This window comes from Haliotis rufescens, unplaced genomic scaffold (assembly GCF_023055435.1).
Source record: "Haliotis rufescens isolate VD_foot unplaced genomic scaffold, xgHalRufe1.0.p SCAF_6, whole genome shotgun sequence".
NCBI lineage: Eukaryota > Metazoa > Mollusca > Gastropoda > Lepetellida > Haliotidae > Haliotis > Haliotis rufescens.
The window spans coordinates 33,906,855-34,134,632 of NW_025964334.1; the positions used below are offsets into that span (position 1 = coordinate 33,906,855).

At 41.5% G+C, this 227,778-nt stretch overlaps 4 protein-coding genes across 18 annotated transcripts; 1 reads left to right on the top strand and 3 right to left on the bottom strand.

The window, feature by feature from the left end:
- Positions 1 to 9,989: 9,989 nt before the first annotated feature.
- Positions 9,990 to 67,498, bottom strand: LOC124116033 (TBC1 domain family member 9-like). Of its 2 annotated transcripts, none has more exons than XM_046477243.2 (31): positions 67,320 to 67,498; positions 54,505 to 54,616; positions 53,010 to 53,061; positions 50,832 to 50,909; positions 49,323 to 49,409; positions 49,042 to 49,125; positions 48,338 to 48,471; positions 46,597 to 46,662; positions 43,824 to 43,900; positions 43,373 to 43,426; positions 42,285 to 42,356; positions 41,350 to 41,482; positions 40,142 to 40,261; positions 39,292 to 39,380; positions 38,444 to 38,493; positions 35,927 to 36,056; positions 34,817 to 34,925; positions 33,805 to 33,899; positions 32,572 to 32,666; positions 30,881 to 31,027; positions 30,376 to 30,487; positions 24,139 to 24,199; positions 20,595 to 20,771; positions 19,581 to 19,691; positions 19,200 to 19,298; positions 17,766 to 17,957; positions 17,173 to 17,347; positions 16,006 to 16,092; positions 15,256 to 15,450; positions 14,602 to 14,699; positions 9,990 to 14,108 (listed from the first exon to the last, which is right to left on the bottom strand). In XM_046477243.2, exons 1-31 carry the CDS (start codon positions 67,361 to 67,363, stop codon positions 13,260 to 13,262), a joined length of 3,984 nt encoding a protein of 1,327 aa, XP_046333199.2. In that variant the 5' UTR covers positions 67,364 to 67,498; the 3' UTR covers positions 9,990 to 13,259. The 2 variants fall into 2 exon arrangements, with proteins under 2 accessions (XP_046333199.2, XP_046333198.2); XM_046477242.2 differs by having other exon boundaries at positions 41,338 to 41,482.
- A 1,365-nt stretch (positions 67,499 to 68,863) lies between these two features.
- LOC124116032 (glutaredoxin-like) lies at positions 68,864 to 77,591 on the top strand. Its single transcript, XM_046477241.2, has 3 exons — positions 68,864 to 69,042; positions 72,304 to 72,591; positions 74,232 to 77,591. Exons 2-3 carry the CDS (start codon positions 72,346 to 72,348, stop codon positions 74,337 to 74,339), a joined length of 354 nt encoding a protein of 117 aa, XP_046333197.1. The 5' UTR covers positions 68,864 to 69,042; positions 72,304 to 72,345; the 3' UTR covers positions 74,340 to 77,591.
- Positions 77,592 to 82,066: 4,475 nt separating this feature from the next.
- Positions 82,067 to 190,634, bottom strand: LOC124116029 (EF-hand calcium-binding domain-containing protein 4B-like). 14 transcript variants are annotated; one of them, XM_046477230.2, is made up of 24 exons: positions 190,580 to 190,634; positions 186,555 to 186,987; positions 145,325 to 145,777; positions 144,733 to 144,970; positions 141,569 to 141,676; positions 136,881 to 137,043; positions 129,190 to 129,336; positions 109,586 to 109,676; positions 106,013 to 106,108; positions 105,457 to 105,528; positions 103,786 to 103,901; positions 102,564 to 102,665; positions 100,410 to 100,481; positions 99,487 to 99,547; positions 98,638 to 98,679; positions 94,716 to 94,858; positions 93,697 to 93,984; positions 92,267 to 92,369; positions 91,681 to 91,807; positions 87,641 to 87,722; positions 86,465 to 86,579; positions 85,823 to 85,933; positions 85,217 to 85,293; positions 82,067 to 84,242 (listed from the first exon to the last, which is right to left on the bottom strand). In XM_046477230.2, exons 4-24 carry the CDS (start codon positions 144,956 to 144,958, stop codon positions 84,155 to 84,157), a joined length of 2,430 nt encoding a protein of 809 aa, XP_046333186.2. In that variant the 5' UTR covers positions 144,959 to 144,970; positions 145,325 to 145,777; positions 186,555 to 186,987; positions 190,580 to 190,634; the 3' UTR covers positions 82,067 to 84,154. The 14 variants fall into 14 exon arrangements, 12 of the variants coding, with proteins under 12 accessions (XP_046333186.2, XP_046333189.2, XP_046333185.2 ...); XM_046477233.2 differs by lacking the exons at positions 186,555 to 186,987; positions 190,580 to 190,634 and adding an exon at positions 176,373 to 176,434; XM_046477229.2 differs by lacking the exons at positions 186,555 to 186,987; positions 190,580 to 190,634 and adding an exon at positions 153,948 to 154,105.
- Positions 190,635 to 198,454: 7,820 nt separating this feature from the next.
- LOC124116027 (17-beta-hydroxysteroid dehydrogenase 14-like) lies at positions 198,455 to 218,563 on the bottom strand. The gene is made up of 9 exons (XM_046477227.2): positions 218,414 to 218,563; positions 216,303 to 216,341; positions 212,643 to 212,740; positions 211,563 to 211,629; positions 210,838 to 210,929; positions 209,851 to 209,955; positions 207,416 to 207,483; positions 204,263 to 204,359; positions 198,455 to 201,657 (listed from the first exon to the last, which is right to left on the bottom strand). The coding sequence occupies exons 1-9, from the start codon at positions 218,511 to 218,513 to the stop codon at positions 201,496 to 201,498; spliced, it is 828 nt and encodes a 275-aa protein (XP_046333183.2). The 5' UTR covers positions 218,514 to 218,563; the 3' UTR covers positions 198,455 to 201,495.
- Positions 218,564 to 227,778: the final 9,215 nt, after the last annotated feature.

Consider the following 227,778-nt stretch of genomic DNA (forward strand, 5'->3'; position numbering starts at 1 on the left):
TCTGCGGTAGTAACTACCGCACTCTAGTGGGCGGAGCTTATACAAGTGATTTGACAGGTCAATATGACGTCATGATAACACATACATTTCATTGGTTAATGCGTTAACGGGTGACGTCATGTAAACACCCACCCACGTGGGTCGTTTGACAACAATGACGTAAGTTTTAATGGTAATATAAATATCTACCAAACGATTCCAAGACGTTTCAACAAACGCGTACGTCTTTGGTTTCAAAACCTACCTGCCATGTCGTCTTCACATCTTCATAAAATGATACAGTGGAATGTCCACGATTTATCCAACACAGCCCATGTGCTTTGCTATTTATAGCGCAACCGTAAATAAGCTCCGCCCACTGTGATTGATGCAGACGCCAAACACGATCGATTCGTTTTTGTATGATAAAACTACAGAAAATTTATTGACTTATATCTTGATATGGAGCCATTTGTTGTATCCATGGTTTGTCATTCAAGTTGATACGAAGTTTGACGGTCAATGGTGGTCTGGTTCCCGTATGGTTTTCAAAAAACGTCTCCCGACACTCGGTTGGGTTTACATTGTCAGTCATTGTTCGAAACTGAAACACCGCCACCTTGCGGGCTATTTTTTAACAACGCACTCAGCAGTATTACAGCTATGTGACGGCGGGCTGTACCAGTCAATCCAGTAATTGACATCAAGAGCATCGATCCACGCAATTGAGATCGATGACATGCATCAACCAAATCAGCAAAGCTGACCCTCCGATCCAGTTTGTCGCCTCTTACGGCAAGCATAGTCACCTCTTACGGCAAGCATAGTCACCTCTTACGGCAAGCATAGTCACCTCTTACGGCAAGCATAGTCGCCTCTTACGGCAAGCATAGTCACCTCTTACGGCAAGCATAGTCGCCTCTTACGGCAAGCATTGTCGCCTCTTATGGCAAGCATAGTCGCCTCTTACAGCAAGCATAGTCGCCTCTTACGGCAAGCATAGTCACCTCTTGGTGGTCATGTCTGGTTCAAGCAGACTTAATTATGTACTAGCCGCCGTCAGGTAGCAATATGCCGAGTGCGGCGTTACACATTAATTAACATGCAAAGCATCGTTTCGCATTAAAATTCAAACTAGAGCTTCTTGTAATTTGTACGCAGGGCCTACGCGAACTACGTACAGTTGCTGACTTGTACTAAAAGCTGTCTGTGATGAATTAATGTATTATGGCGTACTGACTCCACCTGGCCGTGTTTCTCATGACCTCACGTGAGCAGGGTATAATAAAACACATATTTGTTGATGTGATGAATGCGTAACAAGAGCAAATGTGAAATGTCTCAGCAAGAATCATTTACACACGAGAAACCACTTTGGTGAAGATATAAAAGATGTAGGGAATGTCCTCCAACAAGCGCGCCGGTCCTTAATTACCGTCCTGGGGGCGGTCGGGTAGCCTAGTGGTTAAAGCGTTAGCTCGTCACGCCGAAGACCCGGGTTCGATTCCCGACATGGGTACAATGTGTGAAGCCCATTTCTGGTGTCCCCCGCCGTGATATTGCTGGAATATTGCTAAAAGCGGCGTAAAACCATACTCACTCACTCACTAATTACCGTCCTGCGCAAAAATAGAGTTTCAATCAAAGGAATTTAAAGTTTGACGGTATATATAATGGCTGTGTATTCTCTCGTAAGGACATATGAAGATTAAATATCAGATTGTCTACATGTCACAGCTGGGGGCTGCGGATTGTTCCCTTAGGTGAGATGAGGTGAAATGGGGTTTAACGTCACGTCCAAGATTATTGCACTTATATAGCGACGTGCATGTGTGTGTGTGTGTGTGTGTGTGTGTGTGTGTGTGCGCGCGCTTGTACTAGCCCGGACTGATGCCGATTTATAGTGCTAGCTCACTGAGATAACATGCCGCAGTTTAACATGAATACCCCACTCAGACACAGTATACTGACTTCGAGCCCACCAGTCCTTGTTTTAGCCCCTTAATGCCGAGCGCCAGACCAAGTACCATCTTTCAACGTCTTTTGGTATGACGCGGCCGGGAATCAAACCCCGGACCTTCCGCTCTCCGGGCGGACGCTCTACCACTAGACCACGGACGCGGTCGATTGTTCCCTGAGAAAAGTCTGATAATGTGGACTTTAGGATTTACAACGCACTTCTGCAACTCTCATTGGCTATAATGAAAAGATATTTATCAAACAGTTTTTCATATCTCTGCCAAAATCATTTATTTTCCTCCAAATACGTATGCTTTTTTTCATCGAAGGTTTCCACATCAAAAACAACCCTTTGCCATTACCACACAATGAATGCTTGTTTGTTTGTTTGTTTGTTTGATGTTAAACGCTGCACTCAGCAATATTCCAGCTACATGACGGTGGTCTGTAAATAATCACCCAGACTATCCAGTGATTGACATCATGAGCATCGATCAACGCAAATGGGATACGATGACGTGCATCAACCAAGTCAGCGAGCCTGACCACCCGATCCCGTTAGTCGCCTCTTACGGCAAGCGTGGGTTGCTGAAGACCTACACTACCACAGATCTTTTCGGGTCTACAATGTATGCAAATAATGCGATGAAATTTGGTGGTAGGTATGGAATACTGTAAGGGACATTCTCGCGATCTCGCATTATCGCGATCTCGACCTTTGGAAACGAGCTAATTATGCCCAAAATACGAGAATGCAAGATCGCGAGAACTCGAGATTTTGGCCAAATCTCGCGATCTCGCATTCTCGTGTTTTGGGCATATTTAACTCGTTTCCACAGGTCGAGATCGCGAGAATGTCCCTTACAGTATTCAATAGGCAGGCGCGTTTGAAGTGTTTTCTCAATTTTGCACATACTACGATTTTTATTGCCTATGAGAGCATTTTCACTGTGGTGACACGAACTCCCTCCGAGGATGGCTCAACAGCTCTGAGTAAGAGTATTACATCTTCCCGAACCAAGGGAGGTAACAAACTTTAAATAGCTAGTTTCCAGTTAACTCCCTTGCCTCGGGAAGATGAGTGAGTCAGTTGGGTTTAACGCAGCTATTAACAGTATTCCCGTTTATCACTGCGTGTCAGCTAAACGTGGGAGGAGAGCCCGAAGTGATGCAGGTCTCAGACGTGTACCACTTCGGTGAAACCCACGAGCACGGGTATGGTGCTGAAAAACCTAGAAACATAATCGGGGTGAACTGGGATTCGAACCCATAATCATAGGTTTCTGGCGTGCCCAAGGGATGCTAATCTGCACAGCGAATCACCGCATCTTTGACGACAAAGAAGCAGCTATAGAAGATAGAAGGTATGTAAAGTTCCAAAGCCTTAACTGGATCAAACAACATATTTATGTTATTACACATACCATATACCTGCTGCATATCAAATTTCATAATGCTTCCTGCAGAAATGGATGAACAATGGACCAAAATACCATTTTCAATGAATAAAACTAGCTAGGAATTATGTGAGCAAAGTTCAGAGAAACTATAGATGGGGTCATCCTTGCAATGTTTCAGTTCACAGGCTTTCCAGTTTCCGGTTTAACGTCCGTCCAAGATTATTGCACTTATAGAGCGACCTGCATGCACGTGTGTGTGTGGCTGCTTGTACTAGTCCGGCCTGATGCCGAATTTTAGTGCTAGTCCACTGTGATGCCATGCCGCAGTTTAACATGAATACCCCACTCAGACACAGTATACTGACTCCGAGCCTATCAGCCCTTGTTTTAGCCCCTTAATGCGAAGTGCCAGACAGGGTAACAACAAGTACATCTTTAAACGTCTTTTGGTATGACACGGCCTGGAATCGAACCCCGGACCTTCTGCTGTCCCGGCAGACGCTCTACCACTAGACCACGGATGCGCCCCAGTATAGAGTAAACTACACAAAAGTTCACATTGAACAGCACATAGTGTCAAGAATATATCTGTTCCTTACTGGTTAAAACAAATTACAGACCCAACATGTTTGTGTATATCACATTTTATTTGCCTCTTTCCCCTTGATGAAGTATAACTTGGTGGAAATATTCTTCTCAATCTACAAGACATATTTATGCAAGGGTACATTTAACAACACTTTTGTTGAGCCAAACAACACTGAATGTTATGTTCACCCATGTGCCACTTTCAGTCACAATCACATGGCATAATCTCTCAATATGGGGTGGAATATATGGACATAAGATATTTTCTCTGAAAGGAACAGTTGAAGAAATGTTTGTCTTTTCACAACAGATTGTATTAGGGACATTCAACATATCCAGAAACAAATATTTCTTTGGTAAGTTTGAGACAAAAACAATGTTTCAAGTGAAAAACATATTTTAAAAAAACACAAAAACCTCAGCCTGTCACTCACCCCCCTATAACCTGCATTCACTATATTTCCGGAATGATTTATTTCATATTTAGTTGACTGGCTGCCATATCATGTTCCCATCTTAACAGATGTGTCATGTTGGTGCAATCTTATGTAATCCTAAGAGGATACCTCTCTGCATGAAGATCAGGGCCCACTTGCACAAAGCGGTCTTAGCGCTAAGATGATCGTAACTCCCATACTTTAACATAGGCTTACAATAGTTGTAGTGCTAAGATCACTTTGTGCAAGTGGACCCAGGTGAACTTGCTGGTCGGGTAGCCTAGTGGTTAATGCTTTTGCTTGCACGCCGAAAACCCGGGTTCAATTCCCGACATGGGTACAATGTGTGAAGCCCATTTCGGGTGTCCCCCGCGGTGATATTGCTGGAATATTGCTAAAAGCAGTGTAAAACCATATTCACTCACTCACTCTTACCAGCAAAGCAGCATAGAGGCTTCAACATTCTGTACAACCGAGCGAAGCCTTAACACCAGCATGTCTGATTTCTATGTCATAAAAAAGACAGTTCTTAATGTAAATAATATAGGGTGTGCCATCATTTTGTGGATATTTTGTGCACCCTGCACCCTGTACCATGGCATCTACACCCCAACAAGGAATAATTGTATTCTATGTGTGTTTTTGTGATCAAGGTTGTACAGCAATAAGTGAGGTGAGGTGAGGTGATATTGGGTTTAATGTTGCGTCCAAGATTATTGCACTTATATAGCGATGTGCATGCACGTGTGTGTGTGTGTGTGTGTGTGTGTGTGTGTGTGTGTGGCTGCTTGTACTGGTCCGGACTGATGCCGATTTATAGTGCTAGCTCACTGAGATACCATGCCACAGTTTAACATAAATACCCCACTCAGACACAGTATACTGACTCCGAGCCGACCAGCCCTTGTTTTAGCCCCTTTATGCCGAGTGCCAGACAGGGTAACAACAAGTACCATCTTTTAACATCTTTTGGTATGAGCGGCCGGGGATCAAACCCTGGACCTTCTGCTCTCCGGGCGGACACTCTACCACTAGACCACGGAAGCGGTCTTGTACAGCAATAACTTGACATCTAAGCTGAAGAACCAACACATCCTTCATTTAAACTGGACAGTCAAAGTTTGATCAGACTTCGTCTGTCAATTGCTTGTCAGGTCTTCACACAGAGAGGTATTGTTTGGGAGATAAAGATTTGATTTTAATGGAGTAAATGTTATGCCATGCTATGTAAGAAATCTCCAATCCTCTGTACCCAAGATCTCACCGCAGGAATTATGCTAAAGTAACCATGATAACACTGGAAAATCATTGAAAGACCAGACCAAAATGTCAATCTTTGCCAAAATGACAGAGACTGGAGACAAATAATTCATTTTTTGTCAAGGCAAAGTATTTTATCTTTATTTTTTGTAATTAAAGTTAGAGTGGTCTGTAAAGCACAACATAAACTGAACTAGCCTAACTAAGATTAAAAAAATAACAAGAAGAACCTAATGAAAATTATTTTGGTAAAGCTTCAAAGTCTAATGATGGAATAAAAAAAATGTATCATGTTTGACTGTTGATTACTTGAACATCTGAAACAGCATATAATGATTATTACAAACAAGATGAATATAATATACCAATTTTAAATGGAAACAAATCCAGTGTTCATAACCCATGGAAACAACAGTGTTATTGTCATCTCACTTACACAAATAGTGACAAACTGTTGATGAGATATGTGACACTATGTGAGACAGGACACACATCGTGACTTCGATCGACTGCATGATTTGACCCACTTCCCGAGGTAAGACATGTTATATTACAATATAGATCTTGATTATCAATAAGATCCTTTTGACTCGGCGCAGCCATTTTATTTGAAGCCAATGCAAGCGATGTGAGAATCTGATTGGTCAATGGAAAGGACATAGAAGGGACATAACTCGTTATGGCCACTGGTGGCACTACAATCACACTGAAGAAATTCGTCAAGGGTGGAAACTGGACTTTTGTAGTCAGTTAACACCCTTGCCTCGGGGAGATGGACTACTAAATAAAATAATAAAACATTAGGTAACTCTTTGTCAATCACATTCAACATTTCATTTTTTGTATTTTATCCTTTGGACCATGTTCTCTTGAGATCACTTTAAACAACATGTTTCTAGTCTTTAAATATTTTCGACCACTGTGTTAACTTTTTCGATCTGGAAACAAAGTAGTTAAACAAAATTAGACGTTTAACAGGGCTTAAGTACTAAAATGGTAAGAGAGCTAATGGAGAAACAAGGAAATAAATAAACAAATAAACAACCAAGACAAGCACCATGGCAGACAAATAATATGAACATACAGAGTTGAAGATATGAACTGACACTGTCACATTTTGAAATATTTACAAAACAAAGTCACTCAACCATCTTTAATAACCAACACCACTGAACTACGTCAGGAGTGTACATGCACTACATTCCTCGATCACCCATCAATACATATTGACCCTAAGCCGTGTTATTTTCAGCCACAATATTAAGGAACAGTCCAGCGAGAGGGAAATCAGATGTTGCTCACACGAATGAGGTCTTATTCATCTCATAAACTGCAATATTTCTCATATTTTTGTGGCTATCTACTATCAATTTCATCTACCTCGGACGTCTATAAATTTCATGCAAGCCATTGACCCGGCGTCTATTAAACGCTGGTGTGAATTAGATGCCAAGCATCTATTCTGTTTAATGGTGGCACAGTGGCAACTCACTACCTTACACAAATTCTAGTCATACAAAGTGAGTAAGTATAGTTTTAGCCACTTTTAGCAATATTCCAGCAATATCATGGCAGGGGACACAAGAAATGGTCTTCACACATTGTACCCATGTCAAAGGTCTGCGGAGTGACGAGGGAACGCTTTAACCACTAGGCTACCTCACAAACCCAGTCACACAAAGGGTAGGCCGACATTTGCAGGAAACTGCCATCATAAATCACCAACATATGAGACTTGGTGTCTATGAGAGGCTGGGCTGCTAATTTGGGGACAGCGTATGACCCGGCATAAAGCAGAGGTGTGTATTGGAGCCCCAAAGCTTAAAAGAGGAAATACAGTATACATATTGCTTCAAAAAAATATCAGGCAAAGGTAAAGTTTGCATTAACCCATGGAATAGGGCCCCATTTCCTTGCTGGACACTAAAATAACCCCTAGCCACTATAACACTGTGAATTGAGTGTGTGTATTTGTGGATGATCGAGAAATGAAGTGTGTACCGTATTCGACGTAATAAGCGCCCACGGCGATATTTGCTGATATATTGGCTGGTGAACAATCCTAATTAGCACCCCTTCCGATTGATCAATGTACACAAGACTTATTTATTTGCGTATAATACACACTCATGTGTTATATGCACCCTTAATTATGGGCAATTAAATTCTGGGAAAATATATCTGTCGTACATAAACATTTCAGTCTGTCACCATAAACCACGAAATTTATCTTTCAACTCTGTTTTTTTTCCACCCAAATAATAATAGCCCCCTAATAAGGGCCCCCAATTTCTAATTTTGAGAGTGCCCTGGGCACTTATTACGTCGAACACGGTATATATATCTATACACACCTGTGCAGTACTGACGATGAACTAACATATATTAACTAACATGTATTAACTAACATATATTAACTAACATATATACAGACATTCCAAAATCAATTCACACTAAATTTTGTCTCTGCTTGTTAAAAATGAAATCCTTATATTATTAAGTCTTTGAAAGGCATTTAGAAGTGATACACATAAGGAAGAGAATTTATTGATGTCAACTTCTTTATTATGAGGAACACAATGTTTCGGAGTACATGCTTATTCCTTCTCCAGATACAGATATTTTCATTGACCATAAGATCTATATAGGTAATACTGTGAAAGCTTGTTAATCTGGGCACTCCTGATTCTAACTGTCCAGGCATTTAATTCTTTATTATTTGGCTTACAAACATTTTGGCCTGAAGGTGGTTGAAAGAATAAATAATATTTTTCCGCTTCCAGATTAATAATGCTGCTAATGCTTGAAAAACAAACTCATTTTAACATAAGATACAGAAATATAATTGATTATAATGTGTTTAGATTTTAGATTTTTTTAATATGTATTATTCCCCACTTTTTTTAACATCGGTGACAAAATCTCATGGTTTTTTTTTCATTTCACCTACCCCGGTAATTGAAAGCAGAGTCACCACCCCTCCCCACATAAACAAAAACAATTGTCAAAGGACATTTAATTTTTTTAATTCTGTTAATCTCATCAACCAATAAAAATATATAAGGCCCAAGTAGAGATATGTCAGTTTATATTTAAACTGAGCTTCTCTCCAAGTGTCCACATTAACAAGGGTGCAGGCTGACAAGAGTTTCATTACATACCATGACACGACAAACCACTACACATTAACTGCACATTTTAACATATAGGAACCCAAATTATAACATATATGTGGTACATTCCCATGTCGTCCATACAGCTTTTGGTATAAGTGAGATTAACACACTATATAGAGAGAAAATACAACAGTACTATCTCTTGGAGGCAGTTGTGTTTAATGTGGAAATAGTATTGAAGAATCCTTTACATACTAAACAAAAAAAGAAAGGGATCATGAATATTTTCGGTATATTTTTGGGGAAATTGAGTGCTCAGCTATCCCCAGAAACATTCATGATTCCTAACGTTTTTTATTCAGTACACTTAACCTTTGATAGGGATATTGCTAATATTCAACCCATCCTCATTTCTCCAGTGTATAATATTTTTCCTGTTATGAAACATTCCCTGGGCCTATTCACCACCATACCTCTTTCTGGAGTCCTGAAAACAAAAACTGATTAAATTACACCAATCATTCATGACTGAAACGAACGCCAAAACCAACAGAACTCAGACAAAACCACATCAAAACTCGATTCAACTGCTGTGTGCTCTAAAATGCAACCAGAATGTCTTGTAGCATCTTTTCCAGTTAAAAGTTACAAGTCTTCTGATTCAATGAAATATACTACGAAAAAGAAGTTAATGACCACCCAAATCTTTCGTATCACAAAAGTTGGCATGACAGATTAACCACAGTACTATCAAAGAATTGGGTGGTCCTTAACTTTTTTTTAGCAGCATACATTGTGAATGTAGCCTGCATCTATGATTTTGATTGTTTCAATTCAAGGAGAAAATTCTGTGCGAAGTTGGTGATAACAGACATGGAGCTGGTTATGTCACTTCCAGAACTAAGGTATGGCATACTTCCAGAACTAAGGTATGGCGTCACTTGCAGAACTATGGTATTGCGTCACTTCCAGAACTACTAACGTATGGCATGCTTCCAGAACTAAGGTATGGTGTCACTTCCAGAACTAAGGTATGGCATACTTCCAGAACTAAAGTATGGCATACTTCCAGAACTATGTTATGGCATACTTCCAGAACTAAGCTTTGTTGTTTGTATGTTTGTTGCCACACTCAGCAGTATTCCAGCTATATGACTACTGTCTGTAAAAAATTGAGTCTGGACGAGAAAATCCAGTGACTGACATCATAAGCATCGATCCACGAAATTTTTCGATACGATGATATGCATCAACCAAGTCAGCGAGCCTGACCACCCGATCTCGTTAGTTGCCACTTATGACAAGAATAGTCACCTTTTACAGCAAGCACGGGTTGCTGACGAACTATTCTACCCCGGATCTTCATGGGTCCCAGAACTAAGGTATGGCATCACTTCCAGATCTAAGGTATGGCGTCACTTCCAGAACTAAGGTATGGTGGTGAATTGTTCCTGGTCATATCACAGCAAATAACATGCACACCACACACCAAACTGAGTACATCCAGTGTGGGTGGCACTGGTCCCGACAGGCATCACTAGCTCAGTATTCCTATCTTAAGTTGACTAGCATAAAACAAATGGTATGAGATAAATCGAAATAATATGAATCATATTTAAAAGGATCATACAAGCAACACATAACACATAATATAAATATCATCAAATAATGTAATGGAAGCACTATACGGATAGGTATGATCCATTCAAATCAAATGTAATGAATTTTGTCATTTATTATTCTAATTGATATGAAGTAATATTAACACTAAGATTTAACCATCATGGTTAATAAAAATCTAACAGTTAGTTTTATTGCACTTTCCCAGGGATATGTGCCAAAACTTACACAAGAAGTGTCCAGAAGATAGATTTTTGTAAGATGCCATGACTCAATGCCAAAAAATGTGAAGAAACTTTTTTATGTTCTGGATTTGTGATACATTCTATTAAGAGATTGCATCATGACACTGCATCCTGACACATTGTATCAAGACACTGCATCATGACGTATTGTATCATGACACATTGTATCAAGACATTGCATCATGACACATTGAATCAAGACACTGTATCACGACACACTGTATCAAGACACTGCATCATGACACTGTAAAATCAAACATTTTTTGCTTTTATATCAACTGTCAGCATTTAATATCAATAAGGGAAAATGGACCATCAACCATAAAGAAAACCCTTACAGAAATATCACACACACACCAATAATTATGTCTATTTCTCTGTATTCTCGCAAAATAATCATTTGACAAGGCATAAACTGGCTGTTACCATGGCAGCTGGGCACTATCTCATGAAATCCTATAGTGTACTGACATTTACACATGCAGACAAGTCATGGAAGCACTAGCATGCAGTCATTTGGCATAGCAAAATATAGTAACATTATCTGAAGCAAAAATAATATTCAATCTTCATATCTCAACAAGCTCTGACACACATCAACCTTGTGTTGTCATAATAGTGTTTTAACAACAAATTGTATACCTTCGGGAAATCAGTTCTCAGTTCTCACTACCACTACACAAAGATCTGAGGACATCCCAATACAGGTCAGGTCAGAACGACCTTTTGTGTACTTTGACCGACCAATGAAATCACCAACAAGAAATTGTCATTCACCAATCAGAAAGAAGCTTTCTCAAGCTTTTCGACACTCGTGTTAACTTGCGACTTCCATTCCAGACTATGCTTTGAAAAATATTGATTCAAAACTTGAAAACTAACAGATGGCCAAGATTGTATAGCAGCACTTCCCAGAGGTCATGGAAAGTCTTTTATTTCAATGTTTATCCAATTGAAGTAAGACAAAGACAAAGATTTCTACAGAATCAGTCGTACAGCACGTAACTGTCGTTCGGAACGCCCCGTGTTGTCCTTTTCCAGGTTGTTTAATTTGAAAACACTACTAGTGCATATTTGTGATCCTGTCCCCTTAATGACTTCACTTTTGATTTACATCTTTACAAGAGATGTTAATTTTCACAATCAAAGGGTAAGTGATACATTCAAGCTTGAATTAATATGCATGAATAACCCATAGAACCACAGAATTAATGTAAAGTAATAGTCAACAAAGTATAAAAAGACGAGTGCCCGACACTGTGGTCACATTCACACATTACCTATCTTGAAACCATGAACCAATGTAACAACAAACACCTTCATCAAAATAGTTTCATATACAAATTTGCAAGTCTCATTCAAATCAGATCTTTTAACATGCTTAGACATCAAGACAAACCTCGTTAGGAAGTCGTATCACGTGAACTCTTCAACCAGCCAATCAACATGGAGGTTTCTAAATTCTTGGTATGAGAGAGCAAAGCATATATATATGGAGAAGACTGCTGCATCCAGGAATAAAATTTAAACAGGCAGTTCCAAATGGAGAAAACGAAAGGCCAAATTATATTGTGGATAGTTTTCACCCTGTTGTTTTAATCACATCTTTCACAAGGACTTCATCTAGCTATGGTTTCATTTCTCCCAAACCAACCTTAGCACTTCTTTCCATAAGCATGGCCCACGTCTGCCAGATGGCCAATGAAGTGGAATCATGTTAGTCTATGTATAACGGCTCTAACCCCAACACATCATATATTTTGATTGGGCTTTGTTCAGGGTTCACCTCACAAGACCTCCCAGGGAGTTAGTGTCAGATCTTGACATAGGGAACTGTCAAAGCTGAAGAAAAGATCCGATTTTTAAGACTGCAAATATTCTGCAATAACACTGTATATCTACAGTATATACAACAAAGAACATGTCTAAACGAAGCAAATACAAGCACTAACAGATGTCATCAATAAAAAGTCCTTTCACCTAAACATTTTTTGGGTAATACATAAATAAATATCAATAAAACATCTTATGACCTAACAACATTTTTGAGATAATTAAACAACTTCAAAATTTGTTGTCCTTGATATTACAACATACAAATCTCAGGGTTGAAGTATTTCTTGAAGTAATTTCATTAGCATAGGCTGTCTTGCTGTGCATTCAATTTGTAGAAATGGATAGATGGATATTTTAACTTGATTATTTTTCTGAGAGAGTCTGGTTTTACACAACTTTTAGCAATATTCCAGCAATATCACGACAGGGGACACCAGAAATGAGCTTCACACATTGTACCCATGTGGGGAATCAAACCCGGTCTATAGTGCGATGAGCAACCACTTTAACCACTAGGCTTCCCCACTGTTCCAAGAAATATATTAAATGAAAGCCACTGCATTATCTGCTTTGAAAATAACTATCTCAACTAGTATTTTTTTCAGCTTCCATTGTAACTTTTCACAAGATCCTAAGGCAGTTACATAACGGGGTCCATATGTTGCAAATGCCCCAAGACTAGCCTTAACCCTATGTATCAAATATCATAATGCATTATGACAATACATATTTTTTGCATTTCATCAAAGTTTTCTACATCTGAGCTAATAAATTTGAAAATACACTCTAGAAGACACAAAGCTATTATGATCACAGATATTAAGAGCTTGACGGAGCTGATGCCTGACTAAATGTACTCGTCTGTGTTAGTAATCTTCTGTTTCTCATTTTTGAGACTGAATCGCATACATTGTATTGCTTTTCAAAATACTTCACTAGTACTGGTTCAGTTAGCATGGATGCAAGAAATTGTTCAAAGGAGATCGACCATTCTGAGTCTGGTTTGCTGGAGTTTGGGGATGACTCTTCGTACGACTGTTGACCCTCGGAAGCAACGCTGCTACGACTTTCCCGAGAAGCATCAGCACTGTTGCCTGATTTTTGACTTGAGTTGCCATTTTCTTCTTCGGATACATTCTCCTTCAAACTGTCCTCAGTTTTCAGTTCCTTCTGGGAATTATCACCTTTAGACTTGTCAGAATTGTCTCCCTTTGCATGAGAGTTATCCCCCTTAGATTTGTCAGCATTGTCTCCCTTGGCAATACTGTCCTCCCCATCAGTTACATTGCTGTTTGGGTCTTTAATAGCCACAGCATTATCACCTTCTGCTAAAGTTTTATTGGTCAAATTGTCTTTATCTGCAGAAGGATTGGATGAATTCGTTGGTGTATTTAGATGACTTTCGAATGGCGAGCTGCTCTCGAGAGTTCTCTGACTGGGGCTGATGGACATGTCACTCTGACTGTCGATGCTCGAGGACAGAGGCAGGTCAGACTCAGTAAACAGGCTGCTGTCTCCTGATTCACTTTTCCGCATGAATCGTTTCCCAACCTCCCCTATCTGAAGAAGCAACGTGCCGATGGTGGCAATTGCATGGTAGAGCTGCTGTTCTTCTTCGTGTTCATTGAACATGTCATACAGGGTCTTCCACATCTGAATGAATTGGTACTGAAATTGAAAAACAGGGAACTTGAGTATTCACTTGTTTCTGAATTCCAAAAGAGACACTGCTTGAACAGTTGGATCTAGTTTGAGCCTACTCACATTACTGTCACCAGATTTACGACCTTGTATGAGCCAGAACAATTAATTTTTTTGTGTCAGCCATAAAAAATAGGTAATTTGAAATACCGGTAATTGTGTTTGGTAACCTTTTATCTCATTTTGACATTCAACCTTATCTGTTTACTCAAAGACATCACCTTAAGCAGTGACAGGAATAACATCCTGATGCTAACAAACATCCCAGGACTCCCCCTGGTGGGTTCCTAGTATTATACATATAAACATAAGATAATAGGCACAATGAAATCACAAACTTAGTCAAATTATTTTCTTTCTTCCCTCCTGCCTTCAGTTATTTGGGGGACCAAAGTCTGTAAGACAAGTAGTTAGGCTGGTCTGGCCTGACCATGGGGATGACCAGAAGGAAACTACTCACCTGGTTCATCCTCGGTATGCTCCTGAAGTCATCCTTGCTGTCGGCACGGATCCTCTTCAACTCAAACCTCTTGAAGCTGGACTTGGAACTGATGCTTCCTGAGGTACAGAATGACTTCATTAGGAACAAATTTAAACAAAATGCTATTCCGAATTTTCCAGGATGCCATCCTTTTATGTAGGTTTTAGTTTCAGACAAGGATTCACACCCACCATCATATAATTCTGGCACACCTAAGGGACGTAACTCTGCACATTTACCACCAGTTAAACCCACGAGTATGGTATGGTGATGACATCTAAGAGTGAGTGAGTGAGTGTGTGAGGTTTTACGCCGCTTTTAGCAATATTCCAGCAATATCACGGCAAGGCACACCACAAATGGGCTTCACACATTGTACCCATGTCAGGAATCGAACCCTGGTCTTCGGCATGACGAGCAAATGCTTTAACCACTAGGCTACCCGACCGCCCCAATGACATCCAAGAAATATCATCAGGGCGAATCTGATATTTGAAGCCATATTCATGGGTGTCTGGCATGCCTAAGGGTTGCAACTCTGTACAGAGAATTACAAAAGTTGAGCCAACTGGGCCATCTTTGCCAATGGCAACAATGATACTATATATGATAAATGCCAAAATATGCCCTCACTTGTAGGCGATTCAATGCTGGAGTTCTCTGTGGGGTCTTGACCAGATTCCTCTCCAACACTCTCCCCTAGGGATGTGTCTCTTTCCACTGACCCCAGGGGCAGGGAACCTGGGGGGCAGGCCTTCTCCCCGGGAGGGGCAGGAATGTCTCTCGGGGCAGTGGCCTTGACAGTAGGGACACTTGGCAATTCTAAGTCTGCAAACACAAAAGACGGCAACATCTACAAAGAAATTCTACTTGTTGAACAGCTACACTGATATATAACTGATGATGGTTTTACCCAAATGGACACCTGGTGTTGTTCTTTCTACATTTGCACTGTTGAACTTAAAATGATAGATGACAAATGTTTAGAAACAAAATTACATTCTCAGTGTTACATGTTTCCCTATTAAGATTTCAAAAGGGGGGAGATAATTCCATCATCTTTATATTAGAGTGAGTGAGTGAGTGAGTATGGTTTTAAAACGCTTTTAGCAATATTCCAGCAATATCACAGCGGGGGACACCAGAAATGGGCTTCACACATTGTACTCATGTCGGGAATCGAACCCAGGTCTTTGGCACGACAAGCAAACGCTTTAACCACTAGGCTACCTGGCCGCCCCCTTTATATTTGAAATGTATAGTAAATTAATATAATTTTGAGTGTTGTTTACTTTTTTGTTTGCCCCACACGCATATTTGAGGACACCGTTTATTTCACCACTACTGTGAAGCCACGCAGCAGATACTGATTCCTTGACTCACCATCAGCAGCATCACACTCCTTCTGCGCGTTGGCTGCATCATCGTCATCGAAGAAGTCTGTCGCCTCCACAGCACTCTCTGTCGAGTCTGAAACATTGTATGGCGTACGTGATATTATCGCCACTTTGGCCCATATTGGTTCATATTAATATGGGAGGAAAGCCCTGACAGACGAACGATCACTTATCAGGGTAATTGGGGTATATTTGTCATCATCGTCGTCGTCGTCGTCGTCGTCATCATACAAGGCACATCTATCGGATGCAACTGAAGATGAAGATGCAGTGCCTCACTCTTCTGGGCCACTGATACCCACATTGAAGTCACTTAACCAATACGCTTTGTGAGGTCAGAGCATTTGGATTTCCTTGCATAGACATTGCAAGACGTTAACACCCAGTCTCATTAAAATCCGATCTTTACTCGGATAGGACACCTCGATCTATGCCAATCCCTCCATTAGAGCTCACATTATCTGAACCCTGAGCAAGCTTTCATTGTTCTGTCAATATGAAGGACGCATTGGTTCTTGACCCAGTCCAATGCCCGCGTTCGAAAACAATTTAGCTTCATCTTTTTGCCAAATAAATGCATTCATTTGATTTAACAAAACAAAACCAACACCAAACCAAAACATGCCTTCAGCGGTACTCCATTGTGGGTTTAGAGGCCATGGCACTCAGAAATGACAGGGATCATATCATATCCACAACAATAGGGCTGGGACATGGGTGCTCGGGTCAGGAGAGTCCTGAGTAGGACCCGGGTACCAACAGGTCTACCAGGACCCATGGTTAGTCATGTGATGTACCTTGAGAACTACAGCAGGTACCCCAGGAGTCGCTTAATAGGGTGTAGGGTACCGGGATAGTAAATTTGGACTCATCCCAGCCCACACAACAGTATAATGTGAAACTTTTATTATTTCGTTTTGGAACTTGCCATTTATATTCATATTTCAAGACACAGAAAACAGATATGCTGCTCTGAATGCAACTCTGAATGCTTCACTTGTATGAAGAATTTAGAACCCTTGATACTGATTCACTGATCATGAAGTCTGCCTATGTCACAAACTATGGGAGGTTTATCAGATCTTCAGGCAGAGAGATATCCTATCAGAATGAAATTTCTGATTTTATTGAGAATGCTGCCCCTCCCTCTAACCTGATTGAGGGGATGTAGGTGTTTCCTCATCCTTCTCATTTGGCAGCAAGCAGGGCGGCTGATGGAGGATGTAGATGAGACGGAGGCGTTGGTTGAAGTCCCCCTTGCACTGCACACCCAGCAGGTGCACAAACTCCTTGAAGTTCACCATGTTGTCCTTGTTGCTGTCCAGGTACTGCAAGAGTGAGTGAGTGAGTGAGTGAGTGAGTGAGTGAGTGAGTGGGTGGGTGGGTGAGTGAGTGAGTGAGTGAGTGAGTGAGTGAGTGAGTGAGTGAGTGAGTGAGTGAGTATGCAAAATCCCAAAATATGCAGCAAATGTCCCAATTTGGAATTATATATCTACAATGTGTAGTGTTATATCTATAACTAATGTTATGGCTTTGTTACGGTGACTTTCATTTCACACATAACAGGAGAAAGAGGCTTTAACACTTAGTTTAACATTATTGCATTTAATGCAGTGTTAATGTTTGATTCAGGATCTGGAATGTTTAACCAAAGTAGACTTGAGTTATTTCATATACTGCCTTGGAGCAAACAAATATTCAGTGCTGAAATCCAGTAAAGTGAACCTCAAATCTGCCACTACCTACCCTGAAAGATCTAAGGGCTGTGACTCCTGCATGTGAGCCTGTTGCCCATGGCGACAGGGACAGGAACATGGTCTTGTACTGGTCAAAGTCCACCTTGTACTGCTCATAGTAGGGTCTGGCAGGGTCATACTTGTCGCTCGTGTCCACCGGCTGTTGACTGGTGCGCCAGTAGCAGGAAGTCAAGTATTCCTCCTGTTGAGACACACATGTTAGTGAGTCCTGGACATCAGTAACGTCACATAGCACTCTCTCGATGTGAACCTTCATGATGTCGCTTTGGAAGGCTATGACGTCAAAATACAAAAAAGTCCTATGTTTCCACGGTAACTGTGCCCGCCTGGTTACTGGTGACTGTACACAACACCCCTCTACACTTATAACAGATGACATCAGATGTTTCCATGGTAACTGAACCCGCCTGGATACTAACACAACACCCCTCTACACTTATAACAGATGACATCAGATGTTTCCATGGTAACTGAACCCGCCTGGTGACTAACACAACACCCCTCTACACTTATAACAGATGACATCAGATGTTTCCATGGTAACTGAGCCCACCTGGTGACTAACACAACACCCCTCTACACTTATAACAGATGACATCAGATGTTTCCATGGTAACTGAGCCCACCTGGTGACTAACACAACACCCCTCTACACTTATAACAGATGACATCAGATGTTTCCATGGTAACTGAGCCCACCTGGTGACTAACACAACACCCCTCTACACTTATAACAGATGACATCAGATGTTTCCATGGTAACTGAACCCGCCTGTTTACTGGTTACTGTACACTTGCCACAAGACAGATAAGGACAATATCTGTACATAGCAGATGGAAATCCATTTCCAAATACAATCACAAACACTCAACTTACATGAAAAAACCTTCAGAAAGCAGATTAATAACTAGTAATTCTATGTAATTATATTGTGAAGATCAACCAATCGTGAGTTAAATACTGGGAAAAAATGTCCTTGTTTTTGTGCACGCCGCAACGCATATGAGCTGATGCTGTTGGATGGAGAATACTATCTTACTCAAGAATATTAGATAGGAGTGTCTGTTGAAAACCTTAAGATTTTATTTGTGTTGACAGTCAAGATGCAGAATTTATGGCTATGACATAAATCTGCTGTGTAATCAAAGAAATTACATTGGTATTGTTGCTTAAGATACGATATTTCTTCAGACACTGTTTCAAGCCATACCAACTATTTTCTCAGAAAGAAGAAAACTAAAATCTGTTTACTTTATTTTTCAAAAAATCTGGCAAATCAAGTGAACAATGTGTTTTCTTCAAAACCTCACCACAAATTAATTTTTGGTAGCATATAATGGAACAACTTCTTTGTTTTGTTTAAATCCTATAGCATCCCACAGCAGTGTGGCATCATATCAACATCCTGAGTATATCACTGACCTTGAAGAGAATGTACAGGTCGGCGAGCTCCTTGCCCTCAAATAGTGTATCCGATGACACACTGCGAACAATGTTCTTCATCACGTTGTCCTCAATTGTCTGAAACAATCAGTGACTATCAGTATGTTATACTTATTGATAAAGTGAGGGCCAAAGAGAGTCTTAGAGGGTGAGCTTTGGGAACGTTATTATCAGCGTGGCTCTATACTGAAACTTTATAAGAACCATCAATGAAATATGTTTGACATGTATCCTATAAACTGCGTGACTTCCAACATGATGCTGTGAACATTATTTTGCTACACTGAAACGGCATGAACATCAACAAGGATGGCAAACAACTTTTGGCCCATGAATAATGATTGGTGGAGCAAGTCCTACCTGTACAACCCTAAGTCGGTACTTGAGACGAAGTTGCTCGATGTCCTGATTGGTGATGATGCCAAACTTCCGGTAACTGCTGTCAATCAAATCTGTCACGTCAACGGACGACTGAAAAACAGAGTGAGTGAGTGAGTGAGTGAGTGAGTGAGTGAGTGAGTTAGTGAGAGTGAGTGAGTGAGTGGGTGTGTATTTGGGTGGATTGGTGTGTAGATGAGTGGTTGTGTGTGAGTGGTTAGAGGGTGTTTATGGGTGAGTGGTTGCATGTGTTGGTGAGTGGTTGCCTGTGTGTGTGTATGGGTGGGTGTAAGGGTGGGTGGTTGCCTGTGAGAGTGTGTGGGTGGTTAGAGGGTGTGTTGGTGGTTAGAGGGTGTGTGTGTGTGTGGGGGGGGGGGGGTGGTTAGAGGGTGTGTGGGTGGTTAGAGGGTGTTTGTGGGTGTGTGGGTGGGTGAGTGGTTGCGTGTGAGGGTGTGTGGGTGGTTAGAGAGGGTGTGTGGGTGGGTGGGTGTTTGCGTTTGTGGGTTGTTAAAGGGTGTTTGTGGGTGTGTGTGGGTGGGGGTGTGGGTGGTTAGAGGGTTTGTGGGTGGTTAGAGGGTGTGTGGGTGGTTAGAGGGTGTTAGAGGGTGTGTGGGTGGTTAGAGGGTGTTAGAGGGTGGTTAGAGAGTGTTAGAGGGTGTGAGGGTGGTTTGAGTGTGTTAGATGGTGTTAGAGGGTGTGGGGGTGTGGGTGGTTAGAGGGTGTGTGGGTTGTTAGAGAGTGTTAGAGGGTGTGTGGGTGGTTAGAGGGTGTTAGAGGGTGTTAGAGGGTGTGAGGGTGGTTAGAGGGTGTGTGGGTGGTTAGAGGGTGTTAGAGGGTGTTAGAGGGTGTATAGGTTGTTAGAGGGTGTGTCGGTGGTAAGAGGGTGTTAGAGGGTGTGTCGGTGGTAAGAGGGTGTTAGAGGGTGTGTCGGTGGTAAGAGGGTGTTAGAGGGTGTGTGGGTGTGTAGTAGCAGCCAGAGAGTGACCCCAGACATACCTGGTCCTGTGAGCGGGACATGTTGGAGGTGTGCTGTACTTGTGGCATGGTGGAGTCCCGGTTGGTCACGTTCTCCAGGTACTGACACAGAACAGTCATGGCCTCCCCATCCTCCGCACACCCCAGCAGCTCCCCACTCTTGTTGTCAAGGATGGTTAAAGCTATTTGAAATATCACCTGCAATAGTAATTCCCAGTCATGGACAGCACAGCAAAAGTCATTTTCTTTCCTATTTCTATCTAATCTAACCCTCTGAAGAACAGCGAATCCAAAACCAAAGGACCAGCCCTTTCATCCAGCATACAACATCATCAGTATGATTTTTTGTTTGTTTGTTGTTTAAATCCGCACTCTGCAATTTTACAGCTATATCACTTCGGTCTGTAAATAATCGAGACTGGACCAGACAATCCAGTGATTGACATCTTGAGCATCAATCCATGCATTAGGGATACGACGACATGCATCAACCGATGAGACACAATTAACCATGTCACCATGTCACTAAGTCTGGTCCATCAGGCTACGATGACACACAATGAACCATGTCACCAAGTCTGATCCATCAGGCTACGATGACACACAATGAACCATGTCACCAAGTCCGGTTCATCAGGCTACGATGACAAACAATGAACCATGTCACCAAGTCACCAAGTCTGGACCATCAGACTACGATGACACACAATGAACCATGTCACCAAGTCACCAAATCTGGACCATCGGACTACGATGACACACAATGAACCATGTCACCATGTCACCAAGTCTGGTTCATCAGACTACGATGACACACAATGAACCATGTCACCAAGTCACCAAATCTGGACCATCAGGCTACGATGACACACAATGAACCATGTCACCAAGTCTGGTTCATCAGACAACGATGACACACAATGAACCATGTCACCAAGTCTGGTTCATCAGGCTACGATGACACACAATGAACCATGTCACCAAGTCACCAAGTCAGGTTCATCAAACTGTGATGATACACAATTAACTATGTCACCAAGTCACCAAGTCTGGTTCATCAGACCATGATGACACACAATGAACCATGTCACCAAGTCTGTTTCATCAGGCTACGATGACAAACAATGAACCATGTCACCAAGTCTGGTTCATCAGGCTTTGATGACAAACAATAAACCATGTCACCAAGTCTGATCCATCAGGCTACGATGACACACAATGAACCATGTCACCAAGTCACCAAGTCTGGTCCATCAGGCTACGATGACACACAATGAGCCATGTCACCAAGTATGGTTCATCAGACTACGATGACACACAATTAACCATGTCACTAAGTCACCAAACCGCCTCCGTGGTCTAGTGGTAGAGCGTCCGCCCGGAGAGCGGAAGGTCCGGGGTTCGATCCCCGGCCGCGTCATACAAAAAGACGTTAAAAGATGGTACTTGTTGTAATCCTGTCTGGCGCTCGGCATTAAGGGGCTAAAACAAGGAATGGTCCGTTCGGAGTCAGTATACTGTGTCTGAGTGGGGTATTCGTGTTAAACTGCAGCATGGTATCTCAGTGGGCTAGCACTATAAATCAGCATCAGTCCGGACTAGTACAAGCAGCCACACAAACACACACACGTACATGCACGTCGCTATATAAGTGCAATAATCTTGGACGCGACGTAAAACCCAATTTCACCTCACCTCACCTCACTATGTCACCAAGTCTGGTTCATCAAACTGTAATGACACACTAACCATGTCACTAAGTCACCAAGTCTGGTCCATCAGGCTACGATGACACACAATAAACCATGTCACCAAGTCTGGTTCATCAGGCTACGATGACAAACAATGAACCATTTCACCAAGTCTGGTTCCTCAGACTGTGATGACACACAATGAACCATGTCACCAAGTCCGGTTCATCAGGCTACAATGACAAACAATGAACCATGTCACCAAGTCTGATCCATCAGGCTACGATGACACACAATGAACCATGTCACCAAGTCTGGTTCATCAGGCTACGATGACAAACAATGAACCATTTCACCAAGTCTGGTTCCTCAGACTGTGATGACACACAATTAACCATGTCACTAAGTCACCAAACCGCCTCCGTGGTCTAGTGGTAGAGCGTCCGCCCGGAGAGCGGAAGGTCCGGGGTTCGATCCCCGGCCGCGTCATACAAAAAGACGTTAAAAGATGGTACTTGTTGTAATCCTGTCTGGCGCTCAGCATTAAGGGGCTAAAACAAGGAATGGTCCGCTCGGAGTCAGTATACTGTGTCTGAGTGGGGTATTCGTGTTAAACTGCAGCATGGTATCTCAGTGGGCTAGCACTATAAATCGGCATCAGTCCGGACTAGTACAAGCAGCCACACAAACACACACACGTACATGCACGTCGCTATATAAGTGCAATAATCTTGGACGCGACGTTAAACCCAATGTCACCTCACCTCACTAAGTCACCAAGTCTGGTTCATCAAACTGTAATGACACACTAACCATGTCACTAAGTCACCAAGTCTGGTCCATCAGGCTACGATGACACACAATAAACCATGTCACCAAGTCTGGTTCATCAGGCTACAATGACAAACAATGAACCATTTCACCAAGTCTGGTTCCTCAGACTGTGATGACACACAATGAACCATGTCACCAAGTCACCAAGTCCGGTTCATCAGGCTACGATGACACACAATGAACCATGTCACCAAGTCTGGTCCATCAGGCTACGATGACACACAATAAACCATGTCACCAAGTCTGGTTCATCAGGCTACAATGACAAACAATGAACCATTTCACCAAGTCTGGTTCCTCAGACTGTGATGACACACAATGAACCATGTCACCAAGTCACCAAGTCCGGTTCATCAGGCTACGATGACACACAATGAACCATGTCACCAAGTCCGGTTCATCAGGCTACAATGACAAACAATGAACCATGTCACCAAGTCTGATCCATCAGGCTACGATGACACACAATGAACCATGTCACCAAGTCTGGTTCATCAGGCTACGATGACAAACAATGAACCATTTCACCAAGTCTGGTTCCTCAGACTGTGATGACACACAATGAACCATGTCACCAAGTCACCAAGTCCGGTTCATCAGGCTACGATGACAAACAATGAACCATGTCACCAAGTCCGGTTCATCAGGCTACAATGACAAACAATGAACCATGTCACCAAGTCTGATCCATCAGGCTACGATGACACACAATGAACCGTGTCACCAAGTCACCAAGTCTGGTTCCTCAGACTGTGATGACACACAATGAACCATGTCACCAAGTCACCAAGTCCGGTTCATCAGGCTATGATGACACACAACTAACCATGTCACCAAGTCTTCTCCATCTGGGTATGATGACACACAATTAACCTTTTCACCAAGTTTTACCACCCCTTGGATGTTAGTTGCAAGCATCAGAGTACTGAGGATCTATTCTAACCTGGATTCTCGCAGTGATTAAAATCTTGCCAAAATTGTCATCTAGTGACTAACTTCAGTCCCAAGTTCTCAACCCTGTATTAAAGCTGCTGTTTTACCTTGGCGCCATCGAAGAAGAAACAGTCCAAGATGTTGACGGCACAGTTGAACGGCATCACACTGCAAAAACAAACATGATCTCATTATACACTCAAGAAATGTATGTAAGGAAGGTTATTTTACAGTTATCAAACACTCTTTCCCCCAAGAGTGAGTGAGTGAGTGAGTGAGTGAGTGAGTGAGTGAGTGTTGTTTGGGTTGTTAGAGTATGCAGTGTGTATTTGGGTTCGTGGGTGTGAGTGTGTGGGTAGGAAGATGAGTGTGTGGGTGCGTGGATAAGTGGTTGCCTGTGTGGGTGTGTGGGGGGGTGAGTGGTTGTGTGGGGGGGTGGTTAGAGGGTGTGGGTGTGGGTGTGGGTGTGGGTGTGGTTGAATGGTTGCGTGTGAGGGTGTCCAGGAATATCTACTGTAAAATGAAAGGGAGAGTGTTTTGCAGATTTTCATATGAGTATGAATACCTTTTTCTTGAAAAGTTGTAGAATTTTCCTATTCGGAATATTCTATAAGTAATACGTTACCACTGTTATACCGAGGCTGTTGTCTCCCACAACTGCTGCTATAGCGAAATCTACCACAGAGATCTCAATTACCTCATGCAGCACGTGCGTAGCCACCTAGCTGCCATGTGACACCCTTCACTCTTGTCTCTTGCGAGAGCAAGTGCTCGGGGGACGGACGGGCGGGCAGCAGCCCAGTGGTAACGTATTACTTATAGAATATTCCGAATAGGAAAATTCTACAAATTACATTAAGTAATACGTTACCACTGTTATACCGAGGCTGACTACCACAGTAGGCGGTGGGGAGCACCTACAACCCGAATCCTGACTGCTAGCGTTCCTTCCGACCAGCGGAAGTAAACACCAAGGCGGAAGCACTCGATGCGCATGCACCTAGCTAGGCGTTACCCTATAGGAATACCAAAGCACTGTCAAGCGCATACCGTAAGGCTCAATCGTCATTGCCAAAACGATTGGTGACTCCAAACGGCCCCACTGGATAGGTATTTCATCGCCGCAGCGGATGAGAACACAGTATCCGTGTGAGCTAAATCTTAGATCAGGTTAAACAGTCGAAAAGAGGGAAATTAATTTCATTCAGACCGTATATCCCAGAGCAAGCCTACTTAAAGTATGCATTAGGCGCGTGACCTAATTCCAGTATTTGTAAGCATGCATCACAAGGTTGGGATACACGACAGACAATTAAAGACATAATTGTCAAAATACAAATAAGGACAAAGCACACAAAAAGCCGCCCTCACCTGTGGTGTGAGTGCGCTGGTTTGCGGGACCCCAACTCCTGTACCCACGGCAGTGGGAACATTTGAGTCGACCCAGATTGACCACCGTGCAAGGTCAGACGCCTGAGGAGTTCGGAATTGCGCTGGGCACACCCCTTAGGTGCCCGCTTGCGCCGCGATCCGCGGGCCAAGACGGTGCACACTCTCCACGACGGCATCAGCGACCTGTTTGAGGTAATGATTGGCAAAAACCGAGTCAGAACGCCAGTAACAACCTCGTAATATTCTGCGAACAGAGATATTCGAGTGTAGGGCAAATGTTGCCGCTAGCGCCCTGATCTCGTGCGGGTTTGACCCCGCTACCGGTAACCCCCGAGACCGGTATGCCAGATTGATGACAGAACGAAGCCACAACGCAATCTAGTTGCGAGTTATGTCAACCGTGCGATTAGGGTTACACGATATGAACAGACGGTCACGCCCTTGTCTACGTTCATTCGAAGCCTTAAGATAATACTTAAGGGCCCTAACCGGACACAGCGCTCTGTCCTCAGTATCAGCAGGATGTAAGATTTCTTTGAGTGATCTTACAGTGAAACCTCTCTCCGTTTGCCCGACTCTCTGATTCTTGGCGACGAAGCCCATGAGCAGGCCCAGGCGGACCGCTCCTTCGTCACCCCTATCGAATCGTACCTTGGCGACATCGAGTGCATGAATTTCGGATACACGTGCCGCCGTGGCAAAGGAGAGGAGAAATGCTGTTTTCCAAGTCACATGCCGGAACGAAGCACTGTGCAAGGGTTCATACGGAGCTTCCGTAAGTGATTGCAACACTAGGGAAAGATCCCAGGCCGGTGCCCGAAGGCGGCCCTTCTTAAGATCGTGCTGTTTGAAACCCTTGATAATACCCCGTATCACCGGCTCTTTGGAGAGACTGGTACCCATAGCAACGTCCCGTACCGTAGCAACGGACGAGACATAGTTGGCAATGGAACCCCCGGAGAGTTTCCGGGTCTCTCGCAAGTGAGACATGAAACGAGCAATATCCTGCACAGATACCTTATCTGGCGAATGAATGTGATGTTTACAACACCACTTCGTGAAAATAACCCAACGTGCATTATACACCTTCTGGGTAGAATCACGATGCATACTAACGTATGCCCGAGACGCCCGGCGAGAAAAACCTTTACTCCTCAGACGCTCGGTGACAACATCCACGCGTGCAGATTGAACTGCCCTGCGTTTGGATGAAGCTGACGGGTGTGAGGGTGGATCAAGAGATCCGGTCTCACAGGCAGTGGGAGTGGCGACTGCGTGACCTGGGTCAGCAAGTCGGGGTACCACGATCTGTTCGGCCACATGGGCGCGATCAGTAACATTCGACAGCGAACTCCTCGGAGCCGGCTTAGAATGTGTGGTATCAACGCTGTCGGCGGGTAAGCATAAGCGATCAAGCCCGTCCAGTCTAACGCGAGAGCATCGTGATCGATGGCCCTCGGGTCCGGGACTGGTGATACAAACAACGGGAGTTGATTGTTGAACCGCGTTGCGAACAGGTCGACCATCGGACGACCCAAACGTTCGCACAGCCACTGAAACACTACTGGGTTCAGCATCCACTCTGTGGGGCTCGGATCCTGAGGCCTCGATAGAGCATCGGCCAGTACGTTCCCACACCTGGGATGTGACGGGCGCGTATCTGGCACGGGACACTGTCCACCAGAGCGTAAAACTCGAACGTGAGATCGAGTAGCGAGTGACTGTGGGTTCCCCCCAGTTTGTTCACATAGGACACTACCGTCGTGTTGTCGGTCGCCAGCATGAGCCGGGCGTCGACGAGACGATGCTTCCAGTGATTGACTGCGTTGATCACTGCCTTGAACTCGAGACAAGTGATGTGAAGACCTAGTTCGTCTACGCACCACAGCCCCGAGCTCACCTCCCCCTTTAGATGGGCGCCCCAGCCCACTAGGGAGGCGTCTGTATACAGGGTCAACGTGGCCCGGTAGGGCCGCATAAAGACTCCTGATAAGACAATGTAAGGGACCGTCCACCACTCCAGATGCGGTCGGAGCCGATCTGGGAGGGCGACGGTCGCACTGTTCACCTCCGTTGCTAACAACTGGATTAAAAACCGTTGCAGCGGGCGGAGTTGGAGACGACCCCGTGCGGTGCAGTCCTGGGCTGATACAAGTAGCCCTAACAGCTGTGACCAAAAGTGAACAGTCTGTTGCACCGCTAAGACTTTGGCAATCATCGCCTGAATTTTGTGCCACCGGTCTGGGGGGACAAAGAGACGATGGGACACCGTGTTGAACCGACCTCCGATGAACAGCAAGTTCTGAGAAGGGGTTAACTCGCTCTTGGTGAGATTGATAATCCACCCAAATTGCTCCAAGAGCCGACGTGCGAAATCGAGATGGCGTGACAGGGTGTCCGTCATTCGATTTGCTACTAGCGAGTCGTCCAGGTACGCGAAGTACCGGACACCCCTCCTGTGGAGGAACCCCACTATGGGGGTGGTTAACCGGGTGAACAGCCAGGGAGCGGACGTGTGAATCATTCTGAGTTCGGCACTGTCCTACTTGGGAACGAGAAATATCCTGGAGTAAAACCCCGGTGTTATTTCTGGTAGAGCTAACTCCCGTACTGCCCCTTCTCCACCAACCTGCCGATGGCATCGGCGAGGATGGGAAGATCGGTTTCCGAATCGAAACCTGCCAACGGGGCAACGGTGAGCGGCGGATTCGCTTTGAGATCAAGCCGATAGCCGTACCGAATCGTGTTGACCACCCACGGGTCGTCGAACACTTGTTCCCAATTCTCCCAGTAAGTCTGGAGTCTGGCTCCCACTGGGGAAGGAGAGGGGGCCCTGACAGGTTGCGGCAGGCGCAACTGTCCAGGGCCAAGTGACTCGGGTTCGCCTAAGGGCCAACCGAAGTTGGCGCTGTCGGCATACGAACCCCTCCAATGAGAGTCACCTGGAGGGGCCCTTGCCGTCCGTCGACGACTTGGGCTTCCCCAGTTCCCCGTCTTCCCGCGAAAGGGCAGCTGATTGCCCATACCGGAGCCCTCAGGGCGGGGCTACTTCCCAGAGGAAGAAGAACCCGACCCCTTAGACCTACATGCCGCAGCAGCCTGGGGCGCGCTCCGGTTAGGAGCAGCACCCAGGCGCCTATGCAGGGACCCAACAAGAGCAAGTGTGTGCCGAGAGTCCTCGGCAACGTACTCCAGGGAAGCATTTAAACTGAGCAGGCAATTGTAAATGCGCTGGTCACGGTCCGTGGGAGAACCTACGACCAGACGGGCCGCTGCAGCCAAGTAAGTGTCTCCGTGAGACATGGAGTGCCGAGCGAGGGCGTCCAGCTGGTGCAAGGTAGCTTGCGTTACCGTAGCAGCCGGTGGGGCACGGACACCCAACCGCTCAACATTGGCCTCCGCGGTAGGACCAGCCTCGGGAAAGGCAAGGTCATGTACCGGGAATAAACCCTTTCTCCACGACGTCGGAGGCAACGGGAGACCCCGACCGGAGGCCGCCGCGAAGTCGTTCTCCAAGGAAGGCTTGAAACCGCGCAGCCGTGTCGGAAGACTCATCGTATACCTCGGAGGAACCCACAGTCGTGGATTCCCCGCGGTACCGGCCGGGGCATGTCCTCAAAGAGGTCATAAACCATGGCCACGCGGTCCTAAACCGATAGCGGGAGCAACGGTTCGGGGGAAGGACCGGTGACCACGGGAGCCGCCGCCGTACCGGTGGACCCCGCGTCCGACCCCGCGGCCACCGAAGTGGCCGGGGACGGAACAGCCAGCGGCCTATCCTGAGATAAGGCCGCCAGCTTGGAGTCCACAAGTTATGCAAGTAATGCAGCGACGGAATCCCCGGACAGCACACAGGCCGCCAAGAGATCCGCCGCTTTACCGGTGGACCCCGCGGCCACCGAAGAGGCCGGGGACGGAACAGCCAGCGGCCTATCTTGCGATAAGGCCGCCAGCTTGGAGTCCACAAGTTTCGACAACAATGCGGCGACGGCATCCCCAGACAGCCCGAGGGCCGCAAGGGGATCCGCCGCAGCCGAGGAGGTGGTACCCGCACGGGGACCCCGACCGGACGAACCGGCCACCACAGGGGTGGAGACGGACTGTACGTACAGCCGGTACCGCTCAAACTCCGCAGGCCCCAGACCTTCGCACAGGATGCACCGGGTGTCCCCGCAAGGAACCCTGCACCGCGGGCAACGATCGTGGGGATCCCGGGACGACAAAAACTTTCTGCACACCCCACAACTCCGAGGAGCAGGGGTAGAGGGGGTGGATACTGGGGACATATCCATGTCAGACATTGATTGTTTGCTATAAACAAAGAACAAAACATGGTTACAACGCACCCACCACAATGATTCACAAACGAACATTTTCACAAGAAAATAAACGAGCAATGTGAACATATAACATACACATATAACTTTTATTAAAGAAATAAGTTATGTTAACCCCCAAAACATACAAGAACAGGGGAAACGTAAAACACAACGTGCATACGCGAACCCCGCAAGTATATAGAAAAAAGGGCGGGAAAAATTTTCCGTTTGGCGGGAAAATTATAACCAAACGTAGCTACCGCAACGACCCATAAAAGCACAGTTTATTAGAGAATAAACTATAATAAATATCACCAAATCTTCAAGGAACGCTTCAGCAGGAGAAAACACGTCTTGCTAAGCAGACGAAGGAGACAAGAGTGAAGGGTGTCACATGGCAGCTAGGTGGCTACGCACGTGCTGCATGAGGTAATTGAGATCTCTGTGGTAGATTTCGCTATAGCAGCAGTTGTGGGAGACAACAGCCTCGGTATAACAGTGGTAACGTATTACTTAATGTAATTATCATTTACATCAATCCCAAATTTGAAGCAAACACATACCATTATGATAGGCCAAAAGGATATGTATTTTTTATTACTTAGTTGGCCATTATGGTCACCAGTAGCTGACCTGAGGAAAATGGTGAGGAACCAGGACAGGGAGATCATCGACAGCAGCCCCAGGGTGTCCAGCTTCTGGTACAGACTCGGGATGTAGTCCCGGATCAGCTCCTCGAACACCCCTGAAACAGACTCAGAATATAGTCCTGGATCAGCTCCTCGAACACCCCTGAAACAGACTCAGAATCTAGTCCTGGATCAGCTCCTCGAACACCCCTGAAACAGACTCAGAATATAGTCCCGGATCACCTTCTCGAACACCCCTGAAACAGACTCAGAATATAGTCACGGATCACCTTCTCGAACACCCCTGAAACAGACTCAGAATATAGTCACGGATCACCTTCTCGAACACCCCTGAAACAGACTCAGAATATAGTCACGGATCACCTTCTCGAACACCCCTGAAGCAGTCAACACAACATTCCCATCTCCACAAACCCTAAGTCATATCTGCAAGTCTGCAATTGAGTACTACAAGAGATGAGTGTGTTTCTGGCCATTACTAGTAGTACCTTGATCAATGAGCGCCCCGACCACCTTAGTGTTGTAGTAGTCTGGAAGAAGTCTCTCACAGATGGCCGTCAGCAGCCAGAACGCCTCCTCCTCACTTGTGTACAGCAGCAGCACGCTGGTCACGATGTTCATAGCTTGACAGTAACCTGAAACACACCTTCATGCTATAGATCACCCATATTTAAACTATATTACGCCAGCTTGTAATTATTCGGTCCAATCTAATTAAAACCACATCTTATAGTTCTCGCTACCGCTAAACAAAGATCTGAGGACATCCAATCACGTCAGAACGACCTTTCATCCAACCAATCAGAGCGTTGCTTACTAGATCGGGAAAGTGACCGTCGGAATGTGTTTTCTAATGATGCTAATGGTTAAAACGGGGTATTTCGAATGACATTTCCATGCTGTACGACAGATTCCATAAAAATTATTATCTATGTCTCATTAGGATAGGAAGTACTGCCATACAATCTCAGCTATCCAATAAACATTTAAGAAATTTTCTTTTGTTAAGTTTTTAAATTTTGAGTCCATATTTTTAAAGCATAGTCTGGAATGGAAGTCACCATTTTGAAACTAGTGCTGTGAAGCTCGAGAAAACTGCTTTCTGAATGACAAATGCCAACTTCTTGTAAGTCATTTTATCATGTTTATTGCTCAGTCAAAGTTCGCAAAAGGTCGCTCTGACGTGATCTGTAATGTCCTCAGATCTTTGTTTAGCGGTAGCAAAAAGTGAGATCTGTTTTAAATGAGATTGTTATTGGGTCTGGGACAGACAACCCAGTGGTTGATATTCTGAGCATCTTGCCATCATCCAAGCCTGACCCCCAGATCCAATCTAATCACATCTCATGACAAGAGTGAGTGAGTGAGTATGGTTTTACGCCGCTTTTAGCAATATTCCAGCAATATCACGGCGGGGGACACCAGAAATGGGCTTCACACATTGTACCCATGTCGGGAATCGAACCCGGGTCTTCGGCGTTCTCATGACAAGAAATAGAGTGCTAGATTCTAACCCAGGTCCCTCAGTGAAGCAGAAACAAAGGTGTGCAGAAATATTGTTTGAAGGGGCATAATCCCAAGTCACTCAATCACTCACTGTTCTGTCGTGTTTGTATCTCATATGTGATAGTTTCCAGTGTCTGAAATACTTTTTACTCCCCACAAGCTAGGCAGGCTGATTACTCATAATGTAACTGGATCATCTTGAAAGTTACAGGCTCGCATTTCTCAAAACTTACATATGTTTGACTGTTACATCATAAATCATGAATATATAGCCTAAACCAGGGGCCGAGCAATAACATGCTTCAAAACTAAAAATACTGTACAGTGACTTCCGTATTGCCATTTTGTCAGAGGGACGTCATTGGTTGTAACCTCTACTATGATTGGTCCGCTTCCCCAGATGAACCAATCAGACACACTTTAAAGTTCATAAACACAGAAACTGATAACCATGCAATGTTAACATGGAATGAAATTATATAGAAATTTGCAGAAAATATAGTAAATCTGCACTGACTGTGAAAATATATACAATAATATGGGCTGGCATTTTCAGGTAGGTGGGAACAAATATCCCGTATCCAACAGATTTGTTACCAGCCACAGGATAGCAGGCAGGCAACTATTTCAGACACTGCTGGTTTCTGATGAGGCTCGAAGAGTACAGTCTCACCTATGTTGGGGTTCCTCCAGGCGTAGGACGTCAGCACCCTCCGCAGCGCCCCGATGCCCAGGTCAGTCTGGAAGGCTGGGTGTTCCGGCAATGATCTGGGCAACAAAACATCAGGGTGATGTACAGACAATGAAGCAAAGCTCAGGTCAGGCAGTCCCAGCAAGTTGGATGAATGTAATTCAAGTTTACAATGTCCATCAATTATTGGTAAATCTATATTATTCAAAGACAATGTCTTTGTTCCACACATGGCACTGACCAGTGTCTAGACCTGATCATGGATACCTGACCATGGAGCATAGTCTCCCTTTCAGATTATGTATATTCACACAGAATCCCTTTCTACATCAATCTAAAAACAAATCTGATATTATACTTGGATATATGATAGCTCTCTGCAGGAATATCTGAAACCAATCCATAGGAGGTTGCTAATCAACCAATCATCATCAAGACTTCTGAGAAGCAAATGTGATTTTTGTAGCTTAAAAACAAACGGACAGTTCTGAATGGAAATAAAAAAGGTTGGATAATGATATTGCTGCAAATTTTTTATACACCCTGTCACTTCCTGAGTGCCATGTCATCTACACTCAAAACGGACCACCATAGAAGAAATATTTCTGTGTGGGCATTCTTTCGTTAAAATTAAAATATCCCAACTGAGATGGAGTGAAATCAGTTTAGAAAGCTGACATCTGATTGTCTCAAAAACCATGCATCCTTCCTTCAGATTGTCAGACAAAGTTCACAGTTGGTTTTGAGAGCCACGGCCTCTGAACGCAAAAGACTTTACAAGAGGAAATGTTTGTGTTCTCTGTGGGTTTTCTTTTGTTAAATATCAACATTTGCAAATCAAAGTGACACAACGTTGAAGCCGAATCGTTTTTGAAACATCCACACATCCTTAATGTAGGCTGGGCAGTGAAAGTACGTTCAGAGTTCACCCGAAAAGTCCTCCCATGCAGAGGTCAAACCTGACACAGAGAAGTATCGTGTCCCGAGTCAAACATCATATTTATTTGAGATTGTGTCTGCATGTCAGTGTTTTGTCTGCATCTGCCTTTTTATATAAATTATCTACATTTTCATGCTTAACAAGACTTTGAGTTGACAAGATTTCACAGTATTATGCGATTGCAGGTCCTTCGTTTTTATTCAAAACTCTCAGCTAGTGCCTAGATTTGGACAGTGTTTGGTTTGTACATGGGAACAATCTGTGGAGAACTGTACCTGTGTAAGTCTCTTTCAATCTCCTCAGTGGCAATGGTGGACTTCCCTTTACTTTGGTTCACAATATTTGCATAGTAGCCGGGGTTCGTGTTCATCTTAAATACAAAAACATTTCTCTATCACTGACTGGTATCACATCAGAAATTGTGAAATGAAACATTTGATTTTGATTTGATTTTTTTTTAACAGTGCACTCAGCAATATTCCAGCTATATGACGGCGGTCTGTAAATAATTGAGTCTGGACCAGACAATACGGTGATTGATATCATGAGCAAAGATCCACGCAATTGATATACGATGACATGCTAAAGGGATGACATGATCCCTTTAGTTGCCTCTTATGACAAGCATAGTCACCGGTTATGGCAAGCATGGGTTGCTGAAGGCCTATTCTTCCCCGGATCTTCACGGGTCGAGAAATGAAACATTTGGCATGGCAACAATACAACCGTTTCAAAACATGTTGCATTGGATAGATATGGATGACATCATAGCATTCTAGCATGACTTTGTGCAGGTATCACAACTGTATATATTTACAATGTCAATAAACCTTATGGGTTTTTTTCAGATTTGTGAGTGTCACTGTTTTTTCAATGCACAGACATTATTCAATAAAATCTGCAAAAATATAACGATTATCTCCCAAACATGTGCACAGATTTGAATCTACTAGAGGTGATATGGAGTTTAATGTTTAAGATTATCGCACTAATAGAGCGCTGGGCATGCCCTTGTGTGTGGCTGCATGTACAAGTTCACACTAATGCCACTTTTAGAGTGATAGGCCACTGAGATACCATGCTGCAATGGATAGCCTACTCCGACACAGTGTACTGACTCCGAGCCAAACAGTCCTTGTTTTATCCCCCTTAAAGCCGAGCGCAAGGCAGAGTAACAACAAGTAGTATCTTTTAACATATTTTGGTGGGATGCAGCTGGGGATCGAACGACCAGCCTTCCTCTCTCAGGGCAGACTCTCTATCCGCTACACAAGGTGGCTGTCTCACCTCATTCAGGGCACCAGAAAAGATCATCCACGTCTCCCCCCGGTACTTGTCAGGGATGCCCTTCAGGATGAGCTCCAGGGTGCGATGGGTGCGGTACGAACACATGCCCCTGGGGTAGGGAATAACAGACAGAATCAAACATGTGTTTGTTTGTTTGTTGTTTGATGCTGCACTCAGCAATATTCCAACTTCATGACGGCGGTCTGTAAATAATCAAGTCTGGACCAGACAATCCAGTGCTTGACATCATGAGCATCGATCCATGCAATTGGAATATGATGACATGCATCAACCAAGTCAGCGAGCCTAACAACCTGATCCTATTAGTCGCCTCTTACAACAAGCAGTGACTGACTTTTATAGTGACTGACATCATGAGCATCGATCCATGCAATTGGGATACGATGACATGCATCAACCAAGTCAGCAAGCCTGACCACCTGATCCAATTAGTCACCTCTTACGACAAGCATAGTCGCCTTTTATGGCAACCGTGGGTTGCTGAAGACCTACCTATTCTACCCCGCATCTTCATGGGTAACATGTGTTTGTGATGCACCCAGGAAGTATATGATTGGGCACAATAGTTGTGAATCATAACCTGGGGAATGCCATCATAAGATCCTGGCAAAGATAAGGGATGCAACTCTGCACAATAAATTGCAGTACCTTAGACAACAGGACCACTCATTCTCATCATCAATATGTCACAGGTTTGGCATACACGATGTTCCTCCATCTAACATGAGAGCAGTGTACATGTTATTTCCTTCTTGACTATTATAAGTATCCTTGGAGATTGCATCCAATGACAACTGGTCATCCATAACACAACCAAAATGCATGACAGCTCATATTTGTGAGTGAATAATCTCCAAGAGAAATACTTTAGCAGAATCGTGCAATGATATTGTGCGAATCCAGAGATCTTGTGACCTAGATTTATCTCTGGTCATAAATCAATTTGAAAATAAGGGTCTTATGGCAGTCTTAGTACTACAACTATCTAAAATCTACTTGAAGCAGAGTAAAATAGCATTCTGGCATACGGTCCACATTGACCTTGACCTTGACCTTGACCTTAACCTTGACATTGACGTCTCAACCCACCTGCCATATTCAGAGAAGTATACGTCCCACAAGTGTTGTTTGACGGTTTCTCTGGAAGACAGCTCATCCGAGTCGCGGCGGCAGAACAGACTGATGAGGGCCGGCTGAAACTGTTCCTCATCAGGCTCCTCTGGAACAGGTATTTAGACACACATTACAGACCAAGGACACATGGTCAAACAGCAGCGATGCAAACCACAACCTATTAGGAATATCTGGAATAACTGCCTAAATTGGTAATTTTATAAAAAATAATTAGTGATCATTCAGAGCTCCAGATAAGCTATGATTCATGAAAAATAGGGGGCACGGGTGGCCCCACGTCTAGGGCGCCACAATTCGCTGTGCAGAGTTGCGTCCCTTGGGCACGCCAGAAACCTATGATTGTGGGTTCGAAACCCGGTTCACCCCGATTATGCTTCTAGGTTTGTCAGCACCTTACCCGTGCTCGTGGATTTCACCGAAGTGGTAAACGTCTGAGACCTGCATCACTTCAGGCTTTCCTCCCACATTAAGCTGACACGCCGTGATATAATTGGAATACTGTTAAAAGCGGCATTAAACCCAACTCACTCACTCACTCATGAAAAATAAGCATGAATATACTGCAATATGCAGACAAATCAAATCATGACGTATCAAATATGCACCAAAAGCCATAAAATCTAATATATTACAACAGTTAGATAAACCGATTGTGTAAGAGCCAAAAGCAAAATTCAATTCAATCAAAATCAAACAGATGGGTAAAATACTCAATAGCTTATCTAGAACTCTGATCTTTATTAGCTGAATTAACTGTATGGTTTGGATGAAAATAAATAATCTTTTGCACATCATTTTGTCATCTTAACTCAAACAAGTGGATATGTGACAAAGAAGTTGTAAGTTAATAATCAATCAAAATTACTGGCAATGTTGCTGTTTTAGTCTGGAAAATTTATTCATTAATATATTTCCCTTAATCGTATTGATGGGAACAGGTTGAAAATATTGTACTCATAATCATAATGATTGTTATCTCTGAAATAGCATTGTCATTGCTCTGAATTTGTTCAAATAGCTGAGACAATCTCATAAGAATCTGATCCGATTTTGTGTGAAGATCTGAAAACCCCTCCATTGGAGTCTCATCTTGGACTGGGACGAGTCCAAATTTACTACCCAAGTACCCGACCCCCTGTTACCCGACCCAACCGGGGTACCTGCTGTAGGTTCTTAAGAGATGGGTACAAAATGTCTGATAGCGAATAGTTTGACCGTAGCCCTGGAAAAACGATTTAGATGTACACATATGAATTAAAATATCTGGTCATGCATGAACTAGAGTTGACAGAAGTTTTATCTTTATTGAAAAATTTAAAAGTCATAAGTAATGTGTGCTTAGTCAGAAAGAAATGTGAACATTAGTGACTTGTAGTGTAACCATCGAGTTCTAGATCATTTTTGTTATTAAACAATATATCACGTGTCTAACCATGGGTCTGGGTAGTCCTGTCTGTACCCGGGTCCTACTCAGGACCCACTCGACCCGCGTAGCCAAGTTATCCGTCCCAGCCCTAGTTGAACGCTGGTGATCGCTGGGCAAACTTTTCCCATACAATCATATGAAGGATGTGAGTGGGGCTTCTTGAGCCCCAAATCAGATATCAGATTTCAAAAACGGTTTGGCTTTAATTTTATGCCACCTTGATTAACTTTAGAGGTCATGGCTCTCAAAAACAAAAGGTTTCATTAAATATCTACTTCAAAATAATATATGGACAATAATATGGTCGGGGGTCAGATCTTTACACAGATGGTCATAGTGTCGGACATGAATTTAATGAGATTGCAACAACACTTCTTATAGACATTACAGTGTCAGAACCGTCACCTGTACTATCAGGAATCTGATGATAACAACATTTAGTTGATCTTTTCTTTTGGTCATCCATACTTCAAAGGTTTGAATACACTATGGATGAGTGTATACAAGCTTGTGAAGGGGCACGGGTGGCCCAGTTGTCTAAGGCTGTGCAGAGTTGCATCACTTGGGAAACCTATGATTGTGGGTTCGTATCCCGGTTCACCCCGATGATGTTTCTAGGTTTGTCAGCACGGTGCACCATACCCATGCTCGTGGGTTTCAAGGAGTGTTAAACGTCTGAGACCTGCATCACTTCGGGCCTTCCTCCCACATTAAACTGACACGTCGTGATATAACTGGAATACTGTTAAAAGCGACGTAAAACCCAAATCACTCCCTCACTACAAGCTTGTGAAGCATGGAAGAGAGGTTTATGATCACAGGACCAGTAATTTGATAAATGTGGAATTACAGTAAACTACGTTTATAACGAACATGCTTATAACGAACTAACGGATAAAACGAACTGTTTTTTTTTAGTCTCGTCCATTTGCTGTATATATGCTGTGCATATGTGCATAACGAACTTCAGTAATAACGAACTAAAATAAGTGGTCCCTTTCAGTTTGTTATAACTGTAGTTTACTGTAAATCAAATGTCTTCTTACCACTGATGCTTCCTTTCCCCTCAGACGATGTGCTGACAGTCCTCCTCTTGCTGTCAAACAGAGGGCCACACAATCAGATGGGGTGAGTGAGTGACTGGACACTAAGTGTTAGGTGCATTTCAAAAGTTTGATGTCGACAAAAAATATTTAAAGTTTTTACCATAATGTATCATATATGACTGTAGATGAGCCAGATTTTGGACCAGACAAATGACTCCATAGTAAGTACACTTTCACCTAACTATTTTTTTGTCAGTTAAAAACAAGATCCCAACATCGTATCGCTGCAGGTGAACACATAAGCGATGACAAACTATCAATGAAAATGTGAAATTTGCGATTAAACATCACTAGACATAGCGATTTATCATTTCAATTGTATTTCTTGTTATGCTAGGCATTGTTTTATACACAGGGTTTACTGTGTGTATTTTCTCATAAACAAAGTCGGAAATAGCAATCAGCTGTACACATGTTTTCTCCCAATCTACTGGTGATTATGTTAAAACATACCCAATGATATAACGGATAAGAATTTTGTTGCAATGATCAGAAATAACAGTGTCTGAAACTATTATTTTACCAGGCACAATATGTTCTAAATTTTGTGCAAGGGATAGGGTTTCCCTCACAACTATAGATATGTTGGCAGTGAAGAGGACGTCTGTTGAAAATTTATAAAAGTTTATAGTGTGGTTCTCAGCATAAACAGGAATTTATGGCACCGATGTAATAGAGGTGAGGTATTTGCAAGAATTATATATATTAAAAATAATAATAACCATAGCCAGGGTAAGGCAGTAGCACTTTGGTATATTGTCGGATACATTTTACATTTTCAGCCATACCTTCTGTTAATTGACTGCTTTGAGAGGAAGTCGGATATCTTCTCCAGGATGAAGTTTCTGTCATCAAACTGTGCAAACGTGAAATTGAGCTGAAAGAAGAGGTAACAACATTTTCAAGTTTTCATTAATCTCACAATCATCATACCGGGGACAACTTTTAACCTTGAGACATCACAAAAGTGGTTGAGCATGGTGAGTGAATGTAGTTTTACGCAATTGTCAGAAACATTTGATCAGTATCATCAGGATATAACACAATCAACATCATCAGGGTATAACACAATCAACATCATCAGGGTATAACACAATCAACATCATCAGGGTATAACACAATCAACATCATCAGGATACAACACAATCAACATCATCAGGGTATAACACAATCAACATCATCAGGGTATAACACAATCAACATCATCAGGATACAACACAATCAACATCATCAGGGTATAACACAATCAACATCATCAGGATATAACACAATCAACATCATCAGGGTATAACACAGTCAACATCATCAGGGTATAACACAATCAACATCATCAAGATATAACACAATCAATGTTTCCCATTGTGTTCACCCAATCCTCATTATAGCCTGTTTTGCCACAAACAGTATGAAATAACCTCAGCCTCTTTTGTTTGTTAAAACTTAACTCAGCAATTTTCCAGCTACATGGCGATCTGAGATTAGAACTCATGATCTTATGATCCTAGCACACCCAAGGGATGTAACCCTGCACAGCAAATTTGCAGCATCTTAGACAACTGGGCCACAGGTGCCCCTTGATTCTGCCTCAGAATTCCCCCAGAGGGGCAGTACAGGATATCCTTTCCCACGCCTACTCACCTTGCCTTTCGTCGTTATATGCAGTGCTTTCTGTATCAGGTTCCCCGACACGGAGTTATCTACCTTCTCCACCACCAGGATGTCACGGAGAGGGATTATGACAGTCACAAGGTCGCGTACCTGAAAGGTGTGTCTATGTGTCAGAACAAGGAACAAGCAACACCACAACACTCTCATGTAATAACAAATGCAAGGAGACAACTCAACAAATTTGTGGCTACTGCTTGTACTGGTCCAGACTAATGCAGACTAACAAGACTAATGCCAGATTCATAGAGCTAGCCCACTGAGATACCATGACGCAGTTAACATGAAAACCCTAATCAGACACAGTATGCTGACTTAAAGCCGACAAGTCCCTTAAAGGCCAAACACCAGGCAAGGTAACAACAAGTACCATCTTTCTACGTTTTCTGGTATGTCGCGACCGTGGATCGAACTCCTGACCTTCATTATATGGGCTGACGCTCTATCCACTAGACCATGGCGGCAGTCACATATATAGAGTTTGTTCAAAGTGTCAGTACGTCAGACTAACTATTGTTTTCAAGGATGATGAAGGAAGAGAGGAGCTGCACCAACACCTGCATCAACAAAGTTCAGATTTGTCATGCACTTCCATCACACATAACTGGCCATCAGTTGTCAGCTTAAGACTCATCCATTTAAAACATTAAACCATTTTTCATAAATGTGCCCAATTTGAAAGCCATTCCCGAATGGAAAATGACACACTCGAGTTTAAAGCATTTCCACATGTGAAACAACTTGAAAAATAAGAACACAGGGAGGTAGATTGCAATTTCTTTTTTCTGTTTGCTTAAAACCACAATTTTTAGAGGAAACGTAAATAAGGCCACATTTGATTTACTCTTTTAAACTTAGTAGTCAAAATACAGGCAGGTGGAATTTTACATCCTACATCTTTTTTTTAGGCATAACTTATGACAGATGTGAATCACATGGCAGTGACAGATGGGATCACACATAGTGATTTGGGGACAAAATCGTATGGCAAATGGGAGAGAAGATCTAATGTTTTATTTATCATGGTATCAGAAATAAATATTTTTACTCATGTAGTTACAAAAAATACAGTTTAGATCAATGAGATTCATTATTTTTGTGACATAATGGGTTTTGAAGAAAAGCATAGGCGAAGCACCAAAGCCAAGGGAGGTAACTGGGCAACTTACTGGGATACCAACCCGACTAGCAAAACACAGGTAGTTGTTGCTGAGGTACACCCGGCCCCACACATGCTGCTTGTTGTAAGGCGTCCACAGCGTACACTCCTCGTCCCCATCCAACTTCTCCCCGTCGGGCAGCCGGAACGCTTGTCTGAAACCAGCATCAGCTTATGCAATAACTGTTTTGTCTCTTTTTAGTTTAACACTGCAGTCGGCAATATTTCAGCTTTATGATGGTGGCCTGTATGTAATCCAAAATGAACCAGACAATCCAGTGATTGATATAATGAGCAACTACCCTCATTGCCGGGCCACCATGACACACAATCAACCAAGCCGCCTCGTACGGCAAGCCTAGGTTTCTTGGAAGCAATTCTAACACATGGGTCTATAACTTTCTCTCCAGGCAACCTGTTGATTTTTTCTTCATCAGATGACCTTGACACGCAATTGGTCACTGTACTGGCCACCCAATACCCAGTTTACATGTATAAGGTACAGAGACCTATTCTAGCCCAATGCAAGTATTTCTAGGGCCATCTCAAAAACTTCATACCCCTCCATAGGACAATCTAATGAAGCGTGAGTTCTTGTGGTAACAAGATAACATCTTTTAAATATGATTTGGCTCCGATCTTTTTATTATTTCTATTCAGAAATTTTGATCTTTAAAAAAAAATAATAAAAAAAATAATTCCTTCATAGAACAACCTTTTCGATGGAGATGACATGGCTTTTAATACGAATATGTGTACAAAATATCCACAATAATACATTAGTGCAGCCTTTATTATGTTCCATTTGGAACTGTTCGTTTTTGTAGATCAGACATACAGACACTACTCTTAATGCGTAACACGAGAAGCCTATGGAGAAAGAGAGATGCACTGCACAGGCGGTAGAGATCTGATTTTGATGTGATTGCTTCAGGGAAATACTGTATCCTGACATACCTGAAGGCCTCACTCCGAGCTCTGGCGTCAAGGTCCCTCTTGAGTGACGATATCTTCCTTGAGGTCTTCCGTCTAAAAACATACCAGGAGGTCATAAGTGTAGCTGCAGCAATCTCATTCAAATCAGATTTTAGTTCTCGTTACCGCTAGACAAAGATCTGAGGACATCCAATTACAGGTCACGTCAGAACGACCTTTCGCGAATTTTGACCAACCAATGAAATGACTGCAGGGAACAACCAAGGGCTCCAAGATGAAGGTGAGGTGAAATGGGGCTTAACGTCGCGTATAAGATTATTGCACATGCATATGCCTGTATGTGTGGCTGCTTGTATTAATCCAGACTGATGCCGATTAATAGTGCTAGCCTACTGAAACACCATGCCATAGTTTAATATGAATACCCCACTCAGACACACTATACTGACTCTGAGCCGACCAGTCCTTGTTTACGCCCCTTAAAACCGATCGCCAGACAGGGTAACAACAAGTACCATCTTTAATCGTCTTTTCGTACGGTGTGGCCAAAGATCAAAACCCAGATCTTGCGCTCTCCGGGCAGACGCTCTACCACTAGACGGAAGCGGTCCCAAGCTACATAGAGGTAGGGGGGTACATAAAGCGTGTTAAAAAAGTGATGATGTCAAAGTGAACATGCTTATGTGATTGATATCATGAGCAACTATCCACAACATTCGGTGCCATGACATGCAATCAACAAAGTCACAGAGCATGACTGTACCTTGGTCCTTAAATCTGCAATTCTCTGGGACAAAATTTGTTTGTTTGTTTGGTTATTTCCTGTTTCACGCCACACTATACAATACTCCAGCTATGTGACTGAGGTCTCTAAATAATCGAGTCTGGACCAGACAATCCAGTGATTGACATCATGAGCATCAATTTACGCAATTGGGCTACGAAGACATGCCCTTCTGTGTGTCTGACCATCCGATCCTGTTAGTCACCTCTTACGACAAGCATGGGTTGCTGAAGCCCAATTCTAACTCTCATCTTCACGAAACCATTGAAATATATGGTCTAGGTCATTTACGTTACTAAACAGGTTGCTTGTCATGATAACTTACTTGGTTCTGGAGGAAATCGTTGTATCTTCTTCAAATCCACCCTCTTGCATCAATCTGAAGAAAATTACCCAACAATTAGTTAGTTACCTGACTCCAATCTTGTTTCAGTTGTTATTTAGCAATTTTCAGGAAACATCTGTTTTACACAACATACACATTGTACCACATGGGGATTCAAACACAGGACTTAGGCATGAGGAGCAACCACTATAACCACTAGGCTGCCCAAACTGCATGCAAGGAGATTGATTGATTGATTGAGAATTTTTACGCCACTTGTAGCAATGTTCCAGCAATATCATGGCGGGGGAAACCAGAAATCGGCTTCACACATTGTACCAATGTGGGGAACTGAACCCCGGCCTTCGGCGTGACGAGCGAACGCTTTAACTACTAGGCTACCCGACTGCCCCGCATGCAGGGAGAATGCACACAAGTGAATCATACTCACTGTCTCATGGCCATATTAGCAAGTTGTTCCATCAGACGGTAGGACTCGTTACTGTGGAGCATCATTGAGAAGAAATGCTGAAAACACAATAATGTACACATTAAATACATAAACCTGGGAAAAACAAAACAAATGTTTAACATCACTTTCTATAAATTTCCACATAAAATAGCCATTTCATAAAATCCCAAATATCAAGTATATTGTAAAAAATACAGAGGGATATAACTATATTGATATAAAGAATTTGAAATTGATTAACATGCTCTGCAACTGTTCCATGGCAATAGTTGGTAGACAACCATTTCAGTTGCTTGCTTTACGTCTTTGTATCAAATGATCCAAGAACTTGTGACCATCTGGAGGAACAGTGGACAAAGTTTATGCCAGCTACCAATGGTATCTGAGACATATATCAAAATGAGCTGACATCACACGAATACCATCTTCCCAAGGCAAGGGATTTAAAGTCCAGTTTCCACCCTTGTCAAACTAGGCTGGAATTATGTAGTTACATTTTGGCTGGACTAACGAGTCTATGCATAGTCAAATCAAAATCGCACATCAAAATTGAAATCCGGTTCGTAAACTGTCGTGCAGATTTCGGTCAATTGCAGGATTTGCATTGCATGTGCACCGCCAGCTCGTTGTCAACTGATATTTTCCAGCTTTGTTCATGTTTTTAATCAATGTGCTCGCGTGATTTTGATGTACTTCGCAATGTAAGACCCGTTTATCACAATATAGATCTTGATGATCGATCTAATTGCCTTGACTGGGCGCCGCCATTTTGTTTAAAACAAATGCAAGTGGGAATCAGATTGGTCCATAGGAGAGGCATAGAAGGGACATAACTCATAATAAACACTGGTGGCACTATGATCGAGCCCAGGAACTCCAGCCTAGTTCGGCAAGGGTGGAAACTGGACTTCTAAAGTCAGTTAACTCTCTTGCCTCGGGAAGATGCACAAAAACATAAAAAAGTTACATTGAAGTCATATGACAAAAAAAACAACAAATATTCTATTGATAATGTACTTTCTGTCAAATCTCCATGTATCTTAAAAGTCAAAATGTCAGTGAGGCAGACTGCAAGTCGTTTCTGCAAAAAGTCTTGTTTCAGGGTTACTGACAGGCAATCAACAATCCAAGTCAGTTGTTACAAGGAGGAGAGTGTTCAGGACCAAATCTAACCTTGGCCTCCAGGGGTCCAATACAAAGACATGCCCTCATCAACAAAGATTTTACATGACAAGATAAGCCAATCATACTGTATCATCATTGATTATCTTCACAATAGTGCTCAAACAAAGAAGTTTTATTAATTATTATGTTATCCACCCTTTCTACAAGTGGGAAATATTGCTGTTAAGAAGTCTATATCACTCAGAATGATTGAGTTTAAAGCCGCTTTGAATGGTATTTCAGCCATATAATATCGCATAAGCTTATGTGGAAGATATTCTGAAATGAATCAGGTCTTTGATATTTACAAATCTGAAACCTATGAACATGGCTACAGTGCTGACAAACCACTGATCATAATCAGGGTGAATCTGGGATTTCAAACCCACAATCATCAGATCCTTGGATGACTAAGGGACACAACTCTGCTCAGTGAAATAGAGAGCGTGAGATGACTGAGCCACTTCTTTTTCATCTGGACAGTTAGATTAACTACCAGAGATTTTAACAATTTCTATCGAAAGAAAGAAAAGAAAGAACATACTCTCACTACAGACCAGCAGATATCCTTTACATGGTTAATATACATTTTCAGCGACAGAAACTAACAGTTTTAGTCCACTAGTCCTTATAATGATAGCACATAGCAAAACCCTCAAAAATGGTAAATGTCTACTTGTCCTTATAATAACTAATTAATTGGGCAGTTTTGTAAGGACAACAGGATGAGTGCCAATTTCTAACACTGATATTTCTAACAAAAAACATAATCTGATGTGAGTTTGTTTCTGGACCAGCACAGAGCCTGATACTCGTCAGTACAAAGTCAGTATCAATTCCCATTTTGGTATTAAAAACTTCCCAAATTCATGTTATCATAATCGCAAACAATGTTATGGCTCTGAAGTGATGTCTTGTATTTCGCTGATAACAATGAGTTGAGCTTTTAGCAATATTCCCGCAATATTAAGGCAGGAGACACCATAAATTATCTTCACACAAGGTAGCCGTGAGAGGAATCAAACCCAGGTCTTTGGCGCGACGAACAACCACTTGAACCACAAGGCTACCTTACCTCCCCAATGAAGAGGAAGAGGCCTAATGCTTGAATTACATTGATGCATTGAATACAATCTTAAAATAAACCTCTGAATTTAAGAAAATGCGAATGAAAAAAAAACCCAACTTTTGAATAATTAATTATCATTTCCAAGATTATTGCACTTATATAGCAACGCGCATGCACGTGTATGTATGTGTTTGAGTGTGACTGCTTGTACTAGTCCAGATTGATGCCTATTTATAGTGCTAGCCCACTGAGATACCATGCCACAGTTTGACAAAGAATACCCCAGTCAGACACAGTATACTGACTCCGAGCCAACCAGTACTTGTTTTAGCCCCTTAATGCCGAGCGCCAGACAGGGTAACAACAAGTACCATCTTTTAACCTCTTTTGGTATGATGCAGTCGGGAATCGAACCCCGGACCTTCCGCTCTCCAGGTGGACGCTCTACCTGTAGACCACGGAGGCGGTCGCACTTGGTTTGGAGTCGTAGACAAATGACAAATGTGTGAGTGTACTTACATCAGCCTCCCGAGTTGACACCTTGACACTGTCGGGGAACAACATGTTGTTGCCTCGATCCAGTTTCTGGAAGGAGAAAGTTGAAGAGTGAGTTGCGTTTTGTGACACTTTAAACTATATGCAGAGTATGATTTCATTCTGTTTTGCCACCTGCACCAGGTGCAACCAAGTAAATTAATCAGGTGACACCACCAAAATATTGACTGCACCATCTTATCAAAAATTGAAACACTGTATTTTCAGTTGTTTTGAATATCAAACAAATTCAGAGAAAATAAATTTGCGACTGTGCTCCAGTATCTTATTTTTAAGGAATCTGTATCGACTTTTCCCATCTTGATATCCAGTAGACAACCTTTAACAGAAGTTTCAAAGTGTCTGTTTGTTGTGATTGTAACCTCATGAGTGACTGTTCTGGTGATGATTGTGAAGAATTAGTTCTGCAAGTTCACTGCATTCAGACCTGGGTATTTCACTCATTTCATGGGGGCAGTCAGGTAGCCTAGTGATTGAAGTGTTCGCTCGTCACGCTGAAAACCCGGGTTTGATTCTCAACATGGGTACAATGTGTGAAGCCCATTTCTGGTGTTCCCTGCCGTGGTATTGCTGGAATATTGCTAAAACAGCGTAAAATCAAACTCACTCACTCACCCACTCACACACTATTTTCATGAACTTTTGTTTCTTGGATTCTAAACAATTTGCAGCCGGTTCTAAAACAATTAAGTTGCCCACTTTTATCAAATGTAACTGCTGCCGTGCACTTGTGGTGGGAAATGTTACCTGCACTGGTGCAGCTTGGATATAGATTATATAGATTATATCAGTTAACTCACAGTGTGTTATTGATGACCATGGGTATCACAATCAGGGACTCAAGAAACAAATGTCATTAGTGGAGCCATTTGTAGCTCAATAGCAGCTGGAGAGATCACCAGAAGCAGGGCCTCACACATTATACCCATGTGGAGATCGAAACCAGATCTTTAGATTGACAAGCCAACACTTTAACGGTTTTAACCTCTATTCAACCCCACTGCCCCAATATGATTTGCGGTGAGGTGAAATGGGTTTTAACATCACGTCCAAGATTATTGCACTTATATAGCGACTTGCACACACATGTGTGTGTGGGGCTGCTTGTTCTTGTCTGGACTGATGCCGATTTTATAGTGCTTGCCCACAGAGACACCAAAGTGCAGTTTAACATGAATACCCCACTCAGACACAGTATACTAACTCCCAGCCAACCAGTCCTTTTTTAGCCCCTTAATGCCTAGTACCAGACAGGGTAACAACATGTACCACCTTTTAACGTCTTTTGGTATGACACTGCATGGAATCGAACCCCGGGAATCGAACAGGCAAACATAAATACTGAAGAACAAAACAGCACAAATAGTCCACAATGACAAGCCACAGCAGAGTCAACAATCAATATATTCTGAAAACAAATTCAGATGCAATTCCACAAGCCACATACTGCACATCAAATTTCATAATTGCATATGCCAAAAAAGCTGAGTATTTGGCAAAAATGACATTTTCAATATGGGTGACAAGGCAACCAAGAATAAAATCTAAACACAATTGCTGAAACTGATGCGAAGGTTCACGAACATGAACAAGCCTTTTAGATTCAGAGGTCAAAATGGTATAAGTTGATGAATGGACAACCGACAACACTTCACAAAATTAGGACCAGGTGAGCTACAAGCAATGGAGTTTGTGTTTTACTGACCGTGATGTCCGTCCACCTGAGGATGAGTTTGGCCTCTCTGCCCATCAGGAAGCTGTAGAAGCAGAGGTGATTCACACTCAGATACATCCAGCCCTGCCTTGGCACCTTGCCCTTCCAGTAGCTGCAGGAATAGTCTGAAATAGGATCAACAGACATGATTAAGTCATACAATACAGGCAGCTTGGCACCTTGCCCTTCCAGAAGCTCCAGGAATAGTCTGAAATAGGATCAACAGACATGATTATGTCTACAATACAGGCAGCTTGGCACCTTGCCCTTCCAGAAGCTCCAGGAATAGTCTGAAATAGGATCAACAGACATGATTATGTCTACAATACAGGCAGCTTGGCACCTTGCCCTTCCAGAAGCTCCAGGAATAGTCTGAAATAGGATCAACAGACATATTTAAGTCTACAATACAGGCAGCTTGGCACCTTGCCCTTCCAGTAGCTGCAGGAATAGTCTGAAATAGGATCAACAGACATGATTAAGTCTACAATACAGGCAGCTTGGTACTATGTCCTTACAGGAGCTGCAGGAATAGTCTGAAATAGGATCATTTACATATATATAGGTCATGATAAAATAAAATAATTCCATATATCATAACAAATGATGCGCTCGGTGGAGAATGTAACAATCAAATCAATTTCTTCGACATCACTCAAAAAGAAATATTAACTTGATGATACACATTCACTTACAGTTTACAAGTTTTTCTTCCTTTGGCATATTGAATAGTTTCCTGAACTTCTTGGTAGCCGACTTGAACCTCTCAGTTTCCTCATCTGTAAAAGGAATGCATGAGTGGTCAACATACATAATACAACATCTAACATATCTGAACAATAACAAGTAATAATTTGGTGCGAACGGTTAATCCCAGTGAGTTTAGGAAAGTTCATATATTTCTGGTACACTTAATAATTGGCTTTAGGAAATTTATAGTTGCCTCAGGAAATATGAAGATAAAACAATGACCTACCTTCTTTGAGCACTACTCTGTTGGCCAACAAGCTCTCTATCTTGCAGCGTACAAAGTCAGTCGCCTCCTCATCACTCTCAAAGGCACCTGGACAAGGAGGGAAGTAACTCTTGTACAAAGCACATAAACAAGGGAGATAACTCTGATGTTACAGTACACAATATCAAGCATCAAGAAGTCATAATGTCTCTATATTTTTAAAAGTCACAGAATTATACAGTGTTGTAAAATGAATGTGTGTGTGTGCTGCAATTTGGTTGAAATATGTTGCTAAATGCGATTTGATCCTGGAGGTTTTGAGGTGTCACTATGTTTTTCTCAATCCCAAATCATAAAATAAAAGTGCCATTCAGCTTGGTGAGATGGATAACACTTTAGTTATTGTCAGTTAAATATCAAGATAGATTAATATTTATCAGAACAACTTCAATTTAGTCTTTTTCCCACATTCTGCTGAACAGGCAGGATTTGTTGTCATGGAAGCTTGTGACATCATCAAGGTGTCATGTCATGTCATGTCATGTCTGTCTCACAATTGTACAAGAGTCTTTGTAAAATGTGAAAGAAAATAACTGATTACTTTTCTATTTTTCATTATGTTTGTCCATCAGCTCTAAATGAGTGAGTGTGTGAGTGTGTTGGGTTTAACACCGCTTTTAACAGTATTCCAGTTATATCACGGCGTGTCAGCTAAATGTGGGAGGAAAGCCCAAAGTGATGCAGGTCTCAGGCATTTACCACTTCGGTGAAACCCATGAGCACGGGTATGGTGCTGACAAACCTAGAAACATAATCGTGGTGAACCAGGATTCGAACCCACAATCATAGGTTTCTGGAGTTCCAAATGATATTCTGGAAGGTTAATCTCTAAGTCAAATCACCATTTATGTTAATTTCCTCAGGTCTTGTATTATTGGACATTCATAACCATTTTTGTTGAATCATTAATTTGAGAAAAAAACTTTGCTTGCCATGTTCATGATGTTCATGGTGCTTTCATGAATATTATAATTTCCATACAAGAAAGTAATTTTGATCATGTTGATAGCTTTACATTGTTATGAAACAAGAAGCACTGCAAAAACCCGCAGAGAAACTTAAGACAATTATTCAAATTTTAAAGTGGTTGTTTTTAGTTCTTTTTCTTGATGCAGAAGTCTGATATGCTGGTCTGAAAGTTTCAATCACTCGTATTGTCTTGTCTTGATGCTCAATGGCAGAAATGAAATCTGACTTGTCTTCCAATGGATGTGTTGTCAGATTCAATTGATTCAATTCTCATTTTATTTTAATGAAAAATCCTAGTCAGTGAGCATGGTAAGAGAAAAAGTATAATACAATATAGACTCGTCAGACTGATCTTTTTCAATATTTATTCAAGTTCTAAAAAAATCCATTTTTCTGTGAACACAAGGATCAAAAGAAGGGGTCAGGTTGTTGTAAATGTTTTGCTGGAAAGACGGTTTCATGGCTGTCACAAAAATAACAATAATGAAACTTGGTATTTACTAAGTGTCTGCATGAGATGCTGTTCCAGCCATTCCCAGTCCTTGCTGATTTCTCGCTTGTTGGTCGCCACGGCAACAGCTGCAGACATAAATTTGAATCTTATAGAGAAACAATGGCAATAGAATTCACAGTTGGTGATATAGTGTTTCAGTTCTCTATGAAAACAAACACCTGCTACAGGATCATCACCTTGATCGGTCATAAACAGCTGCATAAAAGACCATTAATGACCCAGTGCTTTGTAACATGGTCTGTCATTATTACTGGAAGGCCTTGCCACTGTTTGTTGTTTAAGGCACCACCCAGCAATATTACAGACTCATGAAGATCCGGGGTAGAATAGGTCTTCAGCAACACATGCTTGACGTAAGAGGCAACGAACGGGATCGGGTTATTGTCAGGCTCACTGACTTGGTTGATGCATGTCATCGTGTCCCAATTCCGTGGATCAATGCTCATGATGTCAATCACTGGATTGTCTTGTCCACACTCGATTATTTACAGACTGACGTCATTTGGCTGGAGTCAGTGAGTGAGTGACTGAGTTTGGTGTTACGCCACTTTTAGCAATATTCCAGCAATATCACGGCGGGGATCACCAGAAATGGGCTTCACACATAGTACCCATGTCAGGAATCAAACCCGGGTATTCGACGTGACGAGCGAACGCTTTAACCACAAGGCTACCCGACCAGCCCTCATATAGCTGGAATACTGCTGAGGCCAGCGTCAAACAACAAACAAACATAGCAGTAACAAACAAGTATGGACCAGACAATCCAGTGATTGATATTATGAGCATCATTCCATGCCAATGGGGTATGATGACATTCTATCGACCATATCATCAAACCTGAACACTGATCCATTAGATCGCCTCCTGTGAGGATTCATATAACCAGGGCCTAGATTTCCAGAACCATCTTATCCCTAAAATTATCATAAAGAAAATCGTAGACTGTCATTGCCTATTTTCGAAAATTTTCATAGCCCTAAGATTTTGTAAGAATGTCATAAATCTAAGATAGCTCCACACTTGTTGTAAGTATATTTTATCGTCATCCAAGATAGCCGCATGCTTTGCCATAGACACTTTTAAAGAAATAATCTGCTTTACTTTCAAACACTGATAGTTCATTTGGTTAAACTGAGTGATTCCAATGGACCATTCGAAAATACACAGAAAGCATCAAAGGTTTCACGTCAGAACCGTTGTTATTTGCGATACAAATATCGTAACTTTGTACAATTTGTGATAGGTAAGATACATGTAGTTTCAAAAATGTATCCAATCCTAAACTTAAGATATCTATTTTTGGATACGTTTTTAAGATTAATCTTAACTAAGATCCAGGGTGCCAATCTTAGCACTAAGGTGATCGTAAGCTCCATACCTTAACATGGACTTACGACAACCGTAGCACCAAGGTTGTTTTATAGAACGGCACCCAGGAATCCAGGGGACCTTGCAAAGAGATTGTAGCACTACCTTGCACAAGACTAAGAGATCTCTGCATAGCCGAACTTACTTCGGGGTTCCTATGTCCAAGCAAAGTTTGTGCACAGCAGTGTATGATAAGAAGCTTTTCATTACTCAGTACGCAAACATATGAATGGACAGTGCCACAAAGTAGGTGCTTTGTTCCATTCACAACAACAAGAACATCATAAACAACAATGGAAATAATGATGATTGAGGCATATCTGCTGGGTGAGGCATATTTTGAACAAAGTCTAAGGAGAGACCACATTTGCTACATGTGCTTTAGCGTGGGGCAGGAGTGAAGCCCTGGAAACTCCCGGGTGTCAAACTGCCGAACACGGTCACCCATCCAACTACTCTTGATGTATCACTTTTGCTTAACTTCACCTCATTTGTGACCTGGGACCTGTCACCTGTACACTGGACCACATGTAATAAATACGGGTATTACCCACTGTCAATCTAAAGCCGCATTATTGAGCCGTTGAAATGTAAAAAGTTACAGGTGCAGAAATGTGATACCTTGGATTTGTATTTAAAATTCCCATGACTATTTTTTCATGGATTGTCATGTTACTATCACTGATACTAAATGGGAAGGAAAATAATCCACTAGTATCAGGTTACTAGCTCTTCAACAGGGCTTGTTAAAATTGTAACATATCAAATGTAATTTATCAAAGAATTTTACTCACAGTAACTAACTTCTGATCCTGGTGTCTGATGAAGAATACGGTATGGGTAGGTCTGAAAGAAGGAATGCAATAATTAGACCTACATTCACTAACAACAGTTAAGAAGCATTGTATACAGGGGCCCTCAAATATATCCCTGTGAGACCTCCTCCTCCACACCCTACCCTTCTCCAGGATATATCTTGTTATCCAACACTGTATCTAGGGTGACCAGAAGCATGTCATGCCCTTATCCCAGGACACATACCTTGTTATCCAACACTGTTATCCAGGGTGCCAACAAGCAGCCCTATGAGACCTCCTCCTCCATATCCCACCCTTATCCAGGATATATACCTTGTTATCCAACAGTGTATCCAGCATGCCAACAAGGAGTCCTGTGAGACCTCCTCCTCCATATCCCACCCTTATCCCAGGACACATACCTTGTTATCCAACACTGTTATCCAGCGTGCCAACAAGCAGCCCTACGAGACCTCCTCCTCCATATCCCACCCTTATCCAGGATATATACCTTGTTATCCAACAGTGTATCCAGCATGCCAACAAGGAGTCCTGTGAGACCTCCTCCATATCCCACCCTTATCCCAGGACACATACCTTGTTATCCAACACTGTATCCAAGGTGCCAACAAGGAGTCCTGTGAGACCTCCTCCATATCCCACCCTTATCCCAGGACACATACCTTGTTATCCAACACTGTATCCAAGGTGCCAACAAGGAGTCCTGTGAGACCTCCTCCATATCCCACCCTTATCCCAGGACACATACCTTGTTATCCAACACTGTATACAAGGTGCCAACAAGGAGTCCTGTGAGACCTCCTCCATATCCCACCCTTATCTCAGGACACATACCTTGTTATCCAACACTGTATCCAAGGTGCCAACAAAGAGTCCTGTGAGACCTCCTCCTCCATATCCCTACCTTATCCCAGGATATATACGTTGTTATCCAACACTGTTATGCAGGGTGCCAACAAGCAGCCCTACGAGACCTCCTCCTCCATATCCCACCCTTATCCAGGATATATAGCTTGTTATCCAACACTGTATCCTAGGTGCCAACAAGGAGTCCTGTGAGACCTCCTCCATATCCAACCCTTATCCCACCCTTATCCCAGGATATACATGTTGTTATCCAACACTGTTATCCAGGGTGCCAACAAGCAGCCCTATGAGACCTCCTCCTCCATATCCCACCCTTATCCAGGATATATACCTTGTTATCCAACACTGTATCCTAGGTGCCAACAAGGAGTCCTGTGAGACCTCCTCCATATCCCACCCTTATCCCACCCTTATCCCAGGATATACACGTTGTTATCCAACACTGTTATCCAGGGTGCCAACAAGCAGCCCTACGAGACCTCCTCCTCCATATCCCACCCTTATCCAGGATATATACCTTGTTATCCAACACTGTATCCAAGGTGCCAACAAGCAGCCGTGAGACCTCCTCCTCCATATCCCACCCTCATCCCAGGACACATACCTTGTTATCCAACACTGTATCCAAGGTGCCAACAAGCAGCCCTGTGAGACCTCCTCCTCCATATCCTTTCCTCTTCTGTAGGATGAAGTATGGGTTTGCCCTCTCCGTGACCCTGTACATAAAACAAGCAGCCAGTGAGACCAAACAGACACATAACCTGCTTTTACTTTAATCAGGGTTTTACCCACACAAAATATTGCCTCTCATATGATAAAATGTCTATCTCTGTTATCCCTTCAGGACAAAGAAGGGTATGATGAATTGTGTGAATTCAGTTGGAGTATGGCTGTTAGATCTATGATGTGTCTATGCTGATAACAAACACAAAAGTCCATGCCAGATTTTCTTCAGTGATTATGTTTCTTTTCAAAGGATAAAACAGGATTTTAACGGATGCAATACCTTGCATCTCCTTCCCATACAAATTGAAAATGAATGCAAAACAATACGGCTGTTTGCATCACTAAATATATCAACATTGAACATGCTGAACATGAAGAACACTGCATATTACATGTCAACATTTCTATAAAATATACTCGAAGAACAGGATGTGAACATTTGATTGTCTTTAAACTAACATGGCCATCTGCTATCTATAATAGCCTTAGGCATACCAGCATGTGTACTGACGTGACATTAGCCTGCCACATGTCACAAGCCTGGGACCCCCCAAACTTATTACTGAGTGAGTGAGTGAGTTTGGTTTTACGCCGCTTTTAGCAATATTCCAGCGATATCATGGCGGGGGACACCAGAAATGGGCTTCACACATGGGCGTGACGAGCGAACGCTTTAACCACAAGGCTACCCGACCATTCTTATTACTGAGAGTCCCCTAGACTCGAAAATAAATAGATCAATGTAAATCCCTGACAAAAACACCAAACATACTACTCAAAAGAAGTTAAACAATGCCCGATTCTTTCATATTACCATGATTACTGTAGTTAATCTGTCATGTCATTGGTGTTCCTTAACTTCTTTTGAGCAGTATATAAACAAGGCTTCTAAGCAAGGACAGTGGTATGATGTCAGTAAACTTCATGGCCGTCAAGTGCAGTGTGCCACATGGTGTAGGAAGTAGGGAACAAAGACCTCATTCCCATGCCTGGGAACTCAGAAACTTTTTTCTGAGACGGTGATGTCCCTGAGAACTAGATTGAGTCAGGTAAATCCCTGTTAGATCATCATTTGTTTGTTTGTCTGTTGTTTAATGATGTTAATGCCGCACTCAGCAATATTCCAGCTATATGACAGAGGTCTGTACATAATCGAGTCTGGACCAGATGACATCATGAGCATCAATCTACACATTTGGAATATGATGACAGGTATCAACCAAGTCACCGAGTCAGGCCACCCATCCCCGTTAATATGCCTCTTATGACAAGCATAATCGCTTTTTACAGCAAGCATGAGTTGCTGAAGACCTTTTCCACCCCGGATCTTCAGGGGTTGTTAGACCATGAACCACACAGGAGAAAAACATTAATTATTAGTTGTAACACTTGTCATGGTCATAAAAATGATATTGGTGAGCAACTATTTCACACTGCAGGCAAGATTCCTATAAAGGCTCCAGATGAGCTGCACATACGCAAAATATTTACTTTCCCCGCACTCAGGAATATTCCAGCTATATGACGGCAGTCTGTAAATAATTGAGTCTGGACCAGACAATCCAGTGATTGACATCATGAGCATCGATTGAAAACTTTGAAAACCCAATAGCATAACAACACTCTGTGTAATACACAATGTATTCTTTACAACTTGCCTTCCATTATTTCTTAACAGGCCTTTTCTTTCTGATCAAACGCAGGCATCACACATACATAAACTCTGCTTAGGTACTTATCTAGGATTCCTATGCATGTCCTTGGCATACATATTCAGGAAAATCTTGTTAGTTTGTTCAACATTGGGATTTTTTTTAAAGTTTTTATTTTCCTAAATTCAGAAGTATTTTAATGGCGGATACCTAGGAAATACAGAAAAATGGACTTATGATGATAAACATTTGAAAGTAGTATCCCACATTAAATATCTAGGTATTGTCTTTACATCCAGATTAGTTTGGTCAAAAGCGTGTGAAACATTAGCACTACAAGCCAGAAACTCTTCGTTCCCTATTACATGTATTACCTTATTAAAGGATTATCCAAACATTTCTCTAAAGGTACCATCTACAATATTTGACGGGAAAATAGCTTCCATATTGTTATATGGTGCGGAAATTTGGGGTTACACTTCTGGTGAAAATACTTTCAACAATAATATCAACCAATGCTGTACTAGGAGAAGTAGGTAGAACCTACTTATGTGTTAATTATTTTAGTCGTTGTATAAAGTATTGGTGCAGGCTGCTGTATATGGATAGTTATCGATACCCAAAAGCATGTTATGATATGATGAAATCACAGGATGAAAAAGGCAGCCACAACTGGGTAACACATGTTCCTTTGCTAGTACCAGAAACCGGATTTACGTATGTTTGGATCGCACATGAGTGTGGCCATGGTGGCAGCATCAAATCTTATACAATGTTTTAAGCAAAGACGTAAAGACATAGAGGTTCAGAATTGGCACGCTAAAATTATTTCTTCATCATTTCTAAACCATTATTCTACATATAAGTCTGTACTCAAACCAGAGAAATATATTATGGAGTTATGTCCAAACAAGGATGTTATCCGCATATTTTGTAAATTTCGATGTTTGAGCCATAAGTTGGGTATTCAACACCTTCGTTACAATGACTAAGTCAACACTGATTTACTTAAGCGCAAGAAAAGTAATCATAATATAATTGAAGATACCATTTGCTTTTAGTTTGTCCATTTTATATGGAAAACAGCTCTAAATCCCAAGCTACTATTACCAGTATCCATCACGAGCATAATTAAATCAACAAAGTAGCAACAAAAAATGTTAAGCTAATCAAAAATATTGCTATATATTTGAAAAGAAATCTGCCTGTATAATGTATCATAAATATTGTGTTGAGATAGTATAACAGTTGTCCCTACTGTCCATGTGCAAAAGTTATTCTCAAGTATTGTACTCTTAGCCATGCGGCCTTTGATACCGAAGAAATGTACAGAAAGATAAGTCCATGGATGTGTAGTAATTCTATCTGCCTAATAGGCGAACCTAGATATGTGGACTCATGTCTCTTATAGGGGCAACTTGGTCTTACTATTTACATAATCTAGAACTTATGATTTAAAGTTAAAATTATTGCCTTAGAGACTTGTGCAAGTCTACAGACATGTCAGAAATGGACAATAACATTATGAGCTACTGGTTTGTTTTACAAAAACCAGAAAGTTGACCTTGATCTTTGAATTATTTTACCCAAACCTTTTCAAAAGAGGGACCCAAGTTTCCAAAGCTTAATAATCATGGTATTAAATGCATTAATACTTTTTGAGTGAGTGTAACCATGGCAACCACAAACATTTTGGGAAGAAATCCATGGTAGAATTATTTCTAATGTCAGTCATCTTGATGTTGTGGACATAAGGAAAATCACTGCCCGCAGCAATGGACATACACTAACAAAATCATAAACCAGTCCAGTTTCACATTTTTGTTACATATTAGTTCCTACACTCACAAAACTTGGATTCAAATAATATGAACTGTGCATTCCATGTGATGAAAAAATAAATCTGCTTGCATCACTAACACGATCAACTGTAGAATGCATATTTAATTCAAATTTAATTTACATTTCTGATTTTCTTCATTCAATCGTTGAGTTTCATTTCAAACAACAAAAACACCTTACATCGTGTATGTAATTTGTTCTGGGCTTCAATGTCTTGGCATTATTTAAGTTGAGTGTGCCTCGTGTTGGCAGCCTGGAGACATCATGTAAGTCACAGTGGTCGACCTGGGACCCCCACGAAGTATCCCTGGGAGTCATGGAGACTCCCACATAGGAAGACCCAGGTAAATCATGTAATGTCACATCTCAAACTGTTACAAGATGTCTCAGTACAATGTTTTCAGTTATTTCCAATAGCACTCTCTGTCTGTCTGTCTGTCTGTCTGTATTTCTGTATCTCTGTCTGTCCATGCCTGTGTGTGTGTGTGTGTGTGTGTGTGTGTGTCTGTGTGTCTGTGTGTGTGTCTGTGTGTCTGTGTGTGTGTCTGTGTGTGTGTCTATGTCTCTGTGTGTCCAAACAGCTGTGACAACCACATGTACAATGAGTCATCAGAAGATAATCAATGACATCGTCTGTGACACCACAAATATCAATCTGTCCAGTTGTACAATTCAGCAGGAACAACCATACTGAACATTACTTATTGACAATATCAAAACTAGATAAACGTCAATATCTGAAGTACAACTATACCACCACACCATCTTTTGTGAGCACCACCTGGATCATGCTGTTCCCCAGGGAGCTGAGACTAAAATTTAAGTGCACAATGACATTGATCCCAAAACTGGAGTAATTAATATAGAGCCATGAGCATTAAGTAGAATGGAATCTGCCACAACATATATAGACTTTGGTCCCTTGTGTCAAAATAGAAAAGTTCAGAAGGTCAACATTGTCAAGGCAAGATTTAACCCTCACAGATTTATATAATAGATTAAAGATCCTCTTTGTATACTACTACATCATCACCCACTGTCAATACAGACAAAGGGTTAACACCACCATCTGCTGCTGGTGTGAACTTTTCATCAATACTGAGACATGTTGTCAAGGAATCAGTATTCTACTTTTCAGTAGGATGAGGCTACACTATGGATACTTCTGTGGTTTAGAGATGGTTTGATAAACTCGGGTAGTTCAAACTAAAAATAAATGTCAAGGTAGCTTGGCGATGATAAAAGCCGTTTTCAGTCCATTGGTAATGTCAAGTTATAAAACTGATGAAAAACATTATCAGGCATGTTCAAATGGTGCACAACTTACATTTACTGAGTTATACCAAAATAAGAACTGACAAATGAACAGTGATTTGAAATGCATAAGCTTATCTAAATAGATTATACATGTACCCAAAATATGAATTGATAAACAGAAGGTTATAATCATGAAAATGGTCATCAAAAATCAATTGTGATCAGTTAATACAAAATATGGAATAATAAATTAACAGTAATTTGAAAGTCTTATGATTATTCGATTACGGTTTTAAAAAAGAAGGAATATATGAAATGGAAAGTGATTTATACTATTGTGATGCAATGTGAGGATATTAAACACATGCTGGAGATACAAATAAATGATACAAGCATATTGTACAATGACGCTGAGTACATGAAAAGACCTTTGTCTAGAGGATGTCATAAACTATACGAAAATATTTAAGTACCAAATATTCTAATGTCAATCATCTTGGTGTAGGAGACATTAAGAAAATCACTGCCAGCAGCAACTGACATATACCAACAAAACCCTGAACAAGTCTGGTTTCACATTTTTGTTACGTATAAGTTCCTATACTCACAAAACTTGGATTCAAATAATATGAACTGTGCATTCAATGTGATGAAAAATAAATCTGTTTGAATCATTGACATTATCAACTGTAGGATGCATATTTTGTTCCAATTTTATTTACATTTCTGATTTTTTCACTCAATCGTTGAGTTTCATTTCAAACAACAAAAACACCCTTAATTAACACATGAGCATTAAGTAAGCACCACCACTTTGTGGATATGTGCTACATTATAGGAATGACTGGAGTCATTCTTTGTCGGAAACACGACAAAAGAGAAGTAAAATGACAAACAGACCATCACACATATAATGAAGAACTAATAACACTAGCAGTTGGTAGTGATGTGCAAAGAAGTCTAAAAACGTTGATCCAACAAAGCTGAAAAGTATCAGTGCCCAGCCCACATCACGAATCATACCGTCACATTATGCAATGAAAAATGATTATTGTCAACCAATGAATCGCCAGGGACTCTGAAATTAGTATCTGGAGTGTCAACCCCTCTCATGGATGACATTCGCGAGGCGTCTCCTCATTCTGCTGATCAGACGTCTGACTTTCATTAGGATCCTCTGCCATTCCTGGTGCAGTGCCTGGGTCAGTTCAGTCACTGGAGGATGTCTAGATCTCACTTGGCGTCCAAAGTAATCCCCAAGGTGTTCAACTCAATTCAAATTAGGGTTTTGTCATTATTTTTTCGGAATTGGATTTTGAATCAGGTGGTGCTTAATTAATGCTCATGTGTATACTATTACTAATCAGAACGTCATCAGTTACCAAGATTACTATTTAAGTGCAAAAAGTCTTATCATCTGCAGGGATAATTCTAGGGTGGGGCCTTGTGCTTTTAGCCCCTAAATTTTCTGACATGGGCCCTTTATGTGAAAATTTCAAATATTCCAGTGGTACACCCACACTTGCAGATACAGCACAATGTTAAAATGCCCAACTTTATTTGAAAATGTGTGCCTTTAACATTGTGCTGTATGTGCGCGTGTGGGTGTACCTCTGGAATATTGGAAATTTTCACATAAAGGGCCGATGTCAGAACATTCCTACAGTGAACCCTGCACCTTTCAATATATTTTCTTCTCCATCACAATTATTGCAGCAAGACAATAACTTAAGCTTCTTACTTGTTTCTGATTCTGTCTTTTGGTTCAAGTTGTTTGAATCTGAATTTAATTTTATTGTTGTGTGTAAATGTTGGTAGAAACCGTAAACCAAAAAATGAAAAATAGTTTCCCAAGTAACATTTGTTTTTCCTGTAAAAACATAAGCTAACTGAAGGCAGACAAAGCTACACACAGTAGTTTCCAAGAGTCTGAGGTAATTTTATTTCGGGCAAGTGAAGGAAATAATCAATACGATATCGTATTCAGATATTTCTGAAGTGGTTGCTGTCTGCGCTAAAGGTTTACTGCTCTCAATGTTGAAACATCAACACGTCCATGGCAAAAACTGCACATCCAATGGCTGGCTAGTTCACCCATCTTGGGAGACATGTCCAGAACAGCATTTGACATTTGTTCGTAATTTTCTGAAAGGTTAAAGCTTTAGAGTCTTAGTTATTTTTGCTTAATTTGAATTCTATTTAAAATAAGAAACAAATTCCCAATGCATGGAATGCATGAGATTTCAGCCCACAATTTCCCTCAGGGCAACTATTAGCCTAGGGTTGTATTGCATCGTTTAACAGAGCTATTGTTCTGTTCAGAGTTGTTTTGTAACTATATGTATGCAGTGCACCAGTGAAGTACTACTGAAGGCAAGGTTAGGCAAATCTACTTCACTGTAACCATGGTAATGTGAAATGGAGTTTGTAGAGATGAATTTTGTGGAGCAGGGTGGAGCTGAATATTGTGGTGCGATGCGGTGCGGTGCGGTGCGGAGCGGTGCGGTGCGGTGCGATGTTTTGTGGAGCGAAGATTAATATTGTAGAGTGGAGCCAAATTTTGTGCAGGGGAGCCTAATATTGTAGCGTGGAGCTGAATTTGGAGTAGTTCAGTTTTATCGAGAGGAGCAGAATTTTGTGGAATTGAGCAGTATTTTGTGGAGTGGAATTTTGTTGAGTGGAGCGAAGCCAAAATTTGTAGAGCGGACAGAACTTTGTGGAGTGGAGCAGAATTTTGTGAAGTTCACTTTTGTCAAGAAGATAAGAATTTTATAGAGCAGAGTGGAACAGAGAAGAGCAGGCCAGAGACAGGCCGTGTCACAGCTGCACATATTGAATAGCTCAATGAATTAACCCTACCAATACTAGTGAATCTTGTTCAAAACCCACTTCACCATGTTCACTCAATCCAGACAACAGTATGTCAAACACACAGGGAACAGTATTCACATTGGAGGCAATCATTAACATGCATCGTAACTAACTGGTTGTGTGACTACATCACTCTCAGAGCATATTTCATCTACACTGCTCAAATACTACTTTTTTCTTAACATCATTTCCCTGCCCAGGATAGACTTACATCTAGTCTCTGAAATGAACATTTTACAGAAAAAAATAGTTGTTAAACTATAGTTATAAAATATAATAAAAAGGAGCCCCAGAGACTTTCTTCATTTTCAGATACTCAGTAATCTAGACTTGCCAAACATTATAGACTTGCCTGGGCTGCATGGCAGACTATGCCCAGCCATGCCATGTGTGTTGCTTCAGGCTGTACATATGGTATGGCTTATGGCAACCCTTGATTATACAGTGTATTAAATCTCCATTCTGTTATGATAAATACCATTGACCTATTCCCAACCATAGATATTTTTTGGAGAAACATCAACACCTCCATCTTTTATCCCTAACTTAGCACAGGACTTATGTCGCTCATGAATTTGAAATACAAACAACCAATCAAATGTTTCTTCTCAACAAGAGTTTCCGCACTGACCATCATTGATAACTGGACATCTGACAGTCAAACAGTCACACTTCTGCCCAATAGTGAGTGAGTGAGTGAGTATGGTTTTACGTCGCTTTTAGCAATATTCCAGCCATATCACGGCGGGGGACACCAGAAATGGGCTTCACACATTGTACCCATGTCGGGAATCGAACCCGGGTCTTCGGCGTGACGAGCGAACGCTTTAACCACTAGGCTACCCGACGGCCCCTCTGCCCAATAGGAATCACACTGTCAGCAGTAGAATCTAACAGTTTTAGTCCACTTGTCCTCATAATGATAATATATAGCAAAACCCTTAAAAATGGCAAATTTCTACTCGTCCTTATGATACATACCTTAACTATTGGCCAGTTTGGCAAGGACTACAGGATTAGTGCCAATTTCTAACACTGAACACTGCTTAGTAATTTCATCCATAATTATCTATTTTTGAGTGAAAGTGGTTTCACTGGTCAGAAAGTGTAGCAAGTCCACCCAGATGGTGATAATTAATAAAGACTCAATGATAATGATGTTTGCTTTCAAAATATAAATGGATGGCACTCAGAAGTTTACGAAATATCCACAACAATAATGGCACAGCCTTTTTTATTTACATTTAGAACAGGCTTTTAACTTTGTTTTGAGATACAGAAATCAGTTATGCTGATCTGGATACTTTGCTCACTTACACCAAGAATATAGAAGACTCAACACTGGCTGATTAGAAAGGTCAGCTTACACAACATCTGACCGTGTCAGATTTTCATTGAATCAGCATAAAAGATCCGATTCTAACGAGATTGCTACATATCATAAATCTCCAAACATTACAAAAGGAGACACTTGTTGGGAAATATTCCACAAATATTACTAGTCAACAGCTACCAGCATCAGCAGCTACTTAACAGTCACCAGCAACACCCAGTTGTCTTTGACATGTGAGCATTTCCAAGGCTGCAATATTTACACAAACAGGACACATTTATGCAGTGACGTCTTTGTGTGACAACAAGTACCATCTTTTTATGTCTTTTGATATGATGCAGCCGGGGATTGAACCACCGACCTCCCACTCTCTTGACACAAGCTTTATGCACTACGCCACAGAGGTGGTTCCATCCATTTTCAAGTCAAGGGGACGACTGGAAATAACTTTTGGGTGAGGGACGCTTGCTACCTGTGGTATGCTTCACTTGGTTTCAAAAATATTTTTCTGCACATGCTCATAAGCTGTAGACTAAGACTTTATTGTTAGATTGTAGAAAGTCAACCAACAACACTGGTGTATTTCTTGCCAGAATAGAAATGTCTGTTATGTGAAACATGCATCTGCAACTTGGATACAAGTAATGATTCAAACAGCCATACTTTCTGCAAGCCTAATGACACTGAGGACTTGTAATTTAAATTCTATGCAACCATTCTCAAGATGTATGGGCATAGGACACATCCAGCATATAATATGAAAATGCACAGACAAATGTACAGCTACAAAATTTAACATTTCAGTTATGTCCATGCTGGGATTCGTACCATGGACCTTCTGAAACATGTTTAACCCTGCATTCAGCTATATGACAGGTGTCTGTAAACAATCGAGTCTGGTCATACAAACCAGTGATTGATATTACGAGCAGCATTCCATGCCTTTATGCAGAGCTACAGATAAGCTGCATATTTCCATAAAATTCACCCCATAAATATTCAAAACCCAATTACTTTCAATTAACTTGCATACAGAAACGCATACAGCATGCGTAATAGCCCAGTGAAGCTTTTTCAGCATGCGTACAATGGAGCTAATTTCCAAAACACAATTATCAATTATGAGCTAATTTACTTTCAAAGTCAAGCTTATAATTAGGACGCTAATCAACATCTAAAACATTATTTTATTTTTTTAAATCTCCAAAATATTGGTTACCCAATGAAAAATGTATTAACCCAATTATAATAGGAACTTTTAAGTAAAAACTCAATAACTCAAAAAGTTATCTGGAGCTCTGTTTATGGAACAACGAGAATTAAAAGGTTTTCGTGATACATTGAGATTAGAAGTGTTTCACATATCCTATGAAAATTGAGAGTCACAGTTTTGTAAATCATGCAGTATTTAAACTATAAATTTAAAAGATATTGACAACAATAAATAACATCATCTTTCTGTTGACTCATCAACAATATGATAATGATAATCAGGAGTTTTAATCCATTATCATGATTATGATGTCTGCTTAATGTGAAACCCTGTGTCATGCTATATGAAGAAACATTTCAGATCTCAATTTTTCACGACCGATAGTGTGTGTCTCTTTTTTTTCCATTTTTTCCTACAATGGATAGTTTTGTGCTATGACAACTAATCCAATAAACATAAAATTGGTATCACGATACAATAAAAATGCAAACAATTTAAGGTACCCTAGCAGGAATGACTTCAGCAAGTAAAATTAAGTGCAAAAATATTGATTATTCTAAGTAGTAGTAGTAGAGTAGTGCACTTTTTCGGATTTCAGTTAGCGCTGCATGGAGGACTGAACTAACATGATCATGTTGTCAGCTTGAAACTAAACTTGGCTAATGAGTTCATCTAATTCGCCAAACATGTGCTCATTTACCAAGTCATTAGCTCCAGACTGTTTATCTTTATGTGCATGTGCCGTAGCCATTTTCTCTGCAAAACTCGAAACTTGATAAAAATTGTACTGAGTTTCTTCAAATTAAACGGTATGAAATTTGTTAAACCCATACCCTACCTCACCATGTCACAACTAACCCTGAGGATTGTAAAGGAGTGTTCAATTGGCAAGTGGTGCCCACCCTAAGGACAGTGATGGGTTTTTGTTCTGAAAGGGGTACCTAACCCTAATGATCATAAAGGAGTAAATGATCGGAAAGGAGATCCAAGGGCTAAGGATCGAGTGTAAAGGGGTGTTTGATCAGAAAGGAGATCCAAGGGCTAAGGATCGAGTGTAAAGGGGTGTTTGATCAGAAAGGAGATCCAAGGGCTAAGGATCGAGTGTAAAGGGGTGTTTGATCAGAAAGGAGATCCAAGGGCTAAGGATCGAGTGTAAAGGGGTGTTTGATCAGAAAGGAGATCCAAGGGCTAAGGATCGAATGTAAAGGGGTGTTTGATCAGAAAGGAGATCCAAGGGCTAAGGATCGAGTGTAAAGGGGTGTTTGATCAGAAAGGAGATCCAAGGGCTAAGGATAGAGTGTAAAGGGCTGTTTGATCAGAAAGGAGATCCAAGGGCTAAGGATCGAGTGTAAAGGGGTGTTTGATCAGAAAGGAGATCCAAGGGCTAAGGATCGAGTGTAAAGGGCTGTTTGATCAGAAAGGAGATCCAAGGGCTAAGGATCGAGTGTAAAGGGCTGTTTGATCAGAAAGGAGATCCAAAGGCTAAGGATCGAGTGTAAAGGGGTGTTTGATCAGAAAGGAGATCCAAGGGCTAAGGATCGAATGTAAAGGGGTGTTTGATCAGAAAGGAGATCCAAGGGCTAGGGATAGAGTGTAAAGGGGTGTTTGATCAGAAAGGAGATCCAAGGGCTAAGGATCGAGTGTAAAGGGGTGTTTGATCAGAAAGGAGATCCAAGGGCTAAGGATCGAGTGTAAAGGGGTGTTTGATCAGAAAGGAGATCCAAGGGCTAAGGATCGAGTGTAAAGGGGTGTTTGATCAGAAAGGAGATCCAAGGGCTAAGGATCGAGTGTAAAGGGGTGTTTGATCAGAAAGGAGATCCAAGGGCTAAGGATCGAGTGTAAAGGGGTGTTTGATCAGAAAGGAGATCCAAGGGCTAAGGATCGAATGTAAAGGGGTGTTTGATCAGAAAGGAGATCCAAAGGCTAAGGATCGAGTGTAAAGGGGTGTTTGATCAGAAAGGAGATCCAAGGCCTAGGGATAGAGTTGGGGGTGACTTGCATCATCATTTATCTGCATATCATGCCTAAAAATAATAAAGACCTACTGGTTTAAACAGAACAATGACAAATTGGTTATGTATACTTTTGTGTCATATTGGTAAAACTTATCATTATTGATAAATATCACTGAAATTAAGCTGACGTGAGCACTTAAGAAACATGAAGCATATTTAAATTAAAGGCATAAAGGTTCATCATAAGTAATAAGAACAACACCAATGTCAAAAATAAATCTGACGTTGAAGACAAAGAATGCTGGCTCAATAAACTGAATTTTGGTTCAAGTTTGCAAATATTGTGATATTTGGAAGTGAAATATTGATTCAAGCAATTATCTATTATGCAGGCATATTTGTACACTGCTGACTGGAATTAAATGACGGATTAGTTACTAAATATGTAAGTGCATGATGATGACAGCTCGTGAATGGGGTGTAAACACAGCTGTTTATTTATGTCATAAACAACCGGAAGTGGGCTTATCATGACATCCGACACATAAACATTGCAACGTAAACTCTTACCACAGCGCGTTGGCCAGAAGAACTTCCTCTGGTTTCACCCACATCACGACAACTATTAATGATCGCCTCAAACAAATAGCTGTCCTTTACATCCGATGGCTCCTGAGAAAATTAATAAACTAAATAGCCTTCTTTCCGATCATTATAATCGTCTACATCTGAGGCAAGTACAAGGTCACATGATCACCATACAAATAGATATTTCCTAACAACAGTTAATATTTCAAAGTTACAATGTGGTCCTGTATCGTTTACGCTGGAACTTCTTCTACTTCTTTTCTTTTGAAATAAACTAGTTTAGAAAAGCTTAATATTATTATATTAACTGATTAATATTGTTTTATAATTCAAAACATAATAAAATCAGAACGGGTATTTTAGCCGGAGATAATATAACCGGACAAGACCATGACAAATCACTGCATGCTAATATTTTGTTTGTTGATATTATTCTAGTTGATCAATGATTATTGTTTCAAGTAGATCCATATAGTTTTGTTGTTTTTTATCTAGCAAATCACACAGATAAAAACGGACATGAATGGGTTTTTTTATTGTTGAATGTCTATGTCTTAATTATTAAAATATCAAATGTGATTTTATTTACTCGTGACAAAGAAACTATTTTGGTTAGTTTTATTCCCGATTTGTTGCTGTTACTTTAATAAATTGTTACATCGCCAATGAAACGTCTTGTACACATTTCCAGATTGCCACGCAGCTGGGAACTGTAATGCCAACAGGCATCTATTGTCTCAATTATGTATGGCGGCTGTTTCCACAACGTTAGTGCGTTACTCTTATTTATGTGCGGAATGCGAGGGTTGACTGCAAAGATACATTTGTGAACTTCATAAATTGTGAATATTATATTTACATTTGAGATGAATTATTAAGCAAATGTTGCATTATGACAATTTGTATGATGAATACAGTGTTGTGGTACGTACATTTTCTGATCATAAATTTAAAACAAATCGACAAATAAACAAATCTCTCTCTCTCTCTCTCTCTCTCTCTCTCTCTCTCTCTCTCTCTCTCTCTCTCTCTCTCTCTCTCTCTCGGTCTCTCTCTCTCTCAATTGGCACATCAGTGACCCAAATTTTGTGCAACGCAATTACCTATTATGGTGAATGTGCATCTGCATGCGTTTGTGACGCATGTGTTTTCGCACCTGGTAACCATGGTAACGTTGCTATTGGATCATGATATAGTCGGAATCATAAATGGACATAGATATCTTATGATTATGGAAGGGGTTTTGTCGATTTTATTTATAACTGTCACAGCGGAATCCCGAAAAAGGGTTTTACAACAAATAATTTACATCCAAAGTTTCCGGCAATAGAACGCAAAGCGTACAGAAGAGTAATATGACTTGTTCGTTTAAGCTAAACAAGTTATTTTAAAAAAAGTTATATTTCACGTAAGGTTTGTTCGATACAAATATATAGATGGAATATAGTTGGTAGGGTGGTAGTATGATACTTGTTCATCTTTCCGGATTTTATTGCGTAGGTGCCCGCTGCACAGTTATCCCCCTTATTAAAATAATAGAGTAACCTGCCCTTACTTCCGACATCAAGCAGACATCCATATTCAATATTTTGCATCATTTCGGGGTATTTATGTGCATTCCTGTAAGTTTCTGCTTTTCAGACAACGATTAGGCGAAGGTCAAACGTCATCACCAGGCTGATCACTGGCACACGTTGTCTGCACGGTTAGTTCCGATATCATAATTTATTATATTATCATGATTAGATCTATCGATATATGCTCATTAATTTATAATAAGTTTTGGACCTTTAGCATGTTTCGTGATGATACAAGCACCTTAGGATTTAAAGGCTTGTGCTTTGGACTTGAGTTTAGACTTACAATGCGTGGGGTTTTAAATGTTCATTAAATATTCATTGGAAACATGGCTGAACTTGCAGCGATGGAGAGCTTTTTTCGAGGAGGTTGTTTCTCGTTATGTGGACATGATAAATATTGTGAACCATTTGCATCAAAATTAAGTATTGGATTAAGCAATTAAGAATGCATTTAGGCGAATATCCAAAGCACTGTTATTTCATAATTTGTAACTCTGATGAATTAGGTTAAAAATATTAGGTTTCATTTGTAAAATGTTGTAAGATATAGGCCTACTTTGTTGTAGTTGTGGATCTAATCATCAGATCATGGTAATGTCTGGTTGATGCAAGATGTCACAGACTGTGTAATGTGTGTATTTATACATTTAAGCAAAGAACGAGAGATTTGGTTTTACAAGAATGGTCATACTGTCACCAAGGCTAGAATTACATTGTACAATATCTGTCATCAATCAATGTCATTTAAGACTGTAAACATGTAAATCTAAAAAGAGATTTTTCAAAATTTAGATGTTGTTGAACTGATTTTTAAATACAATAATATGAAAAGTCTTGTAATTGATTTTTTTGACAGTTTATGCAATTTCTGTGGAGAAGACTTAGATGATGAATGAATGTTATATATGAGTTTTTGCTAAAATGGCACCTTAGCCAAATGTCATTGAGCAAAAATGGCACCAACTGGCGAAAAGGGAGCCTTGTCCAAAGCAAATACAGCTACTATTGCGAGACAAACATGGTACCTTATTTATCTTTTTTAACTTTGGTTTTAAAAAACATGCATTTAATGAAATTATACTTGTGTGGGACATTGAATGTGTTTACTGGAGCTTCATCTAACATGTCTAAGGAATAATTATCTAGATCAACATTTGTGCTCTTGAAGTTTGATTGAATGTATTGAAGTTTAAGTAAAATGTTAATTAAATGTTTGACATTTATATATAATGAATTATGTATGGGGTTCACGGAATTTTACTTGCTCAATATTTTTGAATGTGTGAAAAAATTGCCGTGAATAAATTATGTTTCTGAAATGTTTAATGATTGCTATGAAAGAGTCTATAAAACTGTATTAAATTAAACATGTTAAAGTGACCAAACTGTATGCTAGAATATGTGAATTTAGTGCCGTGAATAAATTATTATGAATATATATCTGTTTGTCATATTTATGGTCGATACTGGTTAACACAATCTGACTTGTTACAAATACAACAAATATGAAAGTAAATGTGTATTGGTCCTCCTAATTTGTGTGTGGGTGATCCTAATTTGTGCATGAGTGATCCTTATTTGTGCATGGGTGATCCTAATTTGTGTGTGGGTGATCCTTATTTGTGTGTGGGTGATCCTAATTTATGTATGGGTGATTCTTATTTGTGCATTGTGATCCTTATTTGTGCATGGTGATCCTTATTTATGCATGGGTGATCCTTATTTGTGTATGGGTGATCCTAATTTGTGTATGGGTGTTTCTTATTTATGCATGGGTGATCCTAATTTGTGCATGGGTGATCCTTATTTGTGCATGGGTGATCCTTATTTGTGCATGGGTGATCCTTATTTGTGCATGGGTGATCCTTATTTATGCATGGTGATCCTTATTTGTGCATGGGTGATCCTTATTTGTGTTCATGTCAGCCAAGTAAAGTGTGAATGTTCAAAATCAGGTATGGCTCGGACAGGAATTTTTGCTGAGGTGCCATTTTAGCCTGCTCCCCTATTTATCAACCAATCAATCTTTTTTTAAGTACCTAAGAGGTCCCAGGCCTGAGATGTTGCAATTTTAACTATTATTTACAAATTTGGCTCTATATAACAGTGTGTTGAATATAAACATGGCTAAGTCTTGTATTATTAATTTATCTAGACTGTTGAACAATTGTCGGAATTTCACAATATTTTGGATCTTTAATTATTTATATGCCCAGCTTATACTAACTTAAGGTCAAGATATTTGCCTTTGTATTATTATGATTATTATGAGTATCCAACCTTGCATAGGTTTGTATCTTTACTCCCAACAAATGACGGCAGCATCTTATTCATCTGGCTCTTTATCGTTATCTTAAAGAAATGTTTACATTTAGAAATTCCAAAACCAGTGTAAATTGAAGTGCTCTGCCACAATGGGTCTATATTATCTGATCAGCTGTATTGGCCTAACAGCTAGACTATACAAAATGAATTCATTTTCAGCAACCTGATGGTGGCTTGTTATTAAGATAAACTCAGATGGTGGCTTGTTATTAAGATAAACTCAGATGATGGCTTGTTATTAAAATAAACTCAGATAGATAAACTCAGATGATGGCTTGTTATTAAGATAAACTCAGATGATGGCTTGTTATTAAAATAAACTCAGATAGATAAACTCAGATGATGGCTTGTTATTAAGATAAACTCAGATGATGGCTTATTAAGATAAACTCAGATGATGGCGTGTTATTAAGATAAACTCAGATGATGGCTTGTTATTAAAATATACTCAGATGATGGCTTGTTATTAAGATAAACTCAGATGATGGCTTGTTATTAAGATAAACTCAGATGATGGCTTATTAAGATAAACTCAGATGATGGCATGTTATTAAGATAAACTCAGATGATGGCTTGTTATTAAAAGAAACTCAGATAGATAAACTCAGATGATGGCTTGTTATTAAGATAAACTCAGATGATGGCTTATTAAGATAAACTCAGATGATGGCATGTTATTAAGATAAACTCAGATGATGGCTTATTATTAAGATAAGATCAGATGATGGCTTATTATTAAGATAAACTTGTCTTAAATAAGTGAGTGAGATGTTTTACAGTTGTTCATGTGATTAACAAGAAAACTTCAACTGTTTCTTAAGCAATTGAAAACCCATAACACAGGGATATATGTTAATACTTCTTTTTTTTAATAGAACTCTTTGTTGTTGGCATACATAACATTAAGTAATGTTGAAGTTACAAAGGGCACACTTAAACATCTTTGTTGGTGCTCTGTGGGACATTTGAAAAACATACCATTTCCTAGATCAATCCTTGATTGTGTTTGAGGCTTTTTCCTGCAGAACCTCTTTAATCATTAGTGTATTTTTTATTTCCAGTTTTACAGGCATAGTACCCCCAGCTAATCATCCTCTGGCAGAATGGGTGGGTCCCACACCAAGTCGGACCCTCCCCGTTACATGAACACGAAGGAGGCCAGGGAGGTTGCCGGACTCATCACAGAAAACTGTGTGATGGTTTTCTCTAAGACTTACTGCCCATACTGCAAAGAAGTAAAAAATATTTTCAAGAACCTGAATGTGCCTTTTCAGTGTGTGGAACTGGATATCCGCCATGACGGACAGGAGCTACAGGATATACTGCAATACTTGACCAAGGCCAGAACGGTAGGTAGGGACACAATAGAGCTGGGATTATATCATTTAAGCCACAACAGAGGTTCTAACAATCTCAAATTACTTGCCTTGATTTTCATTAAGGGTTCACTTTACTCACTCCCATATAGTATCTTTGATATTTTTGTAGTGTTTGTTTGCAGGGTTCAAAAGTCCTAGTATATAGTGCCAATGGCACTATTAACATCATAAGTTCCTCTTAACGTAAATCTTCCCGAGGCGAGGGAGTTAACCGACTCTAAAAGTTCAGTTTCCACCCTTGCTGAACTAGTAGTACTATAGGTTGGAATTTGCTGCCCAGTTGACGGTACACATCCTTTGCAAATCCTGCAGTCGACCGAAATCTGCATGTTGAAATCCATGCTGTTTACAAACCGGATGTCAATTTCGTTTTATTGGATTATGCATAGACTTGTTGGTCCAGTCAAAATATAACTCCATAATTGCAACCTAGTTTGGGAAGGGTGGAAACTTGACTTTTAAAGTTAGTTAACTCCCTTGCATCGGAGAGATGCTTAATCTGAGTCACTGACACGTGTACTGACAGATCACCCCAAGGGGATCCCAGGTTAGGGCTGGTCCCTAGCAACCTATGCTGATCGTAAGAGGTGACAAATGGATTGGGTGGTCAGATTCGGTGACTTGGTTGATTGCGTGACATTGTACATGTTGCACGTCAACAGGTTGGATCGTTGTTTACAATATCGATTGCTGGATTGTCTGGTCCAGACTAGGTTATTTACTGGCTATTGTCATATTGCTGCAATATGGCTGAGTTTGGCGTTGTTAAATGTGTTAAACAACAAACAAACATAGATACAGTCAAGTCTCATTAATCCGACACTCGTTAATCCGACAATCAGCTTTATCCGACACTAATGTTGGGAACTGATTAAATCAGTGCTATTTAGACCCGTTTATCCGACAGTCTCTCACTCCGACTCCGACACACCTAATTTGTAACGAATTACCGAAATCACTCATTAATCAGTCTCGTTAATCCGACAGTGATCAGCGTACTCTGTGGTCATCTGCCCGCGAGTACACAGCCCGTGTTTTGATGCGAGACGAATCGGCTGGTAGCTGCATATTACAACGGCTGCAGAGATAAACTCACTTAACAATAAACAATTAATGCTTTAAATAAAGAAAACAGAAATATTGCTAAGTGTGGCGTTAAACAAACAAACAAACAAACAAATAAGCAGTTGGTTAGTACATGTATATATGATAACATCCCTAGATGTGGTTTTGCTTTCCTATATCATTGTATACAGCAATTAACTATGCATGGATATGTCATGATCTGTCGTTAATCCCTCGATACCCGTGAAGATGCGGATTTTAATAGAACTGGTCTTCGGGAACCCATGCTTGTCGTCAGAGGCAACCAAAGGATCGGTTGGTCAGGCTCGCTGACTTGGTTTGATGCAGGTCATCATATCCCAATTGCATTGATCGATGCACATGGATTTTCTGGTCCAGACTGAGTTATTTATAGACCGCTGTCATGTACCTGGAATATGCTGAGTGCAGATTTAAAGAACAAACAAACAAAACATCCATAGAGGTGATTATGCTTTGGTTGAACATGTTATTCCTAACACTGACCATATGTACTTGTTCTCCAGGTGCCACGAGTGTTTGTCAACGGGGAGTGTATCGGCGGCTGCTCTGAGACCAAGGCCCTGTATCAGACCGGGCAGCTCAAGGACAAGCTTGAGTCCTGCGGCAGTTGATACTGACCGCAATCAGTCCCGCTTCTATTTAACTACTTTACGATATTCAGATTTCAATATCTTTTATGCATTGTTCTCCCACTGAACATAGATCTCTTAAGCAAAGATTTGTGGCAATATTAGCGAGTAACCATGGTAACCTGTTTGAGGCGTCAGGAGGAGAAGGGGTGTGTTGACCATGTGACATGCCAGGTTTATATATCCAGCTAAAACCTGAATTTTTATACATGTCATTAATCAGAGGTTCATTTTTCTTATTAAACCGTAACCATTGTAACTCTTGGAATTTATCTGGAATTTCAACAAAGTGTCCATGGTAAAGCATTGTCTTCAGTAAAATAATGTAAGCCTTTGTGTTTTTCTCTTAGGCCACACATTTTTAATTTTATGTTTCACAGATTTATTTCCAGCTTTTCCACACAAGGTTGGTCAAAATAAAAATAAATAGCTATGTCAATCATTTTTATTTTTTTTATGAAAGTCATTCTGCCATGGAGATAAAACTACAGGTGGCCTCTTGAATCACTGATAGTGGTAAGGACATGGAATTTATATATAATGTTATATATTGTACAAGAGGGTCTATATTACTAGCAGGAGGCATAATAAAAATAAATATTTTTATGTTTAATTTATTTCTTTTCCAGCTGCTTTTCAGTAGGGGCGGCGGGCCCATGAAATGAAAAATAATAAATGTGTGGCCTAATTCATGCAATTGGTCGCGTGAGATTTTAGTAAGATTACAAAACTAAAACATTTCCCAGGGTGCGTCATAAATTTGAATAATCTGAACCTGGAAATATTTTGTTTCATTTGGGGAATATATTCCAACTTTTGTTGAAGACCTGGGCCAAAAATCCCTGGAAACTTTCAGTCCTCAAGCCTGAATCCATACTCTGACATTCAATATACCCTGAAGCTTGTGTCTAGTCAAATGTCTTACAGACTGGTAGGGTTACCTGGTATAGGCCCATGTGTTTGAGGCTGGTGGTATTTTACAATCATATGGAACAGGTTTGGTATTAAACTTAATCAACCTCAAATTTAGACAAGTGAGCTCACATGGTGTCTGATCCCATATTTCAGTGACCAGTATCTTTGATTATGTTGATTCCAAGGTTATGTTGATTCCAAGGTTCTGGAGAGCTTGTCCTCCATCATCTTTGGCGCCATAATTCATTGGGCAGAGTTGTGTCCTTTGGGCATTCCAGAAAACTATGATTGTGGGTTTGAATCCCATTCACCTTGATTATACTTCTTGGTTTGTCAGCACCAGACTCGTGCTCGGGTATTCATCAAAGTGGTAAACGTCTGAGACCTGCATCACTTCGGGCTTTCCTCCCATGTCAAGCTGATGCGCCATGATATGACTGGAATGCTTTCAAAGCGGCTTTGTGGTCACTCGCTCATTCAGGTCAGGTGATCTGCCTTCAGAGTAGTTAGCTTTTTCTAAGACAGGTATTTTAGCACATAGATGACTTAATGTCACATTGTGCCCTTTTCGATACTTTCCTAACAACTATAATTTGTTTGGTTCATTGTTCACATTGTGGTTCATGTTTATGGACTAAATGCTTCCAAATTTCACAAATCTAAAACAAAACTAAAAGGTGTTGATTATCTGTTTAGGGAAATAAAAAAAATCAGAACAAGTCTCTTGGAAATGGAGAGTAACTTGTTCACTTTTAGGAAAACTTTCTCTTGTAACTAATAATTTCTTGATTTTATACTCAATATTTCTAAGCATGTTATGTGTAAAACTGACTCACAATATTAATTTTCTTGGAGCATGCTTTGTTGAGGATGGGGCCAACTGTTGAGCCAGAGTATGATGAAGGAGAAACTGTCAAGAATTGACTCCAATCAATCTAGATTTTTGGTACTGATAAGGCCAAAGGCCTAGAGTTCTGTAACTGTAGGTGTTGGGTACTCGTTCCCTGAACTCCATGGTTACGGAGATGGTGTAGCTCTCTCTCAAAGTACAAGTCAATTTGGTTTCTCAAAGTACATTTATTGTAGACGGAATTCTTGAATATTACACACAATATTTCTATTGTAACATTGTCTGGGGCGTGTAACAAATTCATACATTTTCTTAGTTTCATGGCATGATGAAAGAGAACTGATTCTAATGGATCTGAAGATGGGATGGCGATTAGGTTCCTCTTTCTTGAATGTGATGTGTGTTGATTGTTACATTATATACCTACATTTATATCTCTAGCAAGAAGCTTGCATTTGAAGAGGTTTATGGTTAAGATTTTTATATTTATCGGTTTCTATTCCCGTGTTGAGACTTTCTTACAAGTTCCAGTATTTGCACGTTGTTGTCTGGTTTTGTCGTGCCTTTGCTTACCATCTTGATGTTTCTTTATGGGAGATTTTCCATGAGATTCCAGTAAGGTTTGATGAAAACTTAAATATTTCCACAAGATTCCCAAATGGTTTGATTTTATTTAACTCTAATGGTTACACAAGGTTTCCAAGATGGTTAATGGAAATTGAACTGTTTCCACAAGATTCTAAAGTGCTTTGATGGAACCATTAGCATTTTCCACAAGATTCAATCAGGGTGGCTGAAACATCTTCAGTTCAACCACATGTTCCCCTACTTTTGGTGCCACCTGACTTGAATAATGGTGCAATCAGCATAAGCCTTTTCACTCACTCATCAGACCTGTCATACCACTGTGCAGAGTTACATCCCTTACCCAGTTCAGGATCTGATGATCATGGCTTTTAATCCCAGATTTACCCTGTTTAGGATCCTTGTTGTGTTGGCACCATTCTTGACCTTGTGGAACCTGCATCACTTCAAGCGTTCCTCCCACAATAAACAGTAACACTGATATAAAGGAAATATTGTTCCAAGCCTCGCTGTAACATTCACTCAATCATATCCTAATGTACAAAATGAAAAAGACGATGATGGATAAGAGCCCTTATTTCGTCCACTTGAAATTATATATGCAGAAAACTTTGAAATATTGGTATCAAAATAATATAACATCTGACATCAGTCCTTTTTTCTTTCTTACACTGGCATGTTTTGAACTTATTACATTGTGTACATCAGCTAAAACGAGTGAAAAAGCCTTTTTTGTCAAACTTCAATTGAAAAACCAACTACAGTCAAGTCCCGTTAATCCAACATTGATGGTTGCATATGATTATGTCGGATAGATAAGGATTCAAACACGTAATAAAAAATATAAAATATATATTCATATTGTTATGTTACTTTGTTGGCGGAATATGTTTTCTAATCATGCAACCTCTAAAGTTTAACACAAAACAACTGTTACGGACTGTATGACTGATTCAAAATACTTTAAAAAAGCATAGTCTGGAATGGAAGTCGCAACTTTGAAACTGGTACCCAAAGCTTAAGAAAGCTGCTTTCTAAGTGGCTAACGTCGACTTCCTGTTGTATGAGCAAGTCTCTGACCCAACATGATCTTTTTACCATCTGCTGTTACACTTTTTGCCTGCTTCTATGAAATCAGCTTGAGGCAAAGACTTGCTCCTGTTGAAATATTAGACAATTTCTTGCTGAAAACCTAAAATCACAATTAATGCCTCATGCATATTAATCTGTAACAATTTTTAAAGGTTTTGCTCAATTATAAAATTAGGCAAGACCCTGGGAGCCAAAAAGGGCCCTTATCCTTTGCAAGATTCCTCTGTCCAGATTGAAATACATAAAGGTCTGCTGGGTGTTATTATTGATATTGTGTTTTTATTATTATGGTTGTTCCTCTTTGACAATGTTTAAAACTAAAATTTTATGCCTTTTTAAGGATTTTTTTAATTATATGTTATGAATGAATATTTAATCAGGTCTCATTTTCAAATTGAAAAGAAGTTATTCTAGTCTGCTTTCATTTTTTTAAAATGAATTGAAAATCAAGTGGGCTTATCTGCTTATGTCATGGTCTGTTTGTCCATCGTGTGTTAATAACATCTCAGAAACCACTGGACCAATGAAGCTGCAACATCACATGGTTGTCATGCCAATTTGTTGAATCTGATTTTCAACATGGCTGCCATGACAACCTTCAAGTAATGGTAGCTGGCTTATATATCAGTATTGTTGATAATATTATCAAAGTATTTAATATTGTTGAGACAATATTTTGTTATATACTCAAAGTTAATTTGAATTTGAGACTGTTCACAGGGTGATCTTTCAACAATGTTGAAATAAAATTTAGAATATAAAATCAAATTGTTGCTAAATAATTTAAAACAAGATAATTTGGATGACACATGTTATCTTCTTGGCTTTATCCTGTCCGCTAATGCCTGACTAACCACTAATTCAGTTTTGTGCAAAGAGTTAGAAAAATAAAAGAATTGGTTCTCAGGCAATGGTTTTTTCTTTTTTTTGGTTGTTCACACTAGTATGTAAACAATAAACAGTTGTGTAATCAATAAAATAATTGTGTACATTCAACCTAGGAAAGGGCCTCCCTACATAAATTTATTTGGACTTGGAATATTTAAGGATTTTTTAGATATTTAAAAAAAAAATTGAAATAAAAACGAAATGTGCGGCGAACTTTATGATGATGCGGGTGGTGCCTGAGAACCAAGACTATTATTTGTTTTTTTAGCCTTATTGAGATAATTTGGATGACAGCAATCTCTTGAAGACATAGATTCACATGCGTCCTTATTGCCTCACTGAAGGAGTGCATGCATTGGAAGTTGGAAATCTGGATTTTATCTGAAACATGCCTTTGTGTCTTTCCAAGGAGCTGTTGCTTTTAGCAGTCAAGAAATAATCTTTCCCTGGCCTATGACCTTTGCCTTATCTATTTTTCTACCTTTCATAACAGAGTTAAGAACACATTTGCCTTGTATCTAACATACTTTTCTGTGTATACGGCAACTCTTCGTGGACAGATGGAAGAAACAATTCCACCAGCTGCTGAGTCCATTGCAAGAGTACCTTCCTAAAGCTTAGGTAATTGTCTTCGAACCAAATACAAGAGGATGGTCGGAGTAGATCATGTAGTGGTAACCTTAGCAACAATATCAAAATGGCTATTGGTTGATACATGAAGACTCAAATCAAATGTAATTGTAATTTTCTTGTCATTTTATGCTCAAACCTACGAAATATTTGATGACTGCTGCAGTTATGGAGGGAAACCAGAAAAGAGATATATAAAATGACTACAGTATATACTTTGAACCAAACTGCCAAGTTATTGTAGCTGGAAATAAATACCGGTACGATGAACACTGTCATATGTATGGTGCTGATAATGAAGTTATTTTTTAATATAGAAATTTAGATGTCAAAGAATAACCAATCTTGAACGTGCTAAATAATAGATACCGTATTCAATGTAATAAGTGCCCACAGCGACATTTGCTAATATATTGGCTGGTGAACAATCCCAATTAGCACCCCTTGCACACAAGACTTATTTATTCATGTATAATATGCACCCGTGTGTTTTATGCACCCTCAATTATGGGCAAAAAAATTCTGGAAAAATATATCTGTCGTACATTAACACTTCAGGTTTTCAGCATAAACCACGAAATTCATCTTTAAGCTCTGTTTTTTTCCCCAAAATAATATTCTAATAAGAGCCCCCTATTTCTTATTTTGAGAGCGCCCTGGGTGCTTATTACATCGAATACGGTACCCCAAATGTATATTTTCACATTTCATAATCTCCACTTGTTGATCGCTACAGTTTACATGTTCCTCATTATAACAAATGTATTAATTTAAGCCAATCTCATTAAAATCAGATCTTAGTTCTCGCTACCGCTAAACAAAGATCTGAGGACATCCCATTAGGGTTCTCGTCAGAACGACCTTTCATCCAACCAATCAGAGCGTCGCTTACGAGATCATGAAAGTGACAGTCGGAATGTGATTTCCAATCATGCAGCCTCAAACTTTAAAACGATAGTTACGAGCTTAACGACTGAATCTATACAATCTAGAACATATGTTAGCCATTAGAGAATGTTCTTTTGTTCAGGTTTCAAATGTTTAAGCGAGAATTTGTCAAAATATGTTTCGAAGCGTAGTCGCCAGTTTGAAATTGGTGCCATAAAGCACGAAAAAGCTGCCTTCTGATTGGCTAATGTCGACTTATTGTCAGCAATTCCAATGGTCGGTCAGAGTTGGCGAAAGGTCGGTCTGACGTGACACGTAATGAGATGTCCTCAGATCTCTGTTTAGCGGCAGCGAGAACTAAAATCTGATTTTAATGAGATTGAATTTAAGCCAAAGTGAAGGATGTGAGTTCAAGTCCCAAGCATTTTGACAACAGGTTGTCATAAGATCTGTTATGAACTGAAGGGTTAGCTGTGTTGTTTGACCATCAGATGATGTCTTGACTTCAATCAAATATATTTATTATTTATAATTAAATACCATTTCTGCATTCAGACTTCTGTGTTACATAGCGTTGGATTTTCGGACATTTTCACCTAATATATTTTTGCACATCAGATACAATATTTGTACACAAATTCAACAATTGTGATCTTTGCACGATGTTGTAAATTTTCAACCATCTAGATGTCCATTTAATTCATTACTTTTTCATTGAATAAAGTTTCAATAACTTAATCATGTCCGTACTCATTTTGTCAGTTAAACAGGAGACCCGTGATGATCTGGGGTAAAATTGGTCATCAGCAACCCATGGTGTCATGAGAGCGACTATGCTTGTCGTAAGAGGCAACTAACGGGATTGGGTGGTCAGGCTCACTGACTTGGTTGATGCATGTCATAGATCTCAATTGTGTGGATCGTTGCTCATGATATTAATCACTGGATTGTCTGGTCCAGACTCAATTATTTACAGACCACCGCCATATAGCTGGAATATTGCTGAGTGTGGAGTGAAACATCAAACAAACACTCAACTCTTGACTTTGACATCATGACTTCAACAAAATATATTTCTTATAGTGAACCAACATTCACTCACTCAACACTTAGGTTCAACTTCATAAAAATATGTTCACATCTATATTAAAAGGAGACTGCCTCCATGGCCTTGTGGCAGATCGCCACCCGGAGAGTTTAAAGATGGTGAGGTGGTGAGGTGAAATTGGGTTTAACGTCGCGTCCAAGATTATTGCACTTATATAGCGACGTGCATGCACGTGTATGTGTGTGTGTGGCTGCTTTTACTAGTCAGGACTGATGCCGATTTATAGTGCTAGCTCACTGAGATACCATGCCGCAGTTTAACATGAATACCCCACTCAGACACAGTATACTGACTCCGAGCCGACCAGTCCTTGTTTTTGCCCCTTAATGCCGAGCGCCAGACAGGGTAACAACAAGTACAATCTTTTAACATCTTTTTGTATGACGCGGCCGGGGATCGAACCCCGGACCTTCCGTTCTCCAGGCGGACGCTCTACCACAAGACCACATGGGCGGTCAGTTTAAAGATGGTATTTGTTGTTACCCTGTCTTGCGCTCGGCATTAAGGGGCTAAAACAAGGACTGGTCAGCTCAGAGTCAGTACACTGTGTCTGAGCAGGGTATTCATGTTAAACTGCAGCATGGTATGTCAGTGAGCTAGCACTATAAACCAGCATCAGGTCAGACTTGAACAAGCAGCCATACACACACGTGCATGCATGTCACCATATAAGTGCAATAATCTTGGACGCGACATTAAACCCAAATTCACCTCACCTCACCTCACCTATATTAAAAGGAAAAACAATAAATATTTGTTTTTTAAATAGGTTTATTCCTTCACCAAAATGGCTTTGAATAAAATTTGGTAAAATATCTCAAAACTCAACAATGTTTTCAGAACATGATCTTGGTCCAGCAATGTTCATGCAAGCACCACAAAACATCTCTGTGCACATAAAATGTTGTGCTTGATATGTACAAATACAGAATAAAACGGACAATGTAAGGCTACGTGGTAAATATGTACACAAACGTTCAACATTTTGTCACACACTTGCATGTACTGTGCATTGGAATGATGTTGTGAGCCGATGAATCAATGCCGCTAAAATATCATCTACAACATCATGATCTTGTGACAGAAACAATCGACCTAGATGTCTCTAAAACGTTTCAGGACAAACAGCTAAATGGCGACTTTCATTCCGATAAACAGAGTACTATATACAATGACTAAAACATACATGTTATTGCACATTTAGTGATTCCACTGGTTAATGTTTTAATATAAAATGAATTAACCATACAAAGTGTAACACAAGGATGGATTTCTAACTCTATATCTATGAAATTCTTTCAAACCTGTGAAATCTGGACACAACTTGAAAACTACATCCAGTGAAGACGCTTCAGCAATGGCAGACTCCCATACTATGGGATGGAGAGCACAGAGTCAATGTTCATGTGGAAGGTAAAGTTCTCACACTCTGCATGACTTGATACAATGAAGAACTTTTTCAGGTTGTCTGTAAGTCGAACAGTAGCTTGTAGTCCATAATTTCACACATATCAAGATAGTCTGGCAATTGTGGACATTCATACTGGGTGCTGTACTGGAAGAGGTGTATCAACAGTCCTGGGATCTGGAGGAGATTGATGAAAGGTCCTGGGATCTGGAGGAGATTGATGAACAGTCCTGATTTCTGGAGGAGATTTAGGGACAGTCCTGGGATCTGGAGGAGATTGAGAAACAGTCCTGGGATCTGGAGGAGATTTAGAAACAGTTCTGGGTTCTGCAGGAGATTGAGAAACTGTTCTGGGATCTGGAGGCGATTTTCGAACAGATTGATGATCAGCCCTGGGTCGGGAGGAGTTTGGGGAACAGTTCTGGGTTCTGGAGGAGATTGGGGAACAGTCCTGGGCTCTGGAGGAGATTGAGAAACTGTTCTGGGTTCTGGAGGAGATTGATGAACAGCCCTGGGTTCTGGAGGAGATTGATGAACAGTCCTGGGATCTGGAGGAGATTGAGGAACAGTTCTTGGTTCTGAAGAAGATTCATGAACAGTCCTTTTATCTTTTCCATCACAACTACTCATACCCTGGAAGACCATTTTAGTCCGGATTTCTTCAGATGTTGACACAGTCAAAGTTCCATGATCAACACAATGAGTATACCGCATGCAAATACTCATTGATTAACCTCAGTGTCTGTGAGATGGATTAAATTTTAACCTGTAATCTTGGTCAAAGCTCAGCCTCAGAGAGTTCAGTGTTAACCTGTAATCTGGGTCAAAGCTCAGCCTCAGAGAGTTCAATGTTAACCTGTAATCTGGGTCAAAGCTCAGCCTCAGAGAGTTCAATGTTAACCTGTAATCTGGGTCAAAGCTCAGCCTCAGAGAGTTCAACATTGCTGCCATTGTTGATGGTCTGACATTTGAAAGTGACCTTTTCACTGAAGTTCATTCCTTCATTCTGTAACTACCATGAGGTAACAGTAGCGTCCCCTTCCACAATATCAGTTATTTCACTTTCAGTTATTCCCTTCATACAATAATCAATTTATATCCCTCCAGTAATAATCACTGTTATAGCCCTTTATGTAATATCAGTTCTCTCCCTTATATCTCCCAGTCATGTCCCCTCCTGTAATATATCAGAGAGTTATCTCCTCTTCTGTAATATATCAATTAGGTATCTCTCTTCCTGCAATATATCAAACACATATTTCCCCTCCTCTAATATATCAATCAGTAGTCTCCCTTTCTGCAAGATATCAATCAGTTACAGCCCCTCGTAGTTATCTCCCCTATCAATAATCTCAGTTATCTCCCCTCAAGTAATACTCTCAGTTGTCTCCCCTCTGTATCCCACCCCAGCCATTTACATGTTCTTCTTTCTATCAAGAACAGCATCCTTTCTTCTTGATTGTCCCGGCCTCCAGCCTCAGGGCAGCTTCAATAGACTTATCCTCCTTCTCCCGCAGGACACTGGAACACCAAGCAGATGACACACTGAACATCTACAAGACATAGCTGAACTACTCCCAAGGCCAGGACAATAGTGTTCCCATATTACCCATAGGGGCACTCCTCCCGCAGGACACTGGAACACCAAGCAGATGACACAGTGAACATCTACAAGACATAGCTGAACTACTCCCAAAGCCAGGACAATAGTGTTCCCATATTACCCATAGGGGCACTTCTCCCTCAGGACACTGGAACACCAAGCAGATGACACAGTGAACATCTACAAGACATAGCTGAACTACTCCCAAAGCCAGGACAATAGTGTTCCCATATTACCCATAGGGGCACTCCTCCCGCAGGACACTGGAACACCAAGCAGATGACACAGTGAACATCTTCAGGACATAACTGAACTACTCCTAAGTCCAGGACAATAGTGTTCACATATTACCCATAGGGGCACTTCTCCCTCAGGACACTGGAACACCAAGCAGATGACACAGTGAACATCTACAGGACATAACTGAACTATTCCCAAAGCCAGGACAATAGTGTTCACATATTACCCATAGGGGTAAGGCTACTGGAGCAGTTATTTCAGTAATTCTCACTGAGAATCATGATTTCTTATTCAGGCCGATTGGCCAATTCATGCCAGTTATTCAGTTGGTCACGAAACCCCCCATAGACCAGCTAATGCCATTGGCTTCAAATTGTGTGTCCTGGCCACACCTTCAAGGCTAACTGTTTGTCTGGCATTCCTTAAGTTGGGGAGTAAATAAGAAAACCATCCATGTTTACGGATGAGAACTTCTGGTTTATTGGCATTACATCAAGGTAGACTCTTCTTGGCTCTCAAGCTGGAAAACCATGGAATCAACATGGATATATCGTCCATACAAAAAAACCAGAAGTAGTCATCCATAACGTTGTATGATTACTTACCCACAAACCTGCAAATAGAATATTTATATCCAATATAACATACTTACCATGCTAGGGCCTCCATGGTTTCTGTGACACCACTCCCTATCTTAGCACTGGTCTCATAGAACAGAGCACCATACTCCTGCAAGACAAGCCTTGCAATATAGTAATAGCAGTGTTGAACATGTTATTGTCATAGTGATTTATAAACCATGATCTTAAACCATCACCTTGCATATACATGATGTTAAACCATGCTCATTCATACATAGGATGTTAAACCATGACCATGCATATGTAGGATCTTAAACCATGATCGTGCATACATGGGATCTTAAACCATGATCGTGCATACATGGATCTTAAACTATGGTCTTGCATACATGGGATCTTAAACCATGATCATGCATACATTGGATCTTAAACCATGATCATGCATACAAAGGATCTTAAACCATGATCATGCATACATGGATCTTAAACCATGATCATGCATACATAGGATCTTAAACCATGATTATAAGTTCCTGATACACATAAAGGATGCAATTCTGTACAGTGAACAGTGGCAACGTAGATGACTTGACCGCCATCGTTGCCATGCAACCATCTTTAGTATTAGAATAGTTAGGTCAATAAGGAGAAAAACGGACATCATAGTTCGTACTTACATCAGCAAACTTAATGCCATCTTTAGTTTTGATGACACGTTTGTTGTCGTTTTCAGCGAGATCCATCTTGTTACCCACGATCACAATGACCGTATCGTCATCCACTCCTTCCTATAAGATGATATACAGAGTGATCTCCCTTTGTCATGTTGACATGCACCACATTGACGCATGCACACGCGCACACACACACACGCACCAACAATGTAACTGCAGTTATGTCCTATTTGGTTATACAGTTTTCTCACAGCTTTTAAAACATTGGGGACAAAAACAGACTGTGTGGGCTAGGTGGACGGGTCTAATAATCTAATAATCTGGTAATTAGGGCTGGGCTGAGTCCAAGTGTATGAGAACATTTAGAGACTTGTTGTGTAACCACGGAGTTTGATAATTATTGTCATTAAACAATTTATCAAGTGACTAACCTCGGGTCCGGGTAGTCATGTGGGTACCGGGTCCAACTCAGGACCCACCCAACCCAAGTACCTGAGTTACCCGTCCCAGCCCTACTAGTAAATAATAAATTATGGACTACCGGTATATTATTTATTTATTTCAGCTAATATGATTTTGGTTACATTAAGGATACAGGCTAAACATGGCAGCCACTGGATGGTGATGGTAAAGTGTGTCACTTACCTTGACACTGTTCATCCAGTTCCGGATGTTGACGAAGGAGTTCTCGGATGTGACATCATACATGACGATGACGCCATCCGCCTTCCGGAAATATTGCTTGGTGATGCTCCGAAACCTGGACCAGAGCAATGGTGATGCAAGGGATTGAATGACTAGGGATTAACATTGCTTTAAAAGGTGTTTCAGTTACGTGTGAGTTGAAAAAAGTTAAGACCAACATGATTCTATCATGCAATGATAGATTAACTATTATCATAGGACAAAGTAGACACAATTTATGGATAACAATTTCTTTAATACTGTAAAGGCGACGTATACTGTTGTCAAGCAAGACTGAATGAGGAACATTGTACAGAAAATATACAGTAGGTGGAGGAGTGAGTGAATGAGTTTGGTTTTACGCCGCTTTTAGCAATATTCCAGCAATATCACGGCAGAAATGGGCTTCACACAATGTACCCATGTCGGAAATTGAACCCGGGTCTTCGGCATGATGAGCGAACGCTTTAACCACTAGGCCAACCGACCGCCCCAGTAGGTGGAAGATTAACAGCAACATCAATTGCATACATGAGTGGGATAACATGAGTAGGTAATGACAACAGAAGGAGAATACTGTCACAACAGTGAGTGAGTGAGTGAGTGAGTGAGTTGAGTGAGTGAGTTGGGTTTAACGCCGCTTTTAACAGTATTCCAGTTATATCACGGCGTGTCAGCTTAATGTGGGAGGAAAGTCTGAAGTGATGCAGGTCTCAGACGTTTACCACTTCGGTGAAACCCACGAGCACGGGTATGGTGCTCACAAACCTAGAAACATAATCGGGGCGAACCAAGCTTCGAACCCACAATCATAGGTTTCTGGCGTGCCCAAGGGACGCAACTCTGTACAGCTAATCGAGGTGCCTTAGACGACTGGGCCACCCGTGCCCCCCATCACTGATGTGAAGGACCATGAGGAGTTCCAGCTGCATCGGTTCCTTGATTTCTTAGATGTTTACAATGCACAACAGACACACAGGCTATGACTTTCAATCGGGTGAGCTAACAATGCACAACAGCCACACAGGCTATGACATAAGCTCACTTGACTTTCAATCACGTGAGCTAACACAGGTTTTCCTCAATCTTTCAACCACCAGTGGGAATGAGAAATATGCAACATGATATGACCCCCACCTCTCTTGTCCAGCGGTGTCCCACAGCTGCAGAGCTATCAGCTTCCCCTCACTCATCATAGTCTTGATCTGGAAGTCCACACCTGGGGACCATATCAAACACTTCATCAAACATTTTGTAAAAGCGGGATCATATGCTTGCAAGGGATGCACATCCTGATCTGTAAGCTATTGTTGATGGGAAGTATCGTAGGCAGTTTGTCAGGGTATAGGTTTTAACAGGGAGTTTATATATGTCTTATATATTCCCTGAGTTAAATAAGTTAAATATATATAGATAAATATTCACAGTGCTGCCCAATACAAATTATAACAGCAGCCGGGCTATTATAACTATGGCCAACAGCACAGAGTCATGTGCAGGTCAGTGGCTCCTAATTAACACTATAGAGAATGGCCAGTTGGCCACTGAAGCTTAACATTGTGAATGAGGTGTGGGATACTGCAGGCTGACCAGAGATGTATCGTATTCGATACGTGGCAGCTGGTCAGTGATTTGACTGGTTAAAATTAGAATACTTTCGGTTAGGCGGGACTTGACCTTCGGACAGCGGCTACGCCGGTTGGCTCTCTGACGCCTCTGAGACGCTGCCTGGCCATGTCTGTCTCGTTGTCATAATCATGATTGTATAGATGCTGTATGATTTATTATATCATAAATGAAGTGTTGTGGACCCACAGATGGACTCCTGTGTTTGAAGAAGAACAGATATCCCAAATATCACAGCCCAGGATAGAAGTTTACATTTTAGGGCCATTAATGGACACTGATCTTAAAATTTCAAACTCTTTTAGCCTGAGAAATGGAAGCAGGATGTGCCAAGAATGTGTCTGTAAAAAGGTTTTACAACATTTGCACCATTCTGTCCAAGCAGTCTCAGCAGTTTGGTAGTTTGATAGTTTTCACATCACAGTGCTACTGATGTACATTATTAAAACTTTGCTTTCAGCAAAAGGTAGTCATGTGAACCTCTGACCTGCTTACTCAACTGACAAAAGGGTGATCAGGAAAGAATACATCCTTCTTTCACAAGTGATATCTTCTGTGGCAGCAGTTTCTACTAAATAAATAACGCTGAATCTAGATGTGGATGTGAACTTCACACATCTTCCCCCTCCACTGTAGTGCACAGTCATGTGCTGGATGGTGAGAGATGTCGTGGCACCGAATGACAGCTTGAAGTTGCTGTGAGGAACCTACTGATAGTGGCACCGAATGACAGCTTGCAGTTGCTGTGAGGAACCTACTGACAGTGGCAACAATGACTGCTTGAAGCTGCTGTGAGGAACCTACCGACAGTGGCAACAATGACAGCTTGAAGCTGCTGTGAGGAACCTAATGACAGTGGCAACAATGACAGCTTGAAGCTGCTGTGAGGAACCTAATGACAGTGGCAACAATGACTGCTTGAAGCTGCTGTGAGGAACCTACCGATAGTGGCACTGAAGGACAGCTTGAAGTTGCTGTGAGGAACCTACTGACAGTGGCAACAATGACAGCTTGAAGTTGCTGTGAGGAACCTACTGACAGTGGCAACAATGACAGCTTGAAGTTGCTGTGAGGAACCTACCGACAATGGCAACAATGACAGCTTGAAGTTGCTGTGAGGAACCTACCGACAGTGGCAACAATGACAGCTTGAAGCTGCTGTGAGGAACCTACCGACAGTGGCAACAATGACAGCTTGAAGCTGCTGTGAGGAACCTACTGACAGTGGCAACAATGACAGCTTGAAGTTGCTGTGAGGAACCTACTGACAGTGGCAACAATGACAGCTTGAAGTTGCTGTGAGGAACCTACTGTCAGTGGCACCAAATGACTGCTTGAAGCTGCTGTGAGGAACCTAATGATAGTGGCACTGAAGGACTGCTTGAAGTTGCTGTGAGGAACCTACTGTCAGTGGCAACAATGACAGCTTGAAGTTGCTGTGAGGAACCTACTGTCAGTGGCACCAAATGACTTCTTGAAGCTGCTGTGAGGAACCTAATGATAGTGGCACTGAAGGACTACTTGAAGTTGCTGTGAGGAATCTAATGATAGTGGCACTGAAGGACAGCTTGAAGTTGCTGTGAGGAACCTAATGATAGTGGCACCAAATGACAGCTTGAAGCTGCTGTGAGGAACCTACTGTCAGTGGCACTGAAGGACTGCTTGAAGCTGCTGTGAGGAACCTAATGATAGTGGCACTGAAGGACTGCTTGAAGTTGCTGTGAGGAACCTACTGATAGGGGCAACAATGACTGCTTGAAGCTGCTGTGGGGAATCTACTGATAGGGGCACTGAATGACTGCTTGAAGCTGTGGTGAGGAACCTAATGATAGTGGTACATAATGACAGCTTGAAGTTGCTGTGAGTAACCTACCGATAGTGGCACCAAATGACTGCTTGAAGCTGCTGTGAGGAACCTAATGATAGTGGCACTGAAGGACTGCTTGAAGTTGCTGTGAGGAACCTACTGACAGTGGCAACAATGACAGCTTGAAGCTGCTGTCTGGAACCTACTGTCAGTGGCACCAAATGACTGCTTGAAGTTGCTGTGAGGAACTTACCGATAGTGGCACTGAAGGACAGCTTGAAGCTGCTGTGAGGAACCTACCGATAGTGGCACTGAAGGACTGCTTGAAGGTGCTGTAAGGAACCTACCGATAGTGGCACTGAAGGACTGCTTGAAGGTGCTGTAAGGAACCTACCGATAGTGGCACTGAAGGACTGCTTGAAGCTGCTGTGAGGAACCTAATGATAGTGGCACTGAAGGACTGCTTGAAGTTGCTGTGAGGAACTTAATGATAGTGGCACTGAAGGACAGCTTGAAGTTGCTGTAAGGAACCGACTGACAGTGGCACCAAATGACAGCTTGAAGTTGCTTTGAGGAACCTAATGATAGTGGCACTGAAGGACTGCTTGAAGTTGCTGTGAGGAACCTAATGATAGTGGCACTGAAGGACTGCTTGAAGTTGCTGTGAGGAACTTAATGATAGTGGCACTGAAGGACTGCTTGAAGTTGCTGTGAGGAACCTAATGATAGTGGCACTGAAGGACAGCTTGAAGTTGCTGTGAGGAACCGACTGACAGTGGCACCGAATGACAGCTTGAAGTTGCTGTGAGGAACCTAATGATAGTGGCACTTAATGACAGCTTGAAGCTGCTGTGAGGAACCTACCGAGAGTGGCACTGAATGACTGCTTGAAGCTGCGGTGACAGAACCAGTATATAAAGCTGCTCTTGCCCACGCCAGAGTCCCCCACAAACACGACCTTGAATATCCTGTTGCTGTGACCTTGAACCTACTGACAGTGGCACCAAATGACAGCTTAAAGTTGCTGTGAGGAACCTAATGACAGTGGCACTTAATGACAGCTTGAAGCTGCGGTGAGGAACCTACCGATTGTGGCACGTAATGACTGCTTGAAGGTGCTGTGAGGAACCTACTGATAGTGGCACATAATGACGGCTTGAAGCTGCGGTGAGGAACCTACCGATAGTGGCACTGAAGGACTGCTTGAAGTTGCTGTGAGGAACCTACCAATAGTGGCACTGAAGGACTGCTTGAAGGTGCTGTAAGGAACCTACCGATAGTGGCACTGAAGGACTGCTTGAAGTTGCGGTGAGGAACCTACTAATAGTGGCACTGAAGGACTGCTTGAAGCTGCGGTGAGGAACCTACCGATAGTGGCACTGAAGGACTGCTTGAAGTTGCTGTGAGGAACCTACCAATAGTGGCACTGAAGGACTGCTTGAAGGTGCTGTAAGGAACCTACCGATAGTGGCACAGAAGGACTGCTTGAAGTTGCGGTGAGGAACCTACCAATAGTGGCACTGAAGGACTGCTTGAAGGTGCTGTAAGGAACCTACCAATAGTGGCACTGAAGGACTGCTTGAAGCTGCTGTGAGGAACCTACCGATAGTGGCACTGAAGGACTGCATGAAGCTGCGGTGAGGAACCTACCGATAGTGGCACTGAAGGACTGCTTGAAGTTGCTGTGAGGAACCTACCAATAGTGGCACTGAAGGACTGCTTGAAGGTGCTGTAAGGAACCTACCGATAGTGGCACTGAAGGACTGCTTGAAGTTGCGGTGACAGAACCGATATATAAAGCTGCTCTTGCCCACGCCAGAGTCCCCCACAAACACGACCTTGAATATCCTCTCCGGCCCGGTCGGCTCCGCCTGAAGACAGAAGACATCATACAGGGTTCCCGACTAGGTCTGTATAGTGATGGAAACATATCATCAATTCATCACAGGCACACACACACAATCTTCCTCCATAATCTGCGAATACTTACGAAACCTCAGCTTTGATTCATAAATATCACATGAAATCTAATTTTATTTTTATTTATTGTTTAATGCAGCGCTCAGCAATATTCCAGCTATATGACGGCGGTCTGTAAATAATCGAGTCTGGATCAGACAATCCAGTGATTGATAAATATTGTCAGCATAGACCCACATCAGGGTACCATGAAGTCTATGAAGTCACCAAGCCTGACCACCCGATCCTTTAAGTCGTCTCTTACGACAAGCATAGGTTGCTGGGGACCTATTCTGACCCAGAATCCCCTCAGGACACAAATGTCATGTGTCTAAAACCTAGGACAGTGTATGTAAAGGTCTCTCTCTCACTGGCTGAAGTCCCCTGTCACCACTCTCCACTGTTGCTGTAGCCCCCACTGGCTGTCCACGCAGACCATCCACAAATGCATTATGGGAATGACCATTTTTTAACCTGGAAGCACAAATTACAGCGAGTTAGAGAAAAAATCTTTTTTTAATAAATAAATATCATACATGAATACCATGAACACTATGTGCTTAATCACAACACACCATATATGACTTGTATAAACATGTTGCCAGTGTGTCTTAAAGAAGTCAAGCTCACTAGACCAAACAGGATCTCGACAACCTCAGGCTTATGGCTAAAATCGCACAATTAGTTCTTGGAAGTAATTTTTAATGGTTGGTGGATTTGAATTTTTTATATATTTTATTCAGTATTTAAGGCCACATGGCCCATTGTACAGTTGACATTTAGTTTAGTCATTTGATATGCATAATATGTAAAAAACGATCTGACCGAGAATATATGTTTCAACAATAAGCCTATGGCTAATGAGTGAGTGAGTGAGTTGGGTTTAATGCCCCTTTTAACAGTATTCCAGTTTTATCACGGCGTGTCAGCTAAATGTGGGAGGAAAGCCTGAAGTGATGCAGGTCCCAGACGTTTACAACTTCGGTGAAACCCACGAGCATGGGTATGGTGCTGACAAACCTAGAAACATAATCGGGGAGAACCGGGATTCGAACCCACAATCATAGGTTTCTGGCGTGCCCAAGGGACGCAACTCTGCACAGCGAATCACGGCGCCTTAGACGACTGGGCCACCCGTGCCCCCCCTAAGGCTAATGATGATAACACTGATCATTAACATCTTGTTTTTATGCCTATTGTTAAACATCAAAATACATTTTTATCAAGATGTTCATACTTATCACATACTAATAAAACATGAAATTCATCCTCAATTTCTCCTAATTGGCAGTTTTCACAGCTACCTATTTCAACCTCCCTTTTTCACATCTACGTCTAACATTTACATTGCAATTGTGTAATGACACTCTGAATTTACATTATACCCTAACAAGCGATCATCTAACACACTTATATACTTCTCTGGTTCTATAGCTAACATGATAGCCTTGTAATGGCTGAGGAAACGTGAAGAACATATACGTTCATGCCAGTTTTGGCTACGCATGTCCTGTAACCTTTGTTTAAAGAGCATAAGAACAAATTTATATCCCCTACATCTTGGGAAATCCACACAAAAGAATAACTACGTGAAAAAAAGAAATATCTGCCATTGGACACCCAGTTCCTTTTACCATTATCGTCAAGAGGTTTCAGTAGTTTATAACATTGGAAAGGATATCTTTGCGTTCCCATCCTCAGTAATTTTAAGTTGGTGGCTTTGCAAATCAATCATAAGAAAGTTGGCTTAATGGAACAGACATAGATTTAAATCAGGTCACTTATGGCAAGAAAGGATTACCTAGAGTTATGTCCCCTTGCTGCTGCTTCACTCTCTGTATCGCTGGAGTTGACATCCCTGCCATTGGGCTGCCTCACGCTGTATCCAGATTCCACATACATTGAATTATCATGTCCTTGAGAAGTGTACATTTCTTCATTCATAGATCCATTTACAGAGTTGAGATTAGTTGATAACAATGAATGACTGTTGTAGTTGTCGTCTTCATCACACTCAATGTCATCGTCAATGTCCGCAAGATGTCCGTCTACATCCTCTGAAAGCGTCTCAGAGGTCCTCGGATTGGACCTGGACAAAATGTAAATTGGTGGAATTCATTTCACTATAAGTAGCTCGGAACCAATTCATGTCTAGAGTGAGTGAGTGAGTGAGTGAGTGAGTGAGTGAGTGAGTGAGTGAGTGAGTGAGTGAGTGAGTGAGTGAGTGAGTGAGTGAGTGAGTGAGAATAGTGAGTGAGTGAGTGAGTGAGTGAGTGAGTGAGTGAGTGAGTGTGTGTGTGGTTTTACGCCTCTTTTAGCAATATTCCAGCAATATCACGGCGAGGGACACCAGAAATGAGCTTCACACATTGTACCCTTGTCGGGAATCGAACCCAGTGTAAGGTGCCAAAATCTTCCCCCCTTCAGAGTATACCCGTGTAGATTCTGGGAGCTCCCACCTTTGTCTTCTCAATTTAAATAACAGGATATGCACTGAATAGGCAGTTATGTAAACTTAATCAGATGACAATGTTGTTACAGCAATTGACCAGAAGGGATCAAGATCATACATGAAATAAAAATGTTTAAATCAAACAGGGCGGCAGTAGATTCTTGGAACTCCAAGCTCATTGTTATAACCCGGGGTAGCTTCTTGGAGCTCTCAGATGATACCCCGGGGTAGATTCTAGGTGGCGATCCCATTAGATGACCCTACTTACTAGATGCCACTTATCACAAGGAGGAGCTACTCACTAGATGGCACTACTCGCAAGATGACGCAACTCGCTTGCTAGCGACCTCACAGGGGTCGCTACTTACCTTCTGTCTGTAGACCCGGGGAAGTAGTTAGAGAGGACGGAGCCCTGTTTTGTGAGTTTCTTCCTGACCGGCCCGACTTCACTGCGGTCAGTGAGGTCGATGGGGTCACTGCGGTCCGGGAGAGTCTCAGTCGTTGAAAGTGCCTAAACGTTCACAACATCAACTTCAATATAGAAGCCTCACTCAAGCAAGATACCTAAACTAGACTTAATTATTCAGTAAAATAGCCACAACAGTATATTGTACACCATCACTAAGTACCTCCACATTACGGCATTAAAACGTCATGGGTGTGGGCTGTATTATTGAAGCTACTGGTATATAACAGCGGCCTGTTAATAATGGTGGTTGATAGTATGAGCCATTATTTTTGGGTGACATTCAATTACCAAGGTCACACATTTTGACCTCCCTATCCACAATTTAATCAGACCGCCTCAGCTGTCTAGTGGTGCAGCGTCTGCCCAGAGGAGCAGAAGGTCCGGGGTTCGGTCCCTGGCAACATCACACCAAAAGACCTTAAAAGATGGTACTTGTTGTTACCCTGCCTGGCACTTGGCATTAATGGACTAAAACAAGGACTGGTTGGCTTGGAGTCAGTATACTGTGTCTGAGTGGGGTATTCATGTTAACTGAGGCATGGTAGCTCAGTGTGCTATAAATCGACATTAGTCCGGACTAGTACAAGCAGCCACACACACACATCGCTATATAAGTGCAATAATCTTGAACGCGACGTTAAACCCCATTTCACCTCACCTCGACATAATCAGACATGCGAGACATCACTAATCTGCCCCCACAAAGATGTTAGAACAGATGCCCAGCACATTTTTTCTTGTTTTGCATTGGACTGTAAGATCAGGTCTGGACTTAGCGGACTGCGGCCATTGTACCAGAGAGTGAGGGATGCTGGCTCTAACAGCATTTGGTTTGCCTGGCCCAGACTCAAATATTTACTGGCCGCCGAGATAAAGCTTCAATACTGCTGCGTAAAACAACCAAAAGCATCACAAGGCATGACTTGTGCACTCCTCCATCTCTGTTTCCCAGTTTCTGAAGAGGTAGCCTTGAGGAATGTTTTCCAAGGATGCCATCTTGAACATTCAAGTTTTCAAATGTTCTCACTCAAAGTTTACAATTGAAAGAAAAAAATTTTTATGGTTACCTGAATGAAGATCTACTATTCCATAAACACACTACTGTATCTCTATGTTTAAATGACTACAAACTGATAATGTCACATTAAGGCTAAATAACAAAGAAATTCAAAACATGTTAATAGCATCATTAGAGCCAGCCCATGCACAGTTAGTATGATATAGCCGTAACACCATCCTCGATTGTTCAGTGTATCATCTCTCCATTCAGTTATTATACTACTCAAAAGAAGTAAAGGAACACCTGATTCTTTCATATTATGTACAAGAGTTAATCATGAAAGACTAACGATGGTAATATGAAAAAATCCGACGTTTTTTAAACTTTCTCTGAGTAGTACACATACTTACTGGGCCCAGTTGCTACCACAGTTTCATTTTGAAGTGACGGCACCAACTCCATCTCCTTTATCGGTAACTTAAACAGCCTATCTCTTGGTCGATGCATGTAATCATATCCCAATTGCGTGGATTGATGTTCATGATATCAATTACTGGATTGTCTGGTTTAGACTTGATTATTTACAGTCCAGCGTCTTATAGCTGCAATATTGCTGAGTGCTGCGTTAAACAACAAACAAACTGATGAGTATGAGTTCTGTATAGAACTACATTCAAAATCATAGCCTCATCTATAGCCTCAATACCTTACTGGAATCAGAAGACCGTTTAAAATTAACATTTTCCGTTTGCATGAGCATGAGATTGAGGAGGGAAGTCCAAGATATGTCAGTTGTATCTCAGTCAGATACAGGTGATATCGCTGCTTGTTTCAAACATGGTGTAATTTGATTGGATGTCTGTTCAAACATCAAAAAGGTATGATAATGAATGGGGCCAGGGCATTAATCAGAATAGAATGGAGATGTAATAGACTGGAAGATCAAAGATTCCATAACACCTGTCCCTGTGAAGTATAGACCAGTATAGACCAGTATATGCCAGTATAGACCAGTATATGCCAGTATAGACCAGTATATGCCAGCATCATGCAATAACCGTCAGTTCCAACAATAGTCAAAGCTGAAATGGTAAGTTGTAAAGAAAATAGAATCCCACCACCAGGTCACATGACCATGTCAATTCATCACCTGTGCCAACAAAAATGATTTTTTTGATAAACATGGATTTTACTGAAGTCTATGTTGCATGTACTACTGTTTTACTGATTAATCGGGCAAGAAAAATATTTACTGATTTTTTCAATAAAAAAAATTGATAGATTTGTAAATATATAGTGTTTGTATTTACGTTAAAAGTTTGTTTGAATTAACCTCAACCTTGACAAAAAAATTCTTGTGTAACTCTCTTTTGGAGTATTGTCCTAGAAATTCTGTGAAGTAAGGTATTGCCTGGTCTCAAATAGCACAGCTTAGCAGAAAAGCTTTACTTGGTTTGTCAACCTCATTTTAACCTGTACATACTTATACTGTTTTCCTCACAACAAGTATTTATCTTATTACCACACGTTATCAAGGTAGACGCTTCAAAGCCCACTGAAGACATGAAAGTGTTTGGCACTTGCTGCTGAAGTTATGTTGTGAATTAAGCTACACCACGAAAGATAATCAATAAGCTATAGAAACTTACTTTTTCACTGATCAACATTTAAATCAAACTTGATCTGATGTTTGTAAACTTCCTGTCTGTAATGTCATGTGACTGACCATGTTGTGCTGACTATTTTTAACTTGACAGCAACAGAGAGGCTTGAAATCATGTGAAGGTAACAAGATTGCGATTGATTGACTCGTGGTCTCGTAACAAGATGTGGTCAATTGACCATCCATGTGTTAACAGAAATAAATGTTCTCAATGGTAAGACTTAATTTCAGTGTTTAGACACGTAATGAGAAATACATCTTTAGGGCTTGAAAAGTTCATAATTCTCTATACTTATACTGGGGTATAGACCCAAACAAATGTTTTATCATAATTTCCATCTATTTACTGCAACTCTGAAACTGCTGATAAAAATGAAAATGTTTTTGTGCAAAAGAAAAGAAAAAATGTTTCTGGAAAAGAAAAAATATCACATTTTTTAGTATTGCTATATATTGGAAAAAATATACATGGAAAAAGATTGAAGTCTGCAATAAAAGCAAGAAAGGTACGAAAGTATAAAATTTCTGTAGAAAAAACACCCCAAATAGAAAGATACAAAGATAACACACTGCCCCTCAACTCCTAGATAACATACCTTCTTTTAGTTTCCATATTGAAAAAAATAAGAATAAGAGTGTACCTGACACATACGTTATTAATGATTCAAAATTTTAATAAACATAACAAATATATTATGATCAAATAGCCACATTGTTCAGAAAGAAATGGTCACACGTTTACAAAGTCATGTTAATATTGTAAGGTGTATTTTCAAAAGAAAGCAAAATATATTTTTATGAAATAACTCGAGTGCTTCCAACTCTGAGGTCTCTATCTATGTCTTGATTAAAAAATTTAATCCATTTATCTTTCAGTGTCCCCGTCAAGTCACAATACAAATGTCTTTCTGGTAACAAACCTAATCGAAAATCCACCAATCCAGAATTTTCATTATATAGTAGTCATAATATTACTCATCGAACTAGGAAATCCTGTTTTCATAATCATTCTTGGGTCTGTGAATCTTTTCAACATTCAACAAAATCAAACTGAATGTGGGATTAAAGTGGACAACAAAAGTGTGAACACCAGCGAACAACACACATACAGGTGCTCCAGCGCCCGACTACCAGGCGCATATTCATGACAAATTATACCTGTTCAGACAGTTCTCGGTCTAGCGCATTTGGGGATGGATCCTGACAAGGAGAATATGTAGGCATGTGCAGTTCATAGCCACAGTGGAAGGTTAATACAATATCCATTGCCAGGGTTATCTCCCCTCTGAGAGTTATCTCCCCTCCAATTATAAAGTTGTAACATTCTCCTCAAACTGTTATCAATTAAATCAGTCGACTGATTCCTTCTGTTTGATATTGTTGAAAAATTGATCGCAACTTTAAATTCAATACTCTGTTCTTCTGTTAATGAAATAGTATCTTAAATTAATCAATTATTTTAGAATTTCTGAACTCTAAAGATGAAAATGTTACAACAATGTCCTTGGTTGTTTATAACACTGATCAACTACTTTACTACATGCAAGATATTATCTTGTAAATCTAGCTCATATAGGGGCATACTTGCAGGCTACATGCCACGAATATACAACACTTATTAATTGCAGTTACCACAGTTAGTTGCAAGAAAATAGTATCAAGAACATACTAAAACACATTGTACTAAAGCTACCTCTCAATATATGCATGTGCATATATCAATATTCAATTACAGAACATGTCAAGACACTTTTGATCAATCATAATGTTACAGTTTCTACAAATTAATTGTATTTTTAAAATCATGCCATAAGCCATACTATCCTTTTGAAATAAGTATTCAATCTTCCAATATTTTTACAAATTAAACTTGATATATGAGTATTTTAATTCATGCCACAAGCCATATCGTTATATTTTCTTCAATACATGTAGTTGTTAGGAAACCCTGATTAGTGATACAGAGACAGACAAAGCAGAGAAGAAGCAGAAGCGTAAACACAATACCCGCCTTGATTCCGCTGCCTCAGCTTCGTCCTTGTCGTCTCGCAATTTTCGGTTCATATCCCTGGGAAGACAAACACAGTTCCATATAGAGTCGAACCTTATTATCCCAAACAGTTATCTCGATTGTACCTACATCTCGAACCTATTCTCCGATCCCACATGCCTCACAATATCAATACATATGAAATTGCCTGCTTATCTCAAATTCGAAATACAAATACATAGCGATATATCAAACCTTGGACTCGATCCAAGCTGTGACTTTACTACAGAATTGTGTATCTAGTACCCTTTCCTTTACACATCTAACATCGCTGTAAAAGTACAGTGCAATTTAAACGTATTGTTCAACCAATCATGTACTTAGCTTTTAATCCAATTGTGATGGTAATCTTTATTGACAAATAAAACATTGAGTTGACCTGAGTAAAAACATGGTGGCACGCCCGGTTACATCGTAAAGTGCTAATCAAAGTCAGTTAAACAAATCAAAGCCGCATGACACTACTCACTCCAAACTGTGAATTAACAAACTTGAAGTGAGAGTGGCACTTTGTTTCAGTCAAGTGGACAGACTAAACAGTGATTGCACATGTTCACTGTACAAAACTTGTCACAATTGTTGTTAATCTTTCCTGACGAAATACATTTAAATTTTTCATCACATACATGTGTTGTTCATTTCCTGTGCAAGCAATCGTATTGCGATGTATCTTATAATACTGTTACAATATACTGTAATTCCTTCTTGACATGCTAGTTGCTGCACAAATGAGTGAGTTATGCTGTGAAAAGTATTCTCGACTTATGACAGAAAAATGGCTTCACATACTGTACCCACGTACGGAATCAAACCCAGTTCTTCGACATGACAAGCCAACACTTTAACCACTGGGCTACCTCCCACTCAGGGATGAACCTACCTGAGCATGTCGAGCTGCTTCACTAAGCTCTCTCTCTCCATGGCGATGCCCTCCGTCATCTTCATCGCAGCTCTGAAACAGCCCATCATATTAGTGTTAGTTCTTGCCATGACAACCAATCCTTCACCATTCAAAATGCAGCAAACTTTGGCAACAATTTCATCAAATACATAAAAATGTCACTTTTGTTACATGGTTATTTCAATGAAGAAATAACAGAAATACAGTTACTCGACAAATTGTTATTTTTTATGATATTTTTTTCACAGAATTATTACAAAAAAGATCATAATAATATCCTATTTCTATGTCTTAGATAGTTCAACATTTGTTTAGAAATTATCAAAACCACACTAAATTCTATGACTCTTGAATATTTTATTTACATCCAATTTTAACAGCACAAGAGAGAACGAATCAAAGCAGCAAATGTTAAAATTAAGGTTAACATCACAATTTTGAAGCATGGATATAGCTTGCAAATAAACATGTACATGTTCCATGCACACTCATAAGGTATATGCTGTATTCCTATCTACTAAACATATATGTTAATGATGTCATGTGAGTCAAAGCTCCTACTGTGACCTACACAAAGGCTGGTTATATAAAGCAGCTCTGTGATCAACAGAAGTAAATGATTTCTGAAAGGATGGATTATTGTACTCAAAGAAAAACAATCTGATAATAGCTTTATTTCTCAGGGTTTGACAAATATGTTGACAACAGCTTGTGGTAGATGATAAGCACGAATGAACCTGCGCAAACACAGACAGGGACAAGGAGAGAGTGAGTTGGGTTTAACGCCACTTTTAACAGTATTCCAGTTACATCACAGCGTGCCAGCTTTATGTGGGAGGAAAGCCCAAAGTGATGCAGGTCTCAGACGTTTACCACTTCGGTGAAACCCACGAGCACGGGTATGGTGCTCACAAACCTAGAAACATAATCGGGGCGAACCGGGATTCGAACCCACAATCATAGGTTTGTGGGACGCAACTCTACACAGTGAATCGCGGCGCCTTAGACGACTGGGCCACCCTTGCCCCCGACAGGGACAATGAAGACGAAAGTGATGTATAGTTGACACAATTATATAGTTATGGACTATGCATGCATTTTAACAGGAACATTGCAAACAAGATAGTTGGCATCCCCATAAGGCATACACAAAATGTCTGTTTTAAAGATATTAACTATTATTTGGGTTAAGTGAGGTGACACTGGGTTTAATGTTGTGTCCAAGAATATTGCACTTACATAGTGACGTGCTTGCATGTGTGTGTGTGTGTGTGTGTGTGGCTGCTTGTACTAGTCCGGACTGATGCCGATTTATAGAGCTAGCTAACTGAGATAGCATGCCATATTTTAACATGAATACCCGACTCAGACATAATATCCTGACCCCGAGCTGACCAGTCCTTTTTTTATCCCCTTAATCCCCTTAGTGCCAGACAGGGTAACAACAAGTATCTTTTAACGTCTATTAGTATGACGCAGCTGGTGATCGAACCCCAGACCTTCTGCTCTCCGGGTGGACACTCTACCACTAGACCACAGAGGCGTTCACTGGGTTCACTGAAATTACCTAGTTCACCTCAACAACCAGACCAGCCAGAATATTAATTGACTGGTTGATCAGTGTTTACTGGTATTTGTAAAGAGGATCAACATGTTTGTTAAACTCTGCTAAAATCACCACCACTTGTGATTCATGATGAACAGATTTGCTGATCCAAAGTCAAAAGAATTTTAATTAAACTATCATAGACATGGAAAAAAACACTTTCAGAAATCATATACATACATATATAATATATGAATGTGACATATATTCCCAAAGCTTCACTTGAGTGAGAGAGTATATGGTTTAGCAATATTCCAGCAAAAACATGGCAGGGGACTCAAAAATGAGCTTCACACATTGTACCCATGTGGGGAATCGAACATGACTTTTCGTGATGAGTGAATTCTTTAACCACTAGGCTACCCCACCGCCATTGTTTCACTGGAAACACTATTATGCATAAAGTAGGGAATATAGTGTCATGTTAGTGCAAACACCTCTTCTATATTACGTTTTACATTTTCTAAATGTTACAAGATGAACTCTGATGAACTCTATACTAAAGCTTCTGCCACAAGAAAAATCACCTCCGGCTATCAGAAATAGGCTCATCATTTCCCTGGAGTCGTCTCCCCTTGCGTATAAGAGGATTACCTCCCCTTTGTTCTCTCAGTTCAAATCCTGAAAGTCTTTCAGAGAAAGAATGATATCAGCTGTCAGTAGGACTGAGGGATTTAGTGCCATTTTCAGCAATATTTCAGCCATATTCCGGGCATGGGAGATGAAGAATGAGCATACCCATGTCTGATTCCAACACAGGTCCACAGTGTGACCAGCAAACACTTTCCCCTACTGTCCGAAAAACAACAGGGAGGACCAAACCCAATAAAATAAACAGCAAATACCAATACAAAGCAAAATTTTCAAAATAAACCTAAACCTCAGTTTTCAAAATAAACCTAAACCTCAGTTTTCAAAATAAGCCCAAACCTCAGTTTTCAAAATAAACCTAAACCTCAGTTTTCAAAATAAACCTAAACCTCAGTTTTCAAAATAAGCCCAAACCTCGGTTTTCAAAATAAACCTAAACCTCAGTTTTCAAAATAAACCCAATCCTCAGTTTTCAAAATAAGCCCAAACCTCAGTTTTCAAAATAAACCTAAACCTCAGTTTTCAAAATGAACCCAAACCTCAGTTTTCAAAATGAACCCAAACCTCAGTTTTCAAAATAAACCAAAACCTCAGTTTAATAAAAAAACACTGAAAACTAAATTTGATGATGATAAAATTAAAAAGGAAAGGAGAAACTCAAGTTTAAAAATAGCAGAATATAACTCTAAAACATGAATCAGTCAATCATCAGTCAATCACTATCGCAAGTGACTCTCACCAGGCTACTGCCACTTGTGCTGTGTGATCAAAATGTTTCTACCCATACAACAGTTTTCTATATCTGAATTTCAGTTGTCACTTTTGACATATATGATTCTGAATAAACATCAAACGTCTTGTTACTCCCAGCCTTTTATAATACCGGTACATCTCACTACCCCTCCTGGGGGAAGCTGACCGTTATCACTATCATCAGTATAAAAACTACACACTCATTGGAAAAATATGTTTCCATGGTTACAGATATAATCCTGACTGTCAGCTAAGTTCAAAATCAATTTCAACAATGATTCCTTCAGTTATGATGCAAGCAGAGATACTGATCTGAAACTTGGGGATTGACTGATCCTTGACTTGAGACTAGGACTGTTTGATAAGAAAGGAAGGTGTATTGGAGACACATCCATCTGGGTCTACCTGGCTCTCTCCTTGGTGTGGTGCTTGTCTTGTTCCCGGAGCTGGTTGATGTACGTCTTGGACTCCTCCAGATTATCCTGGGAAGTCATCAGCAGCTCCTCAAGCCTCTCCTTGTCCTGGACCAGATGTATCACAATGCATCACAACGTATCACAATGTATCACAATGTATCACAATGCATCACAATGTATCACAATGCATCACAATGCAACACAATGCATCACAATGTATCACAATGCATCACAATGCATCACAATGCATCACAACGTATCACAATGCATCACAACGTATCACAACGTATCACAACGCATCACAATGCATCACAACGTATCACAACGTATCACAACGTATCACAATGCATCACAATGTATCACAACGTATCACAATGCATCACAATGCATCACAAGTGTGTATCACTACGTAACACAACACATCACAATGCATCGCAATGCAACACAATGCATCACAATGTATCACAATGCAACACAATGCATCACAATGCATCACAACGTATCACAATGCATCACAACGTATCACAACGCATCACAATGCATCACAAAGCATCACAATGTATCACAACTTATCACAGTGCATCACAACACATCACAATGCATAACAACGTATCACAATGCATCACAATGCATCGAAACACATCACAACGTATCACAATGCATCACAACGTACCACAACACATCACAACTCATCACAACAAATCACAAAGTACCACAACACATCACAACGCATCACAACGTATCACAACGTATCACTACGTAACACAACACATCACAACGAATCACAACGCATCACAACGCATCACAATGCATCCAAATGCATCTCAACGTATTACAGAGGGTAACATGGATAGAATGAAAGAATTACTACCTGTCAAATTACTTTGGTTTGTTTGTTGATTAATGCAGCACTCAGCATATATAAACACCATATGACGGTGGTCTGTAAATAATCGAGTCTTGGCCAGTCAATCCAGTGACTGACTTCATGAGCACCAATCTACGCAATTGGGATACGATGACATGCATCAACCAAGTGACATGATCACTTGATCCCGTTAGTCGCATCATATACCAGCATAGTCACCTCTTACGACAAGCATGGGTTGCTGAAGACAAAATCTAACCCAGATCTTTATAGGTCACAATGACTGTGGAAAATAAGTGATTTGTCAAAAAGAGGCTCCAAATCACAGTAACATGCCTCTGATTAACACGGATAAATATGTACAGGGCTTACCGTATTCGACGTAATAAGTGCCCAGGGCGTTCTCAAAATTAGAAATAGGGGTCTCTTATTAGAATAATAATTGGTAACTTTGGTGAAAAAACCAGAGTTGAAAGATCGTAAATTTCGCGGTTTATGCAGACAGCCTGAAATGTTTATATATACGACAGATATAGTTTTCCAGATTTTGATTGCCCATAATTAAGGGTGCATATAACACACGAGTGCGTATTATACACGAATAAATAAGTCTTGTGTACATTGATCAATCGGAAGGGGTGCTAATTGGGATTGTTCACTAGCCAATATATTAGCAAATATCACCGTGGGCACTTATTAGAGCGGGGCCATATTACGTCAAATAGGGTATTAGAATATTTGCGACTTTTTGGTTTCAGCTTGAATTGAGCTCCATTTACCAAGTTTACTCACATTCATCAACTTTTCATTTTCCTGCTTTGTCTCTGTCTCTGTCATATTGAGAACCTCCAGCTGGGATTCCATCTACGTCACAGAAAAACAAAATGCTCAGTGACTGATAGAAGCAGTAAATCAAACCATCAAAGCATTGCAATGGTCCATACTCTGATGGCAATGAGTCAATGACTGGTAAAATATCCACAGTTATCATTGATAGAGCACTACTCCATCGATAGCATTGATAGACATATTAAAGTATAAAAAATATTGCTAATCATTTTTCAATTATATTTAATCCAAAATGCACCTTGGTTCCACGAAGACATGGGTATGCATTCATTAAACAATTACAAATTCATAAACATATTGCAAGTGATTTCATGGCATTTGATTGGTTTGTTAAACACTGCTTAATGTGCAAGGGAATCTCAACATGATCCAGTTCTTAGAACCTGAATCAAACTGTCCAGTAGACAGGGGAAAAATCAATCAAATCTTCCATAGGTAGGTAGTGAACAGTATTTGAATATCATTGCTATGACAGAGGTGCCTGACATGGGCTGCCTACCTCCTGGTGTTTTTGGAGTAACTCCTGCAGCTGTCGGTCCTTCTCGAATATCTCCCTCTCCATCTCTTCACGAAGCTGTTTCTCCTTTGCCTTCTCCTACAAGGACAGATCACAGTGACAGGTCACCACCTCAGGTCATTAGGTCATCGCATCAGGTCACAAGGTCATCACATCAGGTCACCAAATACCGTACCAGGTCACCAAATACAGTACTAGGTCACCAAATACAGTACCAGGTCACCAAATACCGTACCAGGTCACCAAATACAGTACTAGGTCACCAAATACAGTACCGGGTCATCAAATACAGTACTAGGTCATCAAATACAGTACCCGGTCATCAAATACAGTACCCGGTTATCAAATACAGTACTAGGTCACCAAATACAGTACAAGGTCACCAAATACAGTACCCAGTCATCAAATACAGTAGCCGGTCATCAAATACAGTACAAGGTCACCAAATACAGTACCCGGTCATCAAATACAGTACTAGGTCACCAAATACAGTACCCGGTCACCAAATACAGTACTAGGTCACCAAATACAGTACCCGGTCACCAAATACCGTACCAGGTCACCAAATACAAAACCAGGTCACCAACTACAGTACCTGGTCATCAAATACAGTACAAGGTCACCAAATACAGTACCTGGTCATCAAATACAGTACCCGGTCACCAAATACAGTACCCGGTCACCAAATACAGTACCCAGTCACCAAATACAGTACCCGGTCATCAAATACAGTACACGGTCATCAAATACAGTACTAGGTCACCAAATACAGTACCTGGTTATCAAATACAGTACCCGGTCATCAAATACAGTACCCGGTTATCAAATACAGTACAAGGTCACCAAATACAGTACCCGGTCATCAAATACAGTACCAGGTCACCAAATACAGTACCCGGTCACCAAATACAGTACCCGGTTATCAAATACAGTACAAGGTCACCAAATACAGTACCCGGTCATCAAATACAGTACCAGGTCACCAAATACAGTACCCGGTCACCAAATACCGTACCAGGTCACCAAATACAGTACCCGGTCATCAAATACAGTACCCGGTTATCAAATACAGTACAAGGTCACCAAATACAGTACCCGGTCATCAAATACAGTACCAGGTCACCAAATACAGTACCCGGTCACCAAATACCGTACCAGGTCACCAAATACAGTACCCGGTCATCAAATACAGTACCAGATCATCAAATACAGTACCAGGTCACCAAATACAGAACCAGGTCATCAAATACAGTACCAGGTCACCAAATACAGAACCAGGTCATCAAATACAGAACCAGGTCATCAAATACAGAACCAGGTCACCAAATACAGTACCTGGTCACCAAATACCGTACCAGGTCATCAAATACAGTACCTGGTCACCAAATACAGTACCAGGTCATCAAATACAGAACCAGGTCATCAAATACAGAACCAGGTCATCAAATACAGTACCTGGTCATCAAATACAGTACCAGGTCATCAAATACAGTACCTGGTCACCAAATACAGTACCTGGTCACCAAATACAGTACCTGGTCATCAAATACAGTACCTGGTCATCAAATACAGTACCAGGTCATCAAATACAGTACCAGGTCACCAAATACAGTACCAGGTCATCAAATACAGTACCAGGTCATCAAATACAGAACCAGGTCATCAAATACAGTACCTGGTCATCAAATACAGTACCTGGTCATCAAATACAGTACCTGGTCATCAAATACAGTACCTGGTCATCAAATACAGTACCTGGTCATCAAATACAGTACCTGGTCACCAAATACAGTACCTGGTCATCAAATACAGTACCTGGTCATCAAATACAGTACCAGGTCATCAAATACAGTACCAGGTCACCAAATACAGTACCAGGTCATCAAATACAGTACCAGGTCATCAAATACAGTACCAGGTCATCAAATACAGAACCAGGTCATCAAATACAGTACCTGGTCATCAAATACAGTACCTGGTCATCAAATACAGTACCAGGTCACCAAATACAGTACCTGGTCATCAAATACAGTACCAGGTCATCAAATACAGTACCAGGTCATCAAATACAGTACCAGATCACCAAATACAGTACCCGGTCATCAAATACAGAACCAGATCACCAAATACAGTACCCGGTCATCAAATACAGAACCAGATCACCAAATACAGTACCAGGTCACCAAATACAGTACCAGGTCACCAAATACCGTACCAGGTCATCAAATACAGTACCAGGTCATCAAATACAGAACCAGGTCATCAAATACAGTACCCGGGCACCAAATACAGAACCAGGTCACCAAATACCGTACCAGGTCATCAAATACAGTACCAGGTCATCAAATACAGAACCAGGTCATCAAATACAGTACCCGGGCACCAAATACAGAACCAGGTCACCAAATACCGTACCAGGTCATCAAATACAGTACCAGGTCATCAAATACAGTACCAGGTCATCAAATACAGTACCAGGTCATCAAATACAGAACCAGGTCATCAAATACAGTACCTGGTCATCAAATACAGTACCTGGTCATCAAATACAGTACCAGGTCACCAAATACAGTACCTGGTCATCAAATACAGTACCAGGTCATCAAATACAGTACCAGGTCATCAAATACAGTACCAGATCACCAAATACAGTACCCGGTCATCAAATACAGAACCAGATCACCAAATACAGTACCCGGTCATCAAATACAGAACCAGATCACCAAATACAGTACCAGGTCACCAAATACAGTACCAGGTCACCAAATACCGTACCAGGTCATCAAATACAGTACCAGGTCATCAAATACAGAACCAGGTCATCAAATACAGTACCCGGGCACCAAATACAGAACCAGGTCACCAAATACCGTACCAGGTCATCAAATACAGTACCAGGTCATCAAATACAGAACCAGGTCATCAAATACAGAACCAGATCACCAAATACAGTACCCGGTCACCAAATACAGTACCAGGTCACCAAATACCGTACCAGGTCATCAAATACAGTACCAGGTCATCAAATACAGAACCAGGTCATCAAATACAGTACCCGGGCACCAAATACCGTACCAGGTCATCAAATACAGTACCAGGTCATCAAATACAGTACCCGGGCACCAAATACAGAACCAGGTCATCAAATACAGAACCAGATCAATATTTACAGATATATAGAGACATGCATGTGTGTGGCTACTTGTACCAGTCCAGACACACGGTTGTTTTATAGTGCTAGCCCACTGAGATACCATGCCGCAGTTTAACATGGATACCCCACTCAGTCACAGTATACTGACTCCGAGCTGACCAGTTCTTGTTTCATCCCACTTATGACGAGTGCCAGGCAGGGTAACAACAAATACCATCTTTCAACGTCTTTTGGTATGACATGGTCAGGAGATCAAAACACTGACCTTCCTCTCCCAAGGCATATGCTCTGTCCACTACAACATGAAGGTGAGATTATGCTGAACTTGATCATCTTTAAAAAGACCCAACAGAAGACCGAGGATGGATAATAAGTGCTTGGTCAATTTAACAAAAACATACCTCTTTCAGAATGCGATCTCTCTCCTGCTTTATCTGTGTCTCCATTTCTTCATACAGTTTTCTTACCTCTTCATCATGTGCATTAGTTTTGCTGAAACAAACACAAAAATTAGTTAGATATTTGACACCAAGACTGTAGACTATTTCCAATACATGTATTCCTTGCTTGCTTGCTTTTTGTTTAACGCTGCACTCAGCAATATGCCAGCTACATGACGGTCGGTCTGTAAATAATCGGGTCTGGGCCAGACAATCCAGCGGTTGATATCATGAGCATCAATCCACAGAATTGGGATACAACGACATGCATCAGCAAAGTCAGCGAGCCTGAACAGCCGCTCCTGTTAGTCGCCTCTTATGGGATCGGGTGGTCAGGCTCACTGACTTGGTTGATGCAAGTCATTGTATTCCTATTTCCACTCGAGGTCTTCCTATTTCCACAATAGGTCTTCCTATTCCAATATATGTATTCCTATTTCTACTCAAGGGCTTCCTATTTCCACTAGAGGTCTTCCTATTTCCACTACAGGTCTTCCTATTTCCACTAGAGGTCTTCCTATTTCCTCTCTAGGACTTCCTATTTCTACTCAAGGGCTTCCTATTTCCACTCTAGGTCTTCCTATTCCAATATATGTATTCCTATTTCCACTCTAGGTCTTCCTATTTCCTCTCTAGGTCTTCCTATTCAAATATATGTATTCCTATTTCTACTTGAGGGCTTCCTATTTCTACTAGAGGTCTTCCTATTTCCAATATCAAACAATAGTTATCATTGTGAATAATTCTAAGAATACCACCTCTATCACATCAGTGCCATAAATTCCTGTTTATGCTGAGAACCACACTATAAATTTTTATAAATTTTCAACAGACGTCCACTACACTGCCAATATATCCATAGTTGTGAGGGAAACCCTATCCCTTGCCAGAGGCGCCACTGCGCATGCGCAAGGCGGGAATCTAGTCACTTCTTTCAACCCATACTCTCATCAACTAGATGCAGATATTTGGGGAGGTGGGAGGGATTAATTCCTGATGTGATAGAGGTGGTATTCTTAGAATTATTCACAATGATAACTATTGTTTGATAATTCTTGTGAATACCTCACCTCTATCACATCAGTGCCAGTATACACCAGAGGGACCGGCGGGTTCTGGTATCTAGCATCCCATAGATATTTGGCTAGTGGAGTGGTAAAACCAAGGATTATATGCCAAAAGGGGTCTTAAACGGATGTGTCTAATAGTCTTCTTACAAGACTTAGACGTATATAATTTTCAAGGCGTCATGTGAAGGGTATATGTATATTCCCTTGTGATACTTAGACTTTTTGTGACGTCGCTTCCTGTGATGACGTCATCTGTGACGTCACTTCCGGTGTCACTATTCTCCCGTATCACTTATGACGTGGTTTACCGTTATGCCCTTTTGGATAGTGATATTTAACGTATCTTAACGTTTCTCCGGTGTGATGACTCCTATGACGTCACTTCCGGTGGTAATACATTAACCTTCCTATCATGTAGATTACCGTATATCACTTAATCCTTCGATCTCTGATTTCAGTGTTGACATTTGCCCTGTTTTACTAACTCAATAGCGCAGTCCAGTAACAAAGTACAACTTACCCTGAGTTCCTGAGGTACTTCTGAAATCTTCAACCCCCCCCTCCCCCCCCTCTCTTTTCCCTTTCCTGGAAGAGGGAGGGAACAGGTTACTTTATTTGGTAACTATCACCTGGGCGGCCACCAAAGGCCCCAGAGTGTATAGTCCATTTAGATCGGTCTGTATGTCTCGTAAGTAAAAGTTTGAAAAAGTGTTGTGGGACTTCCACTGGCAGCTGGCCACGATTTGTTCGATGGATGCAGTATTCCATGTGGCTAGGCTTGTTGCCAGTGCTCTGATTTCGTGGGGTCTGCAGCTACCCCAAATCGGAGTGGAGATTTGTGCCGTTTTATAGCTATCTGTGATAGCTGTTTTTAGCCATCCCGCTACAGTGCCCTTTGCGATGTCCTTTTCTGACGAGGGCTTGCAAGAGATAAATAGGCGTTTTCTCTGCTTTCTGTGGGGTTGAGTCGCTGTGATAAAATATCTCAAGGCTCTTATGGGGCAAAGCAATCTATCCGGGAAGTCCACACTTTTACTTAAGGCTGGAATTGTGTATTGCCGATGTCCGAGTGGGCCGAAGGTTGACGACTGGTTTTTGGCAATAAATTCAGGGAGCGATCTGAACGACACTGATTTCCATTCTTTGGTATGGGTTACAGTGGAGATGTCAATAGCGTGTAGTTCTGACACGCGAGCCGCCGTAGCCATGGCTAAGAGAAAAGCAGTTTTCTTGGAGACTGATAGTAATGTCGCACTACTCATGGGTTCATACGGTGCTTTCATCAATGCCGACAATACTATAGATAGATCCCATTTAGGAAAAGTATGTGGTACTTTTATATCTTCCAGGGCAAAAGACTTCATAAGTCGATTTAGTACTGGATGGGTACCTATAGATAGGCCATCGTGTTGTAATACTGATGACAGGGCTGATCTATATCCTTCGATAGTGCCGTGTCGTAATTTCTTGTCATTTCTGAGATGGAGCAAGAAATCGGCTACTATAGGTATCGTTATATCTCCATGTAACTGTTTTCCTCTTCTCCATTCGACGAACTTGTCCCATCTGTTATTGTATAATGCAGATGAGGTTGGTCTCCATGAGCTAGCCACTCTTCGTGCAGCTGATTCAGAGTAACCGGCTGCTTGCATCTTATGCGAGATAACTTCCAAGCGTGAAGATGGAGGTTGTCGAGGCGGCCGTAAAATATGTCCGTCTTTGGTTGTCTCAATAGGTCGGGACGTACTGGGAGTTTCAGAGGTACTTCTAGCAGCAGTTGTAGGAGTCTCGGAAACCAAGCCCTTTTTGGCCAGGCCGGGGCTATGAGGATTATGACACAGTCCGTTTCCTCTATTTTCCTCAGTACTCTGTCTAGGAGAGCCCATGGGGGAAATGCGTAAGCAAACATTCCCTTCCATTCCATGGAGAGCGCATCGACTTGGAGTGCTAGTGGGTCTGGTACCGGGCTGACATAGACTGGTAGTTTGTTGTTGAGACATGTGGCGAATAGATCTATGTTTGGACTGTCCCATACCTGGGTTATCCACTTGAACACCTCGGGATGTAGTGACCATTCTGTGGGTACTATCTTGTTCTTCCGGGATAGGTAATCTGCTAGTATATTTAGCTTGCCCGGAATACTTCGATCTTGCAACTCACTGAGTCTACCAAGGCATATAAACGTGTAACCTCCTTCAGTAAAGGCTGAGATCTTGTGCCTCCTTGGTGCTGTATGTAAGCGACCACGGTTGAGTTGTCTGTAGCTATCTTCACTGACGAGTGGTGTAGACGATCTAGCCAAGCTGTTAATGCTAGATATATTGCTCTCATTTCTAGACAATTGATGTGCAGCTCTTTGTCTTGGGAGGACCATTTCCCTTGAATGGTGACATCGTCCATATGAGCACCCCAACCCTCTCCTGATGCATCTGTGTAGAGTTGATGTAGTGGGGTGGGGTAGTTTAGTGGAATACCTGGCATGACATTTTGACGATCTAGCCACCAAAGGAGTTCTGAGATTCGAACTTCTGGGGGTTGGATTAGTGCTTCCAGCTCTAGGTTCTTGGTGGTGTTCATCCAAATCTGCAAGGACCGCAATTGTAGCCTGCCTCTGTAGGTTAGGTCTTGGATAGATGTGAGCGTGCCTAGGCAAGACATCCACCACCTTCTCGACTTGACGGGCTGATCGAGTGCACTCGTAATCATGTGCTGTACCCTTGCATATCTGTCCTCTGGGGGTGCGACTATGCCTTTGTCGAGAATAAATCTTGCGCCGATGTAGGTGATGGTCTGTGTGGGTACTAGCTCTGATTTTTGAGAGTGAACCAGGAAACCTAAATATGTGAGAAGTTGGATGAGACACACTGTGTTTAGACTGAGTTGTGATTTGTCCTGATCGACCGATAGGAAATCGTCTATATATCCGTGCAGCCTTATGAGCTTCATATGGGCGAACCCAATGACGGGATTGGTGATCCTGGTGAATAACCATGGGGCGATGGAAATGCCGAATGGTAGTACTCTGAACTGGTATCTCTGACCGTTGACAGCGAATCGTAGGTATCGACGATGGCTTGGATGGATGGGGACGTGAAGATATGCGTCTTGGAGATCTATGCTTATCATCCAATCTGCTTGTCTTAGGGAATTCTTTAACTTCTTTATAGATTCCATCTGAAATGTGGGTGGTTTTTCCAGGTAATCTTTGTTCAGAGTTTTTAGGTCTATTATTAATCTCATCTCTGAAGAATTCTTCTTCGGTACCAGAAAAACTGGGGAGTAGAATCCGAGGGTGGTGTCTGACTCCTCTAGGGTGCTGATAGCTCCTTTTGTGAGTAATTCTTGTATGGCCACTTCTGCTGCGATGAGCTTGGGTCCTGATAGCTGGAATCGGGGTCCGGTAGGATGAATGACTAGTTTTGGTCGTTTTAAGAAGTGAAGTTTGTAGCCTCTTCTTATTACTTCGATTAACCATGAGTCGTCTGTGATGGTCTCCCAGTTGTCTGCGTACTGCATAAGACGGCCCCCGACAGGCCCTGGGATAGGATGAGATTTGAACTTGGGAAGTCTTGAGTCGATGTTTGTAAGGTTGGCTAGTTCGACTGGATTTGGAATAGACTTGTCCTTGGTCTTCCGTAATGCTAAATCGTTGTCCGTAGGGCAGGCGAAGTCGGTAGGATCTGGATGGGTCTGTAGATTTATGGTGAAGTCATCTCCGGAGGGGGCCCCTACGGGAACTGCCTCTTCCTCTGCCAAGTCCTTTCTGTGAAGTGGGAAGATCAACTTTGGAGCTCTTGTACCTGGGTTGATACGATCTGTTTCTCTGTGTAGAGGCTCGAAAAGAATCCCGGTTGGGCTGTTCACGTCGGGGTCCAGGACTCCGTCGCTGGGGTCGAGTAGCCGCCGGTTGTCTCTGTAACTTGGATGCTAATGAGATGGTGGATTCCTGAAATCTCTGGTTAGTTGAAGAGATAATGGCTTCCTTCACCGACTTCAGTCTACCGTTGAAAATCTGCGATGACGTAATGGGCTGTGACATCATGGATCTCTTTAAGGGGTCTGGCATCACATGATGAACTTGCTGAAGTAAGTGTCTTCTTTACATGATCAAAAACTGCGATGACATCCATACTTGAGTTGATAGGAGGTCTTCCTGCATCTTCAGTATGTGGTCTAACGAGCTGTGGATAAATCCCGTCTTCTGACTAGTCATCTCCGTGGAAGTGTCTAAGGTAAGATCTTCGCTCTGGTTGCACGGTGGTATGACATGGCGAATACCAGCTGCTAACCAGTTGATGTAAGAACTGGTATTCATCATTTGTCTATTGACCCTATCTAAGCTCTTGATCTTGGACATATCAATGCGCATATTGGGGTTAGGTTTCTTAACCAGATCGAAGTAATCTTCATCAATGCTAGGCTGTAGTGAGAACGGATCATCATGTGTTTTGTAAGCAGATTTTATAAATACAGGCCTCAGTTTCGCACTAGGTCCCGCTGAACAATTCAATTGATTTTCAATTTTCTTGATGACGTCATCCAAATATGACGGAGGGGGAAGCGTATGGTATGGTTCGGTCCCTTTATCGGGTCCCTCATATCCTGCACGTTCAATCAAGGGTTTAACGGGTGTACAGTCCTGATCTGGTTTTAATGTGGGCATTAGTTCATAAAGTTCTGCTAAGATGTCTCTAAGGGAGTAATTGTTTGATCTAAAATCCTCCTCTATAGCAGTGTCCCCATAGCCTGAATGCTCCTGTGTAGATCGGCACCCCCTACTCTGGCTGTGCTGGGAGTGGGTCGTATGGCTGAGGGTATCGTAATCCCGGCCGTCTGATTTACGACAAGCTGTGCGAGAATCACGTGGTCTATAACTGTATGGTGATGTCATATTTCCCTCGCTTTCTTCGCCCGTACAACAGGACTGTGTGGCAGTATGAGAGGGTGCACGCTTAGGATTACTATCCTGATATGCACGAGCTTTGTCAGTGCGTCTATCATAGTGGCTTGACGGTGATTGGTGCGTATTTCTATGCATACTTCGGTGTGAAGACCGTGATTCACGGTGATCCCTATGGTATGCGTGGTAGGGAGAAGATCTATGAGATTCTCGGTCTCTTAGTATAATTCTCCTACTGTCCTCATAGTCTGATTCATCGTAACCTTGCTTTACATGTCTGCTGTATGAGGGTGTACTGCCATATTCAGCCTTAGATCTCTGTTTACTCTCTTGATCGATCCCTGATTGGCCAAGCCGAGTTTGATTAACTGATTCTTTTAGATCTGAGATTTCTCGAGACATAGATTGCATGCGTGTGTCAATCATAACAGACATAGAATTTGTTATTCTTTCCGTGAACTCATTTACGTTAAAGGGGGAACGCGGCAGAGGGTGAAAGTCGTTAGTTTCTGTCCAAACTCGACGATCGACCGTACCAGACGTTGCCGGATGCAAGTTAGAGGTACTTTCTGATTAACCGGTAACATGCATCTGCTCCTCAACATTATAGGGAGAGTGGGATGAGCGACGTGATCTCTTCTCCTCATAAGGTGAGATGGCACCCTCGCGCGACACTCGCTTGTCACCCACGTGATTAATTTTTGCCGCCTCGGGCTTAATCACTTGTTTTCTTGATGTAGATGCTCTAGTGACTTTCTTAAAATCGGGATTTTTGATCCATGCCTTGGAGAGCTTGTCAAATTTTTCTTTTTACAGATGCTCGCAATAACTGCACCTTGACTTCTGTGTACAGCTGCCTTTCTTGCATGCGAGACATCTAGGGTGAGGATCCCCCGGAGCTTGGTGTTGTCCACAGCCCGAACAGACAGGTGTCTGCTTATGAGATGAAGATCTCATCCCACAACACCTTTCTTAACTGATTACTTACTAGAGACTCCGATCTTCTATACCCCCGTTCTGCTTGTAGAACTGCTCTTTGCTTGTAATCTATGAAGCTTGAGATGATCTAATGCTTGTAGTGTGGAACGCAATCACGTGTTCGGATGTGCAACAAAAAAATTTTCCTTGTTGTCATCAGGACACACAGGAAAGAAGTGACTAGATTCCCGCCTTGCGCATGCGCAGTGGCGCCTCTGGCAAGGGATAGGGTTTCCCTCACAACTATGGATATATTGGCAGTGTAGTGGACGTCTGTTGAAAATTTATAAAAATTTATAGTGTGGTTCTCAGCATAAACAGGAATTTATGGCACTGATGTGATAGAGGTGAGGTATTCACAAGAATTATATGTATTCCTATTTCCACTCTAGGTCTTCCTATTTCTACTAGAGGACTTCCTATTTCCAATATATGTATTCCTATTTCCACTCTAGGTCTTCCTATTTCCTCTCTAGGACTTCCTATTCAAATATATGTATTCCTATTTCCACTCTAGGTCTTCCTATTCCAATATATGTATTCCTATTTCCACTCTAGGTCTTCCTATTTCCTCTCTAGGACTTCCTATTTCCAATATATGTATTCCTATTTCCACTCTAGGTCTTCCTATTCAAATATATGTATTCCTATTTCTACTTTAGGTCTTCCTATTTCCACTCTAGGTCTTCCTATTCCAATATATGTATTCCTATTTCCACTCTAGGTCTTCCTATTTCCTCTCTAGGACTTCCTATTCAAATATATGTATTCCTATTTCTACTCTAGGTCTTCCTATTCAAATATATGTATTCCTATTTCTACTTTAGGTCTTCCTATTTCCAATATATGTATTCCTATTTCCATTCTAGGTCTTCCTATTTCCATCCTAGGTCTTCCTATTTCCACTAGTGGTCTTCCTATTCCAAGATATGTATTCCAATTTCCACTCTAGGTCTTTCTATTTCCATCCTAGGTCTCCCTATTTCCAATCCAAGAGTTCTAATTTTAACTTTGTCAAAAACTGAGATATCTTCTCTGTGTGAAACAGTATATTAATACATCAACTGCAAGACCGATAAACATCATAGAATTTTAAGTTGGCAGAACAACAAACACAGTGTTTTGCATAATAAGGACAGCTTGCCAACAGGCCCAAACAAATCCCATTTGCATATCAAACACAGACACAAAGCATATCATATCACAGCTAATGTAACTTAACCTCCAAAACCATGGCTAATGTGAAGACATGATTACAAGTTAAGTATCTGTGTACTTACCAATACTACACTTAAATACAGAAGCGTAATCATCTTCAGACTGCCTCCTCTCAAACCCCCACAGCATGGTCGAAGGTCAAGACACAGGAAATATGAATGGTATCTCCCGACAGAGGGTGTCGTCGCTGGCGTGTGATTCACGACATGGTTGTGCTCTGCTGTGTACATACCTCGGAGCCAGTTATGTCAATACTGGGCTTGGTAAACTAGACTGATATAGTGTCTCCTAATGTTGCTGGAAACACTGATCAGGTCAGTGTCATTAATTCAGAGTCCTACATGCCAAGCAATTAAACTGATCGAATGATAATTCAACCCTGGTGAGTACGGGTCCCAAATTGTTGTACGGGGCTGTTTAGTTATATGACCAGGCTAGGCTAGGCTACCAAGTCAGATGGTCAGACAACTAACTCAGGTGGCTAGGCTACAAAGTCAGGTGGTCAGACAACTAACTCAGGTGGCTAGGCTACAAAGTCAGGTGGTCAGACAACTAACTCAGGTGTCTAGGCTACAAAGTCAGATGGCCAGACAACTAACTCAGGTGGCTAGGCTACCAAGTCAGATGGTCAGACAACTAACTCAGGTGGCTAGGCTACAAGGTCAGGTGGTCAGACAACTAACTCAGGTGGCTGGGCTACCAAGTCAGATGGTCAGACAACTAACTCAGGTGGCTAGGCTACCAAGTCAGGTGGTCAGACAACTAACTCAGGCGGCTAGGCTACAAGGTCAGGTGGTCAGACAACTAACTCAGGTAGCTAGGCTACAAAGTCAGGTGGTCAGACAACTAACTCAGGTGGCTAGGCTACCAAGTCAGGTGGTCAGACAACTAACTCAGGCGGCTAGGCTACCAAGTCAGATGGTCAGACAACTAACTCAGGCGGCCACTACTGAACCAGGTGGGCAGGCTACTAATTCGGGTGGTCAGGCTCTATGGCATGTTTGATTGTGCATCTTCATGACCTGATAGCTTTTATCTTTGCTCAGGCTTTCAGTCACTAGTTTGTCTAGACTCAGTTATATACAGGCTGCCATGATAAAGCTGGAACATCACTGAACATTGAACATCCTCCACTTAACATACATGTATATTATTGTTGCTGCATGAAAGAGATGTCATGCGTCTTCCACATAGTAACACACTTGGGGTAACAGAGCGTCATTAGCTGACAATATTCATACTTAATTTGCTAAAGTCATAATCATCGCAACTTAGGCATTTATCAGCCATTTTTCCTATTTAATGGTAACCCCATAATATGATAACTACAATATCAGCGGTAGAAACTAACAGTTTTAGTCCACTAGTCCTTATAATGATAGCATATAGCAAAACCTTTAAAATGTCAAAATTCTACTAGTCCTTAGGATACCTTTACTATTGGGCAGTTTGGCAAGGACTATAGGACTAGTGCCAATTTCTAACCCTGAATATTCATTTTTCTTGAATTTGACAGGAAAAATAAAGAAATGTATATTTTCAACACAATTTGGGGTTTTCATAAACTCTTGATTCTGTGGGTCATTATCCAAAAACACCATAAACATTTAAAAGACATGCTGGAAAAAAAAGAGAAATAAAAATGATTTTTGCAACACTCTCTCCAAAAAGATCCTTTAGCGATGTACATCTTGCGAGCTCACCACAATCACCTATTGTCTGTGCCCCCAGCTGGTGCACCTGTGTGACCCCACCCACTGTGTCACGAACAAGCCAATACATGTATATCAAAGTAGACATCAACGCCAGTTTTTATCTGAATTACAAGGCCCACTGCACATCTTAAATCAGCTTGTCAACCACCAAGCTACAACTGAGGAGTTTAGCACAACAAGACTCATAATCAATGTCGGTCTACAATACTGCTTGCCTCCATCCTAGTTGATGCTCAGACAGAATCAACCCCGCTATGTGTCACATACGTCGTAAAATGGTTCACATGCCCTTTCACAGCCTTTACTGAATACATCATAGAATCAGGGCACGGTAATTACACCCTAACCCCTGTCTAGCAGGTTATCAAGGATAGCAATTGGTATTATCATAACTCCATGTCTTTTTTTTTGGTGTTGTTGTTTAATGCTGCATTCAGCAATATTCCAGCCTGGTCTGGAAATAATTGACTCTGGACCAGACAATCAAGTGATCATCATGAGCATCGAACCACGCAATTGGGATACAATGAAATGCATCAACCAAGTCATCGTCTCCAAGTTGTCACTTCCTACTGAGAACCATACGTCGGCCTCTTGCATATACGAGTATGCAAATTATTCATTAATCAACGTCAGACCGACCGACACGCGTTGTTAACTTTGTCATAGCGACTGATTTACAACACCCATTGTCTGAAGAACATTTAATTGCAAAGGCTCATTACCCTGGAGCCATGACATCTATATGCCTTGAAACACTTAGTTGCTGTTATTTATAAGATGCTAATCCTAATTGTTAATCCCCATTTTTGTGTACATCGACCGTCTGCCATCCTGCTGATGAATTACTGTTTACATTTATATTTATTAATTACTAAATGTCAGGTGACCTTGGCTATATATGCTTGATTCATATACGAGTATGCAAATTATTCATTAATCAACGTCAGACCAACCGACACGCGTTGTTAGAATGATGAGATCTCATTTGGTCCACGTGATCTTGATAAAATACTGTGTAACCCACCTGGTATGGGAATAAATTTCTCAGCAGGGTAATAAATCCTTTATACCCCACCACGAGCAAATCAGGCTGTATGTGCATTTCTGAGAGACAAAATAAATCCCTAATACCTGCTTCAAAGCAAAAAGCTGCACGCTTTTTCATGTCAGTTGAAGTCACGTGACACAGCACATGTTAACCTCAGCTCAATCGAACAGCTGTTTTCTATCAAGTTTGAATTTGTGTTAATTCTTTTACTATGTCACATTAGAACATGTCAGTAAGATAAATTCGTGTAGCAGGGGTACATGGGTTTCTATGTGTCCCGCGTTAGGTTTTATACGGAGGTATAAAACCTAACGTGGGATGCAGAAAAAATCATGTACCCCTCGTGATCCCGCTACAACTAATAGCGTCTTCCCTTGTAACTGCTTTCTACTCATAATATGGTTCACTTGCACAAAGTGATCTTAGCGCTAAGATGATAATAACTGCCATTCTTTAAATACTTTAATAAAGTCTTACGATAGTCGTAACACTACAACTGCTTTGTGCAAGTGGACCACACATTTCAATGAATTTTTTTATTATCTAGTATGTGATATTGAAGGTAATGGCATTTTATATTCTGTTGAAGCGGCGCCTGGGAATTTGGTTAGAGGTAGAACACTTTAGGTCGATGTTTAAAAATATATTTTACAGGACAGTTGTGTTATACAACTTGAGGTTAAATTATTAACTTTCAATATTTTCTGGATCATATTCTTATTGTCCAATGACACCCACATCCAGCCCCTACCCCTCCCAGACACACAAAAAAGGTTGTCCCTATAACGAACCAATTTTTAACCCCAAAGCATTCATGCCCCAAAAGTATTGACCTACACAAATTTAGCTTTGACCTTCCAAAGCTGGATCTAATTCGTAAACACAACATCTGTAAACCACAAAATGTAGACAACATGGCCTAACATCCGGTTGCTATGCATGTTATTACACTTTATTATCATTATTATTATTATTATTATTATTATTACCTGACTGGGTGGAAACAGCATGTGAATGAGTCTTGTACCGCCATCAACACATGCTTGATGCAGAAGTACGTGGACTGCATCGTCACACATCAACTCTTGCCTAAATATTGTTCTGCCTAACAACACAACTTAATTGGCTATCTCTGCCTTGTCTTGTTTGGTTTTGTTTAACTCAGACAATCAGAGATATTCTTGTTTCTTGGCTTTCAAATATGGATTGTCATGTTCATATCTTTTGCCACAGAATCTGTTCACAGCTGAAAGTTAAGCTTACATGTTTACATATTGGACAGAAAAATAACCCTGTTCAGTTTCAGTGTGGAAATAACATTATTCTAAGCAATTCTTTCCGTTTTTCAGCTTTCATGTGATTTATGAATCCATCCTGTCTCTAAATTCACAAATATCTTTTCACTTGTCATAATCTGTCTATATAAAGCTATTTCAGTTTTTGTAGTAACAGCAATTTCTTCTATTTTTAAAATATGAGACACAGTTAATAACACCAAGGCCCTCTGACCCGAAAACACTTTCAAATTACTAGAATTTCTTCATATATATATATTACAGCCCAATATTTTCAATGGTTTAATGTTTGAAACATTTACAACTGGTAAATTTATTAATTATTATTCAACAAATTCATCTTTGTATTCTGTAAAATAATATTAAATTTTAAGAATATCCAATTTTGAAATAATTTTCCCAAAGGCCATCTGGCTATACTGATCAACTATCCACATCCTGTATGAATGATTACAGCACGACTCAGGTCATCTACTTCCTCTATGACACACACATCTAAAGGTCGACCTACAACTTCTGTCGCCCATCGACACAACCGCAACCAACTTCTGATAATACAGGTCAAAAGTATTTCAATTGAGCTCATATCCCCCTCCACATCTGTTCTGGTAAATACAATCACAACCTGTCAACAGGCTTTCCACTGGAGATGAGATACAAATCTGATAGTTACATCATAGCTTTGGCTAATGTAATCGTGTTACCTCATCTATGAAAGGGCTTACCTGTTGATGAGCTGGTACAGGTGAGAAGTGCGAGCTCCTTCAAGAGATTGGGTTACAAGCAGCCAGCACTGGAGCTATTCACCTCACATGTCACCACAATGGGACAGTAACCCTTCCTAGACTTGCTACAGTCTCTAAACATATCCTACAAATATATTTCCTGCTGTATGATATGAGGTAGATAAATATTTGAATGACCGGGTTCGAAATTAACATGAGTCAGCAAGACCGAGATAAGCAAAATTCAGGAAGGACTAGTGACATTTGTGGACTACCACTTTTAGCATTTGGTAGATGGCGACTTTGTTATAGATGTGTTTAAGGACTAGAGAAATAAAAAGTAATTCCGAACCCTGAACTGCCTCCATTGTCTAGTGGATAGGGCATCTGTCCAGAAAGCGAAAGGTTGGTTGTATCCTCATGCCAAAAGATGTTAAAAGATCCTACCCTGTTGGCGTTCGGCATTAATTGGATAAAACAAGGACTGGCCGGCTTGGAGTCAGTACACTGTGTCTGAGTAGGGTATTCCCGTTAAACTGCGACATGGTATCTCAGTGGGCTAGCGCTATGAAACTGTTATTAGTCCGGGCTAGTACAAGCAGCCACACTGTCAGAGACGCACACCCACCTTCCCACACACACACATATACGCATCCACATAGCTGTGTAAGTGCAATAATCCTGAATGTGACGTTATTTCCCTTCGCCTTGCCTCGCCTCGCCTCACCTCACCTCGCCTCACCTCACCTCATCCTGAATAGTATACATTGTGTCACACTTAAAAGCCAACCCATGAAGATCCGGGTTAGAATTGGTCTACAACAACCCAGGCTTGTCGTATAAGGCAACTAACGGGATCAGGTGATCAGGCTCGCTGACTTGTTTGATGCATGTCATCATATCCCAATTGTGTGGATCAATGCTTATGATGTCAATCACTGGTTTGTCCCGTCTAGACTCGATCATTTACAGACCGGCGTCATTTAGATGGAATATTGCTGAGTGCGGCGATAAACAACAAATAAACAGCACAGCAAGTTAAGTCGAATGCTGTTTGGAAATGTATTCCAGTTATATTTTGCAATTCAAACCCATGATTATGGGTTTCTGGCAAGCTCTTACACGGACACCCAACCCTCCAGAAAAAGTGTGTAGTTTATTTCTGGTGAGTCAGGAATGTGCATGATGCCTACCACAGTACACTCGTGAAGATCCGGGGTTGAATAGGTCTTCAGCAACCCATACTTGCCGTAAAAGGCTACTATGCTTGTTGTAAGAGGCGACTAACGAGATCGGGTGGTCAGACTCGCTGACTTGGTTGATGCATGTCATTGATCCCAATTGCGTGGATCCATGATCATGATCACTGGATTGTCTGGTCCAGACTCGATTATTCACAGACCGCCGTCATATAGCTGGAATATTGCTGAGTGCGGCGTTAAACAACAAACAAACTAGCAAACCACAGTAACTTTGTTAGGAACAGTGAGTGAGTGAGTTGGGTTTAACGCCGCTTTTAACAGTATTCCAGTCATATCGCGGCGTGTCAGCTTAATGTGGGAGGAAAGCCCGAAGTGATGCAGGTCTCAGACATTTACCACTTCGGTGAAACCCACGAGCACGGGTATGGTGCTGACAAACCTAGAAACAATCTGTGTGAACCGGGATTCGAACCCACAATCATAAGTTTCTGGCGTGCCCAAAGGACGCAACTCTGCACAGCGAATCGCAGCGCCTTAGACAACTGGGCCACCCGTGCCCCCTGTTAGGAACAGACAACCCAGTAATCTTACACCCATCGGGGGAAGATATATGTACATCATCTCTTATAAGACTTTACAGCTTATTTAACTACACTGTCAAACACATGAACATTTTTATATCTGAAAAGAGATTTGTTGCAAGGCTAGGGGCTTCCACAAACACATTGACCTCAAGAGGTCACCACTTTTGACTCACATCATGGTTGAAAGAAGGGTGGGGCAACTTGTTCTGCAAGCCTGTTGGAGGGGATTCCACTTAACCTCCAGTGAAGTACACCAAGACGACAGATGTTATAAAGCAAAGGGAAGGTCCTTGTGGGAAGTTATCTAGGTCACTTAAAGCGACTTCAGCATGCACTTTGAAAGGTTGTCATGGTGATGGAGATACAGCAGCAAATATTCAAGCTTGCATAACAGATGTATCTTTGTGTGACACTCCCTGATAGTGCATGCAAGCAGAAATGTGACACATATTTAATGATCATTTATAGACTTAAATTGGGTCTCCAAAATGAAAATATTCAGGGGAGCAATACCCAAAAATATGACAGTCTTAAGGGGAGGATCATAAATACATTTATATCTGGGGAGGGTCATGTAGTAATTGACATTATATAATAAAATATATAGTGCTTTTGCATTTTGTCTTTTCTGAGAGGGTCATGAAAAACTGTACAAGGACATGGGGAGGGCCATCCAAAAATATGACAAGCAATAGGGGAGGGTTATTATTTTCTGTACATATGTGCATCAAAAACGCCTGACTGAAATTTCTTTTGGCAATGTTGTTAGTTATGCGAGGTTGCAGGTTTCATTTTCATATCATAGAAGATGTAACATAAATCATGACTTTTAAGGGGCAGTCGGGTAGCCTAGTGGTTAAAGCGTTTGCTTGTCATGCTGAAGACTGGGGTTCGATTCCCGACATGGGTAGAATGTGTGAAGCCCATTTCTGGTGTCCCCCGCCATGTTATTGCTGGAATATTACTAAAAGCGATGTAAAACCAAACTCACTCATTCACAACTTTTAACCAGTGAAAAAAACATCAGAGGCATATTAAATGTTTATAATTATTTTAAAACTTTTTAAATCTTGCCAGTGTGAATGTAGCTGTGACACTGGCACCAAAATAAAGGGATGTCTAAACCTGCCATCCAATCCTCATTTTTTACCAAGCATCCATGGGGTTGAGGGGACTTTTTCTGACCAGAATCCTCATCAAGCACCCATGGGATGCAGGGGACATGTTCTGTCCAGAATCCTCATCAAGCATCAACGGGATGCAGGGGACATGTTCTGTCCAGAATCATCATCAAGCATCAACGGGATGCAGGGGACATGTTCTGTCCAGAATCCTCATCAGGCATCCATGGGATGCAGGCGACTTGTTCTGTCCAGAATCCTCATCAAGCATCCATTGGATGCAGGGGACATGTTCTGTCCAGAATCCTCATCAAGCATCAACGGGATGCAGGGGACATGTTCTGTCCAGAATCCTCATCAGGCATCCATGGGATGCAGGGAACATGTTCTGTCCAGAATCCTCATCAAGCACCCATGGGATGCAGAGGACATGTTCTGTCCAGAATCATCATCAAGCATCTCAGGGATGCAGGGAGCATGTTCTGTCCAGAATCCTCATCAGGCATCCATGGGATGCAGGGGACTTGTTCTGTCCAGAATCCTCATCAAGCATCAACGGGATGCAAAGGACTTGTCCTGTCCAGAATCCTCATCAAGCATCAACAGGATGCAGGGGACTTATTCTGTCCAGAATCCTCATCAGGCATCAATGGAGTGCAGAGGACATGTTCTGTCCAGAATCCTCATCAAGCATCCACGGGATGCAGGAGACTTGTTCTGTCCAGAATCCTCATCAAGCATCAACGGGATGCAGAGGACATGATCTGTCCAGAATCCTCATCAAGCATCCATGGGATGCAGGGGACTTGTTCTGTCCAGAATCCTCATCAAGCATCAACAGGATGCAAGGGACTTATTCTGTCCAGAATCCTCATCAGGCATCCATGGGATGCAGGGGACTTGCTCCGTCCAGAATCCTAACACTGGTCTAGCAATGAATAAGGTAAGTCTCTCCTTCCTTTGACAAAACAGGCATGTCATTTTCAAATGGAGTGCATCTTATTTAAGAAGATGTGGAGGCAAAGACAACTGTTTTCCTTGGGACAAACCAGTCATTCCGACCCGATGCTTGGACCCCTGTGACTGTCAGTGACTCACTACTCAACTTGCTGTTTGGCCAGCCACATTCAGAATCATGAATGAACATTTGTGTTTTGAATTATTGGCAACTGGGAACTTATTCTGTCCCAGAATTCCCCCGGGGAGACAAGCATGGTGTGGTCAGGATGTATGTTACCCCTGAATCTTCACAGAAAAACAGCCGGGTATGATGGCTTGCAAATCAGGCATGAGAATAAGATCTATTCACACTCAGCGGCCATTGTGCCCTTCTAATCCACACTATAGCATCTTGTGTCTTATGTTACCAGTACAAGCGTCTCAGCCTCACATTTCCACTGGAGGAATGACAAGATAAATATTTAGAAAACTTAAAGCAACAATAATTATTAGATTTTCATCCAAACATTATATTCTTTTAATTTTGATAAATAAAACAAAAATCATGTGAGGAGGGGTGTTTTGTCATGAGGAAATCGGGAATTAAAATCTTATAATTATTTATGTCCTAAGGATCAGACAGTGTCTCAATTTCCTGGTGCAAGTAATATTTCACCTGTGTGAAAAGCATTATCTGAGTAAACAAAATGTATGTACTTTGAAATGTAACAAATCAGGGATTGTTGACAGTTTATATTTAGAAGAACAGATTATCATTTATTGTTTCTTGACCAAATTACAAATATCCTATTCCAAGCAACATGTATGTATACAAGCACAGCCCCACAGCTGGGAGATAATAAAGACATGGCGTCAGCTGTACAACAAGGTATGAGGAGTTCCCTCCCTTGGTCCCTGCCGCTTCTCACAGCACTGTTGTACAACTGTTTGTCACAAAGCAGTTGAAGACCTGTTTGTGTGTGTACTGTGAAAAATGTCATGTGAAAAACTTGATGAAACTGATTAGAATACTAAAGACTGCTCCTCTTTGTTACCATGGAAACATGGATGGTGGGAAAACGAACTGCCCCTGACAATCTTAGCAATATGACACTGTTTACTTCAGCATGAGGCAAACACTGACTATAGAGTTGGTAAGATCTTGATGGAAAGAGGTGACCAAATTAAGAGTGAGTGAGTTGGGTTTAACGCCACTTTTAACAGCATTCAAGTTATATCGTGGCATGTCAGCTTAATGTTGGAGGAATGCACGAAGTGATGCAGGTCGCAGACGTTTACCACTTCAGTGAAACCCACGAGCACGGGTATGGTGCTGACAAACCTAGACACATAATTGGGGCGAACCTGGATTCAAACCCACAATCTGGCGTGCCCAAGGGACACAACTCTGGGCCAACCTTGCCCCCCCAAATTAAGAGTTCATAGAACATTTTAATAAGAATGAATGCTGACTCTATGGTATCACAGAGAAAGACACAACCATCCTACAGATAGAATGCTTTCTTTCAAACATTATCAATGATGAAGCCATTGGCTTGTGAGTGAGGTGGTTGAACACCATTGACACAGGTAGTAATGTTCTCTACTCTGGTGAATGTGTATGTGTATTATAGTTGGTTGGTTGGTTTGTTGTTTAACGCCACACTCAGCAATATTCCAGCTATATGACGGCGGTCTGTAAATAATCAAGTCTGGACCAGACGAACCAGTGATTGATATCATGAGCATCGATCCACACAATTGGGATCAATGACATGCATCAACCAAGTCAGCGAGCCTGACCACCCGATCCTGTTAGTCGCCTTCTACAACAAGCATAGTCGCCTTTTATGGCAAGCATGGGTTACTGAAGACCTATTCTACCCCGGAATCTTCACAGGGCATGTGTATTATAGGATGTCTATTATAAGGATACAACCACCTCACATGTTGTTACAGTAATTCTGTGCCATTTGATTGTCTAACCAAGCAATTGTTTGCACATTTATATTTTACAAAAAAAAAGGCCATGCCCACTGACGGACTGCCGTTTCCTGATTGGTTAACAACAGAATGGGTTGGGCTTGTGATGCATTTTTGCGCTGAATAATGTCACATATTTCATCTTGTTGTCTACAAAATCTTATGTGCTAATGATTTATATAGATATATCTTGTGTGTGGTATCTCAAAGAGTAACAAGATCAATCATGATTCGGCAACAAGTGGCGTGACATTAAACATAATGGCATCCTCACATGCTAGCCAGACGACATTTTACAAGATGGTGGAGGTGTTGAGTGTGCAGTTATTGTGGACATGGTGTATGTTTCAAGCCATACAAGACATTTTTCGGTAGTAGGGCTGGGATGGGTAACTCAAGTATTTGGGTCGGGTGGGTACTGAGTTAGACCAAGGTACCCACAGGACTACCCGACCTGTGGTTAGTCACATGATATAATGTCTCATGATAACAATAAAACTCCATGGTTACACTACAAGTTACTAATGTTCGCATTGCTTTCTGACTATGCACACATTCCTTCTCAATATGTTTCAGTCACCTTCAGTGTATGCATGATCAGATCATTTTAGACGTGTATCTAAACAGTTTTTGCCAGGGCTCCGGTAAAACCATTCCCAATCTGACATTTTTTACCCAACTTCAGCGGATACCCAGTTAGGGTTGGTTAATAAGGGGTCAGATACCCAGGTGGTAAATTTGGACTTTTTCCCGCCCTATTTGGCAGGCCTGAATTAAGACTTACCTCCTGAGAGCTGTTTCAAGACTTTCGAAGTCATTCTGGGACTGTTTGATATTGCTGGTGACTCGATTCAGGAATTCCTCAAAGTCCCCGAGAAGTTCAGGCTCATCTGCACGCAGCTTAACCCATAATGCCTTGATTGTGTCGTCACTGGGGAGGAAAATAAATAATGATCAATAATGATTAGCCTAACACAAGGAAAAAGTTCTCAGGAAATGTTTGATTTATCCAAAGAAAAGGTCTACTTTATCCGAGTTTTAAACACATCAGAAAAAAGTTTCTCAACATGAACAGAATTATATCAATCATGAACTATAGCAAGGATTCAGCACATAAAAGTTCATTTGAAAAACAAGCAAAAAAATGTTTATAATCAACAAAATAATGACTTGCATTGTTACTTCGTTGGCCATGCGTATACCCCATTAATTATTGAGGAAGAAAAACTAACCTTGAACAATCACAATTCGTCTGTGAAATGTTATACAAACACAACACATACTGACATTGTACTAAATCAAAATTACACTTGCAATGCTCTTTTACTAATACCAGCTGCTTATATCAATTTTTTTAGAGTTTGTGATATTGCAAACATTTCCTTGTGACATAACGGATCTCATCACTGATGCAGCACCTAAGAAGGCTGGGTGACATGTGCCTTCCTTGTTGATAAATACCCTGCTACCACAGCATTGCTTGGAAGTGACATCACATTCCCATCTCTCCTGTCAGTAACGAAGCCAGGTAGCTAAATTCAGGGTGTTTATCATTATATCATTGAGGATGGGGTGGAACAGTTCTACCAGGACTTGCCCCTTCAGCTCTATGAAAGCCCACACAGAAACCCTATTCATTTGAATGGTATTGGGCATTTATAAGTGCTTTTCCTGGACCACAGTTAGCACAAGGAATTATGCTTAAGAGACTTCAGCATGAGGTAGCCCAGTTTATTAGGTGTACCCAGGGAGCATGGGTTAGACACTAGAACACTAAGGTTTGGCCACTAGGTCTGCTTGTACCAGGTCCCTTGATAATGTCCCTTGTGACACAGCTACAGTTATATGAACTACCTGGCGAATACCATAGATTATCGGGGGGCACGGGTGGCCCAGTCGTCTAAGGCGCCACGATTCACTGTGCAGAGTTGCGTCCCTTGAACATGCCAGAAACCTATGATTGTTGGTTCGAATCCCGGTTCGCACAGATTGTTTCTAGGTTTGTCAGGACCATACACGTGCTCGTGGGTTTCACCGAAGTGGTAAACGTCTGAGACATGCATCACTTCGGGCTTTCCTCCCACGTTAAGCTGACACGCCGTGATATAACTGGAATATTTTTAAAAGCAGCGTTAAACCCAACTCACTCACTCACTTACTATTAGGTGTACACCAGTTTATTAGGTGTACACCAGTGACCTTGAGCTCCCAGAAAGAATTATCAGTGCAGGAGAGGTAAATTAATTGTACCGTTTACAAAGTGTCCTGCTATGTTTGTTTGTTTATTGTTTAACGCTGCACTCAGTAATATTCCAGCTATATGACATCAGTCTGTAAATAATCGAGTCTGGACCAGACAATTAAATGCTCGACATTATGAGCATCGATCCATGCAATTTGGATTGGATGACATGCATCAACCAAGTCAGCGAGTCTGACCACCCGATCCCGTTAGTCGCCTCTTACGACAAGCATAGTCGCCATTTACAGCAAGCATGGGTTGCTGAAGACCTATTCTACCCCGGATCTTCACAGGTCGAGTGTCCTGGTAAAACGTTGTTATTTTATTGCAAAAATATTTCTGATTTTTGTTTATTTGCTGTTGTTACACTATGCACTATGAGGCTGGACCAGACAATCCAGTGATTGATAATAGGAGCAAAGACCCAGCAATCAACCAAGACACCAAGTCTGGCCACCCAATCCACTAAAGCACTTCATACAACCAACATAGGCTGCTGGGAACCAATTTGAACCCTGAATCCCAATGGTGGAAATATTAATGATAATTGCATGATTCTCATGATTAGAAACAGTTGGTCGAATCCATAAACAGAGATACCTCAAAGTGTTGCGATACCCAGAAACAAGCAATGAGTGAGTGAGTATGGTTTTACGCCAATTTTAGCAATATTCCAGCAATATCATGGCCAAGACACCAGAAATGGGCTTCACACATTGTACACGTTGGCAATCAAACCCGGGTCTTCGGCATGACAAGTGAACTCTTTAACCACTAGGCTACCCCACCGCCCCCCCAAAAAGCAAGACCCGTAAAGATTCTGAGGTAGAACAGGTCTTCAGCAACCCATGCTTGTCGTAAAAGGCGACTATGCTTGTCGTAAGAGGCGACTAACGGGATCGGGTGGTCAGGCTTCCAGACTTGGTTGATACATGTCATCGATCCCATTTGCGTTAATCGATGCTCATGATGTTAATCACTAGATTGACTGGTCCAGACTTGATTATTTACAGACCGCCATCATATAGCTGGTATATTGCTGAGTGTGGCGTTAAACAACAAACCAACCAACCAACAACCAACCCAAAAAGCAATGAGATATTACGGTGAACAGGTGGATATTCACCAATACCAACACGACCAATGAAAATAGAAACAACAGATTTCATTAACAGTTCTCATATTATATTCTGCGCTGGCACAAACCCATTGTAACATCCCAAACATGATTAATTTTCTTTCATTTCCAAATTTATTAGCCACAAAACAGTTTAATATCAACATAAACATTTACATATTTATCATATTTCCGCTTGTGCCCGTCATAACTTCCTCATGAAACGTTACGCTGATTTCACACAAATATTAATCAATACAGCTCATCTCATAGCACAGCTGTGTTCCAGCTATTGTAACAGACATACTCAATAGTGTACCTTGCATTCAACCAGACAAATACATGCTGTATTGATCACAACACGGGCCTGCCAAAACAGCAGTTAAATCATTAAGCCACGCCCATATTGCAGAGGATAGTTACACATGGCTGGATTCAAAAAGCTATCGTGTCGTTTTTTCTTGCCAACATGGGCTGATTAATTAGTTGTAAAATACAACTGCCATCAATTTAGGATTTGTTATGACATATTGTCAATACATGTAATTTCATAAACTATTATCGACCAAGTTTCATGTTTTTTTATCGACATGAGTGTTGTTTGTTGTTTACGCCACACTCTGTAATTTTCCAGACATGTGATGGCGTTCTATAAATAATCAAGTATATTCTTTTTTACATTCATGACTTTTTGGGTCTCCAGATCTGTAAACCTAGAAATAAAACATAGGAAACCTTAGCCGACAATACTGTAGCTGTGAGTGAGTGAGTGAGTGAGTTGGGTTTAACTCTGCTTTAATTAGTATTCCAGTCATATCGCGGCGTGTCAGCTTAATGTGGGAGGAAAGCATGAAGTGATGCAGGTCTCAGACGTTTACCACTTCGGTGAAACCCACGAGCACGGGTATGGTGCTGACAAACCTAGAAACATAATTGGGGCGAACCGGGATTCAAACCCACAATCATAGGTTTCTGGCTTGCCCAAGGGACGCAACTCTGCACAGCGAATCGTGGCGCCTTAGACGACTGGGCCACCCGTGCCCCCCGATAATCTATGGTATTCGCCAGGTAGTTCATATAACTGTAGCTGTGTCACAAGGGACAATTTCATCAGACCTGGTACAAGCAGACCTAGTGGCCAAACCTTAGTGTTCTAGTGTCTAACTCAAGTCAGGTGAGTGAGTGAGTTGGGTTTAACACTGACATGCAACAGTAGCTGCTTTGCCAACGTCTTCTCTTGACTGAGGAAAGCCTCAAGTGATGAAGTTCTCAGACATCTACCAATCATGAGAATCCTACAGGCAAGGGGATTGTGCTGACAAACTGAGAATCTGGAGCAGAGCGAATCTGGGATTCAAACCCACTGTCATCAGATTCTGGTGCTGATACGGGTAGGGCTAGGACAGGTAACTCAGGTTGGGTGGGTACTACATAGGCCCCGGGTACCCACAGGACTACCCGGACCCGTGGTTAGTCACGTGATATATTGTTTAATGATAAAAAATATCTAAAACTCTACGTTAACACTTCCAGTCACTAATGTTCCCATTTCCTTTCTGACTATGCACCCATTCCTTCTGGTTTATGTTTGAGTAAAGATAAAAAACTTCAGTCAACTTCAGCGAATGCATGACCAGATTGTTTTATATCTGTATCTAAATATTTTTTTCCAGAGCACACGTCACACTTTTCCCAATCGGACAGTTTGTACCTACCTCTTGAGACCTACAGTTGGTATCCAGGTAGGGTCGGGTAATAGGGGGTACACGGGTAGTAAATTTGGACTCGTCCCAGCCCTAGTTGCTAGGGATCTTTATATTCTTTACCTGGTAACCCTACAGATGCTTAGTAGACTCACCCAAACATAATATTGAGGCTAGGGTTAGCAAATGTGTCTTAATACAAGCCCACCTGGCTAATGTATATGAACATTTTTTTATTTATTAACAAATGGAGAAAATAGAATGGCGACAATATATGTCATAAAATATCTCTCCCCCCCCCCCCCCCCCCCCCCCCCCCTCCTGTCTATAGCCCCAATATATACGATGACATGGAGACCTATAAGTGTGTATTGATCCATCAAGGCCTAACCCAACGCTGATGTCCCATATCCTCAATTGGGGCCCTGCCCTCGCTATCACAGGCCCTGACACTGTATACTGAAGTAGCATTGTATATGGCAAGTCACATCACCTACAGCTGTCTACATGACCTCGTTTCGTCCTGATATACTGTTATGTTTGTGGAAAACTGGCAACCTACATCTCACATATACTACACCGTAACTGATCCACTGGATATTAATAGCAGGGCATCAATGGCCATTACTACCCAACAGCCCTTAACTATACTGCAACACTGCTTGGTCACAGGGTGTACAACCAAATCCCAATAATGTCATCACTCGTTTAAGCTTTCTAAAGCATTTAACTGCATTGAATACTTCAGCGAGTAACTTTTTAATCTAAAACAAACATTAATGTCAAACACTGCTGAGCTAAGAATAATATTATATGATCAAGAGATTATTACCCTTAATGTTTCCGTATAATAAGTATAAATAGTAGGAGTAAAAATACATGTTATGCTAGCCAAAAGTTTGTTTCTAATGATACAGATACCGTATTTGTAGTAATAAGTGCCCAGGGCACTCTCAAAATTAGATAAAGGGGGCTCTTATTAGAATATAATTTTGGTTGAAAAGAGTTGAAAGATAGTAAATTTCGTGGTTTATGCTGACAGCCTGAAATGAGACAAAAGTAAAGTCTGTGCGTATTATACACGACAGATATATTTTCCAGAATTTAATTGTCCATAATTAAGGGTGCATATAACCCACGAGTGCATATTTTACACGAATAAATAATCGACATTGATATCAATCGGAAAGGGTGCTAATTGGGATTGTTCACTAGCCAATATATTAGCAAATATCGCCGTGGGCGCTTATTACATCAAATACAGTAATCTCTATTTCCAAAATTCCTGAATAGCAAAGGGCATCAGTTCATGGTTTGATTGCTGTCAGTGCAAAGTTTGATCACAAAATATTGAACCATTTGAATTATTTGAGTTATGCTCCAGAAACAAAGCAAGTCGGACAGGACAGCACCTATTCCATATTACCCTCCAACTTTGTGGTGGAGGATAATATAAGGGGTGAGTGAGTGATGGAGTGAGTGAGTGAGTATAGTTTTACGCCACCTTGAGCAATATTCCAGCAATATCACGTCAAGAGACATGGGAAAAACAGTTTATACATTGTACCCATGTGCGGAACGAAACCTGAGTCTTCGGCATGATGAACCAATGCTTTAACCACAAGGCTACCCCACCGCCCTGGATGATATAAGGACCAATACAAGGGCTAAGATGATGTTAATGACCGGTGAAGGTAAGTGAATGCTGAGCTGAGCCAGCTGTGACCATGGCAACCAGCACCTCCCCAGGTGTTGCCAGATCATTGAAAATGAATGATGAAAGTTGGTATTCGGAGAAACATTGAAGTATAAATGTATAATCGATTGCACCCATCGCACAGCTTGCTGATCAGCACCCTATATTGAGTTACAACAATAAACAAGTGGAAATTATCATGATTAAGTTGTAAGTTGTTGACGTTTACTTGCCACAGTGAACACCCTAGAAGCGATTCACCCTACTTGCCACAGTGAACACCCATGTGTTATAGTGAACACCCTAGAGTAGGAGATACACCCTACTTGCCACAGTGAACACCCATGTGTTATAGTGAACACCCTAGAGTAGGAGATACACCCTACTTGCCACAGTGAACACCCATGTGTTATAGTGAACACCCTAGAGTAGGAGATACACCCTACTTGCCACAGTGAACACCCATGTGTTATAGTGAACACCCTAGAGTAGGAGATACACCCTACTTGCCAGTGATACCCAGGTGATATAGTGAACACCCCAGTATAAGAAATACACCCTATGTTGTGACAGTAAACACTCAGGTGTTGTGGTGAACACCCCAGTATAAGAGATAACCCTACATTACCACAGTGAACACACATGTGTTATAGTGAACACCCCAGTATAAGAGATACACCCTATGTTGCCACAGTCAACACCCATGTGTTATAGTGAACACCCCAGTATAAGAGATACACCCTATGTTGCCACAGTGAACACCCATGTGTTATAGTGAACACTAGAGTAAGAGATACACCCTACTTGCCAGTGAACACCCATGTGTTATAGTGAACACCCTAGAGTAAGAGATACACCCTACTTGCCAGTGAACACCAGGTGTTATAGTGAATACCCTAGAGTAAGAGATACACCCTACTTGCCAGTGAACACCCAGGTGTTATAGTGAACACGATAGTATAAGAGATACACCCTACTTGCCAGTAAACACCAGGTGTTGTAGTGAACACCCTAGAGTAAGAGATACACCCTACTTGCCAGTGAACACCAAGGTGTTATAGTGAACACCCTAGAGTAAGAGATACACCCTACTTGCCAGTGAACACCAAGGTGTTATAGTGAACACCCTAGTATAAGAGATACACTCTACTTGCCAGTAAACACCCAGGTGTTATAGTGAACACCCTAGAGTAAGAGATACACCCTACTTGCCAGTGAACACCCAGGTGTTATAGTGAACACCCTAGAGTAAGAGATTCACCCTACTTGCCAGTGAACACCCATGTGTTATAGTGAACACCCTAGTGTAAGAGATACACCCTTCTTTGCCACAGTGAACACCCAGATGTTATAGTGAACACCCAAGTATAAGAGATACACCCTACTTGCCAGTGAACACCCAGGTGTTATAGTGAACACCCAAGTATAAGAGATACACCCTACTTGCCAGTGAACACCCAGGTGTTATAGTGAACACCCAAATATAAGAGATACACCCTACTTGCCAGTGAACACCCAGGTGTTATAGTGAACACGATAGTGTAAGAGATACACCCCACTTGCCAGTGAACACCCAGGTGTTATAGTGAACACCCAAGTATAAGAGATACACCCTACTTGCCAGTGAACACCCAGGTGTTATAGTGAACACCCTAGTGTAAGAGATACTTTGCTAAACATTCTAGTGGCACAGAAATCAACATTAATCTCAACTTACTCGTTGAAGAATCTTTTGGCGCCAACATTATTCATCATCTCCTGGAAGTGTTTCTCCACCTCCACAGTATTGGCACCGTCATCCTCGTCCTCGTAAACACGCTCCTCCCCCTCCTCCTCCTCCATCGACCCCGTCCCTCCTGGCTTCATCCCCAGGAAACTGCCTGGAACATCACAGAAGCAACCAGGATTACATGTGACCAACAGTGGCTAAACCAGGTAGTACCGGGACATGAGCAATAGCAGGTACTGAGTAGGATACTAAACTACTTACAGCTGACCCACTTATAGACAAAATGTGGGGATTCCTGGATAGAATGTTGCTCATGATATGAATCACTGGATTGTCTGGTCAAGACTTGATTATTTACAGGATGTCATCATATAGCTTGAATATTGGTCAGTGCGGTATTAGTTTTTGGGGGTTTGTTGTTTAAGGCCACACTCAGCAATATTCCAGCTATATGATGGCGGTCTGTAAATAATCGAGTCTGGACCATACAATCAAGTGATTGACATCATGAGCATCACTCCCCGCAATTGGGAGACGATGAGATGCAAACAGCCGTGGCCAAGCACTTGACTACTTGATGCAGCAGACATAGATTCTGGCCATGATAAGCTACTAAACCACTGTATCTACTTGTCCAATACTTTTTAACTCATATAGGGACACTCAGTCTTGTTGAGGCAAACCAGTGGTTGACATTGTGAGCAAAGACCCAGGCAGTCAGTACACAAATCAGTCGTACATTGTGACCCCCCAAAAGTGAAAAAAAATACAAAACCTCCCTGCTCTGAAAATGCCATCCTGGTCTCACAGCTTTGTCCACGTTGTGGTAAAAAATGAATTGCTTGCAAACAACATATAATAAGAAGATATATTAATATGCAGTTTGCAGGGCCTTTGAAATCAGGTGCCAGCCCAGAATGAGGATGATAATAAGCTCATGAACGTGGTAGTTAGAGCTATTGTGTTTTGTCACATTGGGAGACATTTAAAGCTGTCAATCTGTCTCACTTTATCAAGATGACACACGTGACATGTACTTACAACACGACATACTCAATGCTAATGGTAGCAATGGACATAGCTTCCATGTAAACTCCCTTTTGTTCCAACAACACACCTTGACATTAGCTGTGTTAGTGTGATCAACATTGACTAGTCCTGTAGGGGCGGTTGGGTAGCCTAGTGGTTAAAGCGTTCGCTCGTCACGCCAAAGACCCGGGTTCGATTCCCGACATGGGTACAATGTGTGAAGCCCATTTCTGGTGTCCCCTGCCGTGATATGCCTGGAATATCACTAAAAGCAGCGTAAAACCATACTCACTCACTCACTCACTCACTCACTCACTCACTCACTAGTCCTGTACATGATGGATCATCGGATCATAGGTTTTCGGACATCATACGTTTTCGGACGGCCATGTTTATCGCGATTAATCACACTATAGCAAGGGGTGTGCCGTCACACAGACATTGTAAATACACAGATGATGGCCTGTTTTTAACATAAAGTCATCTTTTATAACTGAGTGAGATGTTTTACAGTTGTTCTTGTGATAAGAGAAAAAATTATGAATGTTTCTAAAGCATCCGAAAACCCATAACGTGGGGATGTATTTGGGGTTAAAGTAGACAGAATTCAATATTGTGTAATTTCTTTTAAATGTGAGCGAAATCGATGGGACATGATATTGTTTTGACTCTGCAAATTTCGTATCTACTTGCATGACTGCAGATTTATAATCTCATCTCAATGTGTGGACTCACCTTGGTAATATATTCATAAAACATAAACATACAACAACAAATAGATGTATTACGGTATTGGCCACTGAGCAACTTTGCCCATTTTCAGACCATGAGTGAATTTAACGCCGCTTTTAACAGTATTCCAGTTTTATCGCGGCGTGCCAGCTTAATGTGGGACGAAAGCACGAAGTGATGCAGGTCTCAGACGTTTACCACTTCGATGAAATCCACGAGCACGGGTATGGGGCTGACAAACCTGGAAACATAATCGGGGTGAACCCGGATTCGAACCCACAACCATAGGTTTCTGGCGTGCCCAAGGGACGCAACTCTGCACAGCGAATCGCGGCGCCTTAGACGACTGGGCCACCCGTGCCCCCACAATCCATGAATGAAGGGTCTTTCAAGGCATTAAAATCACTGGCTGTTGGTCTGAGGAGAGTGGAGAGTATTTGGAATGTCTTAAGAAAGTATACCCTTGCTCTATTTTCCCATTACCTGTTTTCCTTGACATTGTTAATTGCCTTAAGGGACTTCATTTCATTGACCCCAGTGGAGATTCCGGGTTACAATAGGTCCCTACCAAGCTTTGCTGGTTGCAAAATGTGACTGGGTGGATCGGATGGTCATACTTGGTCATTTGATTGCATGTCATCATAACCCGATGCAGATCGTTGCTCGTGATATCGACCATTGGATTGTCTGATCCAGACTCAATTATTTACACGGGCTGCTGTCATATAGCTGGAATATTGCTAGGTGTAGTGTTGAACTACAAACAAACAAATAACAATTCCTTCACTGATTATGGTATTATGATTATTGTATTAGCGATTGTCAATAACCAAGGAGATATGAACCAATGTTAACATTGTGGCAATAAAAGCACCATTGCAATATCAACCAATGTTAACAATGTGGCAATACAGTCACCATGACAATATCAACCAATGTTAACAATGTGGCAATACAGTCACCATGACAATATCAACCACTGTTGACCATGTGGTAATACAGAAACCATGGCAATATCAACCAATGTTAACAATGTGGCATTACAAGCACCATGGCAATATCAACCAATGTTAACAATGAGGCAATATAGTCACCATGACAATATCAACCAATGTTAACAATGTGGCAATACAGTCACCATGGCAATATCAACCAATGTTAACAATGTGGCAATACAGAAACCATGACAATATCAATCAATGTTAACAATGTGGCAATACAGAAACCATGACAATATCAACAAATGTTAACAATGTGGCAATACAGTCACCATGACAATATCAACCAATGTTAACAATGTGGCAATACAGAAACCATGGCAATATCAAGCAATGTTAACAATGTGGCAAAACAGTCACCATGACAATATCAACCAATGTTAACAATGTGGAAATACAGAAATCATGGCAATATCAACCAATGTTAACAATATATGGCAATACAGTCACCATAGCAATATTACCAATGTTAACAATGGTGTGTGTGTTTGCTGTTTGATGACACACTCAGCAATATTCCAGCTACAAGAGACAACCAGGCTGTAAGTAATCGATTCTGGACCATACAATTCAGTGATTGATATCATGAGCAACAATCCACACCATCAGGGTACAAGGACATGCTATCAACCAAAGCACCATGCCTGACCACCTGATCCATTCAGCCACCTTCAACAACCAGAATAAGCTGGTGGGGGCCAGTTCTAACCTGGAACCCCCAGAGGGGAAGAACCATAGTCACATTAGCCATGGTAACACTCATGTTAGCCATTAGCCGTTAGCCATGGCAATATGCATCATAAATATGATCAACATGAATGGAATGTTGTAAAATTGAAACAAAACTAAAAGCAAAAAAGGCAAAATTGCAATATTTGTGCTTTGAAAAGCAAAAACTATGTAACCTATAAGCACTACCTGGTCAATGACAGGATCAAATATTTCAAACCAAAGCACTAAGCACAAGCTGATAAGCAGTCGGCAAGCTCAGAAGTGAGACAGCACTTGTCGATTTAGATTAACCAATGATTACGTTCTTATGATTATTGTATTGGAATTTGACAACAACCATGGAGATATCAGCTGATGTTAACAATGTGGCAATACAAGCAAGAGCATGATAAGCATTGATAAGCTAAAGCAAAGTGCTGTGCTGTTGTGTCTCTAGGTGTAAAGTAGTAAGCATTTACACAATTGAATGCTCAGCTTAAGCATGCTTTGCTTTTGATAACAAGTACAGCCTCAAAGTAAGCTCAGGTAAGCAATGGTTTCGATAACATGTACAGCCACAAACTAAGCTCAGGTATGCAATGGTTTCGATAACTTGTACAGCCTCAAAGTAAGCTCAGGTATGCAATGGTTTTGAAAACATGTACAGCCTCAAAGTAAGCTCAGGTAAGCAATGGTTTCGATAACATGTACAGCCTCAACTAAGCTCAGGTAAGCAATGGTTTCGATAACTTGTACAGCCTCAAAGTAAGCCCAGGTAAGCAATGGTTTTGATAACATGTACAGCCTCAACTAAGCTCAGGTAAGCAATGGTTTCGATAACATGTACAGCCTCAACTAAGCTCAGGTATGCAATGGTTTTGATAACGTGTACAGCCTCAAAGTAAGCTCAGGTAAGCAATGGTTTCGATAACAAGTACAGCCTCAAACTAAGCCCAGGTAAGCATTGCTTTGAAAAGATGAGACCAAAGCTCAGGCGAATTAAATCATTGATGATATCTGTGTGCTAACACAAGCACTTAAACCTTGTCACTGCAGCAAACTGCTGAGCAGAAGCATAAATGCCGACTACACATTTGAAGCGCACATGGATACAGCGGACACGAATACAGCATACAAGAATACAGCATACATGACTTAGCCTTCATGTAGCAGCGTAAGCCGACGGCATCTACTGGTCATACATACAATGCAGGGACTGCAATTTTTTACGCCGAAACCTGTGAGTATTCCTTTCAGATGGATTTGATGATTCACACTTGCTAGACACTCTATCCGTATTCGTCCTAATTCTTTCTGTCAATCACAGACACAAAATATTGCCGTTTCAGAAGACAGAAAGATGGCTGAGTGCGGCATGCATACAAATTTCTATTTTGCCAAAACAGACGTCTGCTGCCGGCATATTTCTGGAATATTGCAAAAAGCAGCTTAAAACCTCACTTTCTTGGACAAGGTTATGAAGTGAAGTGAAGTTTTATGCCGCTTTTTGCATTATTCCAGCAATTTCCCAGCAGTTGACAGTAGTCCTGGTACAATACTCTTTAAGACAATTAAGTAAGCAAGAGAGTTATAAAGTGTACATTGTAACAAGAATATTGTGGTTCAAGTTTCATTAAATCAGACCTTTTACTCCAGCACAGTACCTCTCTGTGTCAAGATTGTAAGACACCTCCACAGAAGGTCGCGTCACATCTAAAACAATTTGGCTTCATTTACTCACCAACTCGATTCAGAAACTGCGATCATAACAATACAAAACCACCACAGAACACAATATATATTTGATAGTACGCTCTTTCAGAGTGTAGATGTCCTTGTGCTCAGTGAGTGAGGATGGTTTTACGCCACTTTTAGCAATATGCCAGCAATATCACAGCGGGGGACACCAGAAATGGGCTTCACACATTGTACCCATGTCGGGAATCGAACCTGGGTCTTCTGCATGACAAGCTAACGCTTTAACCACTAGGCTACCCGACCGCCCCCTAGTGCTCAGAATTTGCAGGATGTATCAAATATCCGTGAAATACCATTGCTTTAGTTATTTTCCAATCGGAACTACTTGACTATATTCATTTTCAAGATACAGAAAACAGATATGCTTGCCTGAATGCTACACTTATCATGAATTAATAAGCCTCAATGCTGATTGGCTAATTAGAAAGTTCACCTGACACACCCTCCTAGGGAGTGTCCTCAAATCTTCACACAGATGAGTATCGTTTCCATGTAGAAGATCTGATTTTAATTACACAAATTTTTGTTCAACACAAACATTGAATGAATCATGGAATTAATTCATCTGTTAGGAATGAGTATATGCCACTCTTTGCTATATTCTAGCAATTTCACGACAGGGAAACCAAACATAATCATCACACATCAGAGCTCCAGATAAGCTTTTGGTGTTGTGGGTATTTTACCCATGCATTTTAAAATCACTGGGTATCAGTAATTCTATCTGGGTATTCAAATTTATGTTACCCACTAGCTTTTATACATGTGGGTATTTAAGTTAAATATTTAAAAACAATATTCATCTAGTCCCTGCCAACTGGTGTCGTGTGGGTTCGAGAGCTTTATAGGACTCAAAAATACCACGATACTTCCACAAGAAAGTGTGATGGCAAATGATCATGATGTAACTGTCATCGTGGAGTTTGGCAAGGTTGACGGAATGCCCTTTTATAATTTCAAAATAAGTTGCTGATTTGCGAATCGAATACGCAGGGTTACTTCACAATATTTTGATGATACGCACAAGTTTTAGCGTATCTGTAATGTTCGTTGCATATTTGATACGGTGGGATTTTGTTTTACTGCATATTTCTGCATTTCTGATACGAATTTTATGCAGATACGCAGCTTATCTGGAACTCTGACACATTGCACCCATGTGGGGAATCAAACCTAGGTTATCAGTGTAACGCTTTAACCACTAGGCTACCTGACTGCCCTACATCTGTTGGGTAAGGTAAGTGCAATTAAGTTATAAAATACAAGTGATGAATGTTGCAGAAAAACAAAATATCACACGCAGCAATGTAAACAATTCTAGCTACCCACAAAAATAAAATACAAGCAGCAAATAGAACAGAAGGAAAAAATCAATAATATATATGAAACTTTTAGTCGATCAATAATAATGACTTTCGTAAACATGGTCAAACTTGACGCTTAATTCTCATTTTAATTTGGCATCAGTTATAATTAAATTGATGGTGGTCAATCTGGTAATTGTCGGATTCAAACTCACATTCATAGCATTCTGGCATGCCATAGGGATGTAACTCTGCACAACAATAAACGCAATTACTTACATATTCATAAAAATATTGTCTCTAGGCTCTGTAGCTCACCAGAACAATGAAGAAATAATGGCAGACACATTTAGGTCAGATTGGAACTCTGTGACCATTATTTGTTCAGTGATATCGAGGACTAAGATCTGATTTTAATGAGATTGAAATTGAACCCATATGGGGGAATCAAACCCGGGTTTTCGGCATGACGACCAAACGCTTAACCACTAGACTACCCCCCTACCCCTGTAGTTTCAGAGAAGATGTAGAAAACGTTAAAGTCAACAATAGACGGACAACCACATGGGCAACTGGATGATTGACACAGTGCCACAACATACGTCATTACGTACCGAATCGAATCTTCTGTGTTCTTGTGGATATCAGACATGAGAAGAATATTAAAACGAATTTGGCGATGCTTTAAACAGCATTTCAGTTATAAGGTGAGGTGAGGTGAAATTGGGTTTAACGTCGCGTCCAAGATTATTGCACTTATATAACGACGTGCATGTAAGTGTGTGTGTGTTTGTGTGGCTGCTTGTACTAGTCTGGAATGATGCCGATTTATAGTGCTAGGTCACTGAGATACCATGCCGCAGTTTAACATGAATACCCCACTCAGACACAGTATACTGACTCCAAGCCGACCAGTTCTTGTTTTAGCCCCTTAATGCCGAGCGCCAGACAGGGTAACAACAAGTACCATCTTTTAATGTCTTTTGGTATGACGCGGCCGGGGATCTAACCCCGCACCTTCCGCTCTCCAGGCGGAAGCTCTACCACTAGACCACGGAGGGGGTCATTTCAGTTATAACACAGCACAGCAGCTTAATGTGGGAGGTTAGCCAAAAGTGATGCAGCTTTTTTCATGCTTACACACTTCATTGAAACCCACAAGGTTAGCATGCTGACAAACAAGGAATCATTATCAGGCCAATTTGGCATTCAAATCTATGATCACAGGATCCTGGCATGCCTAAGGTACACAACTCTGCACAAGAACTAAAACACAATGGTAAAACTTCATAAAATTAATTTACTTACCAAATCCATCAATAAATTCCTGAAGAGTAAGAAATCCGTTTCCATCGAGATCCAGTGAATCAAAGACATCCTCCAACATATCTGGAGACAAGGGGAGCTCACTCCGCAGACGTTGCATATCCCGTTTAGAAATAACACCATTTTCCTCTTTATCACACACTTTGAACAGTTCCGTGGCCTTCTGCACCATAATCTCATGAATCTCATCTTGATCCGGCTCCGTCATTTCGTCACTTATCTGTAGCTCCATGTTAAAAATAAACGAACGATGTTTTGATACTTTTCGACTAAAACAGGTTCGCCTTTATGACTTTGGACTAAATCAATAATTTTCAGTAAGAAGAAACTGATGACACTGTTCTTATGAAAAGAATTCCTTGAGAAACCAAAATGGGAGATTTTTTCCAAATAAAATAAAAACCTTTGGTAATATCTACGAGAGAATCATGCAAGATGGCTTCAAAGAACATGCATTATTAACCTTTTACGTTTTACTATCATCTCTAAATTGAAAATCATAAAATTTACACAACTGGAATTGAGGAATCTAAATAAACAAACTGTTTACTCTTTAAATAAACAAATTGTTTACCCTTTAGTGTGCCAATAGTTCCAAAATCTACTGAAAGCTGCCAAGTTGGGTGGAATAGTTGAACAGGTTGCCGCTATCAAAACTCTTGCTTGGGGTGATTATGACAGATAGCTCAGAGCAGCACTGCGCCTGATGTGCATGCATAACATTCCTATAAAGCACCAATCGCCATTCATTATATTATCTCACACCTGTTGTCAGTCAACACCCCTCTGGTAATAATGGAACAGTCAGTTAATATCACAATCAATAAACTACAGAGCTTATTACACATATACGTTGCATAACAATACAGGAATAATATCGTGTGAAAATGTTCGAAATAAAATAAATGGATTTCTTGGCAACAAGTGATAGACTAGTCCATTTGGAATGACAGGGGTGTTGGGTAGTCACGTATTGCACTGTTGATGACTGAAGCGTGACACATTGGCTCTGTCACTGATAGGTCATCTGAAAAGAAAATGAGAAAATTAATAATGAAATGTGGACTTGTGGTATCACAGTTGACTCATTGGATGGTTTTCACTTATCTGTCTACTGCTGTGACATGAATTACAGGTTACAGCCATTGTTTGACACAGAAGTCAGTTGATAACTCTAAGATACAGATTTACCACTCACATCAAACAGAAAGATTGAATCGATGACAGAGTGATAGTTTGAGAATGAATGAGTTTTGGACTAGTGAGTGAGTGGGTGAGTGGGTGAGTGGGTGAGTGAGTGAGTGAGTGGTTGAGTGGTTGAGTGGTTGAGTGAGTGAGTGAGTGAGTGAGTGAGCTGGTGGGTGGGTGGGTGGGTGAGTGAGTGAGAGTGGGTGAGTGAGTGAGTGAGTGAGTGAGTGAGTGAGTGAGTGAGTGAGTGAGCGAGTGAGTGTGAATGAGTGAGTGAGTGAGTGGGTGGGTGAGTGGGTGAGTGGGTGAGTGAGTGAGAGTGCATTAGTGAGTGAGAGTGCATTAGTGAGTGAGTGAGTGAGTGAGTGAGTGAGTGAGTGAATATACTAGAAGATGAACATATGAGTGTGAATACAAGTGGGACAGCGATAAATAGTGGCCCTTAGTGGCCCACACATCTAATGTGCCGCAATTTACACAACAAATGTGCTGGGTTCGTCTTAAGCTTAATTCCTTATGCTAACTGTGGTCCAGGAAAAGCACTTTAAAATGCCCAATACCATTCAAATGAATAGGTTTTCTGTGTGGGCTTTCATAGAGCTGAAGGGGCAGGTCTTGGTAGAACTGTTCCACCCCATCCTCAATGATATAATGATAAACACCCTGAATTTATTTGCTACCTGGCTTCGTTACTGACAATGTGGAAATGTGATGTCACTTCCCAGCAGTGCTATGGTAGTTAAGGTGGGACCAGGGTATTTACTTATCATCATATGGGGGGCACGGGGGGCCCAGTCATCTAAGGTGCAACCATTTGCCATGTAGAGTTCTGTCCCTTAGGTGTGCCAGAAGCCTATGATTGTGAGACTGAATCCCGGTTTGACCTGATCATGATCCGAGGTTTGTCAGCATCACACCCATGCTCTTGGGTTTCACCAAACTGGTGCATCACTTTGAGCTTTCCTCCCACATTAAGCTGACATTCCATGATACATGTATAACTGAAATACAGTCCAAACGATGATAGACCAAGGTGACTTATCTCATCACCTCAAACCAGTTTTCAATACTTCAAGCAACCCACCATGAGTAGTGTTGGCTCAATGCTGCTTTCTATTTCATGATGAAAAAAAGGTTCAATGACACAGCCTAGTAGTTTCCCTGCTGGTCAATCATTCATTGATTATTCATACTCAGCAGTCATTGTGACCAACCAATCTTCAGAATTACAATTCTGGAACCTGTTCCTCCTAAGAATCCCTCAAAGACATATCAACTCCATTTTTTTGTACATTTCAGTCACAAAATTATCAGACACCCTAAAACAGCCAAAAACAAACCATTTCTAATTCCCAAACATGAACAACAGTTCATGGTCATATGAAATGGGAAATCTAAACCATTAAAAATATTTTAAAGCCCCAAGAGCTCATAATTCATCACTGCCTAGTTAATAATAAAGTGTCAGAAATAGCCTGGGGTTCTGTGATCCTTCTTGTTCTCTGCAATGGTATTTAAAGCTAGGGTGTAGTGAAATGGGGTTTCAATTGTGTTCAAGGTTATTTCACTTATATAGCGATGTGCCTGTATCTGATTGTGCTAGTCAGAATTGACACCAGTTTTATAATCCTAGATCACAGCCACAGTTTAACATAGATATCCCACTCAGACACAAAATACTGACTCCAGGCCAACCAGTCCTTGTTTCAACTCCTTAATGCCGAGGACCAGGCAAGGTAACAACAATTAGCTTTAGCATCTTTTGGTATGACACGGTTCGTGGATTGAATCACCAACCTCCCACTCTACAGGCAGATGCTCACACTCCGTCGCAGTGGTGACTCAGCATAACACCACTGCCACAGGCTAATTTGCATATCACGTGACCGGACTTTTCTCTTGTTTGTAAACAAACGCGCTTTTTCAGAAATCAGTATAGAACGGACTAATGCAAGTATTTGGGGGCGCTTTACATATTGTTTTGCATAACTATATAGATATGCTACTACAACTGCGACAGTGAGTTGCATGACAATATATATTTATGCACCAAAGTGACCGTGTCGCTAGCTCTCCGTTGGGCTTCGATGACAGCACGTGGAGCCGTACAACCAATGTAAACATAGGATAACTACGCGAAAACAAGTAGATTTTTACGTATTTGCATACTTTCTCAATGAAAGTTAACCATTCTTTGACATTTGTTTATGAAAATGTGTAGACTTGTCAAACATGAAACGGATGAAAATCATATGCAATATCTTGAATGGACTGTGAAAGATGTGACGAATCGTCACATGGCGCTGGCCTGTGGCAGAGGTACTATGCTAGCTGGCTGCCGGCCGCATGGAACTCTGGGTAGGAGAGTGGCAGATGCTGTATCCACTTCACCGCAAGACAGTTAGGGATCATTAAATCACTAATTTTCAACACTAGTGCTATAAGATGAGAACACCTCATATGTAAGCTTAAATTTGAACCCTGACAATGCGATATCGTACCTACCATGTATACCTGTAAACTTTCTCAAAATCTAGTTCCAGATCACAAGACGTCTCCTAACATCCCAGCTGGCATTCCACACAGTGAGAAGGAACACCAGTGTGATGTATTTATGTTCTGCCACCAGCCCACACAATCCCCCATAATACATACAGCACAAACACACGGATCAATACATCGTTGCATACAAGATGGACAACATCTGGTGGTCCACATCTGCTGGTCTATTACTAAAAGACTATCACTTTTCACTTCACAAAATTTATATTTCACTTGAATAATCAGCTTTTTCTGTATACTAATTTCTCCTGGGTGTCATAATCTCAGATTGCACGATATGTTACAGGTTTGACGAGCCCCATAAAGCTACGTGCTTCCAGGGGAAGTATTACACTGTCACTATCACAGCAAGTCACAAATACAACATGACACCAACACAACATGACACCAGCATGACACCAACAAAACATGACACCCAGACAACATGGCACCAATATGACACCAACACAACATGACACAGACACAACATGACACCAACACAACATGACACCAGCATGACACCAACACAACATGACACCGACACAACATGACACCAGCATGACATCAACACAACATGACACCAGCATGACATCAACATGACACCAACACAACATGACACAGACACAACATGGCACCAACATGACACCAACACAACATGACATCAACATGACACCAACACAACATGACATCAACATGACACAGACACAACATGACACCAACACAACATGACATCAACATGACACCAACACAACATGACACAGACACAACATGACACCAGCATGACACAGACACAACATGACACCAACATGACACAGACACAACATGACATCAACATGACACCAACACAACATGACACAGACACAACATGACACCAGCATGACACAGACACAACATGACACCAACATGACACCAACACAACATGACATCAACATGACACCAACACAACATGACATCAACATGACACCAACACAACATGACACCAACATGACACAGACATCAACATGACAACAACACAACATGACACCAACACAACATGACACCAACATGACACAGACACAACATGACACCAACACAACATGACATCAACATGACACCAACACAACATGACACATACACAACATGACACCAGCATGACACTAACACAACATGACACCAACATGACACAGACACAACATGACACCAACATGACACAGACACAACATGACACCAACACAACATGACATCAACATGACACCAACACAACATGACACTAACACAACATGACACCAACACAACATGACAAAGACACAACATGACATCAACATGACACCAACACAACATGGCACCAACACAACAAAACACCAGCATCACACCAAAACAACATGACACCAAAACAACATGATACCAACACAACATCACACCAACACAACATCACATCAAAACAACATGATACCAACACAACACCACACCAAAACATGACACCAAAACAACATGACACCAAAACAACATGACACCAAAACAACATCACACCAACACAACATCACACCAACACAACATCACACCAACACATCACACCAAAACAACATCACACCAACACAACATCACACCAACACAACATCACACCAAAACAACATCACACCAAAACAACATCACACCAACACAACATCACACCAAAACAACATCACACCAAAACAACATCACACCAACACAACATGATTCCAACATGACATGATACCAACACAACATCACACCAAAACAACATCACACCAAAACAACATCACACCAACACAACATGAGATTCCAACATGACATGATACCAACACAACATCACACCAAAACAACATCACACCAACACAACATGATTCCAACATGACATGATACCAACACAACATCACACCAAAACAACATCACACCAACACAACATGAGATTCCAACATGACATGATACCAACACAACATCACACCAAAACAACATCACACCAACACAACATGATTCCAACATGACATGATACCAACACAACATCACACCAAAACAACATCACACCAACACAACATGATTCCAACATGATACCAACATGATACCAACATGACATGATACCAATATGCCAAACAGTGACAAAAGCCAGACAACAACAGGCCAGCGACCTGCGTCCACACCTGACAAGCTGTATACAACATACCTCTACTTCCTGGACACCTACAGCCATGTTATGACATAAGCTTGACATATCCTCCAGCACAACCATCAAAGGTAACCAAGTGTGTCTTCCTACAGGCAAGACTGTGGCCCATTCAGGGGCTCCCCAATAACTCAGCCCTCAGGGGCAAGATGACAAACTTGCTGAACTCGGGATTTATGAGCCAGATAATGAGAATGACTTGACAGATCTGTGTTGGTAGAGTGATATGCTTGATGCACAATGAATACATACTGGGATATGTGATACAGTACATGCACTCAACAGTGCTTCTACTCATGACCATGCAATGTTCTCAGCCACATGCTCAAGTTAATTTTGTAATATTTCATGATTTATTGCTGGTGCGTTTTCAATGCTGTTCAGTATATATAGCTGTTGTGTGAAAGGTGCTTACAATTGTTATTTACATCCTTTTCAAACTTATCAGCAGTTTAGATTTTGGCCAAGATCAATTCTTCGCTGAAATTGAACATATATGTAGTTATATATTGGCCTTCAGTGAGTGTGAGTGAATGAATTTTAACGCTTCTTTGAAAAGATTTCAGCTATATCATGGCAAGTCAGATCAGTGAGGGAGAAAAACCAAATGCATATTGTAAATGTTTGTCACTTTGGAAATCTTTTGAGTTTGGTAAGGGTGCTAATGAACCCAGGATCATGACAAGGGTGAATTGAGAAACCAATCCGAAATCAGGATATCCTGACAAGGTTAAGGGAAGCAATTCATTACTGCAAACAGCACAGGATTATGACTGGGCCAGAGATTGAAACATATTTCATGGGCATATTTCCTATTCAGAAGTGGTACAACTGGTCCCCAGTAACCAATGCTTGTCATAAGAGGCAATAGTGAGTGAGTGAGTGATTGAGTGAGTGAGTGATTTTGGTTTTACACCACTTTTAGCAATATTCCAGCAATATCAAGGCGGGGGACACCAGAAATGGGCTTCACACATTGTACCCATGTCGGAATTCGAACCCCGGGTCTTCGGCGTGACGAGCGAACGCTTTAACCACTATTCTGCTCCAGAATCCCCACAGGGAGACAATAATGAGGTACTCTGGGTCTATCAACCCCACAATCTCCATGGAGAGACAAGCATAGGTCACAGGGAACCTGTTCTGCTCCAGAATCCACACAGGAAGACAAACCTGGGGTATTGGGGGCCTATTCTGCCCCAGAATTCATACAGGAAGACAATCATAGGTCACTGGGAACCTGTTCTGCACCAGAATCCACACAGGGAGACAATCATAGGTCACAGGGAACCTGTTCTGCTCCAGAATCCACACAGGGAGACAAACCTGGGTATTGAGGGCCTATTCTGCCCCACAATCCATACAGGAAGACAATCATAGGGCACTGGGAACCTGTTCTGCCCCAGAATCCATACAAGGAGACAAACCTGGGGTCATGAGGACCTGTCCTACTCTGGAATACCAAACTGGGTGATGCTAATTCCTTTCCAAGCACAGAAACAACAATGAACACTACAAAAGCTTCAGTCTGCCACTGCTGTAGGTGTTCGTAATCCCCACCTAATTCCCCACCTTATTCCCCACCGAGACAATAGCGGTAACTGACCCTAGTCTAGGATTAGAACCTCGTTTGCCTGGTGTGTTTTTCACTGACTATTATTTGTAAATGTATACATGATTAGCCTGCTCATAGTGCTGTAAAAACATTCAATCTCAATAGTAACCACTCTATGGTTCATGGAAACTCTTCATTTGTCATGTAAAATGAATAATGCCTCGACACCTTCTAAATGCCCTGTAACAGATACGACAAGGCCTCAACGACACCTTCTAAATCCCTGTTACACATATAACAATGCCTCGACGACACCTTCTAAATGCCCTGTAACACATATGACAAAGCCACGACAATGCCTTCTAAATCCCTGTAACACATATGACAATGCCACGATGACGCCTTCTAAATGCCCTGTAACACATAAGTCGGAGAAACCCTCGAATCTGATGATTCCGGGGGATGAATCAACAGATTCTCATGATTTCTCCATTACATAAATATCCACATATCTTCTAGTGGTACGAGTGGCCCAGTCCATTAAGGCATCGCAATTTGCTGTGCAGAGTTGCATCCCTTGGGCACGCCATAAACCTAAGATCGTGGGTTCAAATTCAGATTCGCCTCGATTATGTTTCTAGGTTTGTCAGCACCAGACTCATTTCACCACAGTGGTAAACGTCCAAAAGCTGCATTACTTCGGGCTTTCCTCCCACATCAAGCTGACACACTGTGATATTACTGGAAAGCTGTTAAAAGTGTATTAATCCCAACTCCCCCACCTGCATCTGCTTGTATCGATACATACCCCAGTATGATACTCAGAGTATTATCTATTACAGTGGTGGTGACATTTCAGTGAATCCTGACTAAAAAGAAAGATCTCAAAGAAGGCTTTTCCTACAGTCGACCTTTCACGATATCCGAACTCCATCAAATCTGACTCAGAGCAATTTCCACTTTTACACCACTTTATGCATTACTCAGGGTTCAGTCTAGGAATTTTCTGACATGGGCCCTTTATGTGAAAGTTTCAAATGTTCATGAATCCTAGAATTAGCCCTGGTTACTACAGCCTGTAGGAATACAAGTGAGTGAGTAAGTTGGGCCATATCAAGAATACCATCCATCCATCCATCCACATAGATAATGAGGCCTATCATATATTCAGTGGGATGACATGAGTTGGAGAATGACTAATATAGAACATTCTGAATGCTTCATGTTTTGAAATCACTATAATAGAGTTGTTTGACAGACATCCTAGCCCAAATGTTTGAAATATTTCTTGTCACATATATTTAGATACACAGTAAATACCACAAAGGGAAATATTAGCATTCCGTTTCAACAGTTGTTATCCTAAATAAGCAGAATATCTCCAGTTTTACAAGACACAAAATATTGCCTAAACAAACAAAGACAAAAAATGGATGCAAATAATTTGACCAGCAAGACCTACAGGATGCAGGAAGGAAGAAGCTTGAATCATTTACCGGTTTTATCACAGATGGAGTAGTCGCACAAAATTTACTTACCATGTCCGACTTTCTCAACTCAATCACAACGTTTTGTTTCGACCAAGAAAAATCATCAAGAATTTATTGCTGGAATCCCTACTCTTTACAAAGAAAAACAAAAACTTTCTCCATCTCAACATCACAAACTCTCAATCAAAAATATTTTCACGAAAGTCTTGATAAACTTTATGAAGCAGAAAGATCAATATTTAACACTCCACATAAGAAATCTCACCTCTCATGCCACATCCACTGTGTCCAGTACAAAAGCGTACATGTGCCTTGCCTTGTGGCACAACAGATAAGTGCTTCAGGCACCTCAATGAATAGGTGTTGTGGGTGAAAGTCTGGCTGTATGGTTCAGTGAGAGAGTGTCACAAGGAGTACAACCCTCCCTGGGGCCTGTTGGGGCAAGCTAGCCAACCATGAAACCTTTCAAAACATTTGATATATCTTCCTGAATGTACCAGATAGTGGTCCTGAAATAGGCCATTGTTGAGGTGTAAATAAACACAAACCCTGAGGATCTACTTTGTGATGCGATCCCAGTATCCGTGCAGAAAAAATTGCCTCCAAGATTTTATCGCTGTATTATCTCTAAACATATATATTGTGGAGGTGTGATGATAAGTGGACGCATTCAAAATATGCTCATGTTTGTCTCTTTGTGGGGCTTTTTGGGTGGACGCGATTTCTTGTATTCAATGCTTGTCTCCCTGTGTAGATTCTGGGACAGAATAGGTTCCCAGTACCCCATGCTTGTCTCCCTGTGTAGATTCTGTAGCAGAATAGGTCTCCAGTACCCCATGCTTGTCACCCTGTGTAGATTCTGTAGCAGAATAGGTTCCCAGTACCCCATGCTTGTCACCCTGTGTAGATTCTGTAGCAGAATAGGTTCCCAGTACCCCATGCTTGTCACCCTGTGTAGATTCTGTAGCAGAATAGGTTCCCAGTACTCCATGCTTGTCTCCCTGTGTAGATTCTGTAGCAGAATAGGTTCCCAGTACTCCATGCTTGTCTCTCTGTGTAGATTCTGTAGCAGAATAGGTTCCCAGTACCCCATGCTTGTCACCCTGTGGGGATTCTGGGACAGAATAGGTCCCCAGTACCCCATGCTTGTCTCCCTGTGGGGATTCTGGGACAGAATAGGTCCCCAGTACTCCATGCTTGTCTCCCTGTGTGGATTCTGGGACAGAATAGGTCCCCAGTACCCCATGCTTGTCTCCCTGTGGGGATTCTGGGACAGAATAGGTCCCCAGTACCCCATGCTTGTATCTCTGTGTGGATTCTGGGACAGAATAGGTCCCCAGTACTCCATGCTTGTCTCCCTGTGTGGATTCTGGGACAGAATAGGTCCCCAGTACCCCATGCTTGTCTCCCTGTGGGGATTCTGGGACAGAATAGGTCCCCAGTAACCCATGCTTGTCTCTCTCTTGTGGATTCTGGGGCAGAATAGGTCTCCAGTACTCCATGCTTGTATCTCTGTGTGGATTCTGGGACAGAATAGGTCCCCAGTACCCCATGCTTGTCTCTCTCTTGTGGATTCTGGGGCAGAATAGGTCTCCAGTACTCCATGCTTGTATCTCTGTGTGGATTCTGGGACAGAATAGGTCCCCAGTACCCCATGCTTGTCTCTCTCTTGTGGATTCTGGGGCAGAATAGGTCTCCAGTACTCCATGCTTGTATCTCTGTGTGGATTCTGGGACAGAATAGGTCCCCAGTACCCCATGCTTGTCTCCCTGTGTAGATTCTGTAGCAGAATAGGTTCCCAGTGCCCCATGCTTGTCTCCCTGTGGGGATTCTGGGATAGAATAGGTCCCCAGTACTCCATGCTTGTCTCCCTGTGTAGATTCTGTAGCAGAATAGGTCCCCAGTACTCCATGCTTGTATCTCTGTGTGGATTCTGGGACAGAATAGGTCCCCAGTACTCCATGCTTGTATCTCTGTGTAGATTCTGTAGCAGAATAGGTCCCCAGTACCCCATGCTTGTCTCCCTGTGGGGATTCTGGGACAGAATAGGTCCCCAGTACCCCATGCTTGTATCTCTGTATGGATTCTGTAGCAGAATAGGTCCCCAGTGCCCCATGCTTGTCTCTCTCTTGTGGATTCTGGGACAGAATAGGTCCCCAGTACCCCATGCTTGTCTCCCTGTGGGGATTCTGGGACAGAATAGGTCCCCAGTACTCCATGCTTGTATCTCTGTGTGGATTCTGGGACAGAATAGGTCTCCAGTACCCCATGCTTGTATCTCTGTGTAGATTCTGTAGCAGAATAGGTCCCCAGTACCCCATGCTTGTATCTCTGTGTAGATTCTGTAGCAGAATAGGTCCCCAGTACCCCATGCTTGTATCTCTGTGTAGATTCTGGGACAGAATAGGTTCCCAGTACCCCATGCTTGTCTCCCTGTGGGGATTCTGGGACAGAATAGGTCCCCAGTACTCCATGCTTGTCTCTCTCTTGTGGATTCTGGGACAGAATAGGTCCCCAGTACCCCATGCTTGTATCTCTGTGGGGATTCTGGGACAGAATAGGTCCCCAGTGCCCCATGCTTGTCTCTCTCTTGTGGATTCTGGGGCAGAATAGGTCTCCAGTACTCCATGCTTGTATCTCTGTGTGGATTCTGGGACAGAATAGGTCCCCAGTACCCCATGCTTGTCTCCCTGTGTAGATTCTGTAGCAGAATAGGTCCCCAGTACTCCATGCTTGTATCTCTGTGTAGATTCTGTAGCAGAATAGGTCCCCAGTACCCCATGCTTGTATCTCTGTGTAGATTCTGTAGCAGAATAGGTCCCCAGTACCCCATGCTTGTCTCCCTGTGTAGATTCTGTAGCAGAATAGGTCCCCAGTACCCCATGCTTGTCTCCCTGTGGGGATTCTGGGACAGAATAGGTCCCCAGTACTCCATGCTTGTATCTCTGTGTGGATTCTGGGACAGAATAGGTCCCCAGTACTCCATGCTTGTATCTCTGTGTAGATTCTGTAGCAGAATAGGTCCCCAGTACCCCATGCTTGTCTCCCTGTGGGGATTCTGGGACAGAATAGGTCCCCAGTACTCCATGCTTGTCTCCCTGTGTAGATTCTGTAGCAGAATAGGTCCCCAGTACCCCATGCTTGTCTCCCTGTTGGGATTCTGGGACAGAATAGGTCCCCAGTACTCCATGCTTGTATCTCTGTGTGGATTCTGGGACAGAATAGGTCCCCAGTACTCCATGCTTGTATCTCTGTGTAGATTCTGTAGCAGAATAGGTCCCCAGTACCCCATGCTTGTCTCCCTGTGGGGATTCTGGGACAGAATAGGTCCCCAGTACTCCATGCTTGTCTCCCTGTGGGGATTCTGGGGCAGAATAGGTTCCCAGTACCCCATGCTTGTATCTCTGTATGGATTCTGTAGCAGAATAGGTCCCCAGTACTCCATGCTTGTCTCTCTCTTGTGGATTCTGGGACAGAATAGGTCCCCAGTACCCCATGCTTGTATCTCTGTGGGGATTCTGGGACAGAATAGGTCCCCAGTACCCCATGCTTGTCTCTCTCTTGTGGATTCTGGGGCAGAATAGGTCTCCAGTACTCCATGCTTGTATCTCTGTGTGGATTCTGGGACAGAATAGGTCCCCAGTACCCCATGCTTGTCTCTCTCTTGTGGATTCTGGGACAGAATAGGTCCCCAGTACCCCATGCTTGTCTCCCTGTGGGGATTCTGGGACAGAATAGGTCCCCAGTACCCCATGCTTGTATCTCTGTATGGATTCTGTAGCAGAATAGGTCCCCAGTACCCCATGCTTGTCTCTCTCTTGTGGATTCTGGGACAGAATAGGTCCCCAGTACCCCATGCTTGTATCTCTCTTGTGGATTCTGGGACAGAATAGGTCCCCAGTACCCCATGCTTGTATCTCTGTGGGGATTCTGGGACAGAATAGGTCCCCAGTACCCCATGCTTGTCTCTCTCTTGTGGATTCTGGGGCAGAATAGGTCTCCAGTACTCCATGCTTGTATCTCTGTATGGATTCTGGGACAGAATAGGTCCCCAGTGCCCCATGCTTGTATCTCTGTATGGATTCTGTAGCAGAATAGGTTTCCAGTGCCCCATGCTTGTATCTCTGTGGGGATTCTGGGACAGAATAGGTCCCCAGTACCCCATGCTTGTCTCTCTCTTGTGGATTCTGGGACAGAATAGGTTCCCAGTACCCCATGCTTGTATCTCTGTATGGATTCTGTAGCAGAATAGGTTTCTAGTGCCCCATGCTTGTATCTCTGTGGGGATTCTGGGACAGAATAGGTCCCCAGTACCCCATGCTTGTCTCTCTCTTGTGGATTCTGGGGCAGAATAGGTCTCCAGTACTCCATGCTTGTATCTCTGTGTGGATTCTGGGACAGAATAGGTCCCCAGTACTCCATGCTTGTCTCCCTGTGTAGAATAGGTTCCCAGTGCCCCATGCTTGTATCTCTGTGTGGAGTCTGGGACAGAATAGGTCCCCAGTACTCCATGCTTGTCACCCTGTGTGGATTCTGGGACAGAATAGGTCCCCAGTACCCCATGCTTGTCTCTCTGTGGGGATTCTGGGACAGAATAGGTCTCCAGTACTCCATGCTTGTCTCCCTGTAAGGATTATGGGGCAGAATAGGTCCCCAGTACTCCATGCTTGTATCTCTGTGTGGATTCTGGGACAGAATAGGTCCCCAGTACCCCATGCTTGTCTCCCTGTGTAGATTCTGTAGCAGAATAGGTTCCCAGTGCCCCATGCTTGTCTCCCTGTGGGGATTCTGGGATAGAATAGGTCCCCAGTACTCCATGCTTGTCTCCCTGTGTAGATTCTGTAGCAGAATAGGTCCCCAGTACTCCATGCTTGTATCTCTGTGTGGATTCTGGGACAGAATAGGTCCCCAGTACTCCATGCTTGTATCTCTGTGTAGATTCTGTAGCAGAATAGGTCCCCAGTACCCCATGCTTGTCTCTCTGTGGGGATTCTGGGACAGAATAGGTCCCCAGTACCCCATGCTTGTATCTCTGTATGGATTCTGTAGCAGAATAGGTCCCCAGTGCCCCATGCTTGTCTCTCTCTTGTGGATTCTGGGACAGAATAGGTCCCCAGTACCCCATGCTTGTCTCCCTGTGGGGATTCTGGGACAGAATAGGTCCCCAGTACTCCATGCTTGTATCTCTGTGTGGATTCTGGGACAGAATAGGTCTCCAGTACCCCATGCTTGTATCTCTGTGTAGATTCTGTAGCAGAATAGGTCCCCAGTACCCCATGCTTGTATCTCTGTGTAGATTCTGTAGCAGAATAGGTCCCCAGTACCCCATGCTTGTATCTCTGTGTAGATTCTGGGACAGAATAGGTTCCCAGTACCCCATGCTTGTCTCCCTGTGGGGATTCTGGGACAGAATAGGTCCCCAGTACTCCATGCTTGTCTCTCTCTTGTGGATTCTGGGACAGAATAGGTCCCCAGTACCCCATGCTTGTATCTCTGTGGGGATTCTGGGACAGAATAGGTCCCCAGTGCCCCATGCTTGTCTCTCTCTTGTGGATTCTGGGGCAGAATAGGTCTCCAGTACTCCATGCTTGTATCTCTGTGTGGATTCTGGGACAGAATAGGTCCCCAGTACCCCATGCTTGTCTCCCTGTGTAGATTCTGTAGCAGAATAGGTCCCCAGTACTCCATGCTTGTATCTCTGTGTAGATTCTGTAGCAGAATAGGTCCCCAGTACCCCATGCTTGTATCTCTGTGTAGATTCTGTAGCAGAATAGGTCCCCAGTACCCCATGCTTGTCTCCCTGTGTAGATTCTGTAGCAGAATAGGTCCCCAGTACCCCATGCTTGTCTCCCTGTGGGGATTCTGGGACAGAATAGGTCCCCAGTACTCCATGCTTGTATCTCTGTGTGGATTCTGGGACAGAATAGGTCCCCAGTACTCCATGCTTGTATCTCTGTGTAGATTCTGTAGCAGAATAGGTCCCCAGTACCCCATGCTTGTCTCCCTGTGGGGATTCTGGGACAGAATAGGTCCCCAGTACTCCATGCTTGTCTCCCTGTGTAGATTCTGTAGCAGAATAGGTCCCCAGTACCCCATGCTTGTCTCCCTGTTGGGATTCTGGGACAGAATAGGTCCCCAGTACTCCATGCTTGTATCTCTGTGTGGATTCTGGGACAGAATAGGTCCCCAGTACTCCATGCTTGTATCTCTGTGTAGATTCTGTAGCAGAATAGGTCCCCAGTACCCCATGCTTGTCTCCCTGTGGGGATTCTGGGACAGAATAGGTCCCCAGTACTCCATGCTTGTCTCCCTGTGGGGATTCTGGGGCAGAATAGGTTCCCAGTACCCCATGCTTGTATCTCTGTATGGATTCTGTAGCAGAATAGGTCCCCAGTACTCCATGCTTGTCTCTCTCTTGTGGATTCTGGGACAGAATAGGTCCCCAGTACCCCATGCTTGTATCTCTGTGGGGATTCTGGGACAGAATAGGTCCCCAGTACCCCATGCTTGTCTCTCTCTTGTGGATTCTGGGGCAGAATAGGTCTCCAGTACTCCATGCTTGTATCTCTGTGTGGATTCTGGGACAGAATAGGTCCCCAGTACCCCATGCTTGTCTCTCTCTTGTGGATTCTGGGACAGAATAGGTCCCCAGTACCCCATGCTTGTCTCCCTGTGGGGATTCTGGGACAGAATAGGTCCCCAGTACCCCATGCTTGTATCTCTGTATGGATTCTGTAGCAGAATAGGTCCCCAGTACCCCATGCTTGTCTCTCTCTTGTGGATTCTGGGACAGAATAGGTCCCCAGTACCCCATGCTTGTATCTCTCTTGTGGATTCTGGGACAGAATAGGTCCCCAGTACCCCATGCTTGTATCTCTGTGGGGATTCTGGGACAGAATAGGTCCCCAGTACCCCATGCTTGTCTCTCTCTTGTGGATTCTGGGGCAGAATAGGTCTCCAGTACTCCATGCTTGTATCTCTGTATGGATTCTGGGACAGAATAGGTCCCCAGTGCCCCATGCTTGTATCTCTGTATGGATTCTGTAGCAGAATAGGTTTCCAGTGCCCCATGCTTGTATCTCTGTGGGGATTCTGGGACAGAATAGGTCCCCAGTACCCCATGCTTGTCTCTCTCTTGTGGATTCTGGGACAGAATAGGTTCCCAGTACCCCATGCTTGTATCTCTGTATGGATTCTGTAGCAGAATAGGTTTCTAGTGCCCCATGCTTGTATCTCTGTGGGGATTCTGGGACAGAATAGGTCCCCAGTACCCCATGCTTGTCTCTCTCTTGTGGATTCTGGGGCAGAATAGGTCTCCAGTACTCCATGCTTGTATCTCTGTGTGGATTCTGGGACAGAATAGGTCCCCAGTACTCCATGCTTGTCTCCCTGTGTAGAATAGGTTCCCAGTGCCCCATGCTTGTATCTCTGTGTGGAGTCTGGGACAGAATAGGTCCCCAGTACTCCATGCTTGTCACCCTGTGTGGATTCTGGGACAGAATAGGTCCCCAGTACCCCATGCTTGTCTCTCTGTGGGGATTCTGGGACAGAATAGGTCTCCAGTACTCCATGCTTGTCTCCCTGTAAGGATTATGGGGCAGAATAGGTCCCCAGTACCCCATGCTTGTCTCTCTGTGTGGATTCTGGGACAGAATAGGTCCCCAGTACCCCATGCTTGTCTCCCTGTGGGGATTCTGGGGCAGAATAGTTCACCAGTACCCTCTGCTTGTATCTCTGTGTGGATTCTGTAGCAGAATAGGTCCCCAGAGCAACATGTCTTCTTGTGACGATTCCAGGAACAGGATTCATTCCGGGTACCCCATGCTTGTCCCTGTGGGGATTCTGGGGCAGAATAGTTCACCAGTACCCTCTGCTTGTATCTCTGTGTGGATTCTGGGACAGAATAGGTCCCCAGTACCCCATGCTTGTCTCCCTGTGGAGATTCTTTGACAGAATAGGTTCCCAGTTCCCCATGTCTGTCTCCCTGTATGGATACTGGAGAAGTATAGGTCCCTTGTATTCCCTGCCTGTCACTGTGTGGATACAAGATCAGAACAGATCCCCTGTACCCTATGCTCACCCCCTGTTTGGATGGTGGAAAAGAACAGATCCCCTGTACCCAATGCTCGCCTCCTGTTGGGATGGTGGAAAAGAACAGATCTCCTGTACCCAATGCTCGCCTCCTGTTGGGATGGTGGAGCAGAACTGATCCCTGTACCCAATGCTCGCCTCCTGTTGGGATGGTGGAGCAGAACAGATCTCCTGTACCCAATGCTCGCCTCCTGTTGGGATGGTGGATAAGAACAGATCCCCTGTACCCAATGCTCGCCTCCTGTTGGGATGGATGAACAGAACAGATCCCCTGTACCCAATGCTCGCCCCCTGTTGGGATGGTGGAACAGAACAGATCCCCTGTACCCAATGTTTGCCTCCTGTTGGGATGGTGGAGCAGAACAGATCTCCTGTACCCAATGCTCGCCTCCTGTTGGGATGGTGGAAAAGAACAGATCCCCTGTACCCAATGCTCGCCTCCTGTTGGGATGGTGGAGCAGAACAGATCTCCTGTACCCAATGCTCGCTTCCTGTTGGGATGGTTGAACAGAACAGATCCCCTGTACCCCTTGCTCGCCTCCTGTTTGGATCGTGGAAAAGAACAGATCCCCTGTACCCCTTGCTCGCCTCCTGTTGGGATGGTGGAAAAGAACAGATCCCCTGTACCCAATGCTCGCCTCCTGTTGGGATGGTGGAGCAGAACAGATCCCTGTACCCAATGCTCGCCTCCTGTTGGGATGGTGGAGCAGAACAGATCCCCTGTACCCCATGCTCGCCTCCTGTTGGGATGGTGGAGCAGATCAGATCCCCTGTACCCAATGCTCGCCTCCTGTTGGGATGGTGGAACAGAACAGATCCCCTGTACCCAATGCTCGCCTCCTTTTGGGATGGTGGAACAGAACAGATCCCCTGTACCCAATGCTCGCCTCCTGTTGGGATGGTGGAGCAGAACAGATCTTCTGTACCCAATGCTCGCTTCCTGTTGGGATGGTTGAACAGAACAGATCCCCTGTACCCCTTGCTCGCCTCCTGTTTGGATAGTGGAAAAGAACAGATCCCCTGTACCCCTTGCTCGCCTCCTGTTGGGATGGTGGAAAAGAACAGATCCCCTGTACCCAATGCTCGCCTCCTGTTGGGATGGTGGAGCAGAACAGATCCCTGTACCCAATGCTCGCCTCCTGTTGGGATGGTGGAGCAGAACAGATCCCCTGTACCCCATGCTCGCCTCCTGTTGGGATGGTGGAGCAGATCAGATCCCCTGTACCCAATGCTCGCCTCCTGTTGGGATGGTGGAGCAGAACAGATCCCCTGTACCCAATGCTCGCCTCCTGTTGGGATGGTGGAACAGAACAGATCCCCTGTACCCAATGCTCGCCTCCTGTTAGGATGGTGGAGCAGAACAGATCCCCTGTACCCAATGCTCGCCTCCTGTTGGGATGGCGGAACAGAACAGATCCCCTGTACCCAATGCTTGCCAGATAATCCAGTGATTAACATCATGAGCATCGATCCACACAATTAGGGATACGATGACATGCATCAACCAAGTCAGCGAGCCTGACCACCCGAGCCCGTTAGACGCCTCTTACAACAAGCATAGTCACCTTTTACGGCAAGCATGGATTGCTGAAGACCTATTCTACCCTGGATCTTCACGGGTCTCAAGAGCAGATGGAACTATACATACAATTCTTTTTATTCATAACTGAACACCTAAAATTTAGACTGAATCACTGAAGCTCACCTGGTACAAACCACTGAGAGTGATGAATGCCTCATTACAGGTCCTGGGTTGTTTAGGGGACACAATTTAAATGTTTGGTTTATGGATTCAAACAACCGAAAAATTTACAATCACAAAAATGAATGAAACATACATTTTTTAACTCAATACTTCAACTTTATTGGATTAGAGTGAGTGAGTGAGTATGGTTTTAAGCCCCTTTAGCAATATTCCAGCAATATCACGGCGGGGACACCAGAAATGGGCTTCACACATTGTACCCATGTCGGGAATCAAACCCGGGTCTTCGGTGTGACGAGCGAACGCTTTAACCACTAGGCTACCCGACCGCCCCTTATTGGATTAGAAACCTCACAAGACTATATAAGAAAAGGTAATTTTTAAAATAATCCCTACATTCTGTGACCATTTGAAACATGTGACAGCAAATGTCCGCACACGTTATTACAAAAATGGTAACATCCTGCACTTGAAAAACGTATGCAACATTTTGTAAAATACTGAGCTTCAGAAATTTATGATTGCTTTGACCTCATAGATTAGAAAACAATCTGTAGACCACAAAATGAAAAGGGTTTGTTTTGCAGGGATATTACCGGGTATGACAAGTGTGTCAGTTCACAATAAGGGGCGATCGGGTAGCCTAGTGGTTAAAGCATTCGCTCGTCACGCCTAAGATCCGGGTTCGATTCCCGACATTGGTATAATGTGTGAAGCCATTTACTGGTGTCCCCCGCTGTGATATTGCTGGAATATTGCTAAAAGTGGCGTAAAACCATACTCACTCACTCACTGTTCACAATGGATTGCAATGACTGGCTCTGTGAGAACATTAAGGTCCAATAATGAGGACAATGCTCTGAATGTAATGAAACCTATTGAGAACCTATTTAAGCATCAGTCGTTATATTAGCTTTAGCTGAATTAATCCTTTTTACCCCAAATGTCAACGTCGTTGTAAATGTTCAGATAAATGGTTACTCAAGTATAAACATTTTCTTGAAACTGCCTGTGGAAAGACAGTGGTCTGGCCTCACTCAAGTTATCTTTTAGTCACTTAGATCTGACCAGGAAGACTTTTGGGCAGAGATTTTGTACTCAGTAACCTCAAAGATAAGATATGAGTTGCAGGTGATATTTCAGTAGGGTCAAAATGGGGGTGGTTATAAAGAGAGAGTCATGCTTGCTTACTTCAATAACAGTGCATCATGTCAGTCTGCAAATTAGTCTGTGCTGGACTGATGGTCAATAGCATGAGCACCAAGATGAAAGCCAAGTGATAATCTCTCCGCTGACAGTCAACCAGCCACTTTGCCCAACCAATCCACATTCCAGTCACTTCCCACAACAAACTTGGCGATCTATTTCCCAGGAAATCGTCATCATGGTATCGCAAGAGTACACATGATTCACTATACACTCGACTGGGTCGAACACCTTTATACAAACAGCCAGTCAAAGTTGACACAGTCAGCTCCCAGTCAGATCCAGTCAGTCAGCTCACAGTACAATCCAGCCAGTCAGCTCACAGTCCAATTCAGCCAGTCAGCCCAAAGTCAGATCCAGTCAGTTAGCTCACAGTACAATCCAGCCAGTCAGCTCACAGTCAGGTCCAGTTGGTCAGCTCACAGTCAGATCCAGGCATCAGCTCACAGTACAATCCAGCCAGTCAGCTCACAGTACAATTCAGCCAGTCAGCCCAAAGTCAGATCAAGTCAGTTAGCTCACAGTCAGATCCAGTCAGTCAGCTCACAGTCAGATCCAGGCATCAGCTCACAGTACAATCCAGTCAGTCAGCTCACAGTACAATCCAGCCAGTCAGCTCACAGTACAATCCGGCCAGTCAGCCCAAAGTCAGATCATGTCAGTTAGCTCACAGTCAGATCCAGTCAGTCAGCTCACAGTCAGATCCAGGCATCAGCTCACAGTACAATCCAGCCAGTCAGATCACAGTCAGATCCTAATCAGTCAGCTCACAGTACAATCCGGCCAGTCAGCCCAAAGTCAGATCATGTCAGTTAGCTCACAGTCAGATCCAGCCAGTCAGCTCACAGTACAATCCAGCCAGCCAGATCACAGTCAGATCCTAATCAGTCAGCTCAATGTCAGATCCAGCCAGTCAGCTTACAATCAGATCCAGTCAGTCAGCCAACAGTACAATCCAGCCAGTCAGCTTACAGTCAGATCCAGTCAGTCAGCTCACAGTCAGATCCAGTCAGTTAGCTCACAGTCAGATCCAGCCAGTCAGCTCACAGTACAATCCAGCCAGCCAGATCACAGTCAGATCCTAATCAGTCAGCTCAATGTCAGATCCAGCCAGTCAGCTTACAATCAGATCCAGTCAGTCAGCCAACAGTACAATCCAGCCAGTCAGCTTACAGTCAGATCCAGTCAGTCAGCTCACAGTCAGATCCAGTCAGTTAGCTCACAGTACAATCCAGTCAGTCAGCTCACAGTCAGATCCAGTCAGTCAGCTCACAGTCAGATCCAGTCAGTTAGCTCCTAGCCATCCAGAGATTATGGTTTCTTCGCTCACACTGAACAATGTTGTCGTGACCTTTTACTTCCAGCTGCAATCCAATACTGGTGGTCCACATTCCCTAATTAAGGAAGTTCTGTGACTTGAGACAAAACGCTATTACATCAAGGTCATGAAACTATTGTTGTTTGGAAATAGCCTTAGTGTCAAGTGTGTTTCATTGCATCTGTCCATTGAATCAAACCTTACAGAAAGACCTACATATTATTCCACGAGATTGAACGTGATTTTACACTTTGATATGTTGTCATACAAATAGTATCCTATAATGACACCAATTGGTCACATTTTAGTTTTACTTTCATAAATACTATTCATTTCATCATAGGAACTCCAAACAATGCTTAACTTTGTTCTGATCTTCATGCAATTACTTATCAAATGCATGTATAAAGTTACGCTCACAGAGAACAAGGTCAAATGATAACCATCGACCCGTGAAGACCTGGGGTAGCAACCCAGGCTTGTCGTAAGAGGCGACTATGCTTGTCGTAAGAGGCGAATAAAGGCATCGGGTGGTCAGGCTTGATGACTTGTTTGATCTATGTCATCATGGTGCAACATAGCAACATAACCCGGGATTCAAACTCCTGATCATAGGTTTCTGGCAAGCCAAGGGGGGCAACTCTGCACAGCGAAATCCGAGACGTAGAAGACTGGGACACCCCTCATCCTAGTTACTTTATGATACACTGATTACTTGCATTTGGGCTGGGATGGGTAACTCGGGTACCACAGGACCCGTGGTTAGTCACGTGATATATTGTTTAATGACAAAAAAAATTCTAGAACCCTATGGTTACACTACAAGTGACTAATGTTCGCATTTCTTTCTGACAATGCACCCATTCCTTCTGACTTTCATATGGCTGAATAAAGATAATTTAAGTCAACTTCAGTGTATGCATGACCAGATCATTTAATACATGTATCTAAATACGTTTTGCAAGTGCTGTGGTAAAAGAATTCCCAATCGGACATTTTGTATCTCTTGAGACCTACAGTGGGTACCCGGGTAGGGTCGGGTAATAGGGGGGTGGGTACCCAGCCCTAACTTACATAATATATAACAGTTTTTGTACATCTTGACAAATAACTCAGCCTTGTATCAAACGTTGATAAGTGTTTATACAGTGCAACCCAATATCACATAAAACAACATATCTCATCCCAGGATTACCCTCCCAGTGGTTATGGTGTGTGTGATTGCTTTTTAACTACCCAAACAGCATTATTCCAACAATGTCATGATGGGATGTAAATATTCAAGTCTAGACAAGACAAACCAGTGGTTGATGTAATGAGCAACAACCCATCTTATCAGGGTACAATGATACAAAATCAATTAAATCCCCGAACCTGACCATCGATCCAATATCATCGCCATGTACAAGCATAGGTTCATGGAGGCGGGGGAGTTGGTTGTTTCTGAACTAGAGTTGAGGTGGGTGAGATTATTGCATGTACACTGACTCCAGGCTGACCAGTCATTGTTTTATTCCCTTAATGCACAAAGCATACACATTGATATGATATGTTTGTTATGTCACAAAAGAGCATTATGTATTTTCAACAGTAGCCGAAGTTTCTCTGCAGCATTGACATTTCATATTTTTCTTCATTTTCTTTCTTAAAATGATAATGAATAATATCTATAATAACCTACTTGAAACTCAGCCTTTCGGACTGTGTCCATGTAAATGTAAGCTTAAGTCTATCACAAATGGCTAGGGACTTAATGCACTTGCTGCAGATAATATGTAATCATCAAACACAAAGAGAAACCCAAACATACTCATCCAAATCACCAGGAAAACATACAAACCCAAACAAAAATCTGTTGCTTGCATAACTTCGCATGCCGACGCCCAAGTCACATCCTATTAATCAACAAAGCCTAAAATCAGCTCATTCAAATTCTAGTACACACAGGGTCCCACCTGGAGGTGTTTGTGTTGTGTGCGGGGTATGTCGTCAACTCTCCAACTCATCCGGACCTATCTTGCATGTGACACATGGCAGCCAAGTCAGCAAATATTCATCTCAATATCAGATACATCTATTGAACCTGATGCTGGTGTTTCAATCATTGAATCTGCCCAGACCACCTTCCTGATGTTGCCAAGATTGACAGATAATTACCTAGTATTCAGAACTATATTCTTGTATTTAACATAATTAACCCCCTTTTCCTGTGAAATGGTCAGATTTCCAATTAAAACATAAATTAATAATCAGAGGTTTATCTAAATACATAAAAAATGTGAAGCAATATTTTTTTGGGTGTGTTTTAAACAAATTGATCAAGGCATCTGTGTATATTAACCATTGATATGAATGATTCATATAAGCATGATTTGTTGGTAGGACTACAAGCTATCGAATCATGTCCCAGTCGAAAAATGTTGGCATATTATGATCACATTCTGTTCGGCCTAGGAGTGAAGGAGTTTAATGTCACTTAGAACAGTATTTCATTTCTATCAGGGCGTGTCAGCTCTAAGAAAGCCTGAAGCGATGCAGGCCTACATGTAAATCCCTTTGGTAAATCCAATGAGCATCGGTTCTGACAAACCCGGATTCAAACCAACTGTCAGAGATTCCTGGCATGTCTAAGGGGTGCAACTCTGCACCTAGGACATGTATCGGGATGGCAAAGATCAGTCAAGTTACCCTAAAGAAAGCAAAGACACCAATGACTATACTTAATCCATCTGATTTATATTTTTGGACACGCCTGCGTGTTTCTTCACTTTCATAATAAATTATATACAACTGAAAAGAAGTTAAAGAACACTCTATACCTTCATATAACTATAGTTAATCTGTCATGTCATGGAGTTCTTTAACTTTATTTGAGTAGTATATTTTCTTAACTATTTATGACATTAGGGACATAGACCAGTTATATTTGTTGGGAGGTGTCCTGGTATTTTTTTTTAAAGGATAATTTGTTCCCAAAATAAGTAGAAAACTGCAATTTGTCATCAGGTTTTATAAAAAAAAAGAGTAAATTGTTTGCTGCACATATTGCATGTCGTGAAACAAATGAGTTATAAAAGAAATTATAGTGTTCGGCTTCTCCTTTCAAAGAAAATTTGCATGTTTTACTGACAGAAAAAACATCCTGCCTCTAACAAACTCCTCCTGCCTCCCCGGAATATTATATGGTGAGTCCATTATGGCTGAAATATGAGGGACAATAATGGTTAAAGGTCAAAAGGTACAAGATACAGACAAAGGGATTGAAAACCCTTGAATTTATCAGTCCAAGATAATTTTACCTGTCAAAATCCTGATTATATCGGGAACAGGAATACTGTTTAGATGACTCTTTCGACCAGCAATGGAGTGCTTGACCTATTCTAAACCGAGCCCCATGGGGGAGTGAGTGAGTGAGTGAGTATGGTTTTATGCCGCTTTTAGCAATATTCCAGCATTATCACGGCAGGGGACACCAGAAATGGGCTTCACACATTGTACCCATGTCGGGAATTGAACCCAGGTCTTCGGCGTGATGAGCGAACACTTTAACCACTAGGCTACCCGACCACCCCCCCATGGGGGAACTTCAGCTTACAAAGAGCCACAAGGTACAATAATGTTACCCTAACTGTTGTTCTGGCTAATTACGCTTCACCAAGATGTTGTACGGCTGACAAGTGCAGAGAACATAGGAAGGCCATGTGATACTTTGGGTCTTCCAGACTTCAATATGATTCCATGACTATCTTTAACATGTTCATGCAATTGTACTTACGTTATACCAAAAAAGCGTAACATTTTAACTACGCCTTTTTGTAAACAAAAATATTTCAACAATAATAAAAGACAGGTTCATCCATCAAACAATAAAATAATTGGTGAAGCCTGACTTGGGTAGATGAAACATCGGATATTTATCTGGCCATTCAAAGCTGTTGACATTTTTTCTCAGCAGATCCTTTCAAGTCCAAGTAGAGGATTTATTTAGCTATTGGTTTATTGATCTTTAGGATCAGCAGGATTCAAGATGAACCTAATGTTCTATTGTAAGTTTTTATTCAAACAAAAATATGCTTCAGTTCCACTTGTAATAGATTTCCTTGTAAAGGAAGCCACATCCTTGCTGGTTCATTATGCAATTCCCCAAAGAGCAGGTCACACCATGTATACTCAACGTCATTATTAAATCATTTTTTAATTTGAAGTTTACACGATATACAGCTTTTCCATTGGACAAGAGGTTGGTCACATGGGCTGACATTGACCGTTTCCAGCAATCTATGAATTTACCTTAGTGTCTGTTTGACGCATCTTTATTCACCTTTCAATGATTGGCCAGTTGATCAATGATGACTTACACATGTAACTGTCACATGTTCATTAAGAACTTCGGAAATCTCTCCCGTCACGTTTATCGTGTAGGCCATTTTGACGTCTTGTACTTGATGTAAATGTATTACGACGCGCTGTCATTGTGACTGACTTAATGAGGTAGTTCTTTACAGACCTTTCTCATCTAATGAGGATATGATTTGAACACATGTGCTGCGTAAGATGTTTCTGAAGAGCAAGTTGTGCATCCATATGCCCATGTCACCTCTCTTTTTGAGGAACTATTTTACTCTGCGATATAGCTGGTTGTTGTATGGCTGTCAGTGTAAACATGAAGTCAAACGTACTAAATAAAATTGTGTTTAGATCTTGGCCTACATCCTTTGAGGTCAGAAAATGTGAGAAAAAAATTATAAGAATTGACTTTCACTTTGAAGGTTCATACTCCAATGAACTCACACAAAGTGAAGGTCAATTCTTAAAGAGTCACCTAGGTCTGTAGGGTATCACACATGAACATATGCCACCTAGGTCTGTAGGGTATCACACATGAACATATGCCACCTAGGCCTGTAGGGTATCACACATGAACATATGCCATCTAGGTCTGTAGGGTATCACACATGAACATATGCCACCTAGGTCTGTAGGGTATCACACATGAACATATGCCACCTAGGCCTGTAGGGTATCACACATGAACATATGCCACCTAGGTCTGTAGGGTATCACACATGAACATATGCCACCTAGGCCTGTAGGGTATCACACATGAACATATGCCACCTAGGCCTGTAGGGTATCACACATGAACATATGCCATCTAGGTCTGTAGGGTATCACACATGAACATATGCCACCTAGGCCTGTAGGGTATCACACATGAACATATGCCACCTAGGTCAGTAGGGTATCACACATGAACATATGCCACCTAGGTCTGTAGGGTATCACACTTGAACATATGCCACCTAGGTCTGTAGGGTATCACACTTGAACATATGTCACCTAGGCCTGTAGGGTATCACACATGAACATATGCCACCTAGGTCTGTAGGGTATCACACATGAACATATGCCACCTAGGCCTGTAGGGTATCACACATGAACATATGCCACCTAGGCCTGTAGGGTATCACACATGAACATATGCCACCTAGGTCTGTAGGGTATCACACATGAACATATGCCACCTAGGTCTGTAGGGTATCACACATGAACATATGCCACCTAGGTCTGTAGGGTATCACACATGAACATATGCCACCTAGGCCTGTAGGGTATCACACATGAACATATGCCACCTAGGTCTGTAGGGTATCACATGAACATATGCCACCTAGGTCTGTAGGGTATCACACATGAACATATGCCACCTAGGTCAGTAGGGTATCACACATGAACATATGCCACCTAGGTCTGTAGGGTATCACATGAACATATGCCACCTAGGCCTGTAGGGTATCACACATGAACATATGCCACCTAGGTCTGTAGGGTATCACACATGAACATATGCCACCTAGGTCTGTAGGGTATCACACATGAACATATGCCACCTAGGTCTGTAGTGTATCACACATGAACATATGCCACCTAGGCCTGTAGGGTATCACACATGAACATATGCCACCTAGGTCTGTAGGGTATCACACATGAACATATGCCACCTAGGATCCCTTATTAGCACTGAGTAAAGCACTTCCGTAAAAAACAATACACAGTGTTTTTCTAAAAACAATACACAGTGTTTTTCTAAAAACAATACACAGTTTATATGTTTACTCTGTTGACTGGCATTAAGGAAGTTCAAAGGCAATAGAATAATTGAACCAACAACACTTCACTGATTGGTATGCAGAGAAGGTGTCAACAAACTTGAAGCCAGATGACACGACAAAGGCTGTAGATCTGAGGGGTGTGATTAAGCCTATCGGTACGTGTTGGGTCATGTTGGCCTTTGAAGAAGCGTTGCGTGGGTGGCGTCTGTCGGGACTGCTGGAGTGGTCAATGATGCCTAGTTTGACATGAGTGGGTAGAACTCTTGACCCCAGCACTGATAACTTACCGGATGCCCATTGTGTAATTCCTATTCTTTGATAACATTGTAATATACTTGTTACAACTGCTGCTCAATAAACCTCGTTTGCGTTAATATTCAAGTCCTGCTATCCAAAGTGTGCAGTGAGGCCATCTTATTGTTAATAGTCATTTTGGAGACATAAATGCAAAGTTTCATTAATGCGTACAATGACCACTCGCATATTTTTGCATTTAATTCACGCTCGCGTTAATTTCAAGATGGACAGTTTCAAACCAATGAAAAGTGCAAGATGGATGGTGATGGTAAAAGCTACCCAAAACACACCTTTGAGCGCATGCAACCAGTGGTTTGGCCCATGCATCTGACAAGTTGACAAGTACAGTCAATGTAGGTACAAAATTGTTCGACCCGTGGTAGAATATGTCATCAGCAACCCATGCTTGCCGTAAAAGGCGACTATGCTTGTCGTAAGAGGCGACTAATGGGATCGGGTGGTCAGGCTCGCTGACTTGGTTGATGCATGTCATCGATCCCAATTGCGTGGATCGATGCTCATGATGTCAATCACTGGACTGTCTGGTCCAGACTCGATTATTTACCGCTGTGATATAGCTGGAATACTGATGAGTGCAGCGTTAAACAACAAACAAAGAAACAAAATGGTTCATCCCAGATGCAACTGAACTGCACTCTTCGAAGTTGAAAATGTGACATTTTGTTATACTTTTATCTCATATTACCTGTGTGACCCATAAATAATGATTGTGAGTATAATCCTGCAACCACTGATTGACCTAGTCATCATTAACAGCTCATTTTAGACTCAATCAACGGACCTCAACTCTCGAGGACAATTTATAATTATTACTCATAATGCCTTGTTAACTCATCCAGGGCAGAATGTGTAATCGATTTATGACGCCGGAAAACAATTTGTTTTTTGCCAGTAAATGATATTGAATATAATGCAATGTCTAACATCATGAATATTTCTATGCTGTTTCAATGTATATTAAATATGGAAAAAATATAACATATGTACATATGCAGACTCATTGTTATATTATATGCATTGTATGCTCGATAGCAAATATACAATCATTATATTTATTATAATGAAAGCCAGCACTGTCTGTCTGTCTGTCTGTCTGTCTGTGACTGTGTATCTGTTAGTCTGTGTGTGTCTGAGTGAGAGTCTGTGTGTCTGTATGTTTGTTCTGCTTATAACTCTTATAACTCCAGGCTGTTTGCAAAGTTTTGTAATGTGACAATTTAAAGGGGGGCTATACTTGGTCAAAATGGCAGTCCCAGCCAGTTTCTTTCAAGTCAATCAAACACCACATGTTTGTCTTCTGTATTAGTTACAGGTGTCACAAGAGGGATTACAGGCTTTCACAAGCTGAATGGGTTTGTACACCACAAGACCTACATGATCGAGGGGTGTAAAACAGGGCCTCATCTATTGCAGTCGACCTATTGGTTGCCCGACAACTCCTGTCAAACCATGTGTTGTCAGAAATAAATAAATTGTTTTGACATTTTTTGTTTCCTGTTTTATTATTGTTTATGGAGCCTTATCTACATTATTCAAAGAAAGATAGGAATTGGTTGAAAATAGGGGTATGCTTTACATATTTGTTACATGTGTTTGGGGGGTTTTGACATGCGGGGTGTTTTATTGGAAGGGGAGCAACTAACCTGAAATCAGAGGCAGTATATCTCTCACTTAGTGGCGGTCAGGTAGCCTAGTGGTTAAAGTGTTTGCATGTCACGCGGAAGACCCAGGTTCGATTCCCGACATAGGAACAATGTGTAAAGCCAATTTTTGGTGTCCCCGCCGTGATATTGCTGGAATATTGTTAAAAGCGGCGTAAAACCATACTCACACACTCGTATGTCTCATTTTGTATAGTGCCTCTTGGCAAACACACCAAGAAAGTCTGTTAACAAAACAAAAATGGGTCAGACCTTACGAACAAGTAAATGTGAAAACAATATTACATTTATTTCAACGACATATAGCTGTAACTACAAACAAGGTCTTGATGAGAGAGAAAAACAGGAGTGATGTGTTTGAACAACTTCACAGTTACATGTCAAGATGTTTGACTCTGATTACGCTACACATGTCAACTTGTAAAGTGTCAGACAGCCCACAGAAAATGATTCATACATAAGCGCTATAAAAGACCTTACTTTTAATATGCTTTATTGCCAAAATCGAAAGGATTAGCCTCAAGTGACACTTTGACGAGGCCTTCTCCTGAGTGAGTGAGTGAGTGAGTGAGTATGGTTTTACGCCGCTTTAAGCAATATTCGAGCAATATCACAGCGGTGGACACCAGAAATGGGCTTCACACATTGTACCCATGTCGGGAATCGAACCCGGACCTTCTCCTGAAGACCCCTTAGCTGATTCAATTTACTTTTTGTTACATTTTCATTACAAATATTTCTTTTTATATTTTTCAATTTTATTGTTTCTAAGTTGATAGTGAATAAATGGTTAGTGTTGCACTTTGCATCAGCAATCCTGTAGTTATTCTCGGAGATCGAAGTTGATGGACAAATGTTTGAGCTGTGTGTGATAAGAGTTGTCCTGAGCCACGGTCAACAATTTTTACACCAAGAAAAAAGTTAAGCACCACCACTTCTATGCTATTATATCCTGGACAGTCACAGACATAACATGAACGGGAGATGGGTGCGGTCTGTGATCCATGTATTACTGTAAATCTTGAAATTAACGCGAGCATGAAAAAATTGCGAAAAATGCGAGTGGTCTTTGCTCGCATTATTTAACATTGCATTTAAGTCTCCAAATGACTATCAACAATTAGACGGCATCACTGCACAGTTTGGATAGCGGAAATACCAATTTGAATATAAATACAAACACAGTTTATTGAGCAGCAGTTGTAACAAGTATATAATAATGTCATTTAAACAATAGGAATAACACAAAGGGCATCTGGTGAGTTATCACTGCTGGGATCAAGAGTTCTACCCTCTTGTTTATGCTTGTTGACACCTTCTCCTTATACCAATCTGTGAACTGTTCTTGGTTCAATTATTATATTGCCTTTGAACTTCCTTAATGCCAGTCATCAGAGTTAACTTATAAACTGTGTTGTTTTAAAGAATACACTGTTTATTGTTTTAATGGAAGTGCTTTATTCAGGACTAATTTGCTGTTTGATTGGATTAAGGTAAGGATATATATCATTCCACTGGGGATGGGGTGGGGGGAGTCGCATTAATATTGAATCGCATTTTTGGCAAGGGGTCAGCAGTCGTATTAATTTGAAGACGCATTAATTTCCAGATTTACAGTATTTGTATCTGACATTAATCTCACTTTGAAAATCGTCTAGGATACCCCCTTCTGAATAGTTTCTGAAGATGGACACAGGTACTGAGTCAGGTCGATGCAAAGAAGAGGAGGAAGTAACTGAAAGAGTACAGTAAACTATGTTTATAATGAACACGCTTATAACCAACTGACGGATATAACAAACTTATTTTTGGGTCCCGGCCACTTGCAGTATAATATATGCTTTGTATATGCTTATAATAAACTACGGTTATAACGAACCAAAAATTTGCAGCCTTATTAGAGATCATTATAACCGTAGTTTACTGTAGTTAAATAACTTGCCCAAGGACCTAGTACTGAGTCAGATATCCCAACTGTGTTATCATTCTCATAACGATACCTGTTCCACTGTTCATGTTCATGTTCATAGCCAGTCTCTTCATCTTCTATTACAGAACCTAATTATTGTCATGTTCAGCAGTCTCATTGAATTCACTAATGAATTAAATCATTTCATTATTCATTTTCTTAATAAATTCATCAACATCTTACAAGGCCCAACATTTCCTCCCAACCTCAGTTATATATTTTTTTCTTACAATTATATCACTTTGGACAACTTTGACATGTCATTTGAAGTGAAGTTAGGCCCAGGTGTGTTAACGATTTACATCTTACCTGAGCCTGTGTTGTCAGACATTGCGCACAGGTGTCAGCCAGGGAATATACCTGCAGATCCCCTCATGTTACAAGGTTAGCCAGATAACCACACTGCAACACGCTACGCTCTGCAGTAACATGTATACCGTACTTCATGTAAAAGACACCGGGATAAATAGACACCAACTCTCTAATTGAATGTCAGGTCTCCAACAGAAAACAGATCTCCAAAAGACACACCGGATCTCTAATTGAATGTCAGGTCTCCAACAGACACCAGATCTCCAAAAGACACACCGGATCTCTAATTGAATGTCAGGTCTCAAATAGACACCAACTCTCTAATTGAATGTCAGGTCTCCAACAGACACCAGATCTCTTATTGAATGTCAGGTCTCAAACAGACACCAAATCTCGAATTAAATGTCAGGTCTCAAATAGACACCAACTCTCTAATTGAACGTGAGGTCTCCAACAGACACCAGATCTCCAATAGACAGCAGATCTCTAATTGAATGTCAGGTCTCAAATAGACACCAACTCTCTAATTGAATGTCAGGTCTCCAACAGACACCAGATCTCCAATAGACACCAGATCTCTAATTGAATGTCAGGTCTCAAATAGACACCAACTCTCTAATTGAATGTCAGGTCTCCAACAGACACCAGATCTCCAATAGAAACCAGATCTCTAATTGAATGTCAGGTCTCAAATAGACACCAGATCTGTAATTGAATGTCAGGTCTCAAATAGACACCAACTCTCTAATTGAATGTCAGGTCTCCAACAGAAAACAGATCTCCAATAGAAACCAGATCTCTAATTGAATGTCAGGTCTCAAATAGACACCAGATCTGTAATTGAATGTCAGGTCTCAAATAGACACCAACTCTCTAATTGAATGTCAGGTCTCCAACAGACACCAGATCTCTAATTGAATGTCAGGTCTCCAACAGACACCAGATCTCCTACAGACATGAGATTTCAAACAGATGTCAGGTCTCAAATAGACACCGGATCTCCAATAAATGTCAGGTCTCCAATAAATGTCAGGTCTACAATAGATGTCAGGTCTCAAATAGACCCCAGATCTCCAATAAATGTCAGGTCTCCAATAAATGTCAGGTCTACAATAGATGTCAGGTCTCAAATAGACCCCAGATCTCCAATAAATGTCAGGTCTCCAATAAATGTCAGGTCTCTAATAGATGTCAGGTCTCAAACAGACACCCAGTCTCCATTTGCCACCAGATATGCAATAGATGCCAGATCTCCGATAGATGTCACGTCTCAAATAGACACCTCGTCTGCAATAGATGCCTTGAGGTTGGTCCTCCAATAGAGATTAGGTAAAAAATAAAATGTTTGCTTGGAAAAAGACACTGGGAATACAAAATATTCCCGGTGTCCAACAGATGCCTAAGCTCAAGGTCTCTATGACAAACCTGGACTCTAATAAACACAGGGTGTTCAACAGGTCCGGGGCTCCAATAGACATCAGGGTCTCTTACGCCCTCCTTTCAATACGACCACGAATATCCCAAATCGGAAACTTTCAAAATTCGTGATGATTCGGCCAATAATGCAAACTTTTGTGGAGAATCGGTAGGTGGTACGAAGCAGTTACAACAAACGTACGACAGAGTTACGAAAACTCGTGGCTAATTGGGTTGAAAAATATTAAAAATGCCAGGAATGGTTAAGAAACATGTACAAATTACAAGATTCACATACGGAGCATGCACGAATTGTAACAATCACCTACGACTAAGTTACGAATATGCCGAATGCATGTACGAATGCAGGACAATCGCAACAAATAAGACACGACTAATACTACATATTTACAAATAATTTGCGAAAATTGGTACTTTTCCTGACACTTTGGCATATTCTTGGGTCCCGAAAGGCTGGCCAACCCATTATTTCCACCATGGAGTTTCAACGGAGAGCATGTGTTGCTCTTACTTAATTCTTAAATGATTCGTAGTTGACTCGGGACATTCATGGCTGTCTCGAGATGTTTTCAGGTTGACGACAAAAAATGTTGGGAGCTGTTACGGAACATAAGAATTAATTACGAATGGATTACGATACAGCCATGAAATTGCAATTCAAGGAACCTTCCACAAGAGTTTTTGAAAAACAAAAACTTTCTCGCCGATTCGACAAATTTCTGCGAACTGTACGAATGTTTGGGAGTCAAATAAGATTCATTTAAGAACTTCAAGAAATGATTGAGATTTATCTACGAACATGAAAAATTTCCAATTCGGGTCATTCGGGATATTCGTGGTCATAGTGAAATGGGGGCATTATGGTCATTGTGTCTATGATCCCCTAACTTCCAGTACCAAAATAGACGCTAGGTCTCGCACACCTGTTCCACAAAGTGATCTTATGACTGTCATATGTCCATGTTAAAGCAGGTCATTACAAGTCTACAAAATTACACCCGAAGTGTCTATTAGAGGAAATATGGTACATATCTCGGACTCTGTATCAAGGTTTCTCTACATACGAGCATGTTTGATAGGTATAGTTTTTACACACTTATTTATATCTATTGATTATTCTCTACTGTGACCTGAAAGTCACGACAGTGTTTTAACTGTTACTATATATACACATTATCTGCCACTCCTGTCAGTGTTGCAGCATGTAATGAGTTCATTGACCATAGTAAATAAATATCCCCATTGTTGCACAAGCTTTGTAGGTGAGGTGAACTGGGGTTTAAAGTCACATCCAAGATTATTGCACTTATATAGTGACGTACATGCACGTACGTGTGTGTTTGTGTGGCTGCTTGTACTAGTCCTGACAGATGTCCATTTATAGTGCTAGCACACTGAGATACCATGCCACAGTTCAACATGAATACCCCACTCAGACACAGTATACTGACTCCAAGCCAACAGTCCTTGTTTTAGCCCCTTAATGCTGAGCGCCAGACAGGGTAACAAGAAGTACCATGTTTTAACGTCTTTTGGTATGACGAGAGTGGGGATCGAAGTCCGGACCTTCCTCTCTCCAGGCGGATGCTCTACCACTAGATCACAGAGGTGGTCCACAAGCTTTGTAAGAGAGTTGGTGGTTTATAGAAACTAGTTAATAAAAAAGGCAAAATCACCTAGATTTAACCAAAAAATAATTATGCAAGCCCTTAACAGGCTTTACTACCAGACACATTAATGTCCCAAAGGCGAGATCTTTTTATTTTATTTTTTCTATTTTGTTATTTTATTTTATTTTATTCTATACTCATCTCAGCAGGTACAGCATATATATATATATACATGTCAATACAATTGTGGTACATGGTATTCAAGAAGTGTACAGCTTTTCCTACATCTAAATTCTTGCCTACATCTAAAGTCAACGTGACTGTATCAGTGTGTATTACAGATTGTTTTTTAAACAAAGAGTGGAAGGAAGACCAGGAACTGAAAAAGTGTTTGCATCACAAAGCCTTTATAATTGTCATGTTAATTCCGCCATGTTTTTGGGGGTTGAGACATTATTTGTCTTTTCACTTTATCCGGTTTTCCCTTCCATACAAATTGAAAACATCTTTTCTGAAAAGTACCTATAACATCTTTTGGAGGATTGGGTATGGAATAAAAACATGATTCAATTTTGACAATAAGAGGCTTTTTAGGACTATATTTCTACCTATTGGAGTCAAATTTCTTACCGTCCATAGGATCATTTCTCTCTCAATTTTTTCAAGCTTTATTTTATAATTATCCTCCACAATATTATCTAAATAATCTTTATCTCTTGGTCACCTTGACGACAGCCTCTTAATACCTTAAAAAAAGGGACTCGCAAATCCTACTACACTAGATTCCATGCCATTAAAAAATGTTGACACCCATTTTTGAATACTTGGTCCAAATTGAAAGAATTTTCGTGCATTAATAATAGAAGTTCTATTTACCGTATCAAAAGCTTTCTTGAAATCTATTAACATCAGTTGACCTGGGATTTGATAACTTTCCGTGGAATCCATTAAAGGCTAGATCTTATGTTTGTTGGATGAGCTGGATTGAATTATGCAATAGTACAAAAAAGTGAAACTTTAGAGGGAACTTTTTGGAAACTATTACAAGCAAAAAGAAATCAATCTCATTAAAATCAGACCTCAGTTCTCGCTACCGCTAAACAAAGATCTGAAGACATCCCATTAGGGGTCACGTCAGAACGACCTTTTATCCGACTAATCAGAGCTTTGCTTACCAGATTATGAAAGTGACAGTCGGAATGTGATTTCTAATCATGCAACCTCGAAAACTTTAACACGGGTATTCTGTACGATAGTTACAAATAAAACGACAGAATCCATACAGTCTGGACCATCTATTAGCCATTCCAGCATGTTCTTTTGTTCAGGTTTCAAATTTGTAATCAAGAATTTGTCAAAATATATTTCGAAGCATGAGAAAGATCCCTTCTGATTGGTCAATTCATTGGCTGGTCAAAGTTCGTGCAAGGTCAGTCTGACGTGACCCGTAATGGGATGTCTTCAGATCTTTGTTTAGCGGAAGCGAGAACTAAGATTTGATTTTAATGACATTGAAAAAGGAGTGATCCTATAAAAAATCTTGGGGTTTGGTGACTGAGAAATAATCCATAATTCCAGTGAATGTTGTTTTACGCCACAGTCAAATCTGGACCAGGTAACCAGTGGTTGATAGCATGAGCAACTATCCATGTCATCAAGGTACGATAAAACATCAAGCCATGTCAGACATACCTTATTATTCAGCTCTTCTGACAATCACATCATATCTGACATTCGTTACGCTTTATAAATTGTGGTCACTTCCTAGATTGAATCTGGATGTTGAAACTACCAGGGGCTGTAATCCTGAAGGATTTAGAAGCTGTGGACATTTTATACACTTATCTGTGTCATCTCAGAATAGTTAAATAGCTAATCCAAAACACTGCTCGAATATTGTATTGGCCCTTTTAAGATATTTTCACCAATCAAATACAAGTACATATGTAATATACATAGTTTGAGTGAGAAGTAGGACTGGGACGAGTCCAAATTTACATTACTACCAAGGTACCCGACCCCCTATTACCCGACTCTACCCAGGTACTCGCTGTAGATCTCCAGTTGCGTACCGTATATGACCGCGTATAAGCCAAATTTTGAGGACCAGAAAAAATATTCTGTAGAAAGGGGTCGGCTTATCCACGGGATACACTTTCATGATTGTATTTTTCAGATCGTGAACAAACTGTCCGATTGAGAAAAAACTACTTAGATACAAACATAAAACGATCTGATCATGCAAGTTGACAGAAGCCTTTTATCATCCAAAACTGGCTCCCACAGGAGATATCGCTTGGGTGAGATCAAGCGATATCTACACTGTAGATATCGCTGCAATATCTACACTGTAGATATCGCTGCAAAGAAATTGCATCACAATCCTTTGCAGACCATTGTGACATCATTGGTTACCATGATGTCACAATCAAATGACATCACTAATGGCAAGTACGGCTGTTAGCAGTACTGTTTACACTAAGACATTGCTTATTACTGTCTACAAACTGAAAAAGTTGGAAGAATGATGTTGGATGATAAATAAAATCTCACCCTCGTGTCTTTTGATATAAAATATATTAACACTCGTTGATAAAAGCCTCGGAGTTTTCCAACTCATGTTGATATATTTGATATCAAAAGACACGAGGGTGAGATTCTCTATATCTTTACTCAAACATACAAAAGCCAGAAGGAATTGGTGCATAGTCAGAAAGAAAAGTGAACATTAACTGAGCTGTTGTGTAACCATGGAGTGTGGCTGTTATTGCCATTAAACAATATGTTACGTGACTAACCAATGGCGGATCGAGCATTTATAAAAGGGAGGGATCCAAATTATCAAAATCCTCTCTCAGTCAGTTTTACTGCCAACAACATACTACCGTATATCGCTGTGTATAAGGCGAGTTTTTCGTACCTAAAATGAGGGGGCTAAGAAGGGGGGTCGTCTTATACACGGAGTCGAAGATCTCACATTTTTTTCCACTGGCGATGTCAACCGGCGTCCGATAGCCAGCCCAGCATTTGACAATAAAACTTCGCATTTCGTCCTAAATAACTGTTCAAATAACTATTTCCATACATAAACATGATTTGTATCTCTTTTCCTTGAATAAAGTTTAATAATTTCTGCAAATAAAGTTGAAATGACCCTCTCCTCGATGCAGATTGTCAAACCAGCTGACACGGTAAAACAATCAACATCCGTGAGTAGAGAGCCGGAAGTACCGGTGATCATTTGCATATTGCACATGTGACTATATTCATTTGGTTTTCAAAAGGGGGTTGGGGGGTTGTTTCAGAGGGGGTAGTTCACCTGACCCGAGCTACCCGTCCCAGCCCTACCTAGTGAGAAGTGGAGCAATGAACAGGATGTAACAAGACAATGTCTCAGTCACCAGGCTGCCCAACCCTAGCTTCATTGAGTCCATATCAAACGAGAGAATGCAAAAAATAGTCTACAATCAAACTGCAGAGGTCTTTCATTTTTTAAACATGCAGTGGTATCAACAATATGTTGGGACATGTTACCTGGAACAATTTTATGGTATCGTACTAGTGTATCAATCCAAGGTATTTTTGGGTCAGAAGTCATAGAAGCAGTGTTTGAAATATAAAAAAATGCCCGGCTGCCATCAGGACCCACAGACTTTAGAAGCTGCACACCCTGGCTAAACTCTTCAGGCCCTCATTAAACAAAAACTGCAGCTTATTGTGAGAAATAAATCTACAGAAAATTTACTGCAGGCCATAAGCAAAAGGACCCATAAAAATTCAAAACCACTGGCTTGACTTGAAATCTACTTGCCAGGTGCCTTCAGGTAGGTGCGTCACGCCGAAGACCTGGGTTTGATTCCCGATATGGGTACAATGTGTGAAGCCCATTTCTGGTGTCCCCCGCCGTGATATTGCTGGAATATTGCTAAAAGCGGCGTAAAATCACACTCACTCACTCACTCAGGCAGGTGCTTATTTCAAACAGTGGGTAGAAGAGGTTTAACTTTCTGTGGTGTGCATATGTGTGTTTGTGTGTAATGTAATGTGTGTGTGTGTGTGTGGGGGGGGGGGGGGGGATGGAGAGGGGAAGGAAGAGGAGTCAGGTTTTAGGGGTTTACCCTTTTCAGTCCTTATCAGTCCTATTCAGTCCTGTTATCAAGGACATGATTTTAGCTTTAGCAATACTCCTTCACTATAACAGGACAAACAGGACACTTCCATGGATCACTCGTACCGAACATTCCTTTCCCACCCACTCAGTATTATATGAAGCAATATTAATCATAACACTGGCACCTATATCGGACGTGTCAGTCACGGAAGTCTCTATCCAAATATCAACAAAATACAATCTGCTCCAATCAATAGTCACATACATTTCTGATTCATTTCAGTGCAACAGGTTTCGGCCATATTGTACAGAAACCATTCACATCACCAACATGGTTAATACAACAACAGGCTGTGTGCATGTAACAGCTTACAGTCATCTGATGCATGTGTCTTGAGTGCCTTGTGTCTGACACCACCAAGTTGACCTAGTGATGTCCTGTCATTGTCGTCATCATAATAATCATCTTAACGATCATCATCATAACTGCAATCACAATCATCATCATCATCATCATCATCATCATCATCATCTGCATCATCATCTGCATCACTTGGGGCTTTCCTCCTCCATCAAGCTGGGGGGGCACGGGTGGCACAGTTGTCTAAGGTGCCACGATTTGCTGTGCAGAGTTCCATCCCTTGGGCACGCCAGAAACCTATGATTGTGGGCTTCGAATCCCAGTTTGCCCTGATTATGTTTCTAGGTTTGTCAGCACCATACCCGTGCTCGTGGGTTTCATCAAAGTGGTAAACGTCTGAAACCTGCATCACTTCGGGCTTTCCTCCCACATTAAGCTGACACGCCGCGATATAACTGGAATAATGTTAAAAGTGGCGTCAAACCAAACTCACTCACTCCATCAAGCTGACATCATAACCATCATAATAAAAGATCCACAGTATTTATTTATTAGAGATGTCATGATATTCATATCATGATACGAGAGACAGGATATGAAATGAATCGTGATATGTAATTTGTGCTGTTTTTATGCGCTGCTCCATGTGGCTTGGCTAACACATCAAAAGGTTTGTGTTTAACTCATATGACTGGTTAATCTTGACTCTTTCTAATGGTATTATGCAATCGCGTTTTGCATTTTGCTTAGTGATGGGTGTTAATAGGCGGTAATGCTAGCCTTAGTAGTTATCAGCAGTATGAAAGAAACGCAACATTATTTGGATAATGAGCGATGCATTTTTTCGTATTTTATGAAAATATGAATCTTACCTACAGCCCTGCTGATATGTTTTGATGAGTTTCCAGATGATCGGTACCAATGAATGTCTAGACAGATGGACAAAGGATGCATGCATCAGGGGTAGAAACTAACATTTTCAGTCCTCTAGTCCTTATAATGATAGCATATAGCAAAACCCTTAAAACTGTCAAATTTCTACTAGTCCTTATGATAACTTAACTATTGGCAAGTTTGGCAAGGACTACATGACTATTGCCATTCATATTGACTTGTCATTGGCAATTAACATCATTAAGTACAGACAATTCAATTCTTTGTTTCAGATATTTGTGCTAAATATTAGACTAACATATAGTCTCTGAAATGAACATATCATACAGAAAAAACAGTTGTTCAGTTATCTTAATAAAAATCTAATAAAAAGGGAGCCCAGTGATTCTCTTCATTTTCAGATACTGCAGTAATCTAGACTTGCCAAACATTATAGACTTGTATGGGCTGTAGTTGATATAAATGTATCAGGGTCTGTAAGACAGACTATGCTAAATATGTCAAGAATTCATAGGAAAACAAAATGACAAAAACCTTGATCTTCACGATCTTAGGGTTCATTGTCTAAATTAAAAATTAAATAAACATTTTAATGAATAAAAATAAAACCAAGGCATTGAATCTCACTGGATATGTAGTCAAGAATTTACACTTTCAACAAAGACAGCCACCAAACAAAATGTGCTGCAGTGTTGACATTCCAATAATTTCTACTAAAGTCCAACAATTTGAACTAAATATGTCATAATAAGGAGAAATATATAAACCATTTCAGATCTCTCAGTCTGGCAATATCAGAGGAAAATAAGTATACAAAGCTAAATCTGCCTTTAGGGAGAATGAATGTGCATGGTTAAAACAAGGTCAACATATCTGAAATTTGTAAGGAATGTAATAAATGTGTTGAATCTCATAACAAATTGAATTAAAGTTTAAACAAAAATGACAGTAATTGCCACAAGAAGCTTTTTCAATATGGCTGTCATAGTGGCCATATTGAAAATCAGATTTGGACTTCCTTAACACGTTCTAATAAATTGGGGTGTTATCATTGGTGGGAATAAGTATGTGAAGTTTAAACTTCATTCGTTCAATACTTTCTGAGAAGATGCTGACTAGAGAACACACAATGCATGACAGATACACAGGCCATGACATAACTCTCTTGACCATGCTCACCTTTTAGTCAGGTGAGCTAAAAAACATCTTTTCAGTTAAAAAAAAATGGTCTGGCCAAAAAATGATTGTTTCCCCTGTGGCTGCTATGAACATGTATTTTTCACACAAGATTTGTTTGTTTGTTTGTTTGTTTGTTGTTTAATGCTGCACTCGGCAATGTTCCAGCTATATGGCGCTGTCTGTAAGTAATTTAGTCTGGACCAGACAATCCATTGATTGACATCGTGAGCATCAATATATGCAAATGGGATACAATGACATGCATCAACCAAGTCAGCAATCCTGACCACCCAGTCCTGTTAGTCACCTCTTACGACAAGCATAGTCACCTCTTACGACAAGCATAGTCACCTCTTACGACAAGCATAGTCACCTCTTACGACAAGCATAGTCACCTCTTACGACAAGCAAAGTCGCCTTTTACAGCAAGCATGGGTTGCTGAAGACCCATTCTACCCCGGATCTTCACAGGTGTTTTCATACATGAATAAATAATCAACATTGTAAGTATCTTTATAGAAACTTACTGACATGACAAGATGTAGCAAGTTTAAAATAACACATTTTCCACAAACACTTCCACTCACCTGAAGAGTCCTGATAAGCTACTGATATGTTCCCTGCGTCTCAAACAAGGGAATCTTCCAATTCTTCACTTCATCACCTGTGATGGTTTATTTGTCCAAAGCCACTTGTTTACACATGGTTTTGGCTACAAAGCCTTGTTCAATGTCAAACACAATTTGGGATGGAAATCAAGAGATAACACTTTCCTGCCAGTGAATTTGTTGTGACACTGACAATATTAATTGCCTGGTGATACCACCACAGCAAATTCCTCCACCTGATACAAGTAAACTTTATTGATTCATGGGAAGATGTCAGCCAATATTCTTCTTCATTCAATGTATCTTCATTTAAATAGCTACATCAGCTGGATTGATTCGTTCCGTGATGTTTCCGAGGTTATAAAGGATTTCCACTATTTCAACAGGTGGCTGAAACATATTGTTGTCACACCTGTAATCAAGATACAAAACAAGTAATTATCACCACGGAACTTGCCCCTCGGCTGTCACCATTATCTGTAGGACCTGTCACTGTTTCACTTATCATTGTGTTTTTTTTGGGTTTTTTTGTTTAACGCTGCACTCAGCAATATTCCAGCTATATGATGCTGTCTGTAAATAATCAAGTCTGGACAAGACAATCCAGTGATTGACATCATGAGCATCGATCCCCGCAATTGGGATCGATGACATGCAACAACCAAGTCAGTGAGCCTGACCACCCGATCCCGTTAGTCGCCTCTTACGACAAACATAGTTGCCTTTTACGGCATGCATGGGTTGCTGAAGACATATTCTACCCCGGATCTTCACGGGGAGCTATACATTGTGACATTTCGAAGATGTGTAGTTGTTTGGTTTGTTGCTAAGGCCACACCCAAAAACCGAAAACATCATGGTGGCTTTTATTATTTGGAAACTTGTGTGGGTTGTTGTTTTTGTCGTGACACATGGGTATCTGGTGATGGCAATGTGAGGGTTCCTGTTTATGTGGGTGTGGATGTGGGCATGTCTGTCTGGGCATGGATGTGGTCTATAGGGCAATGTCTGAAATAACTGCCAGCCACCATGCCAGTGGCTAGTAAGTCTTTGGTCGGGCTGAATTTTGACTCCACCTGCCTGACTGTCTGGCACAGAATTTTAAGACTACTTATGTATTTAGTTTTATCATAATTCCTTGTAGATTCTAAAATGATATATAGTTTTGCATTATTTCAACTGATCAAAATGCGATTTGTGTCTTCTTTTCATGATTTTTTAATATTACAAGTCCACCAATCTGATTAAAATCAGACCTTTTACACTCGTATGACAAATCTCAGTACAAAGATCTCAGGACACCTCCATAGATCATGTAAGACAAACTTTCTAATCAATCAATCAGCAACAAAGTTTCTACATTTTTGGTACGAGCATACATGTACATATGCATCTTTGGAACGAGTGAGCAATCATTCAGACCAGCATGTTTGATATCTGTATCTCAAAAACAAACTAAAAGTCAAGTTCTGTACATAGATAAACAAGGCTGTACCACCATATTGTTGCAGATATGTAATACACCCTTTTATTTCTGAGCACAAAGGCAGTTACACACAAAACAAGTTATGATAAATATTTGTGTATATTCTTAGTAGGTCTTTATCAAACAAACTGAACTTCACTCAAGGTTCATCTGATGCAATCTTTTATGGAGGTGTCCTCAGATCTTCACACAGTGAGGCATTGTATCAGGGTAAAACATGATCATAATGATATTGCACTTAATGAGGGAGTTAGGCTTAATGCTGTTTCAGCTGAACAGTGGACATGGTGGAGGAAAGTCCAAATTAAATGATGCAGATCAAAGACATGTAGCCCTTTGGTGAAACCCACTGGCATGGGTACGGTGAAACCCACGAGCATGGGTATGGTGAAACCCATGAGCACAGGTATGGTGAAACCCACGAGCATGGGTATGGTGAAACCCATTAGCACAGGTATGATGAAACCCACAAGCACATGTATGGTGAAACCCACAAGCACAGGTATGGGGAAACCCACAAGCACAGGTACGGTGAGGCCTACAAGCATGCAAATGATGAAACCCACGAGCACAGGTATGGTGAAACCCATGAGCATGGGAACGATGAAACCCACAAGCACAGATATGGTGAAACCCATGGTCACTGGTATGGTGAAACCCACGAGCACAGATATGGTGAAACCCATGAGCACAGGTATGGTGAAATCCATGAGCACAGATATGGTGAAACCCACGAGCACATGTATGGTGAAACCCACAAGCACCAATATGGTGAAACCCACGAGCACATGTATGTTGAAACCCACGAGCACAGGTATGGTGAAACCCATGTGCACAGGTATGGTGAAACACACAAGCACAGGTATGGTGAAACCCACAAGCATGGATATGGTCAAACCCACAAGCACAGGCATGGTCAAACCCATGAGTACAGATATGGTCAAATGAGGCCTGGGACGAGTCGAAATTTACTCCCCGGGTACCCGACCCCTTATTACCCGACTCTACCCGGGTATCCACTGTAGGTCTCAAGAGTTGGGAACACAATGTCTAATTGGGAATAGTTTAACTGTAGCCCTGGCAAAAACTGTTAAGAGACATGTATGAAACCAGAGACCACATAGATATATGGTCTCATGAAACGATCAAATCATGCATACACTGAAGTTGACTAATGTTTTTCCTTTGCTCAAACTTATACAAGCCAAAAGGAATGTGTGCATCATCAGAAAGAAATGCGAACATTAGCGACTTGCAGTGTAACCACTGAGCTATAGTAATTTTTTGTCATTAAACAATATGTCACGTGACTAACCACGGATCCGGGTAGAACTGTGGGTACCCAGGTCCTACTCAGGACCCACTTGACCCGAGTGCCCGAGTTACCTGTCCCAGCCCTGGGTCAAACCCACAAGCACAGGTATGGTGAAACCCACAAGCACAGGTATGGTGAAACCCATGATCACCGGTATGGTAAAACCCATGACCACCGGTATGGTGCTGACAACAATAACAAACCAAGCAACATAATCATGCAAGTAAAATCTGGGAATCGATCCAACAATCATAAGTTACTGTCACGCCTAAGGGAAGCAACTCTGCCCAGTCAATGGCCCATCTTCCATTCATGTAAGTTTTCTTTATGATTATGAACAAGAAGAACACACACTGAACATTGTACGGTACATGTAAATCATGATCATTAAACAATGCTAATATGTCAATATCATTTTTCTTTCACGCTAAGAATTGTTTTTCATTGCCTTTTCGGGAATGCTGGCCATCTATAGCCTTTTTTTATATTGTATCGTTAGGTATAGTGACATCTTTTTATGGTTGTATACTAGTTTTAAATAATATTCTGTGATCATCTAGGTATTTTACTGTCCTTTGTTGACAGGCCGTTATTGTTTAAATGTATATATTATGTAAAACTTTTGGTAGTCACAATATGGCTGAAATACTGCCGAAGTGACTATAAATTTTAACTCACTCACTCACTCACTCACTCACTTTTAGGGAAAGCTGGGTGGACTGGTGTTTCAAATAAGCTTGGGTTGATTCCCCAGATGGGTAGAATGTGTGCAACCAATTTCTGGTGTCCCACGTTGTTGGGATATTGCTGCAATACTGCTAAAAGTGGCATAAAAACCATACTCACTCACCCACGTAATATCAAATGGAGATATCGTCTGCTATTCCAAGTAGGCTACATATATTATTCATTTTTGTGTTAAAATGTTTTCATTGTGGGTAAGAACTTTATGCATCCAAAACTTTAAAGAAGTTATACAACACAAATGCACTTCTTTTGCAGTCCCTTATGCAGTGTTATATCAATGTGTTCATTCATTCTGAAACAATGTAAACAGACACAAGGATGAATATAACATTGCAAACGTTTATTACCTATTTAGATTTCCCTACTACTTCAGCGTGGCAAGACATTGACGTGCATGTGATGTTGTATCTATTCATGTCCTTCATGTTGTGTATGTAGCAACTTTCTTCAACTTACCAGCAGACCTTATCATCCTCAAGACTTCGAACCACCTGTTGACGTTTACACTTGATGGAAAATAATTTAGAGTGACCTGCCCTTGATACGTTGATCCAAATCGATAGATATTTTACTGACGCTTCACTTAGACAAAACTTTTAATCACGAAAGCTGACCCACCTCCAAAGCAAACACAAATCAGTTACTTGGTAAATCCTTTGCATAACGTATCTTTATATTGTTGTCATACTGTTTTGAATAAATACAAATTAAACATCAGGTGCAAAATTCTGTGTTTGTTAATCACACTATTACTGTAAATCGGTGACGGGACAGAAGCAGTAGAAGTGGGTTTCCTGGTGACAAATGACAAGTGACAAGTGACAAGATCAGTTCAGTCATCACATGAAACAATCCCTACATAGGAGGTGGCGTCTGCTAAATTTCTATTCAGCCAAGACTTCTAATTCTAATTCCTTGCCCAAAGCAAGCTAACCCTTAGGACCGAAAGGGGGTGCTGGATCGTAAAGGCGTGTAAGTTTCCCTAAGACCGAAAAGGGGTGTTGGATCGTAAAGATGTGTAAGTTTCCCTAAGACCGAAAAGGGGTGCTGGATCGTAAAGATGTGTAAGTTTCCCTAAGACCGAAAAGGGGTGTTGGATCGTAAAGATGTGTAAGTTTCCCTAAGACCGAAAAGGGGTGTTGGATCGTAAAGATGTGTAAGTTTCCCTAAGACCGAGAACGGGTGTTGGATCGTAAAGACGTGTAAGTTTCCCTAAGACCGAGAACGGGTGTTGGATCGTAAAGATGTGTAAGTTTCCTTAAGATCGAAAAGGGGTGTTGGATCGTAAAGACGTGTAAGTTTCCCTAAGACCGAGAACGGGTGTTGGATCGTAAAGACGTGTAAGTTTCCCTAAGACCGAAAAGGGGTGTTGGATCGTAAAGACGTGTAAGTTTCCCTAAGACCGAGAACGGGTGTTGGATCGTTAAGATGTGTAAGTTTCCCTAAGACCGAAAACGGGTGCTGGATCGTAAAGATGTGTAAGTTTCCCTAAGACCGAAAACGGGTGTTGGATAGTAAAGACGTGTAAGTTTACCTAAGACCGAGAACGGGTGTTGGATCGTAAAGACGTGTAAGTTTCTCTAAGACCGAGAACGGGTGTTGGATCGTAAAGACGTGTAAGTTTCCCTAAGACCGAGAACGGGTGTTGGATCGTAAAGACGTGTAAGTTTCCCTAAGACCGAAAAGGGGTGTTGGATCGTAAAGACGTGTAAGTTTCGCTAAGACTGAGAACGGGTGTTGGATCGAAAAGATGTGTAAGTTTCCCTAAGACCGAGAACGGGTGTTGGATCGTAAAGATGTGTAAGTTGCCCTAAGACCGAGAACGGGTGTTGGATCGTAAAGATGTGTAAGTTTCCCTAAGACCGAAAACGGGTGTTTGATCGTAAAGACGTGTAAGTTTCTCTAAGACCGAAAACGGGTGCTGGATCGTAAAGGCGTGTAAGTTTCCCTAAGGCCGAAAACGGGTGCTGGATCGTAAAGACGTGTAAGTTTCCCTAAGACCGAAAAGGGGTGTTGGATCGTAAAGACGTGTAAGTTTCGCTAAGACTGAGAACGGGTGTTGGATCGAAAAGATGTGTAAGTTTCCCTAAGACCGAGAACGGGTGTTGGATCGTAAAGATGTGTAAGTTGCCCTAAGACCGAGAACGGGTGTTGGATCGTAAAGATGTGTAAGTTTCCCTAAGACCGAAAACGGGTGTTTGATCGTAAAGACGTGTAAGTTTCTCTAAGACCGAAAACGGGTGCTGGATCGTAAAGGCGTGTAAGTTTCCCTAAGGCCGAAAACGGGTGCTGGATCGTAAAGATGTGTAAGTTTCCCTAAGACCGAAAAGGGGTGTTGGATCGTAAAGACGTGTAAGTTTCCCTAAGACCGAGAACGGGTGTTGGATCGTAAAGATGTGTAAGTTTCCCTAAGACCGAAAACGGGTGCTGGATCGTAAAGATGTGTAAGTTTCCCTAAGACCGAAAACGGGTGTTGGATAGTAAAGACGTGTAAGTTTACCTAAGACCGAGAACGGGTGTTGGATCGTAAAGACGTGTAAGTTTCTCTAAGACCGAGAACGGGTGTTGGATCGTAAAGACGTGTAAGTTTCCCTAAGACCGAGAACGGGTGTTGGATCGTAAAGACGTGTAAGTTTCCCTAAGACCGAAAAGGGGTGTTGGATCGTAAAGACGTGTAAGTTTCGCTAAGACTGAGAACGGGTGTTGGATCGAAAAGATGTGTAAGTTTCCCTAAGACCGAGAACGGGTGTTGGATCGTAAAGATGTGTAAGTTGCCCTAAGACCGAGAACGGGTGTTGGATCGTAAAGATGTGTAAGTTTCCCTAAGACCGAAAACGGGTGTTTGATCGTAAAGACGTGTAAGTTTCTCTAAGACCGAAAACGGGTGCTGGATCGTAAAGGCGTGTAAGTTTCCCTAAGGCCGAAAACGGGTGCTGGATCGTAAAGACGTGTAAGTTTCCCTAAGACCGAAAAGGGGTGTTGGATCGTAAAGACGTGTAAGTTTCGCTAAGACTGAGAACGGGTGTTGGATCGAAAAGATGTGTAAGTTTCCCTAAGACCGAGAACGGGTGTTGGATCGTAAAGATGTGTAAGTTGCCCTAAGACCGAGAACGGGTGTTGGATCGTAAAGATGTGTAAGTTTCCCTAAGACCGAAAACGGGTGTTTGATCGTAAAGACGTGTAAGTTTCTCTAAGACCGAAAACGGGTGCTGGATCGTAAAGGCGTGTAAGTTTCCCTAAGGCCGAAAACGGGTGCTGGATCGTAAAGATGTGTAAGTTTCCCTAAGACCGAAAAGGGGTGTTGGATCGTAAAGACGTGTAAGTTTCCCTAAGACCGAAAACGGTTGTTGGATCGTAAAAACGTGTAAGTTTCGCTAAGACCGAAAAGGGGTGTTGGATCGTGAAGCGAGAGTCACCAGAGCGTGAGACACGGTAACGGTATTAGAGACAGCGGTGGCACTATAGCGCGGTAATTGAGCGGATGGTAGAGCTCGGCGTGCGCCCGGTAAACTGCATTCTTGCCTAATTTTCAGTACAAGCGAGCGGAGCATTCACTCAGAGCAGCATATCTGCTTTATGGATCTCGAAAACAAACACGAACTGACAGTTCCGAATGGAGAGAATAAATATAGCACGCGCTATCACATTCTTGTGTGTGTTTATTACACCCTATCGTCTTGAGCGCCATGGTATCTACGCCACAGAATCATGCAAACGAGGGAATCTGTGTTCTGTGTGTTTTTTCTTTGGGTTCAATGGGGTAAAGAAATGAAGCAGAATCAATTTAGAATGGTGAGACTACATCTGATCAATGTCATTAAAATCCAATCTTAGTTCTCGCTACAGCTGAACAAAGATCTTTGGACATCCCATTACGGGTCACGTCAGACCGACCTTGCGCGAACTTTGACCGACCAATGGAATGACCAATCAGAAGGCAGCTTTCTCGTGCTTTACGGCACTAATTTCAAATTGGCGATTTCGCTTCGAAACATATTTTGACAAATTCTCGATTTCAAATTTAAAACCTGAACAAAAGAACATTCTGGAATGGCTAATAGATGGTCTAGATTGTATGGATTCAGTCGTTAAACCCGTAACTATCGTTCGGAGTTAAAGTTTTCGAGGTTGCATGATTAGAAATCACATTCCGACTGTAACCTTCATAATCTGGTAAGCGATGCTCTGATTGGTCGGATGAAAGGTAGTTCTTGCGTGACCCCTAATGGAGTGTCCTCAGATCATAGCGGTAGCGAGAACTGAGGTCTGAATTTAATGAGATTAACATCTGATGAGCTGAAGGACCCACGCACCCATTGTGTAATCTGGACCTGGTGCGGCCTCCTATGGAGGGGGTGTCAGATCTTCACACACAGAGGTATCATGATAGAATAAAATATCTTATTATAATGAAACTGAGGTTTAAACGATGTATAGATTGGAGTGATACGAAAGCCTGTTGAGGTTAAAACCGTGCCTACAAAATGTAGAGTGGCACATGTGGGACATTGTCAGCGTAATCAAGCCACTCTTTGACTGCTACATCGATACACATCATGGATTTGGTTTGGTTTGTTGTTTAACGCCGCTCTCAGCAATATTCCATCTATATGACGGCGGTCTGTAAATAATGGAGTCTGGACCAGACAATCCAGTGATTAATGTCATGAGCATCGATCACAAGATTTGTTTGTTTGTTTGTTTGTTTGTTGTTTAAAACCGCACTCAGCAATGTTCCAGCTATATGACACTGTCAGTACGTAACCGAGTCTGGACCAGACAATCCAGTGATTGACATCGTGAGCATCGATCCACGCAGTTGGGATACGATGACATGCATCAACCAAGTCAGCGAGCCTGACCACCCGATCCTGTTAGTCGCCTCTTACGACATGTCACCTTTTACGGCAAGCATGGATTGCTGAAGACCTATTCTACCCCAGATCTTCACGGGTCACACATCATGAAGAAATAAAGACAAAGCAAAGTGTAATGAAACTAGCGAGGATTGCCAAATGTCCCGGACTTAGTCCCAATATACTTGACGACTGGAGAACATGTCACCCTTTTGTTACAAATCAAAGGGTGATAAATTAAGGGGCTCTGATAACTGTTTTATTGTCATATTTTAGAAAGATACTTGACCCACGGAGCCCAACGAAAATGGCTAACCCGTACCTAAAATTCTCAACAGACTCGTAATGTTTTGGAGGATTCGTACTCTATTTGGCTGACCCGTTCCCAAATTTGGATGAGTCGTACCCCTTTATTTTGTAAAGCAAGATGTTCGAAACGGGATTGCTTTTACCGTTTGCACCGTAAAAACGACAACAAAATATGTTTACAATAGTTTTTTTCAGCACTACATTCTCATATATTCTGACCTGAACTTTCATAGCAATTTATTCATAGCGCTATTACATTTCCAGAATTGATTCATTTTATGTTTTAAACATTTATTCAGTTTACGTTTTAGATATGCATTCAGTTTACGTTTCAAATATGCATTCAGTTTACATTAGGGTACGAGTCATCCAGTTGATTAAGTACGAATGGGTAGGGGTTTTCCAACATTTGGGTTCGAGTCCCACAAAAGGATTTGGGTACAGATTGGCCAGTTCTCTTCTAGAAGTTGGTAAGTGAATTATTAAATGTTCAACATTATGGATGACAACTTCTGATTTATTGCCTTTAGCGACTTTTCGATGTAGATTCTTACACTATTATCAGGCTGGAGGGACTACAACCAAGTGATAAGCAACATGTCATCTTTCTGAAGACCTCTGAACTATTGCTGTCGAGTAGAAGCTAGAAGAGTGAGTGAGTGAGTTGGGTTTAAAGCCGCTTTTAACAGTATTCCAGTTATACCGGGTGTGTCCGGTTAATGTGGGAGGAGATACCGAAGTGATGCCGGTCTCAGACGTTTAGTACTTCGGTGAAACCCACGAGCACGTGTATGGTGCTGACAAACCTATAAACATAATCGGGGCCAACTGGGGTCCGAACCCACAATCATAGGTTTCTGGCGTGCCCAAGGGACGCAACTCTGCACAGCGAATCGCGGCGCCTTAAACAAGTGGGCCACTCGTCCACCCAGAAGAATAACGTCTGTGGTGATTCTTATGGTATAAATTGTGCCAATCCAGTATTTCTTTGGACAGCTGCTAAGAAAAAAGTGTACTTTGAAGATGTTTCAACGATTGGTTCAGTTTCTTGAATCCCTGGTCAAAATATGCTCTCTGGAAACACTGCAAACTTAAGGTCCAAAACACAACTATGATAACCGTATCAAACATTTCAAATACATAACCACCCAATGACCATTTCTTGTTTGTTTCATTTTTAGCCACCATCAAAAACGGGTGTATACTTTCTTTTGCCTAGCAGTTGAAATATGCAGACCCTCTGGATGTGCCAGGACAGGGTGGCCCAGTTGTCTAAGGCACCATAAATCACTGTGAGGTGTTGCGTCCCTTGGACACACCAGAAACGAGTGATTGAGAGTTCAAATCCCAGTTTGCCCAGATTGTTTTTCTAGGTTTGTCAGTACCAAACCCCTTTTCTCCTGTATTTCATGAAAGTGGTAAACGTCTGAGACCTGTATCACTTCGGGCTTTCCTCCACCATTAAGCTGACATGCCTGGTACAACTGGAATACTGTTAAAAGCGGTGTTAAACCCAACTCACTCACTCTCGATGTGCAGATCCTCACATTCAAGAATCATTCAGATAATTTAATAGAAAACATGCACTTCCCTGTGGCACCCAAGATTGATGGTCATTTAGTTTGAGTCACTCCAGCATAAATAACAAGGACATTTTCCTTTCTCATAATGCAATATTTATTCAAAACAAACTACAAAAAACAAAGAAGCTAGACCATGAAGATATCAGTTCAAAGTGGATGTAAAAATTCAAACATTTTTTCAAAGCAATCACATTTTTTCATATTAGATCATAGTGACACTAACAATATCAACAACCCAATTTCTGTGAATTCACAGTGCCATTTAGAAAGCGGTCAAATGTAACAAATGAAATATTTGGGATAACAAGAATCTGTACTTTACTAAGAAAGTGTTATCCCGAATATAACATTTGTTAGGTTAGACCCAATTTCTGTATAAATCACTTCCAGTAGTTTGGACTGACAAAGTGTAAATCAATTAGCCCTGTGATTTACTGGTCAAACCGTAACATTAAACCCAACACTGTTGCATTAAACCCAACACTGTTGCATTTAACCCAACACTGTTACAATAAATCCAACACTGTTACATTTAATCCAACACTGTTACACTAAAGTACTCACGGAAATGAAAAACCCCTGTTTTTTTCGATCTCAGATTTTAAATAAATGCAGTTAATATACAAAATATATAAATATTCAAACAACTCAATTAGTACTAATTGGGCCTTGGCACAAATACAGTGTATCAAAGGTTTTTATATCTTTTTACACGTAAAAGTGTGTAAAAATATGAACAAAACAGACTATTGTGAAACTGAGCATAACCAGGTGTTAGTAGACCAAGGTGAATGTCCATGACCTATGATACCTTGACGACAGGTGAAAACAGGTGCTTGAAACCCACGTGCATGTGATTTGTCAGTGGTTAGTGATTTGTGAGTGGCATTGTGGGATAGTTAATCATCGTCAAAATATCAGAACGTAAAAGTAACATATTCCCTTCTCAAACAACAACTTGCATGTCATTATTGTTATGTACATAAACATAGCTGTTATTTTTATTGTTGTTTTGATAACTTTTTTCCAGGCTAATTTGCATAATGCCTATAGCCTGTTTCTGCCATGTCAATTTGGACTTAGTTTTATTTTTGAATGTTGAAAGTGCCTACAAATTACCTCCTGTAAAGTACATTTTGTATTGAGCTCTGAGATAAACTAGCAAATTCAGACTAGTACTTTTCCAGTTGTTTTGTTATTTCGTATTTACATCTACGTAATGCTTTGTGTCGATTATTAAATCCAGCAAAACAGGGTTTTTTCATTTCCATGAGTACTTTAAATCAAACATCCAAGGGAAGAAACTCTGCACAGAGAATTGCAACGCCTCAGATGACAGGGCCAGCCATGCCCCCATGAAAATATGGAAAGTGGAAAAAGAGTAAAATATGAACAGCACCATTCTATTATTTTGTCAAAGATGAACCTGTCCCAATTGAAATACAAATCATTGTACCTTCAGTATATTAAACTTCAGGGTTCCTGAAAAACTAAACACTGTCCACATGGCCATTTGTTAAGGACTAATCATATCTGATAGATGTTTATCTTTATTTTTCTTCACCCATCGACAAGGGTTTTCACCAAAAATGTGTAAACCAAGAGATAAAACAGTTGTCACTGAAGGCATCAAGGCACCCTGAATACAAAATTAAGTCTGACAAAAGGCCTCGTACATAGAAACCTGAGTGAGTGAATGAGTATGGTTTTACGCCACTTTTAGCAATATTCCAGCAATATCATGGCGGGGGGACCCCAGAAATGGGCTTCACACATTGTACCCATGTCTGGAGTCTAACCCGGGTCTCATACCTGTAAACTCTCACGCATCTCGCGTGAGTCTCACGCATTTATCACCTATGTCACGCTCACACGCAAGGTTGGGAAATTCTCACGCATTCATATAAAATGTAGATAAAAATATATTTTGAAACACTTTTCTCTTTCAATTTATCGCGATTGCAACCAACAGGGCGAGACTGGGTTCATTCTTTCCCCTTTTCGCGCAATTACTTAGCCACACTAATTAACCAGTCCAGAATCAGCGCGCGCCATATTTGATCATATATTGACATGAGATACAACATGAGCGAGGATGAAGGGTTTTGAAAGCCGAAAGGGGCAAAATATCGAGGGTCTGCAAAGTACGATACAAGATTAATTCAATTCCAACTTCCAAATTCTTTTCTTTTCATTTTTGACAAACATATTTTTCAGAATACATGCTCTCTAAGGCCATTAAAATGGTCTTAAAATCATTCAAAACCAGTTTTCGCTGGGGGGGCTTTGCACCCTGCGTCCACCCAGCAGGGCTTGCAGCCCCTGCACCTGTGCTTCTCACTCATTTAGACATCCAGGGCTTGACAGCTATGGGGTCTTCAGCTTGACTAGCGAACACTTTAACCACTAGGCTACCCAACCGCCACTTAGAAGCTTGAAGTCACAGGAAGCCAAGCTGCTCGTATATTTGTGGCAAGAATATCCACCCAAGAGTCAATACTGAAGTGAATGATATCCAGCTACCATTTGATCACATATGAATATATCACACATTTTAAACCTATTGCATAGATGACATACAGCAGTTGATGAATCTGTACAAAAACAACAAGACAAGCATATTCCAGTATGTTTAAAAATTGCATAACACTTACTTCAGACTAAAAAAAAATTAAAGAATTGGTTCTCAGGCCATGGCTTTTGAAAATACAGTGCAGGCGGGCGGCGTTTTTTGTTATATTTTTGGTTGTTCAAGCTTGTATGTAATAAAAAAAATTAATATTTTTTAAGTATTGTAATTTTTGTAAGCATTTCACTGCCAGGGTCGTTTGAAATGGAAATAAAAAGGAAACGTGCTGTGGACCATATGATGATGCGGGCGATGCCTGAGAACCAAGACTATTATTTTTGTAGCCTTATTTAGGCTTAATGATACACATAACTAATAACTGATGACAACACACATTAAACTATCACACAGCCATGATAAATATTTGGTCTTCACTAGGTCTCTGACTAGAGTGAACAACATATCAAACCCACCATATAACAAATGACCTGTCAACTATAAGCCATGATCTTACCCAAAACAGATTTCGTCATACCACATGTACCAGGTCAGAAGAAACATGAGCGAAGTTTATTTGTATGTTTGAATGTTTGTTGTTTAAAGCCGCACTCAGCAATATACAAGCTATTCCGGTCAGTCAATACTCAAGTCTGGACCAGACAATCCAGTGATTGACATCATGAGCATCGATCTACGCAATTGAGATAGGACATGTCAGCGAGCCTGACCACCCGATCCCGATCTTACGACAAGCATGAGTTGCTGTAGACCATCTCTAACCGGGAATCTTCACGGGAGAGTGAAGTTTGACTTTACATGTACCAGCTCATTGACCAATGAGAACAGCTTTCTAAAACATTTGAGCTATATTTCTATACCATCTGAATTTGGAAATTTCGATCTTAGCAACATAATACCGGCACATGTACTGTTAAAAAATATACCCTCGATAGTACAAGCGTAGATGCCATGGTGCTCAGAAACAACAGAATGTATAAAATATCCACATCAATATATTATTGCAGCCATATTTTTGGCAATTGAAACTCCCAGTCATACTTTCGATTTCGAAATACATATATGCTTGTCAGAATGTTTCACTCCTCAGTGCCAAGTTAATTTCTTTACCACGATTTGGAAATTTCGATTGGATTTGTACAATTGAAAACCCACAAAGAACACAAATGTGACCCGCCAGGAGAAAAGGGACCTTACTGGAGCTAGGATACAATTGTGCTGTGACGTCATAAAGACATTTGACGTCAACTTTCTTCAGTGAAAATACATGTGTGGGATGTCTTGTTTCTCTGTAAAAATATGAATTGAAGCTTGTGAATTGTACTTTTGTGTTCCGAAGATGCTGTAGTTTTAAATTATAATGAAAAGTCAAAATGTGATTTTTCACCCGTAAGGTCCCTTATCTCATGGTTGGTCACAAATATTGATATACTTATAGATGCCATTGCGCTTAGAAATAACAAGGTGTATAGTCCCCTGACTATAAAAGTCCAGTTTCCACCCTTACCGAACAAGGTTGGAATTATGGGGTTTTATATTGGCTGGAGTTACAAGTCTATGCATGGTCCAATCAGTAAACTGCAGTGTAGATTTTGGTTGATCATACGATTTGCACATTTATACATTTCATGAAGTTAGACCCCTTTTATTATAAAATAGATCTTGATTATCAGTCAATATCGTCTTGACTGGACCCTGCAATTTTGTTTTCAGCTGTGGAATCTAATTGGTCAATAGGAGGGACATAGAAGGGACATAACTTGTAATAGCCATTGGTGGTGCTACGATCGAGCCCAAAAATTCCAGTCCGGTTCTGCAAAGGTTGAAACTGAACTTTTACAGTCAGTTAACTCCCTTGCCTCGGGAAGATGGTTGCAATACCAAGTCATGGCAGATTAACTATACTCATATGAAACTTGTTTTGATTGCACATATAAGGTAATCATGTAAAGATTTAAATTGAAAGACACATACAGGGGAATGATGTGGAATAGCGTTGACAAGAAGCTAGAGCTATGATATAGAAGTGCAGCACACTCATTGGAAGATGCCAGTCCTTTCTCTCATGTTCTTGAAGCCGTAGTTGAGCTCAGCGCCGCCAGAGAGGTTGAGATCGATGCCGGTACAGAAGGTGCCCTCTGCTGCCAGGAACAGACAAGCCTGGCCACACTCCTCGACGGTGCCAAACCTGCCCAGAAGCTGGAACAAGAGCGACCCACTAAGTGGTTCATTCTCAGATACATACTTGTTTTGATTGTTGAAGCATTTGTCTTCAGAGTGGTAAATGTTACATCTGACTTCCTGTCCTATCTCTGATCAGAAAGAAAGATGCTGCAACATGGTATTATCACACATCATATTAAACGAAAGGTCCCTCAACATGAAGGATTTTTTAATTTCATCCATAAGTTCCTGTAAACCCTGTGGGCGATCCTCACCTGTGCATCTGCACCCCCTTAATACAGCCCTGAGGGTCCTTCTCACCTGTGCATCTGCACCTGCCTTTATACATCCCTGAGGGTCCTTCTCACCTGTGCATCTGCACCCCCTTTATACATCCCTGAGGGTCCTTCTCGCCTGTGTATCTGCACCCCCTTTATACAGCCATGTGGTCACTCTCACCTGTGCATCTGCACCCCCTTTATACAGCCATGTGGTCCCCCTCACCTGTGCATCTGCACCCCCTTTATACAGCCACGTGGTCCCCCTCACCTGTGCATCTGCACCCCCTTTATACATCCCTGAGGGTCCTTCTCGCCTGTGTATCTGCACCACTTTATACAGCCATGTGGTCCCCCTCACCTGTGCATCTGCATCCCCTTTATACAGCCATGTGGTCCCCCTCACCTGTGCATCTGCACCCCCTTTATACAGCCATGTGGTCCCCCTCACCTGTGCATCTGCACCCCCTTTATACAGCCATGTGGTCACCCTCACCTGTGCATCTGCACCCCATATATACAGCCCTGAGGGCCCTTCTCACCTGTGCATCTGCACCCCCTTCATACATCCCTGAGGGTCCTTCTCACCTGTGCATCTGCACCTGCCTTAATACAGCCCTGAGGGTCCTTCTCGCCTGTGTATCTGCACCCCCTTTATACAGCCATGTGGTCCCCTCACCTGTGCATCTGCACCTGCCTTTATACATCCCTGAGGGTCCTTCTCATCTGTGCATCTGCACCTGCCTTTATACAGCCCTGAGGATCCTTCTCATCTGTGCATCTGCACCTGCCTTTATACATCCCTGAGGGTCCTTCTCACCTGTGCATCTGCACCTGCCTTTATACAGCCCTGAGGGCCCTTCTCACCTGTGCATCTGCACCTGCCTTTATACAGTCCTGAGGGTCCTTCTCACCTGTGCATCTGCACCTACCTTTATACAGCCCTGAGGGTCCTTCTCACCTGTGCATCTGCACCTGCCTTTATACAGCCCTGAGGGTCCTTCTCACCTGTGAATCTGCACCTGCCTTTATACAGCCATGTGGTCCTCCTCACCTGTGCATCTGCACCTGCCTTTATACAGCCATGTGGTCCCCTCACCTGTGCATCTGCACCTGCCTTTATACATCCCTGAGGGTCCCCCTCACCTGTGCATCTGCACCTACCTTTATACAGCCCTGAGGGTCCTTCTCACCTGTGCATCTGCACCTGCCTTTATACAGCCCTGAGGGTCCTTCTTACCTGTGCATCTGCACCTGCCTTTATACAGCCATGTGGTCCTTCTCACCTGTGCATCTGCACCTACCTTTATACATCCCTGAGGGTCCTTCTCACCTGTGCATCTGCACCTGCCTTTATACAGCCATGTTGTCCCCCTCACCTGTGCATCTGCACCTGCCTTTATACATCCCCGAGGGTCCTTCTCACCTGTGCATCTGCACCTGCCTTTATACAGCCCTGAGGGTCCTTCTCACCTGTGCATCTGCACCTGCCTTAATACAGCCCTGAGGGTCCTTCTCACCTGTGCATCTGCACCTACCTTTATACAGCCCTGATGGCCCTTCTCACCTGTGCATCTGCACCTGCCTTTATACAGCCCTGAGGGTCCTTCTCACCTGTGCATCTGCACCTGCCTTTATACAGCCCTGAGGGTCCTTCTCACCTGTGCATCTGCACCTACCTTTATACAGCCATGTGGTCCCCCTCACCTGTGCATCTTCACCTGCCTTTATACATCCCTGAGGGTCCTTCTCACCTGTGCACCTGCAACTGCCTTTATACAGCCCTGATGGCCCTTCTCACCTGTGCATCTGCACCTGCCTTTATACAGCCATGTGGTCCCCCTCACCTGTGCATCTGCACCTGCCTTTATACATCCCTGAGGGTCCTTCTCACCTGTGCATCTGCACCTACCTTTATACATCCCTGAGGGTCCTTCTCACCTGTGCATCTGCACCTGCCTTTATACAGCCATGTTGTCCCCCTCACCTGTGCATCTGCACCTGCCTTTATACATCCCCGAGGGTCCTTCTCACCTGTGCATCTGCACCTGCCTTTATACAGCCCTGAGGGTCCTTCTCACCTGTGCATCTGCACCTACCTTTATACAGCCCTGATGGCCCTTCTCACCTGTGCATCTGCACCTGCCTTTATACAGCCCTGAGGGTCCTTCTCACCTGTGCATCTGCACCTGCCTTTATACAGCCCTGAGGGTCCTTCTCACCTGTGCATCTGCACCTGCCTTTATACAGCCCTGAGGGTCCTTCTCACCTGTGCATCTGCACCTGCCTTTATACAGCCTGTAGGGTCCTTCTCACCTGTGCATCTGTACCTGCCTTTATACATCCCTGAGGGTCCTTCTCACCTGTGCATCTTCACCTGCCTTTATACATCCCTGAGGGTCCTTCTCGCTGTTGGCACCATTCTCCCACATTGGGGTCCACACATTGCCAGGAGAAAACCTGTCACAGAGACCAAACTTGTTGGATGAAAACTCGGTAGTGTGCTTAGTAGTTTCAAATGTCTTTGGCTTTAATATCCAACATTTTAGTACAAACATCTCCACATCAAAATTCTGTATGCATTTTACTTGACTTCTTCCACTATTTTGTAAGGGAAGTGCACAAGCTTCTTCCTTAGTAACTGGTCCTTAGTTTCCCAGCAACCATTAATGGCACGCATGGGAAATCAGAAAGAAAAATTTGAACAGGTGAAAAACATAGTAAAAATTTGTTACTCTTAATCCCAGATTGGTTGTTTTTGTAAAAAACTAACCAGCATTTAGAAAGCCAAATTATTATTATGTTTACATACAAACTGGTTGTCCTCTCGAGAAAACATGCCGGCTGTGCTAAAGATATTTCAATATTGTGATATTTTAATGGCAGCTTAATACTATATATATTTAATAATAATAACATTGACATTGCACGTTGAAATATTGCCAGATATTTTGTATATATGGAACAGTTTCACAAGTCACCTTCAGGGGCTTCCCATGAACTTTCCTTTTTTGACGTCTTAAACTATATGGGTGAGGTGAGCATGGTGAGGTGAAATGGGGTTTAACGTCGCGTCCAAGATTATTGCACTTATATAGCGACGTGCATGTACGTGTGTGTGTTTGTGTGGCTGCTTGTACTAGTCCGGACTGATGCCGATTTATAGTGCTAGCTCAAAGATACCATGCCGCAATTAAACATTAATACCCCACTCAGACACAGTATACTGACTCCGAGCCAACCAGTCTTTGTTTTAGCCCCTTAATGCCGAGCATCAGACAGGGTAACAACAAGTACCATCTTTTAACCTCTTTTGGTATGACGCGGTCGGGGATCGAACCCCGGACCTTCCGCTCTCCGGGCAGATGCTCTACCACTAGACCACGGAGGTGGTCTAAAACTATATGGGGACATATAATAGTCAAACTACAACAAATATGACTTTGTATGGCATTTATGATATACAGTAAACTACGGTTAAAACGACCTCAAAGGGACCACTAATTTTAGTTTGTAATAATCGTATTTTGTTATAAGCATATATACAGCATATATACAATAAACGGCCGGGGCTAAAACATAAGTTTGTTATATGAGTCAGTTCGTTATAAGCGAAGTTTACTATATTTATGATATAATTGGTAGGTGTCTCTGCAGGATAAAGCCAACAGATAAAAACCATATCTGTTGGGGTCATATGCGGATAGAGATGCAAATATCAAAGGTCAAGTAGGGACTACTTTCAGTGTTCATAAACAAATATGGCGTCGTCCTTCTCATTCGGCGATCGAGTCAGAATTAACCATTGGGAATCTTGAGAAACTACTGGGATAAATGCTATCATTATCAAAAGATCAGTCTAATATACTGAAAATCATTGTCTTACTGTGAGGTAGATAAGGCATTTTACAAGTTTGGGCAACATTGGAGACATAAATTGCGAAACAATTTTGCGAGGGCACTAGTCCTAACCAAAAAGGATCACTTTCCATATTTGTGCTTGTAGACCTCTGCGGCTTGGAAACTTTTCCACAAGTCAAAATACAGCCACGTCCCGTTAATCCCACATTGTTGGTTGCATATGATTATGTCGGATTCACGAGTATGTCGGATAAACGAAATTAGGTAGTATCAATGTTCGTGATCGAAAATTGGACAACTACACAATAGATAAAGATACAAACACGTAATAAAAAAATATAAATGAAATATTCCTATTGTTATATTACATTGTTAACGGAATATGTTTTCTTATCATGCAACTTCTAAAGCTCAACACAAAACAACTGTTACAGTCTGTATGACTTATTCAAAATAATTTTAAAAGCATAGTCTGGAATGGAAGTCGCAAGTTTGAAACTGGTACCGCAACGCTGAGAAAGCTGCTTTCCAAGTGGCTATATTTATAGATGCAAATTTCAAAATACAAAACGGTATTTTCATATTTATAAAAAAGGAAGCTTTTTCATGATAGAACATTGAAAAAGACATTGCTTTCAAGACAAGATAGCAGAAATTCTGTGGTGCTTGGAGTGAGTGAGTGAGTATGGTTTTATGCTGCTTTTAGCAATATTCCAGCAATATCACAGCAGGGGACACCAGAAATGGGCTTCACACATTGTACCCATGGTGGGAATCAAACCCAGGTGTTTGGCGTGACCAGCGAACGCTGTAACCACTAGGCTACCCGACCGCCCCCTATTGTGCTTGGATGCTGTATCATAAACTTTTTGAAAATGAGGAGCAGCTTTCATTTTAATTTGAGTTTTATACTTGACTTTAATGTTTGAGACCATGTACTTTCCAGCACAGCAATATGATATATAAGCTTTAACAGTTTATACATACTTGACATATGCAGATTATTTGTATTACAAGAGTGAATGTGTGAGTGAGAAGTATCTTATATCCATAAAAAATCTAAGATGTACTGATAAGTTGTGCTATGTCATGGGCTTTCTGCTACCCTGGGTGGAGGCCCATTTTATGTAACAGTTACTTCTTTTTATTAACAATACAACAACAAAAAATGAAATAGGTATGAAACATTATTCAAGATTTACACCGTTCACTTTTTACAACCAGATAGTGTAATAACAGAATGAAGTTGAGTACATGCTTATGGTAACGTCTTGGTACGGGTGGTGGAACATAAAACCCCATTGTGTGCATTCTTTTAAATGTGTGAAGCCCATTTCTGGTGTCCCCCGCCGTGATATTGCTGGAATATTGCTAAATGCAGCGTAAAACCATACTCACTCACTCACTCACTCACTCACTCACTCAAAGGCAAAGGGCGTTTTTAGTTACCATACATGTGGTTACACAAAGTTTGTTGAAATATGCCTCGGAACCTGCTGAACAGTTTCACTGACCAAGATATATTCCGGAGTTGCTGTTGATCCTTTTGTCTTAGAATAGCTGTGATAGCCAGCGTGTTCAGTAAATCATATAAAACCATAGTAATGAATGTTGGACAATTTGTTCTGTGTAAATACTGAAAATCCTATACTTACGAATTGACTCTGACGTTGTATTTGGCTTCATCTACCGCTAGCGCCCTGGTCATAGCGCTGATTCCTCCCTGGAACATATACACAATCTCACAAAACAGTCATCCCTTAATATAACAAATATTTTATCAAAGCCTAATCTTTTGATTGTGTTGTTTGCCTGTTGTTTTGTGCCAGTCAGCAATATTGCAGCTGTATCCCAACAACATGTAAATATTAAAAAAAGAGTGAGTGGTTGAGTGAGTGAGTGGTTGAGTGAGTGGTTGAGTGAGTGGTTGAGTGAGTGGGCGAGTGAGCGAGTGAGCGAGTGAGTAAGTGGCCTGTCTATAATTGAGTTTGAACCAGACAAACCTGTGGTTGACAGAATGAGCAACGTCCCAGGACGATGGGTACAGTGACATGCAATCACCCAGACACCGAGTCTGACCACCCAATGTCCTCAGCTCACCTGTTAAACAATCATGAGGCACTGGGAGCCAAGTCTTCCCTGGATCCCAGTGGAGGACACATTCAGCTGTGTTATCCAATTTCATAATAAATTACACAACAACCAATTATCAAATTACATTCACCCATCCTTAGTTGCTGTAACAGTATTTGCTGCCTGCTCCTCTCAAGTCACCAAGTTGGTGAGTGAGTTGTGTTAGTTACCTTGGTACATTCTTGTTGTACCCATGCCGACAATGTCGCCGATCAAGAATTAGCTGTTTTGTATCAATCTGTGTGTGAAAAAACACTGTCCACTCAATCCAACTGCATTACCCAAAACCTTTCATTTTTTTCATGTGTTATTCGAAAAAATGCCAAAATCTGTACCAACAATATAGATTGAATGTACAGAAGTCATGTTTGTTAGAGAAAAGTTATGAAAAGTAGGTTAACTTTGAAAAAAGTTTCCTTTTCCTTATATTTTTAATCATTTTTGTTATGATTTCAAAACCTCCCTGAGTTTAGCAAAGTGCATTGATATCACGAGCAGACGTTGATAATCATATCGCTAAGATAACGCTCTATGCTACCCTTGATCCCCTTCAAAGTAGAAGGTTCAAATTCTGAACCGTCTGATTTGCATTCCGAAATGAAAAATTTACAAAGAATAATATTAGTACCTTTCTTGTGTCATTAAGCATTCCTGTATAAATTTGTACTTAATTCATGTCAAGTTAGGTATTTTTCAGTATGTTTCATTTTCATTGGCAGTTAGGATCTTATCGATTTCATCATCGTTCACAAAGGCAAAAATGTCTGTACCGTCTGTTTTTTTAATTCGGGTGGTTGAAAACTTAGTCAAACAGCAAGTCTTCCAACAAAGATGCTGGCGGCAAACCGGGTGGTGTTGATCATGACGCACTAGAAACAGTTTCTGGCAACACAGGCAGTATGACTCATGGAACTTTAATCTGGCCCTATGCAGTTTTAACAACAAAGTCATTAAATGTGTTTAGAGGTTGACATACTACTCTACGAATAACTATTCCTGTCAGTCAGATCTCCGTCCACTTTAAACAGGTCATTTACTTTTGACAGGTGTCAAATGATGTTTGTTTACAAACAAGGCAGACGTAGTTTGGGTTTTTATTGTAAAATGAAAATCATGTGAAATAATGCTTTGCTGATTTAAAAGCGAACTCATGTTATTGATTTGAAACTGTTTCTTGTCTTCAAGATCTGGAATCAGTGAGACAGTAGCACATAAAACATGTGAATGGATGTCATGGATTTGTGAATGAACGCAACCAGAGAAAAATAGTCCCATTGTCCAATGAAAACATCTTACCGAGGCAAGAGAGTTAACTGACTTTAATAGTCCAGTTTCCAACCTTGCCGAACTAGGCTGGAATTCCTGGGCTCGATCATAGCGCCACCAGTGGCTTTTACCAGTTATGTCCCTTCTATGCCTCTCCTATTGACCAATCAGATTCAACCTCTCTATCACTTGCATTTGTTTCAAACAAAACGGTGGCACCCAGTCAAGACGATCTGATCGATAATCAAGATCTATATTGTGATAAAACGAGTCTTACATCGCGAAGTGCATCAAATCATGTGAGCACCTTTATTGAAAACATGAAAAGATTTAGAAAATATCTGTTGACAACGAGTTAGCGGTGCACATGCTTTGCAAATCCTGCAGTCAACCGAAATCTGCATGACACTCTACCAACCGGATTTCGATTTCGGTGCACGATTTTGATTGGACTATGCAGACTAGTTAGTCCAGCCAAAATGTAACTCCATACCAGCCTAGTTCGGCAAGGTTGGAAACTGGACTTTTATAGTCAGTTAACTCACTTACCTCGGGAAGATGAATGAAAATTGAATTTTGTTTAACTGACCAATCAGCTTCGAGCATCACCAATTGCACTCTGTGCAAATATCAAAAAGATATTACACTGCATATTTTAGCCCATATGGGTAATAATGTAAAACATCCCAACCTTTGTAGCAACGTAGGTGACCGCTCCGGTCTGTCCGATCTGGCCCACCAAGCTGGAGTCGTTGATGATATTTCCTTCTGTTTTCCGCAGGTAAGGCAGAGCATACTAAAAACAGAGAACTTAACATCAAACATGCTTTCTGTAAATAACCAAGTGTGGACAAACACTAAAAAACCTCATTCGCAAAACAGTATTGTCATGTATGTTGTTCCACTAAACCAACCAACACAAACAAATTGACTACTTAAGGATGGCCAAATACCTGGCACACTAACGATTTACTGTTGGCAGTGTCAAGTATGGCGCAATGGATGAAAATACAGTCAAGTCCCGTTAATCCAACATTGTTGGTTGCATATGATTATGTCAGATTAACGAGTATGTCGGATAAACGAAATTAGGTAGTACAAACGTTCATGATCGAAAATTGGACAACTACACGAAAGATAACGATACGAACACATAGGAAAAGGAAAAATAAAATATTCATATTGTTGTATTACCTTGTCAGCGGAATATGTTTTCTAATCTTGCAACCACTTAAGTTTAACGAGACTGATTAATGAGTGATTTCAGCAATTCGTTGCAAATTAGGAGTCGGAGTTGGAGTGCGAGACTGTCAGAATAACAGGTCTAAATAGCACTGATTAAATCAGTTCCCATCATTTGTGTCGGATAAAGCCGATTGTCAGATTAACAAGTGTCGGATTAACGAGACTCGACTGTATGTACGTTTTCACTACTCATTTTCACTTGTAATCAGTGTTTGATGAAACATTTATTAAAGAATACATTTAAGGTAAGAATAGATACTTTTTAGTTAGTGTACGATTGTGATCGATAGTTGTATTAAGTAGTAATCGCGATTCACCGGTGCATTGGTGTATTGTCCCACTACTAATAACATAGGTGAATGTAGTTCCTGTCTACTAGTGATTAAAGGCTCAATTTGTTTTCAAATATGCAATGTTGGGTTTTGGAGGTCACCTTTGCAGCAAGAAAGTAGCTGACAAGATTGAGGTTGAGCAGACTCCGGAAGTCGTCACCACTGAACTCGTCTATTGTGTGGTGGGGTGGATCTGGAAGAAAATCAATGCTGCATTATTCTCAAAGTTGATGATATACTCCATATCATCCTTACGATGTTAAGAGCTTGTGATGTAAACCAGTCAACTCTACAACGACATTCGGAGCTTCCAGTCAGCTGATAAACCAGTGTAAATAATCATCATAATTATAATATAGCATTCAGGCCTACGAGAAATCGGACACACAGATGCACTGTCAGACAGACGGATTGGAATTCCTTGTATAACTATATACCCAAACTACCTGGACCTGTGGTTAGTCAGGTGATATGTTGTAAAATGACAAAAATAACAACTCCATGGTCACACTACAAGTCACTAATGTTCGCATTCCTTTCTAAATACGCATGCATTCCCTCTGAATTTCATATATTTGAATAACGATAAAGTTTCAGTCAACTTCAGTGTATGCATAACCAGATTGTTTTTTACATGTATCTAAATATATTTTGCCAGGGCTATGGTCACACGTTTCCCCATCGGACATGTTGTACCCATCTCTTGATACCTACAGCGGGTACCCGGTTAGGGTAGGGTAATGGGGCGTTGAGTACTCAGCTAGTAAATCTGGACTCGTCCCAGCCCTAGCAACCACTTGATGATACAGCAAAAGATGCAACTCACGGCTTCCGGCATTGTTGATGAGACAGTCAATCCGACCATACTTTTCTACAGTCTTGTCAATGAGGTTCTGCAACAAAGTTTGTGGGTAAGTTTGTCTGGCAGCAGTAAATTATCAAATAATGGGAACAAAGACATCACATTATTGGCCCCATCTTCCCAAGGCAAGAGAGTTAAATGACTATAAAAGTCCAGTTTCCACCCTTGCCAAACTGGGCTGGAACTAATGGGCTCGATCGTAGCGCCACCAGTGGCTATTATGAGTTATGTCCCTTCTAAGCCTTTCCTATGGACCAATCAGATTCCACCTCTCGTATCACATGCGTTTGCTTCACACAAAATGGTGGCGCCCAGTCAAGACGATCTGATTGATAATCAAGATCTCTATTGTGATAAAACGAGTCTTACATCGCGAAATGCTTCAAATCACATGAGCACCTTGATTAAAAACATGAAAAGAATTGGAAAATATCTGCTGACAACGAGTTGGCGGCGAACATGCTTTGCAAATCTTGCAATCGACCGAAATCTGCACGGCAGGTTAGGAACCATATTTCGATTTCAGTGCGCGAATTTGATTTGACTATGCATAGACTCGTTAGTCCAGCTAAAATGTAACTCCATAATACCAGCCTAGTTTGGCAAGGGTGGAAACTGGACTTTTAATGTCAGTTAACTCGCTTGCCTCGGGAAGATGTTTTGGCCCATTCTGGGCATCACACAGTGAGTGAGAAAACGTAGTTTATGGCAACAGTGAGCAATATTTCAGGTGTAATACAACACCCTGTATTAATACAGCCTTGTCCTACTAAACAAATGGTTGATTGCACTAGCAATGATCATCAGGGCAAGGTGGCCATGGGTGGTTCAGTCATCCAAGGCGCCGCAATTCACTGAGCAAAGTTGCGTCCTTGGGCATGCCAGAAACATATGATCGTGGGTTCGAATCCCGGTTGTCTCGGCCAGAAGTATTTCCCTGTACAAATTACTGTTCAATTCTTTTCTCATAATACAAAAAGCTAAACAATATTGACCTGTTTGTATTTAGAGAATAATTACACTATGCCACAACTAAGAATCCACCTTAATGTCATCTTCCTTAGACACATCACATGGGACGAAATATGCCTCTCCGGGACCCACTGCATTCAGCTCTTGCTCCAGTTGTCTCCCCTCAGACTCTAAACAACACAGAAGAATGAATAATGAAAAGACAATATTCAGCATAAAAAGGTATCATTCAGTATTGACAATGAAAGATAAGTACATGTACTATCAAAACTCATTAAAAGGGCAAGTGAAGTGAAAATAAAGGATTACGATTTCGTTGCGAATATCAATTTTCCTAGACATAGGCAATGTCCAAAAGAAAAACATTCTGAACTTTTGTAGAAAGTATTTAAATATCCAAGTGAAAGTGCTGAAATCGGACACTCCAAAATTGGCTTCCAAAACAAACGTATTTGGGGGTGTAAAGCTACTGGTGCAGAGGTGACAAATGTTTTCATTGGTTGCTATATATATGTTTGCCACGTTTATCTATCTTATGATTCTCAGCCGTTATACAAATACTGTTTCTGCTATTTCTGTTAATCCTACAAAAATAACAACATTGCATACATTGTTGAACTTGTGAAATTACCCTTGACCTTGACATTTTGAAAAAATAACAATAAACAATTGGTAAATATTTTTTTATTACTAAGTTAACATCCCTTTTGGGTCATAAAACACCAGCTGCCCTTGGGCCTGTTCCACACAATAAATGCCTGTCAGGGATTAATACCCTGAGTATTCATCAGTGTTGTTACTAAAGAGACATACCGTATTTGACGTAATAAGCGCCCAGGGCACTCTCAAAATTAGAAATAGGGGGCTTTTATTAAAATATAATTTGGTGGAAAAAAAACAGAGTTGATAGATCGTAAATTTCCTGGTTTATGCTAACAGCCTAGAATGAAACAAAAGAAAAGTCTGTGCGTATTATACACGACAGATACATTTTCCAAAAATTAATTGCCCATAATTAAGGGTGCATATAACACATGAGTGCGTATTATAGACGAATAAATAAGTCTGGTGTACATTGATCAATCAGAAGGGGTGCTAATTGGGATTGTTCACTTCTAATATATCAGCAAATATCGCCATGGGCGCTTATTAGAGTGGGCGCTTATTACGTCGAACACGGTAATTTGTAGATGCAGTAATCAAATGGATGAGCAGACAGAAAAAAGAAGTGATGTATTAAAGAGGCAGACTGGGCGTTGGCCCCATCGCCATGATCGTTGAAATTATGCAGCAGGTCAAACACTGGGAATTCGTTTTAACCCCAGTAAGGGGATTCCCCTCAGTGGCGGAATCTTTCATTTGTGGGGGAGGGGGGGTTCAGATCTTTGGTGTGAAAGCAAACGCTTAAACTAATAGGCTGTCCAACTGGCAAGTTTGTTTATTTGAAAGTGTTTATGGTGATAAATTAATAACAACAATGTATATAGTGTGGAACTGACACAGACCACGATAAGTCATGATTCATCTTGTTTTTCATAGATAATATCCATCATACACAATGCCGAACACGTATCACTTGAGTGAAACACACAAGCTATGCACTGGCAAGCCATGCACTGACAAGCCAGGGATCACGAAGAACAAGGCACAGTCCAACCAACAGCCAGCGGACTGGCCAGCTCGGCACGGCAAACTGACATCGCACAAACCTGCGGGCCAGGGATGTTGTCAGGTGTTGTCCTGAACTCTTCACCTGATAAATATGTATGCAATGCTATGTATTATCAAGTCTTTATCAATCACGTTATCTCCTTGGTATGGGTGATATCATTTGAATGTACTCTGCACCACACCTCGACAACTTACATTACTGATCACGCTGGTCGTAATTCCTTGTATTAGCGTGCCACTAGTAGGGATGGGATGGGTAACTCAGGTACTCGGGTCAGGTTGGTCCTGAGTAAGACCTGGGTACCCACAGTACTCCCCGGACCCGTGGTTGGTCATGTGATATATTGTTTAATGACAAAAACTCACTATAACTCAGTGGTTACACTAAAAGTCACTAATGTTCGCATTTTTTTCTGACGATGTGCACGTTCCTTTTGACATGTATATATTGGAGTAAAGAAAAAGCTTCAGTCAACTTCAGTGTATGCATGATCTGATCTTCTGATACATGTATCTAAATATTTTTTGCCAGGGCTGTCGTAAAATAATTCCCAATCAGACATTTTATACCCAACTCTTGAGACTGACAGTGGGTACCCGGGTAGGGTCGGGTAATAGAGGGTAAGGTACGCAGGTCATAAATTTGGACTCGTCCCAGCCCTAGCCACTAGCACTACAGTTAAAGTTGTAAAGGCACACTTAAAATAATTTCCCATTGCCTGAAGGGCAAAAATGGTGTTGCTTGAGATCATATTTTTTTTACAATAATATCTGGATGTTTATTACATGAAGCCAGTGTCTAAAAGTACTTTGGGCAAATAAACTGGACAAGCCTGTGAAATGAACATGTCTAAACGTTCTTAATACACAGTCGGACTCGTCAAGTTCATGGATTTAGAAATTGAAAAAGGTATTATCAATCTCAGTGAAAAGTAAGGAGGCATGCTTCTGAACTGATTATTATCTAGCTCTTGGCAATATGCCAGAGATTGATCACGAGTATTTTAAGTTGTAGCATGATCACTCAGGGAACATGGAGTTTGTGGTATAAAACCTAACAAGGGATGCATAAAACCCCATGTACCCCGAGTGATCCTGCCACAACGAATTCATCTTACCGACATGTTTGGAGATGACAATGTAAAAGAATTCAAACAAATTCCAAATTGAAAGAAAACAGTTGTTCGAATGAGCTGAGGTTATCTTGCGCTATGTCACGTCACTTCCATTGACTCAGAAAAAGCGTGCGAGTCTTTGCTTGGAAGCGGGGAATGAGGGATTAATTCTGTCAAATTCTGTTAAAACATTGGTTAAACCCTCATACTGATGCTTCAATAACTATCAATCCTGGGATGTCATCAATACTGATTTTCACGATATGATACTATAAACACATGTAATGTAGTCAGTAGATTGTACTACACAGCAAATTTAAGTGGTCATGCATTGGTTAACTGAGATGCTTATCAAAGTAACTGGTACTTCACTCACTAATGGCAGTCAACCATCCATGCTACCATGGTTAACTATAAGTGGCCACTGAAGTGCAGACAGCCATTGAAGTGCTGTTCACAGATAGCTTTCCTTTCGCAAGTATCTACCCGAGTGCTGTTCACAGACAGCTTTCCTTTCGCAAGTATCTACCCGAGTGCTGTTCACAGACAGCTTTCCTTTCGCAAGTATCTACCCGAGTGCTGTTCACAGACACCTTTCCTTTCGCAGGTATCTATCCAAGTGCTGTTCATTCTTCATGTTCCCAGCTATCTGTTGCAGTCAACTATCCAACACTATTTATGCACAGCTTTCCCTTCACTACGTTCACAGTCAACCATCCAAATACAATTAACATGCAGCTTTCCCTTCACTACGCTCAGTCAACCATCCAAAACCAATTAACATGCAGCTTTCCCTACACCATGTTCACAGTCAACCATCCAAATACAGCAACTATCCAGCTTTGCATTTCCCCTCAAGCGCAAGATTTGTTAAAGCAAAAATTGGGATATTGACATAAAACAAAAATACAAACAAAAAAGACTGAATGATTTGTTGACAACATACCTCCCCTGCAGCAGAATACAACATTTGATCCATTCTTCACTGAAATGAAAGAGGAAGTACTGTAGTGTGATACTGGTTCCATACCATTGTATATTAGAGGTATATCTAGCATTTATGTTTGTTTGTTGTTCAATGTTCAATGTTCAATGTTCAATGCCACACTGAACAATATTCCAGCAGTATCACATTGGCCTGTTAATAATCGAGTTTGGACCAGACAAATCAATGACTGATATTTTATTTGCAGAGTCCCATGCTGTTCGGGAATGGTTTTTTGGGGGTTTATTCAGCAGTATTCCAGCTATATGACGGCAGTCTGTAAATAATCGAGTCTGGACCAGACAATCCAGTGATTGACATCATGAGCATCGATCCATGCAATTGTGATAGGATGATATGCATCAACCAAGTCAGCGAGCCTGACCACCCGATCCTATTAGTCGCCTCTTACGACAAGCAAAGTCGCCTTTTCGGGGAATGACAACTCACAACAAAAAATTACATTTGAACACAGCAACTTTTTTTATTTCATTTGCTTTCATTGATTGCTTCACTGAATTTTTTTTTTAGCAAACAGCTTGCAGTTGTAGAGCAGCATTAGTTTTAATCGCAATTGTACAGCAAAGCACCTTGTTTGCTCATGTTATCGACCCATGGATCACCTGGCCCAGGCAACCACGTCACTGCTGGAATATTATGGACTTCATAGCATTTAGTGATTAGAACTAAATGTCTTTATGTCAGGCTTGGCACCATTGCTAATATTATTACAGCTAAATACCTTCATTCCGTGCGGCTACGTGCTGATTTGCATGGTGCCATCGTCTCTGGCCTAGATCCGCTCTTGGTATAGGAGCGTTTGTTTATATTTTCTATGACCGCTTGTAGCGTGACATCAGCTCACGCAGCACTTGCTCTCCAGCTTTCAGCTTTGAACACATAGTTATATTCTCGCATTCATCTATAATTTGTTGCACCCACCCACCCTGTTATCCTTAATTCCAAGTATTCAAGCTTTGCAGTTGTCAATTTGATGGAACTTTAGAGGAGCATTATGTTTGGATATAATGATGTCGTCACGAATAAAATGTTGCGGATGGGCGGGATGCTGGTGGACTGCATTACAAGTTACATTTGGCGTCTTGGGATACATCCCAAATCTTATAAATTATATAGGATAGGGTTGCCCGCTTTACAGCAGGAACCAATTTATCCAATTTTACAGCAGATGGCTTAGTGTCTGCTTTACAGTGGATGGTCAGCTTGGCAACAATAGTTGCCCTCGCTCATGATTTGGCAATGGTACTTGCCTGGCAGCGCTAGCTGCATAGCAACATGGGTCGCTTGGCAACAGTTGTTGCAGGGCAGCGGATGCTGCATCCGTAAGCAACATGGGTTGCTTGGCAACAGTTGTTGCAAGGCAGGGGATGCTGCATCGGTAAGCAACATGGGTTGCTTGGCAACGGATGTTGCAAGGCAGAAGTTGCAGCAGTTGGGGTTGCTTAACAGGGGTACGTTAAACTCATTTCTGCAGTCCACCAGTACCTCCACATCCGCGACCATTTCATCCAATAATATCTCTTGTCTTAATTTCAAGTTCAGCTATCATGCATGATAGCGGAGCCTGTCATAATTGAGCCATGTCCTTATATAAAGTGTGAAACGATATTCAGACCTAGCAAAGAAAGCCCGCAGAGAGCTACCAAACGGTGGAATACGTACACATTTTAAATAGAAATCGCCACACAAATTACAAACATTGAAACAGGACAGAATCCCCTATAAGTTAGAATCGTAATGATAATCTCAGAACACCCCACATTTTCAAATGCTATAATGCATTATACCATGCTATCTATACCGATCTATTTCACTTATGTTGGGAAGCTATTATTGACCTGCAAGACAAAGACACTTAAACAGGAGAATCAGCTGATCGTCAGCTGGCAAGAGCGGTGTAGAGCGACAGTTGGCGTATGTCGCTGCGTATCAGTCGAGTCTAAGGTCTATGTTAGGAAAGGCATTTGCAGCAAGAGTACGATTCGGCATCAACGCTTGATACACTCCAAAATCTAAACAGATTGCTATCACTGGAGTGACAATGTACTCACCGAACACTTCTACACATCCTTTGCCTATCCCCTTCGAACCGCCTGTTACGATAGTCACTTTGTCTTTGTAACGTAAACCCGTACCCACTGATGAAGCCATTGTTTACCTCCGAAGTAGTGATGTCATGTGAGCAGTCAGCTGACCTGCAAAAGCGGTGCACTTTACACATGGTCCCTGCAGATACACAACGCCGATTTCAAGCGTTGTAAATGAATACAAAATGTATCTGGCTTTTTGAAACTTGTTGAAAGCGTTTTATTTAAACGAACGATATACCTGTGTTTCAAGTTCGGACACAACTGGTTACAAACCAATGGAAGTATTTATCGACCGGTATACATGTGTTTCAAGTTCGGACACAACTGGCTACAAACCAATGAAAGTACTTATCGACCGGTATACATATGTTTCAAGTTCGGTGGCAACTGGTTACAAACCAATGAAAGTACTTATCGACCGGTATACATATGTTTCAAGTTCGGTCACAACTGTCCACAAACCAATGGAAGTAGTAACATCGAGCGATAGACATGTAGGCGTTAAACGCTTTCACTAGTCACAGTCCGCTTTTAGCAATATTCCAGCAATATCACGGCGGGGGACACCGGAAATGGACTTCATACATTGTACCCATGTCGGGAATCGAGCCCTGGTCTTCGGCGTGACGAGCGAACGCTTTAACCACAAGACTACTCGACCGCCCTCGTGGCGTAAGGGCCCCACAAGAGGGAATCGGGTGGTTACACTATGTGACCTGTTTCATTGTGTGTCATTGTATCCTGACGGAGTAAATAATAGTTTTCCCAGGTTTAGACTCGATTATTTGCAGATCGATGAGACATAGCTTGGAACATTGTCGACTGTGGTGTAAACAACATGCACTCACTGAGTGATCCAGGTTAATGGAGCGCTAAAAGAGCGGTAAGAGTGAGCGAGCGAGCAGTTGAGCAGTTTTCCAGAACATCACGGCGTGTCAGCTAAATTGGGATGAAAACCCGAAGTGATACAAGTCTCAGACGTTTACCACTTTGGTGAAACCCACGATCACGGATATGGCGCTGACAGATCTAGAAACATAATCGGGGCGAACCAAGATTCGATCCAACGATCATAGATTTCTGACGTACCCCAGAGACCACACAGCCAACTGCGGCGCTGTAGGCGACTGGGCCATCCGTACCGTTGCTGAGTAGTATCAGAGCCGAGTATAATGTGGATTGTATGGATAAAATGACTGCTATGATATGATATGAACACGTACTGTAAATGGATGGGTGACTACTGTTTTGGGAGTAAAAAAACATTAACACATTATGACCACAATGAAGGAACCGTTGCATACGTGTAGGTCCCCTACTATCGTAGTTGGGCGCGGTGGGGTAGCCTAGTGAGTAAGCATTCGCTTGTCACGCCGAAGACGCGGGTTCGATTCCCCACATGGGTACAAGGTGTGAAGCCGTGATATTGCTGGAATATTGCCTAAAGCGGCGTAAAACCACACTCACTCACTATCCTTGTGACAGAGTGAGTTGGGTTTATCGCCGCTTTGAACAGTATTTCAGTTATATCACGGCGTGTCAACTTAATGTGGGAGGAAAGCCCGAAGTGATGCAGGTCTCAGACGTTTACCACTTTATAATTTGTTAATGTGAAGTTTACATGATATATGGCTTTTCCATTGGACGAGACACAATTTGACGTTCATACGTTTTTTCACAAGACGGTAGTCTTGAAGCTCCGACGTTCATACAGTTTGTCACATACTCCTGAACTCACACAAAGTGAAAGTCAGTTCTTAAGGTGAAACCCACGAGCACGGATAAGGTGCTGACAATCAACGGCCTATCGTGGACACAACCCTGCACAGAAGGATATGGTGCCTTAGACGACAGGGTCACCTGGCTGTTACTTTAAGTGCTAACCGGCCATGTCAAGAGAACAAATGTTGTTGTTTTCTTTTGGGAAGACCTGAGGCAAAATGGATAGAAACACAATCGGGAAGCACCAGGATTCGAACCCACTATCATAGCTTTCTGCCATGACCAAGGGACGCAACTCTGCACAGTGAAATGCGGTTCCTTAGGCGACTGGGGCACCCGTGTCTCCCCTATCTGTTTTTTGTCTAGCAGCAACATATTTTTGTTTTGTTTTGTTTAACGCCGCACCCAGCAATAAAGCAACATATTAACACTGTGGTTTCAGTTGTGTTTGGTTGTTTGTTGGTTTCAGTTGTGAATTGTCTCAGCAAGTGTATCTCCACTTTACCACATAAAAACTTTAGTCTTGTATAGAATTTATTGCCACCTGGAACGAACATCCTGTTACATGTGACATAGAATACCGTTTATTTACTTAGACAAACTATTTTCTTATCTATTTGGTATCTTATTTCACATGTATTTAATTAATAAACCATGTACTTTTATTATAAGCATGGTTCTATACGATCATAACAAAAACTCCTAATTTCACTTTCAAAGAATTTATGCAATTCTTAGAAAGCGGATAAGCGTTTCCGTTTCCGGGAACATAAAACCAAAGAATAACGCAAATTACACCGAACTTAAGTTAACTGCGACTCATGACGTGTAAGTGTGCTTTGATAATTCCGTGAACAATGTAATAAATCCGATTATTGAAACACCCCATGCAAAGTAACCTGCCTTGTCAAAGTTGACAAGGCAAGAGAAATAAGAAAGGCATATGTTGGGTTCAAGGTCATAGGTGTGGCAGGACTTGTGGGCTGCCCTAAGCTATTATAATAATGAATTATATTTGGCAACTTGAGTTACCAGCAAGCAGCAGCAATGGGCAACTATGTTGCCAGCAGCAAAATACTAAGTTTCTGCTGAAAAGCAGACATGAATTAAGTTAAGCCTAAAGGTTCCCATCCGCTGAGAAGCAGAGGGACTGAACAGATTCCCGCTGATGAGCAGGGACCTGATAATTTTGATGATTACTTGGTGATTAAGTATTTACATTGGTAGCCCACAAGAACCACGCCCACCTATAACATTTATTGAATAAATAAGCAATATACATAGTTTGCCCTGAGCCATATATGTACACAAGATTGATTAGAGAGAATATGAATGTGGCAGGCTAGGGGTAGGGTGGGTGGGAACCAAAAGTTGAGAATAGCTGTACAAAATTGGGTACATAAAATTTTGACAGAACTAACGGATGATGGTGATGAAGATGGTGATGACGCAAGAGAAAGTTTGATGACATCATAGGAAGTAGAATTATGACGTAAGTGGCGGGATATTGTAAGAGGAAATGACGGAAGGAGATAAACAAAGAGGTGCATTATGGTTTCAATAAACCCATTTAGTGAGAAGCACTAAATGAAATTAAACACATTGTTATAACTACGTGACAGTGTGGCAACAATAATAATAATATTTGAAAATCGCTTTTTGTTGACAATATTTACTAAACGAACAAACTGTTTAAAAGGTAATGATCAAAAGTCTATTCTTTATGGAAATGGACACCTGGAGAGGTGAGTGAGTGAGTACGGTTTTACGCCGCTTTTAGCAATATTCCAGCACTATCACAAGAAATGGGCTCCACACATTGTACCTATGTCGGGAATCGAACCCGGGTCTTCGGCGTGACGAGCGAACGCTTTAACTACTAGGCTACCCGACCGCCCCACCTGGAGAGGTATTGATATGTCTTTATTTGCTTACCAATCCAGGTTCACACAATTTGTGAAATAAATGTGTTTAAAACATATACATTTTAAAAAGAATATGAACCGCCTTACCCTCATTAATCATCGTAAATAAATAATCGGTTGCTTAGTGCACACGGTATGTTCATTTGCCGGTTACGCAGACACCAATGCATCGTGGGCTAAAGACTTACATATGGTCTATGAAATCTTATTACACAATACATTCCTCTCATCAAAAATAGATGAGACTATCCCAGAGTCAATTATGTACAGGCGGCGTCGTCATTTAGGTGGAATATTGCTGATTGTAGCGCTAAATAACAAATAAACACTATACTCAGAAAACAGGAAACACGCAGAAAACGAGATGAATAATTAATTTATTTAGGTATAATGTCTTAATAATCTGAACAATACATTGCTTATAAAGTGTTTAACTTGAATGCGTCAGTGATATTTGTAGTCATAAGAATTATGTAGCGAACATGTATCATTACTGTGTCCAAGAATGTCTTTCCAGATCAATATTTGCTTCAATTATATTATACCTGTCAAATTCTTTGAAACCCGCTAAGCGGGGATTTACAGAATAAGGATGCCTTTAACATATGTATACGATTTAGGAACGTTGCACATGCAGATGGCAACAAAGACAATCTTTTTAATAGTTCCATCAATTTTGCAAGGAGTCCCCAGAATAAATAGACATCTTCAGCTGGGAAGGCCGATACATGCATTCCGGTCGTGTTTGTAGGCCTCAGTTGCGGGTCGCCATACAAAAACAGGATCACTGAAAAAAAAATAAAAATCCAGTGACCACCAACCATCTTTTGTGATCTGAATACCAAGCAAGTCATGTGTTGACTGTTCTATTCACACAGACTGTCTTCCGACTAACTCGCCGGGAAATCTTGTTTGTGCAAACGGGTCTGAATTGTCCGTGAATGAACCTTCCCTCCCTACATTATAATCAGCAATGCCCTTGAAAACTTTCCTACGACTTTTTTTGTAACCAATCTTAGTAACCACGATTCTCCCCTCTCGAAGGTCGCTGATGGCTTCTTCATAAAAGATAAACATATGTGTATGTATAAGAGTCCAGATATGTTACCTGACAACTATCTCAATAATCATCGAGTTAAAATGCCCATGTTCACAATTTGCAATCTGCTGACAACTGCGACCGCCTCCGTGGTCTAGTGGTAGAGCGTCCTCCCGGAGAGCGGAAGGTCCGGGGTTCGATCCCCGGCCGTGTCATACCAAAAGATGTTAAAAGATGGTACTTGTTGTTACCCTGTCTGGCGCTCGGCATAAGGGGCTAAAACGAGGACTGGTCGGCTCGGAGTCAGTATACTGTGCCTGAGTGGGGTATTCATGTTAAACTGCGGCATGGTATCTCAGTGAGCTAGCACTATAAATCGGCATCAGTCCGGACTAGTACAAGCAGCCACACAAACACACATATACATGCACGTCGCTATATAAGTGCAATAATCTTGGACGCGACGTTAAACCCCATTTCACCTCACCTCACCTGCTGAGAACTCTGCGAGCAGACGACAAAATGATGACGTCACTGGTAAATCAGACTCCATGCAGCGTTAGAGGTAATTCTGCATAAAGTACCAGACTCGCAAAGTATTTGACACGCAGCTTGGTAATGTTATTACGTGCGTTCAGTTATTAAAATGAACTCAAAATTTTAATAGCCTAACGCACTTAGTATCTTCCCGTAATTATTGTTTGGACTCGCACAAGCATATCTCCTGAGGCAGACAATGCGAGCGGTCGATTATTAAAATACGAGTGAACTGAGTCAACACAGGGTTGACTGGATTCAACCTGACTTAACCTGTGTTATAAACCTATCATGGTGTTGTAACCATCTCCCAGACGACCTTTCTTTTGTAGTAAGACCACTCAGCAGGTTTTACAATTGCTCCCCAGGTTTTACAATTGCAATTGTAAAACCTTGGGAGCAGTTCTTTAGCAACTTCATCATCTGACAAAGTGTCACCAAAACGGAAACAAAAGTCATCCTCATCCTTTTCTGCAGAATTTTCATCAATTAACTTACTTTGAGTAAGGAAAATATCGTCATCGTCAGACATCCTCTCTTGTGAACAGTCAACGACACAATGCCATGTGGTACGACGCACGCGGTTCTTTCTGCACGTACAGCCCGCTTCTGCACGTGCAGTCCGCGCAGCGGCCCGCGATAACAACGGTTATAAAGCGTGTCTCGTTATACCGCGCTTATTTGCGACCCGTATACCGCGTAAATATAACAAAAATGACATAGATATAATGGATAGCGGTTTATAAGTTGGACGCGTCCTCGGCTTTTCTGTGCCTACCCGGTTATACAATCATACCATTCCTTCGGTGTCATGGTTTCTCCATTACTTAATCACGTAATTTAAAAGTTAAATTTCGCTGACATAGATCAGAATACATATATACTCTCAATACCGAGTTAATTAATTAAAATATTTATGTGTGTGATTAAATCTTTAGATATGTATATGTGTGATTACATCTTTAAATATTTATGTGTGTGATTAAATCTTTGAATATTTATGTGTGTGATTAAATCTTTAAATGAAACCAATTAGCTTTAACGACGACGTCACAAATGCTAGTGGGCACGGGTGGCCATGTCGACTAAGGCGCCGCGATTCGCTGTGCAGAGTTGCGTCCCTTGGGCACGCCAGAAACCTATGATTGTGGGTTCGAATCCCGGTTCGCCCCGATTATGTTTCTAGGTTTGTCGGCACCATACCCTCGCTCGTGGGTTTCACCAAAGTGGTAAACGTCTGAGTCTTGCATCACTTCGGGGTTTCCTCCCACATCTAGCTGACACGCCGCGATATAACAGTAATACTGTTAGAACCCAACTCACTCTCTCACAAATGCTAAGTTCGCTTGTTTCGTAAACTCAGTAGATCTTCGCAGAGACTTTATGCCAGTATATGGTCTCTGATCTACGTCAAACACATTTGTTATAGCAGTGGGGGCTGTCGGGTAGCCTAGCGGTTGAAGCGTTCGCTCGTCACGCCGAAGACCCGGGTTCGATTCCCGACATGGGTACAATGTGTGAAGCCCATGTCTGGTGTCCCCCACCGTGATATTGCTGGAATATTTCTAAAAGGGGCGTAAAACCATACTAAATCGATGGCAGTTATAGCAGTGTCCATAGCGGGAATCAGCGCAAGCCCATTTCTGCCATGGTAAAAAAAAGGTATATTTATAGCGTTCCCTTGCAAGAATCTTCGCGTCCAATGCAAAAGCTTTCGAGTGCCCTGGCAATAATGTTTTGGCTCCCCATGTGGATTTGACTAGAACGCTTTGTCTCTTTAAATATACCATTTTGATAGAAACAAGCAAGTACATTTAACTTTATTTAAAAGGAGCCCCAGTGAGATCGGATATTCAAAACATGTGGAAATCTAGACTTGCCTCATTTAGGACTGTAGTATTACAGTAAGGGCTGGGCGGAAGGGGAAATAATATGGTTTAGGGACTGTGCGACAGACAACATGTGGATCAGACATGGACGCTTCTTCAAGTTTGAGAGTGTTACTTGTATATAGGCCCACGATCTTCATGATCAACTCGCTGGGCAGAGGTACCAATGTACATGACCAACCCGTACACCAACACAGCCAACATTCTATTTATGATAGGTACATATACATACACTCTTCAAAAAAAGGGGCGGTCGGGTAGCCTTGTGGTTAAAGCGTTCGCTTGTCACGCCGAAGACCCGGGTTCGATTCACCCATACTCACCCACTCAAAAAAAGAAACGCACAGGTAGTATGTAGTTCATTGAACGTGACTACACAAAAGAATCCGTTATATAAATTGACAATGAACTGTTTTCGATGCCTTTGTACAACGATTATCGAGCTCCAAAATTTCATATTTGTATCTATGATATTAAATTAAGTATATCGACTTTATTAGGTACAATAAATTAACTACAAATCTACCTGCTTTGGAGAGTGTATGTATACGGGGAACATTGTATATCGAGTACACGAGTATGTGTTTAATATTGGAAGTATCAACCGAGCCTTAGTTAATCGGTAATTGCCGAGCCTATGGATACCATTGAAATCGGATACCATTCATAACTGTTGATTATATACAATAGGTTATAGTTTTTTATTGATATATAATTATTTATAATTATTAATAATTATTAGTCAATATATTCACTATGTATTCTGTAATTACAAATAATGACGAGGACTATTCATAAATGGTAATTCTTCATTCCATACAGGTCGAGCAACGGGATGGTTGATATTTTCCATATTAAAAAACACGAGTGATGAATTCTATTTATTATTTCCACATTATTGTTTCCCTTTTAAGAAATAGAAATTAACATCAGAAACTTGTCGAAATCTTACGTATAGATCTTGCGTAGTGCGCCGTGAGAAGTTACTGTGAACCAAAATAAATAACCCGTTGATTGATGCATATTGAATTAATATAGATACATAACATGATCAGTATCATAAAACATACAATTTACATATAATTGCATTGTATGCTCATACAATAGTCAATACACCCGACACACTTCTGTTTGTTTGTTGTTTAACGCCGCACTCAGCAATATTCCAGCTATATATATGACGGCGACACACTTCTAACTAAATGCATAACAAGAGTGGGTATTCACGCAATTCGCTATTAGTCACTATACATATTCAACCCGTGAAGATCCTGGTTAGAATAGGTCTTCAGCAACCCATGCTTGGATATCTTCCCGAGGAAGGGCGTTAACTTACTGTTAAAAGCCGGACTGGACTTTTTATACAGTTACCGCCCTTGCCTCGGAAAGATGATGCCTGCCGTCAAAGGCGATTATGCTTGTCGGGGTCGGGTGGTCAGGTTCGCTGACTTAGTTGATACAATGTCTTCATATTCCAATTGCTCATGGTATCATTCACTGGATTGTCTGGTCAAGACTCGATTATTTACAGACCGCCGTCATATAGCTGGAATATTGCTGAGTGCGGAGCTAAAAAACAACAACAAACAAACAAAACGTTTAACGTCAAGGCAACCAAGCGGTAGTTGCGCCGCCATTTTGGAAGAGTTCGCTAGCGCTTCGAACTGTTGCAGACCACGGGATAAGCGAGTAATTTGCTTTCTCTAAGCGAATCGTGGCTTTCAACATGACGTCTCCATGTATTTTTTACATAGTTTCTACATTTTCTCAGAAAGAGTGAGTGAGTGAGTATGGTTTTACGCCGCTTTTAGCAATATTCCAGGTATATCACGGCGGGGGGCACCAGAAATGGGCTTCACACATTGTACCCATGTCGGGAATCGAACCCGGGTCTTCGGCGTGACGAGCGAACGCTTTAACCACTAGGCTACCCGACCGCCCTCTCAGAGAGAAGACTATATAGGTAATATTAAGAATCACCGGTCTACCTTCAGAATTCAGCAGCACAAAGTTTATAAAGACGTCACAGTACATATGTGAAAGATACACCGGCGACACATTGCCTATGACGTCAACCTAGCGACAGGGTTGCTGGGGCTTTCGAGTGTGCATAAGCTCATCTCAGTGATATATCATTTATAGTATTTTCTACATGCAATGTTATTGAATAAGCTCAGCGATATTGTCATTTTTCAATATTTGCTTACTAAATAT

Bases quoted from the DNA above. Each gene is read 5' to 3' on its own strand.
- LOC124116033 (XM_046477242.2), bottom strand. From the start codon at position 67,363: ATGTGGGTGAAACCAGAGGAAGTTCTTCTGGCCAACGCGCTGTG. The intron at 53,062-54,504 runs GTATGTGTCCTG...TCCTTCTTTCAG, and splicing joins ATACAGTGTTGGATAACAAG to ACCTACCCATACCGTATTCT. The intron at 42,357-43,372 runs GTAAGTTATCAT...GTATGTTTTTAG, and splicing joins ACGATTTCCTCCAGAACCAA to ACGGAAGACCTCAAGGAAGA.
- LOC124116032 (XM_046477241.2), top strand. From the start codon at position 72,346: ATGGGTGGGTCCCACACCAAGTCGGACCCTCCCCGTTACATGAACACG. The intron at 72,592-74,231 runs GTAGGTAGGGAC...CTTGTTCTCCAG, and splicing joins ACTTGACCAAGGCCAGAACG to GTGCCACGAGTGTTTGTCAA.
- LOC124116029 (XM_046477228.2), bottom strand. From the start codon at position 144,982: ATGGAGCTACAGATAAGTGACGAAATGACGGAGCCGGATCAAGATGAG. The intron at 92,370-93,696 runs GTAATCCTTTCT...TTGTGCTTCCAG, and splicing joins GCAAGGGGACATAACTCTAG to GTTAAAAAATGGTCATTCCC. The intron at 86,580-87,640 runs GTGGGGGTCATA...GCTCTGGTCCAG, and splicing joins GACACCGCTGGACAAGAGAG to GTTTCGGAGCATCACCAAGC.
- LOC124116027 (XM_046477227.2), bottom strand. From the start codon at position 218,513: ATGGCTTCATCAGTGGGTACGGGTTTACGTTACAAAGACAAAGTGACT. The intron at 210,930-211,562 runs GTGAGTTGCATC...ATTTTCTTCCAG, and splicing joins CATCAACAATGCCGGAAGCC to ATCCACCCCACCACACAATA. The intron at 207,484-209,850 runs GTTGGGATGTTT...TATATGTTCCAG, and splicing joins TCACCTACGTTGCTACAAAG to GGAGGAATCAGCGCTATGAC.